The sequence below is a fragment of the Hemitrygon akajei genome, chromosome 8 (assembly GCF_048418815.1).
Source record: "Hemitrygon akajei chromosome 8, sHemAka1.3, whole genome shotgun sequence".
In the NCBI taxonomy this organism is placed as follows: domain Eukaryota; kingdom Metazoa; phylum Chordata; class Chondrichthyes; order Myliobatiformes; family Dasyatidae; genus Hemitrygon; species Hemitrygon akajei.
Window position 1 is genome coordinate 21,323,387 of NC_133131.1, and position 247,114 is coordinate 21,570,500.

The following is a 247,114-nucleotide window of genomic DNA, read 5'->3' on the forward strand; positions in this document are numbered from 1 at the left end:
ACGTATCAATAAGAAAAGGATATCTCATCAAGATTCCTAGCTCATGAATACAGCCAGTCATTTCATGGTATAAAGATGGTGGTTGGAGTGCTTTGGAGCTGCTTACAAATGTTAAAATACAGGTTTAATCTCATCCATCTTAATTAAGCCAGCACGATTGGATGCTTGCAACACACACAAAATGCTGGAGGAACTCAGGATTGCTTGGATTTCCAGCATCTGCAGATTTTCTCTTGATTATGCTTGGATGCTTAAGAATGTACCATATTTCAAGATATAGTGCACAGTGACACAATTCATATTTTTAAAAGGTGTTAAACATTTTATATAAAATAGAAATTAATTCCAATGAAATTAAATATGTCATTTTTGATTAATCAAGCAAACAGTAAAACATTTGTTTTAATATTGTCACCGCTATGATCAAATTAAGGTGGCTTCCAATTTTAATTGCACTAATACAGAAATCTACAATAGATTTTATAAATAGAAAATTATAAATCATAGAATGTAGGCCTTCAGCCCACATTATCAATGCTGGTGACTTTCAGGAGCTATTCCATTAGAAACACTCCCTGCCCTTTCCCATAGCCCTGTTGATTTTCCCTGAATTAAGTACTTAGCCTTTTCTCTTTTGAAAACTACAGCACTTCTGAGTCTGCTATCAATTTTCTGCAACTGCTTTTAAGGTCTTCTGTCATTTATCTTCAGTCTGTGACTGTATATTGGCTGTTCTTGAGGGAGAAATCAATTCTTTCTGCTTTATCAAACTTTTGAATACCTCCTGACAGCTTTCTTTTGATTTTCCATATTCTTAAAATAACACTTGTAGATTTCTGCACATAAATGAACACTTTACTCCTCCCACTCCCCAATCCCTCATCCTGGGTATTTTTCACATGGATCAATCTCTTTCCAAGCAACTTTGATTTGCTTCTTACAGGGCAATTCTTCAATTTATACATACATTTCCAGGGTGAGACATAACCTGTGCTTCACAAAACCTTGGATAACTTCTTTGCTTTTCTATCCTATGCCTTCTATTTGAAGTCAATAATCTGTATATTTTTCATTAACTCAGTAAACTAGCCCTACTAACTTTAAAGGGCTGTGTGATGTGAATTTCCGCCTTCTTGCCCCTTCAGGTTTGTATCATTTAGTTTACATTGCAACTAATCGTCTTTCACTCAACGTTTAAAAGAAAGGTAGTGAATACTTCCAAATTCATACAGTCAGAGTCTTCCACTTGCAGAGGGGATTGGTAGGTCTTACTAATTCTTTAGGAGTTGTATTCTGCATACATACTTCAATAATAAAATGAAACTTTGAACCTTTTTTCTGAATTTGCAGTATTGTGTTGTGTTTCATTATGCAATGACCTGTTGCACAGAACTCTAACCTGCAGATTATGTTTCTATTCATCCGGCACAAATATCGCCAGCTGAGTGAAATGCAGTTTCGTAATCTGTAAAGAAATTATACTGACAAACACAATTCATGCTGACAAATACCACTTTCAGAGAAGTTCAGAAAGAGGCCAGTAATGACTTGCAAAAACAGACTTTAGGATGAGTGACCGGCAGGAAGAAAATTGGGAGTATTCAGTGTGAAATGACTCTTCCATTGTTGAACAAGGCTTCCTGCAAATTCCTATGGGAGCATCTTTAAGAAATTAATAAAGTTCTATAAATTTAACTTAGTCTTGACAATGTTAAATGTGGTTGTCTGTGACTCATTTCCACACAGGTCTGTCATCTGCATGCCAGTGGCTCCCCAGTGAGAGTTAAAATCTGTCCATCCATCTCTGGTTTAAATGCGTCTTCAGCCTAGCTGAGTAACTAACCTTTGTTTACAGAAGCAATCGAAAGATCATAATGGACATGTCTGCCAATATAAATGTGGTTTATTTGCATTCTCATTCATCTTAGCATAAATTAAACCGCATACCCAACAGAGATTTCATGTTAACAAAAAATATTTATGTGATCAGTTCCTCTTGCCATTTCAACAAATATTTCAGTAAACAGAAACATTTTGATTTAATATATTGTGATTTCATAAAAAGTAAATAACAAAATAAAAATGCATGCAGCTGTCCCAGAAATGTGAATGTCCCATGTGCATTCATACTTTGCCCAGATGAAGAAATTAGACCTTAGCATACACAGGTTATTTCTGAGAACTGGGCATATCTACATCTTATGGATGTAAATTTCAAAATAAAGCTGATCATAAAAAATTATGTCATAGAGGGAAACTAATGGCCTATCATGGCGGTGGCAGTTGAAAATAATGCTTTTGAGAGTTATTCTTCCTCCAGCATTTGGTCACAACCCTGATGGTCGTGGCTTTCAAGTGTGTATTTAAGTGTCCTTTGAACGTGATGAAGGCTCCAGCCTTTGCCAGCTCTTTTGGAAATGAATTCCAGACTCCTACCATCCTTCAGGTTTACAAAATGCTTGCTTCATCTTCCTTCCAATCCTCATATCAGTTACTTTAAGTCACTATTTCCTGTTGTTTGACATTATACAATAACTCTTTGCAATTTAGTCCAGCCAGACTCCTCATAATTTCTTCAATTAAGTCTCCATTCAGCCTCCCATGTTCCAAACCACCCATGCTTATCTGATCTTCCCTAATAGCTGCTATTTACCAATCCTGCCAACATATTCGGAAATATTCTTTGCACACTCTAGAGTACAATGACTTTCCTGAAGTGTAGTGAACAGAAATGTATGTTATGCTGTGGGAAACTACCATTGCACACAGCTCTTGTATAGACAGAAGTGATTCTTCAGATGCTGAAAATCCAGAGTAACACTCTGTCAGTACCTCCAGTTGAACTCTGTCTTTTTGTGTGTTTCCCCCAGCTGTCAGTCTGTGGTTTTGTATTACCATGTGCTCCTGCTCTACTCTGGCCTCTGTATTACTGAGTGTGCTGTCTTTCATCTGTTTCTCATTATTACCTGTATTGCTGCCACCTGTGTCTCATTGTGCTCCACCTATCATCTGCCTCTCTGTTTATTGCTCAGTGTATTTCAGTCCTGTGTTTTCACCTGCTTGTGCCAGTGAATTGTCCTGAGTTTTTCTAGCATTTGTACTCTGTCTGAATATTGACTCTGCCTGTTTCCCAATTCTGGTTTTTGGATTTCTCTGATGTTTTGATCTCTGCCTGAACTTTGATGCTGACTTTGTTTGCACCTTGGGATTTGTTACTCAATTAATATCATTGTATGTACAGTACTGGGTCTGCAGTTGGACCCCTGCTCCAGTGTCCTGACACAGACACAAAATGTTGGAGGAACACAACAGGTCAGACAGGACCTATGGAGAGAAATAAGCAGTTGACATTTTGGGTGGAGACCCTTCATCAGGGTTGGACAGCTCTTGCTCAACCTTTTTGCACCTCCTAAATTAATTACCTCAAACTTCCCTAGATTAAATTCTGATGTATTCACTTGCATTTCTTCCAATCTGATGTACTGAATTCAGTGTTCACAATATGGTCTCCTCTGGTTTGGAGAGGGAAAAAACATAGATAAGTGATTGCTTTGTGAAACATCCTTTGACCACAGGGCAACCCAGGGCTTTCCATTGCCTGCATATTTAATTCTTCATCCTACTCCCACCCCAATCAATTGATCTGTGGTTCCCCGTACTGTCACAGTGAGGTCCAATGCAAGCTTTGGAAACACCCGCTTACTTTCCATCTGAGCACCTTTTAGTCTTCTTGATTCAGAATTGAATTTGATAACTTTGAGTAACATGGTTTCTCAGTCTGTATCGTCAGCTATTTGTTATATTAGCTATTTTTATTATTTCCTTTTCTGTCAGGAAATCTGCTGTGAATGGACCCAAGCCCAGCTGCGTAGAGAGGAGGGTTGATCAATGAGGCTAGCAACCACATTCCATCAAAAACTCAGAGCTACAGAATCGTCAACTGAATCTCCAAAGACCTCATCCCTGGGAGAGGAAGTAACTTTGCCTCGTTGGACTACACCTGGGGACAACTTGAAAGACTGGTCTGGGATAGAGGACTCTGGCAAATTGCTTTTGGTGGCTTACGCCCAGTGGGTGTAATGGACGTAAGTAAGTTTACCTGCAGGGAGTGGATGGCTTACCCACCCTGCCTTGCAGGGCCAGACTGATGCTCAACATTTCACAACTTACATTTTCTTTTGCCTGTGATCTTGCAGTTCCCATTCACTTATTGACCTGATAATCTTGCTTAAAACTTATCCCCAGGGCCATCCCAGTTTTAGTCTGTCAGAGGCACTCCATCTTGTTATCCTCCCTGAAGTTTTAGAAGCTCCTCGGTCTGTTGAAGGGATCTGACCTGAGATGTTGACCCTGTTTCTCTTTGGTTTGAAAATTTTAAAATGATGTTTGATGTCTCTGCAATTTCTTCTGTTATTTAATTAAGCAGCATGGGGTACATTTCACCTGGGCCCAGTTATTTATCACTTTCAATAATACTTACTCTTTTACTATGTTTTTCCCTTCTGATCCTTGACTACAACTTTTTGTACCTGCTCAGCTTTCTGTTATATAAAACTCTTGCAATTCCACAAGGTTCATATATAGTCACACTATAACACTACAGCACAGAAACAGGCCCTTTGGCTCATTTAGTTGGTGCTGAAATATTAATCTGTCTAGTCCCTTCCTTGCACCTGGACATTGGGGTTGGCTTCTTGATCTCCTGATTTAGAACAGCTAACAATTAAATGTAGACCATTCTATTTGCCTTGAGAGTTCTCATCTGTGATCCTGACTGCAGTTTACATACAGCCAGCAGCCGATTATAAGCAAGCATTTGCAAAAATGCACAATGCACACTGTACACAAGAAATGCTCCATCCTGCCACACTTCAAATTATAGTCGATGACTTTAACCAGGCCTGTTTGAAGAAACCCTTCCCATGTAACCTGTTGCACCAGAGGACCCAACACACCAGACCACTGCTACACTACGGTAAGGAATGCCTATCATTCCTTCCAGAGACTGTATTTTGGCAAGTTGGATCATTTGGCTGGACTCTTGCTGCCAGTATATAGACAGAGCCTAAAGAGCAAGGCTCCAGAGATCAAGACAACCAAGAGGTGGTTGCAGGACACTGAGGAACGGTTACAGGATTGTCTAGAGGCAGTAGACTGGGCCATGTTCAAGAACTCATCTGAGGAACTGAATGGATACATCAGGGATGTTACCGACTTTATTAAAACAGCTGTGGATGGGTGTGTCCCCATGAAATCATTCAGGGTTTTCCCTAATCAGAAGCCCTCGATGAACAATGAAATTCAGAAACTGCTCAGAGCCAGATCAGAGGCACCCAAGTCTGGAGATCAAGAATGCTACAAGGGGTGCAGGTTTGATCTCTGGAAAGCCATCTCTCAAAGTGGAGTTTCTGGACAAGACTGGAATCAACAAGCGATTCTCGACAACTGTGCCTCCTATAAAGCTAAAATCTTGCAACACTGGGGACAACATAGCTTCGCTTCCAGATGAGCTCAATGCCTTCTATTCTCACTTTGACCACCAGAACAGGGAAGAATTATTGTGCACCCCCACGTCTGCTGATAATCCTTCGGTTTCAGTGTCTGAAGATGATGTGCAGGCTGCCTTCAAGAGAGTGAATCAAGGAAGGCATAAGGTCCTGACAGAGTACCTGGCTGAGTACTGAAGACCTGTGCAGACCAACTGGCTGATGCATTCAGGGATATCTTCAACCTCCTGCTATCTCTGTGTGTGATAACCACCTGCTTCAAGCAGGCCTCAATTATACTGGGGCCCAAGAAAAACATGGTAACCTGTCTAAGTGTCTATCGCCCAGTGTCACTTTTATCCACAATGCGTTTTGAGAGGGTGGTGTTGAAGCATATCAGCTCCTGTCTGAATGATGAAATGGATCTGCTCAAATTTGTCTACCAGGCCAACAGGTCTACAGCAGATGCTATCTCGTTGGCTCTTCACACAACTCTGGAACATCTGGACAGCAAAGATGCATACATCAGGATGCTCTTTATCAATTATAGCTCAGCATTTAACACCATCATCCCCTCAAAACTAATCAGTAAACTCAAAGACCTGGGCCTCAATACCCCTTGTGCTATTGGATCCTGGATTTCCTCACTTGAAGACCCCAGACAGTATGAATGGCAAAAACGTCTCCACAATCTCCGTCAGCACAAGCACACTGCAGGGATGTGTACTTAGCACCCTGCTCTGCTCGCTTTACACTTATGACTGTGTGGCTAAATATAGCTCCAACACCACATACAAGTTAGCTGATGAAACCAGTTGTGAGCTATATCAAAGGGGATGATATATCAGCATATAGGAGGGAGATTGAGTGGTATAATAACAACAACCTTTCACTCAATGTTAATAAGATCAAGGAACTGATTGTAGACTTCAAGAGAGGGAAACCAAAGGTTCATGAGCCAGTAGTTGGAGGATCAGAGGTGGAGAGGGTCAATAACTTTAAATTATTGGGTGTCACTATCTCAGAGGATGTCTCCTGGATCATCATAGAAAACATATAGCACAATACAGGCCCTTTGGCCCACAAAGCTGTCCCTACCTTAGAACTACCTAGGCTTTACCCACAGTCCTCTATTTTTCTAAGCTCCATGTAGCCATCCAGGAGTCTCTCAAAAGACCCTATCATTTCCGCCTCCACCACCGCCTCTGCAATATAAATATTATTGCGAAGAACGTGTGACAGCGCCTCTACTTCCTCAGGAGTCTGCAGAGGTTCAGCATGTCATCAAAAACCTTGGCAAACTTCTATAGATGTGTGGTGGAAAGCGTGTTGACTGGGTGCATTAGAGCCTGGTATGTCTTAAAGTGGAAAATGTTGCAAAGGTGGTGGATTCAGCCCAGTATATCACAGATAAAACCCTCCCAACCATTGAGCACATCTACAGGAAATGTTGCCATAGAAAAGCAGCATCCATCATCAAAGATCCTCACCACCCAGGCCATGCTCTTTTCTCACTGCTGCCAACAGGTAGAAGGTACAGGTGCCCCAGGATTTGCACCACCGGGTTCAAGAACAGTTACTACCCCTCAACCATCAGGCTCTTGAACAAAAGGAGATGGCTACACTCTGTTAAGGACTGTTATATTGTTATTTCATGCTTGTTATTTATTGTCATTTATTTATATTTGCATTTGCACAGTTTGTTTACAGCTAACAGTTCCTGATGGCTACAGATAGGTTATTGTTCTATAGATTTGAAAAGTATGTGCACAGAAAATGGATCTCAAGGTTGTATGTAGTGACATGTATTACTCTGATAATAAATTTTACTTTGAGCTTTGAAGTTTGGACCATAGCCCTCCAATCTATATACCTATTTAAATTTTTCTTAGATGTTGAAATCAATCCTGCATTCCCCACTTCTGCTGGCAGCTCGTATCATGCTCTCACCACCCTCTGAGTGAGGAAGTTTCTTTTAAACATTTCCCCTTTCACCCTTAACCCATGGCATCTAGATCTAGTCTCACAAACATCAATGGAAAAAGCCAGCTGATGTTTACCCTGTCTATGCCCCTCATAATTTTGTATACCTCTATTGAATCTCCCCTCATTCTCCTATGCTCCAGAGAATGAAATCCTAAACTATTCAATCTTTTCCGATAACTCAGGTCATCAAGTCCCAGCAACATTCTTGTAAATTTTCTCTTCATTCTTTCTATCTTATTGATATATCTCCTGTAGGTAGGTGACTAGAGTTGCACATGATACTCCAAATTAGGCCTCACCAATGTTTTATACAACTTCACCATAACATTCCAGCTCCTTGGTATTCCATATAAGGTTCATGTGATTCCCTGTTTTATTTTGCCTTGCCTTACTCTCACTGTACCTTGTGATCTGCATTGCTTTAAATGTGCCAGTACTGACCCATTAGATTTAGCAGATTATGTTCACCATGAACACTTCTTGGATGTTCCTATTGGTATTTTCAGTGCCTCGTTAGTCTAATAAAATTAGCTTTAGTAAAATTTGGAATGTTTTCTACTTTTACATAAGTATGCTAAATCTAACAATTTCGACCACTATCACAAATATTATCTCTAAACTCCTTCTGTCTATCCTGCTTCATTCTTTAAAACTAAATCCAGGTTAGTACCTTTCAATACCTGCCCTTGGTTGTGTCTGTTACATGTGGATTTCAGGAATTCTATGCTGAACAGGCAGAGAGGGATGGATATGGGCCATATGTATGCCAATCAGAATAGATTAAATTGGCACATAGTCAGCACAGACATCATGTGCCAAAGGGTCTTTTCTGTGTCATACAGTTCTATAATCACTGACCACTTTCTTATGTGTACCCGTGTACCAAATCGTTAGTGCAAATATCTAATCAGCCAATTATGTGGCAGAAACTCAATGCATAAAAGCATGCAGACATGGAAAAGAGGTTGAGTTGCTATTCAGACCAACCATCAAAATGGGGAAGAATTGTGATTTAAGTTACTTTAATCATGGATTAATTGTTGGTGCCAGAGGAATGGTATGAATATATTAGAACCTGCTGATTTCCTCTAGAGTTAACAGAAAATGGCACAAAAAGAAAAAAAAAATCCTGTTCTGTGGGCAAAAATGCCTTCTTAATGAGAGAGGTCAAAGGAGAATGGCCAGACTGGTTCAAGCTGACAGGAAGGTGACAGTAGCTCAAATGATCACGGGTTACAACACTGATGTGCAGTAGAGCATCTCCGAACACACAGCATATCCAACCTTGAAGCGAATGGGCTACAGAATCAGAAGACAATTGGGTACAATAAAGTATTTAATAAAGTGGCCATTGAATACATATAACTTCTGTGGTGACTTTATCCCAATGAATTATAAAAGGGGAATAATTTCATCTTAATGAATGAACATCATGATTCATAACCAACATTGAAGATATGTACTTTATATTGAGTTTGAGGTCCCTATATTAGTAATAAATAGGAATAAGCAAGAATATGGATAAAATACTCCAGCGATAACTCATTGTTAAAGATTATTGAATTTATTTTAAAGTCTAGAATTAGGGGCCATTGGTCACTTAAGTCTGAGGAAGAGTTTTGTCTCTCAGCAAGTAGTCCATTTTTAGAATTCTCTGTCCTAAAAGCTGTGGGTACAGAGCCTCTAAGTATATTAAAGGCTGAGATCAATTGATCTCTGCACTACAGTTTAATCAAAGGTTATGGGAATCACTAGGAAGATAATCTATATAACCAAAGAATCAGAGCAGCCTGACCTCACTGCAGGACAGCCTCAATCAGGAGCTGTATAGTCTGATTGTACTCATATTTCTTATGCTGCAGTGTAATTAAAATATTTGTACATAAGAAAATACAGAACAAAATGAACAATTTTCAGTTTTACAGCTACCTCTCTTTGTATTAGTTACTTATTTTTGTATTTCTTATTGTAATTTACAGTAATTTATTTTTTATGAATCACATGGTATTGTTGCCGCAAAGCAATAGATTTCACAACATATGTCAGTAATAATAAACATGAATCTCATTTTGATTCCTTCAAATTATCAACCAATCAACCCAAAGAAGTTCTTCTAAAATGTAATCATGAACGAGAGAAGTCTGAAGATGCTGGAAATCTGAGCAATACTCACAAAATGCTGGAGGAACTCAGCAGGCCAGGCAGCTTCTATGGAAAAGAGTAAAGAATTGACGTTTCAGGCTGAGACCCTTCCGCAGGACCAGAGAAAAAGAGATGAGGAGTAGAGTTAAAAGGTGGGGGAAGGGAGAAACACAAGCTGATACCCTCCCTCTCCTGCTCTCACCTATCACCTTGCATTTCTCTCTCCCTTCCACCTATCTTTTAACTCTACTCTTCAACTTTTTTTTTCTCCAGTCCTGTTGAAGGGTCTTAGCCTGAAACGTCGACTGTACTCTTTTCCATAGATGCTGCCTGGCCTGCTGAGTTCCTCCAGCATTTTGTGTGTGTTGCTTCTGAAATGTAATCACTTGTAATCTTTGGCAAACACAGCAGCCAATAGCATGCACAAGAGTCACACAAATGACAAAGGAATAATGGGAAATTTTGATCAGACTATCAGGAGCTATCTCTTGCCATTTAAAAATAATGTTTTGGAACCTTTTGCATTGATCTGTGTGGTAGAATGCTGCAGAGTATTGACAAATAGAAGAAGCAATAATTTACCATTCATCCAATCAGCTTGATATAGTACCACAATGACCTGTTAATTCATGAGCTCAGATCTCAATTTGAGAACTTCTGGAAAAATCTAATATTTTTAAAAAACAAACTATAAAGATGATGAAAAGTCAATTTGTTTACAAATTTCTTCTTTCCCTGGTCTAACTTACATGAGACTCCTGTTTTGTAATATATCTGTCCACTTTTTGTTATTTGAAACAGATTAGCATGTCTCAATTTCAAGAAAGGCAATAAATGTCAATCCTGCCAGCAAAGCTCACCTCCTGAATAGTAGAAAACAAAAATATGTTTTGAAGACATTTATTCAATCTCCTCTAAGTCCACTGGCCTTGGTGCTAGATTCTCAAATCTTTTCAAAACAATTGTGTTTCATTTTTCATCCTTGAGAACATCATTCAACATTGCTTTATATTGTATGAGTCTCAAAACTATATATGCTAACATATAATATTATTGGTGTCATGGTGTTTGTTTTGCAAGTAATCATTAAACCAATAAAAAAGCATTCTTTTTTAGAACAACGATGGAGGAAGAGGGTACAAAATTGATTTAGTTTCTAACTGTTGAATATCACAATTGGGTTGAAGTGACAATAGTCTGATTTGTTTTAGTCATTCATACTCACTGAAAATATACTTGCTTTGAAATGCATTTTCAGAATGACAAGAAAGAAACAATAGTTGTTGATTTGTTAGTGTCGTCTATCTACCGCATTAATTTTTTTCTTGATTTTGAATGATCTCTTCTATTCCCAAGATTTCTTTAGATGACAAGAATGAATACAAATAACATCTAAAGAAGAACATAAATACTAAAAGCTGGCAAATTTAAGAATTTAAAACAAGGAGAAATTGGGAGTGTCTGGTTTTGGAAATATCATGAAATATTTAATGACAAGGATGAAAACATTGCACTGTTCACATTCAGTAAGGAGTCACCTGATGGAAAAACAATGTACATTCATTACTATGTGACTCACTATCCAGATTCACAATTGTGAAATAAATATCTATGTCATTCAATGCAATGGAATGTGCTAAGGAGTGATTAGATCTGTGTTCATTCCCATGATTACACACAATGAGTTCATATCTTAGGCATTTTCATTGAGTGAAGGCATTGAAAGAGGCAGAGATGCTTGGTAGAAATCAAAGGATGTCATCCTGTGCCATTAGTGACTAGAGCTTAATCAGCTGGCCTCACAGCTGTGAACACTGATGAAAAATAAATCTTTATTTGCCTTTGTTCATTGGTTCTAAACCAAAGACATTAACAATGCACACCATTGTGCATTAAATTCACTGTTCACTGAAGTACTTTGAACATCAAGTGGCCCAAATAATGGTGTTTGAATCCAAATTTATGATTCCCCACATATTTTAGAATAACTTTTTTCCATTTTGAAAAAGTATCTTTATTTCAGCCTTACCTGAATTTTGTTTGCTTTGGTGTTGCTGCAGATTTCCTTCCACTGCCAAACCCAAGTCCCAAAGCAACACACACAAAATACTGGAGGAACTCAGCAGGCCAGGCAGCATCTATAGAAAAGAGTACAGTTGATGTTTTGGGCTGCGACCCAAAGGTAGCCTGAGTAGTTTTTTTTTTGTTTTGAGTGTTCATTTTTGTCTGTGGAGTGGTACCTGTCCTGTGCTTAGATCTCATCCCAATAAGGATTCCAATAAATGAGTTTTGATTAGCTGTAACTCTACTGCAAACCATAAACTATGTTATGCAATAGGGTTTCCCAACCTTTTTTAAGCCATGGACACCTACCATCAACCAAGCGGTACATGGATCCCAGGTTGGGAACCCCTGTAAATATGTTAGAACATTAAAAAGATCACTGCTAGACCCAACACATTGTGCATTGCATTAGAATGCAAAATATGACACTGAAATTCCAAAGCATAGAGTTTTGTCAAATTAAAGGAAGGGTAAGATCTTCAGAAATGCTGTCTGACCTGTTGAGTTCCTCTAGCATTTTGTATGTGCTGCTCCAGACTTTGTTTTACACGCCATTCATACAGATCATTTCATCGTATCAGGTCATTAAAGTGGTACAAGAGGAAAGCAATATAATAATGCGGAATAGTGATACAGTTACAGAGAGAGTGCAGTGAAAGCAGACAAGAAGGTGCGAGGCCACAGCAAGGTAGATTGTGAGATCATGTTCATCTTATCATACAAAGCAGCTGCTCATAGTTATACACTGTAACAGCAAGATAGCTTTTGCATTGATCTTTTTTCCTTTGAACATTCATTTATCAGTTGCAAAACTATTGGAGAGGTTGCCGAGGCACTTGGAAGGAAATCTAGGAAATCCCCAATAATTTGCCTGGGCCTGTGTTGAAAGTTTAGTCTGTATTTTGCTTGTTTTTTCCAGCAGTTTTACTTAGAATTGCGTGAGTTTCTCAATGCATGTGCAAGTATTTTTCCTGACTTATATGAACATAAAATTCCAAACTGGCTTGTTGAGCTCTGCCAGCGATTTCCCAGCTGAACTGTGTCACTTACTTTTCACAGGGTTCAAACACAGAACAGAAGGTTGCTAAAATTTCCCATCATTTACACTAAGGGTTAGCCTAGTGCAAGATCCAAGAGCACATTCTTTTGAATTTGCATGATACAACTATAAAAATGGAGAATTACATTTTAGAAAGTTATTTGTGTATTGTGTTAAGTTTTAAGCATTAAACATATGTTACAGTTTTAGTTGATTTTATTTTTCAGTTTATTTCAATGTTAGCAGGTTTTAAATGTTCTGGGATGTCAGAGTAATTTAGAAATACAACACAGCAGTTGGCAAACAAAACTGGAGCAATGGCTTTGAAGTTTGGGCTTTTGAAAAGGAGCTTCAAAAATGAGCTCGTTCTGGTCCATTCACAGCATTCCATCATATTGTTCAAGACTATTATTCAACTCAGGCCTTTGACAAACAGCTCCAAATCCTTAGGGTCTAGCAAAAGTCCCATCGGGGGTAGAACATCAGATAGAGGGAAACCCTAAGATCACATTTCCAAGGAAGATTTTGCCACATGGGGAAATAGACCATGTACAATTATAGACAAAACCACCCACCAAAGCAAAACAAGCAAGCACAGTGAACTTGATGTTTAGTACCAAGCATGAGGTGCAACACAAGGGGTATAAAATAAATGTAGAATGCAGATTGAGGAATACTTATGAGACAGAGAACAGAGGGCAAGAAAAAATGTATCTTTTTCTGGTTGGGAATCTGTGACCAGCTGGGGCTGAGGGAGTGGGCATGGAGATATTGATGCTCAAGCTCCTGTTGCTTACAATTTGTATTATTGATTTATCATAAGATACAAGAGCAGAATTAGGTTCTTCGGCTTATCGAGTTTGCTCTGCCATTGAATTATTACTGATTTAAAAAAACCCCATTCTCCTGCCTTCTCCCCTTAACCCTTAACCCATTTTCCTATCAAGACCCTATCAATCACCGCCTTAAATACACCCAATGACTTGGCCTCCACATCTCTCTGTGGCAATAAATTCCACAGAGTCACCGCCCTTTGGCTGAAGTAATTCCTCCTGTTCTCTGTTTTAAAGGGACATCCCTTTATTCTGATCGACACACAAATACTGCAGGAACTCAGCAAATCAGGTAGCATCTCTGAAAGGGAATAAACAGTTGATGTGTCAAGCCGAGACCCTTCATCAGCACTGGAAAGAAAGGGGCAGAACCTCAAATAAGAAGGTGGTGAAGGGGAAGGAGTACAAGCTGATAGGTGAGTGATAGGTGAGATCAGGTGAGGGGGAAGGTGGGTGTTTGGGGGAGGGGTGAAGTAAGAAGTTGGGAGGGGATAGGTGGAAGAGGTAAAGGGCTGAAGAAGAAGAAGACAGTGTATGTATTTATATATTTCAAATGTCTTATCATAATTTGTAGTACTGTATATTATATGCATTGCATTGTACTTCTGGCTCAGAACAACAAATTTCATGACCAAAGCCTGTCCACCATCTACAAGGTTCAGGTCAGGAGTGTAATGGAATACTCACTATTCGCCTGGATGAGTGCAGCTCCATCAACACTCAAGAAGCTTGACACCATCCAGGACAAGGTAGCCCACTTGATTGGTACCCCTTCCACAAGCATCCAATCCCTTCACCATCGATGAACAGTTGCCGCAGTCTGTATTATCTAGAAGATGTACTGCAACAACACACCAAAGTTTCTAAGGTAGCACCTACCAGACCCATGACCATGAGAATAGCAGATTTTTGGGAACACCACCACTTGGAAATCCCACTCCAAGTCACTCACCACCCTGACTTGTAAACATATTGTTGTTCCTTCATTGTCGCTGGGTCAAAGTCATGGAATTACCTCCCTAACAGCACTGTGGGTGTACCTCAGGGACTGCAGTGGTTCAAGAAGACAGCTCATCAACACCTTCTCAAGGGCAACTAGGGAAGGGGAATATATGTTGGTTTAGCTGGCGATACCCACACCCCATAAATGAATAATTAAAAAAAAATGCCAGTGATAATAAACTTGATTCTGTTTCTGGACCATGGAAGAAAGGGACAGAGGAGGGGAACCAGAGAGAGGTGATAGGCAGGTAAGTCGAAGAAGAGGTGAGAGGGGGTAAATAGAATGAGGAATGGAAAATGGGGAGGGGGGTGAGTGTGGGGGAGGAACGACCACTCAGGCTAGAGGTTACCCAGATGAAACATGAGATGTTGCTCTTTCAGCCTGAAACAACACACACAAAATGCTGGAGGAACTCAGCTGGTCAGGCTGCATCTATGGAGTGATAGATCCTTCAGCCTGAGTTTGGGCTCATCCTCGCAGTAGAGGAGGCTATGGACAGACATGTTAAAATGGGAATGGGAAATCAAATTGAAGAGTAGCCACTGGGAGATCATGCCATTTGTGGTGGATAGAACGAAGGTGCTCGATGAAGTGGTCCCCCAATATGCTTCCGGTCTCACCAATGTAGGGAAGGCTGCACTGGGAGCACTGGATATGGTAGGTAGATGACCTCAACAGAATTTTGGAGTCCCAGGTGGCAGTGTAGAAGGAGGTGTAGGGGCAGGTGCGGCACTTGTCACACCTGCAGAGATAGATACCAGGAGGGAAATCAATGGGGAGAGACGAGCAGACAATGGAGTTACATAGGGAGCTGGGGACGAGGGGTAGGGAGAAGATGGAGGAGGGAATGGTGTGCTTAGTGGTAGGATCCTGTTGGAGATGGCAGAAGTTACCATGATCATCCAGAATGTGTGAGGGACTGAATGGCGCATCCCTGCTTTTATTTCACTGTCAAATACTAAATGTATTTAACGGCCCAGATTTAGTAAAATAAATGACTTGCCAAATATTACTCCAGTGGATTGTCAAATTTCTTTGTGGAAAATGCAAATTAATCTAAGTCTAGTTGTAATGTTGAAGTTTTTCCCTTTGAGGAACTTCTGCACATAAACGCATCGCCTCCGAGGGACGTGCCATGAAATGACATTCCCAACCTTGAGTGTGTCTTGATGCTGCGGTCGTCGCGTTTGAACCTCTGGGCTGAGAGTGCCAATTGGCAGTTCTGTGGCAAATGGAAGTGTAAAGCAAGGCTCAGCTGATCATTTCCAAATCATTCCTCGGCACGTATTGTTTTCCTTGTCGTTGCAGCAATTAGAAGCGCATTTCTGCGCCTCCGTCGGCCACGGGCCAATCGCCCGAAAGCGAACTGACAGCCTCGGAGGAGGAGGCGCACACCGGCGGACGCTCGCCGGGCTGCTGCGTGTGCACTGACTGGTGCGCGCTCCTCCCCTCTCGTCTGCCCTCGCAGCACCTGGCGCGAGCACAGGCGCGCAGCGCCATTTTAACCGCGGCGCGCGACCGCGGCGCGGGAGGGAGCCGGAGCGCGGGCTGTCAACGGCCGTGGAGCGACTCCCACAAATAATGCGCGCCGCCGCTGCCGCCTCCGCCACTGCTCCTGTGGGTGAGTACCTTCACCCCCCCCCCCCCATCGCTTTATTTTAAAGCTTAAGATAACCAACAGCCTGCCGATCTCATTCTTCATTGTGGCTTTCTTCAGCCTGTGTTTTATCTTTTGTGTGTGTGTGGGGAAGGAGGGAAGTTGGTGTCTTCGGGAAGCGAACGCTAGGCATTTCCAGGAGGAGGGGAAAAGAAAAGGAGACAGACACTGATGAAGCTGAGATCCATCTCCAGAAAGGAAATTGAAGCACCGTCTGAGTGAACGGACGAGCTTTAACCCAGAGGGCTTTCTTCTGCGCCGAGGTTTTATTTTCCGTCCCCTACCCTCTATTGTTTCGGGAATGTATCGCTGATTTTGTACTGTAGGCCAAGCTCGGTACCTACCGCTCTGGCCTACCTTACAGCTGGGAATGTGAATTTCACAAGGTAGGTGTAAGCAGGACTTGCCCTTTAAAGTAACGCTCCACGCAGTCCGACTCACCTTGTTACAGCAATTTTTGGAACGCCAAATCTTTCGCAAATTGAAATGTTGCAATAATTCTTGGCAACTTTTACTGACGACGAAGTGTTTTAATATTTTATTATTTTCTTTGCGGAAATCGAAAACCTAGATTAAACCTTGGTGTTAGCATTGTCTTGGGCAAACTTCAGTAGCATCTTTCTATATTTTTGACAAACCGATAGTACATAAACTCAGAGTTTATTTATTTTGTTCTTGACACATTGTAGCTAAATAACCCATTATATCATTTTCATCTATTTACTGATTAGGTGTAATACTAGCATGGAAAGGCATATGAGAATTATTTAAATAATTGCAGTACCTCACAAGTACTTGCATTGATAAGGAAACTAATAAAGTTTAACCTGCGGACAGAACAGATAATATTAGCTGTTATGTTAGCAGATTAAACTTTAATATTCATCAGTTTCCAATAATGCAGAAGATACAGATGTCATTGCTATAAGTGAAAAAGAAGCTGTAATGTCAAAATTATTTTACAATATTTAGCAGTGCACTTTGATTCACTTGCAGTGAGTACAAGAGTTCTCATTTGTTAAAAATCATAATTTTGAGATTCTAAATCTTAAAAAAAATACTTTTAATAAGCTAAACACATTTCACAATTATAAAACATCAAAATAAATAGCCGAAGTGACATTTCATTTTAATGAGAAATGGGGATGACTTTATTTTTTTCATACAGCACTCTTACTGGGAGCAGATTTCCAGATTGTTGTGGTCTCTTGTTCTTCATAGTCTATCAATAATTAAGTTGCAGATAATTGGGGCATCTGTCTTGCTAAGAAAATTTATATTTGGACCCGCTTTAGTAAAATATATTAGTAATTTAAGTACTGGTTACAACGCAGCAAGTTTTCAAGAGCTTTTGCTATAATTAATTATTTATGTTTATAGAATTTTAAGTTTGTTTTCTTTTGCCTTAATGTTAAACAGTCCTGGTTAAATAGGGTCTCGGCCCGAAACGTCGACAGTGCTTCTCCTTATAGATGCTACCTAGCCTGCTGTGTTCCAGCAGCATTTTGTGTGTGTTGTTTGAATTTCCAGCATCTGCAGATTTCCTTGTGTTTGCTGGTTAAATAGTTCTATTTTATTATCCTAATTAAAGAAAGGACTTGAGTATGATGTGATGGCATAGCATAGTTATATTCCATGTACTATGGAGAAGGTAAGGTTCGCAGCTGAATTATTTGGACTCTTGTACATCTTTCTGATTTGAGGTCGGAATGGAGAAGTAAACAATCAAGACTATATTTTTGTGTTAAAGCTAAAGGGTACCAGAGTGCAGTCATTATAGTTTCTAAATTAAATGAGCGATTTTAAGGAGCTAGAAGTCGAGTCACGGTATTCATGAGGATGTTTGTGGTTTGAGATAACGTAGCCTATAATTTATGGTAGTCTGGTTAGGTTGATAATCTCCTTTAGTTAGAAAATGTAGATGTCCTTTGGAATTATGCTCTTTATTTAAACCACAGCAGTGAAGGAATATTCCATTATTGTTACTTTTGGAAGCCATAAGGGCTTGGGTCATCTTCATATCTTCAAATAGCCAGATTCCATTGTGCTAATTGAAGAGCAAGAAGTTTATCTATATAGTATTCTTTCAAGATTTAGTGGGGGTCATGATGGTTTCTGCTTTTCATGGGATTTTACTGTACATAAGTGTTGAATTGCTTTAATTTAGAACATTTATGAACAGGCAGTCACTTTTTTGAAATCTGGTAAGCTGTTTACTGAAGTCACTCATTTAAACATACTGACTTCTGAATCTTCACCATATATTGTGAAAATGATTAATATACATTAAGACCCCGTAGCTTCAGTTACTTAGAATGCTTTCTTGTTGCCTAAATTGAATATTGCCGATCTGATTGTGGATTGTCCAAGATTAAGGGAACTGTGCACAATGTTACAATGGGATAATTTCCCCATGAAACTGATATAGCGTGCATAATGGCAGAAACCTAAATGAACCTAAATAACGTGCTATCACAGATAATATTTGTTTTTACTGGGCATCTGTGAAACTAAATATGTCGTAGCTCATTGTGGTGCAAAATTAGTATAAAATTGCCACTAATGTAATGCTGTTGCATAAAGTGGGTAAGCATTAAGCTTTCAGTGTGAAGCAAACTGTATCTCTCATTCCAGTTAGGCTGCAGCTATAATGTAAATTGTATGAACCTGAAACTTGCAAAAAATTTTGATATGTGACTTAGCTGTTGTGGATCTTTTGAATTTTTCAGGGTTAATGTTGGAAGTCATGCATTACCTGTGCAAGATGGCTACAGGGATTTTAGTTCTCTAATAAAGGCAGGAGATAGTTAAAATGAGAATTTGTTTTACTTCTATTTTATTAAGTTGTATGATGAATTGCTGCCATTTAGTGCAGAATTAGTCTCAAGAGAATGTTTTTTGTTTGGTAACTTCACTGCAAATTGCTTTATGTTCTTTCTAGCTGTGCACAACTTTACAATGCGATAGTTTCCCTAGTGTATAATACTAACATTATAAGACTTCCTACTTGTTTTATAAATTGTAGGTCAATTAATTATGCCTTTCAGCTCTTAATTGCTGAAAGACATGAAATCTAAAATTACAGAAATCTGCATCTTTTGTGATGTGTGGATTGGTACCATTTGCATCTTGTTAAAGTAACATTTATGTTTGGAATTTATACATTTATTGTGAAAGGTTTCATTTGTTTCTGGATGACGATCAGAGATAATAGATTGATTAAGCCAAGTATCAAAAATAAACAATATGAAAATAGGTCAAATATAGACAAATTAAAATTTTATGCTGCCTGTTTAATGAACACTGCATCATCTGGATATCAGGATAAAATAATATTTCTACCAGAGATCTTGATTTAGGAAAAAAATTACCAGTCTGCTTCGTTTTGTTTTGTCAATAACAATATATGATGCTGGCTTAGGAGCTGGTAGGCTGATGACTTATAATATTTTTGGATTTGCTGATGCATCTCAATTGCTATTTATTAACCCTTTTACAAATGCTGTAATCAAAATGAAGGCTGACAAGAGCATATTTTAAAATTTTGTTATGCAGTACCTTATTTACAGAAAGGGAGAAGTACCCTTCTGAGCTGGCTTTCATCCACCCAGTTATGTTGTTTACAGGATAGAGGAAGCTCACTAGGCATATTTTGATTCAACTATTTAGTATTGTGGATGTTATTGCCATAGTCAGCATTTGTTGTCGACCCATAGTTGGTCCCTCTTCGCCCCATTTCAGGAAGTGGTTAACGGTTCTTGGTGCAGAAAAACTCCAATAACTTGGTAACTCAGGGACTTTGATGCCAGATTAATATTCCAACCTACTTTCAATTCACTTATAGTATATTCCACAGTGGCATAATACATGAACAGGTAAATTTAAACTGAATGTGGAAAATAGAAAGATTATTTGAGGATTAAAGATGAGCTTGATTTGTCAAATACACATTAATATATTGAAAATTACATGAAATACATCATTTGTATCAACAGTCAACCGAGTCCAAGAATGTGCTGGAGGAAGTCAGCATGTGTGTCTTTGGAATGTGGGAGGAAACTGGAGCACTCAGAGGAAACCCACATGGTCTTGGGAACAATGTACACTTAATGATTTAGGCATTTTCCCCTCTACCATCAAATTTATGAATGGTCCATGAACACTACCTCACTATTGCTCTTCTAATTGTAACTTGAAATATTTTTTTTACCTACTATATTGCTTTCGCAAAACAACAAATTTTATGGCATGTTGTATGTCAATGATAATAAACTTTTGAACCCAAATCGCTGGTGCTTTAGTAATGTTACGCTAATCACTTTAGTCCTGTGCTACCCACCAAGCAAACGATATGGTGGCAGATTTTCAGAGTTTTATTGTATTAGGGTTTTCTTAAATTAATAGGTTAATTATCTTAATTTAAATTTCCTGGATGCATGGTGATCTGAATCAGTGTTTTGGCCTATTTGATTAATCACAAACAATGCTAATATATCAGAATCACCCTGCTACTGTAAATGCATTAATCCTTTAATGAAGAATTTTCTGATATGTATTATATTTTCTCTTTATTGGTTTGTCTGTACTGTGATTTATATTTCCTGATTGTCTATTTCCTTTCTCCTTTTTAAGTAATTTTGTATGCATCTGGGGTGATCTGTATTGCACCTTTCCCTGGATGAAAAAACCCTGGTTTTTCTAATCTTGTCTCATAATCAGAGATGCTCCCTTTTGCCTCTTGTGAACTTTCATTGAACCTCAGATGTCTTTATGACATTGCATTATTCTTAGGAATTTATTTTTAGGAATTAATTAATTGAATCAATGCAGCAGTGACTCCAGAGCAAATGTGTATAGACATGAGAAATGCAGGCATTGTTCCCAATGAACTGTTACCAAAACTGGACAATCTCACCACTTCTTCCTGGCCCTCAGATTCCTGTTAGCTTACAGTAAAGGGTAACATATTAAATACCTTCCTAATTAATTATTGTATATGATGTTTTTTTTTGTATCATATGAACTAGCGCAGCAGGACACTACAGATTATGCAGATACTGGAAATCTTGAGCAACACGCAAGGTGCTGGAGGAACTCAGCAAATGAATCAGCATCTATGGAAGGGAATAAGCAGTCAATGTTTTGGGCTGAGACCCTTCATCAGGATTTTTCTATTCTCTCTACCCTCGTGGCTGTGTGGCTAGGCACAGCTGAAACACCATCTATAAATTTGCCAATGACACTGTTGTTGGCAGAATTTCAGAACATGACGAAGAGTGAGATAGATTAGTTGGTTGATTAGTTAGTTGATTAGTTAGTTAGTGTTGCCACAACAACAACCTTACACTCAATGTCACTAAGACTAAGGAATTGATGGTAGACTTCAGGAAGGGGTAGTTGAAAGAACACATAAGACAGTCCTCATTGAGGGATCAGCAATGGAAAGAGTGAGCAGCTTCAAGTTCCTGGGTGTCCACATCTCAGAGGGTTTATCTTGGGCCCAACATCCTGATATAATTATGAAGAAGGCACACCAGTGGCTCTACTTCATTGGGATATTGAGGAGATTTGGTATGTCAAAATTCAAGGAAAATTTATTGTCAAAAGTACATGTATATCACTATATAAAACCATGAAATTCATTTTCTCATGAGCATACTCAATAAATCCGTAGAATAATAACCAGAACAGAATCAATGAAAGACTGCACCAATGTGGCCGTTCAACCAGTGTGCAAAAGACAATAAACTGTGCAAATACAAAAAGAATGAAATAGTAATAAGCAATAAGTATTGAGAACATAAGATGAAGAGTCCTTGAAAGTGAGTCCATTGGTTGTGGGAGCATTTTAATGATGGGGCTAGTGAAGTTGAATGAAGTTATCCCCTTTGGTTCAAGAGCCTGTTGGTTGAGAGGTAGTAACTGTTCCTGAACCTGATAGTGTGAGTCCTGAGGCAACTGAATCTTCTTCCCGATAGTAGCAGCGAGAAGAGAGCATATCCTGGATGGTGGGGGTCGCTGATGATGGATGTTGTTTTTCTGTTATAGTGTTTCATCTAGATGTTTTCAATGGTGGGGAGGGCTTTACCTGTGATAGACTAGGCCACAAGGATGTATTGAGGCCGAGGTCTAGGAGCTTATTGATTAGTTTTCAGGGGATAATGGTATTCAGTGCTGAGCTGTAGTTGATAAAGTACATCCTAATGTGTATATCTTTGCTGTCCAGATGTTCCAGGGTTGTATGAAGTGCTAATGAGATGGCAATCTGCTATGAACCTGTTGCCCTAGTAGGCAAATTGGAACAGATCTAGGTCGCTTCTCAGGCAGGAGTTCATAAGTTTCATCATCAAACTCTCAAAACACTCCATTACTGTGGATGATAATCATTGAGGCAGGTCACCGTGTCGTTCTTAGGCACTGGTATAATGGAGCCTGCTTGAAGCAGGTGGGTACCTCAGATTGCTGAAGCAAGAGGTTGAAGTTCTCAGTGAACACTTCAACCAGTTGATCAGCACAGGTCTTTGGCATTTGGCCTGGTACCCTGTCTGGGGCAGATGTTTTCATGGGTTCATCCTCCTATAAGCTCTCACATGTTGGCGCCAGAGACTGAAATCACAGGATTATTGGGGGCATTGGGAGTTCGTTATGGTTCCTCCAAAACAAGCCCGAGAAAGCATTGAACTCACCTGGAAGTGAGGCCCTGCTGTCACCTATGTTGCTTGATTTAACTTTATAAGAGGTGACAGTATTCAAGCTGTGCCATGCTGTTGAGCATACTTTGTTGATTCAAGTTTAGTCCGGAATTGCCACATCACCCAAGACATGGCTATCTGGAGATTGTACCTGGACCTCTTGTAACTTTCTTGGTCACCAGATCTGAATGCCGCTGATTTGGCTCTCAGCAGATTACAGATCTCATGGTTCATCCAGGGCTTCGGATTGGGGAAGACTGAATGGTTTTGTGGGGACACACTCGTCTACAACTTTATAATGAAGTCCATTGCAACCATGGTGTAGTCATCCAGATCCACTTATGAGTCCTTGAACGTGGCTCAGTCCACTGTATCGAAGCAATCCTGTAACCATTCCTCTACCATTCTAGAACAAAAGCTGCAGAAAAAAAGCATGAAGGAGGTGTGGGATGGGATGAAGATCATCACCGGATGCGGTGCAAAGCGGGGGGCAAACATAAGTGGAGATGTGGAGAAAGCGAACCAGCTGAACAACTTCTTCAATAGGTTCGACAGCACAATCTCATCCTCACCGCAGAACTCCACACCAGGCTTACTTCCCTCACAGGAAAATAGCCACTCACAGGAGACCTTGCCCACGCCCAGGATTACGGCTGCACAGGTGGAAGGTCAACTGAGGAAGATCTGTACCAGCAAGGCGGCGGGACCGGATGGAGTTTCCCCACGATTACTGAGGGCCTGTGCGACTGAGCTGGGAGAACCACTACAGCGCATCTTCAACATGAGCCTGGAGCAGAGAAGAGTACCCAGACAGTGGAAAACATCCTGTATTGTCCCGGTACCGAAGAAACCACAACCAAAGGAGTTGAATGACTTCAGACCTGTTGCCTTGACGTCGCACGTGATGAAGACCATGGAGCGGCTGATAATACAGAATCTGAGGCCACAAACCAGGCACGCCCGGGATCCTCTTCAGTTTGCGTATAAGGCGAAGGTGGGAGTGGAGGATGCTATCACGTATTTGCTGCACAAATCCCTCTCTCACCTAGATGGGGTCAGTGGTGCTGTGAGGATTACATTCCTGGACTTCTCTAGTGCCTTTAACACCATCCAGCCCAAGATCTTAAGGCACAAACTAACGGAGATGGGAGTAGACTCTCACATGGTGGATTGGATAGTGGACTACTTGACAGAGAGACCTCAGTATGTGCGGTTGGGAGACTGTAGGTCTGACACGGTGGTCAGCAGCACAGGAGCGCTGCAGGGGACCGTGCTCTCTCCGGTCCTGTTCACCCTGTACACATCAGACTTCCAATATAACTCGGAGTCCTGCCATGTGCAGAAGTTCGCTGACGACACGGCCATAGTGGGGTGTGTCAGGAATGGACAGGAGGAGGAGTATAGGAAACTGATACAGGACTTTGTGATATGGTGCAACTCAAACTACCTGCGTCTCAATATCACCAAGACCAAGGAGATGGTGGTGGACTTTAGGAGACCTAGGCCTCATATGGAGCCAGTGATCATTAATGGAGAATGTGTGGAGCAGGTTAAGACCTACAAGTATCTGGGAGTACAGTTAGACGAGAAGCTAGACTGGACTGCCAACACAGATGCCTTGTGCAGGAAGGCACAGAGTCGACTGTACTTCCTTAGAAGGTTGGCGTCATTCAATGTCTGTAGTGAGATGCTGAAGATGTTCTATAGGTCAGTTGTGGAGAGCGCCCTCTTCTTTGTGGTGGCGTGTTGGGGAGGCAGCATTAAGAAGAGGGACGCCTCATGTCTTAATAAGCTGGTAAGGAAGGCGGGCTCTGTCGTGGGCAAAGTACTGGAGAGTATAACATCGGTAGCTGAGCGAAGGGCGCTGAGTAGGCTACGGTCAATTATGGAAAACCCTGAACATCCTCTACATAGCACCATCCAGAGACAGAGAAGCAGTTTCAGCGACAGGTTGCTATTGATGCAATGCTCCTCAGACAGGATGAAGAGGTCAATACTCCCCAATGCCATTAGGCTTTACAATTCAACCGCCAGGAGTAAGATATGTTAAAGTGCCGGGGTTGATTGTATTTAATGTATCTAAGTAAACTACTTAAGAACTTTTTAAAAGCTATTATTAATGCTTTTTGAGAGAGTGATTTAGATGCATAGCATATTTTTACTGAGTAATTTATGTAATTAGTTTTGCTAAAACAAGTGTATGGGACATTGGAAAAAATGTTGAATTTCCCCATAGGGATGAATAAAGTATCTATCTATCTATCTACCTCCCTTGACCATCTCTTTGTTGTCCTGATCTTTGGAACTTTACTCTTTAGCCTCTGCTTGTAAGCAGGTAGGAGAAAGTAAGCAATCCAATTTACCAATATGCGGCCTGGGCATGGAATGGTAGGCATTCCTCATCTTAGTATAACAGTGGTCTAGTGTTTTGGGACCTCTGGTGCTACAGGTTATATGCTGCTGGTAATTGGTAGTGTTTTCTTCAAACACACTTGGTTGAAGTACCTGACTACAATTAGAAATGTGTTGGGATGGACTGTTTCTTGTTTGGAGACAGCATCATGTAGTATCTCAAGTGCTTGATTATAGTCGGCTGGTGGTAGTGTGCAAACTTCAGTCAGGATTATGGAGGAGAACTCCTGAGGTAAATAGAGTAGAGGGCATTTGACCATTCAGGTTTGGGGGAACATGAGTTTGACAAAATTGTCACTGAGAGTTTATCATGAAATACACACCTCTACCTTTTGTCTTTTCCGAATCAGCAATTCGGTCCATACAGAAAATCAAGAAGCCTTCTGTTTTATCGCTGTATCTGGCATGCTGGGAGATGGCCAACTCTTGCTCAGATATAGAATGCAACAGTCCCTCATTTCCCTCGAAAAAGCAATCTTGCCCTCAGGTCCCCAACTTTGTACTCTAGTGATGGCACTTTGCTCACAAGGTGTTGGGTGGAGTGAACCCTGTTACAACCTGGCTTGGGGTCCCCCTTCTTGTCCCACTTATGGTTGTGGCAGTGAACTTTTGTCCGTTTAAAGGTGCCATTGAAAACTTCAGACAATCGTGAAATCTGTAGATCATTAAGTTGATTTAAGAGTACATTGCTTAGAGGGAAATTACATGCTGCAGATTGCAGTGAGAGTAATTCAAAAGAGGTATGTTTAAAACTATATTTAGATGTATTGTCCGCAGCCCACAGCACGCCGCCATGGTTCATCGGCGCCATCACCAAAATCTTAAGGAAGTTTCTACAGATGTGCTATTCTGACTGGCTGCTTGACCACCTGGTATGGAGACTCCAATGTACAGGTTCAAAAAAAAAACTGCAGAAGGTTGTAGTCTAGGCAAGTGGTACCCAACCTCTGGGCCGTGGACCGATACCGGACCGCGAAGCATGCAGGGGTGCAGCGGTAGCCAGAGCGCACCCAGCACATCTTTAAGAAAAAAGCCAAAATAAACAAGCATCGCCTCTGATCTGGGCTGACATTTACGTGCCAGGTGGCACCTAATTAATTAGCTTGTTTATTTCGGCTTTTTTCTTAAAGATGTGCTGGGTGCTCGCCGGCTACCGCTGCTCCCCTGTATGTTCTGCGGCCCGGAGGTTGGGGACCACTGGACTAGGGCATCACCATCAGGATAGATACAAGCTTCCCCATCATTACAGAAATCTTCAAAAGTTGGTGCTTCAAGAAGGTGACATCCATCATTATGGACTTCACCATCTGGATCCTTTTCTCATTCCTGCCATCAGGCAGGAGGTACAGGAGCCTGAAGTTGCACATCCAACAATTTTAACATCTTTCCCATTAGATTTCTGAATGTTGCATGAGCACCACCTCACTAGTCCTCTCTTGCACTAATGTATTTATTTTATTTCTCATTTTAACGTAGTGTGATCTTTTATGCCTTGAATGATATTGCCATAAAACAACAAATTTCATAACCCATATCAGTGATAGTAAAGCTGATAGTGAAGTAGCTGAGGAGCTAGCAGTGATTCCTGCAACAGACATTTCACTAGAAACAAGCCGTGAGCTTGAACTATATATCTATTTATTGTCCTATAACTGATCGTCCACCCATACTAAATAAACTGATTCCTAAGCTCCGGAACCTGGGTCTTAGCACACAGATCTGCAGCTGGATCTTCAACTTCCTCACAGACAGGACACAGGCTGTAAAGATAGGGACAAGCTCTCCTCTACAATCACTCTGAGCACCGGTGCCCCACAAGGCTGTGTACTCAGCCCCCTGCTGTACTCACTGTACACCCATGATTGTGTAGCCAAGTTTCCATCGAACTCAATATATAAGTTTGTTGATGACACCACAATTGTAGGCCACATCTTGGGTAATGATGAGTCTGAGTACAGAGAGGAAATTAAGAACTTGGTGGCATGGTGCGAAGACAATAACCTATCCCTCAACGTCAGCAAGATGAAGGAATTGGTTGTTGACTTCAGAAGGAGTAGCGGACCGCAGGACCCCATCTACATCGATGATGCACAGGTGGAACAGGTCAAAAGCTTTTAAGTTCCTTGGGGTGAATATCACAAATGACCTGACTTGGTCTAACCAAGCAGAGTCCACTGCCAAGAAGGCCCACCAGCGCCTTTACTTCTTGAGAAAGCTGAAGAAATTTGGCCTGTCCCCTAAAACCCTCACTAATTTTTATAGGTGCACCGTAGAAAGCATTCTTCTAGGGTGTGTCACAACCTGGTATGGAAGTTGTCCTGTCCAAGACCAGAAGAAGCTGCAGAAGATCGTGAACCTAGCCCAGCACATCACATAAACCTATTTTCCATCCTTGGACTCAGTTTATACCACACGCTGTCGGATCAGTGCTGCCAGGATAATCAAGGATAAGTCCCACCCAGCCAACACACTTTTTGTCCCACTTCTCTCCGGGAGAAGGTTCAGGAGCATGAAGATACGTATGGCCAGATTTGGGAACAGCTTCTTTCCGACTGTGATAAGACTGCTGAACAGATCCTGACCTGGATCTGGGCCGTACCTTCTAAATATCTGGATTTGACTTGCACTACCGTACTTTCCCTTTCCTATTTTCTAATTATGACTTATAATTTAAATTTTTATTATATTTACTTCGATTTGTACTTCAGGGAGCGCGAAGCGCAGAAACAAATATCACTGTGATGATTGTACGCTCTAGTATCAGTTGTTTGGTGACAATAAAGTATTTGTATTGTATGTTTATGTACTCTCCCTTCAGCCCACAACCCATGAACCAATTATGGTCCCTTAAGAAATACTTAAAAAAAAACTCTGATGTAAAACACCTACTGGTCACCGCTATTCCAACTTGCTAATCGCATCTGCCAGGAAACTCGTTTATCTTTTAGAAGACCATGTTAACTTTAATTTTTCAAATTTATAACACTAAGGATTGGGAATGAATTTTAAAGCAGAAGCTGTATATTTAAGGGGGGGGGGGCTAAAGTTTTGTGAACATCTAATGCTAGGCCAGTTTTGCTGTTGTATTCTTTTATTTTCTAAATAGTTGTGTAATATTTGAATGTCTTCCAATCTGTTAAAACTGTTCCAAAATTTATGAAATTTTAGAAGGTCATCACCAAAATATTCACTTCTTTAGCCTCTGGTTTTGAAACCAGATTTCTCTGGTTTTGATTGCTTTAATTTCTTTACAACATAAAATCCTGTAAGAAGTAGTGGATATGGCCCAATCCATCATGGGTAAAGCCCTCTCCACCATTGAGCACATCTATATGAAATGCTGTCACAGGAAAGGAACATCCATCATCAGGGATTCCCACCACGCAGGACATGCTCTCTTCTCACTGTTGTCATCAGGAAAATATCAGGTTGGTTGTACAGGAACCAACTGTAAGACCCACATCACCAGGTTCAGAAACAGTTAATACTCCTCAACCATCAGGCTCTTGAACCAGTGGGGATAACCTCACTCAACTTCACTCTCCCCATCACTGAACTGTTCTCACAACCTATGGACTAATTCTCAAAGACTCTTCATCTCATGTTCTTGAAAGTTATTGCTAATTTATTTTTTTCTTTTATATTTGCACACTTAGTTGTCATATGCAAATTTGTTGTCTGTCCTATTGGGTGTGGTCTTCCATTGTTTTTTCGATTTGCTGTGTATGCTCACAAAATAATGAATCTCAGGGCTGTATATGGTGACAAATATGTACTTTGGTAATTTATTTGATCTTTATATTTCTTGTCAATTTTCTTGTCATCTATTTGTGTCAATAATGACATCATTTGTTTTTGCTTTCTAATTCTTTGCCAATCCTCAGGCTTGTTACTCTTTGGTGAAGAATCATAAAAACACTGTTTCCATCAAGATTTAGGAATAGTTCAGTTTATTCATTTCTTCCATTATCATGGGCACCAGCCATTTCTAACAGTACCCTGCTTGGGAATGGTCTATCTCAGTGCAGACTAGGTGTTAACTAAGAACTGTTTAGGATGGGCAACGCAGTTCTGCTTTTATTAATCTGTACACCAAATTTGTTTTTTAGGAAGTTAATGCATATTAAATGGGCATTTTATTATTTATACAATCCATAATTGATTATATGGATTGCCAAAGATATTTTCAAATAATTAACATATGTCAGTCTGGGAAAATGAATATTACGATTATACTGTTTGATATTTGTATTTCGATTGTAACTATAGTTTTGATGTCATTTCAGATACACAACACTCTAACTCGTCACACCAGATTATGAAGAAAAGTTACTCTCTTTGAATTCAGCTGGACCATTTAAAAGATTCACTCTTTATTCATTCTTCTTTATTATTTAACAAAAGGCACCCAAAATTAAAACTTTTAAAATGTTTAACTTAATTAAAAAAGACAAAGATAAAAAGGACAGGAAAGAAAAGAAGGAAAAGCGGGAGAAAATGTCAGCATCAGAATTGAAAAGCCTTGAGGAAGTTGGTCTTCGTAGAGGACTTTTTAATTTGAATCGATCTTCAAAGCGTGAGTCAAAAACCAAACTGGAAATATCAGCTCCTATCCCAATAAAAGTAGCCAGCAGTTCAGATCTCAATCTTACTGATATTGATTCAGACACTGTTAGTAATCGAGGAAGCATGGTTTTTGATTCTGAGCAGTTAAGTACTGCCAGTTCCAGTGATGACCTCAAAATCGATGACAGTAGTTTGAAAGGATCAGTACTTCAGCGAGCTGCTTTATTTGGCTCTCTTGCTAAACAGAATTCAGTCCAGTTAGTGAAAAGATTCTCTTTTTCACAAAAGAATCGAGAAGAGACAACATCAGAAATATCAACTCCATCGGAAACCTCGGCAACTCCCTCACCACAAGTTGAAATGAGAAATGAAAACCTTCTTCTTGAGTATCTGGAAGAAATGCCAAGAAATTCATCAAATACATTGATGGAAAGCCCTGATATTCAAATACCAGAAGTTGTGGATAAACGTTTTGCAGCTGATTTGAGGTTACCACCTGTAATGCCACCTTTGCCTATAGAACCGAGAGAACTTGTATTGCAGAGGAGAAATACAGGAGACTTTGGTTTTTCTTTGCGGAGAACAACCATGCTGGACAGAGGACCTGATGGACAAGTGTACCGCAGGATGGTTCATTTTGCAGAGCCTGGCGCTGGTACTAAAGATCTAGCATTGGGTCTGGTGCCTGGTGACAGACTAGTTGAAATTAACAGTAAAAATGTTGAAAATAAGTCACGGGATGAGATAGTTGAAATGATTCGTCAGTCTGGAGACACCGTGAGATTGAAAGTCCAGCCAATCCCTGAATTGAATGAACTCAGTCGATCTTGGCTGAGAAACCATAAAGGAATTCGTCGAGATGCTTTTAGTGTAAGTACTAAGAGAAAATGTAAGTCTTGCTTTTGTCGATTGTTTGACTTTGGAACTATTGTCCAAAACTCTGGATAGATTTTTACTTTTTTATCAGTTGTTAGCTGCATTTTGATTTGATAACTGAAGCACAATTTTTATTTTAAATTTTCACATGCTGTGGGATTATCGAATTTGAATTATTTTCTTTAGTTTGGATCTTGAACTGTTGCATGTGTGCACATTATGAAAGGATATTGCTCCTAAATTTGTTAGATTCATAACAACATGCTCAATTTCCCCTTTTTTTTTCTTGTTATAATTAGTGACATAAACAGTAAAAGATACTTGCATTTCAATTATCTCTGGAGAGTTTCACAGAATATTTAGAAATTTTACTTATTTTTCAACTAGCCATTTCTTATTAACATAACTGAATAACACAAGATTTAAGAAAAATCAGCAATTTTTTGCAAATTAATTATAAGTAGCATTTTATATTTAATTTTGTTGTACCATTGTGTTGCCGTCCTCAAAATTTCATTACCTATCATGATATTGTCATGTTGAAAGATTTATTTGCTTTGGATGCTTTAAATAAAAATTTGATACTGGTCTTGGACAATCAAGCAAAATGTGCAGTAGTGAACAGGTACCTTGTTTTACCTGAGGCTGAGTATACCTTTTCACTTAATTAAAGTGGTAAATAAAATTTGGCATAGTGTAAAAATGGGCCAAGGGACGCAATTTCTTGTTCATCTGGATTACCGTAGTATATCTAGTGATGCTTGTACTTGAGGTAAATAGTAGCATTAAAAAAAACGGGGGAAACTCTAGTAAAGTATTTTGCATAAGTTGTTATCCAACACCTGAATTTCCTTGGCATTTCACATTCATCTGTTGATCCCTTGAAAAATACAACAAAGTGCTTTTAGTTCTACCCATTCTTGTACTTTCTGCAATTCCACTGACTTAAAAACTGGTATTAAAATTCAGAGCAGAAACCTAAACAACTTATCAAAGTGTTGAGCTTTGTGCTTTTCTGGAATCCATTTAAGGCCAAACCATGTTTTAAAAATTGAAATACTTTTGCTCTTGTGGATGCAAGAATTTTGTCTGAATTTTGTGTTTGCTTAGACAGGTGATTTGAAAGATTGATAGATTGGGGTTATAAGTGTTGAGTACCTGACTGAATTTCCTCATTCTCTGATAGCAATTTATCTGTCCAAACTTCCATTTATGAAGCTTGCTTGACCCCCCAGTTTCATTCTTCTAGATCTAATGATTTAAAATAATAATCAGATTTTCAGTTGGATCAAGGAAGATTCATTCTTCTGTATTCAATTAACTTTTACATTTTAATGTAATAAATTTTTTATTAAAAGCTATTTTAAACATGGAAGTAACACTTTAAACATGACCGATGTTTCCAATTGCATGCTTTTAAACATGCCCTATCAAATATGCCAGAATAATGGGCAGAGGCAAAAGAAACTTAATGGCGTGGCTAGGAACATGAAAATCTTCTAGTACATGTCGATGGATCTTCACTGGTGGCAAAGTGAGAATAGTTCGCAGAGGATATGGGATTTTGAGCTTTATAGAAGTATTGAATACAAAAGCAGAGAAGATATGATGATCCTCTATAAAGCTCTGTTTAGGCCATGATTGGATTATTGCACCAAGTTCTGGTAATAGTCTGTTCAGATATTCCTGAGGTGATTTACCAGAATACTTCTAGCATTGAGGGATATTAGCTACGTGGTGGTCAGAATTCCCCTTGGAGCTAAGTAAGCTGAAGAGTATAAGGTGGGGATATATAATGTTAAGATTGGGTTAGATTAAAAAAAAAATGTTATTCCCGTCAGGTAATTTCACAAGGATGAAATTATCTAGGTTTCAGGAAGAATGTTTTTGCTTAGAATAATAATTACTTAGAGCTTGTATCATATGAGGATGGTGGAAGCACAGGGGATCAATGATTTCAAAAGAAACTGAACAGACCTCAAGCAAAATTAATTCTTGTGGTTCAGGAATAGAGCAGGATAATGGAATGGACAAAGTTTCCCTGCATAGAGCTGGAGTAAACTTTATGAGCTGCCTGGCTATCTCCTGTGCAGTGATGTTTTTTCAAGTTTAGAATATATATTTACACATCCTATGAGAATAACAGTTTGAACATGATTCCACAACTTGATTTGTGACCAACTGGAAGTGTGAATGTGAGTGTTTTGAATGTAACTTCTAGGTTACGTGAGGAAAGTCAATCTGTTTAAAGTGTTTTGCACAACTTGAAGGAATAATGATGAAATGGTATGATATCTAAATTTTAACATGAAGGAACATGTGTTCAATATTTTTCTTATGGCCTGATTAATTACATTGATTTAAATTTTGTACCAATTAGTATATCTTTTTTTTCAATTAATTAAATTGGGAGGATGTCTGGTTTCTTTCCACGTGCTTTTTTTATATGCCTCTCAAAGGCAATAGCTTCCCTTGTGGATCTACTACATTTATCCACATTGTAACAATATAATCAAAAACAACAGAACATAAATGTATGGATTACCTAGTCTATAAAAATCAGACACGAGGAAACCTGCAGATGCTGGAAATTCAAGCAACACACTCAAAATGCTGGTGGAACGTAGCAGGCCAGGCAGCATCTATAGGGAGAAGCACTGTTGACGTTTCGGGCGGAGACACTTTGTCAGGACTAACTGAAAGAAAAGATAGTAAGAGATTTGAAAGTAGGAGGGGGAAATCTGAAATTTAGGAGAAGACAGGACGGGGTGGGGTGAAGCTAAGAGCTGGAAAGGTGATTGACAAAAGGGATACAGAGCTGGAGAAGGGAGAGGATCATGAGACGGGAGGCTTAGGGAGAAAGAAGGGGGGGGGAAGGAAGCACCAGAGGGAGATGGAGAACAGGCGAAGAGTGATGGGCAGAGAGAAAAAAAAAGGAGGGGGGAAAATAAATAAATCAGGGATGGGGTAAGAAGGGGAGGAGGGGCATTAACGGAAGTTAGAGAAATCAATGTTCATGCCATCAGGTTGGAGGCATCCCTGATTTATTTATTTCCCCCCCTCCCTTTTTTTTTCCTCTCTCTGCCCATCACTCTTTGCCTGTTCTCCATCTCCCTCTGGTGCTCCCCCGTCCCCCTTTCTTTCTCTCTAGGCCTCCCGTCCCATGATCCTCTCCCTTCTCCAGCTCTGTATCCCTTTTGCCAATCACCTTTCCAGCTCTTAGCTTCACCCCACCCCGTCCTGTCTTCTCCTATCATTTCCGATTTCCCCCTCCCCTCCTACTTTCAAATCTCTTACTATCTTTTCTTTCAGTTAGTCCTGACGAAGGGTCTCAGCCTGAAATGTTGACAGTGCTTCTTCCTATAGATGCTGCCTGGCCTGCTGTGTTCCACCAGCATTTTGTGTGTGTTGCTGTAAAAATCAGAATCGTGTTCAATATCACTGGCATATGTCATGAAATTTGTTAACTTTACAGAAGCAGTACAATGCAATCAACAATAAATATAATCCTGAATTACTGTAAAAAATATATTTATATATATCTTAATAGTTAAGTTAAAATAATAATGCAAAAAAAACCAAACTTAAAAAAAAAAGTTTGAGGTAGTGTTCATGGGCTCAATGTCCATTTAGAAATCAGATGGTAGAGGGGAAGAAGCTATTCCTGAATCACTGAGAGTGTGCCTTCAAGCTCCTGAAATTAAATATAAATATATTTTTAATATTTATATATTAAATGTATTTAAATATAAATATGTATTTAAATCTGGTGTTTTGTACATCAGAAAGATGAATAGGGTGATTATTGAAGTGTGATGATTGTTTGAAATTATTTATCTGGTATGCTTTCAAGTCAGTTTCATCATCCTTCGGGAGAGTATATTCCAAACTGAAATTCCTGGCATTAAAAACAAAAATCTCCCCTTGTCTCTAACTCTTGGCCGATTAATTTAATAAGGTCCCTGATGGCTTTGAACCTTTGTGGCCAGAAATGGTTTCTCATTTATTTTAACAATATTTATTTGATTTTAAGCATCTCCATTAACTGTTTAAAGAAGAACAGTCTTGACTTTAGATAGTTTTATATTTCTGGTACTATTCCAGTAAATCTGCTCGCTCTGTAATCCCTTGATACTCCGCCTAAAATCTAGTGCAATCTGTTTATTAAATCATGGATTCAAACTTGTACTAGTCTTACCGTCTTCAAGAATTTGAGTATATACAGATCTCTACTACCAGTATCATCTTTAAAATTAGATATTGCTTTTCATTATTCCTATCAAAATGAGTTGCTTCATACATTTGTGTTAAACCTTCTGTTTTGCCTTTTCACCAATCTGTGTTCTCTTAAATTTGTTACACTTTTTTCTCCTTCCTGCTCTGAGTAAGTAGTATGGCAGAACCGAATCTTTTGAAAATATGTGAGTGCTGATGCCATTTAATTCCTGTGGTTAAAGGGACATTTTGTATGGTTGTATTTCTAGCAGATGCTTCTGTAGAATTTTGAATTTCAAAAATGGTTTCCATAAGTCACACCACACTGTGTGTTGGTCAGCATTATGCAGTACCTTTTGACTGCAGAAGCTCTAAATTTGATTACAAAACAACAGACTATTACTTGTACTTTTGGAGATGTTTTGCCAGAGTTGTTTTTCAAACTGCACTTGTTTACTAACTATCTCAGAGCGGTTTATAACAAATAAACATACAATTATGTAGATGAAGTAGGAATTAACTCATTTTTTGATGTCCTCTTTATATAATTCTGTGGGGGAACTTCCATTCCACCCGAAGTGCAGTTGCATATTTGTTTTGGAAAGATCTTTCCCTCGCTGGAAATTTTGGAATTCTTACTTACGACAGGTGGTTTTACACATTCTACTTGGAGAAGTTACTTTGTTGTCAAAATTATAGTTACAAAATATTCATGCATATAATATTGACCAGAAACAAGGCTTTGTATTCATAAAATATTATGCTGTCACTGGGTTATCAGGAAATAATTTGGAGCCTCCTCTAAGTAAAGCTTGAATTCTTGATTGTAGCGATGTGAGATGCACTACACAGGAAGTTGAAAATTCTTGCAATACTTTGAGTTACTTAACAGTTATTTTAGAAGTTTCTGTATAGCTTTGGTTTATTTTCCATCTTGGCAGTAGTGCTTTAAATTCTGGAAAAATGTATTAAAAATTATTAAGTGTGAACAATGTTCTATTTCAAACTCTATGGCAAAAAGCTGAGCACATTACATAATTTTTGAGAAGATTGTATTCATTATTACACTTCATGATATTTTTAATATTCTAAACCTTTTGATCATTTGGTTTGTTTAACACTGTTCTTAGGAGTGACACAATATTCCTAAACTTTCAAATGCATCTAGAAATGCTTTGTAACAGTCAAAAACAATTTATAGAACACTTTGTATGCTTTCCTATTCTCAATAACTGAATTATTTCTAATAAATTATGAACTGTATTACACAAAAATACTATCACTAAGGCAGTTACTTAATGTAGCACAGAACTTGTAACTGCAAATGACTAAATGCAAAAAACTGAGCCAATGACTTAATTTATAATGTAAAACAAAGATATAAAGAAACAATGATGATCAAAAACTATTTCTTTGTATGAGACAGAATTGACTTTCACCATCATAAATTCTGCCAGTCTTAATTATATTTGAAGGTGCCTTTTATCCCAGATCATAACAGATGACATGGAAGTCTGTATTTTATTTACAAGAAATAAAATTTGACTAAAAGTCTTCACAGTTTCATTTGTATCAAAACTTTATAAATCCACTTTGCTGTCGACTACTGCTGCTCTGAAGACGTTTTTGTTATTTGTTAGTGAACTCAGATTTTTTCACTTTTTGTGAATTTGTGAGTAAGAACTTTTTCTCTTCTAATGCTTATTACATTAATTCAATAGGAGCTCTGGTGCACAGCAGCTGTAATTTATTTATTTAGAGATGCAGCACAGTTACAGGTTCATATGGTCCAGTGAGTCCACGCCACCCAGTGTGACCAACTAACCTACTAACTTCTATATTTTTGGGATGTGGGAGGAAACTGGAACACCTGGAGGAAACCCAAGCGGTCAAAGGGAGAATGTACAAATTCCTTACAGAGGTGGAAATTACGCTAACCGCTGTGTTACTGTGCCTCCCCTACCATTTTGCAGTGATCTGTAATATAATCAGGCTGCTGAGCAACCCATCATTCCTTCGGAGATCTACCAGGATATTGCCTAGAATGGAATGCCTATAAAGAGACATTCGTTAGACTATGGTTGCTCTCACTAGAGTGTAGGAGCCTGAGGTGTTGCTTTTATGGAGCTTCAAGAAGTTATGAGGGGTAGAGAAAGGGTAGATAGTCAGCCTTTCCCCAAGAGTAGGGTAGTCTAAAACTTGACGATATTGGTTTAAAGATCTGAAATGCAAATTTTACCCACGGAGGATGGTGGGTATTTGGAACAAGCTGCCAGAGTAGGTGGAAGAGGCACATAGAATCACTATGATTTAAAAAGCATTTGGATTGGTAAGGAATAGAGATGTATGGAAAATGGAATTGGTATAACTGGGAATCTCCACCAGAATGGACGTGTCTGGCCAATTGGCCTATATCTTTGTTTTCTGACTTTGACTCATCCACTGAAGACCAGGTAGCAATTTCCAATAACTTTTAATAAGGTTCAAGCATGTAGACTTAAGCAAAATAGATGTTAAAATATTTACTATGCTCTATTCCAAAACTATCATGCAAGGAAATTAAAATCTCTATACATACAGTAAAATTGACTTTCTAAGTAGTTATATAGATTAGTATGATACATAAACATTTGGATCTCATTTCCAAGAGCAGTATTCTCTGTATCTTATAGTGCATTGAATTTGTATTAAAACGGCATAGCTTGCAGAGCACCAGTTCTCAACTTGATTGTCAATAATTTTGCACCTTTGTAATCTAATCAGCAAAAATGGGAAAATAATAGTAGCTCTATTATCATTCCTCTTACAAAATCTAGGCCATTAACAAAACATTATATTTATATAGAAGACCCTTCCTAGAGCATTTGTGGTCAGATGTGCATTAAAAGTCCCAAGTATAGAAACACAATTAAGTTTCTGAGTTGGTTTTTGTTACTCTTCATTCCTGGACAGATTGAATGGAGCTGATAGACTGTTTGATCGGTTGCTTTTTTTTTCTGTAGTGTTCAGTACCCTATGAATCATGGGAAGTTAACTGCCTTCAATAACTGCACATTATAAAGGCAATGATACTTTGGTCTCTTATTGCCAGGGGATTTAATTGCAAGAATAAGGCATCTTAATGCAATAATGTAGAGCCCTAGTAAGGACAGATATTGTTTACAGGTCCACTTACGCCCTCCCCTTCACCGAAGGAAGGATATTCTTGAGATAAATAGTGAAACCAAAATTTACAGTTAGATTCCTGGAATAGGGGAATTTTCCTACAACAAGGGATTAAGTAGGCTGGGCTTTTATTCAGAGGAATAAAACTAGTGTGGAAAATTCTTTCAGGGCTTGATAGGGAGATGCAGGGATGACACTTATCCCAGGCTGTTTTAATGCACAGCCATTTGTAAATAAAAATTAGTTAATTCCTGATCTTGCAAAAAATCTTTAAAGTTAATTAAGTTTTGTTTGGTTGTTTGCCATTCAAGTGCTGTGGAACAGTTTGGAACTATGCTATCAACGTTGATAAACGTTCACACATTCTAACATTGCTTAGTGAAAACAAAGTTTTATAGTTATACTGCAATTATTTTTCAGGGAGGATGTGTTTCCAGTTCAATGTGCTTTTCCACTTAGCTTCTAACTATAAAAAAACTTTAATACAAAATGATTGCTACTTCATAATATAATCTCATTTGTTCAAACAAAAGGCTGTCCAAATGGTGAACCTGTTGCATTTGTTTTTTAGGTTGAAGGGACTAACATGTTGGAATTTTAACAAATAGGAACTTACTAACTGAAACATTTTTGCAATATTTGTTAATCATTGGCATTATAGGAAAGAAGGAAGGTTAGTTGATTGAACTCTGGTACATAAATACATCTTTCTTCGAAGCACTTAAGTTAGGAATTATTCTTTTTAGTTTCCTGCACGGGAAAGATGTATGAAAAGATTTGTATATAGCATCGTACAATTTCAGTTTTGCTATAGAAATAATACATTCTTCAGTTATGAAGGTACTATTTGAGAAATTGAAAAGGAAGCATTTTAAAGTATATTATTCGGAGTGAGGATGTGGGTTTGCCTTTGTGGTTTCAGATAATGAAATATTCAGAGTTGTGTGTCCTTTAAGGTTCAATGTGGTTTTTAGATGTCTTCTTGTGGGCTTTCAAAATGATTCTGTTAGATTATATTTACTTTATTTAGCATCACGTTTCTTTTAATGTATCACAGTAATAAATTCCTGACCAAACAATGTTGTGACTGTGAACTGAGTCATCATGGACACTGAAGCTGTCGCAAAACAAAATAAAATAACTGAAGTGAAACAAGGAGGCATTCTCTTAGAGATCCTCTCAGCAGAGTCTCCCATCCCAAGCTCAAAACATCACATTTTTATACTCTTAAGAACAAAGATATCAGCATGTAATTTGATACAATTTGAAAAGCTACAGTGACATCATTTACTTCAGTATTTTGAGTCTGACAATGCTTCCATTGATCTAGATGTACATATTGACAATGGGAGACGGTTCTGAATGTTCAAACACTAATGCTGGGACAAAATAGTTCACAGGATGATATAGATGTTTCTGAGAACAGAGAACCCAGGCATCCAAAATGTACCTTTTCTTGTTACAATGTTGAGGGATAACTCCCTGAATTTCAACTAGTCAGATTGTTATGAGACAAAACAGATTTGTCCTGAATTGTGCATTAAGTGGCAGGATATGTCCTAAACATGTTAATATAGTAAACGGCCACCTAACTTCAGGATGAGATCAGGGACAGGATTTTCAAGGACAACTAATTAACATGAATGTTTAACAATTGTGTTCCCCTGTGAAGTTTCAATGATACAGACTCAGAATGTCCTACATCCACAGATAGATTTCAAAGACTTTTGAAAGATTAGCTTTATTTATCACATGTACATTGAAAGTCAGTGAAATATGTGGTTTTTGCATCTGTGGTCAACACAGCCTGAGGATTGTGCTGGGGCAACCTGCAAATGTTGCCTCATTTCTGGTGTCAAAATACCATGTTCACATGACCTTAAGGTATCAGTTGAAATTGTGAATAGGTAATTACTATCTACTGTCCATAATTTCATAGCTTCAGAATAACTCCTAATAAAAATATGCAAATTATTTTCTTCAGTAAATTCTCCAAATCCTCTGCAATGGAAGACCAATAGTAGCTAATTTTCAGTCCATGCAAACTCCCTTTTTCTAATACCATGAGCTCTTAATTTACACTTCCCTCTTGTACCTAATGAAGTGAACACTGAGTGTATGTCCGTGGTCTTCTGCTGTTATACTCATTCACTTCAAGGTTAGGTGTGCTGTGCATACAGAGATGCCCTTCTGTATGTTGTTATAGCACTTGTTATTTCAGTTACTGTCACCTTCCTGTCAGCTTGAACAGGTGTGACAACTCTCCTCTGACCTCTCTCTTCAACAAGGTGTTTTTGTCCACAGGACTGCTGCTCAATGGATATTTTTGTTTTTCTCACCATGCTTTGTAAACTCTAGAGACCGTTGTGTGTGAAAATCCCAGGTGATCATCAGTTTCTGAGATACGCAAACTACCCTGTCTGGCACCAACAAACAATTCTATGGTCAAAGTCACTTAGATGACATTTCTTTCCCATTCTTGTGTTAGGTCTAGACAACAACTGAACCTTTTGACCACGTCTGCATGCTTTTATGCATTGAGTTGCTCCCTGTTGATGGCTGATTAGATATTTGCATTAATATATATTAACAGATGTGTTTAATAAAGTGGCAACTGCGTGTATATGACAGTTCCAGGCATTAGCTTGATTCAGCTTTGTGATCTGTTTTTTCTTTTCATGGGTATTCTATTACTGAGTCAGAATTCTGAAGTGAATAATATTTTGGATAAACTTGCTGCACTATTGCGGAAGAGTATCAATAGAAATTCAGGTCCTAATTTTTGATGAAATAATTATGGACGTGTGAGACTAAAAGCTAAAATAAATTTTTCAAAATAACTGAACATATGAATGTGCACTATAATGTTTTCCCAAACATTTTGGAACTGAGATTTGGAAAGAGACAATCACCAAGTAGTTCTGTTTCCTAACTTGAACAATTCCCTTTCCTGGATATGTTTGTGCAAGAAGCAAAACATCCCTGGTCGGAAGTTGGTTGTGCACTTCTAGTTGGAAATCGTGGCTGCACTTATCTCTTTGATGGATGTGCGCAGCAAAATTTGACACCTTTTGTAGCATGTGTTAGAGCATTTCTGGTGGAAATTATTTATTTATTCAGGGTAATTTTGTAATATACTGCAGGAAAACCATTTGGTGTATTGAATCTATACCAGCTCCAAGAAGAATTGCATCAATTCTATATTTTCTTGAAGTCTGTCTTTCACACGTGCTAATTATCACCTCTTTATTCTCTATTCTACTTTCATTGCGTAGGAGCGATTTTTATTTTAGGTTATGATGCACCTGAGGAAACAGCGTTATCAAAAAGAACTGTGAAATCCTCACAGACAGCATCAGAAATCAAAATCGACCAGAGGTGTGAGATGGCTGATCCATGTGCATCATCACTAATGACTTTCTTCTAAAGCACTTACATGGGAATCAAATTTTCATAGTTTTCCTTGTTCTGTAGTTGTTATTTAAGGAACCATTCACTCTCTGTTCTACTTCTGCAGATTGCTGTAGAGCATTTTGAAAGATGCCTACCAATTTTGAATACTATTGGGCACTGTGTTTGAAAGCTCCAGGCACTTGCTATCTTATTACAACTTATTTAAGTAGCATTATCTCTGCAGATTAAGTTTTTTATCAGGGCACCAGTCCCAGAAGTATATGATATTTTGGTGGAACTGAAGCATGCCAGGATTTCATTGTGTGTATAAGTTGAGATCACTATCATCATCCCCTTCCTAAGACTTAGCTGCATTTCAACCCATTGTAACAAAATTGTGCTATATTAACTTTATGATCATTATACAAAGAAATATACACTCTACTCCAGGAAAAGAGACTTTCACACTTTCTCTTTAGCAAGGGAGTTGAACGTGGTACCACACGTTTTCCCCATCAATTTGGGCCTTGCCAACACACAGCATGCACTCACGTAGTATTTTCAGCTTCCCTCTTCATGAATTGCAATAATTACTTTTAATCCTTTAGTGTTTGATGTGGTCTCTGGATTGACCATAGAATAATTTAAAGGAAATATGTATTTTTCAGCATTCTCAGAGGCTCAGCAATTATGGCTCTAAAAAGACTATTAATGATCACTTTCCTTGACTTCTAACTCCCTGCAGGATCTTCATTTAGCATGCCACTGTATCACTCAATGTGAGATTCTGCTGTATATAGGTTTGAGGTGCATTACATAAACGTCAAATGGATCTTTCATTTCACTTTTGTCTGCTGGACTCTAAATGATATAAACAGTAGGAAAGCTCGGTCCTTGCCTGAAGGAGTATGTCAAGAGGATAAGAAGGAGCAGCATTAGCCATGAGAAGAGTCAGTGCACAAGGGTTATGTGAAGAAGAGGGCCCTTTCTGCACATGGAAATAGAAACAGTTTAATTACATGTCAGTTTTCATAAATATTTTACTCCATAGTTCATGACCTCAAATTGTAGATCTTGTATAGCAAAAGAGTACTGTGATATACTATACTGCAGCCTTTGCTCTCAGTGGAAAGGTCCCGTGATAAAATGTTGCTGTCCAAAGGCCAACATTCTCTTCATCTTCAGTGGTCCTTGTATACTGAGCCAAAAGAAATATTGCCTCATTATAAGAGTTCAAGCATGCCTGAGTATTGCCCAAAGCTACATTTGGCCAATGTGTAGTTCTGTTATTCAATACAGTTTTATGCTTGTGATAATAACATTGGAAATATTGGAATCAAACAGAGGAATCTTGCATTCAAAGATGCTGAAAAGAATTAACATAAGGGCATATTATTGTTCAGGCACAACATTTTCCTTCTTAGCACCACCCAATAAGGAAAGGATATTGTTTCGTAGGTTTAAGTTGTTGCCATTAAAGTTCTTTGACAATTGTGCTTAATAATCAGGTCTATTTATTTGTAGTTCGAAAGTACGATTACATGTCATTACTCGTGATAGATCATGTGATGCATTTAAATTTATTGAGCTTGTGTCAGTTCTTAACATAATTGGCAACAGCTGATCCGGGGAGGGGAAGGGTGAGGGGTGGAGGACACTTTAAAAAAAAACTGTTGGAATATTTGAATTGCGAGAATAACTTTGGGAAATAAGTGCCCTCTTACTTTTAATACTGACATCACTCCTGAGCACAAGTCAATTATTGAACTGAATATGAGGTAACCCAAGGGCAAGAAATACATGTTGCGATGGAGGATTGGTAATTTTAAATCATCATTGTGTCGGTGTGTGCAATGCTGCTGATGCATAGACACAGCAGTGATTTGAACATAGAAGTAAGATGAGACATTGGTGGAGCCTTGACAATGTATCATTTCAGCTTAGATTTGTGGCGTCATGTGGCCAATGAAGTATGAATGGAATATGGCTCTGACAGGGTTGAATTGGTTGAATTGGTTTTATTCATTGAACTGCTAGCTGCTGTTTCTTGAGTGTCCACTAAAGCCACACCGCACAAATATGTCATTGCCCATTCAAGAACAGTAACTTCTGAAGAAGTCATAATTGTTTTTGTTGTGCATCTAAATGCTGGGGCAGCACAAAGTCTATTAACCTTTCACTTCCTTTAGTATCATGAGTTCATGTGCTCATGAGGCAAATACTCGCAGTAGTTCATTCTGATTTCAGTTGACCTTCAGATTATTTATTGTGTATGATTTCTCTTCCTTTACAATGCACCAAAGGTCTCCATCATTAGTGGAGAAATGCAGAGTCCATTAGTTGCTGTGTCTCAATGAAATGACCTCTGATGTCATCTTGTATAGGCTTACATTAAGCATTTTTGTGAGAGACTAATATAACAATGAGTGATGCGATTTTTCTATTTCCTTAAGACATAGAAGAAAGCCACTTTGTCCCATTCAGTCTATGCTAGTTAACAGAATAATTTTGTACCCAATTAATTTTTTCTGGAACCTGTTTTTCTTGCATTCCCATAACAACCTCCTCATACTTCCAACACATCCCTACCACCCACCTACACTAGAGCTAATGTACAGTGTCTAATTGACTGATCAAACTGCATTACTTGGGTTGTGGGCAAAATCCACACAAACATCACTAGGAGTCAGAATTGAACCTGCAGTGCCACCTGAAAGGGCAAGGCGTTTAAAGTTGTACTTTATTTTTTGTGAGTGCCTTCCAGTTTGGCTTTACAGTCCAATAGTGATGACAAAGTGTGTCCACCATTAACTACTTTTGACTGTGTCAGGGTAATTGAAAGATTGTGAGTTCCATTTCATGAAGAACAAAGACCAGCAGTGGGAAGTTGAAGGAAGAAGAAGCATATATTTATTATATCCAGTATGTTTAAAAAAATAGTTTGGACACTAACATCACAAAGACAAAGAGTAACTCCAGACAGGTGATCAGAGGCATGTAGGGTGCATACAAATAGTGCTCCCACAATAAATTCAAAACTGGAGAGGCTGGGTTGTGACATTTTTGTGTTCCATGCATTTGATGTAATAGGCTGATGGTGTGCGACAAGTGAACTGCCTGAACATCATTGATGAGTTAATGCATGCTTCTACACAGCAATCAGCTGTTGGATGACATCTATTTGTTCTTTCAAGACAGAAACTTTATATAGTTAACAATTAGTGGAGCTTAATGGGATCAGTCAGAAACTCGGATGTCATGATACCTGACTTTCATCTGTGCAGAAGCTGAAATACAACCCATCAGCAGGTATATAACAAAAGCGTCATTTGATTTTGGCATAAAAGTGCAGATTGGAAATGATAGTTCTTCTCAAACTTTTGTAAGAGTTTTGGAAATGGACAGTTCCATTCTCTTTGTCCCATCTAGCATATTAGCCTGTGGTTCCTCACAACTTTTGACTGAAAGACAAAGGACACGTTTCCTTGGAATATGAATGACTATCCTAAATCTATATTGATATTTAAAGTAGGTGGCCACGTTACTTCCATGTAAGGAAGTATTGTTAGAAAAAGGCATACCTCACTTGTATTTTGTATTAGGATTACAACCCAGATCAACAATTCTAATGCTTTGGGTTGAATTGGTGTGTTTTCAGTATGCAATGATGGCTTGCATAGAGAATTCATAGATTTCCAAAAAATATATTTTAATTCTAGACCCTGAGATTAAGCATATGAATATAAAATTTAAAAATGTTGTCTCATATGATATATACAAGACGTTATACATCTTTTGAATTGAGAGTAGAATTAAAATAGTTTTGGGTAATAGGTCTTTGTAAAATTAAATGAAAGTCATAAAGTTTTGTGCTGGAACAATATGTAATACCATAAGGTGATTCTGGAGCAACTTTGTAATAATTCCACAATTAACGCTTGTCAGTCGGATTAAAGAAAGTGAGAGTAAATGATTTGAAGTTATTACCTGATTTTAATATCTGGTATTGAATGATCAAGATTGCAAATCTCTCTTTGTATACTGCAACATCTAGCAGAGAAAAGTTATAATTCCTGATTATTTTGAATGCAATCTCAGCTAGAAAGGAAATGTAGAGGCCAGAGTGTATTGGGTATGTAAAGAGCTTCCTGATCTCCACAGCTTCTGATGTTATGCAGCAGTTTGCTTCTGCTGAGAGTCAGATGTTTCCATTATTGCTCTTCATTGTGAGGCCCGTGTTTGAATGGGGAAATATTTATTGAGTTAATTGGGAAGTCATACTTCCTGTGAGGTCTTGTCAATAAAGCATTCTTTGATTTACTTAATTGAACATACACCATGGCTAATGTACCATGTTATGATCCAGTATTTAACACCACTTTAATCAGTAAGATGTTGCAAAGATGCTTGCCCCTTCTACATCGTGTTCAAATTTTATCAGTTCAGTTCAGTTCAGTTTGTTTATTGTCATTTAGAAACCACAAATGCAATGCAGTTTAAAAAATGAGACAACGTTCCTCCAAAATGATATCACAAAAGCACACAACAAAACAGACTGCACCAGAAAATCCACATACTGTTTGGTAATCCCCAAATCCAGAGTCCGGAGAGGCTGCAGCGTGTTAATTTTGCGCTACGATCTTAGCACGTTCCCCGGAAAGGAGCTCCAAATCCACCAGACAAAACAAGACTACCCAGTCGCACCAAGTCAGGAGACCAACTTTACCACCCAACAAACCAAAAACTAAAGCGACAAGACCTACCACATAGTTACCACATAGTTATATGTAACCACATAGTTACATATAGTTCTAGTTAACATATAGTTACAACAGTGTAGACAATACCATAATTGATTAAAAAAAACAGACCATGGGCACAGTAAAAATAGTCCAAAGATGTTAAAAGACTATAAGTTCAAAAGAAACCACCACAGAGTTTCCACAAGTCCTCAGGGTCCCGATAGACTCGTCATTCCACGCAGGCGGCAGAAGGGAATACCCTCGCTATGGACTTCCAAGGTGTCGCCAGACTCAGCCTCACAGATGCAGCACACAATGAAAGCTCTGTCGGACCCAGCCTCGCAGACGCAGCACACAGTGAAAGCGCCTGACTGCAGCGGACTCCGAGTCCGCCAAACATCGAGCCTCCGACCATCCCCTCCAGCACAGCCTCTCTTAGCATCATCCTCTGCAGAGCGCACTACGACGCCCCTGCCAACGGCCACCAACAATGAGACCCCAAGGACTGAGGGCCTGTTCTTCTCAGCAGAGACCCGGACCAAACAACAGCAGCAGCAACGAAGAAGGCCTTCCTGGAGATTTCCAGATGTTCCTCTGTGCTCCCACGTCCGTTTTTCATCAGATTAAGATTGTGCACGGCACCCTGCTTAACAAATAACAGATATCAGCTCCAGAGAGGCCGCTGCAAACTGTGTCGCGCGCCATCTTGCCGTTTATATTTTCTATTTCATTTTCATTTTCATTTTGTTTAGAGATCAGTTACTGCCATTTTGTTTACCATAGCTGCAAAGGCAAAACTAGAGTAGAACAAATATAAATTAATTTTTGGATGCTCCCACTAAATGGAGACTAGGGTTACTGACTGACCATTGGTTAGGCTGACTTAGAGAAGAAAATACAGAATTTTGAGAAAATGTAGGAGTGTTGTAGGTGGTTTATTGTTGGCAGCACTTTCTTAATACTAGCAAGCAAAGAATAATTTCCACTGTTAGATTGAGGCACATGAATGGTACATGTCAGATGGCAGTATTTCACTAACTTGAAAATCTCACTAAATGTAACATGAACCTTCGTAATTTATGGTGATTTAAATTTCTTAAAGCCTAAAATATTGCAGCCTTGAATTGCATCCAGTACTTTGTGATTATAGGAATGACAATTTATGTTAATATGATGCCAGTAATCTAGATATATCTATACCCATGCAATTGACTTACTTACCTAGGATAAATGGGAGTGTACCTCTATGGATAATTCAGAGTAATTAAAAAGCATCAAATGTGTTTTATAGTATCTTATTTAAAACAAAATGAATTTTGTTTTAAAGTTATGTTTAAAATTTGTTTGCAAGTTTCCTCATAATGCTACCTTTTCTCAACATTTGAGCGCTAAGTTTCCCTTAAATGTTCAAACTAAATATTTGAACTCGGATGGCTTTACAGGAAGACTTAGGGTGCAATTTGACTGCCCAGAATATATAAAGAACTTTCTTGAAAGCTTGGAAATTTCGGTCAATTTTAATGTACTCTTTCTGCAGTTAATGTTACTATTACTGGACTCATACTTGTTTTGAATACCAGCTGTGATTAATATACTTTGTTATGACACTAAAATTCCATTGATTCAGGATGTTTGGACCTTTGGTGCTATACGTAGAAACATATGTTCCAGACTATTGGATGTTAATAACTAGTCTGATACTGTAAGATACCTTTTTTTGTGCCCATTAGAAGTTGTTACATAGTAAAATCCTAATTTTTTCAGTGAACTTGATAAGTTTAAAGGGGGCATGGGGTAACAAGGCTCCTGTAAATTACAAAAGTCTTGTGCTAGAAGGGAACATGGGATCTGGTGCTCAAGTGAGTGGGAAGGAGTTGTGGTAATCAGTACTCTGTTACATTAAGGCAGCATATCAAAGTGAGATTCCCGAATATTTAGATAGCAGAGTGTTGAGTTTTTAAGATGGCGATAGTGAACAATGTGATCAAAGGCGACATCCTTCGGATGGTTCACGTAACTCCTTTTTTCACTACTTATTCTATCAAATTATTTTGCTGATAAAAGTGTCGAGGAAGATTGCAATCATTGAGGTGAGAGTGGAAGGTGAGTGGGTGTTCAGTGCCATCTTCCAGCCTCTGGCTCGCTGCTGCAGGGGGAAGATATCTGAGTATAATGGTTTCCCTCACCCTCTTGCTCTGTGGTATTGGAGTCCTGTGTCTTGAGCAAGGTTCAACCGAAGCAGTTTGTGGATTAGACTCTCTAGTTCATGTTGGGATATGTTTCTGATTTCTAGTCGCTCCTTTTTTGTTGATATTTTGTGCAATTTTGATTGGGGCAGATTGGCTCTGCAGCCTGAAGTTAATGAATGAGACAGAGCTAGATTCAACTGAACTGAGCTGACCTGAATATGGCTAAACTGGTTTGGTGTTTGAGGTTTGGCTCTATTCTGTATCTTTCTCTTTTTTTTGCCATTGATATGATATTTTTTGTGTGTTGGGGTGGGTAGTTTGATGTTTTTCTTTGAACGGGCTCCATGATTTTCTTTCTTTGTTTTATGTCTGTCTGTGGGAAGACTCGTACTTTGATAATTAGTTTGCTGTATGGTGAATGCTCTAAGAAAATTTCTGACTTTCATTATTCCTTATACCTAGAATTACATTAGCTACAGGATAAGAGGAGATAATTTGCTCATTGAACCTGTGCTGCCTTAGTAGAGCAAACCAGACAGCCCCATTCCCATACTCTTTCATGCATAGTTCTGTAATTTTTATTCACTTTGGAAGGCAATAATTGAACATACTTCTTTCAGGCAGTATATTCTGCATCATTATTGCTTGCTGTGCCAAAAGGTTTTACCTGGGGCACCCCTGAATACTTTGCCAATTAATTTTCTACTTTTCTAAGGATAAAACTAAAATGCGCAGCTGAGAATTTGAAGTCTCACTAAGACCAGAAAAAAAGGAATGTTAAATTTCCTGAAGTTTATTTGTAAACCTAACATAACGTATGTTTGCTTAAATCCATGAATAGGATTTGGAATTGCCCTTTTTATGACCTGCCCACAAAACCAAAGCAAGATATCTGATCTGTAGCTATATCAAACCAAATTGGTCCAGATTTTATAATTACAAAACTGTCATCAATTGCTGCAAGTGACTTCTGAAAAACAAACAATTTAAAGTAGAAATGTAGGAAAAAATTGACAGTTCACAGATCGAAGGGCATTGTTTTACAATGTGTCTAATGCAATCAGTGAATAAAAACAAAGTTCAGCTATTTATGTACTATTATTACTTAAAAATCAATATGTTATGTAGTTGCATCACTGGAGTTGAGGTTTAACTGTATATTTATGGGTTATACTTGCTGAAAAATACGTTATAAAGAACCTTAATTTTATGTACTGATGTTTCTTGAACATAAGCCCATTGGAAAATAAATCTTCATTTTATATTTATCATTTGCCTTAATTTTGTACTGTATATAATCCCATCTTTAACATTCTAACTATTTTAAAAAATAACATAATTTAACAAATTTGTATGTAAATTCATTACAATTGCCCACTTAACCTTATTCATCATAACTTATTTATATATTGGCTTGAAAGTCAAAATTAAGGTAGGTAATAAAGTGCAAAAAACTAAATCAGTCAGAAACGATTGGTATCATTAGGTTAATTAGTTTGGGCCAACATTAAGGGCTGAGAAGGGCCTGTTCTTGTGCTGTACTGTTCTAATGTTCTCTACCTTCTAGATCGATTTTGGAACATTTTCCTAATTGTAAGTCAAGCACCTTCAGTAGTTCAGCAATTTTTTGATCACCTTTGTTACAGTGCATACTTGTGTATTATCGTATTTTAAAAAAATATTATTTTAAGGAAGCACTTGTCCTTGATGCACAGTAATGTTTGCATGCCATGTATTAATCTGATATTCAAGTCTGTTAGGATGCTGACTGTATTACAGGAGCTACATCAATGTTTGTACATATGCTTCTCTTCCCCCTCTTCCCTTTTTCCATTCTCAATTCTCCTCACCTGCCTATCACCTCCCAGTGTTGTCGTTCCTCCTTCACTTTTTTCCCATGTATAACTCTCCTTTCCCATCAGATTCCTTCTTAAGCTCTTTACCTTTCTCTACCTATCACCTTCTCCCTTCTCACTTTATACCCCTCCTCCCTCTACCCATTCACCATCCCCTCACCCAGTTTCACTTATCACTTGCCAGCTTGTACTCTTTCCCCTCCCCCACCTTATGCTGGCATTTTCCCACTTCCTTTCCAGTCCTGATGAAGGGTCTCAGTCTGAAATGTTAACTGTTTATTCCTCTTTATACGTGCTGCCTGATCTGTTGTGTTCTTAAGCATTTTGTGTATGTTATCCAATATATGTGAACTTATTGATCAGTATTTATTTGTTTTTGGGGTCAGCATGTTTCCAAGTCAGCAAGTTTGAAAAACGAAACTTCTTTTATTTTGGAAATAAAACTTCTTTCCAACAAGAAGAAATGAATCATTTTACAAACCCCATTTCCAGAAAAGTTGGGATATTTTCCAAAATGCAATAAAAACAAAAATTTGTGATATGTTAATTCACGTGAACCTTTATTTAACTGACAAAAGTACAAAGAAAAGATTTTCAATAGTTTTACTGACTAACTTAATTGTATTTTGTAAATATACACAAATTTAGAATTTGATGGCTGCAACACACTCAACAAAAGTTTCGACAGAGGCATGTTTACCATTGTGTTACATCACCTTTCCTTTTAATAACCCTTTTTAATCGTTTTGGAACTGAGGATACTAATTGTAGTAGATTTGCAATTGGAAATTTTGTCCATTCTTACTTGATATAAGACTTCAGCTGCTCAACAGTCCGTGGTTTCCGTTGTCCGATTCTCCTCTTCATGATGCGCCATGCATTTTCAATAGGAGATAGATCTGGACTGGCAGCAGGCCAGTCAAGCACACACACTCTGTGTCTACAAAGCCATGCTGTTGTAGCCCGTGCAGAATGTGGTCTGGCATTGTCTTGCTGAAATAAGCATGGATGTCCTGGGAAGAAACGTCGCCGTGATGGCAACATGTGTCTCTCTAAAATCCTAATATACACCTCAGAGTCATTGGTACCTTCACATACATGCAACTCACCCATGCCGTGGTCACTGATGCACCCCCATACCATCACAAATGCTGGCTTTTGCACCTTTCGCTGATAACAATCAAGATGGTCATTTTCATCTTTGGCACGGAGAACTTGATGCCCATTTTTTCCGAAAACTAGCTGAAATGTGGACTCATCTGACCACAGCACACGGTTCCACAGTCTTTCGGTCCATCTGAGATTAGCTCGGGCCCAGATAACTCACTGGCGTTTCTGCATAGAGTTGATATATGGCTTCCTCCTTGCGTAATACAGTTTTAGGTGGCATTTCTTGATGCAGCGACGGACTGTGTTATATGACAATGGTTTTCCGAAGTACTCCCGAGCCCAGGTGGCTATAATTGTCACAGTAGCATGACAGTTTCTTAGGCAGTGCCGCCTGAGGGCTCGAAGATCACGCACATTCAACAGTGGTTTTTGACCTTGCCCTTTACGCACTGAGATGTCTCTGAATTCTCTGAATCTTTTCACAATATTATGTATTGTAGATGTTGAAAGACCTAAATTCTCTGCAATCTTGCATTGACAAATGTTCCTTTTGAACTGACTAACAATTCTCTCACAAATTTTGGCACAAAGGGGTGAGCCATGACCCATCCTTGCTTGCAAAGACTGAGCCTTTGATGGACGCTGCTTTTATACCCAGTCATGATACCTCACCTGCTACCAATTAGCCTGCTTAATGTGGAATCTTCCAAACCGGTGTTACTTGAATATTCTGTGCACTTTTCAATCTTATTTTAACTCTGTCCCAACTTTTGTTGAGTGTGTTGCAGCCATCAAATTTTAAATTTGTGTATATTTACAAAATACAATTAAGTTGGTCAGTAAAACTATTGAAAATCTTTTCTTTGTACTTTTGTCAGTTAAATAAAGGTTCACGTGAATTAACATATCACAGATTTTTGTTTTTATTGCATTTTGGAAAATATCGCAACTTTTCTGGAAATGGGGTTTGTAGTTTTGATTGGTATTTGTTCTTTGCCATTTGTCCTATCAAATATCTGTGACCTAATAAAGAAATGATGGGTTGAGAAAGTGCAGGAGGTTCAATTCTTCAATGTAGTCACGGGGCATCCAAGGGCCAATCTTTCCAAAAGTAAAGAATGAAGATAAACTTATGAAGACTTTGAAGCAGTGGTGCCTGTTGGAAGGAACACGTCAGAGATACCCTCAAAAAGGCATTCTCCTTGATGTCAATGCCCTTAATTAATTTCACAGCAAACTATCTTACCTAGCCTTTCCACTAGATATGAGTGAAGAAAAGCACAAATGCCAAATAAAGATTAACAAGATCACCCAAGCAGATGTTATCTCTGCTAAATTTCTAAAAACTTACGGTGCATTGACATCCTCAGCTTCCACATTTTCGAAGATGAAGGTATGTCGAGAGAACAAGGAATTTCAGTAATCAAGATGCTGCTGCCTGTGCGTGGGAGGGAGTGCTTTGGGGTTCTGATGTTACTATCATTCATTCTTTGGGCTTCTTGTTTCGTGGATGTCTCTGTGAAGAGTAAGAATTCCAGGTTGTATACTGTATACATACTCTGATATTAAATTGAACCATTTGAACCATAGATTAATACAGCTTTGATGCAGACTCTTCGGCTCTACAAGTCCATGGTGACATGGCGCCCACTCAGAAGAAGAAGAAGAAAGCCCTTAACTCTGAGTGGAGTCATTGGGACGCTATCATGATGGCGTATTTTTAGCAGGCTTTCTTATTTTTATGAGGCTGAGTTGCTAGCTCAACCCAGCATGGATGGAAAGCATGCAAGGGGGCTGGCTGGATTCGAACTCGGGAGCCTTCGCTCCGAAGTCTGGTGCTGATATCACTACACCACCAGCTGGCAGCCCACTCAGTAAGTCCTAATTTTACACATTCAGCCCTTATCCCTCTAAGGCTGCCCCTTCATGTATCCATGAACTATCTTTAACATTAATTGACTTAGTTTAATAATTCGGTCTCCCTGAATTTTTGGTACAGGGCAAGGCACAGGACAGAGGTCTTCCCCTAACATTAGCTGAAAAATGACATTCAGAATTACACGGTAGATTCTGTTCACGTGAATTTTAAAGATTATGATCATCACTGTATGGCACCCCTAAGAGAATAAACACCCCTTAATCCAGTTGAGAGGAACTTTGATCATCCTCCTCAAATTATGTTGCCCTGTAAAATTTGTTTTCATTTTCGATTTCCTTCATGATGGCATGTAAACCATGATCCTAACCAGAAGTATGCAATAGATTCAACCCTGTGTAGACTTACATTAAGTAAAGTTCAGTCATTTCTTAATAATCTTCCTTGCAGCAATTTTGAATCTCATCTCCACCAAGTATTGCCCTGGTCTGAACTATCCTATGGGCCCAGTGGGGAGCCATTTGCTTTAGAATCAAAGTCTTTGCTGCTATCAAGGAGGAGCTACAGGAGCCGGAAGACATGCACTTAATGTTTCAGGAACAGCATCTTCCCTTTTGCCATTAGATTTCTGAGTAGATAATGAACTTATGAACACTGCCTCACTATATTTTACTCTTTTTTTGCACTACTTATTTAATTTACCTTTTTTTAAATATACAATAATTTCTTTTTCATTATTATTATGTATTGCAACGTACTGTTGCCACAAAACAACACGTATCCTGACATATGCCGGTGATAGTAATTCTGATTCTGATCCTGTCTTCAAAAGTACAGCTCCAGTAGGCAGGTAATAATATTTGCATGTCATGTGCTGGAGGTTGAGTTTTAAGTCATCATGAACTTGTTTACTGAAATGTGCAAAGATGTACTTGATATGTAACACCTGTAAAGCAAGGACCTTCTACAAACCAACCCCACTGTTTAAAAAAAAAATGTTCTCCAATGATAAGGATTCAGGACAAGACTCTGTAAGACATGGGCCACTTTCCATCCCTCAGTGTCTTGACAATGGCAAGCATGAATGTAGATTTCATGATATAGCAGTTAATGCAATTTGCTGTCTATGGAAGGAAAGGGTGTTGAAGATCTCTACTTCAAATCCAGCATGGTTTACAGCCCTCTTGCATTCCTCTGAAATTTGAACTATTTACAGTAGCCACCTCAAAGCAATGCAGAAATATCATTGATGCTGTTTTTGCACAGTGTTCCAAAAGCATTGGCAGAGTAAGTGGGCCAAGTTCACGGCACTCACCCTAATCAATGAGCTTATTTACATCCAATTTGCTCTTTTGGTAAGATCATGTTAGTTGCATCAAGGTGGCATTTGGATAGAGAAATAGGTTTGTGGGGATATTATAAAAATAGATTTGTGGATATTATAAAAATTTCTTTGGAAAAAGAAATTTTGGAAAAAGTACAACATATTCCCTGTTGCTGGGGAATGATGCTGGGGTCTATAATTCCACCCAGTAGGATAGAACAACATGAGGTGGTGCCGAGACTCTAACTCTATGCATTGGGAGCAAACAGGATCAGAGTTACCTTGAGAACAGCAGAAATTGAGAGTACTCCTTCATCCCACTGCATCATCTAAAAGAGAAGAGGAAGATAACTCTTCACCATCCATGTAGCCTAGGCTGCAGCAACTATGCTTCAGATGAACCATTAGGAACTATCATAAAATTTATTTTTTAACCATGGTTTACTTTAATAAAAAAAAGGTCAGTTGTGGATAGAAAATGTACCACTGGCCTTGCATTCTTAGCAGTGCTGATTTCTAGAGGCTTCAGTTCAAAGTTTTTTTTCCTCCACATTTACTTGCAATGCCAGTAAACATTTTTGAGCTAAAATCAGGTAAAAGTTGGTGCTTGCACATTGTCTGGATGGGGATGCTACTACATCCTTAGAAGCATCTCTCAAATCACAAGAAACAGCATGTCTAGACTTTCATGTTTGGTCTAACACCCATGATTAATCCTGAATTCTATTAATTTGTTATACATTGTTGAACTGATTTGAGTATTTAAATTAATAGGCTGCATTTCTTTTTATTTCCTTATTGACTCGGATATTTACTTTGTCTGTGGCTCATTTAAGTGTTTGATTACTCTGGCTTTATTGTTTCTGGATGTTACTTATTTTTGTTCTAACGCAAACAAGAGAAAATCTGCAGATGCTGGAAATCCAAACAGCACACACAAAATGTTGGAAGAACTCAGCAGGCCTGGCAGCATCTTTGGAAGAGAGTACAGTCGACATTTCGGGCTGAGACCCTTCAGCAGGACTGGAGAAAAAAAGATGAGGAGTCAGAGCTGAAGGTTGGGGAGGGTGGAAGAATCACAAGGTGATAGGTGAAACCGGGAGTGGGGAAGGGTGAAGTCACGAGCTGGGAAGTTGATAGGGGAAAGAGATACAAGGCTGGAGAAGGGAGAATCTGATATGATAGGACAGAAGACCATGGAAGAAAAAAAAGTGGGAGGAGTACCAGAGGGAAGTGATGGATAGGCAAGGAGATAAGGAGAAATGGTGAAAGTGGGGTGGTCGGGCAGTTACCGGAAATTCAAGAAATTGATGTTCATGTCATCGGGTTGGAGTTCTGGGGTTATGCTTATGTGAGAATGCTGTTCTTGGACTACAGTTCAGCATTCAACACCATAGATCCATCCAGGCTTGACAAGAAGCTCAGAGACCTTGGCCTTGACCCTGCTTTGTGTAGCTGGATCCTGGACTTCCTGTCAGCAGGTGGTAAGAGTAGGCTCCCTCACTTCCAATCCTCTGACTGAATACAGAAGGCCCTCAGGGCTGCGTATTGAGTTCCTCCCTTTACTCCCTGTATACCTATGATTGTATCACCATGCACAGCTCCAGTCTGTTAACTAAATTTGTTGACGACATTACATTGATTGGCTTTATCTCAAACAATGAGGTGGCCTACAGAGAAGAAGTCATCTCTCTGACACAGTGGTGTCAAGAAAACAACCTCTCCCTCAATGTCGCAAAAACAAAGGAGCTGGTTGTGGATTACAGGAGGAATGGAGATGGGCTAACCCCTATTGACAGGGTAAGAGGGTAAATAGCTTCAAGTTCCTCGGCGTCCACATCACTCCTCATATATGTGAAGGATGTAAGAAATAATGTCAATTCAATTCTATTCAATACAGTTTTCTAGTGCTGCCAGGCTCCATGACTGGCATTCATTTCATCTCTTGTCAAGTAGTTGTTTTTTCTAAGTCTCACTCAGGTTCCTGTTGAATTGCTTTTAGGGTGCAGATTTGCTCTTCTATTTTTCCTGAATCAGAAGGAATTTGCATACTTATCCAAATTGCAAGCCATTTTGTTTGGTTTGGTAGGATGTTGCCATCTTTATCTTTTTAGTTAACATTTTATTGGGGCAGTGGTGGAAGGGATGCTCTCAAAATTAGAAGTAGGCTTTTCAGAAAGAAAATCACAAAATAGTTTATTTTGTACTAAGATTGATGGGTATTTTGACATGTATTGGACAAATACTGGTTGATGGTAGATAGAAAGACTCTAAATTCATGAAGTGTATATGTATATAATAAACTGTTTTAGTATGTTGGAGGACTCAGAAGGAAAATCTCGGACTTCATGATTTATTCAGTAAGTCTCTTGTATTGTTTTCAACAAAAATAAGAAATTCAGTTATGTGCCCTAGTAAGTATTGCATCAAGCAAAAGAATTTCTAAATCTGTGTTTTTTATTGGCAGCATGGTTAGTAACCAGCAGTGACAAACATGAGGAGATTAGCATAAAGAAATGATATGAAGATGAAATTATAATATGAAATTCTGTCACTTGGATGAATGGTAGAAGCAAATTCAATGAAAAATTTAAAAGTGGATTTGGATGTGTGCTTTAATATATTAAGCAGTAGGGAAAGGGTCTTGTAGTTGGATGAATTAGATAGTTCTTTTTCAAAGATTCAAATCAGATGTGATAGTTTCTTTTATTGTTCCAGCTGTTTCTTTGTTCCACACTGAAAACTGTGGCAAAGAGTCTACAGCCAGTCATGGACCTGATGCAAATTAATCAGTTGTAAAGCAACAAGCTAGTGGGTGGCAGCAAGCACATTGAAATAATTGAAGGGACTATCAATTAATATAACAGAGTATTGAGTGAAAATCTGAAGCAAGAACACGTGTGTTAATGAAGTTTCATGCAATTAAAAGGATGATTGGAAGGTGCAAACATTTATTTCAGTTGAGAGCAACATCTTCAGGAGATCTACCACCTTGTACTTCTTCCTCCTCTTTCCCCACCTTCTTGTTTGTTCTTCTAATCTTTTTCCCCCAGTCCTGATGAAAGCTCTCGACCCAAAATGTTGATTGTTTACTCTTTTCGATAGATGTTGCCTGGCCTGCTGCGGTTCCTTCAGCATTTTGTATGTGTCGCTTACATAGATAGATATTTGATGTTCAGCACGGACACAGTGGGTTGGAGAGTATGTTTCTGTACTTTTTGACTGTGATTGTATGATAAGATGACTGTACTGTTGTACTAGCCAAAGAATAAAGTCAAATAGATGTATGACTAACAGTTAAGTGTGTGCCATAGTATCATTTATTGTGATGTGGCACAAAAAGTCTCAAATACCTTCCCTTACAAGAATGTAACAATCTGTGAATATGCAGAGGTGGCTGATTTTTATTTGATTAAGGCAACTTTAAAAGGAACCCTTTTTATTTTCATGTATGCTGTATTTTTGTATTGGCAATTGCTTTTAACAATACAAATTCCAATGATTTCATTTTTTATACTTGACATTTTGCACTAAGAAAATTGTTTATAGAAATCTGAATTTGCAAGTGGGAAACTGTTAGTTTTATTAGTTTTGGCTTATTTCAAAGACCAGTAGCAATGCAAGCATGGCTCAATACTAGAGCACGCTTGCTAGACGAATGACCGTACGTGTACTCATAAGTAATCATTTATTTGTGGATTCATGTATTTTCAGTTGTTGAACTATTCATATTTCAACATTTCGTAGTTACGTTTTTGAGGTCCAAAGAATGTTCAGGGAGTTGTTCCAGCTCCTTTAATTTGTTTATGTATAGAACTTTTGGAATTTCCTAAATTATTAGGATACAAACATTAAGAGTTCAGTTCTGATGTATTTAATATCCAGATTAGTTCAAATATAAACAACACACACAAAGTGCTGATGGAACACAGCAGGCCAGGCAGCATCTATAAAGAGAAGCACTGTCGACGTTTCGAGCCGAGACCCTTCGTCAGGACTAACTGAAAGGAAAGATAGTAAGAGATTTGAAAGTAGTGGGGGGAGGGGGAAATGCGAAATGATAGGAGAAGACCGGAGGGGGTGGGATGAAGAGCTGGAAAGGTGATTGGCGAAAGTGATACAGAGCTGGAGAAGGGAAAGGATCATGGGAAGGGAGGCCCCGGGAGAAAGAAAGGGGGGGGGAAGCACCAGAGGGAGATCAAGAAAAGGCAGTGTGATGGGCAGAGAGAGAGAAAAAAAACAAACAACTAAATATGTCAAGGATGGGATAAGAAGGGGAGGAGGGGCATTAACAGAAGTTAGAGAAGTCAATGTTCATGCCATCAAGTTGGAGGCTACCCAGCCAGTATATAAGGTGTTGTTCCTCCAACCTGAGTTTGGATTCATTTTGACAGTAGAGGAGGCCATGGATAGACATATCAGAATGGGAATGGGACGTGGAATTAAAATGTGTGGCCACTGGGAGATCCTGCTTTCTCTGGCGGACCGAGCGTAGATGTTCAGCGAAACGGTCTCCCAGTCTGCGTTGGGTCTTGCCAATATATAAAAGGCCACACTGGGAGCACCGGACGCAGTATACCACACCAGCCGACTCACAGGTGAAGTGTCGCCTCAGCTGGGAGGACTGTCTGGGTCCCTGAATGGTGGTGAGGGAGGAAGTGTAAGGGCAGGTGTAGCACTTGTTCCACTTACAAGGATAAGTGCCAGGAGGGAGATCGGTGGGAAGGGATGGGGGGGAACGAGTGGACAAGGGAGTCACGTAGGGAGCGATCCCTGCAGAAAGCAGAAAGGGGGGGAGGGAAAGATGTGCTTGGTAGTGGGATCCCGTTGGAGGGGGTGGAAGTTACAGAGCATTATACGTTGGACCTGGAGGCTGGTGGGGTGGTAGGTGAGGACAAGGGGAACACTATCCTGAGTGGGGTGGTGGGCGGATGGGGTGAGGGCAGATGTGCGGGAAATGGGAGAGATGCGTTAGAGAGCAGAGTTGATGGTGGAAGAAGGGAAGCCCCTTTGTTTAAAAAAGGAAGACATCTCCTTCATCCCTACGCGACTCCCTTATCCACTTGTTCCCCCCCATCCCTTCCCACCGAGCTCCCTCCTGGCACTTATCCTTGTAAGTGGAACAAGTGCTACACCTGCCCTTACACTTCCTCCCTCACCACCATTCAGGGCCCCAGACAGTCCTTCCAGGTGAGGCGACACTTCACCTGTGAGTCGGCTGGTGTGGTATACTGCGTCCGGTGCTCCCAGTGTGGCCTTTTATATATTGGTGAGACCCGACGCAGACTGGGAGACCGTTTCGCTGAACACCTACGCTCGGTCCGCCAGAGAAAGCAGGATCTCCCAGTGGCCACACATTTTAATTCCACGTCCCATTCCCATTCTGATATGTCTATCCATGGCCTCCTCTACTGTCAAAATGAATCCAAACTCAGGTTGGAGGAACAACACCTTATATACTCGCTGGGTAGCCTCCAACCTGATGGCATGAACATTGACTTCTCTAACTTCCATTAATGCCCCTCCTCCCCTTCTTACCCCATCCCTGACATATTTAGTTGTTTGTTTTTTTTTCTCTCTCTCTGCCCATCACACTGCCTGTTCTCCATCTCCCTCTGGTGCTTCCCCCCCCCTTTCTTTCAAATGAGGCCTCCCGTCCCATGATCCTTTCCCTTCTCCAGCTCTGTATCACTTTTGCCAATCACCTTTCCAGCTCTTAGCTTCATCGCACCCCCTCCAGTCTTCTCCTATCATTTTGCATTTCCCCCTACCCCCACTACTTTCAAATCTCTTACTATCTTTCCTTTCAGTTAGTCCTGACAAAGGGTCTCGGCCCGAAACATCGACAGTGCTTCTTCCTATAGATGCTGCCTGGCCTGCTGTGTTCCACCAGCACTTTGTGTGTGTTGTTTGAATTTCCAGCATCATGCAGATTTCCTCGTGTTAGTTCAAATATATATGTATCAGTTATTTTGGATTGCTAAATAAAATTGCATTTAATGCTTTGAATCCATCATTTGTCCTGGTTAAAGGTAGAATTATCAAAAAGCATTGCTATGTGATGGACTTTTGCCTTGTGCTTTGCATTATTTAAGAATGATTAGAGGTAAAGCAGAAGAGAAATCCCCAGAGTTTAATGTCACTGTGCAGGTTGCTATGTTATAGAGCTTATGGAGGTTCTTGTTAAAGCTAGTTGAGACCCTAAAATATTGAAACGCTATGCATTCTTGCATTCTTGAAGAAGCTTTTTTCACAAGTTTATTTAATTACACACATGAGACTAATATAAGCAAAGAATTCTCATGACCTGGATGAGAATGTGATCTGAATGGGGAAGTACTTGAGTCCTTGGCAGTTTTTCTGAATGCAGACTGAAACACTTTGTTTGGGTACAAATTTTTTAAACAGGAATTGGGCATATAGTTGTAGTCAAATCAATCAACCTTCCCAAGTGAATCTCATAGAATAATGGAAATTTATGACACAGAAGTTTTTTACTCAGAGAGTGGTGAGTGCGTGGAATGGGCTGCCGGCAACAGTAGTGGAGGCAGATACGATAGGGTCTTTTAAGAGGCTTTTAGATAGGTACATGGAGCTAAGTAAAATAGAGGGCTAAAGGTAAGCCTGGTAATTTCTGAGGTAGGGACATGTTCGGCACAAGTTTGGGGGGCGGAAAGGCCTGTATTGTGCCATAGGTTTTCTATGTTTCTATGTTTTCTAAAAAGTGGTTGTTATTAACATATTTCTGTGTTCATGGTCCAAAGCTAGACAAGTTATCATCCTTTAACTAGTTATCCCACTAAGTGGTGAAGCTTTTGACCTCCATCAGCCTCCCAGGCAATGAGTTGTGGACAACATCACTAATTATGGTGCTTTTTGCAAATCTGACTGCCTCTGAGCCAAAGTTTTGTTTGCACCGAGGGTGAGAAGCAATATCTAGTTTTGTTATTGTGGAGATAGCTAGGGACTTATTAGACATGAAAATATTAATTTAGTATCCTCATTGCAGGAGTTAGAAGCTATAATCTCCATGGGCTACCATCCTTTAATATACTGTATATTTTTTTATAAATTCTGGTGGTTCTAGTTATAATAATATAAATTCACTTATAAAAATAAAACAATCAGACATAAAAGTCTTCAATGCTTTGTGGAGAGAGAACAATTAGAACTCCATTCTGTCTCTGCTTTAGTTTAATTTAATTATTTTCACACACTGCAGTAATTAGAGGCAAAGGGATACTGAAGTTCTAACAGTATTTACATTATTTTGTATAAACTTGAAATGCAATACGAGGCATTTTCTGGAATGTGGTGTACATTGATTTATAGTTGAAGTGTGAGTTATGAGCCAAAAAACTTTAGGAGCTGTTCAAATCTAAGTTTACATTTAGAACTCCAAAAACAGAATGGAATATGCATCCGGAAGCAGCTGTTTTCCATCTGTCCAAAGGCCTGGTTAGTTGTGACTTTGGAATTTTGCATTAATTTCAATGTCAGTACATTATGTTCCCTAGTTCCAACTCAGAAAAAAAGATTTGGAAAAAATGTCCTTTTCATTTTTTTCTTTCAATTTGTCAAAAACGTTATTTTTTTCTAACTTTGAGCTTTGATATTGATAAAGGAAAATTCATATTAACTCATTTTTGAATTAAGCTATTATTTAAAGCACTTAATTAAATTCTACCTGCATTAATTGTAAAACTTAAAATTTAGCCATAGTAAAGGGAGTTTGGAGGAAACCTTTAATGTGTGTTAGTAGAATATTACTGTACTACCATTGATAGTTGATATGAATAATATAAATACAGCTAAACAAAAAGTTGGTTAAGCATACAGTAGTAAGATAACATACCACAATCAGAAGAGAGATGGGAAAGGAATGCAGGCTAATACAATGTGCCAAAGTCCTGAAATAAAATCCATCTCCAAGAGTTATACAGGCCATTCAGCTTAATTGGTCCATGTTGATTAAGATTCCCATCAAGCTAGTCCCATTTGCCCATGTTTGGACCACATCCCTCTACTTTTCCTATCCGTTTACCTGTCCAAGTACATTTTAAAGTTCTTCTATCTTCACAAAGGAACTGAATACTTTAATTTATTTTGCGCATTGGTTGCTGAAGATGGGTAGCACAGTAGCATAGTGCTTTACAGAGCCAGCAATCCATGTTTAATTCCCACCACCATGTAAAGAGTTTGTATGTTCTCCCTTTGAGTGAATTTCCTCCAGCTGTTCAAGTTTCCTCCTACATTCCAAAGGTGTATGGGTAAGGGTTAATAAGTTGTGGCCATGCAGTAATGTCACAGTAAGCAACATTTGTGAGCTGCCCCCAGCATATCCTTGCACTGTGGTCATTGAAGTAAATAACATATTCACTGTAGTATAGTTTTATGTGTGTGTGAGAAGTAGAGCTAATCTTACTTTAACCTATAAAACTAAGGCTTTAAATTTAGTTTATTATTCACAGATTACAAATAACCTAGTAAGAATGAGAAACTTTTTTTAAAGATTGCCTTGAACTTGGAGTAATTAAGAGGGAAAAGGATATAAATAACTAAATAAGAATGAAGAGACAAATTGATGTGATGTGCTGCAGGAAGACTAAGTCACAACTAGAGAAGGGCAACAATTCAGCCCACCTTCGGCCTTTCAGCTTTGCAGAGAAACAGTGTATAGTTAATGTCTTGAACTGTACTAGAGTGGAAATACCTGGAATTTTTTCTCATGTGGAACACATGTTTCCAGGCCTGGGGTGAGGTAAATGGATGGATATATCTGCTGTATTTGTTTGGCAAAATTGCAGACAAGTGTCAGCTTGATGTCTGGTTGCTGCAAAGTTAAACAAGGATATTCTGAAGAGGAAAGTTTTTACACAAGGAAAACACATGAAGAAAAATATGATCAGTACGATGATTATGTTTTAGAAGGTGTGTATTTCGTATTTCAATAATATCTGAGGAATCTTGTAAATATGTTGATTAAGCATTCCTTAAATAGTTCATTATGGGTTATATGTAAAAAAATATGAATTGCGTATGTCATGACGCTACTATGGGATATTTGCTCACCTTGCTTAAGGTAAAGAACAAACTAAGATTCACATCTGTTGGGCTTCCATGTCTTTTAATTGGTTTAATATTTTATAAAATACCTCATCAGTGGTGATAAGGTATTTTTAAAACTAATTCAAGATGACTACTTGCCTTTTGAAGCACAGCGAGAAGTTCAAGTTTTAAAAAGAAAGGTGCAGTGATACGGTTGAGTTTTTAAAAAAATAAGCTGTGTGTGGCATGTGTTCTTCAGCGGGAAGGCACGATTGTGTTTTTAAAAAAAGAGGTGGAAAATGGAAGAATTCACGGCTATATAAACAGTGAGTACCAGATGATCATAATCATCAATTAAAATAAAAAATAGAAATGGCTGGCTATATTGGACAGATCGACGCATTTCATTGCATAAGACTTAACTGGATTCTGTGTTTTATATACTGAACGGATTGAACAGTATTTTCAAGCAAATGGAATAGCCAATGAGAAACAAGTACTGATTGGATTTAAAGGTACACCGATTGTTTCGAAGTTTTACTGCTCCAACCAAGTCACTTGAAATGAGCTTTGCTGATACTGTGAAAGTAATCCAGGAACATATAGAACCAAAACCTTTGATGATTGCAGAACAGTTTAGGTTTCATACGCGGCTGAATTTGAGAGATTGTCTGAGCATTGTCAATTGAATAATTGGCTTAATGATGCACTGACAGCATGGCTAGTTTGTGGAATCTTACAAGAAAGTATTCAAAAATAGCAGCTTACAGAAGCAAAACTTACTTTTAAAAGAGCCGTTTAAATAGCTGTGTCAATGGAAACAGCAGATAGAGATGCAATTGAATTGCAGTCAGGAATGAAAGTGAGTGTGAACAAATTTGCAGTGTTTAACCAGGAACCTGCCTGGCTGAACAAATTGTGTCACAGTTGCAGCGGAAATTCCAGTTCCCCCATTTTTGCCAGTGTCGGGATGATGGCCTATACAGGGGTTGCCTTATGTGAGGATTGAAAGTTGTTGTGCCATTCAAGCTGAGAGCTGAAGTGTTGCAGGTGCTACATGCCAGTCATCCAGGCATGGTCAAAATGAAATTGTTGGCTCAAAGCTTTGTCCGGTGGCCTGGGATAGATCAGATTGAGCAGCTTGCCATATACTGTTCAGGATGCCAGGAGCAGCACCTCTCCCTCCTTGGGAATGGCCTGCATTGCCCTGACAGGATTCACATTGATTTTGCCAGACTATTCAGAGGCACAAATTTATTGGTGGTAGTGGATGCAATTACAAAGTGCTAGAAGTGTTCCCAAAGCCCCCAGTAAGCCTTGCACACTGTTGATGTGTTGAGAATCCTCTTCTCAAGGACTGGTGTTCCAGAACACATAGTCAGTAACAATGGACCACAGTTTGTTGCAGAACTGTTCAAGTCATTTCTAGAATATAGATAGGGTACTGTACCACCCACTTACAAATGGCTTGGCGGAGAAGTTTATCCAAAGTCTAAAGAATACACTGCAAGCAATGTCAGCAAAGCACACTACACGGAATCAGGAGCTCACCAATTTCCTCCTTGCATATTGCAGTGCAGCACATTCCACAACCAACAACTCGCCAGCTATGCTGTTCCTGGGTCATCCCTTGTATTCACGCTTGGATTTCTTCACACCCAGTCTCAGAAGGAGAATGCAGGACAAACAGCTGAGACGAATTGAAGGCTCCTCAAACAAGGAGGTTCAATGTTTCACTCCTAGACAAACAGTCCTGGCGAGGGACAACAGACGTGATCAAAAGTGGGTACTTGGAAAGATTAAGTTCAGAAATGGAAATTGTGTCTGATATTGTCTGGAGATGGCACTCAGTTGAGGAGAGCAGAGTCAACTGTTAGAGAGGAAAGGTGGTCAGAGCTATTAGAACCACTGCTTTGAGTCCCAGAGTCAACTCCTATAACCGCCATGAAGAAAGTCCCGGTTTCTGAAATTGTTTCACAGCCATGTATCACTTACCAAGCAGAGTGACGTCCTCGCCCTCCCCCCCGGTCAGGAAAGACAGTATTCCACAAGAGTAAGAAAGCCTCCACAGCGATTAAATCTTTATGCCTGAATGGGACAATTTAAAATTTACTATGATTGGGATGTCTATTATATAGTATATATAGAACTCTATTGAGTTCAACTGTATAGCTAAGCAGAGAGGAATGTTGTGGATTTAATATTTCAGTAATATATGAGTAATTTTGTAAATATATTGTTTTGTTTATTTAAGTAATCCATTACAGGTTATTTGTAAAAGCAAGTGAACTACATATGTCATGACACTACCGCATGATACACCTCGCTTAAAGTAAGCACAAAGTTAAACTCACATTTCAGACTCTCATGTCTTTCTTTTAGTTAGTTTAAACATAGCAGAAGTTATAATGCGGAGGTTAATTTATTGATTGGGGTGCTTATGTTCATTGCTGGGTGAGTATTGAAGCCTGAGAAATGGGAGAGATGTGGTTGTCTTGCCTATCAAGAGGAAAAACTTGGATGAGCTTTAGAGCACTTCAGAAGATTTGATGTTAAAATTGGTCATCAATGTCAACATAAGATGATAGAAACCAGGCTGTTGATAATTAGTGGGATTTTCTACCTGAAAATATTATAAACAAATTTTGTTTTATCAATTTAAGTTGAGACAGGGAAACCTGTAAAACACAATACCATTGTTAATAGCATCATAAAATAACAACTTGATCATTTTCTTAAGCTGATTTAATGAAAGTGCAGAATATGTTAAAGTAACTTGTTTTCTCAAATTCCCTCACCATGCCAAGAAATTTGATGTTTCTATATACATAGAATATTAGAGGTCATAGACTACAGCAGAGAAACAAGCCCTTCAGCCTATTTAGTCTGTGCTAAACTATTAATCTGCCTAGTCCCATTCAGCATAGTTTACCGTGTGGGGATCCTGTAAGTTGATTTTAGCATGCTATTATATTGATATATAAATCTTTTAACAATTAATTGATTTGACAACAGTGATATAAATGTTACAAGAATTCATGCAACATGAATGATGGCTTCAAAAACATTTTTTTGTTGTTGTAGGGTCCTGAGTAAACTTTGAAAACATTGAATATTGCAGTTAGAAATCTTTGTATACTTTAGCCATGAATCAGCAATAGAGCTCATGGTACTAAATATGCTTGATTATTGCTTCAACAAAGCAGCACATTTCACAACATGTGTCAGTGATATTAAACGTGATTCTGATTCTGAATCTTTAATTCCCGTTATAAACATGTATCCTGAAAATCGTGCACCACTACATCTCTATGGTTTAAGTTTAATGATCTTGATGAAAATAATTTCTGCAATACTTTGATTAATTCTCTTAGTAGGCAAGATAATTACTGTTAGTCAAGTTCCTAAACAAAGAGGCTTAAAGCTGGAAAGTTACCTTTGATAATAAAATTAGGAAATATTTTAGTTTATACATATACAAGCCCTGGGGAAAAGAGAAGAATTTCTGCAATAAAATTTACTGTTAATGTTGCAAGAATTTAAATGACAGATCTTTGTTATGTTTTCCTGTAAAATAGATTTCTGAAGCTGTGAGGGTTCCATTGAAAGTGCATGAGTTACAAAAAATGTATTATAGTACTTGGCTTTCTTGACAATGCTTTATTTAATTCTAAAATTTGATTATTGCAGAACATTTCTACCCAAATGAGACTACTGATACTTTTTGTATTATATTTGGTTAACTTCTTTGAAGCATATCTTTCTGCATTAGTAAAGCTGGAAACTGTAGATAATACTGGTTACTTTGGCTTTTGTCACTTTGTGCATTTTAAGATTACTTTTACTAATAACTCAGGTTACATTTTTGACAGGTTTAGCCTTTTGAATCTAGCAGTTTAACTCCCTGCTGGGCCTGAAATACATCTCATTTCGCATATGAGCAGTAACTTTAATTATGAAACTTTGCATCATAATTGTATCGATTTTTCCAAAATAAAATAAAAAAGGAAGAAACAATGGTTTCTTATTGAAATTATAAATTCTAAAATTGAATATTTGGCTGAGAATCTTAGTTATCTTCATGTTAAGAACTATAAATACATTTAATAACAGGCATTTTTATGTCACTTTTTGTCACACCAACAATACACTGAAGCACAGAAGTTGATGTAGCCTGAATGATACTTTTAAAAGGATCAACGTATGTGCCTTTCCCACAGAAGATATATCAGTTTTTGAGCCCTCGGCATGTTTTCTGCATCAAGGAGACAAGGCTTGATGATATTAAGGTGCAGATCTGATGATCAAAGTTATATGAAGAAATCGAGAAATTGTATCCTAGTCACCTTATTCCTTCTTTCTACAACAGTATTTCATAATGCAGCTAGAAATTAAAGCATATGCAAGGCTATGGTTACCTACTTTAAAGTATCATCTGTATGGAGAAGAACAATGTTCATTTCAGGTCCAGAACCATTCATCATCAGATTATTTTTATGACTTGAATTATATACCTGTTTCCCCTCTCTCCACAGGTGATGCCCATTGATTTGTTTACTATTTTTATTTCTGATTTAAGACATTTGAGTATGCAGGGTTTTGAATACTGCTAAGCAAACTTGATCATATTGGAAGTAAATTATACAAACATGGATTCTCATATGTACAAATTTTAAGTTTGAAGATACAGATTTAAATTGAATAGCTGTCATTTAATTTTAATTTGAGTCTCTATTTCATCATTTTAATTAGTTTTCCTCTTTTAATTTTTGTAATATATAGGATTTAGCATTTAGATAAATAATTCAAACTTCTGTACTTGAGCTTTCAAACTATTCTTCAATCTTCTTTAAGGAGATAAATATTTGGTTTACACATTCCTTGTTACCTGAAAATATGTTGCTAAGAAACTAATAAAGGGGTCTGCACTATAATGACCCTCAGAGTACAGTAAGATCCAGTTCAAATGGTCATTGAAATCCTGCCAAGATGTTTGACGGTAAAATGTAGCCTATTGTTTTTCTTTTCACTTTTCCCATTTATTATTACCATTTGAGATGACTAGCCTGTCCAAACCAAATTTGCCTTTGCAAGCTGTTTATTGTTTGCATTCACCAGCAGATAAATAATGCTGCCTGTGACATTTCTTCCTCCATGGAAAAACTTCCTGAGAAGAGTGGGGAGGCCAAGTTTGGTGGAGTTAATGCATTTCTTTAATAGTGTGTCTGGACTTAGAAGCTGAAGGTGTTTTAGTATTGCTATTTATAATACATTTCTTAAATTTTTGGTAGTCCAGGTTTTGCAATAGTTACATTATTACCTAACAATTGTGTACAGTTTACAGAAAAGTGGAAAATATTCTGACCCATAAACTACATTTTGAGCTGAAATTTGGTTATTGCTTGTTTTCCAACACAGATTTGGAAAATTTGCTGTTTTTACTTCAGCATCATACTCCATTTTGTTCAAAGGACGTGTTCTGGCATTAGTTTAGTAGGCTGCCTTTTGAATTGACACAGTGTCATAGCATGATGCTATGGTGGCACATAGGTAGCACTGCTGCCTTACAGCTCCAGTGACCCAGGTTAGTTATGGCCACCAGTCTGTCTACGATGAGTTTGCACATTCTCTTTGAAACCTCAGGATTTATCAGTGTGCTCCAGTTTCCCCACATCTCAAATATTTATTGGTATATGTCACAACAATAAACCAATATACCATATATGAAATTTGTTGTTTTATGGTTGCAGTATAGTGCAAGACAAAAATAAAAAAATACTTTTAGTTACAAAATAAATAAACAGTTCAAAAATGAATAATGAGCTAGTGTTTATGGGTCTTGAACCATTCAGAAATCTGATGGCAGAATTGAAGAAACAGTTTTTAAAACATTGACTGGTCTTCTGGCTCCTGTACCACTAGCTCTGTCGTAGTTATTGGAGCGGGCATGTCCTGGATAGTGAGGGTCTTTAATGATGGATGCTGCCATTGATAGCATGATAGGTTGAACCCAGTCAGTGTCAATGATATGCCAGTCTCTTATTGCAGGGATCTCTGGTGCTTCTCAGACAATGGTATCAGTTAGTACTGATTATCATAAAAAAAAAGTTACTCATTTGACCATCATGGGACATAGTTTGATGATTCATTTATTTATTTGCGTTCTTTCAAATATGATATGGAAAGAATGTCAAAGGTAAGCATTATAATCTCAGATATTAGAGCAGAATTAGGCCACTTGGCTCATTGAGTCTGTTTCACATTGCATCATGGCTGATTTATTAATCTTCTCAACCCCATTCTCCTGTCTTCTCCCCCATAACCTTTGAAGCTTGATTAACCAAGAACCTATTGACCTCTGCTTTAAATATACTCAATGACTTGCCCTCCGCAGCATGCAAGACCATTAATTCCACTGATTCACCACCCTCTGGCTAAAGAAAGTCCTTCTTATCTCTGTTCCAAATGGACATCTCTGTTTGTACCATCTGCAACCCTGGCTACAAAGCCATCAACTCCATCATACAAAGTGATTACATATCATGTGAAAAGAAACAGCCCCGTACTGATCCTTGCAGAACACCACTTGTCACCAGCAGCCAACCAGAATAGGCCATCTTTATTCAAATATTTTGCCTCCTGCCAATCAGTCAATCTTTTATCCATGCTAGTATCTTTCCTGTAATACAATGGACTGTTATCTTGTTAAGGAGCCTCATGTGTGGCACCTTGTCAAAGGCCTTCTGAAAATACAAGTACACAACATGCATAGATTCTCATTTGTCTATCCTCCTTGTTATTTCCATAAAGCCAACAGACTTGTCAGGCAAATTTTCCCATGAGGAAACCATGCTGACTTTAGCCTGTTTTATCATGTGCTTCCAACTACTAAACCTCATCCTTGTCACCCATGGTGGCCTCATCCTCCCTATTGAATACTTCTTCATCTTTGGGATGTATCTATCCTGTGCCTTCCAAATAGCTCCCAGAAATCTGCCATCATCCCTGCTAGTGTCCCCTTCCAATTAACTTTGTCCCACTCCTTGCTCATGCCTCTACAATTCCCTTTACTCCACTTTCATACTGATATATCTGATTCCATCTTATCCTTTTCAAACTGCAGGATGAATTCTATCATATCATGATCACTGCTTTCTAAGGGTTCCTTTATTTTAAGTGCCCTAATCAAATCTTGTTCATTACACAGCATCCAATCCAGAATTGCTTTTCCCCTGGTGGGCTCTACCACAAGCTGCTGCAATAAACCATCTCATAGGCATTCTACAAATTCCCTCTCTTGGGACGCATTATGTCCATCCAGTGCTACAGAATCTTGAATGCTCAAAGAAACTTTAAGCAATGTAAAACCTCTCACATTCTTAATGTACAGTATCTGCTCTCTGAACCTGGACTACAGCCGCATTGAGCAGAGCAGAAAGTCTCTCCTTTGAATTTCAGAGCTCAGGTGAGGTTTTTAGAAGCTTCTACACTGTTTGAACCATGCTATCGAACAAGTTAATCCTGTGATGCAAGTAGCACTTTTTGATTTGTTTTCCTAGTGCTCTGCATTTAAACAGCTTTGAGGGTTCTTTTAAACAAGCAGTATGTGATTTAAAAAAAAAGATAGGAAATTAGGATTCTTACACCTTCTGCTATTACAGATGCGTTCCATGCCATTTGCTACAATTACCATTAACACTAAACTTTGTCTTAGTCAAATGAAACACAAAATAGTCACCTGCTTGGTTCTTTTGGACAAATAGATCATACAGTAATTCTGGAGGGCAGGCAGTAACGACAAAATAAAAATCTTAAGGTATTTTTGATTATAATACTAATTGTGCAGTTGAACAAACTACTGATAGCAAGTGGTGACATCTACTGGTAAGTTATAGGTAGTTGAATGTTTAAATTGTGTTATGGTCTGCATCCTGTTTAGAAGAAGTTAATACTGTATTTCATGGGTAAGTCAGAAGAGCAGGAGGAAGAAGAAAACCTCTGAAATCTTTCTGGTAGGATGCTCATAAACAACTCGCCTGACAGATGCCAATAAACAAAAGCCTTGTGCTCTATTCATCATCATCATCTTACTGTTCTGGAAAGAAAAGGAAGTGTCTGTGTGTTCACATTGCAGAACTAAAAATAAATCTTTTATTTTTGCCCAAAACAAACTAGTGTACACTGTCTATATTAACTTCTGTCACCTCAAACCCTGTTTTCTGGATGCCTTCTGTTTTTGATTCCATTGTTTATCAAAATATTATAGCATTGAATAATCTCATGCTGAGTGCCAAGGGGAACACATATATAATCTTGCAATTTTTATTGATGCAGCCAAAGCCTTTGACGATGTTGGCAACAGGCTAATTATTAATGTTTTGGCTGTATCCATTTTATTAACCTCTTCTCAGGCCTGTATTGTAACTCAACTACCTTTATTGAAAATAGGTATAAGGAAATAAAGATATGGAAATGATTTTAATGGGAACGCTCTCCTGGGAACCAGCATGGAATTGACATTGGGTCAGCTTCTTGGATTTTGTACCTAAAAGACATGAGATAATCCAAATGTGGGTGGCTCTGCTTGTGTTCTGAGGCTCAGATACCATCCTTCAAATGCTGCACGCTGCTTCAGTCTGCATGTTCATGAAATGGTCCACCATGCCATGCTGGAAAGCAAACACTGAAAATTTTGTACAAATCCTGTGGGGTTGATGTTGGACTCCTCAAGCACCTTTTCATTGCATGCAAGATTCCAGCCAGCCTACCAATGTACCAAGTGTTTTAATTGTGTATTCTTATCATTCCTTGAAGAAATTTTCCTCCATCTCACATTTGCATTATGTTGCCAGGTGAGCCATGTTCTTAGTTACGGGTTCACAACAGATTCAATTTTGATGCAGACTAGTGTCAAGAAAGGTTGCATCATAGCCCCTGGCATGTTTTTCAACGTTTCTCTCTACAAAGCTGCATCTTGCCTTCAGTATGCTTCCATCTGGAATGAAGCCAGTCTATGAGAGTAATGTTCAATTTACATTGCCATTTTTCAGTGAGCTTTAAATCGTTATCTTATTTACTGTTGTGTAGGTGTAGATTGGGATTTGGAAAGAAGGGACTTGCACTTAGGTCCACGGTGTGGAAAGCGCTAAACAATGATTGTGTTAGACTGGAATTGTATTTGTGAGACTTGAGTTTGCACTCTACATTTGCAGATAACCTGGTTATTGCATAGATAAACACACACAAAATGCTGGTGGGACTCAGCAGGCCAGGCAGCATCTATAGGAAGAAGTACAGTCAATGTTTTGGGCCAAGACCTTTTGTCAGGACTAACTGAAAGAAGAGATAGTTCTCTGGCCATGACACCCTGACAGTTTTGATTTGGCCATGCACTTAAACTGGCCAAACAGCAGATCATTCCTCACTCTTGGACCAGGAACTGGGCCCTGCCACTCCGATACCCCCTCAGGTCCACGACTTGCTGCCTTGATTCAATTTGTACCCAACATTTCCAGTCTGGCCTGGCACTTAAATTGGTCAGACATCAGCTTGTCCCTTGCTCTCGGGCCCGGGCCTGCCAGCGCCTCAACTCTGCCTTGCCTTGCCTCAGTTCTGCTGCTTTGAATTGGCTCTGTCCGCTCCAGCAAAGGTGAAATATTGGCTCTCTCCCTGCTCTCGGGCTTGGGCCCCACTGCCTTGATTTGGCCCACGCACCACAACCATCCTGCACCTTTGAGATTTCAGTTCATACTGCAAAATTGCCAGGTCATACTAGTAGTTTAAAAGCTCCCGTACTCTAAGGCATGTTAACCATCCACTATAAACAGCTCAAGATCTGTAGATGAGTATGGTCATATTTGCAGAATATGAAGAGGAAATTTCCAGTTTAAGATGGCATCGGTGAAGCCCAGTGACTACTTTTTGTTGGGCAACAAAATGAAGAATACAACTAGATACTTCACTAACAACACTTTTGTCTGGTAAAATTTATGGTAAATGACAACCACAAACAATGGAGTGGCAAATGAAGGTGAAACTGAGTTGAGGGTCGAAATGAGCAGGTGTGAGGTGAAGTCAAGGCAAGGTCAAGGCAGATTCAAGCAAGCGGAGGCAAGGAGAAGTCGGGGTGAGTGAAGGTGAATTGGAATCGAAGCCCATCCACTTCAACTGAGGTTTTATCGATCTAAGCGCCAGTTAGATTTGGAAAGCTCAGGTATGGGCCGAAACGTGGCGTCGGGATCCAGTTCTAGAGTGTATCAAAGCGACAGGGCCCAGGTTGTAGAGCAAGGAACGACCTGATGTTTGGGCGATATAAAGACCAGATTGAAAGGTCAGGATATCAGGACCAGAGGTGAGAGTTAGCCTGATTCTGCTTGCTGCTCTGTGTTATTTACTTGGCTCTGTGCTGAACTGAAGTTGAAGCTGTGGCCTGCTCCCGCTGCTCCAGGCTTTGTGTCTGTGGGCTCCACCACATTTATTGGCTGTGCAATGAACTGAGGCTGTGATTGTGCTCTGACTGCTCCAGACTTTGTGTCGATGTACTCACTTTTGTTCTGAGTGTTACTTGCTTACTTTTATTTCCTGCACAATTTCTTTCTCTCTCTGCATATTTGGTGTTTGACTGTATTTTTATGGGTGCTTTAGGTTTGTTTGTTTTATTGCTGCCTGTAAGGAGACAAATATCAAGGTTTTATAATGTATACATACTTCAATAATAAATGTGGTTTAAACTTTTGAACTTTGAAATTTAAAAAGCTCAACTTCGAAAGGGAAATTACAGGCTATTACAGTACAGATGAGGGGGGCAAAGGTGCAGTATAGGAGGAAGCTAGAACAAAAGCTGCAGAGAAAAAGCATGAAGGAGGTGTGGGATGGGATGAAGATCATCACCGGATGCGGTGCAAAGCGGAGGGCGAACATAAGTGGAGATGTGGAGAAAGCGAACCAGCTGAACAACTTCTTCAACAGGTTCGACAGCTCAATCTCATCCTCACCGCAGAAATCCACACCAGGCTTACTTCCCTCACAGGAAAATAGCCACTCACAGGAGACCTTGCCCACGCCCAGAATTACGGCTGCACAGGTGGAAGGTCAACTGAGGAAGATCTGTACCAGCAAGGCGGCTGGACCGGATGGAGTTTCCCCACGATTACTGAGGGCCTGTGCTACTGAGCTGGGAGAACCACTACAGCGCATCTTCAACATGAGCCTGGAGCAGAGAAGAGTACCCAGACAGTGGAAGACATCCTGTATTGTCCCGGTACCGAAGAAACCACAACCAAAGGAGTTAAATGACTTCAGACCTGTTGCCTTGACGTCGCACGTGATGAAGACCATGGAGCGGCTGATAATACAGAATCTGAGGCCACAAACCAGGCACGCCCAGGATCCTCTTCAGTTTGCATATAAGGAGAAGGTGGGAGTGGAGGATGCTATCACGTATTTGCTGCACAAATCACTCTCTCACCTAGAGGGGGTCAGTTGTGCTGTGAGGATTACATTCCTTGACTTCTCTAGTGCCTTTAACACCATCCAGCCCAAGATCTTAAGGCACAAACTAACGGAGATGGGAGTAGACTCTCACATGGTGGATTGGATAGTGGACTACTTGACAGATAGACCTCAGTATGTGCGGTTGGGAGACTGTAGGTCTGACACGGTGGTCAGCAGCACAGGGGCGCCGCAGGGAACCGTACTCTCTCCGGTCCTGTTCACCCTGTACACATCAGACTTCCAATATAACTCAGAGTCCTGCCATGTGCAGAAGTTCGCTGATGACACGGCCATAGTGGGGTGTGTCAGGAATGGACAGGAGGAGGAGTATAGGAAACTGATACAGGACTTTGTGATATGGTGCAACTCAAACTACCTGCGTCTCAATATCACCAAGACCAAGGAGATGGTGGTGGACTTTAGGAGATCTAGGCCTCATATGGAGCCAGTGATCATTAATGGAGAATGTGTGGAGCAGGTTAAGACCTACAAGTATCTGGGAGTACAGTTAGACAAGAAGCTTGACTGGACTGCCAACACAGATGCCTTGTGCAGGAAGGCACAGAGTCGAATGTACTTCCTAAGAAGGTTGGCGTCATTCAATGTCTGTAGTGAGATGCTGAAGATGTTCTATAGGTCAGTTGTGGAGAGCGCCCTCTTCTTTGTGGTGGCGTGTTGGGGAGGAAGCATTAAGAAGAGGGACGCCTCACGTCTTAATAAGCTGGTAAGGAAGGCGGGCTCTGTCATGGGCAAAGTACTGGAGAGTTTAACATCGGTAGCTGAGCGAAGGGCGTTGAGTAGGCTACGGTCAATTATGGATAACTCTGAACATCCTCTACATAGCACCATCCAGAGACAGAGAAGCAGTTTCAGTGACAGGTTACTATCGATGCAATGCTCCTCAGACAGGATGAAGAGGTCAATACTCCCCAATGCCATTAGGCTTTACAATTCTACCGCCAGGACTTAAGAACTTTTTAAAAGCTATTATTAATGCTTTTTGAGATGGTGATTTAGATGCATATCATATTTTTTTACTGAGTTAAGTATTGTATGTAAGTAGTTTTGCTACAACAAGTGTATGGGACATTGGAAAAAAAGTTGAATTTCCCCATGGGGATGAATAAAGTATCTATCTATCTATCTATCTATTGTTTGCAGTGGATGTTTACCAGAAGAAATGTGATTAATCGAATAGTTAGCAGTTTTGTTTCACCAGCACCATCTTAAATCAGACTTTTAGTGCTTTTAAGCTGTAGTTTAAAGTTGAATTAAACAACTTGCACTCCTGTAGTATATTGTAGAACAGTTGATAGTACCTACCAGTATTTTGAAGCCTGTTGAAATTTAATAATGACTTTGAGTGAAGTACATTCAGTTTTTGTATTTATTGACTCTTTACCATGGGTATCTTTATGATACACCCACTAATGTGCAATGTTTCTGATCTGGCAAACATGTAAGAGTAGGTCATATGACCCTTTAAACCTGCTTTTAGATTCACTAAGATTGTGACTGATCCTGTGTTTTAAGTCTACTTTTCTGTTTGATTTTCATTTATCTATTAATCTCTGGCTTGAATATTCTCAAGAAGTGATGATCTACAGCTTTAATGCTGTCTGATCTGCTGAGTGTCTCCAACATATCATCACCAGTTCATTCAGCTTGGAAGTTCCAAAGATTTATAACCCTTAGAGAAGTCCCTTCTCATCTTTAGTCGCAGATGGATGGCCTATAACTTTGAACAGTGTCTGTTTCTTAATTTTTGACCCTCCAAAAGGGAAAACATCATTATGCCATCTCTTCTATCATATCCTTCTGAGCATTTTATTTGTCTCAATGAGAGTACTGTAGGCCAAGCATCCTTAATCCTTTTTCAAAAACAACCCCAGGTTTGGGCATAGAGTCCAGAATGGCACATAGCCTCACCAAAATTTTGGTCAATTTCACAAATACTCCTTCAATTTAAAGCCCTAAATATCAAATTAGCATTTTTCTTAGTAGCTTGATATATTTCAGTGAGGACCATCTTGGTGAAGAGTGGCTTGCTCCTTAGCAGTCCAGCTCTGAGCATGAAAGTCTCCCAAGTTCCTTAAGTCCATGGGTGTTGAGCCCATCTATTTTTCTTCCCACGTGGCCTTTGTGGCTTTGCTGTCCATGTCATGGAGTCACAGAGTTATACAGCACAAAAGCAGAACTACCAGCCCATTGTCCATACTTAGCACCAAACACCCACTTAGATCACTTCTACACATCCTGTTTTATTTTCCCCACATTTCCATCAAAACTCCTCCCTCCTATTCTGCAACTATGACTACAGTCATCTACAGATCTTATGCTGTTTATAGTGGATAATTAACTTACCTTGGAATGTTTGAGAAGCTGGAGTACACAAAAGAAACCAATGTGGAGTTGCTTCATTTCTACGGCATTAAATAAGAAAATGTTAGGTATGAATAAATCCCTATTGTACGTCAGTCTTGTGGTTGAAAAAGCAAACAAGACTCAGTCATAAGTGTGACCATGTATGGAGCAGTGGTGCACTTAATACTGCAACTAGTCTTAAAGGGTTAAACAACTGTTTGCAGCAAATGTATGCTACAAAATAGTTTCAAACAGGAAAAGGAGGGTTTTTTTTTCCTACCATATGGAAATTACGTCAGTGATTGCCATGGTACTGTTTTCCTCTAGTCAAAAAATTAATTTAAAAACATCAAAAATTTGTCTTGAATGTAATCACTTGATACCAGATTTTCCTGGTGCGGTAGCACTTTGTACATAATGCTGTTTTTCAACAATTTCATTGGGGAGGTATAAAGTTCTAGTGAAGCACCAACTGTTAGAACTGAGCATGCATACTTCGTTATTTTTAGAAGGTCGGTAACTACCCAGCTGTCTCATTGCAGTATCAGTGAAATGACACTTTGACAGCCTATGACATTTCTCCTTCACTCTGAACGGAAGCTTGCATCAGTGGCTGCAGTACTTCTTCAAAACTGCTTAGTTGAGAGTGTGTATAGATGGTAGCTCGTGTTTTGTTTTAAAGCTAGATGCAAGAATCGAGAAGAAAGGTATTTGAAGCAGTTATTTATATTTATTCCTATGTTTTTAAAGTAACATAAAATAGATGTTACAATCTTTCCTTTACTATAAGTTAGTGATCTGTTTTATTTTGGTCTAAGTGTTTTTGCCTATACCTATTTTTAGTGGTCCAGAAAGTGTTACAGGCATGTTTGGTTCTATTGCTGAATCATTTTGTCCAAAATGGGCCTTTAAGGTACCACTGATTTTAAATACTTTGGCTTCTTAATATTATTATAAACTAGAGAAGTTGATTCTAAGTTTAAATGTTCAAACCAAAAGAAAGAAATGCCAGTTTCAGATTTAGAATGCAAGGAAATGTATTTTTGTAACTTCTCTTAGTCCTCAGAAAGTTTGTAGTTGAGTGTCATGTGTAATTTTGCTCTAATGCAGTGAAAAGGTTTGACTTGGTAACTTTTTTTTAGGAAGGTATTTTCTTTTAGTTATAAGAAAGAAATGTATTTATGTCCTGTCCTTTGAAGAAATAATGCAGTGCTTCTGACATTGTAGTCAATTGCCATGTACACCATTAATTTCAAGAGTTTAGCACAGTTACTTTTGAGATTAAAAATGAGGGGAAAAAACTGTAGATACTGAAATCTGAAATAAGATTGGATAATGCCAGAAATATTCAGCAAATGGGGCAGAGTCTGTGGAAAGACATTTTAGATAACTTGAGTTAAAGTTATCTGAAATGTTAACTCTCTTTCTCACTTCTCAGGCGCTGTCTGTCTTAAGCACTTGCCGCATTTCCTGCTTTGATGTGAAGTTATTTTTAAAATACTAACAAGCCTAACTCTTTTTATGACATCTGTATAACCCAGAGACTATTGCCTACCTCAACATATTTTCAAAGAAACTGTTCCGTAATCCAGTCATATCCCCATTCATGAACTGTATGCTTTTCTAGCTAGTCTTGCATTTTCTACCTTACAAATTTTGACAGATTCAAAACTATCTTCTCTGCACATGACGTCATGCATTTATACTCATCCATCTCTGATCTTTGATTACCTGCATTAGCTTTTGATTCTTCAACTTCTCCAGCTTGGAATTATTATCCATCAATTTGAAACAATTTCATTGCTTTATATCTGCTTCTCTCTATAACTCCTTCCAGCCCTGCAAACTTCCTGAAGCTCAACCATTTTGAGCATACCTACCTTTCTTTTCTCATCATTGGTGGCCATGCCTTCAGTTATCCAGGTTCAATAGTATGGAATCATCTTGCAGAATCTGATTGCTTCACCCCTGTTTAAAGACTGCGCTTAAAACTGTCTCTGATTAAGTATTTGCACACATTCCATGACCTCACCTCCCCAGTTGATAAAACAAAAATCCATTTGCATGGAAGAAGCAATGAGTCTTAATTTATTTTTCCATATTAAAGCTACTATTTAAAACAATTTGTTGCTGATTTGGTGTCTTTTGAATTTGCTTTCTATTGATACTTAGCTAATAAAGAAATCTGATCATGATATTTAATATATGGAAATACAGTATATAGAATGGAAAGAAGGAATTTGATTAAAAGGAATGATCAAATTGAAGTACCAAATATTGTGGAAAAGTAAAATACTGTAGCTTATAATAAGGTAAAGAAATTAATTCAGTAACAAGAACAATAACTAGGAATACATTTTACAGTAGAGCAAAAGGAAAGCAGCTTGAAAGAACAGAACAAAGTTTATAGGAAATAAATAGCAATAACAGCTGAGATTTGATTGTGAATATCAAAAGGACTGATTAATTCTTCTGTCTCCATCCCTTGATACAGAAGTTAAGCTAGTCAAATTATATTAGTTACTCATCAACCAATTTTTAAAAAAGAATCCATTTCCATTGCAAGGGTAAATTCTGTACTTCCTGAAATAAAAATGAAATAAAATTATGCTTGGAAGTTATATAATAAGATATTCAATGTGGATGAATTATATTAATTTTTTTTTAAGATAAATCCTTTTTATTCTTTCCAGCCAAAGATAAACCACTACATTTGATTATTTAATACTCATTTGTAGAGAAGGAGAGGAGCTAGAATAATATTGCAGGAATAAGCGATCTTGAAGTAAAGGAGCCATTAGGAGGTAGTGACCATAATATGATAAGTTTTTATCTGCAATTTGAGAAGGATAAGGGCAGATCGGAGGTGTAAGTGTTGCAGTTGAACAAAGGAGACTATGGAGCCATGAGGGAGGAACTGGCCAAAGTTAACTGGACGGATATACTAGCAGAAAAGACAGTGGAACAGCAATGGCAGGTATTCTTGGGAATAATGCACAAGGTGCAAAATCAGTTCATCCCCCGGAGAAGGAAGAATTCAAAAGGGGGAAAGGGGCCACAGTGGTTGACACAGGAAGTCAGAGATTGCATAGCATTAAAAAAAAGGAAGTATGACAGAGCTAAGGTGAGTGGGAGGACAGATGATTGGGAAATTTTTAAGGAACAATAGAACTTAACTAAAAAGGCAATACGGGGAGAAAAAATGAGGTACGAACGCAAGCTAGCCAGGAATATAAAGGAGGATAGCAAAAGCTTTTTTAGGTATGTGAAGAGAAAGAAGATAGTTAAGAACAATGTTGGGCCCTTGAAGAATGAATTGGGTGAAGTTGTTATGGGAAACAGAGAAATGGCAGAAGAATTTATTAAGTACTTTAGATCTGTCTTCACTAGGGAAGACACAAGCAATCTCCCAGATGTATGGATGGGCCAAGGACATAGGGTAACAGAGGAAATGAAACAGATTGACATTAGGAAGGAAACAGTGATGAGTAGACTGATTGGACTGAAGGCTGACAAATCCCCAGGTCCAGATGGTCTGCATCCTAGGGTACTAAAGGAGGTGGCTCTGGAAATTGCAGATGCATTGGTAATCATTTTCCAATGTTCCTTAGATTCAGGATCAGTTCCTGAGGATTGGAGAATGGCTAATGTCATCCCACTTTTTAAGAAAGGCGGGAGGGAGAAAACAGAGAACTATCGTCCTGTCAGCCTAACATCAGTAGTGGGGAAGATGCTAGAGTCCATTATTAAAGATGAAATAGTGGCATATCTAGATAGCAGTGATAGGATTGGGCCGAGCCAGCATGGATTTACCAAGGGCAAATCATGCTTGACTAATCTATTGGAGTTTTTCGAGGATGTAACCAGGAAGTTAGACAAGGGAGATCCAGTGGATGTAGTGTACCTCGATTTTCAGAAGGCATTTGATAAGGACCCACATAGGAGATTGGTGGGTAAAATCAGAGCACATGGCATTGGGGGGAAGATATTGACATGGATAGAAATCTGGTTGGCAGATAGAAAGCAAAGGGTAACAGTGAATGGGTGTTTCTCGGAATGGCAGGTGGTGACTAGTGGGGTGCCACAGGGCTTGGTATTGGGACCACAGCTGTTTACGATTTACATCATTGATTTAGATGAAGGCATTGAGGATAACATCAGCAAGTTTGCTGATGATACTAAGCTGGGTGGCAGTGTGACATGTGATGAGGATGTTAGGAGAATTCAGGGTGACTTGGATAGGCTGAGTGAGTGGGCAGATACTTGGCAGATGACGTTTAATGTGAGTAAGTGTGAGGTTATCCACTTTGGGAGTAAGAACAGGAAGGCAGATTATTATCTGAACGGTGTAGAGTTAGGTAAGGGAGAAATACAAAGAGATCTAGGAGTCCTTGTTCATCAGTCACTGAAGGTGAATGAGCAAGTGCAGCAGGCAGTGAAGAAGGCTAATGGAATGTTGGCCTTTATTACAAAGGGAATTGAGTACAAGAGCAAGGAAATCCTTTTGCATTTGTACAGGGCCCTGGTGAGACCACACCTGGAATATTGTGTACAGTTTTGGTCTCCAGAGTTAAGGAAGGACATCCTGGCTGTAGAGGAAGTGCAGCATAGATTCACAAGGTTAATTCCTGGGATGTCCGGACTGTCTTACGCAGAGAGGTTAGAGAGACTGGGCTTGTACACGCTGGAATTAAGGAGATTGAGAGGGGATCTGATTGCAACATATAAGATTATTAAGGGATTGGACAAGATAGAGGCAGGACATATGTTCCAGATGCTGGGAGAGTCCAGTACCAGAGGGCATGGTTTGAGAATAAGGGGTAGGTCATTTAGGACAGAGTTAAGGAAAAACTTCTCCCAGAGAGTTTTGGGGGTGTGGAATGCACTGCCTTTGTGGAGGCCAATTCTCTGGATGCTTTCAAGAAGGAGCTAGATAGGTATCTTACGGATAGGGGAATCAAGGGATATGGGGACAAGGCAGGAACCGAGTATTGATAGTAGATGATCAGCCATGATCTCAGAATGGCGGTGCAGGCTCAAAGGGCCGAATGGTCTACTTCTGCACCTATTGTCTATTGTATTGAATCAGAATCAGGTTTTGTACAACTGGCATATGCCGTGAAATTTGTTGTTATGCAGCAGCAGTATGTTAAATATAGAGGAAAAAAAACTGAATTACCGGTAGTCCCTGAGTTAGGAATGTCTGACTTACGGACAACTTGTACTTATGAATCAAGAAAGGAGAACGCCGTCTGCCGTTTAAAGTCGGATCATGATGCCGTCTGCCATTTTAAGTTGTTGCCATTGACACTGTGTTGAGTGTGTAACTTTGTATTTTGCTTAAATTTTTCTTAGCAAAATTCACTCTAACCCCCCCCATTCCGGTCGGCTGTTGGCACAGTGAGATCAGCGCCGGGCTCGAGAACAGAGGTTCCCGAGTTCGGTCCGGTGACAGACCGCTCCCGTACCTTTGATGTCAATCCAGTGACTCACATACCATCCGAGCCGGGTTGATGTCGAGCTCGCAACTCGACCTCATAAAAAGAACACTGTCTCCTTCAGTTTAAATTCCCATGCGGAGTAGCGTGGAGGATCAAATACCCAAACCCAGCATAGCCCCCACTTGTCCCATTTAACCTGTCTCAGTGCGGTGGACTTTCGGACCCGGGAATTCAGTGCGGTGGACCTTAGGACCAAGCGGACCTCGGGAGCTGGTGGAGGTCAGGACCCGCCGCCCACAGTGTTTCTGTTCCATTGATGGGAAGCGATCGCAATTGAAAATAAAGTGGAAATAATAAAGCGTTTGGAAAGAGGTGAAATGTCATTGGAAAAGCGTTAGGCTACAGTTGGTCAGTGATCGGACAAATTTTAAAGGATAAAGTGAGAATAACTGAGCATGTGAAAGGCCCTGCCCCAATGAAAGCTACAATTATTACTAAGCAACACAGTGGTTTAATTATTGGAATACATACGTTTCTTAAGTGTTTTATGTGCATAGAAAGGTAAAATGTATACTAAGACAAACGTTTGACTAACTGAAGCTAAATAATACCGGATGTACTTGTTCCGACTTAACGTACAAATCTGACTTAAAGACAGACTCAGGAACAGAACTCGTTCGTAACCCATACAGTAAATATATGTGTGTGTCTGTGTATAGATAGATGTGTATATGTAATAGTAAAATTAAGTAAGCGGTGCAGAAACAAAAATACTAAGTAGTGAGGTGCTGTTCATGTCCATTTAGAAATTAGATGGCAGAGAGGAGAAGAAGCTGCTCCTGAATCACTGACTGTGTGCTTTTGGGCTTCTGTACCTTCTTCCTGATGGTAACAATGAGAAGAGGGAATGTCCTGGGTGGTGGGGTCCTTAATGATGCACACCACCTTTCTGAGGCACTGATCCTTAAAGATGTCTTGGACACTATCGATGCTATGCTCATGATGGAGCTGACTCATTTTACAACTCTCCACAGCTTACTTCGATCCTGTGCAGTATCCGGAGTCCTTCTCCCCGCCCCCCCCAACGCCATACCAGTGGGAGATACCACCAGTCTGAATACTCTGCATGGTAAATTTGGTTTAGAGGAGTTTAGATGAGCTGGATTCTTGAGTATGCAAATTATAGTTAAATTTCAGCAATCCACGTTTTCTACCATGTGTTAGCATACAAGACCCACAAACTTACAACTACTGCTAGTCTTTAGTTACAGTTACTTTGTCAAAGCATGAATTTGTAGATCCAACAAATGTTCTGCTTCGGTAGTGCCTATATTATTCCTAACTGAAGAAAACATTGAATGTGGAAAGTATATAAAATGAATATCAAATAGGGTTTGGATACTGGTTACCATTCACGTCCCCTGATCAGGAGGCTAGTCTCCTGTCTCCATATTTCCACCTTAGTCCACTTCATCTTTGTTTTCTTTTGCAGGGGGCTAAATTAAAGCTGTTATATTTATACCCAATTCCGCTAAGGATTGGCTTTGAACTTAACTGATTTCAACTTGTACCATCCTCAATTATAATTGAGAATAAACTAATTGCAAATGCTGGAAATCAGAAAAATAGAAAATATTGGTGACATTCAGTGAGTCAGGCAGCATCTTTGAAAAAAGAATCAATTAACTTTTCAGGTTAAGGATCCTATGTTAGAATGTTCTGTTTTTATCCATAACTTGGAAATATTTCTGGTGCTGTTATGAATTCATTTGCCATTTTATTTTCTTGTCTATAAGCATATAGACATTTTGTTGGGTTTCATCATCTGCCATGTTAGGATAGAGTTCTTTTTCCCAGACTTCTGTCCTTGTTGCTTACATCATACTAAGTTTGAGTGCGTGTATGTCACTATAATATCAGCACTGGTATATTTTCCCATCATTATTTTTCTTTATATTTTATGATTTTTACACCAGTTATATTATAGTTAGTGTTTTCAGTATACAACTATAAATACATGCATACAAACGGTGCATTTTGGTATATTTAGAAACTTAAAAATAAAGATATTTATGGAGAATTCAGAGAAAGTGCTGAAATACTAGGATTTTGTACCAATATTTGAAAGTAAGAGACGGATGGTAAGCTTTTGTGACTGTATTCAGTTTTTATCATTTTTGATGATGACACCTACTGCAACTACTATAGAGAATAGTGAAGCTGTAGATTTCTGTCTAAATTTGTACCTCTTGAGTGGTAGTGTTGAAATTACTTGGCTTCTACAGTAATCTTCTTCTGGTGGTAGTGTGAACTTCAGAAAAAGTAAACTGCACTGATACTACTATAAATTTGGTCTTTACTTTTAGGACAAAAGGTGAAATGATGGGATTGGTTACTCTGTTATGAACAATTTGAATACCACAATAACCCAAGTAAAGCCATATTTTTGAAGTTTTACTTTTTTAATAATTGCCTTTTGGCTGCCAATCAGGAAGTTAAATAATAAAGATTAAAAATCCATGGGCATTTAATTTTCCTCAGAAACTTGTTTATCCCAAAATAAAGTGTGGCATTGCATATTAGTGACTTATATTGTGGAGTTTTTGACTGCAGAACCAACTGGGAAAGTTCCATAATATGTTATTTATTACAGTGGCCACATTTCAAAATATTCAATTGGCAGGCAGGAATAGTAAAAGTGAAAGTCTGTCGTGTTGTTTTCTCTCCCTGCCTCCTCTTCCTGCTATTTCCCTTATTTCCCACTTCATGTTTTATTCTTGATGTTGGTCTGTTAATCTTTCTCCGTCTACCCCTGCACCTCCCTCACTACCCAGTTCCCTTTCTATTTTCCAATTGCCATGAATGAATGTGCAGTGTATTCTTCATAAATCTGGACCTCCACTAAAGGTTGAAAACACAAATATGGGCATAGTGTCTTAGGTAACTCCTTTTTTTTCAGTGATATACTGTGTTCTCTGTAGTATCTTAAGGATTTTTAAACATAGTTTTTTTTTTATTCCGAGAACATTAATCTAACTTGGAAGTTTGGATTGCATTTGGACAGAGGAGGGATAGTTTTGTGATAGTATTGGATTTGCTGATTGCCAAGTTCTAAACTCAAGCAAAGACCTAAAGCACTATCTAATATAAATAGCCACAAATATTCTCGCTAGTGAAAGATTATAGAGTAACTACCTAATCTTCAAAAGCTCATTTGTTTATTAATCTATTGAGATACAGCATGGAATAAGTGCTTCTGGCCCTTTGAGCCGTGCCACCCAGCAATCCCCCAATTTAATCTGAGTTTAAAAATGGGATAGTTTACAATGACCAATTAACCTACCAACCGGTACATCTTTGGACTGTGGGAGAGAACCAGAGCACTTGGAAGAAACCCACAGGGTGACGGAGAACATACAAGCTCCTTACAGGTGGAGGGGAACTTCCCTGTTTACTCTTTACAATGAGTTTAGCTGCCAATACCCACATTCAAGTGGTGTGTCCTCTCACCCTCCCAAAAGGAAGATACTTACAGATAACAAGTAGTTTAAAACATACTTATTTACAATGATACATGTTTAAATCCAAACAACATTCTTAAAAACATTTAAAATTCAGAGGATTTCTATCTTATACATTTCCAAAACTATGAACTATTTCCAAAGGATTTCCAAAGCACAAGTACAATTCTTATAAACTAAAATGGCATACTGACAAGTTGCAGTTGAACAAATCGTCCATCACAGAAACCAAAGCTGGAGTCTTGTTCTTTCATATTTCTTGATGTTCTTTACCCCATTCCCAGTAAGCCTGAACTGCTCTCTACACTTTTATGGTTTTTTTCCACTTGTGTGACTTCATAAGCATTTGTTAATTCCTCAAATATCCTTTTAACACACATGGTCTAAAAGCATTTTTGGAGACTTGGATCTTAGCTAGCTACCATTAATGCTGTAAAGCTAACTTTTTGGAGTATACAAGCCTTCAACAATAAACATATGAGTTATTGATATGCTAAAGATATTATCCAACTGGTGCTGCAGGCTTCCTTGAACTTAGCTACTTAAGAATCAGCTTCTCTGTTTGAAACAACCCAAATTAAACAACCTATTGTCTTGCACTCTAGAGCAATAATAAAGCAGGTGTAGTGAGCTAGCTTCCCTTCTTAGACACAACGTCTTCTAAATACAGAGCTTGTTTTCAAAGCTGTGTTTTTAACTTCCAGCTGAATACTACTTTTTATTTTCATTTTAAGAACTGAAGATTGACTTCCATTTATAGTCAAAAGTTAAACAAAGAATATAGTTGTAAGTTTACTTACAATTGTTTTTGATCCTACAAGTGGCAGATACTGTATTCAGAAAATCAAACTTAGCAAACATAAGCCAGCAAGCAAATATCTATCACAGCTTAAAGTTGTAGTACTAATGAGGCTCACTGAGTTCAAATGTGCATGTGAAATGCAGTTGGATTTAATAAAAAATACTGTATGGTGTCAGGTAATTTACCCTGATAAGTTATTTGTTTTAGTGAGGGGTTTGTAGCTCCATGTGGTCTACTTGCTGTACAAATCTAGTTTTCCCCCCAGGAATAGATAGTAAACATTACCCTTTGAGATGTTTCCTGAAACTCAAGAATATGTGTTTTATAAATATGAGAGAAAAAATAATAATAGGGATCACAACTGCTAATGGTTTTTGTTATGGAGTGGAGAAAGGCAGATATAGTATAATGATTAGGTTTTATTTCATAGTTTAGTTTTGAATGCTTGATTTTTGTCAGAGCAATTGTTTTTCCCTATAGTATATCCAGCTATCTGTTGATTATGAACATAAAAGAAACAGACCAGTGTTTTTTTCCACAACTTTGATGCCTAGGATATACTGAGCTGCAAATCAAGTCCATCTGACTTTACAGCATGTGTGTTTGTACTATGTCATTGTCACACTGTACCTGCAGTTTTTCTTACTGTGTTTGCCTGTTAGTTACAGTGCATGGTGACTTTCACAGGTTACCCCCAGACTTTTTTCAGGAGAAAGTTAATGCATTGATCATTGAAGCTGTCTACAGTTTATGTTAGGTTATCTATAGTAAGAGATTCTTGTCCTGATTAGGCACTTACAACTTCTATGTCAAAATGGTTAGTCGACAATAAAATGAATTGTGGTTTTGTTGGTAAATACCTGTCCTTCATGCTGTCTATATCCAGAGACTGAAAGAGGCTTTTGGAATCATTTTTCTCCTAGATAGATAGATAGATAGATAGATAGATACTTTATTCATCCCCATGGGGAAATTCAACTTTTTCCCAATGTCCCATACACTTGTTGTAGCAAAACTAATTACATACAATACTTAACTCAGTAAAAAATATGATATGCATCTAAATCACTATCTCAAAAAGCATTAATAATAGCTTTTAAAAAGTTCTTAAGTCCTGGCGGTAGAATTGTAAAGCCTAATGGCATTGGGGAGTATTGACCTCTTCATCCTGTCTGAGGAGCATTGCATCGATAGTAACCTGTCGCTGAAACTGCTTCTCTGTCTCTGGATGGTACTATGTAGAGGATGTTCAGAGTTATCCATAATTGACCGTAGCCTACTCAGCGCCCTTCGCTCAGCTACCGATGTTAAACTCTCCAGTACTTTGCCCACGACAGAGCCCGCCTTCCTTACCAGCTTATTAAGACGTGAGGTGTCCCTCTTCTTAATGCTTCCTCCCCAACACGCCACCACAAAGAAGAGGGCGCTCTCCACAACTGACCTATAGAACATCTTCAGCATCTCCTTGTGGTTCAAGTTTTCTTTTTGTGCTATTCAATTTATATAAAGACACCATGATGAAAATTTATGTTTTAATAAAGTCGAGTAAATAGGATGTTTAAATTGGTTAAATTATATCTATTTTCATAAGATCATTTCTTTACAAATTAGGCATAAATATAAAATGGAATACAACTGATTAAGTTCAGAATGCTGCTTCCACTCCATAGCACCGTATGTGAACAATTATGGCCTTCCTTTATAGCGAGGTACTTGAAAGAAAAATATGTTTCAATTGTTTTAGTACTTCATGCATCCCATAAGTATGCATACTTTGGATGATAATTTTACATTCATGCCATTCCAGAATGATTCTGATTACGCTTCTATCAGCTAATATATCGTTTGACTTAATCTGCCTTTGAAGAATGAAACAACATAGACTGTGTTGCTATTTGTAGAAACATTACTCTCAGGAGCTGAAACTTGCTTAAGTGAAGATTGCATACAGATCATTGATATATAGGCTACCATTGGAAATGGAAATGCTTTGTTAAGTTCACTTATATTTTCCAATAATTGTGAATATAGTTTGCTGAAGCATTAATATTTTTGATTGATTTGTACTCACTTTTGACAAGAGAAAATTTACTTTTCTACATTTTGGACAAGATGAAAAGCAAAGAACCATTTCTATGCGTTGTTCATTAAATTTGCATATCATACCATGTACCAGTATGTGATATTTTTTGATATTAAAGTAAAATTTCAATAATCCACTCTGCAACTATTCAGGAATCTTGATAGTTTGGCCTGTAGTTTGAATAATAATGTTTGTTGTGCAGCCTTTGCATTAACTGGGGTTCTGGTTTCTGTGTTCCCTCTTCACTTACTATCAGAGTCCTGGTTTGTCCACTGTCCCTGACAGAATGGGTTTCCTGGTTCCCACGCTCCCTTTCAACAAATTTATGTTCATTCTGTATAATATCTTTCAACAAAAAATAAGAATTAAAAGTGTGTTGAGGTACTGATGGAAAAAAAACCATTCAATTTTCTGGAAAATCTGACAGTTCAGTACCACCAAAGTATTAATGTACTGGATATTCAGGGTTTTATCTGAATTCTCTTATAGATACAAAACTGTTCATTTACTGTAATTTATTTGCAGTGGATGTTTTGAATTTAAAAACAATTGAAAGAGGAAGTTAACTGAACAGTACTTTTATAATAGGAAGAAGTACTTTTACAATAGAACCCAAATATTTGACTGGCAAAGTGTTCTTTTTCAATCATGAAGAAAGAAGGCACCTATCTAGAGTGGAATGCAGAAAGGGGCCTGAAATGAAAAAAAAAATCAGATTTTGATACATTTTGTATGATACATTTGGGTATAACTATTTATAAATCTATTGATACCTTTATTCTACAGACACAACATTGTTTTCATGCTGTGCGAACCAAGAAGTTTGTTTCAAAGAATTTATATGACTAACTAGTATGTTCTAATAGCTTTAATCCTAAAATATCTATTATTCCACGTCCAATTTAATTTTTCAACTTGATACAATAATGTTTCCCAAGGTTCAGATTTCACAGGAGTAATTGGCCATGAAAATGTTCTATTTGAAAGATATTGTGTGTGTGTGTGTGTGTGTGTGTGTGTGTGTGTGTGTGTGTGTGTGTCTGTTTGTCTAGGGGGGTGGGGTTGTAGAGCTGCAGTCTTTTTCTGAGTAATAGTGTTCCTGCTCCTGTCTCCACAGGAATGAAATTTAAAGATTTGTTTGTAGATAGTAACCAGGGTGACACCATGCACATTGAATGCCGTACCCATTTGCTCACCAAGTTGTTTAGGAGTTCTAATATCATTTTGGTGCCCCAGCTTGTGTAGCTGAAGTGGCAGACACCTTGTTTAAGTTGATGTAATGCCCACATTGAAGTCAGTGTCTTGCAATTGTTTAGCTTGTAGTCAAGGTGAGATCTTATCCAGTATTTGCCCTTCCAACGCTAATTTTCACTTTAAAATGGGAAGATCTAAAGCTAAGTTTCACCTCCAGGTCTCCAGCATATTTATTTGTACAGTAGAATCTGCTACTCAGATACTTATGAAAGTTATTTGAAGTTTCAAAGGATGTAAATGCCACATTCTGGGATCTTGTAACTTTGGTTTCTTCTAGTTTTTTTTAATCATTAAATTTTTATATAAAAACCAAAAAGGTATTTATATTTCTGCTGAGCATTTACCCTTCCTATAGCAATGACAGCTAATTTGCTCTGCAAATTATCTAACTGGCCTGTATGGATTTTAATAGTCATATTTTTTCCTTCACATTGGCAGCAAGCTTTAATCTGGTTAAATTATGCTAGATCATGCCCACATCTGCATCATGCTCACCAGCCCACTATGATTCCATGATAATGTCCACAAGAGGTGGTATTGCTTTTCCAGCCATTCCTGGGGTAAAGCTGAGAGGCAGCATGAGAAGTTCTTTTGGCCCCTGTATTCGGGAATTTATGCCCTGAAATTGCAGGTGGTACTAAGTCCTTTGGCAGAATTAGATATCAGTTGAACTGGTGTCTGAGTATTGAGTTGTATCTTACTCCCTCAAAGCTGGCTATAGGTGCCTAAACTAGAAATAAGCTGAGCCACAAGGAAGATTTCATCAGCAGTTCTTTGTAGAACTACTGACAGGGATAAGTGCATTTCAATCTATTACTGACCTAGCATTCTCTACATTATTATTACATTTTTCAAGTATCTGCTCCATTTATCATATACCAAAACAAACAACTTTAAATACTTAAGTAGACTGAAGAAATTCTTTTTCTGTCAGCATTTACATTAGTGCTGAAATTGGAAATAAAATGCCCAAGAAATGTGCATGTATAGCATAAATCAGTTGATGAGTAAAGCAAAGAAATTCTGATCATTCTAAAAATATTACTGTTTTACACCTGGATTTGAAAGCCAGTGAAAATTGCGGGCTTCAGAATGTGAAAGGTCTTGTAGATCATGAAATAGAATGATTTCACCCTGTGCTGAAGACAAGACCTCCAGAGGATGCATGTACAGTAATCTATACATTGATAAAGCAGCTTGTCTCCAGTATTAGTTTAAATGCTTAATCAATACTCTGTGGTTCCAGCAACTAAAGCGTTCACTGACCACAGTTCTCCCTATTAAACGATAGCAATTGGTCACATGCTATAATTCTTACTTAAGAGTCTTGACTTAATGAGACTTCTATCACTATAATGACTGAGGTTTAATGTTAATGATAAAAGGTCAATAGAAATCCCAGTTAATTAGAAAACAATTTTTGACTGAGCTGTTAAAAAGGAAAAGATAGGAAAGGTGCGGAAGCAGGGGGATGATGGGTAGAGTTTATAACAGGATCAGGATTGTGGAAGCAGGTGACTAGAGCTGGGGTAAAGCACTGGCAAGAGCCTGGAAGGAAGAGACTACTGGAAAGGAAAAGAAGACCAGCAAGAACTAGACAGTTTAAAAAAAAGGCAGAAAGAGTTGGGGGAATGGAACAAGAGTTGAGGGAGAGAGTACCTTGTATGTTTCAATTGATTAGAACCCTGAAGAGGTACAAAATTAAATCTTATAGAATTATACGTTGTTAATAAAAGAATTTATTGTTCCAGATTCTTTTATTGATATGTTTTAATGTGTTCAGGAATTTTTTTGGGCAGAAGTTCAATATCTATAGTGTAACCAGAATTTTTATATTGAAACAGATAGGGAAAGCTTTCTCTTTTGTTTTTGTTCAATGCAATGTTTTTCCAGTCCTTTTCAATATAAAAGTTTACCTAATAGACAGGGCAGTTCTTTTTGAGTAATCCATAATTCCTGCAACATCTAAGCCATCTTGACTTTACTTCCCCAGCTCTCTCTTTTAGGGTTCAGCTATTCACAGTATGTATCAATGATTTACTACAGCCAAGCTAATGCAGTATTTCTAAGTTTGCTGATGATTTAAAACAGGATGGGGTTGTGATTATGAGGAGAATGCAAAGAAACTTCAAGGCAATTGGCAACTTCAAGGCAACTCATTCAAGTTGAATGAAAGGGCAAGTACTCCGCAGATGTTCTATTTATTAGTAGATGTGAAGTTACCTACTTTTCTAGGGATAATAGAAAAATAGAGTATTATTTAAATAGTGAGGGATTGTTGATGTATAAAGGAACCTAGGTATTCATGTACAACAATGACTGAAAGCAAACTTGCAGTTGCAGTGAGCAGCTAAGAAGGCTAATTTAAGTTGACCTTTATCACGAAAAGTTTTTGAGTACAGGAGCAGCATCATTTTGCAATGATTATACAGGGTTTTATGACTACACTGGGAGAAATCTATAAAATTTTGGTGATCTTAAAGGATATACTCGCTGTGTACTACCTGAGATTCATTTACTTGTGGGCGTTCACAGTAACTACAAAGAAACACAACGGAATCAGTGAAAAATCTCACACAACAAAGACAAGTAAATAACTAATGTGAAAAAGACAGCAAACTGCAAATACAAAAATAGATAAAAATAAAAAATTATAAATAAACAAATAAATAAATATCAAGCTCAAGTTATAGAGTCCTTGAAAGTGAGTTCGTAGGTTGTGGAATGCAGTTCAGTACTGGGGTGAGTGAAATTAAATGAAGTTGAAACTGAGAGGTGATCACATTGAAACATCAATCCTGACAGGATTGGACATAATGAATATGGAGAGGTTGTTTCAGAATGCAGAATAGAGGGACATTGTTTCAGCACATGATTAGAAGTTTAGAACTGAGATGAGCAATTTCTTCAATCAAAAGCTGGTTATTTTATGGAGTTTTCTTCTGCAGAAGGCAGTGGAGGTCAAGTCACCGAACATACTTGACAATTCAAGAAATGTTAAGGTTAAAAAAGATGATCAAGTGCTTAATTTAATCTGTTTACTTGGGTTAATATTAATTTGTTAAATAATAAACTACTTATCAATGAGGGTCTGTATTTCCTTCATGCTACATACAGGGTTCTCCAAAATACTGCTTATATTTAATTACCTTGAAGGTATTTCAATAACTCCTTAGCAACATGCATTGGAGATTATATGATTAGAGGGTTTGTCCATCTCTAGCCTAGTTTGTTATTTCCAATTCTGAATTTTGTTGAATTTTGTTTATCTTTTTCTTCCTGATTGGCAAAGTATCTGCTTATCCAAGTCCTTCCTTATTCTGGCTCTGAAATTTAGTTATCTTCACCACTAAAATGAGTTCCTCATTGGAAGATACATGTGCATTGAAAGAGGAACAGCCAGTCAAATATTTTGGTCTTGTTTTGTTGCCTACAATGCATAATTCATTCTATAGCTTTATATTTTAGCTGCTTTAAAATTTTGCTGGATGAAATTTAGCCTCACTGATGAAATAACTACAATAACTATTTAGATTTTTAAAATTGATCTCTACTGTAATTTGTGCTTTCCACTTTTTCTATACTTGCAGCGTCCATCATGTGTGTCTCCAGTTGCAGCATTGCCAATATCCAGGACATTCCTATGTGCCTCACCAGTTTCAATTACTAGGAAGAAGTTGGCTTCCAGGCAAACTCCTGTTTTGTAATAGACTTCTTTTCATAATTCCGCTTATCACTTCATGATTTCAGCATGGCATTCTCATCACGTTTTGCTTTCTGGGAGCAAAAGGAAAGTGCATTTTTAACTTCTAATCATTCAACTATTGATGTCAAACCAGGCTAGTTTCACCATAGAATTTATATTCAGGATTTATTAAAATTATAAATACATTTTCTCAATAAATTGGTTTACATTGCCAAAATAAGGGAAATAAATGTTTGGTCACACCACACTTTTCTAGGAAAAGTTTGCATGGTGGTTGTGCTAAAGTATTTGGTTGATTACACGAAGACCTGTTTCAGATCATGACGGTTTTGTTTGCTGTTGTTTGTTATAAAGCCACAACAATGTATCAATGACAGAATTGATGGCTTTGTGGCCAAGTTTGTGGACGATATGAAGATAGATGTAGGGCCAGGCAGTGTTGAGGAAGCATGGAGTCTGCAGAAGGGTTTAGCTGGATTGGGAGAATGGACAAAGAAGTGGCAGATGGAATATAGTGTAGGAAGTGTATGGGTCATGCATTTTGGTAGGAATAAAAAGTGTAGACTATTTTCTAAATGGCGAAAATTCAGAAATCAGAGGTGCAAAGGGATTTGAGAGTACTCGTACACGATTCTCTAAAGGTTAACTTGCAAGTTGAGAGGTAAGGAAAGCAAATGCAATGTTAGCATTCATTTTGAGAGGACTAGAATATAAGAGCAAGGATATAATGCTGAGGCTTTATAAGGCACTGGTCAGGCTTCACTTGGAGTATTATGAGCAGTTTTGGGTCCCTTTTCTGAGAAAAGATGCACTACCATTGGAGAGGGGCCAGAGGTGGTTCTCAAGAATGGTTCTGGGAATGAAAGGGTTAATTTTTTGAGCAGCATTTGATGGTACTGAGCCTGTATTTTCTGGAGTTTAGAAGAATGAGGTGGGGGGAGGGGAATCTCACTGAACCCTATTGAATATTGAAAGACCTATACAGAGTGGATGTGAATAGGATGTTTACTGTAGTTGGTGAGTCTAGGACCAGAGGGCACAGCCTCAGAATAGAATGATGTCCATTTGGAACAGAGATGAGGAGAAATTCCTTTTGCCAGATGGTGGAGAATTTGTGGAATTAATTACTACTGATGACTGGGAAGTCCACGTCACTGAGTATATTTGAAGTGGAGGTTGATAGGTTCTTGATTAGTCGGGTGTCAAAGGTTTTGGGGAGGAGGCAGTAGAATGGGTTTGAGAAGAATAATAAATTAGCCATGATGGAATGTTGGAGCAGACATGATGGGCTGTATGGTCTAATTCTAAATGTCTTATAGTCTTAGAAAAGGCCAAAACATTGTGCCATTTAAAATGTATTAGCACCCATATATTGCAAGAAATTTTAGAAGAATATATATATTTTTCCACATATTAATATATTCTTACATTCTTAGTTACAACTGTAATGTCAGAATAAAGGTTTTACGTACTGCAAGGTTCCAAAGGTCCATAGAAAATTAGTGAAGTTTCATGGATTTATTCATGTTGGTATAGACAATTAAATATTTGATTATTTCTGCCAATTCTATTTGATACTAATTCTGCACCTGTGACACTCCAGCGGACAGTTTCACTTTATTTGGAAGTTACTACAGCACTTTGAAGTCTTGAGAATAGAAATGAGTAGTAAAACGATGCAAGAAATCTCTGAATTGCCAATAGGGGACATGGTTCTCATTTTGGCATAAAAATTAATGCTTTTCTTCTGTGAAATAAACTGGCAGTTTTATGTTCAATTTTCTGGAGCATTGTTGAAGTTTTCCAAGAGTTAAAGTTTCAATTACAGTTGCATCTTTCTGTAGATTTTTATTGCATTGTGGTGAAGACTGACAGCATTGTAGCCCATATTATTTAAGCTCTGGTTAGTGATGTTGTATCCTCATCCTATAAATAAATAGGTTAAAGAGGAATATCCTGTTTCAAAGAAAAAATCTGTAACTACTCTCAGATCAGAAAATCCTGATGAAGACAAAGAAGCAAACCATGAATCACCTGTAAGTTTCCTAACATAATAGTTGTTCCTGTACATAATAACATAGTTCTGATCAAAGCAAATTGATTTTAAATCCATCAGGAAACTAACCCACATATAATTACCAGTGTGTTTGACTTGTATATTGTAGAAAATATGACCTTAGCAACTGAATGGTATAATAGTTTACTTTAGCATATATAGTTTAACTCTTTTTTTAAATTAAAAGAAAAACTTGGATAATTTGATAGTAATCTTGTCTTTACCTATATGGTTTCTTTTATAATGGCCCAGAGCAATAATGTGGTTGCCACCCTTGATGGAGATGATAACTGTATCAGTAAGTGCAGTGGATGTGTTGATCTCCTTTGGACTTGGCAGGCTTTCAAGGATTCCCTTCTAATAATCTAGGTGATAGGAATAAAATGAAAGTTAACTGATATATTTGTTGGAATTTTTTAAAAGCTGAGACATTTGTATGAGTTGGGTTAAGCAGTGCATAGTAACACAATTGACAACATGATATGCAACATAAAACAAAATTTTGTGAGAGGATCTGTCAGGAAGTATCTGGAGGTGCTGCAGAATTTCATTCAGCTGTGCTATGAAAATGAAATTTTTTTTTGTTGAAGTAAAATCTAGCACAGAGTTGTGCTGGGCCTGAATCCTGTTTGTAACAATGGATTTTAATATGCAATTGAATTGCAATTGCAATGTTGTTAAAGCTGTCAATTGATCTGATTAGCACCAAATCAATTTATATTAGAAATAAATAGTGACTTAAAGAAAATCATGGTATTCAATATTTAGTTCATTTTGCTTTTTAGCAGATAATGAAATGCAGCCAGAAACATTTCTGAAATAATACAAAATAAATACTGCAGAAAAAGACCTTTACAAATAGCAGCTAAGTTGTGCTGCAGTGCAACACTTAGGATTAGTCATTAATGTTTATTCAGAATTGCTTGTAGATGATAAATCTCTTTAGAATATAGTTTCTTTTATCTTCAAACTCACATTTACAGTAAGTATCATTTGTCCTCAGAATAAATCCCAGAATTAGTGTAGAAGGTTGTAGGTTAATTTGGACTTTGATAGAGTGCAGAGCTGGTTGAGAAGTGACAGATGGAACTCAATCCGGAAAAGTGTGAAGTGATTCACTTCAGAAAGTCAAACTTGAAGGCAGAGTACAGGATGAATGGCAGGATTCTTAGCAATGTGGAAGAACAGAGGGATCCTGGAGTGAACGTTCATAGATCACTCAGAGTTGCTGAGCAAGTTGATAGCATGGTTAAGCTGAGTTGGCCTTCATTTGTTGGAGAATTGAGTTCAAGAGCTATGAGGTAAAGTTGCAACTCTTTAGCATTCTGGTTAGACTACACTTGGAGTGTTGTGTTCAGTTCTTGTTGTCTCATTACAGAAAGGATATGGGAGCTTTAGAGTGTGTGCAGAGGAGATTTACCAGAATGTTTTCTGGATTAGAGAGCATGTCTTATGAGGATAGGTTGCTTTTTTTTCCAAGGACAGCAATAGCTACCGTAATATTAGAGGGCATAATACAGAGGATGATGATTGCAGGAAAGATAGAGGGTTTTATACATGTAGAGTGGTGGGTATGTGGAACGCACTCCTGGGGGTAAAGATAGAGGTGGATATGTTAGTGATATTTAAGAGACCCTCTTAACTATTTTACTTGGACGAAAGAAAAATGAAGGGTTATGTGGAAAGAAGGGTTAGATTGATCTTGTAGTAGTTGAAAAGGTTGGCATAACATTGTGGGCTGAAGGGCATGTACTGTGCTGTACTGTTCTATGAATTACATGAAAAGAAAGTTGATTATCTACTACCATTTATTTTGTTCCCCAGCTGCATATACTGTATCTTGTAATTTTAGATAGAATTATAAATGTCAACTACTTTATAATGTTCCACATCATTTGCGTAAACGATCGTGCACTTAAGGTGAGAAGGAGAAAGAGCTGAGGAGTCAGACATCAGGAAGAGCCGTGGTAGTAGGGGACTCCATAGTAAGAGATACGGAAAGGGGTTTCTGCGGCAACAGGCGAGATTTAAGGATGGTGTGTTGCCTCCCTGGTGCTAGGATCCAGGACATCACGGACCGATTGCAGGGAATCCTCAAGGGTGAAGGTGAACAGCCGGAAGTGGTAGTGCATGTCGGCACAAATGACATCGGGAAGAAGAGGAAGGACATTCTGCAGCGGGACTTCAGAGAACTCGGAAGAAGGCTGAAAAGCAGGACTTCCAGGGTGGTTATCACTGGTTTGCTTCCAGTTCCTCATGCTGGAGAGGGCAGGAACAGGGAGATAATGGATCTGAATGTGTGGCTGAGGAACTGGTGCAGGAAGCAAGGATTTACATTCTTGGACCACTGGGATCTGTTTTGGGGTAGGGATGAATTGTACAAAAGGGATGGGTTGCACCTTAATAGGCAGGGGACCAGCATTCTGGCAGACAGGTTTGTCACTGCAATACGGATGTGTTTAAACTAAGTAGTGGGGGGGAGGGGATGAACTGGAAATATAAGGATGGAATTAAAGGGAAAATGAAAATAAGAAAAGTTAAAAAGGACAACAGAATCAATGGAGTTGAAAGCTTAAGAAGAGATCATACAGTATGGCCAAGTGAAATAGGAATTGATATGAAAGGAGAGGGGAGTACCGAATTAAAAGTATTACATATGAATGCACTAAGTATAAGGAATAAAGTAGATGAGCTTGTGGCTCAGTTGGAAATTGGCAAGTACGATGTTGTGGGAATAACTGAGACATGGCTTCAAGCAGACAGGGCCTGGGAAATGAATATTCAAGGATATACATCTTATTGAAAGGACAGACTGACTGGCAGAGGGGGTGGGGTGGCTCTGTTGGTGAGGAATGATATTCAGTCCCTTGCGAGGGGGGGACATAGATCTGGGGATATAGAGTCACTATGGATAGAACTGAGAAATTCTAAGGATAGAAAGACCCTAATGGGAGTTATCTACAGGCCCCCAAACAGCAGTCTGGATGTAGAGTGTAAGTTGAATGAAGAGTTAAAATTGGCATGTCGCAAAGGTAATGATACAGTTGTCATGGGGGATTTCAACATGCAGGTAGACTGGGAGAATCAGAATGGTACTGGACCCCAAGAAAGGGAGTTTGTGGAGTGCCTCCGAGATGGATTCTTAGAACAGCTTGTACTGGAGCCTACCAGGGAGAAGGCAATTCTAGATTTAGTGTTGTGCAATGAACCGGATTTGATCAGGGACCTCGAGGTAAAGGAACCATTAGGAGGTAGTGACCATAATATGATATGTTTTAACCTACAATTTGAGAAGGAGAAGGGAAAATCGGATGTGTCAGTATTACAGTTGAACAAAGGGAACTATGGAGCTATGAGTGAGGAGCTGGCCAAAGTTCAGTGGAACAATACCCTAACAGGGAAGACAGTGGAACAAAAATGGCAGGTATTTCTGGGAATAATGCAGAAGGTGCAGGATCGGTTCATTCTAAAGAGGAAGAAAGATCCTAAGGGGAGTAAGGGGCGTCCGTGGCTGATGAGGGAAGTAAAGGGCAGTATAAAAATAAAAGAGAAGAAGTATAACATAGCAAAGATGAATGGGAAACTGGAGGACTGAGAAGCTTTTAAAGAGCAACAGAAGATAACAAAATAGGCAATACGCCAAGAAAAAATGAGGTACGAAGGTAAACTAGCCAAGAATATAAAGGAGGATAGTAAAATCTTCTTTAGGTATGTGAATAGCAAAAAAATAGTTAAGACCAAAATTGGGCCATTGAAGACAGAAACGGGTGAATTTATTATGGGGAACAAGGAAATGGCAGATGAGTTGAACAGGTACTTTGGATCTGTCTTCACTAGGGAAGACACAAACAATCTCCCAGATGTAATAGTGGCCAAAGGAACTAGGGAAAAGGATGAACTGAAGGAAATTTATATTAGGCAAGAAATGGTGTTGGATAGACTGTTGAGTCTGAAGGCTGATAAGTCCCTGGGACCTGATGGTCTGCATCCCAGGGTACTTAAAGAGGTGGCTCTAGAAATTGTGGACGCATTGGTAATCATTTTCCAATGTTCTATAGATTCAGGAACAGTTCCTGCTGATGGGAGGGTGGCTAATGTTTTCCCACTTTTCAAGAAAGGAGGGAGAGAGAAAACGGAATTATAGACCAGTTAGCCTGACGTCAGTGGTGGGAAAGATGCTGGAGTTAATTATAAAAGAGGAAATTACGACACATTTGGATAGCAGTAGAAGGATCAGTCCGAGTCAGCATGGATTTATGAAGGGAAAATCATGCTTGACTAATCTTCTGGAGTTTTTTGAGGATGTAACAATGAAAATGGACAAAGGAGAGCCAGTGGATGTAGTGTACCTGGAATTCCAGAAAGCTTTTGATAAAGTCCCACATAGGAGATTAGTGGGCAAAATTAGGGCACATGGTATTGGGGGCAGAGTACTGACATGGATTGAAAATTGGCTGGCTGACAGGAAACAAAGAGTAGTGATTAACGGGTCTCTTTCGGAATGGCAGGCTGTGACCAGTGGGGTACCACAAGGTTCGGTGCTGGGACCGCAGCTGTTTACAATATACATTAATGATTTAGATGAAGGGATTAAAAGTAACATTAGCAAATTTGCTGATGACACAAAGCTGGGTGGCAGTGTGAAATGTCAGGAGGATGTCATGAAAATGCAGGGTGACTTGGACAGGTTGGGTGAGTGGGCAAATGTATGGCAGATACAATTTAATGTGGATAAATGTGAGGTTATCCACTTTGGTGGCAAGAACAGGAAGGCAGATTACTATCTAAATGGAGTCAAGTTAGGAAAAGGGGAAGTACAACGAGATCTAGGTGTTCTTGTACATCAGTCAATGAAAGCAAGCATGCAGGTACAGCATGCAGTGAAGAAAGCTAATGGCATGCTGGCTTTTATAACAAGAGGAATTGAGTACAGGAGTAAAGAGGTCCTTCTGCAGCTGTACAGGGTCCTGGTGAGACCCCACCTGGAGTATTGTGTGCAGTTTTGGTCTCCAAATTTGAGAAAGGACATTCTTGCTATTGAGGGAGTGCAGCATAGGTTCACAAGGTTAATTCCCGGAATGGCAGGACTGTCATATGTTGAAAGATTGAAGCGACTGGGCTTGTACACACTGGAATTTAGAAGGATGAGAGGGGATCTGATTGAAACATATAAGATTATTAAGGGATTGGACACACTGGAGGCAGGAAGCATGTTCCCGCTGATGGGTGAGTCCAGAACTAGTGGCCACAGTTTAAGAATAAGGGGTAGGCCATTTAGAACAGAGATGCGGAAAAACTTTTTCACCCAGCGAGTGGTGGGTATGTAGAATGCTCTGCCCCAGAAGGCAGTGGAGGCCAAGTCTCTGGATGCATTCAAGAGAGAGTTAGATAGAGCTCTTATAGATAGCAGGGTCAAGGGATATGGGGAGAGGGCAGGAACGGGGTACTGATTGTGTATGATCAGCCATGACCACAGTGAATGGCGGTGCTGGCTAGAAGGGCCGAATGGCCTACTCCTGCACCTGCTGTCTATTGATTAAAGGAGATTTGTGGGTCAGGTTTTTGTCACACAACATTGTAAGTGCTTAGAATGGAGTACTGGTGGCAGAAGGTATTAAAGCGGCATTAGATGGACACAGGACTATGCAAGGAATGCAGGGATGTTGATCATGTGCAGGTAGAAAAGATATAGTTTAAAACAGCATCATGTCTGGCAATTCATCGTTGGCCAAAGAGGCTCTTCTTACTTGTACTGTTCTATGTTTATTTTGTACATTATCAGGTTTTACACTTATATCATCTTAATAGTGTAAATCTGTAGTTGTTAGATTTCTAATCAACATAGATACTGTGTGCCATGTGGTTACAAAAAAATATTAGGATACATTACCCCTCATTATTTGTGTGAAAAACATAAAGAATGTATAATTAAATATTTGCTTTCTGCTTTTTACCTGTTTTAGATTTTTACATAAATTTGCTAATTTAACCAATGTTACAACCATTATTAGATAGGATAATCCATCACATGTATATGACCATTCTGTAAAATAATAGATAACTAATTAGTTTCTGTCACAATTGTAAAGTTGGAGGTAAAACAAGTACTTTATTTTGCAAAGTCTATTTTCTTTCTAGATATCATTTCCACACTATTTCTGTTTTCTTTTGCTGCTGTATTGTGTTTTCCTTCTATCTTTAATTCATGCAAAGCTTTTTTTTCTTATGCTGAATAAATATAGTCAGAAAGAAGTGAATATAATAATACCGTGAAAGATGGAACTGAAAAGATCCGTGGTCCGCAACCAGAGCTAAATGGAGAAAGTGAATGTTCAAAGCAGTTTTCTGAAAAAGTCTTTCATGCACAAGAGGAGCTGAAGAGTAATATGAATACTACAACTCAGCATGCTTTGCCTCAGGAAGCTGAGGGACTTCCTAAGAAAAAAGTGGTCAAAGTAGTAAGGAAGGTGATACGGAGGGTTGTACCATTTGAAGGAGGAAGTGAGAAAGAAAAGGTTACAATGACGAAGCAGAAAGAGCAACCAGTAGAGAAAAATATGGAAAGCAAAACCATTGTGGAAGCAAAGGCAGGGCAGAGAACTGATGGAGGCAAGTCAATGAAGTTAAAGGTTGAGAAAAACGTTCGTACTTCATCCAAAGCAGAAACTGTTGCTCCAGCAAAGAAAATGGATAAAGATGATATCTCATTTGGGTTGACTAGTCTCATGTCTAGAGGAAAAACTAAAGCTCACAAACCTCGATTAAGATCCCCTGAGAAAAGAGAGGAAATTTCTGATTATGGTTCTGATCAAATGCTTCTTGCAAAGCCACATTCACCTATCTTGGAGTCCGTAGATGGAATAAATGAGCCACAAATGGCAGAATTGCTGCAAAGGAAGGTATACATTTTTTTTCTAGCTAACTAACCAGTACATGCATGGTACAATGTGGAGGAAGCAAATGAACCTAAAAAGATATTTTGTTAAAAGCCTGTCTTGGAACTGTGTTGTTTATGATTATCAAACCAGCATTTTGACAAATAGTTATTGTGTGCTGTATGTCTTAAATCCATTTAAATTGTGGAAAACAGTTTTACATGTTTATGGCAAAATTCTGAAAGTCGTGGAATCAAACAGCCAAATTATTAATCTCTGTAGTGGTTTATTATTGGTATGATATTAGTATGTATGGTTTGAGATTATTTATTTCCTGATAGAAACAGCTTGCATTGATGTAAGATGGTGTTTATGCATGTATAACAGGAAATGCTGTGGAACTAACATGGGTGGTGGTGCTAAATTAATACCATAAATGAGAAATGAAATGAATGTGTTAACCTACTTGAGACTGATTAAATCTAAATTTGAAAGAGATTGAAGTGAAAACTTGAAGTGTGGTTTAACTTTGAAAATGCCTGATCTACTATATTATACAAGCACACACACCACTTTTCTTGTTTGGCTTACTTAAAGGAGACCACATCTTCCAGTGGGCAACCAAAACCAGGTCAGGAAATGTTGCCTTCACTTATTGCTGAAGAATTTCCATCAGGTGATATAAACCAGGTGTGTGGCTTTAAGGAAAAAGTATATAATTATATAGGGATGTTGGATGTTGATGGCAGTAGGAACAGTAAACAACAAGAAGACATCATATATACCAAGGAATCAACCCTAGAAATTTCTAATATTCATCAACAAGAAACAATATTCTGCATTTCCTTGTTTGGGTGAAAAGACCAACCCAAAAGGTCACTGCATAACTCTCTACTAACTTTCAGTAGTGGTTTTTGTACAAATATAAAAATTATTGTGCCTTTTGTGTAATCAAACAATATGCAGTATGTTGCAATATAATTTTCATCATATTATGCAGAAGTTGATATTTTCAAATTATCTTCCATTTCAATGGGGTGGAATGTATGATGTTAAAAGATAATTGATGAATGCAGCTAATGGAAACAGCCTTATTACTCTTATTATATAGTTGCATGTAAGAGCACTTTTCATACTAGTACAGCCATTCACTGAAATGTGGAAGTAAGGAATATGGAACTGAATCAAGCAGTAATTCCTGTTCCTGTTATTCTGAAAGACCAGACATAACTCACATTTAACTGCCCAGCTTGGACATCTGATATAGCCATATTCATTTGAATAAGACAACCAACCTTCAGTAAGAAGCAAAACTACATGTAATAGACACCAGAAATCCTGTAGATGCTGGAAATCTAGAGTAACACATAGAAAATGCTGGAGGAACTCAGCCGGTCAGGCAGCATATATGGAGGGGAATAAACAGTTGACATTTTGGGTTGAGGTCCTTCATCAGGACTGGAAAGGAAGGAAGAGGAAGCTAGAGCAAGAAGGTGGCTGAGAAAGGAATTTGCGTTCTTTCCCCTCCCCCCACCTTGTTCTTGCTTCTTCCCCCTTCCTTTCCACTTCCAATGAATGGTATCAGCCCAAAATGTTGACTGTTTATTTTCCTTTTCAGATGTTACCTGTCCTGCTGGTCCTCCAGCATTTTGTGTGTGTTACACTACATTTAATATTGTTTTGAAAGGCAATATGAGGAAACAGCATTTTCAAATTTGAAATGTATTTCAATTTTCTTTGATAATTTCACTTGACAACGCAAGCTGTTGAAAAACCAATAAGCCAATCTGCTGTCTGAGGATTGACCACTGCAAATGATCCATTTCATCCCATGGAATACTTTGCCTTGTGGGATGACCTTCTCAGCAACACCTCTGGAATTTAGGGAGCTGTAGAGCAGCAGAGGTTAATGCAACTGCAAACATTAGGCAAAAACTTTGTAAAGTACGACCTGTCATATTAATATTGAACAACTTGACCGAGATCCACGATTTTCTCAATCTCAGTTACAGTCTCCTGTGAATAGGTGAAACAATTATGAAAATGCTGCATGAGATGAAAATGGTGAACTTAAGGTTGTATTTGTATTAGTAATTGGATCCCCCAAACACTGTCCACTACTCTTAATTACATTTATTTTCTGAGTAAATGATATCCAAAAATAAAAAACGTTATTGTTGGTTGTGTGATCTTTAGGTTCAGAGGATACCACAGCAAATGACACCCACAGATGAAGCTCAGATGAGGCTGGAAAGAATTTTCAATACTCCAGTAATTAAAAAGTTGCCATGCATTGGTTGTCTTGTGTGTTGGGCTTTTGGTATATGCATGCCTGAATATAGAATCCTGTCTTTCATTCAACATTAACCAAGGTTCCAATTGATTTTACTAGTGGGTCAGTGGGTCAGTGAAGTGATGCTACTGGATACACTCAGCAATTTCACTTGGCTTATTCATGTTTAAATGAATTAATGATTAAATCTAACATATACTGTAACTATGTTGCAAAGCATTGACTGCTGTTGTAGTTCAGAGAAGAAAATAGAAAGTCTGTGGCCCATTAAAGATTATTCCTGTGGTACCAGTTAGATTATGCAATAGATTCAAATTTAAATTTTTACTTTCTGTAATTGCTTACATATATCAACAACAGTTCAGTTGCACATAATAACTAAAAGGAAATTTTCAAGCTTCTTAGTTGCAGTGTTACGTACCCCGTAACTGGGTCACTTACCAGCAAAGATAGAGAGGTCCGTTGAAGTCTGATGGTACTATTTTTTTAACAGTATTTATTGATAAAAAGACACAAAATAATATCAGTGCGAACATACAGATAATATGCTTCATCAATACTAACTCTAAAAGCGCGGGTATAATAATAATCAATAAGAAATAGCTCTATCGTTGTCTAGGGGATAATGTATTGTCCGATGGAAATATAAAAGTCACTGTCATTCAAGCTGCAGCTCTTTGGGTTTAAGAGAGACAGTTTTAAACTTGCCCAGGTCTTTTATGATGCCAGTCCTTTGAGTCGGGGGAGTTGATTTCCCCGTTGCTAGCTAAAAGCTGTTTTCCGTGGTTCCAGCCCCCAGTCCCAAGCAACGGAACTGAACGCACGTGGCCTCCTTCAAATGGCTTCCCGCTATTACGGGATCGCTAGCGTTTCTTCTGGTGCGTCTGAGGGGCTGTTCCTACAGACCCTCTTTTGTCCTGACTCGCAGGGTTGTAGATGTCAATCAGGTTGGGGTGATGCAATCTCTTTCTCACCCAGCCCACTTTGCCTGAGGGCGTTCACGTAGCATAGCATCTCAATCCACAAATGTGTCTCCAAGAGACAATGGCCATGTCCCGTAGCTTTACATCGCCGGGGAACGAGGCATTCTGCACGTCTCTCTCTCATTTCCTGGGTCCCCTGACCCAACCCAATAATGATCTTGCGATTCTCACAAAGGAGGGGGCTGCAGGCATAACAGCAGTCAAACTTAGTTTCAGTAGTTAAAGGATCATGGTGTAGGCTTACAATTTAACAATATAACAACAATTTTCATTTATATGGTGCCTCTAATCTTACTGAACCACCTGACATGCAGCAACGAGTGCTAGCAAACAAAAATCTATCATGAATGACAAATGACTAGGATAGATGATCTAAGATTTGGTCAAAGAGATAACCCTTTATGGAGTTTTTAAAATAAAGGGAGTTTTAGTAAGGGAATTCTTGAGCTGATAACTTGTCAGCTAAAGGTACAGTCACTAAAGATGAAGGAATTCAGTTTAGGAATAAATATGAGAGAAGAATTAGTGGAGCATTTGTTATCTTGGAGAGTTAGAGTTGAGAGAAAAATGAAGACATCCATCATTGCTTTCTATTCTCCTCAGGGTGCGATGCGAGTGTAAAAGCTTCAAAAGAATAATTTTTAAAATGTAACCTACTAATCTTCTCTCGTATCCCTGCAAGTGTTTCCTTTTAAAATATGTTGCCAATTCTCCTTGACAATTATTAATGAGTTCCCTTCCACTATCTTTTTGATGATATTTTGTAGATTATATGAAATCACTGCAAAATTTGATTTCTTGCTATCATTCCTCAGGTATTCTTGCCAATTATTCCAATTTTTTTATAGTTTGGGGCCTCCTACTAGTGACTTACTATGTTTGTGGGGGGAAAAGTATTGATATACCTTCATAGTTGAGTTATTATTTTAGAAATAATGTAAATACTAGAGTCATAGAAAAGTACAGCATAGATGCAGGTTCTTCAGCCCATCTAGTCTGTGCCAAACAATTTAAACTGCCTAGTCCCATCGACCTGCACCTGGGCTATAGCCATCCATTCCCCTACTATCCAGGTACCTGTCCACACCTCTCTTGTGCTTGCAGCTCATTCCACACTCTCATGACCCTCTGAGTGAAGAAGTTTTCCTTCATGTTCCCCTTAAACTTTTCAACTTTCACCATTATCCCATGACTTCTGGTTGTTCTCCCCTCCAACCTCAGTGGAAAAAAGCTTAATTGCATTTACTCTATCTATATACTTCCTAATTTTGAATACCTCTATCAATTTTCCCCTCAATCTTCTACATTTCAAGGAATAAGTTTCTAACCCACTCAATCTTAAAACTGAGTCCTCCAGTCCTGGCAGCATCCTTGTGAATTTTCTCTGTAATTTTAAATTTTATATTTGTTGCAATGATAGCAAGTCTGTTTTCTCGTTCTAACTTTGATTAATTTATATTTTTGTTAGCTTTATTTTTAAAACTTACTTTAAAATGTCAGCAGCATTTCTACTTAAGTTTCTACTTAAGTTGCATATGAAGATAGATATGAATTTTAGAAACTTTTTTCAGTGTCCTTTTGTGCTGTAAAGACGTGAGATAATTGAAAAAAATTCTCATTGTTCCTGATATGTACAGACTTGAGCATTCATCAAAATAAACTTCATTTCAATAAATTTAATATTAGGAAATTTTATTTGACATTTTGAACTTGAATATCACATGGTTATAGTAAGCAGAATTTGTAATTTTAAATTTTGAACTACATTCAGTAGTCTATGTAACAAACTGCAAGTTTGAAAGTAGCTCTCTTCAAAATGTAGTGTTCACTTGAAAACAACTTCTTCAGCTTTGTGCTGTAACAGAAAAATTAATCTGTAGTTGTAGATTTGACATGTGTCACAAGTTCTTGGAAAGGATCTCTAAATTCACTTTTAGCCCCTATCCATGACCTTGTAAATATCTATCAATTCCTGGAATAAATCTGATACTAGGCTTTAAAATAAGTTTTATGACAATTTTAGATTGTGTACTAAATATGCAATATAATGTAGCTACATTAACTGTGAGCCATGTAGATCAAAATTTTAAAAAGCCATCTTCCTTGCAGTACAATTGATGGAACTTTCACGGGAATTCTGCCTAAAACTTTGTCATTCTGTCTCAGTAACAAGATCTTGCATTCATAGTTTTGCATATGTATCGGTTAACAATTTTTAAAGTTACACAATATAGTTTAGTTTATACAGGGAAACCTATTTCTTCCACATTCCAGTGAAAATAAAAATAAAACTGCAAATGCTGGAAATCGAAATATAGAAAATACTGGAAGCACTCAGCAGCTCAGGCAGTTATGGGAAGCAAGAAAGAGTTGATGTTTCAGGTTGAAAACATTCAAAAAACTCTAAAACACAAAAATACAACTGCAGATTCTGTGAATCAAAGAACAGGAACACAACACTGGAAGAACTCGGCCTGACCTGCTGATTTCTTCCAGCGTTGTGTTCCTATTCAAAAAATACTCTGAAGGTTTGTTTCTCCAATGTGGAGCAGACCATACTGAATACTATGAAGAAGTGCACCTGAATTGCGACTTCACTTGGAAAGATTATTTGGACCCCTAGGTGGTGAAGAGGGAAGAGAGGAAAGTACAAGTGTTGGTTACAAGGGAAAATGCCGTAAGAAGGGGATGATTAGTGGGAGTGGATGGACATGGTCCTGATGGAAAGCTGAGAAGGGAAAATGCATCTGATGGTTAAATCACTTTGAAGGTGGCAGAAATTTAACAATGATCCATCGAGTGGAAAGGCTGATTGGGTGGAGGGTGGAGGGTGGAGATGAAGGGGTGAGAGCAGAGGTGCGCGAAAGAGATATGCAGTCATAGGCTTTGTCAGCGTTTCTTCCTGCCAGTTTAAGACTCAAAGTGTTTATCTAATGGAAAGAATGATACATAATGATGTGGTCTGGATAAACTAAACACAATATAGCCTGAAAATGCAATAAATGCTGAACTTTACCAACATTTTCTGTATATAATTCTACAGATCTCGTTATTATCGAAAAATCAATCCTCATCATATGCTGAAACATGCAAAATTCTGGTGCTGAATTTCACATATTATAGTGCAAAATTACAGATTATTGTCCCTTTTTTAATGCAAATCAAAGAAAAAAGATAGAATCCAAATTTTAGAATTTTAGATGCTGTGCGAAATTAATAGTCCCTAAGCAGATGTGTTGTAATAACAGCCTTAGTTGCATTTTGATTTTGCTGTATTTATATCTATGCAGTTGTTTGCTTGATGACTTCACCTTTCTCTCTTCATTCTCATTTTTACACCTGGATTTTGTTTTTTTCACATTACATTGCTATCACAGCTGGAACCTGTGGTCACTTCTACACAGAGCATTGATTCCCACGCCCGCTCCAACGATCTCGCACAGGCAGGTGTCTGGGCTGGTGTCTGTGCCCGTGTGTCATGCTGGACTGTAAGGCTGCTTTCATGTCTATCCTGTGATGCATTTTTCCCCTCATCTCTTGGTGTTCCTTTGTTTGCCTGTTTATTTCCTGCTGATGTGTTTCTTCACTGTTTACTATATAATTTATCTGTTTTTAATTGGGTAAATCAAAGATTTTGCAAAGGAATGTGATTCTCAAAATTTCGATATTTTAAAGACAGTACAAATAATTTAATTAGTATGTCAGTTTTCAGGTAGAATGTCACATTTTTTGATAGCTTTTGTTTTACTTTTTGATCTTGGAAACTTAAGTAATATTACATTCTACTGTCACAAGTATTCAGCATTGCATTTGTACTCTAACAGCCTTTTGAGCTAATGTGAAAGGTTTGTAAAGAGACTCAGGTTTTTGAAAGAATGCCGTGTTTGACATGCAAGACAATCTGTTGGCATTTTACATATTAAAGACATGTGACATTGTTTTGACACTAATTCAGTTCCGAATTTTACCTAATATGAATGAACCTTTCAGTCCTGCCAAAGGGTTCGGCCTAAAACGTCGACTATACTCTACTCTGTCGACTGTACTAGATGCTGCCTGGCCTGCTGAGTTCCTCTACATTATTTTGTGTGTGTTGCTCGATATTTTTTTTCCCATCACTTCCCAGGCCCCTTTCATCCTGGCACTTTCTATCTCCATCTTATTTAAATTGGGACTTAAAATGGGAAAAGAAAAGAAACTCTCCTTTCTTTGAATAAATTTATTCCGAATAGAAATCTTGACAAAAATGGAAGTTGGTTCACATCAGCTTCAGAATATATTTTTGTTTGAGTTTCTACCCATCAGGTTTTTGAAGTTTTTTTTTAAAAACAGAAGGAACTTGAGATACCTAACTTCAGAATAGCTTTAAAAATTTGGTGGGTGGGGGTGTGTGAAAAGTCTACATTTTCTGAATGATAAATTTACTTAATGCTATCATGTCCAATGAACATTCAGGGTGAGTTTGAAAGTAAAAGTGAATTTTAAAAAAATCAAGTGCTGCATAAGCTGGAAATAAAATTTAAAATAAACAAAATGCAGGAAATACTTAGCAAGTCATGCAGCAGCAGTAGAGCAGAAATAGAGCTAATGTTTCAGGTTGATGACCCCCATCAACATTAACTCTTATTTCTCTTCATAGATGCTGCCTGACTTCTTGGGTAAATGATTTATTTTGGTAGAACGTCATGTAGTGAGCTTGAGGGATCTTACTTGTTCCTTTTTTCAATTCTGGTTTTTCATGACAGTTTATTCTTTGCTAGCTGCTAGTCACTTACATTTTCCACTTATTCTCCTGTCTGTGGCTTAAGATGTCAGTGTATGGACAAACTAGCAAGCATTCAAATTACATTTCAAATTCTGTAGAAAAGAGGTGACTTATCATATTTGAAGTGTTACCTTGTTGAGTTATGTAGCTTTTTAAAAAATGTTTTTAATTTCTATCAAACCTGTTAGGATTTTTACATAAACTCGAATCTTGGGCAAATCAAAATGGCTAATACCATGTTTTATTCTCCATAAATTGCAACTGAAAATTGAATCCAGCAATAAGCAAAGGTGCTGATCTGTAGTTTTTAATACAGTTTGGCATATATGCATTTGGATTGTCACAGTGTCATGAATTTGCAAAATTGAAATGAGTTTCATGCCATAAGAAATCAGTTTTTAAATCCTATATCTAATCTAATCGCTTTGGCGTTAGATTATCGTCATTGCTGTTACTCTGCTATAATATGCTTCTCAATGTGAACATAGGGCTTGTAGGTCAGATTCTCTATTCTTTATTTCATTTATCATATTTGGGTGATGTTAGCAGGGCCATGTTTATAGTCTGTCTGATGATCTAACTATTAAACAGAAATTTTTCAGTGGTTTTTGGATATGCAGTTATAATATTGGAGTTGTATCCAAAAGCAAAGTGTTGAAGAAGCTAGAAATACTCAGCAGGGTCTGCAGTATCTGTGGAGAGTGGGTAAAGAAAGGCTACTATTTCAAGCAGATGTTGAACCTAATGAGCAGGTTATTGGCCTAAATTATTTTTCTTTCTCTGCAACCCTGACATGTTAGAGTATCTCTAGAATTTTCTGCTTTTCACAAATGACTTTAATTATGATGGGGAAAGGAATCTGTTGATTTACTTCTGACAAATGAGTATAATAATATTGTAGAATACTTAAAAATGCCAAACTTAATTGCTTTTGAACTTGCTTACATTTTTGTAATTTTAAAATAAAAGGTAACTTTGACATTTTCCAAGTACATTTATTATCCAAATACATATATATCACCATATACACCCCTGAGATTTATTTCCTTGTGGACATACTCAATAAATCCATAATAGATTAATAACCACAACATAATCAATGAAAGACCGCATCAACTTGAGCGTTTGACCAGTGTTAAAAAAAACCAAACTGTGCAAATACAAAAAGAAAGAAATAATAATAAATAAATAAGCAATAAATATTGGGCACATGAATCTTTGGAAAAGAGTCCATAGGTCTCCTTCAGAGTTCATATTTTATATTTGTTATTTTTATCATCTGCTTTCCCATCCCAGCTAAAGATGTTCACATATTCTGGTACTCCAAGTATAAATTCCTCATCTGAACTTTAGTAGCACAAACTTTGCAAGTTATACCACTGTCTGTGATAACTTGATAATTTCATCACCTCAAGTAATATGCTCTCAAAAATGAAACATGGAGTGTGGCTATAAGTCAGAAATGATCTTAGTTACAGTAAGTAACATTCTTTAAATTTGGTTTGCTTTTCTTTGCTGTGCTTGGCTTGTGCTGCTGCTCACCAGAAGGTGGAAGAGGTGCCAGCAGCGGTGCTACAGTCTTCCTCAGCATCTGCCTCAACCCAGCCTCAGGTTGGCATTTAAATTTCCATGCTGCTTTTGTGAAGTTATTGTTGGGAAGTACTTGCATGATGTTGAGTAACTAATCTACCATTAATATTTAATTTATCATGTTAAATATATGATTATGCTTATTCTAATGATTATATATAAATTTTGGCAGTTTATTTTTTTTTACAATCTTGTGTATTGGAAGTACATAATTGATTTGATAATCTTTTTGATCATTGTTCATGAATGGAAAATTTACATAAATTAAAAATGGAATTTTAAACAGAACACAAGTTATTGCCCTATTCTTGCTGTATTTTTATCTATGTTTAGTTCAGTGTTCAATGGTCACTCATTTTCAGTGCATTCAAAAGCATAAAGAAAGGACAATACTGGAAATATTCAGCAAGTCAACATGTTAGAAAGCTATTAATGTTTCAGATCATTTACCATTGCAAATTGCAAAGAAGTTTTCAACTGTAGAAAAAATGGGAGAGAAAAGATCACAAGAGAGGATTTATGATTAAGAGGCATGAAAATTTTAAATAACCAGTAAGATAACAGTATCAGGCAAATGATGTAGTAATAGAGTATATAAAGGAATGTTAAAGGTGATGGAGGAGATATGAAGGTGAACAGCATAATTGTTAAAGTCTTTGCCATGTCCAGAAGTCTCTTAAAGTCTACTTTAAGAGATGGCCTAAGTAAGAGGAGAATTAAAATACCAGTAATTGAAAGCTTAGTGTTACCTTTGCAAACTGAGGGAGTTCCGTTGGAACAGCTATCAGTTATCACTTGAATCAGACAAAATCAAATGCCCAGGGTTTTAGATGAGGCTTTAACTAAATTGCTTGGAGCAAGTAGAGGAGAGTAGAAGGACTAGATGATTGTGCAGAGTGCCAAAATAAGTATTGAAAACAAGACTAAAGAATGGATGCAAGCATTAAAAGTATGCCTCTATTTCAAGTAGGAGTAAGGTAAATCAAGATTGACATAAATAAAGTAGAATACAAGTAATCAAGTTGACAACTAAAAGTAGTCTGTAAAAGATTTCTTAGATATGTGGAAAGAAAAGAAAATCACAGAAGATAAGATCGAAACAAGGAATACCAGCAACCTAGGTTCAATTCCCACTACTGTTTGTAAGGAGTTGTATGCTCTTCCCCAGTTCCCCATGAGTTTCTTCCGGGTACTCCAGTATCTTCCCATAGTCTAAAGACATACTGGTTGGCAGGTCAGTTTGTCATTGTAAATTGTCCTGTGATTATGCTAGGATTAAATCCGGGGATTACTGGGCGGTGTAGTTTGAAGGACCAGAAGGGGTTATTCTGTGCTGTATCTTAAGAAACAAAGAAATTATGTTAGTGAATAAGAAAATGCCAGTGAAATGGCAGTGTATTTTGCATTGGCTTTCATGGCAGAAAACCTGAAAATGGTGGAGACAACAGATATAGAGTGATGAATAGCTGAAATAATTAGCATTGGTAAAAAAAATGGTGGTATGGAAATGGTGGATGCAGTAGTTGTCTCAATATAGAATTTTAATTGATTCTGCTAATGTTCCCACAAATTGGAAAGTAGCAAAGACAACATGGTTAACATTTTAGTTTATTTGTGACATGGGTTATTGGGGGGTGAGGGTGGGTGAGCTATTCTAACCAGCAGAATAGATAAAGCTAAACCAGAGGATATAGTTTACGTGGAGTTGGGTGATGAAATAATTAGAGCAATGAGGGACTGGGAGGGTAATATAGTGGTGTGCATTGACGTTTGGTTAATATTCAGAACATATATGGAATGAGCAGGCTATTTTTGAGTTGTGAAGTTATGACTAACAGTGCTAGGATGGGTGCTGCAGCCCAGCTCAGAATCTGTATCAGGTATTTGAATGAAGGGACTATGTGTCATATTTAAATTTGGTGATGACTGAAAATGGGTAGCTGAGTGGATGGAGAGTTCAGGCTATGTGCATGGTATATACGGTAACATAGCAAAATATGAAGTCATCTATTTTCAGAGCAAAATAGGAAAGTGAAGTGTTTTTAAAGTGAGACAATGAGAGTGGCAGGGTGACCTTGAGCATGGACAACTGAAAACTGAAATGATTAACTTGCAGGTGAATTTGAATGCAGAATGAAGATGTCTTATTGAAAATATATGGGACCCTGGTAAAATTGCTCAAGAAATATTATTTACAGGTCTAGCCTCACTTGGAGGAGACTATGATCGTTTAGGATGTCCAATGAAAGTTCACCAGTTTAATTTTAAGGATTGTGGTGCCAAGCAATCCTCCAATGTAAAGATGTTAAGCTACTCTCTTGTGTTAAATGGAACAACAGGCAAACTCATTGAAACATACACAATTTTTCTCTGGTTTGATGATGAATCCAGGGTTGATTGCGTCTTTGATTATAGTGTCTAAAATTAGGGATCAGTGTCTCAAGATATAGAGTCAATCATTCAATGCAGAAATGAGGAAAAATTCTTCAGACAGAAATTTGTGGAGGTGTAGTCTCTGAGCTCAATGGATTCTTGGGTATTAAGGGAATTGAATGATAAACTGTTGGTGCAGAAAAGTGGCGCTGAAATAAAAGATCAGTTGCGATCTTTTTGAATGGCCTTCTCCAGAATCTGTTTCGCATTCATTATATTTCCTTAATGCAGAATAGGGAAGCACATTTTGTGAGGAACAAATACAGTATAGTAAATTGAAATAAATACAAGTGAAAGTTAACTTAAAGGTTTAAAATTGTTACTTTACTATGGTAGTTTTGCCAATAAATGTGTGTCAGAAAGATGTGAGGAAATGTGTAATTTGCTCTTTGATCTGAGTATGTAAAGTTTTCCAACTGGCGGTCAATAGGCATACAGCAGCTTTTAATTAATTCATTCTGTTTTGTATAGATCATATGAGGATGTAATTGGACAATATAAAATTTTCTTTAGTTGATGGAATATGATGCTAGATATTTAAATACATATTTCAGAAACTTAAGAAAATGATATCACAATCATATTAACAATATTTCTTCTGTAGTTTCCTGCATAGGGTAGTTGACATTTTAGTTCCTTCAATATAATAATGCCTCAAAATAATTGTAGCCTTGGGGATTAACAAACAAATTATATGGCCTGAAAATGGGTAAAATTTGATCTAAAATTTAAACAGAATGATCTGGCCAATAACACGAGGTGTTTAAAAATATTTTGAAAAAGATATTTTTAAAAAATTGAGCAAAGCAATAACTTGTCTTTAAAAACTCCTATGGTGCTGCATCTTCTTTCATTGGTAACAGGAAGTCTAGTGTTAACGTATTATCAACTAATTTGACATTCCATATTATATCTGATTACAGGCGAAGACTGAGGAGCAGATTGCTGCAGAGCAGGCATGGTTTGAAGCTGATAAAGTGTGGCTGGTCCACAAAGATGGATTTTCATTAGGTAATTATAAATGTAAATTTTTCTTATTGATTTTGTGTAAAATGACAAATGGGAATCAGGAAACTGGATGTGGGGCAGAGTAAAGAGGGGCTCATGGTAGGCATAAACCTTTGAGTCAGCTTGGTAAGTCATGGAGAAAGAATGTTTGTTACAGGAGGAGGGTAATGGGTAAGACTCGAAAAACTTAGTCTCAGCCAAAAAAGGCATTCAAGTCAATGTTTAAGAGGGTATCTTGGTATGGGAAACATATTCAGAGACACATTTACCAAAGTGTGGGGATTGAGATTAGCCAGTGAGGAAGAGTGCTTTTCTTAAGAAACGTAGTCAGTGGAAGAGAAATTGATGGGTTGCAAGGCAAAGAAGACTGGTAACAGGTCCTTTGGAAAAGTGTTAGGTGAAATGGGACATCTTGAAATATAGACAGACAACTGGTGGAAGGATATTGAGGAAGAGAATTTCAGTTCCTTGGGGAAGATGGTGTAATGACAAGTAAGATAATTTGAAGTCAATGGCTTTAGGCCATAGGAAAGGGTTGGACCAAATGTAGAAAATTTATTCTGTAACCAATAATGTTATTACTAAGTGTTTTTCTACTCAATATTTAAATACCTGTATGTTATGTTAACTGTGACTTTATTTTGTTTATTCCTCTAAACTTAATTTCTGGCGTTATTAGATGCATTTTCCAACTGATTGTATTGTAACTTTAACAAGTGCTTGAGCTGTAAATGGCAAAGTTGTAATAGGTGCCTCATTTTAACAATTCACCAGGTTCTAATTTCTGTACTGGGTAGTTAATAGTTGAGCTTCCTTGAATATAATATTATAATACACTAAATATTTAAGGACATATTCGAGTCATGGAGTAATACAGCACAGAAACAGACACGTTGGCCTAACAGGTCCATGCTGATAACAGTATTCTTCCTGCTAATTCCAGTTGCCTCTGTTTGGCCCATACCTTCCAAGTCCATCCCCCCCCCTTACCTGTCCAAATGCCTTTCTTGTTGCTGATTTCACGTAAGATTTCCACACCCTTGAACCTCAGTGGAATTTCATGCCTTACCCAATATACTACTGCCCTCTTACCACATCCCACCAGCCCCCAACCCCCAGCCCAAAATTCCAGGTTTATCTCTATTGTAAACAAGAGAAAATCTGCAGATGCCATATGTGTATACCTTTATCATTTCCTTTTACCCTTGGTCCACTCTTTCACTACAGTGTGCATGATAGAACTGATGTGAGCAAAAGGTGGTCTTTCCTCAAATGTTCTTTCTCTCCCCAACCATCCCATTCACTTAAAAACGTGGAGGAAGAAAGACACATATAGTCATTTCTAGCTCATGCATGGCTTTGGCCTTAGTGTTATAGGGCATTCTAATTAAAGTTTTCTCTCAAAACAGGCAACAGGTCCACTAAAGCAGCATCACTATTCCAAGTTTTTTGTAGGTGTTGAGGGATATTTGAACCTATAGAGCAGTGTTATTACTCTTAAATGGCCTAGCAACCAATCATTTGTATCATTGGTTGATTGCTTCTGCCAATTTTAGAACTCTTTGCGGTTGAAGAAGCCAGATTGTTGTCACTTGCTTTTTGTGTCATTGGGTTGTGTAATAGCACTGCCATAAATCTCACATCCTTGAATTAAAATAGGATGCCTCAAAAATCTGATGAACTCTGTAGCTGGAGGTGGCTAGTGGTAGGTATAATGCACTCTTTTTTTCTTGAAGAACTTTTACATTTTTCCCCCATTATCATGATAATCAAATGCACCAACTAACAGGCATTGTCAATTGATATTAGCCATTTTGTTTGATTGTTTCCTACATCAAAGTGCTTTAGTATACTGTATTTTTTTAAACTAAACTAGAATTTCAGTTGGTTAGATTAGCTCCAGATATGTCTTTGTTAGACCAGGAATTGTACTAAATAGATACATCTTTAAATGTAAATATTGTGTTTCATAACATTGCATTTAGCATGCTTAAGATCCTATTTGCTCTTGCAGCTGCTTGTTTAAAAACTGATGCTGCACTCCCCAAACTACCAGAAGGAAAAGTGAAAATTAAACTGGATCATGATCGAACTATTCTGGATGTAGATGAAGATGATGTGGAAAAGGCAAGTCTAGTGCATACAAATGACCTTACAAATATTTTGATTCTTTGTTATTGTTATAATTTTTAAATAAATGCTATCATCCTTTGAAGTTTGGTATATAGCTACTTGAGACTTTGTTATCCTCTAGGTGCTAATTATTAAATATACTGAACATGCAATAATTCTCACTTTATACAGCTATAACCAAAGACAAACAATGTCTGTATTAGAAAATGATTTTCATCTGGCTTCTGTAAAGGCATAGGCTATGAAGTCACCTTGTTAAATCTGAGTTTCTGAGAATGTATTTGATGTGTAGTCTTCCACGCTGCCTGGAGAATGTCAGAAAACAGCCGGTTGGTGAGCTCCAGGAACGGAATTTCATCCACTGTGAAAAAACACAGTTTGAGTGACATTGCAGATCAGAGACATAGATAGAACCCCAGCCATCTTATCCTTATCAATCCACTTACAAGTTGTAGTTGGTTTAAAGTGCAGCATTACTCCTATGCATACCTCAGAGGTCCTGATACATTAACTATGTCAACATGGGCCTAAATCTACTCTCAGATTTTACACCGGATTTTATTCCAGTGCCACAGCAGGCTTTGTGCAAATTTCTTAATAGCTGAATTTAGAGCAAATTCTTTATGCGTGGAGTACTCACCTTGCTTTTAAGTTTCTCCCTCTGAGGAGGAGCAAGGTTCTGACTTTGGCTTCACTAGCAAAAAAGTTATGACAGAAATCTGCTGGGTTTGCAGCTGAAAATCCTTTTTGATCACCTTTGTTAGCACAAATCCATTGGCATGCTTTATATTTTGTTTTCTGATTGAATTGTACTTTATTCTATATCTTTATTCCATATGCTTCATTTAACAGGCCAATCCACCAACCTATGACCGAGTGGAAGATCTTGCATCCTTGTTGTATCTCAATGAATCTAGTGTTCTGCACACGATACGCCAACGATATGGAAGTAACCTAATCCACACATATGCAGGGTCAAATATGGTGGTAGTCAATCCCCTCAGCTCTCCTTCAATGTATTCTGAGAAGGTATGTTATTAATATTCTGGTATTGTGCATATTAAATATTAGTGTATTTTGAACCATGAAATTTCAATTGCACTTATTATAGCAATGTCTTCAATTCTTTATCATTCTAACTTGGAATCAAAATATTTTTGGTGTATTGTATGATTAATATATGAAAATCATACAGTGTACTGTCTAAGTTGTGTCTTTCTTTTTAAATATTCCTATACTGAGTAATTCAACTAAAATTATGTAGGGTTCTTGCTGAAAAATACTTAATAAATTAAGTGAAATGAAATAAGGGTTTTTTCCCATCATTTTATGGCTTGTGATATTGATGTCAAAATTAACTAATAAAATTGCATAAATTTTAATAATAGCCCAAATTCAAGTTCAAGTTTCAAGTTTAATTATCATTCAACTATATGTTAATACAGCCAAATGAAACAGTGTTACTCTGGGGCTAAGGTTCAAACACATTACCAATAGCACACAACACATAACACAATGTAATTTTGCCATTTACGTTTTTCAAGATAATCAATCTTTTCTAATTCTGATTCCATTTGCTAATGTATAACCCATTAAATTTCAAGTGTTTAGAAGTGAACTTTTGCAATTGTTTACATTAACAAAGGACAAATTTGAAGATCGGTTTATGTTGTAATCAGACTTACTGAATATTTTGTATTTGAAAAGGAATAATATATTTAAAAATAAATCCTGAACAAAAATAAGTGAGATACTTATTCTAAAATTTATCAGAAATGTTATCTGAGATCATTTGTTATACACGTTTTTCAGTGAATGTAAAGTTATAGGTTTACACTTACTGCAGTTTGAAAATTGTAACCATCTAGTAAGTATGAATATTCTAAGCTGTGTATTTGTATTGTTAGATTTATTGATGGCTCTAATTTTTCATTTAATTGTCTGATAATATTTGATGTTGAAATTGGGTTGTTTAGTCAGCTGGTTTAGCATACTGCAGGTGTTTTAGAAACTAATAGTTGCGAATTGCTGTTTCACTTTTAAAAAAACATACAAGAAAATAATTCTGGACCTTTCTTTAGACTCTTACCTGTGTTTTTCACTTTAAAAAGTGCAAACAGATGTGTGGATACACTGGAAATCTCCAATATTCCCAAAGAACTATGGAATTGTTCTGTGCCTATTTTAAGAATGCTATGACTTTAAAACTAATGAGAAATCATGATGTTGAATTGAACAATGACTAAAAACAAAGTTAAAGTGTAAAAATAGTTTAGCAAAAAATATACTATGATTTTTTTTGTAGAGAATCAAAAATCTTTTTGTACTAACATGTTAGGTATTGCTCTACTATACAGGTTACCTTCAGAAGACATCTAATATCAGTGCTCAAGCTTTTTTTGAATAGCAGATGGCACACTCCTTTTTAGTTTTTCTTTTCCATTCCTGTCTTGCAGTTCTGATGGGATGGGGACTGATTTTAATGGTATATTATGATGAATTTGTTACACATTTGAGACCAGTATATCTTTCAGTAGTAAATTCCGTAAAGAAGTAACAAAAAAAAACAGAAACTCAACTTGCTTGATTGCTCCAAAGTCATGTGGCATAAGTTAAATTGTCACTTATATGTTCAGAAATAGATATGTTTGTATATGCTTAAAATTACTTGTAATTAACTGGATATGAAATGCTGTTCATTTAAATACAGCAAAACATGTGACATTTTCTTTCAAATATAGTTTAGTAATGAGTACAAAGTTTAATCACATTATTCATGTTTTAGGTTATGCACATGTTTAAAGGATGTCGCAGAGAAGATACCTCTCCACATGTGTATGCTATTGCACAAGCTGCCTACAGAAATTTACTAACTACCAGGCAAGATCAGTCCATTGTTCTTTTAGGCAGAAGTGGCAGTGGGAAAACCACAAACAGCCAACATCTTGTTCAGTATTTGGTTACAATTGCTGGGAGCACAGGGAAAATTGTGACTGGTAGGAAACATATTTTATCTGTAAATTTTTGACCTTTAGTATGTCTACATCTTACTTGATGTTAGGACATGTGCATTTAAAATCTTCCAGGGCTATTTTCTGATTATCTGAAGTCTTATAGAATCAAATTTTGTTTTTTAATTCAAAGTGTGAAAGGCAGATTTATGTAACATTGCATACATTATTCTTGCATCAGTGCCAATGTAAAATGATCATTAAGAGCAAAGTTTTAAAAAAAATATTAGTTCGATAATTCTATAAGCAACCTGGATAAATGTGGAAGTACAATCATACTGTGGAGTGGTAGTCTCATTATTCTATGAAAACAGTTTAAGATAATGTCCCAGTTATAGAGAGGGAAAGCATGGGAACAGGCTCTTTGGCCCACTGAATTTGCACTGATCATCAACCACCCATTTACAGTAATCCTACATTAATCCTTCCATTAATACTTTTTTTAAAATTTTCCCTGCATTCTCATGAACTCCCCCCACATTCTGCCACTCACCTTTGTACCGGAAGCAATTTTTGGGACATGGGAGGAAAACAAGGCACCCAGAGGAAATGCATGTGGTCACAGTGAGAATGTACCGACTCCTCATAGACACCACCCAAAGTCAGAATTGAACACAGGATGCTGGTGCTGTGGGACAATGGCTCTATTAGCTGTAGCACAGTGTCAAAATGTTCTTTTTGTAATTTTGTCCATTGAACCAAAATAATACTAGAGAGAAGAGGCTACTTTCTAACTGTATTCAAGGTGCTGTCTATTTTAAGTCCTGAGCAATTTATCACATTTTTAATAATATGCTGATTTTAGTAGTACAGTAATCATAGCATGGTTGCAGAACCAATAGAGCTGCTGTCTCACAGCACGAATAACCCAGATTCAATCTTGATCTCTGGTGCTCTCTGTGTGGAGTTTGCATGCCTTCATGTGACCCTGTGGTTTTCCCCTATGTACTCTGGTTTCCTCTGACATCCCAAAAGCAGGTTAATAAATTATCCCTAGCAAGTGGTAGAATCTGCAATGGGTGGGGAGGGATTGAGAAAGACTTGTGAGACTACGAAGTGGGATTAGTGTAGGATCTGTGTAAATGAGGTACCGGTACTTGAGAATAGACTCAAGCCTGACATTTTATATTAAACATAAAACTAATAAATGCAAAAAATGTCTTAGAGGTATTTAAAGAAATGCAGAGAGTTTCTTCCTTTCATGTGATGAAGGTTTATTCTTTGATCAATACTATCTTCCTTGTTTTCTAGATTTTGGCAATAGTGTAAACATATATTTACAAGATGAGCATTGCGATGAAGAACAATATGTTGCACTGCCCTTTCCTGAATTCATTTTAGAAGATAGTAATTAAGTGCCAGCTTGAATGACTACAATCTGTATATGGAAGATTTCATAAGAAAGCGAAGCAGTAATAGGCTATTTGGCTCTTGGTGTCAGCTCCATTTTTCAAAAAGATTGTTGCAGATATTGTTACCTCACCTCTTTTCTGCATAAATCTCAGTCGCTTGTTTTCCTTAATATCTAAAAATCTATACTCACACCCTTTACAAAAATTATGGGTGGAGATATTTCTTTTCAACTCTATCCTGAATAGCTGAACATCTATTTTGAGATGTGACCACTGATTCTAGAAACTTAGCCAGGAGAAGCATCACACTTAATCTTGAGTACAGGAGTAAAACTGTCTGATAGCAATTATACAGGGCCTTGGTGAGACTATACTTCATTATTTACTCTCCTTAATTAAAAGGAAATGCTTGATATAGAGCAAGGGTTCCAAAACTGGGGTCCACAGACATCTTGGGCTGGGAACTTGGAAAACATTTACCTCTGTATTTTTACTAACCTCTAACTGAAATTTAGCATTTCTTTCAATTATGAATGTAGGCAACAAACCCCAGTAGTATTTAGCAGTACCTGTGACTTGGACACCAATAGAAATTACGGATATTTTCATGTCACTTTGCAGTTGTTACAAATATCTCAAAATACCATTTATCACTATGACATGGCAAATTAGTTTTTTTTTATTTTGATAACTGTATTCCAATATAATTGGTTTCTTTTGTAATCCTATGTATTTTATTTTATATCTTTAAATATATTATTCTGAGAAGGGATCCATAGGCTTCATCAGACTGCCAGAGGGGTCCATGGCATAAAAAAAAATTAAGAACCCCCTGCTATAGAGGGAGTATAATGAAGGTTCACCAGATTGGTTCTTGAGTTACTGGATGAGAAGAGAGTGAGTAGGTAAGGACTGTAATGGCAGAATTTAGTAGAATGATAGCTGATCTCATTGAAACTTACAAACTATTTAAGAGTTTCAGAGTGTGGATGTAGAAAGGATATTTGCTCTGCTGGAAAGTCTAATGCTATATAAGGAGCAGACCATCTGAAGCTATGATGATGAGAAAATTCTTCACTCAGAGAGTGGCAAGTGTTTGGAATTCTCAGTCCCAACAGGCTATAAAGGTTGAGTTCATTCAAAAAGAAGATCAAGAGATATCTGAATATGTAGGAATCTAGGGATATGGGAATGCTGCAGAAAAACTGAGGCTGAGATAGGGATCGGTCTTGAAGATGGAGAAGGCTTGAAGGGCTGGATACTTACTCCTGGTCCTGATTCTCATGACCTTACGTTGTATCTGTTTTTATGCTGTCAATACCCTTAGAAAATACAATTACATTGCCGTTGAGAAATAAATTCTCAAGTTTTATCTGACATGAATTAGGTGAAATGGTGCCATAGCTTTGGATGAGCTGAGCAAAGATAAGTCATTTTCCAGATCAGATTTTCTGAAATTAGCAATTTAGGGAATGATTTGCCTTTGGAATCAGCATTTAGGTCCAATAGGAAATAGCAAATGTTTTCACCCATTGTTAGCTTTAGGTTTTAAAGTGGAACTTGATGTTTTGAGAATGACAAGTAATTACTGTATACTTTTCTCACATTAGATTTTCTCAGTAGTATATGATTCTAAATTGATATACATGGTTTCAGATTACTTAATTCTGTATAATGCATTAAACTTTTGCATAATCAGTAAAAAGCTTGTTCATAAGTTCCATAATACTAGCATTGTTTGATGAAATAGGGAACCAGACACTTCCAAATTCTTTTAATAGTTATTGATTGAATTGAAACAATAACATGGTTAGTGGCAAATTACTGTACTTCACAGTATTCCACCTCTTAACTTTCTCTAATTTCTCTTGTGTTTTGGAATGTGAAGTTGAGAAATGGCAGGCAGTATATTCTGTTTTGGAAGCTTTCGGCAATACCTCAACAAGTATGAATACCAATGCCACACGTTTCTCGGAGATCATCTCACTTGATTTTGATCAGGCTGGCCAGGTGGCTTCAGCTTCTATACAGGTGAGGAATGTATAACCTTTTTCTCTTATAGTACCCATGTTGGAAAATACACAGCATGATTTTACTAGAAAATTCTGGAATTTCTGTGAAATGCTAGCAAATTCTGGATCTTGACACATATTTGCATGGAAGTATCAAACCAACTGACAGCTATTTGTCAACTTGTACACTGAATTTCTTGTGGTGTTTATTGATAGAGCCCAACATTTCTTTGCCTCAAGCAATCAGTGCATATAAACCAAAATATGGAGAATTATCAATAAATTCAGGATATGTCCTCTTTACTACCATCAGGAGGAAGTCTGAAGATGCACGCTCAATTTTTAGGAAGAACTTCATAACCTCTGCCATTAGATTTCTGAATAGTCCATGAACACTTTCTTCACTTTTCCTCTTTTATGCTATTTATTTATTTTATTTCTTATTGTAATTTATAGTAATTTTCTATGGCTTGCACTGTGATCTAAGTGATATTGTTGATGGTTTGAGTCTCTCAAAACAGCTGATCGAGGATTTTCACGCGCAACAATCTTGAGTTTACAGGGAATGGTGCAGGAAACAAAAAAAACATGCAGTGAGCGGCTGTTCTGTGGGCGATAGCATCTTATTAGTTAGAAAGGTCAGAGAGAATAGTTCAAGCTGGCAGGAAGGTGACAGTAACTCAAATAATCACGCATTACAACAGTGATGTGCTGAAGTGTATCTCTGAATGCACAACCCATTCAACCTTGATGGGATCCCTTGAACCACAAACGTAAACATACGTAGGAGTTACCTAATAAAGTGGCCACTGAGTAAATATAGTAGCTTTCATCAGGTTTTTACTTGGGAACGACACCTGGAAATCCCATTTTCCACTTGTAGTTCATGGGTAAATGCAGTTAGCTTGCTGTTGACTTCAAATTCTGCTCAATTAAAATCTTTGAAAATTGATCCAACCCTATTTTGTATTTCTGTTGCGCATTTCTTACCTTGTAAAATTGCAGGAAGGCTTTTATGTATTGGGTGAATTACAGTGAATTTGTATTGATCTGGTGTACTAGCATCTGTGTTCTGTCCTGCACAACCTTATTTTCTCATAATCCCTTTCTTTGCTGATACTTTGAGATTCCTTACATTAGACTTAAGTTCCTCATTGGTAATGGGCCTTTTGATCTCTACAAAGAGCTCTAATCTATTTTCTAATTGTACCAATGATTGTTTAATTCTTGAATTTGTGTCATTCTGGTATTTCATGGTGCACTCTCCAAATTTTGGCATTTCCTTCCTTTGCCTCTTCAGTAAGTTTTGGTCTACCTTTTGATCATGACCTTCGATATCTCTATCTATGGTATGAGTTAATTCCTTCATTCTGTTCAGTCATTTTCTTTTCACCTCTTGCAAAGCATTAGAAGTGTTAATGTTTCTGTATTAATGACCAGTTATGTCCTTTTAAATTATGAATGAATGTAGACTACATTTACACAGAAGGGCATGTTCCATAAAGCACTCTTGCGAGAAAGCTTCAATAGATCTTATGTTGTTTTGAGCCGTCATACCTCTTAGTGTTACAGTTTTGCATTCAAATAGTATGTGTTTCAAATTCATTTTGATGTGCTAAGATTGGTGGATGTGGTTTGTACTGAATTAAATTAATAGACCTGTTTAATATTCATAAAATTCTGATAATTGAGGCCTTGTTCTCTTTTTACAGACTATGCTTTTGGAAAAGGTCAGGGTATCCAAACATCCAGGAAGTGAGGGGACTTTCAATGTGTTCTATTATCTAATGGCTGGTGCCGACAACGCTCTAAGGTACAATAGTACTTTTTAAAAGCTTGGTTTGATCTGTGTTAGTAGCTTTTTAAGGGGTTTATTTGTCTTATTTGTACTTTTGTTATCTTAAAAATGATCTAGCTGGGTAGTTGATTCAGTTATATTCTTGAGATTTTTGAAGAGCGATCTGATATTGTTCATAATTTGCATGGGCCATTTTAAGTTAATTGACCAGTGTTAAATTTCCCCAATATTGTGGGTGAAATTTCAACTTATTTCTCCAGGTAATTGTCTAGGTCAATTGATTACTGATCCAGTTCTTTTAAACAGCTCCGGGTGAATTTTCTTTAATAATACTATTGCCTTGGGTTGTTTCACTCCTTCAAAGACACAATACAAACAGAAGCAGTTGCTGTAATTATTCCTAGGTCATGATTATTCTTCCAGTAACATAGTGTACGACTGTATAATTTCTTTGAGCTGTGTTATATTGTTCTTAGGAAACCCTGTAGACAGTGTAAGTTTGTTTTTAGCTGATAACTGTAAGTACAGTCTGCCCTCCTTATCTGCAAGGGATTGGTTCCGGGACCCTTCGCAGATACCAAAAAACGCAGATGCTCAAGTCCCTCATCCAGTCTCAATGCACTGGACCTTAGGACCCAGCGGAACCCCAGACCTTATTTAACCTGTCTCAGTGCCTTGGACATTAGGACCCAGCGGCGGAGCTCTGAATTCACAGTGTTTCTGTTCATGAAAATAATCACAATCACGATTGAAAATAAAGTGGAAATAATAAAGTGATTGGAAAGAGGTGAAACGCCATCAGTCATTGGAAAAACATTAGGCTACAGTCGGTCAACGAACGGAACAATTTTAAAGGATAAAGTGAGAAATGCCCTGCCCCGATGAAAGCTACAATTATTACTAAGCAACACAGTGGTTTAATTATTGGGTTTTGGGGTTTTTGGTTTTTGATCCTCCACATTAACCAGGCATGGATGGAGAGCACACTAGGGAGCAATCTGTCACTGGATCGAAATCGGGGACTTCCGTTCCCGAGCCTGGTGCTGAAACATATGTTCTTAAGTGTTTTATATGCATAGAAAGTTAAAATATATACTATATACTAAGACAAACACTTGACTAACTGACGCTAAATAATACTGGATGTGCCTGTTCCGACTTGCTTAATAAGAGAACTTCTGATTTTTTTTTTAATCCTGATCCATGATAACATACGCACATCCTCCTGTATACTTTAAATCATCTCTAGATTACTTATAATACCTAATACAATGTAAATGCTATGTAAAATAGTTGCTATACTGCATTGTTTAGGGAATAATGACAAGGAAAAAAAGTCTGTACATGCTCGAACAATAAGTGCTAGAAGAGCACTTCCAGGTTTTCTCACTTCACGGTTGGTTGAATGCGCGCATGCGGAACTCACGGATAAGGAGGCGGACTGTAACTGCTTGCTGCTAACTTTATGTATTACATACAACTGTTTTCCTATTTTTGTTATTTACAGAACAGAACTTCATTTGAATCATTTTGCAGAAAACCATGCTTTTGAAATTTCACCTTTATTAAAGGTATCTGCAGACTTCAGAGCTGATTTTTTTTTAATGTAATCTTCTGTGATGTTTGTTGGCCAAAATTCTACTAAGTTACTTAATTAAACAATTACTCATATGATAGTAAAATGGCATGGAATTCATGGAAGATTTCTGTTTTATGTACAATTGATTCCTGTTAATTGGGCTACATTGGAACCAGTGCATTTTGACCCTATTAAGCAGCTGCCCCAATTAGCTAAAGTGTCATGGAAATAGTTAAAAAGGTATACTTTAAAAAAAAGACAAACTGAATAACAAATTATGTATTTAAATCATATGCAGTACAAATTAGAAAACTACTGCCAGTACTACAATACTATAAAACTGTGTATTAGTTTCTAATACATATCAGCAGGGAATTTAATCCACATTGCATTATTTTGACTGTAAATGAACAAAATGAGCACAGAGTTGTGCACATAATAGACTGCTTTCATACAATGCTGTCGACAGTTGCATCCTCCAAATCTTCATTTTCATTCTAACATTCAGGATGATTGCTGATACCTTTAAATTCCTTGTACTTCCTAATTTGTAAAAATAATTAAATCATTTCATTTTCACTCCCGACCATTTCTGGCGTCTCCAAGCTTGAATGCTTGAAATCGCAGAGAGCAAAAAAGATTCTGAATTGTTTTACTGCTTATTTCTCGCCAACTATCAGTGAAAAAATATCACTGCTTTTTGAACATTTGCAAATGGCGCTGTTTACTCAAAGCATGGTGTAATGTCTAACAGCCATGCAAGTGCATGCAACTGATGCTAGTTTGACAACATTCTTCTGCCCCAGTTAAGTGGCATGGTGCCCCAAATAAACAGATTGATTAGATTCAAAAAGTTCAAAGCACATTTATTACCAAAGAATGTATAAATTATACATCTTGAGATTTGTCTGCCCACAGGCAGCCACAAAGCAAGAAACTCAAATAACCCAATTAAAAAAAAAGACTCTGCAGAGAAAGAGAAAAAAACACAGATCATGCAAACAATAGAAGCAAGCTAACAGCACTCCAAACCAGACTGAGTCCCCAGATCCGCTCCTGGAGCAGCGTGGAGTTGGCCTCAGCCTCGGTCCCAGTTCATCTCACCAGCGGGGCAAAAATGCACAGCATCTGGATTAGTTCACAGCCTTGGCGCCATGGAGAAAGAATGAACATTTGTGGACTAGTGAGTGAAATCAGCCCAACCCTAGCCTCTGTTCCCAACATTTGGGCTTTCAGTCTATCTGTGCTGGCATTAAAGTTGTCCAAGCACATGGTCTTCGCTCAAGGACCCAGACCCCAGCGCTGTGCTACACTTGGGCTGCCCAGCTCAAAGCCATTCTCCATCTCACCAAATCGGCTTAGTGCTTGGAACAATCCAACCTTGTATCCGGGTTAGATGGACAGGGATTGAAACTCTTCCACATTGATTCCTCTCCAAATTACTCACTCCATCTCCAACAGCGATATGAATTCCAACTGTAGCCCCAGCTCGAGCACATAGTGCCTCGCAATGCCCCAACACGGCTGGTCGTCCAAAATTGCCTGACTTCCGCCTGCCTCCTTATGTCTGCGGAGATAGTGCATCACAATTTGCTTCAGAAAAGATGTTATAAGTAATGTTTTTAGTTGCGTCTCTTGCCTTCCGAACTACCAGTGAGCTGTCATATATCTTTGGTAGCGCCATCTTAAACTGGATTAGCTTTTGTTCTTTTTCCCAAGTAAGCTGCTGTCCCAATTAACTGATGGCCCAATTAACTGGAATCCACTGAATTTGAATATTTGCTGTAGAAAATAGTTAAAAGCACATTTCTGATGCTGTTTGGTTATTTAGATGATGAGCAAAGTATGTTTTTAGTTTTTTTAGATAGGTTTAACTCCCTTAAGAATTCATGGAGCTGCTTTCATCTAGTCAAGTGAAGAATATTTCATCAAGCTTCTGACTTGTGGTCTTGTAAACGGTGGCAAAGCTTTAGGCTGTTCGGATGTGAGTCACTTGCTCCAGTGTACTCAGATTCTGTCCTTTTTTTATCATCACTATATTTATACAGCTGATCCTTTTGAGTTTCTGCTCAATGATGCATCCCATTGCACTATGATATTTGGTCATGCTAATGGCATTGAATGTCAAGAATAGATAATGAGACCTAATTCAGATTCATTTATTTATCACACGTATATCAAAACTTGCAATGAAATGCATTGTTTGAATTAACAACCAACACAACCTAAGGATGTCTCATCCTCCCTTTAGAATACATTTTTTTGGGATGTATCTGTCCTGCACCTTCTGACTTGCTCGCAGAAACACCAGCCCATTGCTGTTCTGCCATCAACCCTGCTCATGTTCCCTTCCAGTCCAGCTCCTCCCTCATGCCTCTATAGTTCCCTTTCCTCCACTGTAATACTGACATATCTGATTTTAGCATCTTCCTCTCAAATTGAAGGATAAATTCTGTCAAATTATGATCACTGACTCCTAAGGGTTCATTTTCCTTAAGCTCCCTAATCAAATCTGGTTCATTACACAACATCCAATCCAGAATTGTATTTTCCCTGGTGGGCTCAACCACAAGCTGCTCTAAAAAGCCATCTTGTAGACTTACTACAATTTCCTTCTCTTACAATCCAGCACCAATCTGATTTTCACAATCTACCTGCATATTGAAATTTCTCCTGACAATCTTAACATTGTCCTTTAAACTGGCCCTTTCTATCTCCCATTGCAATTTGTACCCTGAAGAACATACCACTGACCCTGGACCCATTCTCACTACACTGTCTACATATATATTAATGGACGAAGAAAGATAGGAACTTACCAGAAACTTATCTTTGCAGTCACCTCTTTTTGCCTAATCATCAGCTTTGGGTTTCTCCTCTTTTTTGTGATAACACTTAACCTGTGCAAAATTCCTGTTGTCAGAAGACGTTAATGTAACTTTAATGGAATTTCTCAGAGATGCTGATGGTCTATTAGTGCAAGTTTGATCATCAGACAGGAATTTTTTTTTGGTCTCATAATCTTTGCTGTAATCAGTGCTCTCAGCTGTTTCTTGCTATCATGAGGATGGAATCTATTGCTCAAGTCCTAACAAAAATAAGTCTCTGCAATGATCCAAATCTCAAGGGCAAGCCAAGTTAGATAATCCACTTGGCATTTCTGACTGAACTTGTTATTGTTTATTATTGTCACATGCAACAGGGTGCAGTGAAAAGCTTTTGTTTTGTGTGCCATCCAGACATACAATACCATACATAATTATAATCGAGGTTATAAAAAGAAAACAAAAGGCAGAATATAGTGTAGCAATTACAGAGAAAGTGTCCTGCAGATAAACAAATAAAGTACAAGGGCCGCAATAAGGTAAATTGGGAGATCAAGGGTTCAAGAGTTCATTATTTAGCAATGTTTATGAGAAATGAGCTGTCTTTGTGTTTAGTGGCATGTGCTGTCAGGTGTTTGCATTCTTCTGCCTGACCAGAGAAAGGAGAAGAAAGAATGATGGGTAACAAAATAGTTAATGAAGATTTAGTCACATGATAAGACCAGTTGGTTGTCAGATTGCTGTCATTTCATGTATTTAAATTATCACTTCGCCAGATGATAACTGCAATGATGATAAGCAGTTATATCATCTTTCTGTTCTGTGACTGAGCACATTAGATATTGATGTACTCTACTATGGTAAACAGTTTTAATTAGTTATATATTATAGTAGATGAACTGAAAATATGTGATAATAATTTTGTTTATTATGTAATGCATTAGTCAGTTATTAATTTGTTTTAATTGTCTTTACAGCCAGAAGAAAAACAAAAGGCAGCTCAGCAATTTAACAAGCTTCAGGCTGCTTTGAAGGTGCTTGGGATTTCAAATGAAGAACAGAAAGCTTTTTGGCACATCCTGGGTGCCATTTATCACTTGGGGGCGGCAGGTGCCACAAAAGGTATTTGGTTGAACTCATTAAGGTTCAATAGTTTAGTTTTACTTTGGTCTATTTTAATACCATTTACTTGGCAGGTATTTCATCATCATATTATTTAATGACACAGTTGGATGAGCATTGAACAAATATGGAAGACTGGACATTGTCCAGTCTTCTCTTATATTAGAATGGGCTGCCAGCTCTTTGGTGGTTGGGATTGTGGTTAGAATAGGTGTAGGATACAGGACAGATTGTATGGTGGCAGTTGAATTAGCCAGTCTTTTGCTGAGGTTGGGTAGAGGAGGAATCGACCAGTTTTCCCATGTTGGCAGAGGAACCACCATGTTTGTGGTTGGTGGTGCACTTGGGTGGTATAATTATTGAATCAGCCATTGTCTATTAATATCCAGGCTGGTGAATGGAGTAGGGGCATTAAGAGCATTACATAAATACATGGCATGATCTCTGGGGGAGATGAACAACAGTAAAGGTGGACAGATTGGTCACAGTGCTGACGAGGGATTAGATCAGAGAAGAGAGAAAATATACAATTCCATGATAGACATTATTGATGCATAAATTGTGTTGGTTTTTCTTTGAAAGTGATTATTCTCCCCCCCCTCACCCCCCTCCCCCCCCACCGGCTGTCATAGATTTCTGAATGGTCTAATTTTTCCCATTTTTCTATTGTTTATTTACTTTGTAATTTATAGTTATTTTATGTCTTTCCACTATACTCTTGCTGCTAAACAGTAAATTTCACATTATATCAGACAGTCAGACAGTGGTAATAAACTGGATTCTGATTCTGTCGAACTTAATGATTGACCTGATTGGATTCTGGAAAGGCCACAAGCATGATTTACTCAGAAATTAATTTTCAGTCACACAGGCTAAAGACTTATACTATTTATTTCTGGATAGCCGTTGTCTGTTAGTTTGCTCATTCAAAAATAACAAGAAAAACAAACATCTTTTATAAGAAAGAACACAATTAGGACCAAAAAAAACTCCATTTTAATGCAATAGACAAGCTGGTCACAGTTATTAAGGATGTGTCATTTGGTCAAAATTCCTAAAAAGGCTTTCTGCTTTTGAGTGAGCAATGGCTCACCTTTATTTTAAGTAGCCCAAAATTAATCTTTTCCTTAATTATGTAGTTCCTGTAATATAGTTCCCAATTGTTATCCACACACAAAAAAAAAATCTGTGCTGGAAGTTAACCTATCTCAGCCCTTTAATTAAATATTTTAACATGGACTTGTATTCACAATTTAGTTTTAGTTTAAATTTAAGCTTTAAACAATTTTTGGAAAGAAATGAATCCTACAAAAAATTGATTTATTATATTTTTCCCATATATAAATGGATAGAGATTTTTCAAATTATTTCTTTTTATCGGGGAAGAGTGAATTAAGACTAAAAGGATTTATGGCAGGTTCTGTTTAAAGTGTTCAAGACAAAATAGCACTAATGATGAGGTTGATCAAGTATTTTTAGTAAGTTTCAGAAATCTGCAATGTGCTACTAAAAGGGAAGTATTTCTAAGAAAATAGAAGCTGATAATTCATATTGATACTTTAATTGCTAGTTATTACTGTTTTTTTTTGAGAATGAAAGTTGATAACTTCTTACATTTTAAAATGTGAGTTAACATTGCTTTTTGGTTGTATCCCAGTGAGTAATTTAACAGAATACCAATGTTCCTTCTAATTTATAATGACTAGTGTGCTCAAAAATCTTGTGCTGTGAAATATTTTGCCCAGTGACACTACCATGTGTTCACTCAATAATTTGCTCAATAAAAAATATAAATAAGCCAGTTCTAAAATCTGCAGGCAAATTATCATAAACCCCAAGTTGTCAACACCATCTCAATCAGAAACCGGAAAAGGAAATGTGATTGTGTATAATCGTGAAATATACTTAACCTGCCAACGAAGTAGAGGGTGACAACCTTCTTTGTCCAGTTTAAATTCTTTTGTGCGCTACTAGCAAAAGATGTGTGTGTGTGTGTGTGTGTGTTTGCACACACCCCTAGAGGGAACATTAGATGCAACCAAAAACTCTATCATTTTATTGTCATTTGTAACTTTTTTTCTTTATTTACTTGTTTTCCTCTTACTTGGTATTGTTTTTTTCTGTGAATTAATTGTTGAAAATTGTAGTTAATAATCCCTTCCATTCCACAATCCTGATGCCATGCAGTGTTAAAATTTCATGAAGTATGATACTTAGCGCCTTATGAGAAGTTGAATAACTTAAAGGTAACATACTCAAAATGCTGAAGGAACTCAACACGTCAGGCAGCATCGATGAAGGAGAATAAACAGTTGGTATTTTGGGCTGAGACCCTTCATCAGAATTGGAAAGGATAGGGGAAGAACCTTCTTTTCCCCTCTCTTGCCTGTCACCTCTTTCTGATGCCTCTCCTCCTTCCCTTTCTTCTATGGTCCACTCTCCTGTCCTTATCAGATTCCTCCTTCTTCAAGCCTTAATCTTTTCCACCTTTCACTTCCCAGATTCTCACTTCATCCTCCACCTTTCTTACCTACCTTCTCCCTCACCTTGTTTGTACTCCTTCCCCAACCTTATTCTGGCTTCTTCCCACTTGTTTTCCACTCTTGATGAAGGGTCTCAGTCTGCAATTTTGACTGTTAATACCTCTTAATAGATGCTGCTTGGCCTGCTGAGTTTCTCCTGCATTTTGTGTGTGTTATTCTTGATTTCCAGCATCTGTAGAATCTCTTGTATTTATAATTAAAAGGTGCTAAATAAACAAAGATGGTTGTTGATTAGCAATCATCTAATTAAATGGTGAATAAGTTAATCTGCTGCCTAGGCTTTAATGAGAATTGCTGACCTGGTTAAGGTTCTGGACTGCAGTATTATAGAAGTATATGGGTATGTGTGCACTGATTTTCAAAAAGGAAGGCTAGGGGAATGATCTCCTGAAGCTACTTTTGTTATTTTGTAATTCTCCCACAAGATGGCACTGCAACAAAGTGTTTTAAGGGTTTTCATTTAATCCATGGTTATTTGATCATATAATTTGATAGAAAGATCTTTGAAACCTTGTACATACATTGTCCAATTCTCTCTTCATTCTAATTCAAAGCCATTTGTGGCCCTTGCACAGCATTTACTGCTCAACACTGAATAATAATTTTAGTGTATTTTTAATTTTTGGTATGTTAAACTATGCAATGCATTTATTTTTTCTTACAACTAAATGCAGTTGCATTTTTTGAACTACAGTGTTACTATCTTTGAATTTGAGGCTGAAATTGTGTGTATTTGCTGTCATTAGTGTGTAATGTAAAACAGTTTCTGTCTTCTCTATATGTAAAGCTAGATGTGGAAATTTGGAATTTGTGCTGAGGATTCACATGTCGCTTTACATACATCATGTTCTTTTGTATTCTTTACAGATGCAATCAATATAATATCAGTGATTTAATGAATGTGCACTATTATGAAACAAATGAGGACAATAAGCTTTCCTGAATGAATCTGAATAAAATTTTACTGTTTTTTAAAATGTTTTATTTTACTTCAATCATTTCTTTACTTTTCTTTAAAATAATTAAAAGTTAATTACATTCTTTTGCTACATGCTTTATTGTCTGATAACTCTTTAGCTTATTTCACTGCTCAGATGTTAATGATTTCATTGTTCTTGGATGTCACGGTTACGATAAATTGCTGCCAGAATGAACGTTGAGATAGGGAAATCAACAACACAGCTTCTTGCAAAGATTTAGCATGCTATCTTGGAAGCTGATGTCAAGCAATATTATTTTGCTGTTGATGATGATGTATGGGCCAATATGTGTGGCCATTTTTAATGCTTCTATTAACTTTATATGTGTTATTTATGGCTTATTTTTAAAGAAGTTGTGCTAACTTCATTACTTGATCAATTTTGCTCTCTAACAATTGAAATTGCCGAGGAAGATTTCTGATCAGTATGTATTTTCTCTTAATTGTTTGATGATCGATAAGCTATTGTAAAATATATTTTGAGTTTTAGAATTTGATTGCCATGTGGAACTGCAATCTGAAATCCTGGTTGAATATGTTAATCATCAATTCTAGCAAATACAGTATATATTTTTTGGGAACCTATTGATGCAGATATGATTGCTGGGGAAGCAGTTAGCCATGGAAAGTGTTACCCTGCATGTTTAGAACTGCGATGGTGTTGTGTTAACTGCTAAATTTAAAAAATGGAACACCTTCTAACACTTTCTTTTTGTTTGCATGTTGCATGCTGTTCCATTGCAACCCAGATGGTGATGAAGGTAAACGAACTGTTTATTGATTTGTATTTTCTGGTTTTCTTTGAAATGTTTCTGCTTTGCTGCATAGCCTTGGTCTTTATAGAACGTGAATGTTTTTAAACTTTCTTTCATCTTTCACCCCAATGTTAACCAATTATTCATCTAATATATTCTGCAAAACCAACTAATGCTTGTAATGTTATAATTTCATTTTTACTGCAGGTGTAGACTTTCATATATTTTATTAACATTGACAGTTATTATGAATGGTGGTCAGAACTCCAAATGAATACAAGTTTATGATGACTAGAGAAGCTAGTTTCTTTAATACTACAAAAGTATCTGTCCCCCCCACCCCCAACTTATTTTGGCTAAATTTATGATAAATTAGATTTGAATTAGAGTACGTCATACAGGCTATTAAATTGGGTTTATCATTTCAGTTGAATTGTGGCTGATCCATTTTAACTGCCTTAGCTTTCAATCCTTTGATTTATTTAACAAGAATCTATTGACAGTACTTGAAAGTTCCAGTTTTCAGAATCAAATCTTTTGTGGGAAGGATAACCAGATATTTTCTGCCCATATAGTTAGTAAAAAATAAAGTTTACTGATTTCCCATCCTAAATAACCTTGAATCAATTTTCTTTGACAAACATTTTAAACATTTAGCTCGGATTAACTCATGGTTTCTGGATTTCTTGGAAGCCACTTATCCATCTTGCCCTCCTCTACAATGTCCTTGATCTCTAGAGTACAATGAAGCTGAATATATTGGAGTGAACTGCACATCTCTGCAGTATTGATTACCTGACTGGCAGACCACAGTACGTGCACTTACAGCATTGCGTGTCAGACAGAGTGGTCAGCAGCACTGGCGCTCCACAGGGGACTGTCCTGTCTCCCTTTCTCTTCACCATCTACACCTCGGACTTCAGCTACAACACAGAGTCTTGCCATCTTCAGAAGTTTTCTGATGACTCTGCTGTAGTTGGATGCATCAGCAAGGGAGATGAGGCTGAGTACAGGGCGACAGTGGGAAACTTTGTCACATGGTGCGAGCAGAATCATCTGCAGCTTAATGTGAAAAAGACTAAGGAGCTGGTGGTGGACCTGAGGAGGGCTAAGGCACCGGTGACCCCTGTTTCCATCCAAGGGGTCAGTGTGGACATGGTGGAGGATTACAAGTACCTGGGGATATGAATGGACAATAAACTGGACTGGTCAAAGAACACTGAGGCTGTCTACAAGAAGGGTCAGAGCCGTCTCTATTTCCTGAGGAGACTGAGGTCCTTTAACATCTGCCGGACTATGCTGAGGATGTTCTACAAGGCTGTGGTGGCCAGTGCTATCATGTTTGCTGTTGTGTGCTGGGGCAGCAGGCTGAGGGTAGCAGACACCACAGAATCAACAAACTTATTCGTAAGGCCAGTGATGTTGTGGGGGTGGAACTGGACTCTCTGACGGTGGTGTCTGAAAAGAGGATGCTGTCCAAGTTGCATGCCATCTTGGACAATGACTCCCATCCACTCCATAATGTACTGGTTAGGCACAGGAGTACATTCAGCCAGAGACTCATTCCACCGAGATGTAACACTGAGTGTCATAGGAAGTCATTCCTGCCTATGGTCATCAAACTTTACAGCTCTTCCCTAGGAGTGTCAGACACCCTGTGCCAATAGGCTGGTCCTAGACTTATTTCCACTTGGCATGATTAACTTATTATTTAATTATTTATGGTTTTATATTGCTATATTTCTTCACTATTCTTGGTTGGTGTGGCTGTAACGAAACCCAATTTCCCTCGGGATCAATAAAGTATGTCTGTCTGTCTGTCTGTATCATGTAGTGTCTTGACCATGAATCCTAGGGATTTGAGTCATAGAGATACACAACACTGAAACAGATCTTATGGGCCAGCTGATCCATGCCAAACGATACCCCATCTGAGCCTGCATTTGGCCCATATCCTTTCTAGACTTTTTTCATTAATTTACCTATGGAAATGCCTTTTAAACATTTGTAATTATACCTCTTTCTGCAGCTTACTCTTGACAGCTGGCTCCAAATGCCTGCCATCTTCTATGTGGAAATGTTTCCCTTTCAGATTTCTTTTAATTTTTCTCATCTCTAGTTTTAGTTTCCCCTACCTTAGGAAAAAGATGTTGGTCATCTACCTTATCTATGCCCCTCATGATTTAATGTACTTCTTTATATGATCTGTAAAACTCGAGCTCCAATCCTGGTGCTATCCTCATTAGTCTTCTGCACCTTTCCATCTAAATGACATCCTTCCTCATAGCTGCACAACCAGAACTGCATTTAATATGCCAACTGTGGTGTCATGTAACACTTGTACAGTTGAAAGTCCAAAAAAACAACTTATGGAAATCTAATAACTGCTTTATTATCCTCAAATACCATTTAGTTTTCTCTCTCTTTGGGTGCTGCCCAAACTGAATAGTCCCAGCACGTTGTTTTTATTTACAAATTCTTAGTTATTACATTTCCAGAACTCTGGGCCTCTAAGGTTAAGGTTATCAGGTGTATGAAAATTCAAATATTGTCAAATTCCCTGAAAAGTCTCATTGTGTAATGTCATCATCTTTTTTTTTTACTGTTGCTGTATCTATTACCTTGAGCTTCCTTTCTCTTCTACAATTGAGAAACCAACATTGATTATATGACTGCTTTTCAGAGCTCTTCCATTCAGTCTGTAAGGGTAACAATGGGCTTCTAGTTCCCTTTAACTTGCATTATCTTCCCAGTTTGACTTTTATGTCTTTGGCATTCTACACAGTTCCATTAAAGCCCAGCATAACAGTGACATTAACAGCGTCAAGGTAGTGTAACAATTACGTAGCTCCATGCTGTTACAGCTCGGGACGTCAGAGTTCAGAGTTCAATTCCAGCGTTCTCTGTAAGAAGTTTGTATGTTCTGCCTGTGAGCGTGAGGGCTTCCCCCAGCTGCTCCAGTTCCTCCCATGGTCTAAACATGTTCCGGTTAGTATTTTAATTGGTCATTGTAAATTGTCCTGTGACTAGACTAGGTATAAATAAGTGGGTTATTGGGCAGTCTGACTCATTGGACTGGAAGAGGCTGTTCGCGCTATATCTTGAAAATAAAAAAGAAAGATCAAGAAATAGTATATTGTAGCTCTTGGGAATTATCATCAAATTTGCTAGTTGGATGGATGTGGGATGTATGCTGACAGATGAGATTAGGTGTCATTAGCTTAATTTATTTGGCATGACAGGCCAATATTGGTGTGTACTGTTCTATTGTACGTCTATATTCTTTGTCTAGTTCTGATGCACTTACAACATTAGTTGAGTTTTATGTTCTATAGATGTTGTCACATTTGCTGTGTGTTTTCAGTATTTTGGTTTCTTTCAGATTTCCACTGGCTGCTATATTAAGCATATTCTTTTGTTTCCCTTTCTCTTCCCTAACTGCCCTCATTGATCCATTAACTAAATGTCACTGAAAGCATTATGTCCGTTTGACACTGTATGGTCTGCATTCTATGTGAGATATTGTCTATCACAGACATTGCCTTTGTCCTGCCCCCTCAGAAATTTAAACTTGTTTTTTTCCTTTTCAGTTCTGATGAAGGATCTGAGTTATTAACTTTTTTACTTCATAATGTGTTGTTTTATAAATTAATCTGTGAAATTAATAACAGATAATTCAGTAATCCCACAGTTTTCAGGACCTATGTTTACTCTATCATCTGCAGATTTTTCCTTTTCAAACATTTTGTGATAATTTCACCAGAGGTCTGAAATGGTTGAAGTTGATGGCTTGTCAACACTTTGTAAAGAACAACTAATGACTAGAAACAATTATTAATAAAACTCAAACCCTGCAAATGTAAAACAAAGGTTTCTTTGGACATCATGTTTCTAATTCCTTGTTGCTAGAAAATACTCAATCTTTTTAAGTCTAAAATAGTATTTTCCCCATATTAAAAGTTATATACTATAGGACTGTATATTTGTTTTCAATATTTCTTTTATTTCTTTCTTCTATGTAGCCACTATCCCTTCCTGGACCAGACATGTGATAAATATTCTACAACTCTATGATTTTGCTGACCAAGTACTATTGCCTGTGCTCTGTATTTCATTGACTTTACCTTAATTAAATCTGGAAGGTGTATTTTGCTTGTCTAACCATTCTCTAAGCTGAGTAATGGGAGGTCCATAGATAATGTAATGAAGAAATTTGCTTGGTCCAAAATACCCTGCCCACAAAATTTCTGTGGAAGTCTTTGCTAGCTGGCCAAGCTCTCATCCTTAGCCTTGCAGTGATTTCCTGTCAGAGTCTTGCAGTGCTTCTGAATTTCTCTGACATTCAGAAACAAAAGCCATTGACAGTATTTTTTTTTTTTGAAATTTAAAAGGTCATTGATAATACTTTAAATTTGAAATAGTGAGCAAAAAACAAATAATTACAAAGTGAGTATATTTTCCCCTACATCCCATTCAATTGAATGGGCTTGTTGATCCTTTGCCAGACCTAACTTGGGAAATTGCAGTGAGTTTCTTCTCCACACATAAAACGGCTGACGGAACTTGGCTGTTATTGTATATTTGTGACTTATGACTGGCACTTGTGCTAAGAAATGCTGGCATTGAAACATACCGAAACCTGCGCCAACCATTTTATGGCATGTCAGCACCCTTCCACTAAACTTAGGGCACAGGCAATTTGATTGGTGGTAATATTCTTAAATGAACCAGTGTAGATAGAAGAAACACTAAAAACCTTTTTACTGATTCATCTATTTCCTTCTATAAATGTGTTAATTGTGTAAATTATAATATGCCCTTTTTTCTCAGAACATCCTTAAGAAGTTTTCTTAGAGCTGGTCATATGGAAAATTTATTCTGTAGATAATGATACTGTATTTTCAATTAACCCAATATATGGTTGACTTGCACACTATTTCAGAAATATAGTTAATCAAATAATTTGTCAGTTATCAAACTTCTAAAGAAAAGCCATCTGCTTACAAGCCAAGATCACACTGTCTTTATTTAACCTCTCCATACTGTGTTCTTTGCTCACAATCACCTTAAAAGATAAAGCAACAGGTGGCAGCTTTGGTCCATTCAGATGCTCATAACTTGTTCATCCAAAAGCACTTCATCATTCTGCTACTGACACATACTGATTAAATGGAAGAGATTTGCAACTTATCAAAATAAGAAAGATATCAGCTGAGTCATTCAACCACATTTGAAGTAGATTCAAATATGTCAGGGTTTAAAACCTAATTCCTTCATGGAGTTTCGTTGATTGAGAATGGAGGTAAAAAATGTTTAATTTTGAAACCTTGATTAAACTAGAGGAAAATCTATTTAAGGAAGAGATGATTTCTACAACTACCCTTTCATGGCAGCAGATAAATTTGGCATTGCAAAAAATTGTAAACCTATGTTTTGATCATACCATTTTACTAAAAATAAGTAATACCTACATGTCTGTGATGATCTATCTCAATGGATAGGATGACTTAATTAGCAAATAATTTAAGGGAAGTGCAGTGCTATAAACAATATAAAATTTTGTAAAGCTGGCAGAGGCTTATACTTGACGTAATAGGATGATGTACTGTTGTAGGGCTAGAAAAAGCTTTTGTGATTATCTTTGAATAGAGCATCCGGCTATGGTTAATTACTGCTCTTGAGTGCCAGAAATTAGTTTTTAGTGTACATCAGCAACAACTTAAGCAATCTGCATCTTTATCTTTTAATGTGCCTTATATTTTTAAATGTTCTTATTTGCGATGCCATGTTTGTTTTCATAAATTGGGATATATTTTTGCTATATTTTTCTTTTAAGAGAATGATAGATTTTGTTACTTTTTTTTACATAGTGGAATTTTTATTTTGGGCATGCATAGATAAGGAGCGTGGTGATTTCTTCTCTGCATTTTCATTGTATAAATGGGTAAATTATATAAATAACCACTAATAAGAGAATGCACACATCTGAGTGGACCTAAATTAGATAAAGAACTGGACCATAATTGCATTTCACATTACTCATGATAATTTGTATGTAACAGATATCCTGACTGGAATCTCAATTACATTTGCTAGTTAGATTTTGTTGTCAAATGCTTGATCATGAATTAACTGTTGAGATGTTGTTACAACATTGTTACCTTTGTTGTTTTACTAGTTTAGTTTCTTCTCAGGCATTAAATGGGTTTTTCACTTTGTAGCAATCTCCAAATGATGATTACACTGATTATTATTATTGTTGCATATTCCAGCTGGAAGGAGACAGTTTGCTAGACATGAATGGGGCCAAAAAGCAGCCTATCTGTTGGGCTGCAATTTAGAAGAATTGTCTTCTGCATTATTTAAGCATCAACCGAAGGTTCAGAGGTCGACTTCATTCCGGCAAGGGCCAGATGAAAGTGGACAGGGAGATGGCTCAGGTAGATCTTTTATCTGATGTATCATTTTTAAAACCAGTGATTTTTATCATATAATATTAGGAAATCTCTGAATTGTGCACACATTTAATTAAAGTATCAACATTTTGTCAGGTGGTTGATTAAGTTATAATTTTTACCATTTAGAAATAAACTGTAATACTTTGTTGTATCCTTTATATGCCTGAATGTGGTTAATAATGCTTAGCACCTTAGAATATCCCAATGTTCATTGCAGTTAATTGTTATTTTTCCACTTTCAAGACTGTTACAGGGCAAATATTGAAATCAATAAGCAAGAGAGTATGAATTGCAAAAGGTATAATTAGGTTCTGACATTGGCTGGTATATTGTTTGAGATATTAGAAGGGATAGAGTTAAGTTTACAAATCAGATTTTTCATCTGCGTAGTAATGGGGACTGGGAACCCACTAACTGAATGGGTGTAGGAAGAATAACTCATTTCATATTTAAAGAACCCAGATCAGCGGCTGTTTTATAGAAATCTTCAAGGCTATGGAACTTGGATAATGAGATTAGAGCAAGTAGCTCTCTTTCAGTTTGCAAGAGCACATATGATTTGAATTGCTTCCTTCAGTGTTATAAATTTCTGTATGTGCAAGAAAGATATGGCATAAAGTTGTCATCGTCTGGACTGGTATGTCTGTATTCTTGTCATTCTGCTCCATAAATCAAGCTTGAAGAAATGGTTAATAGTGTATGACTGTGAAATTATTCCTCAGGCTGCTGCAATCATTGATTTCATTTGGTAGATTTATACAAATACTTTAGTCTTTGACTTATGAATATCTCTAAATTTCATGGATTTATCAATCTTGTTGATTTTCATAATTTCAAACTAATATTAGGTTTGCATTCCACATATTGTAAATACATCAGAAAGTTATGATATGCATATGTTTTAAGAAAAAAAAGGTTCAAGAGATCTGCATGGATTTATGTATGTTTGTGTTTTGCTAGGCCCCAAGATAACAGCAATGGAATGTCTAGAAGCAATGGCATCCAGTTTCTATGGAGAGCTGTTCATGCTGCTAATCTCACTCATTAATAGGTAAATCTTTTTTTTTACACTGCTTGAATTGATATTTAATGTAACAGCAAACAAGTAATTGTGGATTACTGGTCTTCCAAAATTCATTCAATTCACATTTGCTTATTCTTTGAGGTACAGAATTCTATCGTCTGTAAACACTAATAGTTACAGAATATTGTCTTTGTCATAACTTTTAGTTTCATATTCACTTTTTCACGTCATCCTGAACTCTGTTGAATTCTTCTTTGGAGTCTGGCCTCTTCATATTTACCCTGTTTTTACTTTGCTTTTACTGCTGAAGCCTCATTCTACTAATTCTCCATGTACCCCAAAAACTTGTTACTCTCTATCTCTTTCTTCAGTATTTTCCATTAAAACTATCTTTTTTGTTCAATCTTATAGTTACTCATCTTAACCACAGCTGGCTTCTGTTTATTTTTCATATCAAACTTAAAGTACTTCGGCACATTTTTCTGTGATTTTGGCTCAATATATTTGAATTTATTGAAGATTAATATTACTGAAACGTAATGGACTATGGAGAAGTATGTTATTACTGATATCCTTTGAAATTACCTTTTTAAGTGCAAAACTCATGTCAAAGCAATTTAATTTCTTTATATTGTAAAACACCATTTTTTTCCAATTGCATTTGACATTCAAAAGTCTATTATAACATTTAAAGGTCTGTTATGAAGCTGCCAAGATAGATGTGCTGGAAAGTTTACTGTGGTCTAATACCTAAGAGATTTAAATCTGAAATGCATAGAGGTATACATTGTGATTTTAATCAGGTTTGGTGTTTCTGATGCTGCTTTCCATTTAAAATAGGGCGCTTAAGTCCACTCAGCACTCACTTTGTTCCATAATGATAGTGGATACCCCTGGATTTCAGAATCCAAAGCTTGCATCACCTGAGAGAGCTGCAACTTTTGAGGAACTCTGTCACAATTATGCACAGGAACGTTTACAGATGCTCTTCTATGAGCGAACATTTTTGAAAGAGCTTGATCGATATAAAGAGGTTAGTTGTTCATTTAAACCATGCCCTAACAAATACCTTTAAGTGCAATTTATGCAAGCAATTGTTTGTAAATAGTAAGTCAAATATTTTTAACTGATAAAGTAGATGAATTTGTTTCCAATGTTCATGAACTGTGTTTAGGCAAATAGATCTGAGTATAGTGATGAGCAAACTAGAGAGCCTGAAGGTAGATAAGTCCCTTGGTCCTGATGGGATGCATCCCAGGGTGCTGAGGGAATTGGCGGAGGTTATAGTAGACATGTTAGTAATCATTTACCAAAACTCTCTAGACTCTGGGCAGGTCCCGGCAGATTGGAAGACAGCAAATGTCACGCCACTTTTTAAAAAAAAGGATGTAAGCAAAAGAAGGGAAACTATAGGCCAGTTAGCCTAACATCTGTAGTCGGGAAAATGCTTGAAGCTGTCATTAAGGAAGAAATAGCGAAACATTTAGAAAGGAGTGGTTCCATTAGACAGACGCAGCATGGATTCAGAAAGGGCAGGTCCTGTTTGACAAACTTACTGAAGTTGTTGAGGACATAATGAGTGCAGTGGATAGAGGAGAACAGGTGGATGTTGTATACTTGAATTTCCAGAAGGCATTTGATAAGGTGCCACACAAGAGACTTATAAATAAGGTACGGATGCATGGAGTCAGAGGAAGTGTATTGGCATGGATAGTGGATTGAAGGCAGAGAGTTGGTATAAATGGGTGCTTCCCTGGTTGGCAGTCCGTGGTGTGTGGGGTGCTGCAGGGGTCGGTGCTGGGCCTGCAGCTGGTTACCATTTACATTGATGATTTGGAAGTAAACTGAGTGGAAAAGGAAATTGTACAGAGGATGTAGAGAGTCTGCAGAGGGATATAGATAGGTTAAGTGAGTGGGCCAAGGTCTGGCAGATGGAATACAATGTTGGTAAATGCAAGATCATCCACTTTGGAAGGAATAATGGAAGAGCAGATTATTATTTAAATGGTGAAAGATTGCAGCATGCTGTTTTGCAGGGGGACTTAGGGGTGCTTGTTCATGAATCGCAAAATGTTGGCTTGCAGGTTCAACAGGTTATTAAGAAGGCAAATGGAATGTTGGCCTTCATTGCTACAGGGATTGAATTCAAGAGCAGGGAGGTAATGCTGCAACTATACAGGGTACTGGTGAGGCCGCACCTGGAGTACTGTGTGCAGTTCTGGTCTCCATACTTGAGGAAGGATATACTGGCTTTGGAGGCAGTGCAGAGGAAGTTCAGCAGGTTGATTCCATAGATGAAGGGGTTAACCTATGAGGAGAGATTGAGTTGCCTGGGACTATACTCTCTGGAATTCAGAAAAATGAGAGTGGATCTTATAGAAACATACAAAATTTTGAAAGTGATAGATAACATAGAAGTAGAAAGTTGTTTCCATTGGGAGGTGAGACTAGAACTAGGGGACATTGCCTCAAGATTCAGGGGAGAAGATTTAGGACGGAGATGAGGAGAAACTGTTTTTCCCAGAGAGTGGTGAATCTGTGGAATTCTCTGCCCAGGGGAGCAGTTGAGGCTTCCTCACTATGTACAGTATATTTAAGATACAGTTAGATTTTTTACATAGGGGAATTAAAGGTTATGGGGAAAAGGCAAGTAGAAGGAGCTGAGTTTACGGACAGATCAGCCATGATCTTATTGAATGGCGGGGCAAGCATGATGGGCCGGATGGCCTACTCCTGCTCCTGTTTCTTATGTTCTTATTTCCTGAGGTTATTGTGGTAAACGTACCCTCTGCAGTTTCTGAACTTTGGTAGCGTAAGAATTTGAACTGAGTTACTTCACTTTGTAAAAGCAAGAACAAAACAGGTGCTGAAGTAACAGCAGAGAATATCAGGCAATGTCTGTGGGGAGAGAAATGGCGTTTATGTTTTGAATCAATTGCCTTTTAATGGAGCTGGTTAGGAGTTGGTATCCACTATCAGCACACTCTCCCTTCAGCAATCTTGAACACACCTTTCCTTACTCCGTTTTCTGTAACAACTCTTTTCCATTCTCCTCATTTTACTTGTTCATTCAATCTTATCTGATGATATTTCCACACCAGTGCTTCAAAAATGTCTTTGTTTTGCTTCAACTGTGGTTTCCTCTCCACTATAGTTCTCAGGGTTCTCAGCATTTCCTGCACTTTTGGTTACTCCTGCTTCCACTCAGAGCTAAGATGGGCTTCCCCTTGTCATCTCTTACGTTCTGTCAGTTTCCACATTTGAAGAATCATCTTTCTCTGATTTCTGGTACTTGCAACAAGGTGCCACCACTGGATACATCTTCCGCCCTTCGCTTTCAGCTCACTGAAGGGATCATTTCTTCTGTAACATTCCAGTTCATTTTTTCTATCTTCAACAACTCTCTTCTCATGGTACCTTTCCATATAATTCCAGGAAATGTTCTTTTTAATTGTTTTTCCTTCCCAGGGAAGGAACCCAAACTTTCAATAGAAGCACTTACACTCTCTCCTTTCCAGTCTACTTCTAAAGTCTTTGTTCAATTTGCAAGGGTGAATTGTTAGCTGTATTTTGAATGTTTCTTGGCCTCTTACAATGTTTCAACAGAGTCAATTTAAGCTTCAAAAGTGGTATCTCCTTCAAAGCTAAAATTATTGATGACCTGAAATAAATGTAATTATTGTCTCTCTTTCTTCTGTCCCATACAGGAAAACATAGAGCTTGATTTAGATGAAGTTGAATCCAGCTGTCCTTTTTCTGTAGGTGCCATAGATCAAACATCTCATCAAGCACTGGTAAGAAAATGAGCCATGAGCACTGAAGCATTGAGTAGCATTTCATTATGCATATATTTTGTATTAGATATCCTGAAATATAGTGGTTAAGATTGCTCTTATTTTCTGTGAGTATCATAATGTAACAAATAACTTAATAGCCTATTTGAAAATTTTTATTTTCTTCTCCATTGGCTGGTTGAGGACAGAAGCGTAGTTGGTATTGAGTCATCCAATATTTGGTTGAAGTACCTCAAAACTCTGTCCTTTTCCTGTTTTATCTATCTAGTTCCTTGAAGGGTCAAAAGAAAAATACTTATAAGGAGACTGATGGAAGAGTATTTCCCTTTTAATTAACTGGAAACCCACAAAAGATTTTCATCCATAATTTAAATTATATTATTGGCTTAGGTTAAAGGCAAACTTGTGAACTGCCTGAGAGTCTTCAAGTAATCATGCTTTTGAAATATGATTCTACCAAAATACTCATGAAACAACTTTTGCATTGATAAAAACAAAAATGCTTATCTTAAATAACGCCCCTGACTTTGTAATAACAGAATGTACCCTTCAATTCACTGTTCATAATGTGTCTTAAACTGAATGGTTACATTGATCATTAGCTGCAAATTAAGTTTGATGCAACGAAGACTTTTAAAATTCAGTATTTTATGAGATATTAGCAGTGCTGTTAATTTGGTACTTCTGAGAAATATGGGAGTCTTTTTATGTTTGTCTCAGATGTAATAAAATGTACTTAATAATTGCCATTGAGAAAAAGTGATACTAATTCTTGGGGAAATTCTCTGCTGGATTATTATTGAGTGAGTGAAAATATTGTGTTATTAAGTACTTGGAGTGCATAGTTCGGAAGTAATACAGTTTGTATCTCCTTGGTAGGTTCGAACATTGGCTAGGACAGATGAAGCAAGAGGACTACTTTGGCTGCTGGATGAAGAAGCTCTGAAACCTGATGGAAGTGAAGACACACTTTTAGAGCGACTGTTCACATATTATGGACGACAAGATGGAGACAAGAATGGTGATTACTACACATAAAAACTTAGCTTGAAAACTTTTAATTTTTTAGTTTCAAAGTCAAAGCTTAAGTCAAAGTAAATTTATTATCAATGCACATATATATCACCATATACAACCCTGAGATTCATTTTCTTGCAGGCATATTCAATAAATCTGTAGGGTAATAACCATAACAGAATTAATGAGCATTCACCCATTGTGCAAAAGACAACAAACTGTGCAAATGCAAAAAGAAAGAAATAATAATAATAAATAAATAAGCAACAAATATTGAGAACATGAGATGAAGAGTCCTTGAAAGTAAATCTAGTGGTTATGGGAACATTTCAATGATGAAGCACGTGAAGTTGAGTGATGTTATCCCATTTTGTTCAAGAGCCTAATGAATGAGGGGTAGTAACTGTTTCTGAACATGGTGGTGTGAGTCCTGTGGTTCCTGTACCTTCTTCCTGATGGCAGCAGTGAGACGAGAGCCTGTCCTGGGTGGTGGGGTCCCTAGTGATGGATGATGCTTTCCAGCAAAAGCGTTTTATGTAGATATGCTCAGTGGTGGGGAAGGCTTTACTCGTGATAGACTAGGCCATATCTACTACTTTTTGTAGGATTTTCTGTTAAGGGGCATTGTAGTTTCCATACCAGGACATAATGCAGCCAGTCAATATACTTTCTATAGAATCAATAGAAAGTATCGATACATTCTATACACTTATAGGATGCAGAAGTGAGCTGAGAAGTGGCAGATGGAGTTCAAGCCAGAGAAGTGTGAGGTGGTACACTTTGGAAGAACAAACTCCAAGGCAGAGTACAAAGTAAATGGCAGACTTGGTAGTGTGGAGGAGCAGAGGGATCTGGGGGTACATGTCCAGACATCCCTGAAAGTTGTGTCACAGGTAGATAGGGTAGTTAAGAAAGCTTATGGGATGTTAGCTTTCATAAGTCGAGGGATAGAGTTTAAGAGTCGCGAGGTAATGATGCAGTTCTATAAAACTCTGGTTAGGCCACACTTGGGAGTACTGTGTCCATTTCTGGTCGCCTCACTATAGGAAGGATGTGGAAGCTTTGGAAAGGGTACAGAGGAGATTTACCAGGATGCTGCCTGGTTTAGAGAGTATGCACTATGGTCAGAGATTGAGGGAGCTAGGGCTTTACTCTTTGGAGAGTAGGAGGATGAGTGGAGACATGATACAGGTATATGAGATATTAAGAGGAATAGATAGAGTGGACAGCCAGCACCTCTTTCCAAGAGCACCTCTACTCAATACAAGAGGACATGGCTTTAAGGTAAGGGGTGGGAAGTTCAAAGGGGATGTTAGAGGAAGGTTTTTTTACTCAGAGAGTGGTTGGTGCGTGGAATGCACCGCCTGAGTCAGTGGTGGAGGCAGATAAACTAGTGAAATTTAAGAGACTACTAGATAGGTATATGGAGGAACTTATGGTGGGGGGTTATATGGGAGGCAGGGTTTAAGTGTCAGCACAACATTGTGGGCCGAAGGGCCTGTACTGTGCCGTACTATTCTATGTTCTTATATAAACTTCTACAGACTTCCATACACATCTAAAGAAGTTTGTCACAGTTTCAGATGTCATGCCGAATCTCTGCAAACTCCTAAGGGAGTAGAGTAAATTTTTGAGGGTATTTTTGAAAGAGGCTTTAACAAGTGAGTAGTAGTCGACTTCAGTACTAGGGAGAATTGAACCCTGGTGCTGTCTGTCCATTCATTGATATTAAGCTTGGTAGAATAGAATACCGTATATAATTTTCAAAATGTTACTTATTGACACCTGTACTTTTACATTTGTGCAACAAAGTAATTAAAGTACAACTCTGTCTCAAACTTTGATTTTTTTCATGATTCACCTGAAGTTTATTGTACTTCACATCCAAGATAAAGGTTTTCTGTATATTGAAATTCTGAGAAAAAACAGACACTAGACACTGTTGCGAGTTATGAACCTCTTTTTATTAATAAGCAGTGAATTCTAAGTATTGCAACAGAATAAATAATAATAATAATGCATGCCAATGAAAGTTTGACCAGCAATACTTTATTTGTGTTCTAATAATAAAAATGTTTAGCTAAAAATGTTTTCCATTGCACATGAATGAAAAAGGCAAAATTGCAAAAACCTATTTATTTCCTTTTTTTGTAGGTCAGTGCCCTTTGTTGAAAGGCAACAAGCTTCATCATTTCATCCTAGGTCACTGTTACAATACCAACTGGGTGGAGTATGACACAACAGGCTGGTTGAATTATGCAAAACAGAACCCTGCTACTCAAAATGCTGCCACTCTACTTCAAGACTCTCAAAAGTAGGAAGTAGTTTTCATTACAAATACATTGCTACATTCTTTGTAAGAAATGTTGTTGATGCATACAGCTTTTTTATGAAAATGGTTTTGAATTTTAATGTGATTTTCTGATTTTTGTTTTGTTATTGTATACAGTAATTACAGTACAATTGCATTCCTTTTTCAGGAAAATCATTAGCAATCTATTTATGGGCAGAGCCGGAACTGTATTATCAGGATCAATTGCTGGCCTGGAAGGTGGATCCCAGCTCACTTTGAGAAGAGCTACAAGCATGAGAAAGACTTTCACCACTGGCGTAGCTGCAGTAAAGAAGAAATCATCGTGCATTCAGATTAAACTCCAAGTGGTTCGTAAATAATTAAATTAGTTTCAAATTCTAAGTATGCTTGTTAAGAGTGGGTTTGCTTGTAGAGAAGATTTAAGAGTTATTGATTGTTTAATAATCATCTGGTATCTATACATCCTCTGTTTATAACAGAATTTCTTCTATGCAGTGCTAATTTGAATTGTTTTATACGATAGCGCAATGTTTTAAAATCTCTGAGATTACTTAATTGTCTTTCAATGTTACATTTCGATAGGAAGTATAAGAGGTAATTTGTATTACAGTGATAATTTCAAAAGGTACAAAAATATAATTAAACTCATAACGGGTACAGATAGAAAGGGGAAATTTCTCTTTGGCAAAGACTAAGGAACATTAAAAATAAGGATGATTGGTAAAGAAAACAAAAATGACTCAATTAAAATTTTGAGTCAGCATGTGGTTACATTTTGCAGTATTCTGCTAGAGTTAATGAATGAAAATTCCATTGTAGAGTTCAAGGGAAAGCTGAATAAGTAGGAAAGAATTTGCAAAACTGTGGGGAGAAGACAGGGAAGTGGGACTAGCTGGATTACGTTGAGCACATACAAACTCACTGAGCCTTCTTTGAAACTTTAGAGATTGCTTGTTTAAAAAAGAATAATTCTAATTTGGTATTTGGACTGAATTACATTTATTAATACATGTGTAATAATCAAATTTATTCATTTATACATTGTAGTTTTAGCTGTTTTTCTACAAATGTTACACCAAATAATTTTTTTAACTTTAATTATTAGAGGGATTTACTTTTTTTTGCTTCATTATTTTTAACATAACTCAGTCGGAATTGTAAAGTGTCACTTCTTATGGAGGAGCTCTACAAATAGAATTAAAATTTTAATGTTAAAGCTTCATGAGCCTAAAAGCTGTTTCTACTGCATATTAAATATTACACTTATACAATTCACTTTCTTTGAATATACTAATTTATGTGTGTATTCTAAATTTGAATTCATAATCACATAAATCAAAATTAATATATGTAAGCTAAATTAGTGGAATGCATATAATTAGACGCATGGATTAATTCAGCCTTTTTTTTTACAGGATGCTCTTATTGACACAGTGAAAAAGTCCAAAATTCATTTTATCCACTGTTTGTTACCAAAGACTGATGCCTTTATTGAATCAAAAGTGTCTCCCACACCTTCTCTAAAGTCTGGAATCATAGAAACTGATGTCCAGGCAGAAAATTTTGAAGCGGGTCTAATGCAGCTGGATGTATCACTTCTTCGAGCCCAGATTAGGGGCTGCAAACTTCTTGATGCCCTAAGAATATATAGACAAGGTTGGTTCTTCTCAATCACATTTCACATTCAGAAAATCTGTATACAAAGTCTGCATTAGATAAAAGTGTTGTCTCTAGTGTCTTGATCATAAAAGTAAGCTATTTAAAAAGAATTGGCCCAGTTATGAATGGGTAGATTATATGGTTAGAAGTGGATGGCCTTTAATTTCTGGCAGGAAATTCAGATGCCCAGACATTAGTGCAGTTTCTGGTTTTGGTTGTTATCTGCTTTAGGCCACGGTGACTTGTTCTGGCTAGAGACGTATCAAATTTAAAAGATTTGAAACCTATTTTGAGTTCTAAAATTCCACCCTTTGCATTTAGTAAAATGGATTTCAACCTTCATGTCTACATTTTGATGTGTGCACAGCACTTTCTCTGTAACTTTAACACTTTATTCTGCATTCTGTTATTGCTTTCCCCTCTACTACCTCAAGGTTGTTTCAAAATGATCAGTACCAATGGCTTTCAATTTTTTTAACTGTATTTTGGTATATGTGACAACAATAGGCTAATTTACCAATTTGCACAATGTATCATTTAAATAGATGCAAACATTTAAAACGTAATGCTCCTTGTTGTAAGCAAGGTTATCTTAGAGTCCCTTACTTGTGTAAACAAAATTAAAGCAGGTTGATAGTAATTCTTAATTATTCATCAAGTTCTCTAATAGAGAACTTTTTATGTTCTGGAAGTCATTCCTTTACTATAATCAGTAACCTTGTTTAGTCTTGGTCTTGTCTCCTTTTAACCTCAATCCAATAAAATCAAAGTCGACTTTATTGGCATATGCACAGGTGCAATGAAATACTTACTTGCAGCAGTATCACAGGCAAGTAGCATCAGATATGAAGTATTCACAATGAAAACATAAATATACATTATACACAGTTTTTAGAAGAACATAGTCAATTTTACTTGAAAGTGATTGAAGTGGTCATAATGTTGCTTAACTCTAGTGATTAGAGTTTTGCTAGTTGGTTCAAAACTGAATGGTTGAAAGGAAGTAGCTGTTCCTAAATGTGGTAGTGTGAGACTTTGGGCTTGCCCCGTGGTAGCTATGAAAAGATGGTATGACCCAAATGGTGGAGATCTTAGATGATGGATGGGAAAAAAACATCATAAATTGAAGGTAACTGCAGCTTTTGTCCTTTTTATTTAAATCATAATTATTGCCTCAAAACAAAAATATGCATATTAGTTTCAATGTGTACTGGATGTATTAATAAAGTAAATGAGCTGTGTCTTTCTTTTTTTCTTTGCAACGTATAGGCTACCCAGATCATATGGTGTTTTCAGAATTCAGACGGCGTTTTGATGTCCTTGCACCACATCTTACTAAAAAGCATGGGCGCAACTATATTGTTACAGATGAAAAACGAGTGAGTTCAGAATCACTTTATTGCTAGTATGTGGAACATTTCAGTATTGATTGTGGTTCAGTACCAAGCATAAAACACAGGACAATACCATAACGGACAACATAATAGCAACAATACAAGACAATAGTGCAGCCATGAGCAATCGACAATTAGCAGAACGGTCTCATGTGGAAACGTAAATAATCAAACTTAAACATGAAGATATGGACAGACTAAATAATTATCAACAGAACAAGGAGAGCAAAAACATCATTTAATGGATGTTGTGCAGGGACAGTTAAGGTATTACACCTGAGTGAGTTATGTTGAGAAGCTGGATAGAAACTGGAAAGAAGCTTCGGAGGTGATGTAGTTCTGGTGGTGACTAAATAGTTAAGTTAAATAGGTAGTGCAAAAAAGAAGCAGTGAGGTAGTGTTCATGGGTTCAATGTCCATTTAGAAATCAGATGGTGGGGGGAAGAAGTTGGTCCGGAATTGCTGAGTGTGTGTCTTCAGGCTTCTATATCTCCTTCCTGATGGTAAGTGTGAAGAGGGCATGTCCTGGGTAGTGGGAATCCTTAATGATGGATGCTGCCTTCTTAAGGCTCTGCTCCTTGAAGAAGATGTCGTGGATATTACGGAGGCTAGTAGCCAAGATGGAGCTGACTAATTTTACAAGATTCTGCGACTTACTTCGATCTTGTTCGGTAGCTCCCCCCCACTCCCCCTATACCAGGTGGTGATGCAGCCAGTCAGAATGCTCTTCCATAGTACATTTGTAGAAGTTTCTGAGTGTTTTAGTTGACAAACCAAATCTCCTCAAGCTCTGAACGAAATAATAGCAGTTGTTTTGACTTCTTTACAGCTGCATCAATATATTGTGTCCAGGTTAGGTCCTTAGAGACATTGACACCCAGGAACTTGAAATTGCTCACAAATTAGGTAAATAAAAATTGATTTTCTATTGAAGTCTATAGTTTTAATTCTGTACTCAACTTTGGAATTATATATTTGTGGAGTAATCCTGAAGAGGGTCAGGAGCAAACAGAGCGAACAGCTGAAGAGAGAAGGCAGCAGAAGGATCAAGTGGGCAAGGTGAGCTAGGAGTGAAAGATATAAGTGGAGGGGGAGGGAGCTGAGAAGGAGGGAGTTAGATGGAGTGGGGAGTCTGAGGAAGACGGGTAGGGGACGGTAGTTAGAAGTAGGGAAACCAAAAAAGGAGGCAATGAGGATAATACTTGAGCATATGTATCTGGGATCAGAGTTTCTGTGTTTAGCACAGCATACCTTGGTCTTTAATCATCCTGGGCTTCATTGCCATTAGACTGTGACTTTGTTATATAAGATCATATGATGGAGTTGTAATAGCCAACCCACGTTTTAATGAATTCTTGCATTGGCATCTTTCGAGTGTTGTAACTAGTGCAAAAGTAAATCTTCTTTGATTCTGAAGAGAATATAAATGAGAGAACTCAATTAACTGTACTAATTGCTTGACTTTTTAACAAACTTCATAACATAAATTATATTGTAATATTTAATAATATCTTGCTGTTTATTTCAAAAAATGTCTTGAAAAAAATTGTTGGAACAAATAAATAGAGCAGTGGTAGAGTTCAGCTAACAATGCCCATTCATGTGGTACACCGTGTATTGACGTTAAACAATGCTCATTCATATGATATGTGTTTATTGATGCTCAAACAATAGAGGAAAATTGTTTTGAACTAGCTCGCAGATAGTGCCTGTGAAAATTAATACATGAAAGGTAATGCCAATATAAGGCAGGCACTTGCTACGTAATAAACTGATCACTGTGGCAACTAAAGAACACAGAAGTCTTTTTAGTGTGCAGTGTTTGGATCTTCTATTTATTTTAAACCAACCACAAACAACATATTGGTAAATTTAAATATTGTGTGCAGAAATATCACATAATCTTACTGTTTAAGTTATTGCAATTGCCGTTTGCACATGAGAGCATTACATATGAAATGTTTCAAATGTAAGTGTGTATAACTGTTTATATAACCTTATTTAAATATATGATTATGCATAAGCTATTTAGTGTTTATTTAACAGTGCTATCATCTTATTGAAAATGGTACTGATATATTACTATTGTGTTTTACACCTGTTCTGTAGACTGAAATCTTAAATTAGTCTAATTGTAATTTTTGTATTGTCAGAATAATCAATGAGAATGATAAATTAACTTAATTTTTAAATGATCATAGCTTAATAATTTATTTTTCCAACAATATGTTTTTGAGTCTAACTGCTGTCATCACAGTTTAGTCTGATGGCAAGTATTATTAGAAGTGAGGTGTAGGCAGCACAACTTCCTAAGAATTGATGGCTAAATGCCATTTCATTTCTAAAAACTCGAATTCTGCAGCATGGATCATTTAATGCACATCCTGAGGAAGGCTTAAGAAACTCTAAATGTGGTGTTTTTATATTTGGATCCATGTTGTTTGTTCTTTGTTCTTTCTTTTAAAGTAAAGCTCTCCCAGGAAAGTCATTTTAGAGAAAACACGCAACATAATCATGAAGTGAAATTTGGGAAAATATTAAGTATAACATAGAACAAAAGTTATTTTCAATATATTTTCCCTTATAGGCTGTAGAAGAGCTTCTCGAGTCTTTGGATTTAGAGAAGAGCAGTTATCACATGGGCCTTAGTCGGGTAAGTAATTTGATTCATAAATGGTCTGTATAGAAAAATAGCTGTCACTTGTTCCGGTAGTTACTGGTTTATTCAACATAGTTATTTGGAAGAAAGATGACTTTGTACGTTTCTAAAATTCCTCTCGTAACTTAAGTTCTCTTATTGTAATCAAAGCGATGTAAACCTGGTGACTTTTATGTCACATAAATTTTCCAAAGGAAACTGTAGTGTAAAATTTCAATCTCAAGAAGTGCCTCTCAGTATATTCAAGTACAAAATTAATTCCATTTTCAATCTGTCACTTACTCCCTCTATTTTCTGTTGCCTTTGTCATTTTCCTTGTTCCCATTCTAGGATCTTAAAGGATTTATCTTCATGCTATTACATCCTGCAAAGTATAAAATTTTCTGTGCTAATTTACAACTGTACCATTCAGAGAGTGCTTCACATGTAAAAGAAAACTAACAGATATTCTTGTGTTTTAAGACATTTTAGTGATATTAATCATTTTATTAATTTGTACAAAGAAAAACATTTTTTTGATTCTGCAACAAAGAATCTTTTATGCAAAAAAATCTTTTCATTATGATGACTCATCATTCAACTATGTCTGCATTTTCAGTCATAAGAAACCGGCAGTCTGCCATTCTCCCTGAAATTATTTGTAGTTGCAAGTGGAGTTGAGTTAATTGCAGTTTTTGAAATCTGATTTTCAGTCTTCTTAAAAATTAAAGGCGTGCTTGCAGGGATTTCAACAAGCAGATTTTTACAAAGATCGTTAATTCTCCAGAAGCACACAAGTCCCCCATTTCCTCCATTCACTTACTTGGAAAGAGTTGTGAGGACAAATATAAATACTAATTAATTTGTAGATGTTGATTTTTTTTGTTTGTTTTAGATTCTTAATATTTTAAATCATTTGAACCATGCTTTGACATCAACACAGAATTGTCTTTCACCTTAAGAGTGGAAATAATATTTTATTTGCTGTGTCTAACTTTTTATGTGAAGTTCGAGATTTGTTCCTTTATACTTCTACCCATGCTGTGGATTCCTACCCAGTGTAATTCTCACATGAGTTCTCTAAAGCAGTACTAGTTGCGGGCTGCTCTCCACAGATCTGCCACACAAGATTTTCTTATTCTCCTAACTGACTACAATCTCCTGGTACCAGTATGTCTCTTTCTTTAGCTATTACCTTCTATGCTCACTGTATCAGTAGCAGAGTTTGGTGGGGTTGGGTGCAAAAGTGGCTAGTTTTTCCTAACAGTATTTATCACTCAGGACAAAATGCAAATCAATAAATAATGAGAACATTATTAATACAATTAATACAATTATCATATAATTTGGGCAACACAAATTGGTAAGAGAGAGGAGATATTTTTGAGCAATACATAGAGTTACCAGTCAAAGAATAGATTATTTTAAATTTGGTGTTATTTCAGTTAACGATCTCATCCTAGGAAGTGATCATAACATTGTAGATTTTTGAGCATAAATTTGTTTCAGATCACAGTTATGTCCTAAACTTAGATTGTGATGATAGAATCACAAAACTGGCTGCATTGGACTGGGAAAATAAATCAGCAGTGTCAGCCATTTAGGGAGATATTTCAAACGTCTTTGCAAGGTTTATTCCAATAAGAATGGCCACATGTACAACCTGTAATCTTGATGTCTTCATAATCAATTAACTAAACATGACAATATTTTATTGCAAAGTGAATTGTCTAGTCATCATTGAGAGTCATTTCTGTTTAAGGATAATACTTGCTTGGATTAAAACTCCCATACTTCATTTGCTGGAAAGTATTCACATTCTTTGTTTTTGTCTACTCTGTTTCCTGACCTTTTAAAAGCTATTCGTGACAATAGTACCATTTAGTAACAATCCCACTCACTCAGATTTAAATGCATAAATCTTGAAAGAGGAAAGTCAACATTGTCCATAAACCATGAAAAGTTAGTTGGCACAAAGAAGAGTAGGGGAAGGCTTGTTCATTGGCTTTTATTACAGGAGATAGATCTTTATATCCAAAAGTCTGGAAACAAGAGAACAAGGTGAGACAATGGTAATTTATCTTTCTTTTTTACTGTAATCTGTTTAATTGATTTTTAGCAATATAGTCTGCATTTGTCAAGACCTATACTTGATAATTTTTTTTCAAAATTGGTGTTTTTAAATGAACCTCAAGTGCTGTTGGTTACCTAAACTAATGAGACCCTCTGTTGGTTGGGGCCAACCACGGATGTTGTGTCCCAGTTGTCTACATGATATTCAAGCCCAGGCAGTGCAATAAGGAGAGAGCAAGCTGTTTTATCTAAACTGTATGTCTTTAATTCAGTGGTTTCAAATGTTACATTGCTAAATTCTACCTATTGCAGTATCCTATGTCTTTCAGAAGACTAGAGATATATTCCGAATGTCAAAAGCAAGGAATATAAGTAGGCTGTATCACCTGACTGATTGAATAAACAGATTTTATTTGTATTTTTGTGAATGATAATACCCAAACCATTCAAAATATTGGTAATGTCAGAAACTGATTTCTTACAATGTTAACCAAAATACTGTGGTTGTATATGTATTTGCATTACAACTTTGACTATAGGATCGTGGGAGCTTTGAGAAAGGAACCTTCTCTGGACTATTTATTTCAATCAAGTGACTGATTCGTACCTTGGCCTCATGGTCAAATGGAATTGAAGTGCTTATCAATTATTTAATTGGATAACTGATTTCCTTGTGCATCACTGTAAATGCTGGACCTGCTTCAAATGGCTCAGCATTTACAAAATGAACTTTTGAAAATGAACTGAAAACAGCTGGGGTACAATCCAATCATCATAGAAATAAGGAATAATTTCCTTTATATTATATTTTAGACTCATTTGGACAAAGGCCAATGTTCGGGTGTCCTTGCTGGTCAATTAGAAGGATTTTTAAACTGCTCCATGTTTCTCTGTTTCTCCGACCTTGGACTTAACTGCCTTTGATATACAGTCCTTCATTGAACTCTAACTTCTTCCCATTTAGTTAATTCATGCCCACAGAAGGCATAAGATGGTAGCTGATGGAGCATATTGTGATTGGAAGTTGATAATTGGTGGTGTTCTTGGATGTCTGCTCATTGTGATTTTATAAATGACTTGGCTGAGGAAGTGAAAGGATGGATTAGTAATTTTGCAGATGACACAAAAGTTGGTGGTGGTATAGTTAGTGTATAGAAAGTTATCATAGGTTAGAACAAAACATTGGCAGCATGCAGTACTGGGCTGAGGAGTTGCAGATGGAGTTCAATCTGGAAAAGTTGTGAAGTGATTCATTTCGGAAATCAAACTTGAAGGCAGAATACAGGGTAAATAGCAAGGTTCTTAACATCGTGGATGAACAGAGGTATCTTGGGATCCACATCCAAAGATCCCTAAACATTGCTGCACAAGTTGATAAGGTGATTAAGAAGGTGTATGCTGCATTGGGCTTTATTAGTCAGGGCATTGAGTTCAAGAGTTGCAAGTTAATGTTGCAGCTCTATAAAATTGGTTAGAAAATACTTGGAGTACTGTGTTCGGTTCTGGTTGCATCATTATAGGAGGGATGTGGAAGATGTAGAGATGCTACAGTGGAGATTCATCAGGATTCTGCCTGGATTAATGTATGTCACATGAGGATAGGTCTGAGAGAGCTTAAAAGGAGGATGAGAGGTGACTTTATAAGAACTGTACAAGATGTGTAAAAAGGCTTGGCTGGAATGGAGAGTTGCAACTTTTTTCCCAGGGCAGAAATAGCTTCTACAAGGGGAGATAACTTTAAGGTGTTTTCTAGAAAGTATTGGGGGGGGGGGTATGTCAGAGGTATTTTTTTATAACATAGTGAGTGGTAGGTGTATGGATTGCACTGCCAAGGGTGGTGGTGGAGGCAGATACATTGGGGATATTGAAGAGACTTGGAGATGTGGGTGAAAGAAAAATGGAAGGCTATGGGGAAGGAAAGGGTTAGATTGACCTTGGAGTATGTTAAAGGGTTGCACAACAATGTGGGCTGAAAACCCTGTGCTGGCCTGAACTGTTTTACGTTCATGTCCTTTTGTTTGTCTGTCCTTTCATCCATGTCTCTCAAATTAATTAAAAGGTTCCAAAATTGTAAGAGAAACATTTACACCAACAAGCATAATGCACTTCTCTGACAATGTGGCTAAAAATACCAATTAATAATTTAGGAGGAAGAGCCAAGAAAAACATGCGAAAAAATAAAGAATTATTAGAAATGGCTAAGCTATAGCATCATACAGATACCTCAAAATAAAAATCAAGCTCATAAATCATTCAGATAGTCTAGAAAATGTATGGAGAAGGAGAGAAGGAATTCTGTTGCTATGTTTAGTTCTTTTTAACCTTTGTTTTCAGTTGCTGTAAATCAGCTTCTATAAACTGCAACATGGAGCAGAATTAATTAGCAAAAAATATTAACTTTTAGTATTTTTAGTAATAATTCAAAGTCAGGAAGACCTTTTTCCCTTTCAATATTTGTTGTTAATTTTGTCATTTTGTTGAGTTTGCCATTTATATTGTTTGTATTGTTTTCTTGTGGTTGAAAGAATGCAGTTAGTGGTTTGAACTTCTGACATTTTTGCTAACTGTTCATAGGTCAAAGTGGCAATGTTGTAAAATTTCTCATGTGGTCTAATCCTGCAAAATAATATAGCAAACTTAGTGTCACTGCCCAAGATTAGTTCATAAGTAGAGAAATTTACCCTTGTGTATAAGCAGGTTATATATTCTAGTCTTGAAATTCAAACTTGCAGTATTGGATATTTCAGTGGTCCATGACTAAAACTGTATTTTTCTTGAAGAGGAATATAATGATAACCATTATATCCTGGGCATTCTGTATCAATAAAGAAATTCATTCTGTTACCACCTGGTGGGGGGTCGTGCTTGTATTTTGCATCAAATAATGTTATGTCATTATTCATAAATGGGGGAAATGCTGATGGTAGTAAGGTAACAATTAAGGCAAAGCACTGTGTAGATCCTTGAAATCTGAAAGAGAGGGCAAATGCTGGAAATGCTCAGCAGGTAAGCCCAACACAGTTAACTGTTCTGGTCTGTAACCTGAAAATTTTAACTCTTTTCTTTCTCCCAAAGGTGTTGTCTTACCTGTGAGTTTTCATAGCATTTCATGTTTTTATTTTATTTTATGTTTTGTTTCTGATATTTGCAGTTCCAGGCCTGTGACTTCATGTGCTGCACAATGTAGTGCCTGTAAATGAATATACAATATCTAAGTTTCTTGTATTTGGTCAAAGCTCCCTCCATTGTCCTATTAAAGTATTAAATCTTGTAATAACCAAGAAATTCTGTAAGCAATTTGACCTGTATTTTATATGTATTACATATGGTAGAAGCTAAGAAATAGTGCACAAGGATAACAGTAGTTAAGTAAAAGCAGTATAATCATGGCACAGCCCTCATCTCATCAGCTCCCAGTTCCCTACTGTGAAATTGCAGCTTCTGATTTTGATAGGTAATATAGAATTGATACCCTTTCAAAAGTTCAGTTAAGGTCATTGATATGAGTTTACTCATATTTAATATTTTTACAGAATCTATTGATTTCTATTGATTACTCCCAAATAATAAATAGCACTCATCTATGTGAATCTCAAGTACAAGCTCACCCAACATCTTGTATTGTTCTGAGACAAAGTCAAGATCACCCTTACTTCCAAAAACATTGTTCCAGGAGCCTTGGAGGGCTATCTTTGCTGATACAATTGACAGATGGCTCTTCACTGGTTACTTTTATGTTATGACCCAAATCTTTTAGCTCAGTGGAGAACTCTGAGGGTATTGCTGCTATTTAATGTGACTTTTGCATTCTCACTTTAATGTGCATTTGGCTGCTTTGAAATGCTCTCAAAAGTGCAGGCAATCATAGAGGGAAGGAACTCATACTCTTACAGGTCCCTCCCCGATATCTTCCTGCAAAAGCTTACACTTCAGGAACCTTTTTTCTGATCCATGCACTGGTTATATTGAGGTGTACATTTTAAGGGCTATTTCCTGAGATCAGACCTGTAAGAAAAAGTGCTGTTAACAGTGGAAATTCAAGCCCTAACTTCCTGAAGGGCAATAACGTTACACAGTTTTGGAACTAGTGAGTATCATGGTTTTGTTTAAATAATTGGGAGAAGTTGTCAATGAAGTTTTAACTTATGAAACATTGTATAGCTAAACATCTTGGCCTACCAATCTTATAATTGTGTATCAGATATATATTTAATTTGTTTGTATTTTCCTTTTTGATTGTCCTAGGTGTTTTTTAGAGCAGGAACTCTTGTTAAGTTGGAAGAACAAAGGGATGAACAGACCAGAAGGAATATCACTCTTTTCCAGGCAGCTTGTAGAGGATACCTTGCACGGCAGTATTTCAAGAAGAGAAAGGTAGAAAGTCAACAACAGCTTCAGAAACCAATTATGAAATGAACAAACTTTCACTAGTATTCATTTGGTCCAGATTGTAATGAAGTTGCAAGAAGATTTTTTCTTTAAATCAATCTAAAGTTTATGACCATCAAATGATTAATGCTAATATATTTCATTTCAGATTCAAGATCTAGCTATTCGCTGCATCCAGAAAAACATTAAAAAAAACAAAGGAGTAAAGAACTGGCCGTGGTGGAAACTATTCACGACAGTTCGCCCATTAATTGAGGTTCAATTAACAGAAGAGCAAATAAGAGGCAAAGATGTAAGCATTTCAAATTGTTACAAATTTTCACATTATATTTTTGCTAACCCATACATAAAGTGTGTTTGAGCATACATGCACATTGCTTTTTTTTTCACTCTTCCTCTACTTGTCTTTGGAAGTAATGGGAATCAGAATCTGGTTTAATATCTTCCGGCATTTATCCATTCGGAAATTGGATGGCAGAGGGGAAGAAGCTGCTCCTGAATCATTGAGTGTGTGCCTTCCTGATGTTATCAATGAGAAGAGGGCATGTCCTGGGTGTTGGGGGTCCTTAATGAGATGGACACCACATTTCTGAGGCACCATTCCTTGAAGATGTTCTGGACACAGAGGAGGCTGGTGCTCATGATAGAGCTGACTAAGTTTAAAACTCTCTGCAGCTAACTTCGTTCCTGTGCAGTAGTTCCTTCCCCCACCTCCCCAATGCCCATACCAGTCGCTGATGCAGCCATTTAGAATGCTCTCCACAGTACATCTGTAGAAATTTGAGAGTTGATTTTGGTGACATACCAAGTCTCCTCAAATTCCCTAATGAAATTTAGCCACTGTCTTGTCTGCTTTATAGCTGCATTGATATCTTGGGTCCATGTTAGGTCCTCAGAAATATTGACACCCAAGAACTTCAAGTTGATCACTCTCCCTACTTCTGATCCCTCTTTGAGGACCCGTGTGTATTCCTTCATCTTACTCTTTCTGAAGTCCACAGTCAGTTCTTTGTCTTACTGATGTTGAGTGCAAGTTTCTTATCTGTGGGCCACAAAACTAATGAAACAGTATGGATTGAATGCCCTTACAGAGGAGCTAAATGGGGATCCAATGTCATACTGACAATCAATATTGATCAGCTATTCACTGAGAGGGAAAAAGTGAAAATTCTAATTTTAATGAAATGTGTGCAGAAAATTTGATGTTACAGTTCTTATTGCCGTTTTCCTCATGGCAATACATTCAGAACAAAATTTATTGAAAAAGTTATACTTATTCAGTGTGGTTGTTAAAATTAACTTACTGCCTGAAAGCAGGACAACTTTTCCAAAACATTTCTAAAACTTATTTTTAAAAGTTAAGATGTTCTAAAGAATGTTGCTTATGTTTTGTTATTCAAATGCATGAATTCTTATTGATAAATATGGTGTCTACTAAATTAGGAGGAGATTCAGCAGCTACGCAGCAAAATAGAACGGGTTGAAAAGGAACGCAATGAACTACGACTAACAAATGATCGTTTAGAAAGCAGGGTAAGGTTATACTTAGGCATTCTTTTGTATATCTGGTTATGGCAGTTTGTGAAATAATCATTATTTCACAATTGTTAGCCTAATTTACTTGATCAAATCATAAGTGAAATTAAATGTTAAAGCTTTCTAACCACTGTGTTGGCTTTAAAGAATTAAAGAGGAGTTGTTCATTTTAATGAATTAAATGGTTCATTGTGATAATCAGTCGTGGAAGACTGCTTAAAATTAGATGAAAACCAATTCAGTATAGATCAAAACATAAGGTTTTTTGAAGCATCATGCAAGATATTAAAACTATTTATTGCTCCAGTAAGTGGATTTATGATCCACATTCACTCAACTTTTGAATGTGAAACAATTCCAAACTGCAAAAATATGTGGAGGGTCCATTGTTGTTTATCATCCATATCAATGATCTGGATGATAATGTGGTTAACGGGAACAGCAAATTTGCAGATGACACAAAGATTTGAGTGTGTATTATACAGCGTGGGAGGCAATCGTGGCTTGCAGTGGGATCTGAACCAGCTAGAAAAAAAGAGCTGAAAAATGGCATATGGAATTTAATGCAGACAAGTACAAGGTGTTGCACTTCGGTATGACCGACCAGGTCTTACACAGTGAATGGTAGGGCACTGAAGAAACCAGTGGAACAAAAGGGATCTGGGAATACAGGTCCATAATTTATTGGAAGTGACATCATAGATAGATAGGGCCATTAAGAAAGCTTTTGGCACATTGGTCTTCATAAATCAAAGTACTGAAAACAGGAGAGAATGTTTTGTTGAAGTTGCATAAGACGATGGTGAGGCCTAATTTGGAGTATCGTGTACACTTTTGGTCACCTACCTACAGGAAAGATATAAATAAGGTTGAAAGAGTATAGAGAAAATATACAAGGATGTTGCTGAGTCTGGAGGACCTAAGTTATAAGGAAAGAGAGAATAGGTTAGGACTTTATTTCTTGGAACGTAGAAGAACTAGGGGTCATGGTTTAATGCTGGAAGGTGAAAAGTTTAAGGGGAACGTGAGGGGAAACTTTTTCACTTAAGGTTTGTGAGTGTGTGGAACAAGCTGCTAGCACAAGCTGGCAAGTGCAAGCTTGATTTCAACGTTTAAGAGAAGTTTGGATAGGTACGTGGATGGAGGGCTATAGGTCTGGTGCAGGTCAGTGGGATTAGATAGTTTAAATGGTTCGGCACATACTAGATAGGCCAAATGGCCTGTTTCTGTGTAGTACTTCTCTGTGATTCTATGACTCTAAATTTTCTAGTGTTTGATGACGTACCAAATCTTCTCATGAAATAGAGCCATTGGCATGTCTTCTTTGTGATTGCATCGACGTGTTGGACCCAGGATAGATCCTCTGAGATGCTGAAAAATGTCCTCCTTTCTTGTTCACATAGTCTTGATTGAGCTAAAACTAGATTGACATTTTCTGATTTACAATTTGAAATGTTAATTTGCTGCACATTTAGATCAAAGGGCATATTGGTGTTCAGAATAAGACAATTTTAAGCATAGAATACTGATTCCTTACCTTCAAATTCATATTGATAATTTACAATAATATTTATTGTTCCAAATAAATACTAATATAGACAATGGTTTTGATTGTTTGATTTCAATAATAGCTTGGAGAACTGACATCAGAATTAACAGATGAGAGAAATACTGGCGAATCAACATCTCAGCTTCTCGAGACGGAAACAGCGGACAGACTTCGGTTAGAGAAGGAAATGAAAGAGCTACAGGTGAATTAAGAATTATTTTTCCCCTTTAAATTTTGGCACCTTTTGCAGTGTAAATTTTTGAGTAGCACAATTGGGTGGGGGGTGGGGGGTGGGTGGGTGAAGTATCCAATTCTTTCAGTGAGGTTTATCGATTTGTTAGTTGTGATGCCAGTATTTGACTTCCAGCATGCATTTCAGTAGTTGATTCTTTTTCTTCTTGCCCTGGAAGTTTGAGAGCAAAATCTTCCATTTAAAGACGTCTTTGAATATAATTCGGTATCTCAAGGTATACATAAAACACCTAGCTTGCTGAATAAGTTTGGGTATTCAAATATTGAGTTAATGGACTTGAATTTAGGAAATGTCTTAAAGGAAGGCAGACACCTGGAGAAGTGAAGAAACTTTGTGGGGGAATTACTGAGATGAAGTCAATGTAACTGAAGATTCAGCTACCAGTGGTGCAATTAAAACTGGGAATATGTAAGCTGCCAAAACTGGATGCATGTAAAGACTTTGGAAATTTGCTGGCCTGTGAGAGAATCAGAATCAGGTTTAATATCACTAGCAAATGTTGTGAAATGTGTTGTTTCTTGGCAGCAGTACATTGCAATACATAATGAAAACTATAAATTGCAATAAGAAGTACATATAAAAAATTAATAAGTAGCACAACATGAGATGGAAAAAATACTGAAGTATTGTTCATGGGTTCATCGTCCATTCAGAAATTTGATGGTGGAGGGGAAGAAGCTGTTCCTTAAATAGTGTGTGTGTGTTCTCAGGCTCCTGTACCACCACCTTGATGGTAGCAATGAGAAGAGGGCACGTCTTGGGCGATGGAGTTCCTTAATGATGATTGACACCTTTTTGAGGGTCTCCTGGATCCTGGGGAGGCTAGTGCCCAAGGTGGAGCTGGCTGAATTTATAACTTCTTTGCAGTTTTTTTCGATCTTGTGCAGTGGTCCCTCGATCCCATACAGAGATGCAACCTGTTAGAATGTTCTCTATGTGTTTTTGTAAAAATTTGCAAAGTGTCTTTGGAGACATACCAAACTCCTCAAATTCTTAATGAAATAGAGCCACTGTCTTGCCGCCTTTGTAATTGCATCAATATGTTGGGCCCAAGATAGATCCTCAGAAATGTTGACACACAGGAACTTGGAATGCTCACCCTTTCCACTTCTGGTCCTTTGATGGGGACTGGTGTTCCCTTGACTTACTCTTCCTAAAGTACACAATCAATTTCTTGATTGTGACTAGGCTTAGAAAGGGGAAAAAGTTATGGTTGGATTTGAAAGCCAGAATGAATGGTATTTTCAGAATGGAAACTTGTATAGATCAAGAGCAACATAGATGATGGGTGAGAGTGACTGTGCAAGATTTGAGCAACAGAGTTTGAGTAGGAGAACGTTAGAGTAATCACAAAAGCAGAAAAATGGGTGTCTGCAGCAGTTGTGCCAAGGACGAAAGAGTTATGTTACAAAGAAGCAAATAGGCAGTCTTGGGGTAGAATAAAAACTGAAAATGTGGGAAATACATCAGGTAGTGCCTGTGGTAGAAACAGAGCTTACGTTTTGGGTCAAAAATCCCTCATCCCTTTGTGGAATGGAAAGTTGATCAGAATTTTGTGTCTGAGTCAAGAAGGACAATAATAATTTCTTTAATTTAGATTTTTATTAAAAATATGTATTTATGCAAGTTTGTGAAGCAATCTCAGTTATCTGATGCATTGTATAGATTTTGAGAACTGGTAATTTTTGAAATATCATTTGGTTTAGGCTAAATGTGATGGAATGAAGAAACAAATGGATTCAATGGAAATGGAAGTGATGGAAGCGCGGCTTATCAAAGCAGCGGATTTAAATGGAGACTTGGATGATGATGAGTCTGGTTAGTGTTTCAGTTGCTTTGTTTGAGCATGTTAGACATTATTCTTTTAAAGCTAGGAGCCAACATACTTGGATGTTAAAAAAACAATTTCCACCATTACCTTACTTTTCTAGGTACTCAAGAATGAAAATAGATGCATTGCAAATTTTATTTTCACATGTTTAAGATCTTCTGCATATCATGAATTTTGAATTTTCAAATCCATTCAAAAGTTTCCAAATTTGAAAGCTGAAATGCAATTCTAAGTTCCCTAGTAGCTTTTTTCTTATTGAAGCAGTGATTTCTCTTAAAAATACCTCTGTATTTGCATAATGCTAAATTTTGTTAATGACATGTTGGACAATATTTACATATAGTAAATTAAAATGGTAAACCTTAAACTGTTAGCAAATTACTTGTATTTCCTTCCCATAGGTGGAGAATGGAGAATGAAATATGAGCGTGCAGTAAGAGAGATAGATTTCACCAAAAAACGACTGCATCAGGAATTTGAGGACAAACTGGAGGTTGAATTACAGAGCAAGAGGCAAATAGAACGAAAAGTGAGAAGTGATTATTAATTCCATAAGTAAATATTTTCCATAAACTCATAGATGGATATTAAAACTCAGAAGTTATGCAGCTCCTTAGAGCACTGACACTCAGTGCCTTTGATAAATTCAGCAACTGGTTTCCTTCCTTCCCCTTGCTTGTACGCCTCTTAAAATTTTGTCTCAAAGGAAACTGCATTTATTATTTTCAGTATAATTCTTTTACATGACACTGAATCTTGTGGGCTCCGTCTGTCAGTTTCAAGGGAAATGAGTTGCTTACTGATGTGAACAGAAGTTGCAGGCTCATGCTTATGCTGGGAAGCTAAAATTTAATGAGTAAAGATGAGCGCTATGAGTCCAGGAATGGAACCTAGTGATGCTGGGAATCTCTGGCATTATGCTGAAGAATTGAATTTCAGATTGTGTTTAGGGTCTGATTCAAGATGGTGCTAGCAATACATGGTGACATTTTGCATGCAGCTCATGAAACTTCTAGATATACTTCTTGACTTTATTTTATTGATTCCACTGAATTTACTGTGAATGCCCACAAGAAAATAAATCTCTAAGAAAATGTAATATCAAAACACATATACTGTATGTTGCCATCTCAGTAAATGGTGACATATTGTATGTACTTCGATAATAAATTTACTTTAAACTTTGTTTGTGCAAGATTTAAGGCTCCATTGTTTTCAATGGAGATTCTATGCCTGTAGGCTAGGAGATAAGAAGGGAATAAATTATTATATTTGTTTATTAATCTTGATATATACTTTACTATGTGTATTAATCATTAAATTTGTTTTAATTATTTTATTTTGACTTTATTTGTTTTGTGATGTCTTTAAATGTCAGAGACCTTTTTAAAAAAAACTTGCAGTTTTGTTGACAAGAGTTAAAAGTGAATCTTAGTGCTTGTCAAGTACATTCTAAGAGTGAGTCATACGGTAGGCCTCTCAAGGCCTTGTTGCCTTCCAAACATTCGTGTTCAATTTGAAGGCTAATGAGATTGTCCAATCACAAATGCATGAGGTAAGTGAGTATGCCAAGAGCAAGACAAATGATTCAGGGCAGTAGACAATCTCCAGAGCCTACTCATAATTTTCCTATCCACTATTTAAAATAGTTCTGTTCATTTGTAAAGTGTTTCTTGTTAACATAGAAAAGTGAATTGTGCGTAAGTGGGAGAACTGACAAAGCTTCCATTTGCAATTCACAAACTCTAAATTATTTATTATACTGCAATATCTTCCTACAAGTGTTCTTTTCTCAAATGTTTTAAATGTGAATGTTATCTCTTGTTTTGCTGAATTAATAGCTGCACTGTACTGCAACCAATCATTCAACTTAGTTCACAACATAAATTACGTATTGGAAATATAGTTAAAAGAATCCTTCACTATGGCAGTTCAGAACATTAGCAAGATAACTTCTTGAGATTATTTCACTCCATAGATTTCCTTTCTTTTATAGTCACTTTTGGAGTTTCAAGTCCAATTTCTTATCCATTAATGATACCTTTTGCTTCTACCTCAGTAACAAAGCTTACAGTATCTCCATCTATCCTGAATGAAACTCTTAAATACATGGAGCATTGGAGTCTCCATTGGTTGGCTTAATAAACAATACATATGCTGTTAATCTATCATATTAAATTGCTTCTAAATAACCAAAGTAGCTTAATCAAATAAACATAAATTTTTTCTGGACATTTTTAAAGGCAGTTAGAAACCTGGTGCAGATTGAGAGGCCAACAGTTTTAAAACATCTAAAACTGTTTTCGGTATAAATTCTTTGATATATTGAATGCTAATGTTTTGGAGCTACTATTTACTTTCATAACTTACTTAGTTAAATCAATATATTTAAAGTAATGTAAGTTTCTGTATCACTGACTATACAATGTGTGAATGGCATTCCAAAATTAACAGCTAAAACTTCTAACAGGAGGAAATCTGCAGATGCTGGAAATTCAAACGACACACACAAAATGCTGGTGGAACACAGCAGGCCAGGCAGCATCTATAGGGAGAAGCGCTGTCGATGTTTCGGGCCGAGACCCTTCGTCAGGACTAACTGAAATGTCGACAGCGCTTCTCCCTATAGATGCTGCCTGGCCTGCTGTGTTCCACCAGCATTTTGTGTGTGTTGTTTTAGCTAAAACTTCTGCAGCTTTTTAAAAATCTATATGAATGAAGTTTTAAACATGAGAGTCTGCAGAAGCTGGAAATCCCAAGCAACATGCACAAAATGCTAGAGGAACTCAGCAGGACAGACAGCATCTATGGTAACAAATAAACAGTCAACTTTTTGAGCCAAGACCCTTAATCTGAATTAGAATAGAAAGGGAAAGATGCTAGAATAAGTTTATAAGCTAGAAGGTGGTAGGTGAAATCATGTGGGGAGTGGGGGATGAAGTATTAAGTTGGGAGATAATAGTGGGAAAGATAGAGCTGGAGAAGAAGGAATCTGATAGGAAAGGAGAGTGGACCATGGGAAAACGGGAAGGAGGAGATGCATCAGGGGAAGGTGAAAGGCAGGTAAGGAGAAGAGGCAAGAGGAGGGCCAGAGTTGGGGAATGGAAGAAGAGGGATGGTGGAGGGGAAATATTACCATAAGTTGAATAAATTGATGACTGGAGGGGGTGGATTGCTTTGACGAGAATCTTTGCTCCATCCAGAAAAATCTTCCTCTACCTTGGTGAAATCCAATGTAGATTGGGCAAACTGCTTTGTTGAGCACCTTTGCTCCATTTGCAAAAAGCAGGATTTTGCAGTGGCCAACCATTTTAATTTCCATCCCTATTCCCATTCTGACATATTGGTTCATGGCTTCCTCTTCTGTAATGATGAAGCTGCTCTCTGGTTGGAGGAGCAACACCTCATTCTGTCTAAGTAGTCTCCAGGCTGATAGCATGAACATTGATTTCTCCAACTTCTGATAATTTTTCCCATTTCCCCCATCCCTCTTCTTCAGTTCTCCACTCTAGCTCTCCTTGTACTATCTCTCCTCACCTGATTATCACCTGCCCTGTTACCCTTTCTCGCATGATACTCTCTCCTATCAGATTTCTTCTTCTCGAGCCCTTTATCTTTTTCATCTACAACCTCCTAGCATCTTTCTTTATCCCCCTTCCCCCACTCAATTGGCTTCACCTTTTGCCTTCTAGCTTTTATTATGTTCCCTCACCCCCTCCTCTTCTTATTCTGGCATCTTTCCCTCTTCCTTTACAGTCCTAATGAAGGGTCTTGGCCTGAAATGCCATCTGCTTATTCATTTCCATAAGTGCTGCATGACCTGCTGTGTTCAGTATTTTATATAAACAAAGTCTTGAAGGCCCAAAATATTTTGAATAATCTGGTGGCACATGTACAAACATTAATATTTCATACTTTCATGCTTTCATGCTTTCAGGTTGCAGACTTGCAAGCTGATAATGAGGAAATGCAGCGTAGCATTCAACAACTGAAGAAAAAATCCCAGCGACTTACAGCAGAATTACAAGATACAAAGCTTCACCTTGAGGGTCAACAAGGACGTAACCATGAATTAGAAAAGAAACAACGAAAGTGAGTAAATTGACGAACCTTAAATTGTGAGAACATAATCTCCTTTATTTGTTTGCCATAGGCTGTTTGATCTCATATATCTTAATTTAAATCTGCATGATTTATAAATGGTGATGAGTTGCTGGTAATGGTGTTCATGGGGCAGTAATACTGCATATTATGCATTTGTGAAACAATGAAATAACCTTTCAGAATTGTGCAGTTTTACAATAATGTAATAGCTTTTCTAATTTGGAGTAGGAGCTGGTTTTTCAATGTCATAAGCTAATTTTCATGAACATCATCCAGCAGCCTCTTGTTCCCTTGATAGACAAAAAAAATCAAATTGTATTGACATTAATTGAGCTAAAGAAGCTACTGTTTCTTGTAGGAGATTTTGCACAGTTCTAACAGCTTCTGTGCAACAATTATTTGGTTAAAAAAGTTGGACCTGATTTAGAATTATTTAACATTTTTTCATCATCAGGAAAAGAAATTCTCTTGATCAGCTCTATCATTTCACCCCTTTAATTTTTATTTTACATGGAATACAATCCTCTGCCACCATCCAGTCTTGATTCCATTTTGGTAATTCTACAATTCCCTGTATTCAAGAATATGCCTGATGTCTTTCCTATGGTGCAGTGCCTAGAATAATGTACACACTTCATGTAGCAAGAACTAGAAGAACCTGAAACTATTCATAGATTGGAACATGAATTCACTTAAGTTAAATCTAAACATTATAGGGATTAAAAAAAAATTGCTATTGTTAAACTGAAAGAAATGGCAGCTCATAAGAATGATATGGGCAAGGTGTTTCACATCACTGAGATGGTGAGGTTGACAGAACAGTAGATCACAATCTGCATCAACATTCATGTTTGAAGCTAACTTTCAGATTAATTCATCAAGGAACAGCAGAAATGATGGGGGAAGACTGACAGATGGATATTTTGGGGATTGTGTGGGTAACAGTTTGCAACAATGAATGATTTGTTATTTATAATATATTTGAAGTGCAAATGTATTTTTGAAGTGGAACCAACTGAAAGAAGTTCTGGGGCTGGACATTGGAGGAGATATACATGATATAATTGATAGTGTGAAAAGCTTTGAAGACTGAAGAAAGATACCACTGGCAAATTAACCAGAAATATTATTTATTTCCTTTCAGAGGTGTTGGATTAGCAAAAGCCTGATTTAGAAATACAATTCAGTAGATGTGAGAAAGGATGGTTAAAACCTTAGGAACCTGAAAGTTCTGGCGATTTCGAGTGGTGGATTGGAAATTTGTATGGACAAGGGGTCAAGGATAAGATTTTGAGTAGCAGCTTTGAAAGGGAATTAGGATGACCATGTGTGAACATTTGTGAACAGATCATTCTCATTCAGATTTTCTGGTGCATAAACTCAAGTAGAGTTGCAGCGGTGTGCATATTTTTAATATAATAATTTGAATATTTCTTTAAAGGATACTAAGTACTTTTTAAAGTTTAATTCAGTGTGTCAGAATGTGAGGCCATTTCAGCTTCCTACAAAATGAAGCATAGACATTGTACTTGAGTATTATGAGAGATATAAAATCATTTTTTTCATTCATTTTGGGTATGTATGCATTGTTGCCAAGGTCAGTACTGATTGCCCTTGGAAGCTAGTGATGTGCTAGTTTCTAGAACTATTGTATATTGTTATGGTAAGGGTAATTGCATTAGCTGATGCTACGTTGAATCAGCAGTGAAGAAGGGATAACAATACTTGTACAGGTCATGATGATAAGTGGCTTTTAATCAATATCTGTGTAGTTAACAATGTAGTTTTCAAAATAAACTGTCTCACATCTAAGGAATTTTAAATATATGGAAGAAAATTGATTTTACAACACATTGGGAATTGTCCCATGTGTAATAACTCATCACCAACTGTAATTTGCAATACTACTTTTTGTTCTAATATTTTCTTTAACTTTCTTATTTCAGGTTTGACAGTGAGTTATTGCAAGTTCAAGATGAAGCTCAAAGAGAGAAGATTCAGAAAGAGAAACTGAGCAGAGAAAGAGATAGTTTTATAGCAGAGATATTCAGTCTAAAGCAACAGCTGGATGTATGTAATATCATAACCATAAGAAATTAATCAAATTTGTTGGAGTTGAGCAGGATTTGCAAATAACATTGAATAGATCAGTGACATAAATCAAATCTTCTATAATGTTCCTTTTTCTCAATGCTTCTTGGATATGTTGATTGAATGTTTAAAGATGGGTCATTGCTTGTATAATGTTATGTTAATAGCTTTGCTATACTGTTATAACAGGACTTGAGCATCTGTAGATTTGTAGGTTTACCAGGCAACTGTGATCCTTGCCTTAATTGATTTGAAATCCAGGTTACCTAACATCTCAAAGCACTAAAAAAATTACCGCCAATAATTTATTTGCAAAATCCACCAAAATCAATGGAAGGACAATTGAATCAATGTCGGTTACCTCTTATCAACCTACATTCTCAGGTTTGAAATAGAAACCAGAAATACTTAGGCTACGTCCACACTACACCGGATAAATCTGTAACCAAAGCTTTTTCTCTTTGTTTTAACCCTTTGTCCACACTAAAACGGCATTTTCATCCCCCGAAACTGGAGCTTTTCAGAAACGCTGTCCGAAGTGGGTATTTTTGAAAAAGCCGGATTGGCCGGATCAGTGTGGACGGGGTAACTGGAGACTTCTTAAAACACTGTCAAACAGCAGCGTGCTACTTCATTGTTTTCTTGAACGCAACCTAACAATTTCAGAACAGACGGCAACGAAACTGACGCCAGAAGAGTTAGAAATGTACTGGTGTTAAAATTATCCGGTTTGGTGTGGACATAGCCTTAGTCGGCTACATTGGGACAGGGCACATTATTCAATTGCATAACGCCAGACTCCTCAAATGGTAATGAGCTCTATTACAGGATGAACTTACCTGCAAGAAAGAGAAAAAGATATGCTCAAGACCATTTTGAAAAAATGCATCATTCCCACCAACTCCTGTGAATCTCTGATCCACAAGCAAAGAGGAGAAGTAGCATTTGTAATGGTATTAAGAATCTCACGCTGATAATGGGAATCACACAGAGGCCCTGTGTAATTAGCAGTAGAATAGACACCATCACAAATTAATATCAACCATTACTATCCACATTTTCAGAAGTATTTGCAGTTTCTAAATTGGCCTCATTAGCTACCTCCGAGCCCACAAAAATGAAGCAGAAGTAATTTATCTTTGATACCGAGGCACTGCCTGCAAAGATTGCATTTATTATACTTTCTAATTGAACAAGTTTCCAAGTGTTATAAAATTGAAATATGTAGCGCCTAAATTAAAGTTCTTTCCAGCAGAATCATCCAAAGAAGGGAACCATTTGACAGGTCATATCTGTGCCAGCTCTTTGAAATATCTATCCAATTTGCCACAGTCCCCATCTTTCTACACAGCCTTACAGTTATTTTCAATGATATGTCAAACTCTTTAAAAGTCTTGAATCAGCTTTTTGCATAGCTCACTGTAAACAAGAATTACTTACTTTCAGTCCTGTTTTTTTTTTCCTTGCCAGTGTCCTCTGGTTACTAACTTTCTCTCTGGTGGAATCTGTTGAAGGTTCTCTACTACTAGCACTTCCATCTCTGGTGGACCCCAAATATCTATCCTCAATTTCTACCCAATTCACATCTGTTTGGTGCTCCTCAATCAAACCATCTAACAAGACCCTATAAGTTTCCATAGGTATACTGATGACTTCCATCTGTACCATGCCACCACTACTGGTCTTTAACATAAATACTGTTTTAAATCTATATTTCTTGATACCTTCCTTTGCTCAACCCTCACTAAGTCCAATTTCTAAAACAATACATGCCAAATCCTAATTCATGCTGTACTGTACCTTTGCCTACAGTGGTTTCCAGTCTGGCAATATCAGTGTTTTAAAATGCTCTTGGCCATCTCTTGTTTCCTCTATTTCTTTGCAAGCCTTCAATTCTAGTACCTTGGTCAATCTTGAGTTTAATTGCTCTCCATGCTTCATCTATCAAGGTTGCTGGAATTCTCTCTAAATCTCTCTATCTTTCCACCACATTACCTTTCTTTCCTTTGTGATGCTCCATAAAATTTAGCTGTTAAACCACCTGTTGATCACATGCCGACAAGCACTTGTATACCCTGATGATATAGGCTGTTTGAAAATGTGCAGTGTGGTATCTTGCTACCTTAAAAGCATGAAATATATATACATGCTATTATTGCTGCTTCCATTAGACTTGAACATTTAAAACACTTAAGGTTAATCTGCATGGAGCTACTTGTCAAACCAGCATCCCCATGATGACTTATTTTGTCACATAGAAATATTATAAATCAAACATTTATTCTTTATGAAAATTCTGTAATTCGTTTTACATGAGGATGCAGTATTTCATGGTGTTTCACATGTTTCATTCTCTCCTTTATTATGAAATCTCAGAAGTTAAATCAGTGGTTTATATTGCTCAAACCAGGACACAATTGCACTTTAATGAGCTACAGGCTGTGTTTTCATATTTATCAACAAAGGTCATTTGACTAATAAAAATAATTATTTGGAGTTAAGTACTATATTTTAAATTTCACAGATTTTGCTCTGAGATTATGGTGTCTTTATCTACTGTATCATAGCAAAACAACTCACTTACTGCTATTGTTTTAACTATTTAACTATTAACTGCTTAATTGTTGATTTTTGTTTCTCTTTACATTGACTGCTAGGATAAAGATTCTGAGATTATCACTATAACCCAGAGGGCAGAGCGATTGGATGTAGAACTGCAAGATCTATCTTCTCAAGAATCTAAGGATGAGGCTTCACTCGCTAAAGTGAAGAAGCAGGTTCGTGAGTTGGAAGCTAAAGTTAAGGACCAGGAGGAGGAGCTGGACGAACAAGCTGGAACAATTCAGATGCTAGAACAGGTAGAATAATTTCATATATGACCAATTTAGTACAATTTTGAAAGCACAGTAACTAGTAGAATTAAACACTTAGAAGTTGGAAGCAAATATGCTGTGCTTTTAAATGATATATGAAGTCATGGTGTACAAATTTAGAGAATACGATCTATCTACTGTATGTATGCAATTTAGCAGGTTTCAGAGCACCATAAATAGAGGAGATATAGAAACAAAAGAAGCTATTTGTTTGGCCAGTGATTGTGTGAAATATTGCCCAATGCATAGGAAAGAGTGAAAATGCAACCATTGTTTCAATTCAGCAGTTGACAAAATGCACTGCTGTTTCTTACCTAGGTTACCCTTAAGGATAAGGGCTTCAGGTGCATTGGAAGATAATCTCCAATTTCTATGCCATCCTGATTTGAAAATACAGTATATTGCTGATCTTTCAATTTTGCCAGCTCTAAGTCTTGGAATTCCCTAAACAGCAGCATTGTGGGAGTAAATTCACCAGGAGAACTACAACAATTTGTAACAGCAACTCAGTGCCACCAAATCAAACTCATTGAAATTTATTTAGGCAACAAACTCTGGCCTTGCAAACAGTTTCAAATACTTAAAAAAAAAAAGCAAATTCTTAATATACAGTGCCTTGTAAAAGTATTCAGACCTCCTACCCTTTGTTCACATAAAAGAGTATTACAACCAGAGATTTTGATCAATTTTATCTGGGAATTTTTATTTGTGAATTACATGCTCCTTTATTTAACAGTAAACCCCCCAAAACAGGGAAAATTGTAAAGCATGAAAAACTAAAATATGAAAAACTGAAAGGTCAACAGTTCAAAAGTATTCATTCCCCTTTGCTCAGTACTTAGTTGAACCATCTCTCGCAGCTAATACAGCCAGTAGTCTTTTTTGGATAAGCCTTTATTAATTTTGCACAGTGTGATGGAGCACGATTTTCCTATTCCTCCTTGCAAAATCGCTCAAGCTCTGTCAGGATAGTTGGGGAGTGGTGGTGGACAGCAATCTTAAAGTCTTGCCAGAGATGTTCAATCAGGTTAAGGTCAGGACTTTGACTGTGCCATTCAATGACATCAGTTTCCTTCATTTGAAGCCACTCCATGGTTGCTCTGGCAGTGTGCTTTGGGTCATTGTCCTGCTGAAAGAAAAGCTTCCTTCCCGGTTTAAGCTTTCTGGCAGGAATTTATCCAGGATCTGTCTGTTTTTAGCAGCATTGATCTTCCCTTCAACTCTGACCAGATTTCCAGTCGCTGCTGCTGAAAAGTGTCCACATAGCATGATGTTACCACCATACTTTACAGTAGGGATGGTGTTACTTGGTTAATGCACAATATTTGATTTACATCATACTGCTTAGTTTTGAGGCCAAAATGTTCAACTTTGGTTTCATCTGACGACAATACCTTCTTCCACATCTTTACAGTCTCAAGCCAGGGCTTCGTCCTTGCCACTCTTCCATAAATACCCATTTTGTGCTGAGCCTTAGAAATTGTGGAGAGATGAACTTCATCTTCATTTGCAGCCACTGACTTTTGCAGTTCACTCAGAGTGACTGTTGGCATCACATTAGCCTCTCTTACAAGTGCCATTCTTCTTTGGTGATTAAGCTTAAAGTGGCAGCCTGACTTTGACATTGAGGCCGTGGTTTCATACTTTTTCCACTTTTTCATGATGGACTACACTGAACTCCAAGGTATGTTCAGTGCCTTTGAGATGATCTTGTACCCTTCCCTGATTTGTGCTTCTGAATTATCATTTACCTGACTTGTCCTGAATGTTCTTTTGTCATCATTTTGGTTTGGTCTGTTGAAAATCTACTATATGTTGGACTTGGCAGAGAGAGGGTGTATTTATTCTTATAAACTCATTGAAAGCAGATGATCCTCCAATTTTCTACCTCATCAAATTGGGTGAGTTCGTAAGGTAATATACAGATTGCACCTGAGGAATGTTAGTGAAGTAATTTCAAAGGGGAAGAATACTTTTTCAGTTGCACTCTTTTGGTTTTTAAATTTTGGTGAATTGTTGACAGCTTTTGGAATTTTCCTTTTGATTTCAAAGTTTGAAGTACATTCATTATCGAAGTCTGTATGCATTATACAACCCTAAGATTTGTCTCCTTAAAGGCAGCCACACAACAAACCCTAAAAGAATCCATTTTAAAAAAAGACCATTGAACACCTAATGCGCAGAGAGAGAAAAAATCGTGCAAGCAATAAATCAAGTAAATAGCTTTCGGAACTAAAGTTTTACATAAGATACGAAGCCAGTCATTGCTGCAGTTGGAGTAGGCCATAGACTCAGTTCAGCACAGAACTGAGTAAATATTGTGGAGCAGCGAGCAGAACCAGCCTGTCCCTTGCCTCTAGTCCCAACACACTGACCTTTTCTAATCTTGCTTGGTGCTTAAATCATCCAAATATCAGGTCGTTCCTCACTCTCAGTTAGCTATGGGGCTTGGGTCCCGCTGCCACAATTTGATTTGAAATGCTGCACAATGTTTTCTGGATTAGCTCAAAATAGCCTATTTCAGTACACTATTTTAAATCTAGAAAATGAGACAGTAAGATGTGAAAATAGTTGCAGGGACTGAATAATTTTTCAAGGCACTGTTATTTGATGTCCATAACAAATTTTCATTTTCCCTTTGAATTATTATACTTCATAATTATATTTTATACTTTTAAAATTGCTTTCCTCTTTCAGCTACCTTTTTGATCATTATGTTACATGTCATGTTTTAGGAGAACTTTAGTGTGTGAAGTGCACACTGTAAGAATATAATTTTGTTTTGCAATTTCTCAGCTACCCAAAGGTTCAAAGTTTGCATTTCCAGTCAATCACTGAGAAGTGTATACTGTGACCATGGCATTGCTGGATATATTTACATGAACTTCTGAAATGTTCATTAACTTTCACATCCTTACAAACCACTTTAACAATTTCCATCTCAGTCAGCAATTCGGATGTTTTCATTGATACTTCTGATTATCATACAGTGATGTTCAGTGGAAGATGTCATGACTGTGTGAGGAAAAAGGTCAAGGTTTAATCTGTGATGATTACAGCATAATTTTTTCCCTTCCCCCTCCCCTCCTCTTCTATTCCCCACTCTGGCCTTTTTCTTCTCATCTGCCTATCATTTCCCCTGGGTCCCCTCCTCCTTCCCTTCCTCCTATGGTTCACTCTCCTGTCCTGTTAAATTCCTTCTTCTCCAGCCCTTTACCTTTCCCATCCACTCAGCTTCATCTATCACCTTCTAACTATCCTCTTTCCCCTTCCCACTTTTTTTTATTCTAGTGTCTTTCCAGGCCTGAAGAAGGATCTTGGCCAGAAATGTCGACTGTTTATTCATTTCCATTGATGCCACCCAACCTACTAAGTTCCTCCAAAATTTTGTGTGTCTTGCATTAAATCACTTTGAATGGGATCACACTTCGTCAGGGTACAGGAGGGCACCTAACACCCAGAGAATTAATAAAATGTCAAAAGGAGAACGTTTCAAACAAAGCATTGTTATTTTGCACATGTTCTTTGGTAATTCATTTCCATATTAGTTCAGTTTTCCTAGAGAATAATGTTTTTGCTCAAATTCAGGCCAAGCTTCGGCTAGAAATGGAAATGGAGAGATATAGACAAACTCAAGCAAAGGAAATTGAAAGCAAAGAAGAGGAAGTGGAAGAAATTAGGCAGTCTTGCCAAAAGAAGGTTAGTTTTATTTTTTAATAGCTATTAACATAAAAATATTGTCATTAAATGGGTAGCATTTGAAAATCTAAGTTTAGGCATGTTCATTGTTGTTACAGAATTGCATACACTTGAATTTTTTAATGCATTTGGCTTGTGTGACATGAAAATATATAAGAAGCTAAAACTAAGATGAGCATTTGTAGCAATCAAGTTTTCCAATTAAAATCAGATCCCACCCAAAGTTAAATGTATTTTTCCATAAAAGGAAATTTATTCAACTTTTAAAAGAAAAGATCTTAAAAACTTTTAGAAAGTTTTATAAGTTTTAACTTCTTGACACATAAGATAAAACTTCCTTCATATTGATTATTACATTTTTCAGACACCTTATTTAATCTTAATATCAAACTTTATTTCTAAATGTATTTGTAAGTGACTGAGTGCCTGCCATTCGGTTTATTGAGTACTTTCTGATGGGATTTCATGCCAGTGAACATCTAGAGTATATAAATCTGTAAACTGTTTGAAGAATGTTAGCCAATATTGTTCTGCCATACAAGGCCATCCATTTTTTTCTGTTGATATCAGATTGACTAGTTCTGCTGTTGGTCATCTATCTTTAATATTTTGATTTTTCTTCTCTTCATTAGCACCGTTTGACCCATTGTACATTTCTTACAGCTCTGCATTTTGTAATTCTAGTGTTACTTTGTGCACCTCCTCAGTATTAATAGAATTGAAGTATTTCAAGTGAATATGTAAAGACCAGAAATCAGATGGAAGGAGGAATAAAACCATTTACTGATTTGCTATTAATTAAGATTATGGCTGATTTTTTTTACCTCAACACTACATTTCTGCCATTAAGCGCATATCTTTTGAAATACTATGGAGCTGAAAGGCCTGATTTTGTTCAATAGTTCAACAGGTACAAGGGTTCATATACCTATTCCTCCTGCAATTTCTTATGTTCAGGTCTCAGACTGTATCAGTGCTCCCTTGACCAGTCTCCAACCTGCTGTCCTATATAAGCTTATGATCTTCCAATCTTCCACAGGTATAATATTAGCTCAGTCTTGCCCATTTTAGCATGGTTGCCACAACTGACATGAGTCAGTTTAAAATACATCCTGATTCAGATTGTTTAAATTGATTTTTGTTCCTTTAGTTGTGAGTACAATTAACATCTTAAGAGGAAATTAATGGAAGATTGCAGCACAAGGTAACATTTTTTTGCGAGGGGCACTGTTTAACTTCTAGAGGCCAAATGGAAGACAATTAACAGTTAAGTCTGAATCTCAGTAGGACTTAGGATTTTGTGCTTGTGTACATAAGTGATTAATAATTTAATTAAAAAGAGACTCTTTGAAAAAATGTATAATTAAATTTATGTTCTCATGCCTTTTAATTCTTACTTTCTCAGCTGAAACAATTTGAGCTGCAATTAGAAGAAGAGTATGATGATAAACAGAAAATACTGAGAGAGAAAAGAGATCTGGAAAACAAACTTGCTGCAGTCAGTGAAAAGGTAATTCATTAAATCTTACATGAAGAAGTAAGCAACAGTTCAATTTTAAACTTTCATTAATTTTGCAATACTCATATGTAGCTTACAAGATTTTGTGATTTAGTTGAACTATAAAAATGGGATACACTCAAGCTTAAAATCAATAATGTTGAACATTTTATTTACTCATTGAGTGCAGAAATACAGCAGTGACCATTTTAAGCTAGAGGGCCAGTCTCTAGTGCATTCTATATAATTCATTATAAAAACTTTAGTATTTACATTGTAACTTTTTGAAAATTATATTGCTTAGAAAATATACAGTAAAACTGTCAAGGTCAGAGAAGTGCAGAAACGGAAGACCTAATGAGGTTTGGGGGAGTATGGAAAATATCACGTGAGCCAGGTGCTGAACCATTGAGATTTTAAGATAGTGGATTATTGGAATTTTACTGTACAGGACAGATTTTTGTTCTGCCTCCAGCACTGATCTTTGCTCAAAAGGGTGTCTGAATCTGTCTTGAATGAAATATTTGTGTGGATAAACTGCAGAATATATCTGTACTGAGTTTCTGCGAGCACCTATCAATGCAATAAGAAGAAAATAATGTTAGATAAAAGACCGGGAATAGACTTTTTAACCACTTAAATTTGTTCTGCTAATCGTTAGGATAGTGGATGGTCTGATCTGATCTTCAGGATTTCCATGATTATTTCCTATACCTGTGATTCTGTGTGGTCTATCAATTCCAGCCTTGAGTATTTTCAATGGCTTATTCTCCACAGTTGCATGTCATGGAGAATTCCAAAGATTCATGACCATCTAAGAAAAGAAATTACTCCTCAATTTGATCTTAAATAAGCAATCCCTTACTGTGAAACTATTCCCATCAGTGCTACATTGCCCCACAAAAGGACTCTATTCTAAAGGGACCTCAAAATAACAGATATAAGATCACCTTTCTTTCTTATAAACTCAGTTGAATATAGACTGTTCCCCAACAGTCAACATCTTCACCCAGCACTGGAACTAGTGAAGCTTACCTGAATTGTTTCCATTGAAAGTAAAGTCCTCTTTAAGTAATGAGAACAAGACTGTATACAGTGCTTCTGGTGTTGTTGTACTATTACCCTACATTGTTGTTGCAAGACTTACCATTGCCCCATCTATAGCAGAAGGCCTGAATGAATGTCTGGGGGAAAAGAGGTCATTCCACGTGGAGAGAAAAAAATTAGATCCAATATGATGATAACCAGGATTTTTTTTAGGAGTCCAAAACACCTACTTCATAAATCCAAGAAAAAGGCTGTAATTCATCTATTGAATCTCTGTGTCTTAATGATAGTGGGTAGAATTTGCACTGCAACTACGTTAACATCAAAAAACTATGTAATCTTTTATTTATTTATTTAGCGTAGAAGAGGCTCTTCCGGCCCTTCAAGCTGCGCTGCCTGCAACCCACCTATCTAACTCCCGCTGATTCCGAGGACAGTTTACAATGACCAATTAACCTACTAACCGGTACATCTTTGGAGGAAACCAGAGCACCCTGAGGAAACCCACGCACTTACAGGAAGAAATTACAAATTTCTTACCAGTGACATCAGAAATGAACTCTGAACTCTGTTGCCCTGAGCTATAATGGAATCGCGCTAACCACTTTGCTACCATGGCACCCTGAACAAAAGTTTATTACTAATAAAACTATGAATAGAATATTGAAATTACTATAAAGTTGTTTAGGTTTGAGTTGCAACTTAAGTGCAATGCAAGAAATTTAAATCAAAGAATTTGCTGTCTTTTCTCAAAAATTAGGTCAGTGAAAGAGATTTTGAAACTGAGAAAAGACTACGCAAGGACCTTCGGCGTACAAAAGCTCTTCTGGCTGATGCCCAAATAATGCTGGACCACTTCAAAAATAATGCACCCAGCAAAAGGGAAATTGCACAGTTGAAAAATCAGGTAATCCTTTCTAGCCTTGTTCATTATATACTGTTTCTTAAATTGGTCAAGTATTATGAGTCAAGTTACTCTGTTGAATGAATTAGATAGTAGAGAAAAATATAATTAAAAATTCAATAGAATTAAATATATATATATCCACTACTCTCCAACAGTACATTTCCCAGCAGACTTAAAAAAGACTGAGAGGATTGTAGAACACTAATCATAATTTCCACAAGACTTAGATAGAAAGAATTGACCAGAAGAATAAATATTAATATCCTATTTAAAGAAGAATACAGTTGGCCCTCCTTATCTGTGTAGGATTGGTTCCAGGACCCCTCGAGGATACCAAAAAACGCGGATGTTCAAGTCCCTTATTCAGCCTGTCTCAATGCGGTGAAGCTTAGGACCCAGCGGAACCCTAGACCTTATTTAACCTGTCTCAGTGCGGTGGACATTAGGACTCGACGGCGGAGCTCTAAATCCACAGTGTTTCTGTTCACGGAAATAATCATGATCGCGATTGAAAATAAAGTGGAAATAAAGCGATCGGAAAGAGATGAAACGCCATCGGTCATTGTAAAAGCGTTAGGCTACGTCGGTCAACGATCGGAACAATTTTAAAGGATAAAATGAGAAAGGTCCTGCCCCGATGAAAGCTACAATTATTACTAAGTAACACAGTGGTTTAATTATTCGGTTTTGGGGTTTTGAGTTTTTGATCCTCCACAACAACCCGGCACGGATGGAGAGCGCACTCAGAAGTGGTCTGTCACTGCACTGAACTCGGGAACTTATGTTCCCGAGCCCAGCGCTGAAACATACGTTCTTAAGTGTTTTATATGCATAGAAAGGTAAAATATATACTGTATACTAAGACAAATATTTAACTAACTGACGCTAAATAATACCGGATCTACCTGTTCTGACTTACTTAGTAAGAGAACTTCCGATTTTTTTCAATCCCGATCCATGATAACCCACGCACATCCTCTTGTATACTTTAAATCATCTCTAGATTACTTATAACACCTAATACAATGTAAATACTATGTAAAATAGTTGTTATACTACATTGTTTAGGGAATAATGACAAGACAAAAAAGTCTGTACATGCTTGAACAACAAGTGCTGGAAGAGCACTTCCGGGTTTTCTCGATTCGCGGTTGGTTGAATTCGCGGAAGCGGAACTCGCGGATAAGGAGGGCCGACTGCACAAGCAACCTAATATACAGTCACGTTATTGTGAACTACACACCATATGTGATTTAGGACAGCTAGCCCTGACTGTGTGTAAATTCATATAGTCCAACATCTCCACCCCATTTCTTGAGTCTGAGACAGACCATCTTTTTCATCATTATTTAGGAATCCACATAATTTAGGAGCTGTTAACTAGATTTAATCAATATATAAACCCTCCAATATAGCAACCAAAACTGATTCTGTAGTCTGGCTACTGCTTCTTCAGATCTGCAAGATAGACTATTAAGACAGCATCCCACAATTTATTTCTTCATTGTATGAAAATCCTCAGCCGTTGCTTTCAATAAGCTCTTCATCAAAACTTCCAAACTTCATGCTCATAAGCATGTTGGCACTTAAATCAAAATTCACTTCTTCACTGATGTCTAGTTTTAATGATCTACCTGGTAATGCCAAAACCTAACCATCTCGTTGTTACTGGCTTAATCTTTCTTGCTCTATCTTAGCATTGTCGGCAAAATTTGGAAAAGCTATCTCAGCTTTGGGTAATATTCTGTCTTTTGAATTATTTGTAAAATTACAAATAGTGCCCTTGGCTGTTGGCCATTACTGGGAACAATCTTATCACATCATTCATCCCAACTGTACACAGCATATGCACTGGTAAGTTTCATGCCCTGCTGAAGGTTAAACTTCAAGATTATTCTTCCCTTCCAAATCTATAAACATTGTAATATATTCATATTTTTGTCTTCAAATTCAATCATTCTGTGGTAATTAATATTTACAGTACATGTTGTCACTGCCATAAACTCCACTCTTTGAAAATGGATAAAATGCAAATGTTTAATAAAGCAATGAAGGTCTTTCAAAAAATACAAGAAGTGACCATCTGCAGCACTGATGGAAAGAAAAATAAAATTAACATTTCCACTCAGTGGTCGCAAAAATTTTGGTGCTGATGATCATGTTTTCTTGTGAGAGGTAATACTAGTGTTTTTGTTTATCAGCCCAAAACCTAATTTCATTCAGGTCATGCCAATTAAGGCAAGGGCTTTGTTGTAACCTATATGTTTTAATCACACTGAATAAATGTCATCAGTGCAATAAACTAAATTTTAAAAGGATTTGAAGTCAACAGAAAATGTCACTTTTACATTTACCAGTTAATTTGATCAAGTTTAAGCCTGCAGTAAGCTAGCAAATATCTTAAGCAAATTTGATGAAGTTTAATGATTTTTTTTTCTGATTTTGAAGTTTGATTTAGTTCTTTGCACATTCTATTTTTATAAACAATGAATGCCTTCATGGAAAAAGTACCTACATGTTTGCCCTATCATTTGGTGTTACCAACTTTTAACCATAGTATTGATATCTGTACACTGCCACGTTCATTTGAATCAGTTAAGGTAAGTCATTGTTTTCAAAGGATGGGGAAATAAATAAGGTCCTCTGAACATATCTCCTTTATTAGAGCTTGCCACTTTTATAACAAAAAAATAAAATTGATGAAGGGCTAATAATTGTCTTGTGGAACATTGGTTATAAGTAGAGAGTCCACAGAATGGTTATATCTGATCCTGTGTGGAATTGGAAAAGCACAGTGAGTTCATGATTTATAGCTGAAATAATGCGTAGAATCCAGCGATACAATGTATCAATAGGTACATGACCCAGTAAATGTGTTTCTGCAAGTTAAACACTTCTGTCTAAATGACTGAGTGCTGGTTGTTTCTTTTTGTCTCCAATTAGAATGACAGTGCATAGAAATATTCTTACTTGCATTACAACCACATCTGGATTTCCAAAGTAATTTGATGTTGCTGTTAAAGTGATCTAACCGATTTTCTTAATGGTTAACCTTTTTCTTATGACCAATAGAATATGATTTTGTTTTAAACAAAGAAAAATTACTATATAGGTTAAGGGAGTGGCTTTACTTTGCAAGTGTTTGGCAAAGGGAGGAATGGAATTCAGGAAAATGCTAAGAGACTAATTAGCTTCAGGAAATGTGGCATTTACTGATGAATTTTGGATTGCAAGTAAATTTGTACCAAGAAATTCCATGAGGTAGTTTCCCCCAACTCTCCCTTTTCTGATTTAAAAAAAATTATTGCAGTTCATATTTTTGTTTGACGAGGTAGAATGTAAACTATTTGTTTGTTGTTAGCTTGAAGAATCAGAGTTCACCAGTGCTGCAGCTGTCAAAGCTCGAAAATCTATGGAAGTTGAAATGGAGGATCTGCATGTTCAGATTGAAGATATCTCGAAGGCCAAAGTTGCAGTAAGTATATTTCTTTGCAACAACGTTAAATTTAAAAACTTGAGATTTCCATATGAATACATAGAAGTTTACAAATCATTGGATGCATAGAAGGATTCTAAGTACAATGATAAAACTCGAGCATTAATTTTTAAGAAATGTGTTGCTAGTGAAATTTCACACTGGTGAGTGGCCTGTCAATATGGTGATATACTGAATTGGGTACAATTTAAAATTATCAGTGCTAATTATTAAATAATTATAAGGAAGCTAGAAAATATTTTCTACATTGAGATTTTGTATTTGGATTGCAATTATGAACTATCCTTTCTGATAAACAACCGCTATCTACTGCAGAAGTAAACTGTTTTTAAGTTTCAGCTGATGTACTGCGCATGTACTGTCTTAGGCACATATGGGAGACTTTAATTTCCCAAGTATTAAGTGGAAGAACCCTGTGACTAATGGATTACAGGAAACTGAATTCATTGAGTTATTGAAGGATTGTTTATTAACCCAGTATGTTAATGCACCATCAAGAGGGGAGGTCTGCCAAGATTTGATATTCAGGATATTAACATTCAGGATAGAGTTTTGAGTACGGAAGTTGTTGAGCCTTTAGGAACAAGTACTGTGCTCAGTTCTGGTCACCTCACTACACCTCACTGTGGAAGCCATAGAAAAGGTGCAGAGGAGATCTACAAGGACATTGCCTGGATTGGGGAACATGCCTTATGAGAATAGGTTGAGTGAACTTGGCCTTTTCTCCTTGGAGCGACGGAGGATGAGAGGTGACCTGATAGATGTGTATAAGATGATGAGAGGCATTGATCGTGTTGATAGTCAGAGGCTTTTTTCCCAGGGCTGAAATGGTTGCCAGAAGAGGACACAGGTTTAAGGTGCTGGGGAGTAGATACAGAGGAGATGTCAGGGGTAAGTTTTTTACTCAGAGAGTGGTGAGTGTGTGGAATGGGCTGCTGGCAACGGTGGTGGAGGTGGGTATGATAGGATCTTTTAAGAGACTTTTGGATAGGTACATGGAGCTTAGAAAAATAGAGGGTTATGGGGAAACCTAGTAATTTCTAAGGTAGGGACATGTTCGGCACAACTTTGTGGGCCAAAGGGCCTATATTGTGCTGTAGGTTTTCTATGTTTTTAAGTGATCAGATATTGTTAATCTCAAAGTTTATTGGGAGAGTTTATCTGTAAAACTAAAGCCATTAGATTGAATTTCAGAAAGGCAAAAACTTCAGAAGGTAAATTGAAAGGAACTGCTTGATGTTGAGTCAGTTGAGGGACAATGGGGTTGATTTAAAGAGATAATATGCTTAGTACAGGAAATGTTCTTACTCAAGGTTGGGAGAAGCAATAAAAACAATAGATCAACTGCATGGATGAATAAAGATATACATAAAAACTATTGTAGAAAAGACAGCTATATAAGTGTTACGAAAACCCCGTAACCAGGTAACTTACCAGCAAAGATAGATGGATCAGCTGAGTCGGATGCTACTATTTTCAACCGTTTTATTCAACAAGGGCACAAACGTATGGTTAATACAAAACATTCAGATCATCAAAACTCAATCTAAAACACCGATGTAATAATAATCATTCAAAACACAAGCTCGATCGTCGTCTAGGGGTAATGTAGATTTTATATCGTTCACTGGATAGCTAAAAGTCTTTTAGATCACGGCAGTTTCACTTAGTTGTCGGCAGAAGTGTCGCATTGGTGCACGTTTAGTTAGAAAGACAGAGAACATGAGGCATTTACCCGACAGGTTTTCCAACCTGTAGGAGGTAGTCGGAAGTCTCGTTGGGGGAATGGACTCTCATCTGTGGCTTCCCCTGTAGCTAGGCCGTCTTCCGTGGTGAAGTCGCCAATCCCAGGCAAGGGAAGGACGCACACGAACCCCACCACCGGCTGTAGCTATTAAAACGCTGTCGCAGGATTTCTAGCGTTTCTCCTTCGTGTGTTTCCTTGGTGCATCTGAGGGTCCTCCCCTCAGACCCGCCTTTATACTTCTTCACGAGATCGCAGGTGTCAATCAAGTTGCAGGTAATGCGATCTCTCTCTCAACCAGCCCACTTTGCCCGAGGGCTTTTCAGGTGGTCTCCATGAGACAATAGTCAAAGTCACTTTTATTCTGCGTCTTGGAAGAACGTGGTCTTTCGCACGTCTCCCTCTTGGGTCAGTTGACCCCCCTTAACTAGAGTTCTTGCGATTTTCACAAAGGAGGGGGCCAACGGCATAACATAAGAAATACAGAAAAATAGTAATGATGTTAACTGTAGGGCATATAAAAATGTACAGAGAGGAAATTAAGAACCTGGTGGCATGGTACTAAGACAATAACCTATCCCTCAACGTCAGCAAGACAAAGGAATTGGTTGTTGACTTCAGAAGGAGTAGTGGACCGCACGACCCCATCTTCATCGGTGGTGCACAGGTGGAACAGGTCAAAAGCTTTAAGTTCCTCGGTGTGAATATCACAAGTGACCTGACTTGGTCTAACCAAGCAGAGTTCACTGCCAAGAAGGCCCACCAGCGCCTTTACTTCCTGAGAAAGCTGAAGAAATTTGGCCTGTCCCCTAAAACCCTCACTAATTTTTATAGATGCACCATAGAAAGCATTCTTCTAGGGTGCATCACAACCTGTTATGGAAGTTGTCCTGTCCAAGATCGGAAGAAGCTGCAAGGACTGGAAGTGGGCTAACATTGTCCTGGTGTGTAAGAAGGGTGACCCTGACCCTGGTGTTACGTACCCCGTAACTGGGTGTCAGACCAGCAAAGATAGAAGTATCTGTTGGAGTCTGGTGGTACTATATTCAAAAGTGTTTATTAGTAAAATAAGCAAAACAATACCAATAATGCAAATATACATATAACACAAGTTAGCAGTAATAAACCTAAAAGTGTAGGAATAATAATAAGCAATAATAAACAAGCTCTATCGATGACTAAGGGTAAATGAATTGTCATAGAAAAGTATAAAGTTCAGTTCAGTTCATGAGTGCTGAGGTAGTTATGCTTGTTGTGTTGTAATCGTTGGAGAGAGATAGAGCGAGAGATTAAGCAGCTGCAGTCAGCAAACCTTCCTGTTGCCTTTTGATTCCGTTGCACTGTTGTTGTGGTGGTCATTCAGCTATGACCCCTCCATCCTTCAGCAAGACCGTTCTTCTGTGGTGGACTCGTCACTCTGGCATGAGTGGACACTCACACAAGTCCCCACCGGCCCTGCTGTAACACTGTGAGTTTTACTGACGGATCTCCTGGTTCGGTCTCCGAAGCCCCCCACCTTTCCTGTGGGTTCCAACACTCAATCAGTGTCCACTGGTGTGTCTGAAGAGTGTCTCTCCAGACCTGTCTTTTTATCCCCACTCACAGGGTCTCAGCTATCCATCATCTCTGAATGACTGTGTCCATCAAATCAGGCCACTCCTGCTATCTCCTGAGGAATGTTAACAAGCAAAGTAACGTCCTTGTAGTGTAAGTAAATACTCCAGGAAGAGTCATAATAAATCAACAGTCTCTCTCTCTCTCTCTCATCTGTAGCAAATGTTCGTGCCTGTGTTTCGTCTCTCTCTATCATGAGCAGCATAACAACAGCAATAGTTCGTAGTTCTCAGGAGGGGGGGGGGTTGGGAATGGTTAACTCTGCACCTCGTTGTCCATCAGGTCTGTTCAACACTCATAACACCCCCATCCTTCTGGAAATTTTCACCAAGGTGAAAATTAACTAATAAAGCACATTACTGAATTACAGAATTTAACAAAATACAGAAGCGGGTTTAACAACAAGAGTAATACAGATACATTTTCAAATTAACATCTGGATAGATGATCAGCAATTACATTGTCACTCCCCTTTACATGTTGTATTTTAATATCGAATTCCTGTAACAACAGACTCCAACTTAGTTACCTCCTATTTTTATTTTTCATGTTAGCCAAAAATACCAAGGGGTTGTGATCAGTATAAACAATTAATGGTCTCCGTGCTGAACAAATGTAGACCTCAAAACGCTGTATCGCCAAGCTAAGTGCCAACAATTCTTTTTCCACAGTGGAGTAATTTCTCTGATGCACATTGAACTTTCGAGAGAAATACGCCACTGGGTGTTCCACTCCATCCCCTGCTTTCTGTAATAGGACTGCCCCTGCAGCCTCATCACTTGCATCAGTCGCCAGGGAGAAAGGTTTCAAAAGGTCAGGTGCTTTTAACACAGGGTGATGGCACAGTATGGTTTTCAACTTCTCAAAAGCTTCCTGACAAGGACTGCTCCACTCAAATTTTTCCTCCTTCCGTAGGAGTTTTGTAAGTGGGAGGGCAACATCCACAAAGTTCTTACAAAATTTCCGATAGTACCCCACCATGCCCAAAAACCTTCTCAGTGCCCTCTTATTTGTTGGGACAGGAACCTCGGAAATAGCCTGTACTTTAGCCTGCACAGGAGCCAACTGCTCCTGTCCTACCACATACCCCAGGTACGTGATCGTGGCATGGCCAGACTCACTCTTTGCGAGGTTCACTGTGAGATGGGCTGCAGACATTCATTTAAATAGCTTCTCCACAGCCTCAAGGTGTTCATCCCATGTATCACTCCAGACCACTACATCGTCAATATAAGCTTTTGTGTTTGTTAACCCTTTAATCACAGCGTCAATCATTCTTTGAAATGTCCCTGGAGCGTTTTTCATTCCAAATGGCAACACATTGTATTCATAGAACCCTGATGGTGTGACAAAGGCTGAAGTTTCTCGAGCCCTGTCAGTTAAAGGAACACACCAGTATCCCTTTAGCAGGTCAGTCTTAGTGATGTATCTCGCTTTTCCCACTTTATCAATACAATCCTCCACCCTAGGGAGAGGATAAGCATATGTTTGTGTGATGGCATTCACCTTTCTGTAATCTGTACAGAATCTTATACTACGTCTGGCTTCGGTACAACCACGCATGGAGATGTCCATGCAGAGGAAGATTCACGAATAATACCAGCAGCTAGCATATGCTCAATTTCTTTTTCCACTAGCTTGTTCTTTTCCAAATTCATCCGATAAGGGGATTGTTTAATCGGCTGGGCTGAGGTAACAATAACATCATGCTCTGTTACTTTGCACCTCCTGGGAACATCTGGGCATAAATCTGCATGCCGGTTAATTAGCTGTGTCAGCTGCTGTCTTTGTGCAGGCTCCAAATGACTGACTTTATCAGCAAAGTTGGCCAAAATAACAGAGTTCTCTAGTCTGTCGGGTACTATGCTTATCTTTTCAAAACGCTCAGGCCCCTCCTTATCAATCCTTTCTGCCTCATCGGTCTTCGCAACAACGCCGACCACCGTGGGGGTCGTGTCATGATAACCTTTGAGCATGTTAACATGAACCAACTGGCTCGGCTTTCGCCTATCAGGTGTTTCGATCACATAATTCAGCGAGTCTAGTTTCTTAATCACTTTGTACGGCCCTTGAAACCTCGCCTGTAGGGGGTTGGTAACTACAGGGAACAGGACCAAAACCTTATCGCCCACTTGAAATTCTTGCTCTCGGGCTCGTTTATCATACCATTGTTTCATTTTAGTCTGGGAGTCTTTAAGATTTTGCTTTGCAAACTCACAAACTTTATGGAGCCTTTCACAGAACCTCAAAACATAGTCAAACACATTGACTTGCATGTTTGGACTAGACCATTTTTTCTTTGAGTAAGGTTAAAGGTCCTCTGGGCCTGTGACCAAAAACGAGCTCAAATGGACTGAACCCCAGAGATTCCTGAACCGTGTCCCTCACTGCAAATAACAGAAGTGGTAATGCGTCATCCCAGTGTCGAGTGTTTTCCTGACAGTAAGTTTTAATCATGGTCTTTAAAGTCGCGTGGAATCTTTCCAACGCTCCTTGAGATTCCGGGTGGTATGCAGAGGCTAGAATTTGTTTAACTCCCATCTGTGTCAACATTTGCTGAAATGCATGGGAAGTGAAGGTACTTCCCTGATCTGACTGTATCTCTGTAGGTAACCCTACCGTGGTGAAAAATTTAATGAGGGCCTTTACCACCGCAGGAGTCCTAATGTTCCCCAGGGGCATAGCCTCTGGGAATCAAGTAGCAGCACACATCATGGTCATGACATACTGCCACCTGCTCGCAGTTGTAGGCAAAGGACCCACAAAATCCACGATGATTCGGGAAAAAGGCTCCCCAAAGGCAGGTATGGGTCTGAGAGGTGCCTTAGGGATAACCTGATTTGGCTTTCCTACCACCTGACAAGTATGGCACCTTTTACAGTAGTCAACAATATCCTTCCTCATGTTTGGCCAATGAAAATCTTTCATAACCTTATCTACTGTCTTCCTTACTCCCAAATGTCCACCTAGAGGTCCCTTGTGAGCCAAGTTCAAAAGTTCATCCTGATAAACCTTCGGAACCACCACCTGGTGTACCACCGCCCAGTCCTCATTGACTGGCACCGTGGTCGGCCTCCACTTCCTCATTAACACTCCCTCCTTCAGATAGTATCCCCCTGGTTCCTTATCAATTTCTACTTCAGAAAGAGCTGATTCTTTCAATGCCACAAGCTCCTCATCACAACTCTGTTCCTTTATAAAATCCCTCCTTGCTAATGGTAGATCTACCTCCTCTCCGTTACTCTCCTTAGATCCACTATCCTTTTCCTTCTCATCCGGTAACCCCTTTTCATATAAGGTTGGCAAAAATGTCTCCGCTAAATCAACACTGGACTCATTTAAACTGGCTCCTTTCTCAGCCGCCTTTCTAGACATGCTGTGAGTGATTGCGCATGCAGGATAAATCTTGGAATCTATGGGCGGGTCCTCAGCACTTACAGGCTTACTTGTCAGCTTCACTGCTGAATACACATCACCAGCTGCCAGATCGTTACCAAGTAGGACGTCCACGCCGTCCATCGGTAGTTTCGACCGCACCCCTATTTCGACTGGTCCAGATACCAGGTCACATTTCAGAAATATCCTGTGCAAAGGTACGGCCTCGGTCCCTTTTCCGATACCTCTTAACACAACCTCCCCAGTCTCAATCTCAGGACCGAAATCTACCACTTTCCTTAGAATCAATGACTGATCACCCCCAGTATCCCTCCAGATCCGCACTGGAACTCCCTCCTTCACAGACACCGTCCCTTCCGAGATAAACTTCTCACGCCCCTCTTGTGCTCTATCTACCTTTGCCTTCCTCATTGATTTACTGACCGACTTGTATTTCCACCTGTAGGGATTGCAGTTTTCCCTTTTCCCTTCTCCTTCTTCGGAGCAAAGCACTTAGATGCTATATGACCAGCTTTCCCACAATTATAACATGTAAAGTTGGGAACCTTCCTGCCAGCCTGTTTTTCCTCCCCCTTACCTTTTCCACTAGCTCCCGACTTATTCTCTGTCTTAGCCGGTGGGCTTTCCCTGCCGTCCCTACTGCCTCTCTGATAGCTCTTGTTTGAGCAAAACTTTGACTTGTGGGTTAAAGCATACTCGTCTGCTAATTTGGCAGTTGTAGACAGAGTCTCTGTCTCCTTCTCATCCAAATACGTCTTCATGCTCTCAGGGATACAACCTTTGAACTGCTCCATCAATATTAACTGTAACAGTTTATCATAATCTCCAACAACCCCTTTTGAGGCGCACCAACGCTCACAATACATTTGCATCTCACGGGCAAACTCTAAATACGTGTGCTTCCACGGCTTTCTCAAGTTCCGGAACTTCTGCCGGTATGTCTCTGGCACCAACTCTTAACTCCTCAGTATAGCCCTTTTTACTTCCTCATAATCCTTAGACTCATCCATGGACAATGTCGAATACGCTTGCTGAGCCTCCCCCCTAAGTACGCTCTGTAACAGTACAGCCCATTTTCTCTCAGGCCATTTCTGATTCACAGTCACTTCCTCAAAATGGAGGAAGAACTTATCAACGTCCATCTCCTCGAATGGAGGTACCAACTGGATCTCCTGACCAATCTTGAACCCCTCATTTGGGTTGGCTGCCCGGTCTCTTCCCTGCGATGCCTTTAACTTCTCCATTTCCAGCTCATGCTGCCTCTCTTTCTCTCTTTCCTCCCTCTGCCTTTCAGCTTCCTCTCTCTGTCTTGCAGCATCTTCTCTCTGCCTTGCAGCCTCCAACTCCTTTATCTGGAACTCATGCTCCCTTTTCTCCTTCTCCGCAGCCAACCTTAATCTTTCCACCTGTAACTGAACCTCACCCTCGACTGGTTTCATCTCAGGGAACAGGTCCAATGCCCCCGACGGAAACACACCTTGGGATACATAATACTCAGCTATTGCTCTCTGTATTTCCAATTTTCTCATCGCCGGTTTCACCGCCGAGAGATTCAATCGTCTTGCAACACTCACCAATTCCACCTTCCTGGAATCCTCTAATGCCCCTGAAGTCAGGTTTTTTAGAAATTTGTCTATTTCCATCTCTGCTGGTTTCCCATCTGGTTATCTACACAACCAGAGCAGATAAGGGACTATTATCCCGAATCACCATAATTGTCCATCAGGTCTGTTCATCATTCATAACACTGGTAACTATAGACCAGTAAACTTAACATGTATCATAGGTAAAATAATGGAAATAACATGGAAAAGCAGCTGATAAGAACAGGTATATTAGCAGAAAACCAGCATGGGTTCAGAAAGGGGAAATCATGTTTTACTAATATGCCGGAGTTCTATGAAGAGACAATTAAAATTTATGATGATAATAGAGTGGTTGATGTCATTTACTTAGACTTTCAGAAGGCTATTGACAGGGGACCCCACAAAAGGTTAACAATCAAATTATAGGAGGTAGAGATTCAGGGTAAGGTGTGTGAATGGGTGCAGAATTGGTTCAAAAACAAAGAAAAACAAGTTATGGTGAGAGGATCATTTTAAAAGTAGGGTTCCACAGGGAGGACTTTCAGGGCTGCTGCTGTTTCTAATTTACATTAATGATTTAGATAAGCACAGAACAAATAAACTAGTAAAGTTTACAGATGACACAAAATTAGGGGGAACGGGCTGATAATGTTCAGGCAGCAGAATCAATACAGTTAGATCTAAACAAAATCCAGCTGTGGGCAGATGTATAGCAGATGAAATTTCATGTAAGTAGGAAGTAGAAATATTAGACATAAATATGCAATGGGGGGGTCTTGAGTTAGAAAGTGCACTGTATGAGAAGGATTTGGATGTCCTGGTAGACTCATCACAATCAACATCTAGACAATACACAGAATTGATTAGGAAGGTTGATAGAATATTGGGCTATGTAATCCGTTCAGTAGAATTGAAGTCTAGAGATGTTCTCCTGAAGCTGTGTAATGTGCTTGTGAGGCCACACCTTGAGTACTGTGTTCAGTATCGGTCACCATATTGTGTAAGGGATGTGAAGGCACTGAAGAGAGTTCAGAGAAGCATGACTAGACTCATTCCAGGTGTGCAGGGCATGAACTATGAAGAAATATTGAAAGAATTAAATCTTTTTAGCCTAAGTAGACATAGAATGAGAGGGGATATGATAGAAGTGTTCAAAATCGTTAAGGGTATAAGTAAAGTGGATGCCAGCTGCTACATCAAAATTAGTCCAGCAACAAGGACATGGGGCCATAGGTGGAGACTGGTTAAAGGGAGATTTCAGACTAACATCAGGAAGCTTTCTTTACACAGTGAGATGTGGGCACATGGAGCAAATTACCTAGTTGTGTAGTTGAGAGTAGTACCTTAGAGACTTTCAAACCTAAACTTGATAGTTATTTCAACACATTACGTGAATAGGAATTTGGTTGGCTTTGTTGAGCCAAATGTCCTGTTCTTGTCAAAAACTTTCTAACGTTCTAATATAACAAGGGTGCCTAAGACCTTTGCACAGTACTGTAGTAATTTTACACATTGCACTGTACTGCTGTGGTAAAAAAAATAATTTAATGAGACATGATAGATCATAAACCTGATAGATCATAAACCTGATTCTGATATTGGTCTCTATTGTGGACTAAGAGTGGGAAGGGGGCAGAGAGAGGGGAATCATGGTTGGGAAAAGGGGAAAGGAGAAGAAAGTGCCAAAGAGGCATCCTGCAATTAATAAACCAATTGTTTGGAATAAAATTACCTTGCCTGGTGTCTTAGGGCTGAGTGTGTTTGTATCTTCACCACCCCTTTCCCCTGGCATTCCTTTTCTGCCACCTGTACCACATCCCTCCTGTAGCGCTCTATCTTCACCATTCCCAACATCCTTCCTTCCCACTAGATTTACAAACTCACTCACCACTCAATATTAACAAATATAGTACTGTGCAAATGTCTTAGCCACCCATTTTTATTTATATAACTTTTGTATAGTACAAGGTATTTCAATTCTTGAATAGCAGAAGCCAATACAATACTTTTGAGAGGTAGTCACTTTAATAATGTAGGAAGGCCTAGTACCAAATTTGCATGTAGCAAGCTTACACAGGTGATAGTATGTTTAAGGTATTGTTAGCTGAGGGATAAACATTGGCTGAAACTACATGCGCGGCTTTGAAATTGTACTAAAGGGGTGCAGCACATTCACGTGAAAGGCCTATGGTGCTAGAAGAACTAGACATGCTTTCATGTATGTGCAAACTGGTAAAATTGCAGCACAGGGCCATATGTATGCTAACAGCAAATACTAACAATCTCACAACCACCAGATAAGATAGGAGTTTTACATTTCTGCCAAATCGAGTTGTGAATGGTGGGTTGGGCGAGTGGAAATTGACAATTAAACAGCTAATGGGAGGCAGCAGCTTCACACTGACAGAACTTGGCATAACATTTGTGACAGTCTTCAACTAGAAGGGCCAAGTGGATGATCAATGTCAGCTTCTGCCGGGATTTTCTCTGGAGCTTCCCACTGTCGCAGAAGCCCATTTTGAGCCTAATCTAATTAACTTTACCATTTAAGAAAAGCCTGAGGGCACTGGAACAAGAAAAGATATTGGACCAAACAATATCTCAGCTGCTTTGCTGAAAATCTGCTCTAGCTATGTTTTTCTAGTATAGTTAAACAACATTGCCTGGGTATGTCTTGTTCACAAAATAATCCCATCTGGCCAAGTGCCAAGAAGTCATTCTTGTAATTTTGGAATTGGATCCACTGTCAATATTTGTTAATTTTTTTTATTGAGATACAGCACAGAATAGACGCTTCCAGCAGTTCTTATTTAACAATGAGATGAATAGAATTTTGGGTATTGAGGGAATCAGGACATCATCTAGGATTATTGCAAGAAAGTATGTGTTCCTTACTGAATAGCGTATGAGGCACAAAGGCTGGAGGGACACTTCTGTTTCTATTTCTTATTTTGAAAACATGTAGTATAAATGCAAACACGAGGAAATCTGCAGATGCTGGAAATTCAAGCAGCACACACAAAACGCTGGTGGAACACAGCAGGCCAGGTAGCATCTATAAGGAGAAGCACTGTCGATGTTTCGGGCCGAGACCCTTCATCAGGACACCTTCAGTCTCGGCCCGAAATGTCAACAGTGCTTCTCCTTATAGATGCTGCCTGGCCTGCTGTGTTCCACCAGCATTTTGTGTGTGTTGCTAGTATAACTGCAGATCAGTTTCAAGCGCTGTCTCTTCCAAGTCAGAAATATGTGGATGCAAGCTCCACCAGTGATTTGTGTCCATTCCTGGAATGGTATATTCCAATGCTGAAGGCAATAGAGGTCATGCCTTTTGGATGAAGAAGTAAATGAAGTGACATGTCTGTTCAATCAAATGCATAAGATCATATAATCATATTTAAAGATCATCAGGGAGCGCACATTATTGACCAAGTGGATCGGCATTCTCAATCTCCAGTACACTATTTCCAACCTTGCATGGGAACCAGCTTCTCTCACAAGTTAAGAGAAATATTAGTTTGAATTAGTTTGAAATTTGAATAGTTTCATTCAAATCCATTTACAATTCACAACTATATTCTCCTACAGCTGGAAGAGCAGTTGAGTCGTCTTCAACGTGAAAAAAATGAGCTACAGAGCCGACTTGAGGAAGACCAAGAAGATATGAATGAACTCATGAAGAAACACAAAGCCATAGTAGCTCAGGTAAGTAGTATTGGATATTTTTCTTAATGACTTTACTGACTTCCTGCCCTTTATCTGGTTTGCAGGGTAAAATATGATTTGTACTGAAAAAGACACAATGCATTTTATTTAAAAAATGACTAATTTGGTACTATTATGTAAGTGATATAATTTAAGTCCATCTAAGGCATAGAATGGGTCAGATTTTCCATTGAACAAGCTTGTAACAGGACCATTCCCCAGAAGAGGCTGTAAAGGAGCCTTCCATTCATTAGAGTGCTGGCTATAAGCCCAAAACAATACTAAACTCCTCATGCAGTCAACAGGGCAATGTCAATTTCAATAGTTTTGCCAGCTTTCAGGCTGATATATGTATTCCCTAAACCTGTACCAGGTTAATTAGGTATAAGTATGCAGGCCTGTTAAAATGAATGGGAGAAATTGTCTGCTTAGGTAAAGTACCTTTTTATTTAAGTCTGTAAAAGTGTTTTTAAATACACTGTGTCCATATGTACTATCTTCCAACTTTTACATTTTAAAACACTTTTTGACTTAATTTTTAATAGGTCCCTAATAAGTTTTAAATATTTGTGAATGTTAAAGACCTTTAGCAACATTGATAGCTTTGACAGGCATTAAGTGTAGAGGTGGTAATTCCATTGTTATCAAAGCTATTCTGTCATATTCTGGAAGTAGCAATCTGTTGCCCTGGGTCACACTGAGGACCAGTCTGATGCATGATCCAGGGGCTGGTGAATGATGATCATTGGACTGTAATAATTGTGTTTTGTTATATTTTCAAACAAAGTGGACTTGTTTTTAGAAGAATAAGCTATTTACAGCTCAACCTTGCCTCCTTAATTCCTGAAATTTAATTTTTTTCAAGTTTGTATTTATAAAACTAAATATTTCTACAGTCATCTAGGGATCTGGCCCAGATTAATGAACTGCAGTCACAACTAGATGATGCCTATAAAGAAAAACAAGAATTGCAAGAAAAGGTATGCATCTTGCTGTTTTATGGTTTATTCTATTGTCATAATCTGTGTTGTCATGCTGCAATACCTAGACAATATTCAGGTATAGCATTTGGCAAGTAACATTCATGCCCCATAAATGGCAAACAAGTACAGCCTTCATGAAGGGAGGGTTTAATTATCTGCCTCTGACATTTGTTGGTATTTTTATCATCTAAGTTCAAGTATTCACCATTGACCAGAAACTTAATTGGATCAGCCACATTAATTAATTTCAAGCACAGGCTGGAGAGTGGTTAACCTTGAATGAGTGACTCACTGCTTATTTCACCAAATCCTTTGCCTCATTTCTGCAAGATACAAGATAAATCTTTAATGGAACATTTTCTACTTTCCTGAATGCAGAGCTTGTCACTGTACAACTTTAAACAGTCTATTTGATCAGCATCTGATCCACATTTACCTCTAAATGGTGGGTGTAATTTGCAGCATCAATGAAAGGCATTACAGTTATTTACCAGGAATACTTCAACAATATTTCCCAAATCTACAGCATTTACCCTTAAGGAGGATAAGAGCAATAAGCAAATAGAAACATTACCATCTTCAAGGCCCCATTCTGACTTAGATAAATATTGCAGTGCTTGATTGCCAGTGGATTACAAATGGATTCCACTATTGGAATACTTTAGCAATTCAAGGAGAAAGCTCACCACCACCTCCTCGTGGGCAGTTAGAGATGGACAAATAAATACAAATAAATAATTTGTCACCAACATTTTTAAATAAATAATGTAAATATTTTCTAATAAATTAAACTAAGTCAAGTAACGGAATTCGAATTTAACTGATTAGAATTTAATCTCTTTCTAGATTAATAAATGAATATGGGCTGAACAGCCTGCCTTAGTTATTATGATCTTTAGATTCAGTAGTAAATATTTGAAGCTCTGTCATTACAAGTCACTTGCTTTGAAGGAAAGAAAACTTGCATTTCCTGATTATCACAAAAAAAATCACTCCAATATTTATGTGAAGATAAGAATGATGAAGAGAATATTCAGAAGATGTTCCACGCCAATTGTTTTCCTGGCAGTCTTGGAACTTTCTGTATGAAACGAATGTGTGCATCATGTATTCCAAACTTGGCATGGTATTCAGCATTTCTGTACAAACAATGCTGATCAAAGTATCATGTAATTTAAAGGTTTAAAATAACATAGATTTCCTTCACTAGGGTGGAATAACCCCTTTTAAATTAAAACTAGAACATTGTTTAAATAGCCACGCTGAGTATCATTTGCGTAGTTACTGGTTAGGTACAAAAGACCTATATTTTTCAAATCTGTATGACAGCCAAGTGACCTGATCAGTAAAGTCCTGGAATATTTGTTTTACCATCTATCAGAAAACTATGATATCACTGTTAGAAGATGAGAAATATTTTTGAAATAATACTGTTTTGTGTGTCAACAATAAATTCATCAAGTTAGACAACCTGGAAACAGGCCCTTCAGCTCAAACTAGTCCGTACTGAGCAGGATGCCTACCTGAGTTAGTCCCATTTCCCAACATTTGGCCAATATCACTATAAACCTTTCCATTATGGCTATATTCACATATGGTTCAATTATCATTGAACCATACATGAATATAGCCAAACAAAACAGTCTTCCACCAGTGCTAAGGTGCAAAAGACAATGCCAGAAGTACACAGTGCACTGTACATAGCACATATGGTTAGAATTTCAGAACAGAATCAGTTACAAAGAGAAAAAAGGTAATAATTTAGCTTAAGTCCCTGCACGGCACAATTAGATTGATGGTAAGGTGGCCTGATCCAGCTTGTTCTTCCACCGAGTGAACACCAGATGGCAACACCAAATGTTGTAATTGTATCTACTTCTACCACTTCCTCTGGCAGCACATTCTATATATCCACTATCCTCTGTATAAAGAAGTTGTTCTCAATTACCCTTTAACTCTTTCTCCTCTGATCTCAAATATTTGCATTAGTTCAGTTATTTTCATTATTTGTTATTAAGGAATAAATTATTAGGTAGGAACATATTTATTATCCATGTTCAAGTTCAAGCTTAATTGTCATTCAGCCATGCATAAATACAGCCAAATGAAACAGTATTACTCCAAGGCCATGGCGCAAAATGCAGTGCCAACAAACATTCACAGCACAAGGCACAAAACGCACATTTAAGAGAACAGTACAATACAATCACACAAACAATATATAGTCCTAGTCCCTGAGTCCGTGATTATCACAGCAGTCTGCAGTGGAACACAGCTTGTCTTCCGCTGAGCAAATGCTTGAGAGCAGCACCTCAGCATGCCACACTGTGTCTGGCACCTTCTCAGCCTCTGTCCTGGATGGCTGCAAACAGATGACACTGCGGCTTGAAGCCTCGTTCTCGTGACGACTGAGGCCATGTAGCTCCCCTGCTGTCATTCCTGCCAATAAACCAGATAAACCAGCGAACTAGCTGGTGGTGAACTTGCAATTCCCATGATGTTTGAGACCTTCATGATTATAATAACACTCCCAATGGGAAAAAAAAACATAGAAATGATTGCCCAAATCAGCAAAGCTCGGAACTTCAAAGTGAGATATAGTAATGTTTGTGTAGCTGATTTAAATTTTCCAGGTGATGGAAGCAAGAACAGAGGGAGATATTGTCACCATGATCAACAGTTTATTTCATCCTGTAGGTTATATATACTGTAGCCACAGTACACTATTAAAGAAGTGTATCTTGAGCCCATTGTCAGGAACAGTGATTCATGTGGAATAAGGGAAATATGTTTTATTCAGCTGACTTCCAGTCAATTTGCATTAGTTTTAATCAATATGGCTGTATACATTCTGAATTGCAATTTTCTGTGCAACTTTTTCCAGTTACAAGGATTGCAGAGTCAGCTAGATTTTACAGAACAATCCATGGTAGATAAATCCTTGGTGAGTAGACAAGAAGCCAAGATTCGTGAACTTGAAACCAAACTGGAATTTGAGAAGACTCAGGTCAAACGTCTTGAGGTATGTAGTTGCAGCAAATCTCACTCTAGATTCCTTTGCATGCCACACAATTGAAAATATAAACTTAAAAGTATATATTTAAGACTCAACCAAAATGATCATGACAAAGAATGCGTTTGAAAGTTGAGCTGTGACATCACAGATTACCATACAAATCAAATTGAACATTAAATTACAAATAGAAAATAATTGTTTCTTCACAATCAAAATTGCGCTTTATTGTCATAGAACAAATACATTTATGCACAGGTGTGATGGAAAAACAATGCAACAGGATCACAAGCATCTAACATCATATAAGCAACGTTCATGAGAATTAAACATTATACATAATTTTTCAAGAAAGAACACAATTAGAACAAAAGAATGATGTTAGTGCATAGTGAGCAAGGTAATTATAGTCTTGTTAAATTGTCTTGATTAAGGTTTTGCCACTTTAAGGCTTTTCTTTCAAGTGACTGAAGAGAAGTAGCTGTTCTTGAACTTGGTGATGTGGGACTTCAGGTTTCTGTGCCTCCTGTCCAATGATAGCTGCAAGAAGATAGCAAGGCCTGAATGATGAGGATCTTTGATTATAGACATTGCCTTCATGGGGCAGCACCTCCTATAAATACTGCTGATGGTGGGGAAGTATGTACATGTTATATATTCAGCAGACTCCACAACTCTGTGCGAATTCTCATGTTCCTGCACAAGTTGCTGTACCAGAATATAATACATCTGTAAAAGTTTGTTAGATGTTCAGTGACAAGCCAAGCACCTTTAACTGCCTAAAATGATAAGGATGCTGACGCACTTTCCTTATGATTGCACTTGTGTGCTGGCCATGAATAGTTCATCCATTACGCTAACACCCAGAAGTGCTGATGATTCTCTTCACCAGCAATCTCCAAGTGTAGACTGGTGCATTCCTACCCTTTCCTGAAATCAATAATCAGCTCTTTAATTTTGCTGATGTGGATGGAGGTTGTTGTCATGGCACCACTCAACCATGTGTTCTATCTCACTCCAGTAAGCTGACTCATTATCACTTGTGATTCATCCAACAACAGGGTAGTTGTCAGGGAGTTTGTTTATGGCATAGGAGCTGTTCTGAGCTATTCTGGTACAGCAACATGGCTAGCACGTTTTGACAGAAATTGCATGGTGATAACCAACAGACGTAATGTTACAAATTTAGTGGATGTATATGAACAGGAAGACCTGTGTTATGTGCTTAAAAACTTTGAAGGTGACATTACATAATTTAGAGTGCATGTGGAATTCTGGATTTCATGAATAGAAGCATACTGTGCAAAAACAGACTGGTTATGCTGAATCTTTGCAAAAGTCCTAAAGAGAGCGCAGAAGAGATTTATTATAATATTTCAGTGGTTAAGGAACTACAAGGTTAGAATGAACAACCTTATTTCTCTTTCCATGGAATAAAAATGGTTGAGAGAATATGTAATAGTGTCCACAAGATCCTATTGTGTTTCAATAGAGAAAATCTCATTTAGTAGATGGAATATTAGGGGATACAGATTTAAAGTGAAGGGCAAATCAATTCTGGAAAATATGAAGGAAAAAGTTTTAAACTAGAGAGGTGAAGATCTGGAACTTGCTGTGTTTAAGGATGGTTAAATCACAGTCAATCGTGTAATTTAAAAGGGACTTGGTTAAGCACTTGAAGGGAAGTCATTTACTTGTCTACAGGGAGGTAGTGGGGTAATGGGCTGAATAAATGGTTCCTGATGACGAGGTAACACATTGGTACATATAAAACTGGCTGACAGGAATTGGAGAGTAGGCATGTGGGGTTTTCATGGTTGGGAAAATGGAAGGAATGGTGTACCTCAGGATCAGTGCTGGAGCTTCAATATTTTTATATTTTGTATTATGGACTTGGATAAAGGCACCAAAGGTGTGGTTGCTGATAACATAAATGTATGGAAGTTAGGAAGAGGACATAATGAGATATTGATTTGTTTCATTCATGGGCAGAGATTGGCTGGACAGGATTAGCCACTGGAATTTATAAGGTGGCAAGGTGTTCAATCTTGAACAACACACACAAAATGCTGGTGGAACGCAGCAGACCAGGCAGCATCTATAGGAAGAAGTACAGTCAACATTTCGGGTCGAGACTCTTCATCAGGACTGTACCCGAAACGTTGACTGTACTTCTCCCTATAGATGCTGCCTGGTCTGCTGCGTTCCACCAGCATTTTGTGTGTGTTGCTTGAATTTCCAGCATCTGCAGATTTCCTTCTGTTTGCGTATTTAATCTTGAGCAGTCTTGCTAGAATGGATGTGAAAAGGATGCTCTCTTTTGTGGAGAATATAATACTATTGGCCACAGCTTTTAAAAAGCAAGTGCTATCCCTTTAAGAAGGGAAAGATTGTTTTTACTGACAGTTGAATGTTTGGATGGTGGAAACTGATTCTTGATGGGCAAAAGAGTGAAAGATTACTGAAAGTAGATGATAATATAGAGTTGAGGTTATAATCAAATCAGCCATGATTTTATTGATTAGATGAACAGGCTCGAGAAGCCAAATTATTTCAATGGGTTAAGTGATCTCCTTTTTACAAAAACATTTCCATGATTTATCTATTGGTGTGACGTTGACTGATAGTTTTGGGGCGGAGAAAAACCATAGGCATATGCAGATAAAAGTGTGGTCTAGTCTTAGTGAGATGAGATTTGCAAAGGGAGAAACAATATTGAAATAATTGATAAAATAGAATCATGAGATGCAACAACTGTGATTTATAGATTACGAGAGACATAGATAGAACAGACAGCTAGTAGAAAATTTCCCGGGTTCGAAATGTCTAATACCAGATTAAGAGTGCATTAAAGGACAGAGGGGGGTAAGTTCAAAGGAGATGCATGAAACAAGTTTTTTTTTTACACAACAAGGTGGGTGCCTGACATGCACTGTCCAGGGTGGAGGTGGAGAAAATGCAATCATGGCATTCAAGAAGTGCTTAGGTGGGCACATGAATGTAAATTGGTTTATTATTGTCACATGTACCAAGATATAGTGAAAATCTGTCTTGTATACTGTCCATACAGATATTTACAACAGTGCATTGAGGTAGTACAAGGTAAAACAATAGCAGAATAAGGTGTTACAAGGTGCAAGGTTAGAAGGTTGATCAATGGAAGGATATGGGCATTGTGCATTTTGTTTAGATGAGCATCAATTACTTATCTAATTAGTTTGGCACTACATTGTGGGCCAAATAGCCTGTTTCCTTGCAGTACTGTTTTATGTCCTATGTTCTATATGGATTAGGATTTTTGTAACAAGGTAATGTGGATGTAGGAGGCGGTGTTGAAAAGGTTTTGTGTATTAGGGGGCAAACTCAGTTTAAATTTCAACGGTATTTCAAGGTTCTGCATTTCTGACCCGAACTGGAAGTTGAGAAGTTGACATAAGCAAGAATGGAACTAATTAAATGTTTATGTGAACTTGTTAAACTAGATGAATTTGCTTATGTTAAATTAGTGCAAAATATAGCCCAGTTAATCTTGATATCAGAGAGAACTTTATTTAGAGAATACAACTGAACTTCATGAAGAAAACATAAATACTGATTTTCAGTAGTTTTATGATTCCGTGCTTCTGGATGATAAAAACTGTAAACAGATCAATGAAGAAATGAGGTAAAATGTAGATCATGCCTGCAGGTTCAGCAGTGTAGCCAATTATATGTTGGAGAAGGTTGCAAGTAATCTAATTTCTCTGCAATGTGAAGTTAAAAAAAAACAGGAGGGAGCAATGTTATTAGAAAAGAAGCAAGTAAGGGCAACTGATGAAAGGTTAGAGTAAATATTAAAATGGAACAGGTGGTGAGACACTTAACTGGGATTTAGTTGTTGTAATTTTCTTATTGCTGCACTTTGTCTAAAGGAGGTATTCGTAACGGTATAGGGACACCTTCAAAAACAAAGTTTAGAAAAAATTGGGCAAGCTGGGATAGTAGTAATGAAAAGACAGGCCAAATTGAAATGAGAGGTTGAATAATATTGGAAAATTATAGCACTTCGACAAGGACTGATTCAGGGGAGGAGGACCAAAATAGTACCTGTAAAAAATTTTGCTGGCACATTACATGCATTTAGTGCTGCCTCTTGATTCTTTAAACTCCATCCATAATAATAAGATACATTATGGTTATGTTTATTGGCAAATGAAGCAGCAAATAATTGTTATACAACTCAAAGAGCAGCGAGGTGTTTTCACAGGAAATGTCTCACACTTCCTTGGCGCCGGCTAGATGGTTGTGACAACACATAATGATGGATGATACGTTTTGAAATCCTCATGGACTTGGTGTACATAAGTGTTGGGATAGTAAATGGTTAAAATAATAATACTATTTAGAAATTGCTTTTTTTCCCAATTCTCTTTTTAAAAGATTAGCGTTAATGATTTTGAACAAGTTTTCTAAAATGCTTCATTTATCTCTATCTGTCTCTGTTATACTTTTATCAATAACAAAACAATGAATACAAGTAACTAATCAACTGGACTCATCCTTTTCCTTGAAGTCCTTAATTAATTCATTAGTCAATGATAATCTCTTCTGTGATTTTTGTCACATCATGGTACGTGAGAGGATTTTTCATAAGATTATCACCAATTTGGGTATATGCCCTCAAAAAGGTTCCCCAACTCTGGATTATAGTTCTAGTTTTTGTGGCAAATGCAAGTTTATTTAGAAAAAATATATAATTTTTTGAAAATGTTATTAAGAGTTTCTGGTCAAACATAGATATATTTTTGTATTTTCCATTTGGGAAAAGGAAAGATGCATGTTAGCTGCAATTAAATTTGGTAAGAATTGCCTCATCTGACGTAAATGATTGTAAATACTCAGCAGGTCTCACAGCATTGCTGGTGAGAGAAACAGAACTTAACATTTTCCATTGATGATTTTCATTGACCTGAAATGATAATTCGGTCTCCCTCTCCAAAAATGTTGCCTGACCTCCAGAGTACTTATCATTTATTCTGTTTTTCAATTCACATAGTCAGCACCTGTGGTTTTCTTGAACAATTAATGATTATTGCACAGGGTACAGTTAATCAGAACAGAAACTTAATTTGAAATATGTATATAAACAACCCGAGAATTTATGCTGAATTCAGTTAGTTGAGCAGTCATAAACTCTAGCTTTCTTAAACTGAAATGGAAAAAAAAGTTTTAACAGATCCAATAAATTTTCCTGATTTTTAGGAATTGTGTTACACTTGTTTATAGACGATGCGAGGGCATGGTGAGAGAGGTACAAATTGCAAATGCAATGAAGGACATGCTGTTAATGTCAGCAGCTGCATCTGTCAGGATTTCTTTTTTCTGTTTTATTATCAATATTAATTGCCAAGCTATTAAAGGAGAATGGATACTCTTTCTCTCTTCTCTGCAACACTTGCAGTTAGAGTTTGAATTAGAGATGCTGATAGTTATTCAATCAGTAATATGTTATCTTCTACACAGTTTGAATTGGAGATGGTGATAGTAATTCAATAAGTAATATGTTATCTTTTTACTGTTTATATAGAGTTTAGTTGGTCGTCTCAAGGAAAACCTGGAAAGACTGGGAGAAGAAAGAGATCAGCGATCAGCTGCTGAGAATCGTGAGAAAGAACAGAATAAACGACTGCAACGACAGCTTAGGGATCTTAAGGAAGAAATGGGTGAACTTACCAAGAAGGAAGCAGAAGCCAGCCGTAAAAAACATGAACTAGTAAGTGAATAGAGCATTACAGTCTCTTCAGCCTATCTAGTCCATACTGAACTATCTACTCCCATCAACCCATACCTGGACCATAGTCTCTATATACCTCCCATCCATGTATTCATCCAGCTTTTGTTAATCTCTAACTACATCTTATTTTCACTTCTTAATATGAATGATAGTCATTTTGTGATTATCAAATGAATTCCCTGTTTATACCTTTGATCTAAATCAAACCAACCTTCGCACCTGCCCGGCTCCTGATGACTTTTGGAAAAATGTTGGGAAGGCTTCTCAACAAATTGCAATTGGTTTATTATTGCCACATGCACTGAGGTACAGTGAAAGCTTGTCTCGCATACTGTTCATACAGATCAAATCATTAGAGAGTATTGAGATAGTAGCAAAATAAAGTGCAACAGATACAGAGAAAATGCAGTGCAGGTAGATATAAGATGCAAGATCACAAGGTAGATTGTGAGTTCGAGTTCATCTTATTATACTAGGAAACCATTTAGTAATCTTATAACAGTGAGCTAGAAGCCGTTTTATGTGCCTGGTGATACATGTTTTCAGGCTTTTATACCTTCTGCCGGATGAGAGAGGAGAGAAATATGTGGGGTAGGTCAGGCCTTTGATTATGCTGGCTACTTTATTGGGCAGCAAAAAGTCTTTATGGAGACTGGAGGGGAGGCTACTTTCCATGATGTTCTGAGCTGTGGCTCTGCAGTTTCTTACTTTGCAGCTTCAGAAAGTAAGAAATCATGAAATATCAGCAAATTTATTTAAGGAAAACATTTGCCTGTATTTTCACTCAGGCTGATTTTTTTTTGCTTCCTGTGGAAGTCTTAAAACTTGTAAATAAATTATGTATATTATAAAAGATAGTACTTCATCCAAATTATATTCATACTTTAACCTCAGCAGTGTGGGACATTAATTCAGTATTGCTGAGCAAATACCCTGATTTGGTCATCTTCCATTTAAATAGAGGGGTAGATGTAAGAGACAGAGAATTCAGAGCCATTTTTATTTCCTTTTTGGAGATATTTTAACAATTAATCATGTTGGTGTTTTCATTTTATAGGACATGGATATTGAAAGTCTTGAAGCTGCTAATCAGAGTCTACAGTCTGACCTTAAGCTTGCTTTTAAAAGAATTGGAGATCTACAGGCAGCAATTGAAGATGAAATGGAAAGTGATGAAAATGATGACCTTATTAATAGGTATGCTTTGTGTGATGGGCAGCATTTCAGTCCTTCATTGCAAACTATAAAAGTTCTTTCAAAAAGCCAAATATGTGTAAACAGACCAGACAATATCACCATCTTACTAAACGCTATTAATTATTTTCAGGAGTCAAAATTTAGCAAACTCTGTCTTAAATGCATTTCTTTAAATGAAGGTCTAGAGCAGGGGTTCCCAACCTTTTTTATGCCATGGACCACTAACATTAAACAAGTGGTCTGTGGACCCCAGGTTGGGAACCCCTGGTCTAGAATAACATAGTAGCTAGTCACACAGAACATGTGGAGCGACATCCCAGCTTGTATGTTCAGTGCAAGTGAATGGTCAGTGTTATTGTATAGTACAGTCGGCCCTCCTTACCTACGGGGAATTGGTTCCGGGACCCCCTGCTAATACCAAAAAATACGGATGCTCAAGTCGGTGGACTTTAGGACCCGGCGGAGCTCCGGTGCTTATTTAACCTGTGTCAGTGAGGCAGACTTTAGAACACAGCGGAGCACTGGAGCTTATTTAACCTGTCTCAGTGCGGTGGACTTTATGACCCGGCGGAGTTCGGGACCCACTGCCCGCAGTGTTTCTGTTCCGGAAAACGATCAATATTGAAAATAAAGTGGAAATAATAAAGCAATCGGAAAGAGGTGAAACGCCATAGGTCATTGGAAAAGTGTTAGGCTACAGTCGGGATAAAGTGAGAATAATGGAGCATGTGAAGGCCCTGCCCTGCTGAAAGCTACAATTATTACTAAGCAAAGTGGTGGTTTAATTATTGAAATACATATGTTTAGGTGTTTTATATGCATAGAAAGGTAAAACTATATACTATATACTAAGGCAAACGTTTGACTGACTAACGCTAGATAATACCGGATGTACCTGTTCCGACGTAGAGAACTTTTGTTTTTTTTTTATTCCGGATCTGTGGTAACCTATGCACATCCTCCCATATACTTTAAATCATCTCTAGATTACTCATAATACCTAATACAATGTAAATAGTTGTTATACTGTATTGTTTAGTGAATTATGACAAGAAAAAAAGTCTGTACATGCTCAAACAATGAGTGCTGGAGAGAGAACTTCTGGGTTTTCCCAATCTGCGGTTGGTTGAATCAGTGCATGCAGAACCCACGGATAAGGAGGGCCGACTGTATAGTGCATGATACACATTTCTAAATAGAAAATATTAGAAACAGTTAGCAAGTCAGACAGGCCTTATGAAAAGAAAAATTAATGTTTCAGGCAAAGTGGAGTTTATTGTCATATGCAGAAATACATGTATGTGAAGGTTCAATGAAAGACTTCCTTGCAACAGCATCGCAGGCACATAGCATCATATAAGCAGCATTCACAAGAAAAAAACAGATGTAAAGTGTACTAAATTCTTATAAGAAAATATACAATTAAAGCAAAAATCAGCCAATTTTACTGCAAAGTGGATTGCTTTCAAAGGAATAAATTGAAATTTCTGATTTTATAGAAATTATATAGAATATATGCATGTAAGTTTGGGTATTTGCATAAGTGTAATTGGTTAGCTTGAAAATTTTATAATTTAGATAGATTATCAAATTTTAAAAGTGTACTAACCAGTATATTTTCATTAAAACAAGAATTTGGGGCTAATTTTCATTTATCATAATTTCTTTATATTTATTATTATTTATTTGCAACAGCATATTCTTAGCTATGTTCTTCCCAGCTACACTCAATTCTCTCCCGACTGGTGTATATTTTTTTTTGTGTTCACTTTTATTTTATTTACAGTTTGCAAGATATGGTGACAAAGTATCAAAGGAGACAGAATAAAACGTGAGAATCGTATCAGAATGCCTTTAAACATGTATCTAGATCTAACCTCAGCATGCCCTTAAAACTTAAGTTGAAGTTTATGTCTGCATGGCACTACTTTTCAAGCAGAAGAATGCATGTGTGTATAAGCCACTATAACACTATCATATGAGATCTCTGCTTTTTCAAAAGAGAGTGCCATATTGACTAATTTAATTAAGGCTTGCAATGGCATAATCATGTTAGTTTTGAAGACATTAGTCTCAAACACATATTAAAAGTAAATAGCTAATAGTGAACTATAGCAGTAGTATATATCCTACATTGTGCGATAGCTTAAAAAAAAGTACTTTACTGTGTGCTGGTTAAGCTTAACTAATAAGACAGAACAAAGAGTTAAATTGTACCACAGAGGCAGAATTCAAAAGGGCGAAGAATGCTGGACTGAAGGTGCTGTAGTGAAATGCTGGTAGCATTTGGAATAAGTTGGAAGCTCATGGTGTGGTTAGAGATTGGTTGGTATGACATTGTGGGCATCACTGAGTCGTGGCTGAAAGAAGGCCATACTTGGGAGCTTAACATCAAAGGATATACTTTGTATCGAAAGGACAGGCAGGAAGGCAAAGGCAGTGGTGTGGCTCCATTGTGAGATCATTGGAAATGTGTTCACCAAGGAATTTGAAGCTTGATACACGCTCCACTACATCTCCGTTGATGTAGATGGGGACATGAGTGTGGCTCCTAGTATGCCTGAAGTCCACATTATGGGAATTATGGGAATCCTATATAGTCCTCCAAATAGTAGACAAGTTGTGGTGTTGCAATTTCTGAATGCAGCTGGAAAAGGCATGCAATAAGGGTAATATCACAATTGTAATGGGGGGCTTCATATGCAAGGGGATTGGGAAAATTGGGTTGGTGTCAGATTGCAAGAGAAGGAATTTGTTGAACACCTACAAGATTGCTTTTTAGAGTAGCTTGTGCTTGAGCCTACTTTAGGAAAGGCTATCTTAGACTGGGTGTTGTGTAATAATTCAGATTTTATTAGGGAGCTAAATGTAAAGGAACCCTTAGGAGACAATGTTCATAATATGATTGTACTGCAATTTCAGTAGAGAAACATAAGTCACATGTATCAGTATCACTGCGGAATAAAGGCAATTACAGAGGCATGAGAGAGGAGCTTACCCAGGTGGATTGGAGGAGGATACTGGCAGGGATGACGGCAGAGCAGAGATGGCTGAAGTTTCTGGGACTAGTTCACAAGGCACAGGATAAATATATCCTACCAAAGAAGTTATTCTCAAATGGCAGGGGTAGGCAACCATAGCTGACAAAGGAAGTTAAGGACTGCATAAAAGCCAAGGAAAGGGCATGTAAGGTAGCAAAAGTGAGTAGTAAGTTGGATGATTGGGAAGCTTTTAAAGCAGGATACTAAAAGTTTTCTCAGTTATATAAAGAATAAAAGGAAGATGAGAGCTGATATTGGATCACTGGAAAGTGCTGCTGGTGAGGTAGTAATACGGGACAAAGAAATGACAGATGAACTTAATGGGTATTTTGCATCAGTCTTCATTGTGGAAGACACTAGCTGTATGCCAGAGGTCCGTGAGTGTCAGGGAGCAGAAGTGAGTGCCATTGCTATTACAAAGGAAAAAGTGTTAGGCAACTGAAAGGTCTTAAGATGGATAAGTCACCTGGACCAGAAGGACTACATCCTAGTGTGCTGAGAGAGGTTGCTGAAGAGATAATGATACATTGGTCATGATCTTTCAAGAATCACCTGATTCTGACATGGGCCAGAGAAAATCTGCAGATGCTGGAAGTCTAAGTAACACACAAAATGCTGGAGGAACCCAGCAGTCCAGGCAACATCTATGGAAAAAAAGTACCGTAGATTTCACACTACAGAGCGCACCTGATTAAAAGCCGCTGGCTCTAATTTTAGAAAGAAAATCAATTTTGTACTTGTACAAGCCGCACCGGATTTTAGGCCGCACCGGATTTTCGGCCGCAGGTGTCCCACGTTGTAATATGAGATATTTACACAGAAAGATATTACACGTGAGGATTTTTTAACTTTTAATTAAATCCATATGGTAACATAAACAAATACATATTGCAAATGCTTTTTTTCGAACCATGCCTGTAACGCGGCTACTTTTAAATATACATACGTATCGGTAACACAAATTACGTTGCGTATACTTTTTTACTGAACAACATTCCAATATCTCCTAACGACTGGTAAAAAATATATATACTGCAGCCTACCAGGAAAAGTTATTGATCGCCTTTAACTTAAAAGCAGCGTTCGCTCAGATCTAATGCCGCTCGCCCCCACCTTCCCGTTTATCGCAAACCGGTATTTCCCACAAGACGCGGCGAAACCAGGTGTGACGTCATAGCATCCCGGGATGTAGTACAGAAAACAAATATAGTTAAAACACTTCTAACTTTAACTAGAAATTACTAACAAATGAATTACTAAGCGAAAATATTATAAACTAAATAACTGCCATAAAGGCAGCACAATGCTTTTCTTCGAGTGTTTTCCATGTTGATGAGGGTGAGTACAAATGACTGATTTACAATAATTTAATTGTGAAAGTGCGCTTGATTTATCGTACAATTTCATTGGACCTCTGTGAACTACTCATCAATTTTATTGGTCTACTGTTACGAGGCAAAATGTTTTTGGCGGCATGAAAAAAAATCATGCATTAGCCGCACCGTAGTAAAGGCCGCAGTGTTCAAAGCTGTTCAAAATGTGGGGAAAAAGTAGCGGCTTATAATCCGACATCTACGGTACAGTTGACATTTTGGGGCGAGACCCTTCGGACAGTTCCTCCAGCATTTTGTGTGATTCTGGCATGGTCTTGAAGGACTGGAAGATTGAAAATGTCACTCCACTTTTTAAGAAGGGAGGAAGACAAAAGAGAGGAAATTATTGGCCAGTTAGCCTAACCTCAGTGGTTGGGAACATGTTGGAGTCTATTATTAAGGATGAGGTTTCAGGGTACTTGGAGACAAATGATAAAGTAAGTCAACGTCAGCATGGTTTCTATAAAAGGAAATCTTCCCTGGCAAATCTGTTAGAGTTCTTCGAGGAAGTAATAAGCAGGGTGGACAAAGGAGAGGCAGTAGATGTCATTTACTTGGATTTTCAGAAGGTATTTGATAAGGTGCTACACATAAGGCTGCTTAACAGGATAAAATCCTGTGGCGTTACAGAAAAGATATTGGCATGGATAGAGAAATGGCTGATAGGCAGGAGGCAGTGAGTGAGAATAAAGGAGGCCTTTTCTGGTTGGCTGCCTGTGACTAGTAGTGTTCCTCAGTGGTCAGTATTGGGACTGCTACTTTTCACATTGTTTGTCATTGATTTGGATAATGGAATGATGGCTTTGTGGTGACATTTGCGGATGGTACGAAGATAAGTGGGGGGTAGGTAGTGCTGAGAAAGCAATGCGATTGCAGCAGGACCTAGACAAATTGGAAGAATGGGCAAAAAAGTAGCAGATGGAATACAGTGTTGGGAAATGAATGTTAATGAATTTTGGTGAAAGGAACAATAGTGCAGACTATTATCTAAATGGGGGTTCAACACAAGAGGTGCAGAGGGACTTGGGTGTCCTCATGTAAGACTCCCAGAAGGTTAACTTATAGGTTGAGTTTGTGATAAAGAAGATAAATGTAATGTTAGCATTTATTTAAAGGGGAATAGAACATAAAAGTAAGGAGATAATGCTGAGTTTTTTATAAGACACTAGTCAGGCTGCATGTGGAGTATTGTCAACAGTTTTGGGCTCCGTATCTCAGCAAGGATGTGTTGTCATTGAAGAGAGTCCAGAGGACATTCACAAGGATGATTCTGGGAATGAAGGGGTTAACATATGGAGAGTGTTTGGCAGCTTTGGGCCTGTACTCACTGGAATTTAGAAGAATGCAGTGGGATCTGATTGAAACCTACCGAATGTTGAAAGGACAAGATAGGGTGGATGTGGTGACGATGTTTCCTGTCGTGGGGGTATCCAGAACTGGAAGACACAGCCTCAAAATTGAGGAGTGACCTTTTAGGAAAGAGGCAAGGAGGAATGTTTTTAGCCAGAGAGTAGTGAATCTGTGGAATGCTCTGCCACAGACCACGGTGGAGGCTGATAGTTTCCTGATCGGTCAAACCATCAAAGGGTATGGCGAGTAATCAGGTGTATGGTGTTGAGTGGGATCTGGGATTAACCATGATGGAATGGTGGAGCAGACTTGATGGACTGAATGGCTTAAATCTCCTCCTATGTCTTATGGTCTTGTATATGACACCAATTATAATTCAGAATCTATTATAGTGCTAGAAATTAATAGCTTTAAACCACTATAAGAAGGCAGTAGCACTAAAGTTGGTCTTTAGGAATAGTACACATTCACAGCTGATGAGTTTTATGCAATATTATATAAATATAATAAATTGAATGGTGGATGTTGTCTACATGGAGTTTAGAAGGACCTCAGGCAAAATCCCGCTTATAGGCTGGTCCATAAACATGTATCCAATGTGAGGTAGCAAATTGGATACAAAATTTTCTTGGTGGTGGGAGGTAGAGGGTGGTAGTAGGAAATTACTTTTCAGATTGGAGACTAGTAACCAGGGCTGTGCCATGAGGACTGGTGCTGGAATATTTATTGTTCATTGTAAAAATTAATGATTTGGAAGACAACTTGCTAATCAAAAGTTTGCAGATGACACCAAAATTAATGGTATATTGGACAATGAGAAGTTCGTTTAAAGTTACAACAGGATCCCAATCAACTGTGAAAGCAAGAAGGAGAATGGTAGATGGAATTTAATTCAGACAAGTGTGAAGATTGATACTAGGGCATATATAGTCTTGGTGTTTATTGAACACCAAGACTTTGAGGTACAAATACCTGGTTCCCTGAAAGTGCAGATACAAGTGAACAGAGTGGTAAATAAGGCATATGGTATGCTTGCCCTCAATGACTGAGGCATCGAGTATAAGAGTATGGACACCATATGATAGTCAAATTGTTGATTAGGCCACACTTAGAGTTGATTACTGTTCTGATCAGGGTGGTACAAGAATTATCTGATTAAGCCAAAGACTCACAACAGTATGGCTTGAACAAGAGATTGGATAGGCTAGGATTCTTCCCTGGATTAAAGGAGATTGAAAGTTGACCTTTTCAGAGTTTTATAAAATTATGAGTGGTGTATGTAGATGGTCACAGTCTTTTCCTCCTGTGTCAAGAGAGTCTTCAGACTAGAAAGCATTGGTTACGATGAGAAGGGAAAGATATAAGTGGGATCTGAGGGGCAAGGTTTTTATACAGACAGTGATGGATATATGAACAAGCTGCCAAAGGAGTTAGTAGAGGCAGGTACAGTTATAACATTTTCTTCTAAACCTTTCCTATCCATGTAGTTGTCCGTGTTGTAGAACTTTATGCATCTGTATGAATCTTGGATCCATATCTTTATAATGCAGGAAACAATGCATTTTCATTTGCATTGCACCTAAACATGTGCCTGAGTTTCTGACAGCTGTGTTTCTATCTTCAATATATTCTAAAATTTAGATTGGAAAAAGTAGAAAAAAATTCTCCCTTCATAGCAATCGGCTAATTCTGACTAAAGTCTTCATTCTTTTCTATCTTTGTCAACATTTTCATTCTCACAAGCTCTGTAAAAATTCTGTTGTTTTGACTTGGTAATTATCAATTTGATGGTAAAGGGTGCATTCCCAAATCTGTTTTTCACCCACCTTGGCCTTTCTTCCCAGAATTCCTTTTAGGTGGTTCCATTACCATTACAGGTAGTCCCCGAGTTATGAACGTCCGACTTACGAACAACTCGTACTTATGAACCGAGGAAGGAGAACGCCATCTGCCATTTTAAGTCGGATTGCGACGCTGTCCGCTATTTTAAGTCATTGCCATTGACACTGTGTTGAGTGTGTAACTTTGTATTTGGCTTAAATTTTTCTTAGCAAGATTCACCCTGACCCCCCCTCCCCCACCTTTTCCGGTCAGCTGGAGGTGCAGTGAGATCAGCGCCGGGCTCGAGAACGAATGTTCCCGAGTTCGATCCAGTGACAGACCGCTCCCGAGTGCACCGGGTTGATGTCAAGCTCGCAACTCAACCTCGTAAAAAAAAGCCACCTCCGGTTTAAATTCCCACGTAGAATATTGAGGAGGCTCAAGTACCCAAACCCAGCACAGCCCCCACTTGTCCCATTTAACCTGTCACAGTGCGGTGGACATTAGGACCTGGGGAATTCAGTGTGGTGGTCCTTAGGACCCAGCGGCAGAGGTCAGGACCCGCCGCCCGCAGTGTTTCTGATCTGTTGACGGGAAGCGATCATGATTGAAAATAAAGTGGAAATATTAAAGCGTTTGGAAAGAGGTGAAATATGATCGGTCATTGGAAAAGCGTTGGGCTACAGTTGGTCAATGATCGGAAGAATTTTAAAGGATAAAGTGAGAATAATGGAGCATGTGAAAGGCCCTGCCCCAATGAAAGTTAAAATTGTTCCTAAGCAACGCAGTGGTTTAATTATTGGAATACATACATTTCTTAAGTGTTTTATATGCATAGAAAGGTAAAATATATACTAAGACAAACGTTTGATTAACTGATGCTAAGTAATACCGGATGTACTTGTTCTGATTTGCGTACAATCTGACTTAAAGATGGACTCAGGAACAGAACTCGTTCGTAACCTGGGGACTGCCTGTATAAAACCTCTCAAATATTTGTGATTTTTTAAAAAAGTGAAAAACATTCAATAAACCAAAAAATCTCCACATTTGTGACACTCAAACATGAAAATTCATTAGAAATTATCTCTTTCTTACATGCCTGTTGAAAATGGATAGGGTAAACTGGTGCAATAGGTTGACTATTTTTCTTTCATCTCTTGACCCCTTTGATCAAATCCTGCCTGCTGATGCGAATAAGATTTAGGTAGCTTCAGTCAGTTTCCTAGTAGACAAAAAGTGTAATAACTTCACCAAATTTAGTACTTAATTGGTAATTCCAAATTAACCATAGGATGATCATTGATGAGAATAAAGGTTTTATTTTTTAAAGTGGTGTCGTGAACTATGGAATGTCATACGTGTAAATGCTGACTTTAAAAGCAAAAGATCAAAGTCTTCTCTCTCCCCCCCCCCCCCCCAATGGATGTCCATCACCTTGGGCATCACACATTTGTTGAAAAGCAGCTAATATTTGAAGATCTGTATTAAAAGGATTATGCATATTTTTTCTGGTGGCAGTATGGCATAGTGGTTAGCACAATGCTTTACAGTGCCAGTGATCCAGATTCAATTCCCAGCTCTGTCTATCAGGAGTTTGTATGTTCTTCCCATGTGGGTTTCCTCCAAGTGCTCTGCTTTCCTTCCACAGTACAAAGATGTACCGGTTGGTAGGTTAATTGGTCATATTGTAAATTGTCATGTAGTTAGGTTATGGTAAAATTGGGGGTTGCCTGGCAGCATGGCCAGAACAAAATTTTCTCAACAAAAATAAATAGATAAATAAAATTACTCAGTTAGCACAATACTTCATCAAGGTGAGACGTTGTCATGAACTGGAAGTGCAGAAAGAGATGAGGTAGTTTGACTGTAACTCATTATTTATTGTCCATAGGATCTGTACAACACATTCTGAAGGAGTTTATTTTGACTTCAACACTTCAGTAATAATGAACTGCTCCCAGATATCTGATGCTATTTATTTTGGAATGCAGTCTCAGGCTGAGTCCTGGGATCAAGGACGGTTTCTGTGGAGGCTGATAAGGCCAACACGGGAACTGTTTTCACTGACAGAGCAGATAGTTTGTGATGTGTTGTACTGCTGTCCCTGGTTTCACAAGACTTCCCATGCACATTACAGCAGAGAGAATAAGGGTGCAAAACAAGACTGCTGGAACAGGGAGGAACTCCACATGAGGCCATTAGCACATGGGAAAGATGTTTCCTGAAAACCCTCTGAGAAATTCACTAGGGAATAATGTGTGATGTGTAGGATTTTCATAACTGAAGAATCTTTGTTCTGAAATTTCATATTTTCTACTTTTGCAGTACCTTCACAACATTGTCAAAGTCTCCAAGGCCATGAGTGGTGAAATGTTGGCTCTTTTCCAGACAGTGTCAGGGTATCTTCAAATTAGTTTAAGGGAGTTCATGGATCTTCTCTGCTCCAAGAGAGCCATGTATATTTCATTTGTCTTTGCCAGTAAGCAGCATGCAGTGCTGCACATGACTTCACAAGAGTTACAGTCTCCCCCAAGTTACAAGATACTCTTGACTATATTTGCTTCAGGTTATGATTTTTCAACTTGGAGAAATAGTGCAGATAGAAAGGATTCTGTTTCCTCGTTTTCTACTGGCCTTATAGTCATCCACTGGGCATAATTTTATCATTCCACAGCAGTCTGCTGTGCCATTTGTGTTTGAACTTCTAAGACTCACTAGAGGGTAAAAGATAAAGATTTGATCATTTAGCTCTTGACTTGGTGTGTGATCCACACCCAAATGGCTATTGCATGTATAATATAAAGTGCTATGGTGCAAAAAAATGGGAATGTCCAGTCAAATAATTTTGCTGCAGAGGTTTTGTTGTATTTGGCCAGTCTCAAGATTCAATGCAGTCCACTATATTCTGCACATTTTTGTTGTTATAAATGCTTGTTTCTCATGTCCCATTTTATAGCCAGCAGGGAGATGAAGCAAGTCAACACGTCCAGTTCGTCTTTGGTCTATCTGATAAACCCATCAAATTATTCTACCAATTAGCACAGTGTCAATTCTCCATTTTAACCATAGATCTTATTTTCCTTCCCTCCACAGTGCATTAACTGTGCAGCCTCTGCTCTATGTTGTGCCATGAGTCATTTTAGCAGGATACAGTTACTGATTTCTGTTACCTATTACAGCCACATGCATTTGTTTTTAAGAACAGGCCGGATATAATCAGTACATGCTAATTTTAATTGATGCACACAAACCTGCTCTTGCAATAAGGCAAATGAGGCAATTGACAGTGTAATTAGCATTGCTTGTGGTATAATGAAGAGGTAGCATAGATTTAATGTGCTAGGAATATCAGGTCAAATTTAGACAGGGTCATCATAAAACATGATTTCTTTGTGTCTTTATAGGGATGTACAATTCTTGTCTCAAATTGATTTTAAATGGGATCCTTCAGCTTAAATTGTCTTTTTACTTTTTTTTTAAAAAAAACAGCTGATCTAGGATTGCTAGATTAGAGTGGGCAGAGCCAATCAAATTGCCTATTTTGCCTAGTTACTCAGTGCCAAGGTATTTGGTAGTACACAGAAAACGCTGGAGGAAGTCAGCAGGTCAGGGAGCATCTATGGAAAAGAGTAAAATGTCGACTATTTACTCTTTTCCATAGATGCTGCCAGCCCTGAGTTCCTCCAACAGTTTGTGGGTGTTGCTTTTGATTTCCAGTATCTTGTGTTTGTACTTAGTAATGCCTGAAGAATATGTAAAGGTGTTCTTCAAGTGGTATATTTGAGCTTGCTGATTATTAGCTGCCTTAGTGCATTATTAGCCTGTCAGTAGAATTGTCAATGATACATATGAACAATGGTGTTTTGGGTAAAGTTTGCATAATGGGATCGGATAAAATACTAAAACTGAGATACTCCCCTTGCTCAAAACCAACCAATTGTCCAGAAGTATCAGATTATTGTTTTATAATGGGGTCATTAATAATGTTTACATCAGTAAAGTGGAATAATAGATAGATCTCACTGCATTTGTTACCAGTGTTTTAAAACATTAATTGTATGTGTAATAATATATTTAACAAATAAAATCTATGAGCTGGAACATAACAAGTATACTACTTACTGAAATGGATCTCCTTGCTTTTGCATGAGTGTCTTACCTGAATACATCATTATTCCTTAAGAAAGAAATTTATAAACATGTCTTTTCAATCCATGTCTTGAAACAGTGAATGTGATTCAGACACAGACTCTGAAGTTGAAAAACGTGTGGATGGTGTCAAGTCCTGGCTGTCAAAGAACAAGGGCTCAGATGATGGAAGCCTAAAAAGCTCAAGGTTAGTCTAAAATTAATTCATCACATTTTCTTTTCACTGCTTTGATTCTGAAATATACACAGTGACATTCTCACTAATGATATCTTAAAAGATCTAATTGAGTATTATTTTCCTACCTTAATAAATGCAAAATGAAGATGGCTTTCCAATTTATTGCAGTAAAAAACTGTTGTTATGGATTTAGCTTCTAGATACCATGCAAATTGAGCCATCACAAGTGCCTACTTCAGAAGCTATTTTTGAATGTTTTTTCTTTATCTTTTTCTTTAACTGACCATTACTGTTTTATTTATTCTATGTATTCTACTTTATAATTCATTTACCTTTATCTTCTTTTCCTTTGTTTCCCATCTTCTTGTAATCAGATTTTCTGTTAGTTTAGACCTGAAAGAGGGGAAGGAAGGAAAGGAATTAAAGGAAGGGAGAGAAGTGGAGGACTCTAGACCTGCTTCTGTAATGAGTTCCCTCAGCTACCGTAAACGAGGGAATATGAAGGATTCTCTCAGTGGTAAAAGTAATAATGATTCTCTTCTCTCAACACTAAGTAAAGAACGATCAATGTCACCCGAGAGATCATTTCGAAAAGCAAAGAAAGCCACCAGTACAGACAATTTAAATGACAGCTTTTCTACTACTTCATGGAAAAAAATCCAAGCAGCTGATGACTTGGATGATGGGGGATCTGTTATTTCTCAGGCATATTCAGAGGCAACGAGTAGAGCAAGGAAAGGATTAGACAGGAGATGGGCCTTGACCAGTCCTGACTTTGACAAAGCTTCTACTGTTTCAGTTCCTGTAAGCCGAGCTTCCATAAGACGTAGTTTGGAAGCTGACGATGATGCAAAATCATCTGTGAGTTTTGCTTTAACCAGTCCTCCATCCAGTTTGAGAAGAAGCCTTTCAAGACTCGATGATAATCGTAGTGATGTGTACAGTCCAGTTAGTCCTTTGCTCAACCGTAGATCAGAATTAGGACTACAAAGCTCAACCCTTAGTCATTTAGACACAAGATTATCCATTTCAAAAAGTAGATTTGGTGAGTTGGAAGATGATGATGCTGCACCAAGTGTGGCACTAAGTGAAAGGTCATTATATAGTCAGCACTCTGTAGGGCGAAGTTTCAGTGTTCCTCCCAGACCTAGATCATCTGTTTCAGATGAAATGTCATCAGAAAGTTCTAATGTTAAGCCAGTAGGTCACCGGAATTATTTGGATCCAGATTTAGAGGCTGCCATTAATGAGGTTCTGGAATATAAACCAATTACATTTAAAAGAAGTAGTCTAGACCCAGAATCTGATGAGAATGAAGAAGAAATGAATAAGCAATCAACCAGCCTTCGAAGATCATCATCCTCTTTAGATGTAAGTAAGTCCCAAAATAAGAAATGCAAAAGCAAGAAAAGCAGAAGTTCTAATTCTGAGTCATCCTCATCAGAAGAGGAGCATCGAAAGAAGGGCTCCAAGAAGCATTCTAAAAAGTCTAAGAAAAAATCAAGAAAGAAGGAAAGTGACTCTGAATCATCAGAATCATCCAGTTCCTCCTCTTCAGGCTCTACAGTCTCATATCGAAGTATCAACAGTGTCAAACGAAGTACAAAGAAAAGAGAAACTTATTCACAAGGTGATGATGGTAAGGAAGATAAAACTGATGAAAATTCTGGAAAGAAAATGAAGAAAAGTGACAAGAAGAGAATGAAACAAGTAGACAGTGTGATGATGAAGTACTTGTACCGACCAGAGAGTGAATAATGAAGTAGGTTTCTATGAATCTGTGTGAATCTGGACAAAAGCTGCATGCTTAACTTTTAATTCACCTTCTCTAAGTTACTAATATTGGGGAAAAAAACTAAGTTTTGCAGTTAACAATGTGTTCTGCAGCAATTGAGAAATGGCATGGGGTGGAATTGGGTTGTAGTTTGGAATAGGTATGAGACTGAATTCAGATCTAGCTTTTATCTGTGGGATAAAAGTCTCGTTTGAGATATTGTGAGGGTCTTACGTTAAATGAGTTGAGGTGATTCAATCAATTCCTAATGGGCGTGGGTCTACAGCAGAGCCTTGACTATAATTAGGTTCTATTTGGTAATTACATAATTGCAGAGGCCACAGAATGGGTAGTATGTGAAATAAATAAAATATCAGTGCAGAAACAGGTAAGCTGCTAAAGTTAATGCGGAAAAGAGGAAGTTCTATGTTGCAACTTACTGCCATATAGAAATGTGATACTGGGTAGAAGGAATGTTAATCTTGATGCTCAGTAAAAGGGTATGTTTGTGATGAACGTCTGTTTATTGGTGTCAAGAGAAGTGTGAGTAAAATTGGGTGGGAGGCATTAACATAAGGTCACAAACCTAAATCCATATTTCTTTCCATGAAGAAAAAAACGGAAGACCATAAGATATGGGAGCAGAATTGGGCCACTCAGCCCATTAAGTCTGCTCCGCCATTCCACATTGGCAGCTTTATTATCCTTCTCAACACTATTCTCCTGCCTTCTCCCTGTAACCTTTATGGCCCTGACTAATTAAGAACCCATCAATCTCTGCTTTAAATATATTCAATGATTTGGCCTTCACAACTATCTGTGGCAATGAATTCCGCAGATTCACCACCCACTGGCTAAAGAAATTCCTTCTCATCTCTGTTCTAAGTGGACTTTCCTCTATTCTGAGTCTGCATTCTCTGGTCCCTGTTCCCTCAACACTACCCTGCCCCTCCACCTATCTTTTTATCGTCGCAAATGTGGCCACAACGCCATCAATTCTATCACTCAAATCATCGACGTATACCATGAAAAGAAGCAGTTGCAATATAAAACCATGCCAGACAACGCTTCTCACTGCTAGCCAACCAGAATAGGCACTATTTATTCCCTTCTGCCGGTTAGCCAATCTGCTATCCATGCTAGTATATTTCCTGTAATACCATGAGCTCTTATTTTGTTATGCACCCTCATGCATGTCACCTTGTCAACGGCCTTCTGAAAATCCAAGTAAACAATATCCATTGACTCTTCTTTGCCTATCCTGCCTGTCATTTCCTCAAAGGATTCCAACAGATTTGTCAGGCAAGGTTTTCCCTTAAGGAAACCATGCTGACCTTAGACTATCTTATCATGTACCCCCAAGTATCCAAAACTTCATCTTTAATAATGGACTCCAACATCTTCCCAACCACTGAAGTCAAGCTAACTATCCTATAATTTACTTTCTTCTTAAAGAGCAGAATGACATTTGCAATTTTCCAATGCTCTGGAACCATTCCAGAATCTAATGATCCTTGAAAGATTATTACGAATGTCTCCACAATCTCTTTAACTATTGCTTTCAGAACCCTGCTGTGTAGTCTATCTAATCCATGTGACTTATCCACTTCCAGACCTTTCAGCTTCCTAAGTACTTTCTCCTTAGAAATAGCAACTACACTCACTTCTGCCCCCTGACACACTTGAATTTCTGGCATACTGCTTGCTGTTTTTTTTCCCCACAGTGAAGACTGACGCAAAATATTTAAGTTCCATTTCTTTGTTCCCACATTACTACCTCTTCAGTGTCATTTCCAGTTATCCAAAATCCACTCTCGCCTCTTTTTTTAGTTTTTATATATCTGAAAATCTTTTGGTATCCTCTTTAATATTTTTGGCTATGTTACCTTTCATATTTCATCTTTTTTATCCTTATTGGTTGTTAGTTGCTTCTGTTGGTTTTTAAAATTTTCCCAGTCCTCGAACGTCCCACTAACTTTTCCAATATTATATGCCTTCTCTTTTCCTTTTATACTACTGTTGACTTCCCTTGTCACCTTTGGTTGCCACACCCTCTAGAGTACATCTTCATCTTCGAGATGTATCTATCCTGCACCTTCCAAATTGCCCCCAGAAACTTCAGCCATTGCTGTTCAACTGTCAACTCTCCTGCTGTCTCCTTCCATTTAATTTTGGCCATCTCCTCTCTCATGCCTCTGTAATTCGCTTTTTTCCACTGTAATACTGACACATCTGACTTTATCTTCACCCTCTCAAACTGCAGGGTGAATTCTATCATATTATGATCATTGCCTCCTGAGGATTTCTTTACCTTAAACTCCCTATTCAAATCTGGTTCGTTACACAACATCCAATCCAGCCTTTCCCCAGTGGGCTCAACCACAAGCTGCTCTAAAAAGCCATCTCGAGGAAATCTGCAGATGCTGGAAATTCAAACAACACACACAAAATGCTGGTGGAACACAGCAGGCCAGGCAGCATCTATAGGGAGAAGCACTGTCAACGTTTTGGGCTGAGACCCTTCGTCAGGACTAACTGAAAGGAAAGATAGTAAGAAATTTGAAAGTAGTGGGGGAAGGGGGAAATGCAAAATGATAGGAGAAGACCGGTTCCCCTTGTCCTCACCTACCACCCCAGCAGCCTCCAGGTCAACGCATCTCTCCCATTTCCCACACATCTGCCCTCACCCCATCCGCCCGCCACCCCACTCAGGATAGGGTTCCCCTTGTCCTCACCAGCCTCCAGGTCCAACGTATAATTCTCCGTAACATCTGCCACCTCCAACGGGATTCCACTACCAAGCACATCTTTCCCTCCCCACCTCTTTCTGCTTTCCGCAGGGATCGTTCCCTACGCGACTCCTTTGTCCACTTGTCCCCCCCATCCCTTCCCACTGATCTCCCTCCTGGCACTTATCCTTGTAAGTGGAACAAGTGCTACACCTGCCCTTACACTTCTTCCCTCACCACCATTCAGGGCCCCAGACAGTCCTTGCAGGTGAGGCGACACTTCACCTGTGAGTTGGCTGGTGTGGTATACTGCGTCTGGTGCTCCCGGTGTGGCCTTTTATATATTGGTGAGACCCGACGCAGACTGGGAGACCGTTTCGCTGAACACCTACGCTCTGTCCGCCAGAGAAAGCAGGATCTCTCAGTGGCCACACATTTTAATTCCACGTCCCATTCCCATTGTGATATGTCTATCCATGGCCTCCTCTACTGTCAAAATGAATCCAAACTCAGGTTGGAGGAACAACACCTTATATACTGGCTGGGTAGCCTCCAATCTGATGGCATGAACATTGACTTCTCCAACTTCCGTTAATGCCCCTCCTCCCCTTCTTGCCCCATCCCTGACATATTTAGTTGTTTGCCTGTTCTCCATCTCCCTCTGGTGCTTCCCCCCCCCCCCCCCCACCTTTCTTTCTCCCGAGGCCTCCTATCCCATGATCCTTTCTCTTCTCCAGCTCTGTATCACTTTTGCCAATCACCTTTCCAGCTCTTAGCTTCATCCCCACCCCCTCCGGTCTTCTATCATTTCGCATTTCCCCCTCCCCCCACTACTTTCAAATCTCTTACTATCTTTCCTTTCAGTTAGTCCTGACGAAGGGTCTCGGCCGGAAACATTGACAGTGCTTCTCCTTATAGTTGCTGCCTGGCCTGCTGTGTTCCACCAGCATTTTGTGTGTGTTGTCTAAAAAGCCATCTTATAGGCATTCTACAAATCCCCTCTCTACCTGCATATTGAAATTTCCCTAGACTATCATAATATTGCCCTTTTTACATGTCTTTTCTATTTGCCATTGAAATTTATATCCCATATCCTGGTTACTGTTGAAGGGCCTGTATATAACTTCTATTAGGGCCTTTTTACCCTTGTGGTTTCTTAACATGACTCACAAGGATTCTGCATCTTTTGATCTGATGTCATCTCTTTCTATGGATTTGATTTCATTGTTTTTAAACCAACAGAGCCACCCCACATACTCTGCCTACATGCTTGTCCTTTCAATACAAGGCGTATTCTTAGATGTTGAACTCCCAACTATGACCTTTTTTCATCCACAACTCTGATAACTACACCATCATACTTGCAACACTCTTAACTATGCTATTAGATCATCTACCTTAATCCTTATACTGCGTGCAATCAAATATAAAATCTGCAGTCCTGTATTCATCATCCTTTTTGATTTTGACCTCGTGTTACACTTCATCTCATCCCAATGACTGCAATTTCATCCTGTCCATCCTCAGTCTCATTACACACTCCCATCAACTTGTATACCAACTGCCCTATCCGCAGCACTATTGCTCTGTTCCCATCCCCCTGCGAACTTAGTTTAAGACCTCCTTAACAGCTCTAGCAAACATGTCCACCAGTATCTTGCAAGGAAGCAATCAACAGGCTAAGTCACTTCAGTTGAGAAACCTAGTAAAGGAATTTTTAAAAATGAGGAAGAAAACAGGTTTAAAGTTACAAATAAAGGGGCAATGGAGACAAGAGGGGTTAGGGTATGGAGAAAAAATGTAAAGGGAACAATAACTTTTAAGAACCTGTATTGGCATACAGAAGAGAAAATAAGGAATTGCACTGAAACTGTAAGATATAGTCTCATGTGGTGGAAGCAGATTAAAGGGGCCTGGATAGCAGTAGGATAGAGGTAAAAAAGGAAATTGCTGTCTCAGTTGTGAAATCCAGTTGGTGTTGAAGGTCAAAGTGTGCACTAGGAATTGCAAATAATATGGACACTTTAGAATGCTAAACGGAAGGTGACGTGGGAGGGCAGGGAAGATGTCTGGTAGTGAAATTTTGTTGAAGGTCATGGAAATTATGGAGGGTCATCTAACGAATGTGGATGTGTGCAGATGAGGACAAGAAGAACCTAATTATTATTATGGGTTGTGGATGAAGGGTAGAATCACATTTTTCTGTCCAGTAGGATAGGTTAATATTAGCCCGGGGATTCTGAAATATTTTCTGGCGTTTTCATTCCTCATCTTAATGAATGTATGAAAATGCATGGTTTCTTTTATGCTGAAATAACTTTAAACTATCTTCAGCAGTATTAACATTCTTAACATTAAGTGCTAAATGTGTGTGGTGAATATTTTATCCAATTTCCTTGATGTGGAAGTTACTGTCTGTATTATTTTCTTCCTCACACCTTTTCATATTTAGGTTTAAGTCTTTCAAGACAGGGTGGTAGAAGATTAAAGGCTTACTATTTATGATTCTACTGTCCTAAAGTTATAGACATTGCACAATTTCTTTTTCAACCAGCACTGAACCTTTATTCCATAGTATACCAAATTTTATCTCAATGTAATTGAGATGTTATGTAGTAATAGTTGTCAAGGTTAACAATATTTAACAACAACTTGCAAAATTACTGATGGCTGGTACATATGCCTCAAAATACATTGTAGCTGCTTGCTACCTAGCATTCTTAACTTTGATAAGTGGGTTAGCTATATCTGTGGCATGATGCTGGTTGGAGTTCACTGAGTAGTTAATGTGTTCTAGTCTACAGAAAAGGAAAGCTGAAATCAGCTCTCTTAATGTTTAAAGTGGAATTACTGCTAATTTTCAGTAGTTAGCTTGGTATTCTGTAGCTCAACATTGCATTAAATTTCTGATAGAGAAGTTAACAGAAACTAATCCAGTAACTTACTCATACACATTTATATAAAGAGCAAAATGATAGTAAAACTCCAATAAACTAGCATCAGATTGTTCAGAAATCCTGAAGGTCAATCCATAATGGGAGGTGAGGATCCAGAGCGTGAGTGAGGTGTGCCATTGGATCAAGAGTCCAGAAAGCAGCCGGGTTTGGGACCTGACTGTGAGTAAGGTGTACAGTCAGAGCTGGAGCTGAGGTCCAGAACACCAGAGGCGAGGAACCTGGGTAGATTTGCAACTTGAGCGAGGATCTCGTGCTGGTAGATTTTCCAAACACAAGAGCTACTGTAGATGCTGGAAATCTTGAGCTGCACAAACAATGCTAGAAGAAACTCAGCATGTCATTCAGCAATTATGGAGGGGAATAAATAATCAACATTTCTGGTCTGATGAAGAGTGATAGTTAAAATTATGAGGGAGATAGATAGAGTTGACGTGGATAGGCTTTTTCCATTGAGAGTAGGGGAGATTCAAACAAGAGGACATGAGTTGAGAATTAAGGGGCAAAAGTTTAGGGGTAACACGAGGGGGAACTTCTTTACTCAGAGAGTGGTGGCTGTGTGGAATGAGCTTCCAGTAGAAGTGGTAGAGGCAGGTTCGATTTTGTCATTTAAAAAAAAAATTGGATAGATATATGGACAGGAAAGGTTATGGGCTAAGTGCAGGTAGGTGGGACTAGGTGAGAGTAAGCGTTCGGCACGGACTAGATGGCCTGTTTCCATGCTGTAATAGTTATATGGTTAAGAACATTGAGATAAAGTTGCAGCTCTGTAAAATTCTAGTTAGAACACACTTGAGTTCTGCATTCAGTACTGGTCACCTCATTATACAATAGATGTGGAAGCTTTAGAGGAGAATTACCAGGATGTCAGCTGGATTGGAAGAAATGTCTTATGAGAAAAGGTTGAGCATGGTATAATATTTTTCTTTGCAGGAAAAGAGAATGAGAGGAGACCTGATAGTAGTGTACAAGATGATAAAAGGCCTAGAGTAGACAACCAGCATCTTTTCTCCAGGGCAGCAATGACTAATAGGAGAGGACATACTTTTAAGATGATTGGAGGAAAGTATATGAGCGATATCAGATGTAGGTTACTTACACAGTGAGTGGTGGTAGAGTCAGATAAATTAGGGACATTTAAGATAAGCACATGGATGAAAGAAAAATGAGGACTGTGTGGGAGGGGTTAGATTGAATTTGGAGTAGTTTAAAATGTTGACACAATATCATGTGCCAAAGAGCCTGTACTGTGCTGTACAGTTCTATATTTTTATTCCCCTCCTTAGATACTCCCTTATCCAATATTTTGCGTGTGTTAATATATTTCCTGCTCCTTGAAAATTCACTGGGTTCACCAGAACATTTATTGTACTATTTTGCAGTATGTGAAAATTTGAAGTCAAAGTTGATTTAGGTATCCAGTCGTATGCTAGACTGGCATCACCTAAGTCCCAATGGTGCTAGATTATTGGAGTTTTTATATATGTTTTATTGTCCTTTTATAACCTCTGCAAGCATAAACATTTGATACTTGCTGAAACTTAAATGCACATTTTGAAGGTGGAAGTACATCAAAACTGTGAAATTGTACCAGGGAAGGTTTAACCCAATATTGATATGGAGTCAATATTGCATCAATATCTATTCTCTTGCGTGACAATTTTTTGTAATAATCTCTCCAACCCCTCCCATTCCATTCCCATCTGTTTCAGTCCTCCCTTGTATCGTCGACACATGACTGTTGACGACTCTGATGATAACATGGATGGTGTGGAAGACTACTTCAAATCCAGGTTGGCAACAAGACGACCACTAAGCAACAGTGATAGTGACAGCAAAATTGTGGACTCAAACGCATAGCAACAATCATGGTTCGCTAACAACATGTTCATACTAACTAAAAAAGTACAGCAAGTGACGTTTGAATTCCTGGGATTTTACTTCAGTGTTAAACAACAATAATGGTAAAAACTGAAACAGGATGAATGAAGTATTGGTATAATTTTGGTTAAAGAAAAGTTTGCATGATTTTGATGGACTGCATTTACTTGAAACTTAATTTGGTGTACTTGGATTGGTATTTCTTACAAATATGGATGCTGCTGCTTTCATTTGAATATTTTGGAACCTTGAGATACATGGGTTTATTTTTGTCTCCCTATAGCTTTGGCTGAAATTTCTTATAATTGCCTGCTTTCAAATTCTAATTTAAATTTGTCATCTCTGGTTGGATTTAGGGTGCCTCTGAGGTTTACATGTAATTTTTACCTAAGCCAAAGATCAGTTTTTCTTATTCAGCTGTGGTAAACTGGAAACACAAACTAAAATAATAGCAAAACAAAGCAACTATTGGCTTCAGACTTTTTTCCCTTTTGAGGTGTGTGTGTGTGTGTGTGTGCATATGTTAATAGTTTATCAGAAATACTTTTTGTGGGTGGTTTGTTGTCTCTTACACATTGTTTATCTTGTAATTTGAAACACAAAGCAAAGAGATGGAGTTGATGCCATACATCTCACAGAGTACTCTGACACAAATACAATTAATAACTATTTATATATTTCGTCTTCATTGAATAAGGTATATTTCCAGAGGATAGACAGTAATTAGAAAGATAAGGCACTGGGAAGATAAATGCCTTTTAAACGTAATTATTGAGTTCCAATAATGTATATTTTTACCTCATCATTACGATTGTTTATACATGAGGAACATAATGTCAAAGTGTAATAAATAACATCTTCTGATCTCAATTAAATCGCTGTATAATTTGGATCAAATTTGGTATGATGTCTGCTAATGATGGCTTGGGGTTAAATGAATGTCATAAATTCAGATAAGTCTGTTTCATAATACCTATAGCCCCCTATTCTTCTCTTCAAGGATGGTAAATCACTTCATTATATTTGTTTTCTTAAATTTTGGGGTATGTTGTATATAAAATTACTCCTTGTATTATTGTTTATCGATCCAATTAAGTAATTAAAATCAACGTTAGAGGTTTGTTACATTCTATGAAATAATACCATCTTTATATATTGACTCAGTTTTCATAATTTTGCATGGATTGTTTAAAATAATTGTCTCAATGACTAAGACATTTGTGTATAAAGCCAACAGCAAATACTATTCTGATTTCTTTTCTTAAATGATCAGTGACTCATTTTGCCATTAGTATTGAATTTGAAAATCTTATCTAACTGTGCACTTTTCAAGAATGCAGTCTATGTACATCTTTAGTTAGTAGAAATAATAGCAAACATTACAGTGCTGCAAGCATTATTAATACTTGTACTGAAATGTTATTAAATGGTACTGTTTGATTCATTTAATCAAAATGTAGCACTGATGTACAAAGTCCTGTTATACAATGAATTTTCAAATTGGATTGTTACAACAGAAGAGTTATGTAGTTCTGTCTTCAGAGTTTACTCTTACGGTTTAAAGAAAGCAGAATTACCAGAGGAACAAATGTGTAAGATGTGGATCAATTTCAATTGATTTGAAAGATAGCAAACATCAGAAACCCATACTTTCCTCAATTGTGTATTTTTTGACTATTTATGTTTCAAAATAAACTTTTTGGTTGTCTTTAGAGGGTCTAAGATTAGGTTTTTTTTTTAAACATATACTTTGTTTTTCAAAAAGGGGAAATAGCTGAAGTCATTTTTAATTTTTTGCCAAATTTCCTTAATCTCATTTCCATTATTCTTTTTCATTTGTTCTCTCATTTCATATTTGCTAACTACTATTTTTGCAGAACGTTGTACTAAAAGTGTTACCTTGAACTAAATTAATTGGTGAAGATCAGTGGCTCTGTGTAAAGAAGCTACTAATTGAATATGGCAAAACTTGCTATTTCGAGATTGAGCTACTCAATATACAACTTTAAGAATTTATAATGTCTGCCACATATGTAAAATTATTTTATAAAATGACACCAATTTTCAAATCCAAAAAGTCATGAATCCCTTAAATTATTAAAAAAGGGTAGAGGTTGCATTAATAGATTACATATTTCTTAAAGAGAAACAAAAATACAAACAAATGAGGATAGCTCTATCAATAAATATCATTTATTGATATTTTGTAAAATTACAAGACTGTAGCTATTAAATACACTGATTAAATTAATCATCAGTACAGTGATAAAGTTAAATACTTGGGTTTACTTCTGCAATTAGTGATAATTGGGAAATGTCATATTTACCTTGATTATAATTGTTTTCTTTTAAATGGTACAGATTAATTTCTCCCAATATGTATTTTAATAGAAACCAATTAGGAATACTAAAGTGACTAAACTACACAAACATTTACTCTATATTTATATTCACTTTGTATATTTTTTGTATTCTTATAAAATTCTTTTAACCTTCAACAGTAGTCAGTTGGCCCAGGAATGAGATGTTCACCCATCAGGTCAAATGTAACAATTGTTGTTACATGTACCAAGATAAACAGTGAAAAGCTAGTCTTGCATACTGTACTTATACAGATCAAATCATCATGCAATGCATTGAACTAGAATAAGGTAAAATCATAATAATTTAGAATAAAGTCTAAAAGTTACAGAACAAAGTGCAGTGTAAGTAAACAATAAGGTGCAAGATCATAACAAGGTAAATTATGGACAAAAGTCCACCTTATCATAGAAGAGATCCATGCATGAGTTTGATAACAGCAGAATAGAAGCTGTCCTTGAGCCTGGTGGTATGTTCTTTGAGGCTTTTGTATCCTCTGTCTGGTGGGGAAGGGGGGGGGGGGGGGGGGGAAGAAAAGAGAACATACGTAGGCCAGGCAGTATCTATGGGGAAAAAAGTACTGTCGACGTTTCAGGCTGAGACCCTTCGGCAGGACTGGGGAAAAAAAATGAGTAGATTTTAAAGGTGAGGGGATGGGAGATTGAAACACAAGGTGATGGGAGAAACCAGGAGGGTTTCCATTTCCCATTCCTGTTTCCCACTCTCACCTTATCTCCTTACCTGCCCATCACCTCCCTCTGGTGTTCCTCTCCCTTCCCTTTCTTCCGTGGCCTCCTGTCCTCTCCTATCAGATTCCTCCTTCTCCAGCCTTTTATCTTTCACCAATTGACTTCCCAGCTCTCTACTTCACTCCTCACCCCTCTCAGCTTCACCTATCCCTACTACCTTGTATTTCTTCCTCCCCCTCCCCACCTTCTTACTCTAATTTCTCAGCTTTTTTTCTCCAGTCCTAATGAAGGTTGTTGACCCAAAAATTTGTTTACTCTTTTTTCAAAGATGCTGCCTGGCGTGCTGATTTCATGTAGAAGTGTGCATACTCCAAAGGACCTCGGTCTCCTCAGGAAGTAGAGGTGATTTTGGCCCTTCTTGTATCTAGGTTCTGTGTTGGTGCTCCACTCGAGTCTGTCATCCAAGTGCACCCCCAGGTACTTGTGGGTCCTTACCACATTCACGTTCTCACCATCAGTAGTAACGGAGCAGTGAACTTCCTAAAATACATCACCATCTCCTTTGTGGTACTGATGTTGAGCTGCAGATAATTCAGCTTGCAACATTTGACAAAGTCCTCCACCCGTCCTCCCTTTATACACCCAACTATTGCAGAGTCATCAGAAAATATCTGTGGATGACACGACTCAGTGCTGTATCTAAAGTCCGCGGTATACAGGTAAACAGGAAGGGATCCAATACAGTCTCCTGTGGGGCCTCAGTGCTGCTTATAGCCAGGTCTGACACACAGCTCTGAAGCTACACATACTGCGGTCTGCCATTGAGTTAGTCATTAACCAGGGTACAATGGAAGTACAAACCTGCATTGAATGGAGTTTTTCCCTCAACAGTGAGGGCTGTATGCAATTGAAAGCACATGAGAAATCAAAAAACATGATCCTCACAGTGCTGTCCTGCTTATCCAAATGAGAGTAGGCTCTGTTCAGCATGTAATTGACAGCATCATCAACTCCGATGTGCTCCTTGTAGGCAAACTGCAGGGGGTCACGGGCTGATCTGACCAGAGGTTGGAGGTGAGCCAGGTCCAGCCTCTCCAGGGTCTTCCTGATGTGTGACAAGGGCACCGGAGAGTAGTCATTCAAGACTTTCGGTTGACCCTTCTTGGGTACTGCAACACATGATGTTTTCCACACAATCAGGACCCTTTCCAGGCTGAGGCTCAGATGGAAAATGTGCCAGGTATAGTTGAAATAGAAATATTTATCAAAATTATCAATTGTGATTCCCATCAGAAAATGGCTTTAACCAAGTCAACTTTGAAATTCTTTGAAGTGCTGTCCTTGGTGTGTGCCTGCAAATTGAAATGCAGAATTCTTGCTTCAAGAAAATGTAAATTGCTTTTGAAGTGAAGGCTCTACTGTACAAATATTGTAGTGGCCGTTATTGGCCTGAGCAATATCCCTGAATAGCTGTGACCTGATATGTTTACTCATTTTTTAGAAGGATACATTGCCAGAATTAATATAAATTATGCCACTCTGCTCTTAGTACGCTCATTTCACATCAATGTTAATTGACAGCACACTCTCAGGTCTTTTCTAATGCCAGTTCACCTAAAACCACCAACCATATCTTCCATTGTCATTGATACTGCCTCATCTTATTTTTAAAGCAATTACTGATTAAGTACAAAGTAAATTGTTCAACTGGAGATTATTCAGAAACAAAAGATGTAGCAAAAACTCATTTGGTCAGGCAACATCTGTGGAAAGAGGAAAAGAGACAACACTTCAGGATGAAGAGCCTTTGTTGAAATTAGGAAAGAGGAAAATGATAAGTTTAAAGTTGAGAAGCTAATGTGGGAAGAATGGATAGGAGAAAATGATTCATTATCAGGTTGAAGCTAAGGTTGCTGCAGGGCTGAGGTGTTAGTGAAGTTGTTGGAATGTGACAAGGAAATGCAATGTGTTATAATCCTCTAAGTTAAAGTCCATTAGTAACTCATGTCCACAGCAATGCTAACCCCAAATATTCCTTAATCTATTGATCCGTTTCCTCAAACATCAACTTAAATCTAACTTTCCATTTTTATTCAGTTCTGACAAAAGATTTAACCTGAATCACTAAATGTTTTCAAAAATGAATTTTGACTTGGTGTTTCCAGAATGTTTTTTCTTTTGTTTTCAATCACCAGTATTAGTAGTTTTTATTTACCGGAGATCATTCAGAATTCTTTTCTGAATTGCGGATTCTATTTCCCAATGTTTGTATATCTTTGACAAAGAGAACTGCTCACATGGTGGGAAGCAGAAGACATTATAATCTTGATTTATTGTTAAAAGTAATGATGAAATTCTATTTCTGTAGCATTGTATTCCATGTCAGAAGACACTTGTCAGGTAAGTGATAAAGGATGTTTCAGAACACAACTTGTAGAGCATATTTTATATCTGTGTAATCAAACAAATATGGAAAAGTATCTAATCCAAATGACTGTAATTTTTGGAATGACTTTCCCACCACACACGTTTGCAAGCATAGATTGTCAAGCATAATATTCTGGGTAATACCACCATATAACCAAACTAGATCTAAGATAGCTCGGAGCAGAGAAATAAAAAGTTTCCACAGTGGGGAATTGCAGGAACCTATCAGATGGAAAATGTAAACCACAAAGGTATGGTTTTTTTTTTTATTAATGCTTGTAGGACATGGATAAATTAGTTATTATACGACTTAAATATCGAAAGAAAAACAAATGAGAACTGAAAATACCCAGTATTGCTGTCTGTCCTTGTACTATCTTGTATGGAGATGATTCTGTTAATTGGCATGTCAGATTGAATTTTTATTATGTATGCCTGTAACTTAAAATGAGCTCAAACTTCAATTTCCCTTGTGGTGAATCTCAATGCTCCTGCAGCAGCCCTGTCAAAAATAATTCTTTGTACTGCCGTTTTGGTGATGGCATAATTTATCCAAGTCATATTCTGTTAGTGAGGAAAGTCCCAAATGTCTGTATGTTATTATTTCTTGTGAGAAGGGAAGATTTAGTCTTTCATTATTTTTTTTTATTTTGAGATACAGCACAGTAACAGGCCCTTCCAGCCCAACAAGCCTGCACCACTCAATTACACCCTTGTGATCAATTAACCCACTGACCCATATGTCTTTGGAACATGAAAGGAAACCGTGCACCCAAAAGAAACCCATGTAATCATGGGGGACACCATACAAACTCTTTAAGGACAGCTGCAGAATTTAACCCAGGCTGTGTGAGCTGTAAAAATAACCATTATGCTATGTGCCACCTTTTACAAGAATTGATTTTTTTTATTGTATTGGAGGTATAGTTCATTTTTAGCTTGACCAAAGACCAAATTCACTCAATGTTTGTGATGGATGGGATAACAGAAAAAAATGCACAGGTCTTCATTTGTTTTATTGAATATATTCAAATTTAATGATATTAAAGAAAGAAGGCAATGTACTTACAATAGTAAATTGGGAATAATACTGATAGGCTGGAACTTAGAATTCAAATCCCACCACAGTGACTGGGTAAATTAATTCTGTTAATTGAGTATATCTGGCTTTTAATTTCTATAATGGCAAAAATCACCTCAGGCAAGGAAACCTGCCATCCTTACCTGGTCTCTCCCTCCTGCTCCAAATTTATAAGTTGACTCTTAATTGCCCACAGAAAAGGTTTTGCGAAGCACTCAATTGCACCCATTTGCTATTATAAATGTGCCATGAGAATGGTAATGGTCAGAATTGCAGCTCACAATCACATTCTTAAAGACAATAAATGCTGTCTTTGCTAGCTCGTCCCACAGAATAGAAATCTGGAACAAAATAATTACTTGAATCTTACTTGGATCAAACAGAAGTGTATATATTCATCTGACATTTCATTGAGGGGAGAGAAAAGGACCAAATGCTTTATATGTAATGATATGCATACAGCCTGTGATTAATAGAAGTGTCATGCTTTGTACATATATTTGTACAAATATATACACAACAATATCACCAAATTTGAGTTATCACCACTTAACCTAAAAGATGCATGGCCAATTGAACAGGTTTAATTTTTCTCAAGTGCCCAACATGTTTCTTGCAGAACTTTGCCTCTGATCAATATCTTTGTGGTCTTAAATTACTAACCCCATCTGTTCAGAGGCCATTTGTACACACAGACTTAGGAACACAAGATGCTACAGCTGCTGGAAGCTGGAGTAAGGCTGTCTGCCGGAGGAACTCAGCAAGTTGAGTAGTATTTATGGAAGGGAAGATAATGTTGACATTGCAGGTTGAAACCCTGCATAAGGCTATGGGTTGGTTGTTTCTAACCACATTGTAACTGGTGATCATTTGCTGCCAATAGCCTTGCTGCTTCTGACTGCATCTCTAAATGTATCTGGAATAAGCCTCTATCCATTTTATTGACCCCACGGGTTATTTATCTAAAGGCACAATGTTTCTATTCTACTGTCTTTTAGGCACCTTCTATCAGGAAACGGGTCCATTATTCTAGAACCCTGAGGTTTGATAAAACGGCATATACTATTGACTTCAAATATATCAATCAAACCTCAGATCTACTTTTGTTAACTTGGCTTCCAATTTGCTGCAGAGTTGTAATAAAGACCATTGCATTATACAGCACAGAAACAAGCCCTTTGGCCCAATCTGTCCATGCCAACCAAGATACCATCTGGGTTGGTCACATTTGCTCATGTTTGGCCCGTATCCCTCTAAACTTTTCTTATCCATGTATCTGTTCAAATACCTCTTAAGTGCTGTTGATGTAGCTGTCTCAAGCACTACTTCTGGCATTTTATTCCATATATGTACAACACTTCATGTTAAAAACATGCCTTTCACATTCCTACAAAATCTTTTCCTTTAATATTTTACCTTAAACTTGTGCACTCTAGTATTTGATTCTGTAACCCTAAGAAAAATCACATAATCAATGCCCCTCCACTAGACCACTCCTTATTTTCGAATGTTGGAATAAAGTCTTAACCTGTTCAGCCTGACTGTTACTCAGTCCCTTGAGTCCAGCAACACACTGCACTCTTTACAGCTTAATGGCAACTTTCCGAAAACAGGACGATTAAAATTTAACATTATTCCAAATGCAGTCTCACCAATATATTGTACAACTGCAACTTAACATCTTAACTCATATACTCAGTGCCTGAACTACCAAAGACCAGCAAGGCAAAAGCCATCTTCATTTCTGCTGTGTTGTAGCAATATAACCCCCTCATAACCAGATCATCTTTAAGATAATATTCCAGTACTTTTTATTCCTTATATGTATAGTTTAGCCTTATCACACATCTATGAAAACCAAGTCTAACTTTTGTCAAATGTGATCTTTGATTTGTATTTACATCATGATAAAACACTAGTCAGCCCTACATGCTTCATGCACCCCAGCATATTTATTTAACCCTACATTTTTCTAAAGCAGTTTATCTTTTTCACCTGTCACCTCTCAGCTTCTTACTTCACCCCCCTCCTCCACCCACCTACCTTGCCCCTTACCTGGTTAAACCTCTCCTTCCCCTTCCCTCCCACCCCCAACCTTCTTACTCTGGCTTCTTCCAGTGATATCAAAGAAAATTACTTCCACCTTACTGCAGTATTGAACTGCGTGGCATCATCACACCCCAATAAAACTGAAAATTGAGGACAAAATGAAAATGCTCTAGCGGTTGGAGTCATACCTCACACAAAGGAAGATGCCTATGGTTGTTAGAGGTTGATCGTCCCAGGGCCAAGATCTCCCTGTGGGAGTTCCTCTGGCCCAACAAATTGCTACATCATCAATAGTTTTCCTTCCATTAGAAAGGTCAGAAGTAGAACTTAACTGATTATAAAATGCTTAGTTCCATTTTCAGCAAATTAAACACCTCATACAGTACAACCAAGGCCACATTCAGGGAAGGGTAGTATATAATAGTCAATCTACAAAGTGCAAGGCAATGAACATCTTCATGAACAGCCATTCTAATCATCTAAATTTAACAATCACATTACCATTGCAAAATCCTATCATCAATGAACATGGAGGTCATACAAAATTTAACGGAACCAGACAAACATAAACACGGGTCACAAAGTTGGCACTGCAACAGGAATACTCCTCATTTGCCCAGATGTATGCAGCTCCAACAAATCTCAGGAAGCCTCACACCATCCAGGTCAAAGGTGCCCACTTGATGAGCACCAGATTTATCATAAACCATCCATTCCCTCCATCATTGGCACACAATGGCTGCACTGGGTATTACCTAAAAAAAAAATGCACTGAGACTCACCCAGGCACCTAAATGCACCTCCTAAATCCACAGTCTTTACAATCAAAGAGGACATTGGTCGCAAGCACATGGTTACAGCTTCACCTCCATCCTAGCCTGGAACTGCCTCAGTTCCTTTATCAATTCCAAATCCTGGAGAGCTTTGCCCAATAGCATTGTGGGAGTGTTTTTAATCAGGATTACAGAGGCTCAAGAAAGCAGTGCCCTGGCAATTTCTCATAGGCATTTAGGGATGAGCAATAATGCCCAGTGATGTTTTTAGAATGTTCATCAATTTCAGTTATTCCCTGTGCCATCAGGCACATTGGGTGGCAACCTTGCCGTTTCTTTAGCATTTGTCCGTTTTACAAGGCCGAGTTGCTAGCTTGATACTCATGCAAGGAGTCATCAAGTTCAATGTAAATGAAACCTTCCAAGTCAACAGATGCCTAACAACATACCAGTTATATAATGTTGCAAGCCAATGCTGAACAAGCACATTGTAAATATCTGCTTGCATGTAAACAAATACATTTAATTGATCTTTGTTGCCATACTGGCCAGTTAAATAAGCAAAAATATACATAACCAGGTTTGTGATGCTCTTGTTACTTTATCTTGAAGAGAACACACCTTCATCTTCTATCCTTTTTGTTTCTGCCAAAAAGGCTTAGAGGAAGGAAAATCATGACCAACCTTCTCTATTGCCAAAGGCAATTAATTCTATATTTGGGAGTGACCATATTTAATTTGGTAGGGATGGTAACCAATCTTTTTATTCTCTGGGCAGGAATATCCCTTCAACAGTTTCCTGTATTGCACAGCTGAGATCATGAACTTGGTCTAATGCAGGTTTAGCCCTGCCTCTTTTCATACTTCTGCTCAAATATATGATTATTAATAAAAGTAATGACACAGGAGGCAGCCATTCAATCATTCAGGACAATGCCAATTACTGAGATGCAATCACATCACTCTCACTCCTCGTCTCCTTATTTTCCATGTATCTATCTCTACAGCTTGTTCTCTCTCACACAAGTCCATAAACTCTGCTGATTAAGACAAGAAAATGTGCAGATGCTGGAAATTCAAGCAACACACAGGAAATGCTGGAGGAACTCAGCAGGTCTGAAAGCATCTATAGAAAAGAGTAAATAGTTGATCTTTCAGGCCAAGACCCTTCAGGACTGGGAAAAAAAAAGTTAGAGCAGCAATCAATGACTCTGCTGATTACCCCAGGGAATCGTTCACACTAGCCAATTAATCTATCAACAGATCATTGGGAAATGGGAGAAAATCTGGAGAAAACGCACATAATCAAGTGAAAGCATGCTAACTCCACACAGCAATCACCCCAGTCTCTGGAGCAAAGAAGCAGCAGTACTGCCTGTTACACCACTTCATTTAGTATTGGAATGATGAAACAGAAACATGAAATGTTATTATTATATTTAGTTTTTATAAGATAGTTTTGAAAGTAAAATGTTTATTTGTCACCTATAAATGACCCTTTTTACCTCTGAGTAGGATTTCCAGATGATTCCATCAGTAGCAGAGCATTAAACTAAAGGCATTACTTTATCCACTTGTCAATGATTCCTATTACAGGGATACATTTATCGTGTTATGCAGCAGGGAAACCAGCCCTTTGGCTGAACTCTTCCATGCTACATCACCCCATTAGCATTTGGCTCATATCCCTCTACGCCTTTCCAATCCATGTAGCTGTCCAAATGGTTTTATTTAACACCATAAGACGTAGGAGCAGGATTAGGCCATTTGGCCCATTGTCTGTTCTGCTATTACATCATGGCTAATTTATTATCCCTCTGAACCCCATGCTCCTGTCTTGTTCCTGTGACCTGACCACATGATTAATCAAGAACCTATCAAACTCCACCTTAAATATACCCAGTGACTTCACCTGCACAATCATCTATGGCAATGAATTCCACAGATTCACCACCCATTATCATACACTTTCCTACACTATATTCCACCTGGCACTTCTTTATCCGTTCTCCTAATCTGTCCCAGCCCTTCTGCAGACACCCACTTCCCAAACACTATCTGCCCCTCCACCTATCTTCGCATCATCTGCAAACTTGACCACACAGGCAGCAATTTCTTCATCCAAATCATTGATATATAATGTGAAAAGAAGTGGCCCCTACACTGACTCCTGTGGCACACCACTCATCAATGGCAGCCAACCAGAAAAGGCCCTCTTTATTCCGACTCTTTGCCTTCTGCCAGTCAGTCAGTCGTCTATCCATGCCAGTAGCTTTACTGAAATGCCATGGGCTCTTACCTTGTCAAAGGCCTGAAAATCCAAATAAACAACATCCACTGACTCTCCTTTGTCTATCCTGCCCATTATTTCCTCAAAGAACTCCAACAGCATGGTCAGGCAAGATTTTCCCCTTTAGAAATATAATTATACCTGTCTACCGGCCTCGTGTGAAAAGCAGATCTTTAAATCTTTCCCTCTCACCTTAAAGCATTGTCCTCCGGTTTAAAATTTCCTGATCCTAGCAAAAATAAACTCTCTATTCTCTTCAATTTTGTCAACATCTACTGTATAAGGTCACTTCCCAGCCTTCTTTGCTCCAGGGAAACCAGTCCCAAACTATCCAGCCTCTCCTTACAACTTAAGCCCTCCAGTCCTGGCAATATCCTTGTGGATATCTTCTGCACTTTTACCATTGTCAAGCATTAAAGTCAACATCCTTGTGATAAAAGGCAAGCAAATAAAAACTGCAGATGCTACCAACGTGAAATAAAAACACATTATGGTGGAAATATTTAAAATGTCAGTGATGTTCACATTTTGGAAATGAGCAAAATTAAAAACTAAGTTTAGGTATCTGGTGATACCAAATTTCAGCACAATCCATTTTAGACTCTTGTAAGAGTTATTGCCCAATTTTCTGTTATTATCTTTGAGATGGTGATGATAGAGGCAAATTACTTGTATCCCCAAAGAAAACAGCTGCTAAAGAAACAAAGTGCTGGAATTACTCAACAAGCCAGGGAACATGTGCAGAGAGAGAAGCAGAGTTAGCATTTCAAGTCCATGGTCTACAATCAGAATCCAGCTACAGAGCATTTTAATCTAAAAGGATGTGATAGACTTGGCATACATGGGTGAGTTCTTGTGAATCCAGCAATGGATTCTACTTAAATGCATATTTTTCTTCTAAATTATCTCTGTATTTATCTGACACAGTGGAATGATTTTGCAACAAAATATGCTGAGTTTTGGAATATAGGTTCTAAGTTAGTCTCTGAACTATAGGATGACAAATCTCAGTTCTGTTATGACAAAAAAATAGAGCTAAGGCCAAGGTTGTTTACTTGGACAGAGGATTGTTAAGAAAAATCCTTGAATTTTATTGGATTTCTTTCCCATCTAGCTGTAGATTCTTCATAGTCCAGGTACGAAAGACTAACTGAGGACTATCGTGATTAAATGAGAAAAGTTTGCTTTAAAAATAACTCAACCAACTTTAGCTGGGATTGTCTGGGATCCTAATAATTACAATGCTCACTCCACTGAAGTAAGGGCTGGTGGTAATCAGCAACTGCTGCTGTGAACTGACATCTTTGATACTGATGCCACAATATGAAATAAATTACAAGAATTAAATTGGGCACATCCAATCACAGAAAACTGCAACATGGGATGACTTCCAGCAACCTTCCAGGCTGGGTTAGCAATTTTACTCTGTAAAACTTCATTATATATATGTTAATTTTATGGTTCAACAGAAAAATAGTTATTTATATCAGCATTATTCCAAATGTTTTGAGTTTCAGTTTTTCTGCTTAGTGTCCTATCACTTATTGATGTTCCCTTCCACCTAAACCCCAGGCAGTTCTATTTTTGATTCGGTACCATCCCAACGAATCACATCAGTTTGCAAGCAGAAGCACCAAACCGTACTCTCAGGTATACAGCTGCAAGGTATATTTTTGCATTAAGCCCACCATAGAGCTTCCATAAGGATTGATAAAAATTTAAACTGGCCTGAGGTGCATCAGTTTTGTCTTAAGATTTTCAGTTGAGGGAGCCATGGAGGCTAAGAAATCCTACAGTGACAATTTTCAATCCAGTGAACTTAATAACTTGCCATTCTCACTCTATACTCATGGATGCTTGCAAGCAATTAGGATTGATGTTATCTTATAAATTAGGTCCTACTTTGAAGAAAGATTTTAAAAAATTGAAGAATCCTTATGAAAGATTCTATGGTCTCAGGGACTGTGAATGATTTGCTTAACAAGACCAACATGAAGACTACAAACTCTTGTACAGATGGAGCAGTGGGTGTATTCCTTACAGTATCAGAATTAGGTTTAATATCACTGCCATAGGTCATGAAATTTGTGGTTTTGCAGCAGCAGTACATTAAAATTATAGTAGGAATAAAATCAGTAGTGGAAACTATAAATTACAATAAGTAGTGTATAAAAACAAATTAAATAAGTAGTGCAAGAAAAAAGGAAAAATATCTAAGAAGTGTTCATGGTTTCATTGTCCATTAACAGAAATCTGAAATTATCCATTTCACTGCACGCGCATAGCTTTTATGTCCTCATGGGTTTTGAAAGCCTCCCTCTCCACTGACTCCATTAAAGATGTTGCATCTTTTCAAGGAGGCTTTGAGCACGTTCTTTGTAAGTTGTGCCTATGGCAAAAGCATGCTCTAACAATCAGCTATGCTGATGGGTAGGATAAAATTCTCCTAATCACTCTTTATCAAATGAGTTAGATTTTCTCTCCTTGCCTTACCAGGACCCTTCACAATTTTGAACTTCTCTGAGATTACAAATAACCTGAGACAGTAAAGAAAATAAAAGCTTTTACCTTCTCCATCCCCTGTTTGTAAGTAATGCGTCTCTTCAAAACAAATATGTATTCCTGTTCTCATTCTGTTCTTTCTGAAATAATTAATTCAAAACTGAATGCACTACTGATTTGTACAGCAGTACCAAGCATTGAGTCCAATAAGCATCTGCTTTAAAAAGGAGTTCCTTGTTTATGGTGTCCCGTTATCATAACTAATGGGAAAAATGGCTTACTAATTGAAAAAAACAAATCTTATTTCTTATTGCTTTAAGTATAAGTGAGTAACAGAGAGAAGCCTGGATTTTTTTTTTGCCACTAAAATGACATTAGACTTTTAAGTTAAAAGAAAACAATAATCTCTTAGGCAAGTTACATAAACTTAAATTGTAAAAGGCAGCTATTTAAGTGTGCCTTTAATTTTTCTCTTATTGAGCAATTTTATAATTCTAAGTTAGCAGTCTAACAACCAGTTGATGTATATGTCCTCCTTCTCCACTGCAGGGAACACGATTAAAGAATGCATAATTCACCATTCA

General features: G+C 37.8%; 1 protein-coding gene and 1 long non-coding RNA gene across 15 annotated transcripts; one reads left to right on the plus strand and one right to left on the minus strand.

The window, feature by feature from the left end:
• The first annotated feature begins 16,018 nt into the window (after positions 1-16,018).
• Positions 16,019-234,070, plus strand: myo18ab (myosin XVIIIA b). Of its 14 annotated transcripts, none has more exons than XM_073053414.1 (47): positions 16,019-16,174; positions 29,601-30,750; positions 102,637-103,293; positions 103,867-103,959; positions 105,466-105,540; positions 109,923-110,033; positions 112,856-112,921; positions 116,257-116,344; positions 118,356-118,468; positions 119,327-119,503; positions 121,260-121,470; positions 124,726-124,868; positions 126,562-126,662; positions 128,155-128,218; positions 132,029-132,173; positions 142,723-142,890; positions 143,869-143,959; positions 144,773-144,965; positions 147,640-147,726; positions 148,606-148,747; positions 150,898-151,057; positions 151,224-151,404; positions 152,473-152,713; positions 153,986-154,095; positions 156,698-156,763; positions 163,067-163,195; positions 163,359-163,502; positions 164,654-164,743; positions 166,378-166,497; positions 168,255-168,366; positions 168,781-168,908; positions 172,317-172,471; positions 174,430-174,553; positions 177,232-177,432; positions 181,036-181,146; positions 182,552-182,656; positions 184,452-184,598; positions 187,960-188,073; positions 200,023-200,139; positions 201,036-201,119; positions 204,007-204,144; positions 209,702-209,887; positions 210,966-211,105; positions 212,892-212,936; positions 222,922-223,029; positions 223,395-224,782; positions 232,190-232,327. In XM_073053414.1, the coding sequence occupies exons 2-46, from the start codon at positions 29,743-29,745 to the stop codon at positions 224,776-224,778; spliced, it is 8,373 nt and encodes a 2,790-aa protein (XP_072909515.1). In that variant the 5' UTR covers positions 16,019-16,174; positions 29,601-29,742; the 3' UTR covers positions 224,779-224,782; positions 232,190-232,327. The 14 variants fall into 14 exon arrangements, with proteins under 14 accessions (XP_072909515.1, XP_072909517.1, XP_072909524.1 ...); XM_073053416.1 differs by having other exon boundaries at positions 109,923-109,988; XM_073053415.1 differs by lacking the exon at positions 16,019-16,174 and adding an exon at positions 16,249-16,596.
• LOC140731715 (uncharacterized) lies at positions 45,686-77,759 on the minus strand. The gene is made up of 3 exons (XR_012099903.1): positions 77,532-77,759; positions 52,778-52,942; positions 45,686-46,914 (listed from the first exon to the last, which is right to left on the minus strand). It is a non-coding gene; the product is annotated as an uncharacterized lncRNA (long non-coding RNA).
• Positions 234,071-247,114: the final 13,044 nt, after the last annotated feature.

Bases quoted from the DNA above. Each gene is read 5' to 3' on its own strand.
- myo18ab (XM_073053414.1), top strand. From the start codon at position 29,743: ATGTTTAACTTAATTAAAAAAGACAAAGATAAAAAGGACAGGAAAGAA. The intron at 209,888-210,965 runs GTAAGTGAATAG...TTCATTTTATAG, and splicing joins GCCGTAAAAAACATGAACTA to GACATGGATATTGAAAGTCT. The intron at 212,937-222,921 runs GTGAGAATCGTA...GTCTTGAAACAG, and splicing joins CAAAGGAGACAGAATAAAAC to TGAATGTGATTCAGACACAG.